Source organism: Narcine bancroftii, chromosome 2 (genome assembly GCF_036971445.1).
Source record: "Narcine bancroftii isolate sNarBan1 chromosome 2, sNarBan1.hap1, whole genome shotgun sequence".
Taxonomy (NCBI): Eukaryota; Metazoa; Chordata; class Chondrichthyes; order Torpediniformes; family Narcinidae; genus Narcine; species Narcine bancroftii.
This window is the reverse complement of record NC_091470.1, coordinates 310,761,325-311,049,682: the sequence shown is the minus strand read 5'-3', so window position 1 is coordinate 311,049,682 and position 288,358 is coordinate 310,761,325. Positions and strand designations below refer to the sequence as shown.

Here is a 288,358-nt window from a genome sequence, read left to right as displayed (position 1 = left end):
CAGAATTGTTCCCTCTGGGAGATATTGATGAAGTACGGTTTAGACTATCCAAACACCAAATTCAATTTGTGAAGATCGCTTTGTCGGTAGCCAGGACGTGTATAGCGATTGCATGGAAGTCCAACTCTCGACTTAGTATTACACAATGGAGTATGGAAATACAAATTTCCATTCTCCTGGAGAAGATGCCTTATAAACTGAGAAAGAAGAATGACATGTTCATTGAAGTGTGGCAGCGGTACCTGAGGCACATAGGTGCACAGATATAATCTAGAGCAGCCCCCACCCTTAAAAAAATTTAAGATATCGACCTTCGTAATAGATAAGTAGACTGAATTAAGGTTGTGGTACGGACAACATGTGGCTTAATTTATAGTTTTCAATTTTAATTTTTAGTTTACATTTTTTACCTTTGCCTTTTCCGATTTATTTAATATCTGGGAAAGGGGGAAAATACTTTATTATTATATATATTTTTTTAAAAGTTTAAATTTGTGTTACTGCAATTCAAAATCCTGTTTCTCTCTCACCCCCTCTCTCTTCATCTACCCTTTGCCTCTCTCTTCATCTACCCTTTGCCTCTCTCTTCATCTACCCTTTGCCTCTCTCTTCATCTACCCTTTGCCTCTCTCTTCATCTACCCTTTGCCTCTCTCTTCATCTACCCTTTGCCTCTCTCTTCATCTACCCTTTGCCTCTCTCTTCATCTACCCTTTGCCTCTCTCTTCATCTACCCTTTGCCTCTCTCTTCATCTACCCTTTGCCTCTCTCTTCATCTACCCTTTGCCTCTCTCTTCATCTACCCTTTGCCTCTCTCTTCATCTACCCTTTGCCTCTCTCTTCATCTACCCTTTGCCTCTCTCTTCATCTACCCTTTGCCTCTCTCTTCATCTACCCTTTGCCTCTCTCTTCATCTACCCTTTGCCTCTCTCTTCATCTACCCTTTGCCTCTCTCTTCATCTACCCTTTGCCTCTCTCTTCATCTACCCTTTGCCTCTCTCTTCATCTACCCTTTGCCTCTCTCTTCATCTACCCTTTGCCTCTCTCTTCATCTACCCTTTGCCTCTCTCTTCATCTACCCTTTGCCTCTCTCTTCATCTACCCTTTGCCTCTCTCTTCATCTACCCTTTGCCTCTCTCTTCATCTACCCTTTGCCTCTCTCTTCATCTACCCTTTGCCTCTCTCTTCATCTACCCTTTGCCTCTCTCTTCATCTACCCTTTGCCTCTCTCTTCATCTACCCTTTGCCTCTCTCTTCATCTACCCTTTGCCTCTCTCTTCATCTACCCTTTGCCTCTCTCTTCATCTACCCTTTGCCTCTCTCTTCATCTACCCTTTGCCTCTCCCTTCATCCACCCCTCCCTCCGTCCATCCCTATCTCTCCCTCCCTCCACCCTCCGTCCATCCCTATCTCTCCCTCCCTCCACCCTCCGTCCATCCCTATCTCTCCCTCCCTCCACCCTCCGTCCATCCCTATCTCTCCCTCCCTCCACCCTCCGTCCATCCCTATCTCTCCCTCCCTCCACCCTCCGTCCATCCCTATCTCTCCCTCCCTCCACCCTCCGTCCATCCCTATCTCTCCCTCCCTCCACCCTCCGTCCATCCCTATCTCTCCCTCCCTCCACCCTCCGTCCATCCCTATCTCTCCCTCCCTCCACCCTCCGTCCATCCCTATCTCTCCCTCCCTCCACCCTCCGTCCATCCCTATCTCTCCCTCCCTCCACCCTCCGTCCATCCCTATCTCTCCCTCCCTCCACCCTCCGTCCATCCCTATCTCTCCCTCCCTCCACCCTCCGTCCATCCCTATCTCTCCCTCCCTCCACCCTCCGTCCATCCCTATCTCTCCCTCCCTCCACCCTCCGTCCATCCCTATCTCTCCCTCCCTCCACCCTCCGTCCATCCCTATCTCTCCCTCCCTCCACCCTCCGTCCATCCCTATCTCTCCCTCCCTCCACCCTCCGTCCATCCCTATCTCTCCCTCCCTCCACCCTCCGTCCATCCCTATCTCTCCCTCCCTCCACCCTCCGTCCATCCCTATCTCTCCCTCCCTCCACCCTCCGTCCATCCCTATCTCTCCCTCCCTCCACCCTCCGTCCATCCCTATCTCTCCCTCCCTCCACCCTCCGTCCATCCCTATCTCTCCCTCCCTCCACCCTCCGTCCATCCCTATCTCTCCCTCCCTCCACCCTCCGTCCATCCCTATCTCTCCCTCCCTCCACCCTCCGTCCATCCCTATCTCTCCCTCCCTCCACCCTCCGTCCATCCCTATCTCTCCCTCCCTCCACCCTCCGTCCATCCCTATCTCTCCCTCCCTCCACCCTCCGTCCATCCCTATCTCTCCCTCCCTCCACCCTCCGTCCATCCCTATCTCTCCCTCCCTCCACCCTCCGTCCATCCCTATCTCTCCCTCCCTCCACCCTCCGTCCATCCCTATCTCTCCCTCCCTCCACCCTCCGTCCATCCCTATCTCTCCCTCCCTCCACCCTCCGTCCATCCCTATCTCTCCCTCCCTCCACCCTCCGTCCATCCCTATCTCTCCCTCCCTCCACCCTCCGTCCATCCCTATCTCTCCCTCCCTCCACCCTCCGTCCATCCCTATCTCTCCCTCCCTCCACCCTCCGTCCATCCCTATCTCTCCCTCCCTCCACCCTCCGTCCATCCCTATCTCTCCCTCCCTCCACCCTCCGTCCATCCCTATCTCTCCCTCCCTCCACCCTCCGTCCATCCCTATCTCTCCCTCCCTCCACCCTCCGTCCATCCCTATCTCTCCCTCCCTCCACCCTCCGTCCATCCCTATCTCTCCCTCCCTCCACCCTCCGTCCATCCCTATCTCTCCCTCCCTCCACCCTCCGTCCATCCCTATCTCTCCCTCCCTCCACCCTCCGTCCATCCCTATCTCTCCCTCCCTCCACCCTCCGTCCATCCCTATCTCTCCCTCCCTCCACCCTCCGTCCATCCCTATCTCTCCCTCCCTCCACCCTCCGTCCATCCCTATCTCTCCCTCCCTCCACCCTCCGTCCATCCCTATCTCTCCCTCCCTCCACCCTCCGTCCATCCCTATCTCTCCCTCCCTCCACCCTCCGTCCATCCCTATCTCTCCCTCCCTCCACCCTCCGTCCATCCCTATCTCTCCCTCCCTCCACCCTCCGTCCATCCCTATCTCTCCCTCCCTCCACCCTCCGTCCATCCCTATCTCTCCCTCCCTCCACCCTCCGTCCATCCCTATCTCTCCCTCCCTCCACCCTCCGTCCATCCCTATCTCTCCCTCCCTCCACCCTCCGTCCATCCCTATCTCTCCCTCCCTCCACCCTCCGTCCATCCCTATCTCTCCCTCCCTCCACCCTCCGTCCATCCCTATCTCTCCCTCCCTCCACCCTCCGTCCATCCCTATCTCTCCCTCCCTCCACCCTCCGTCCATCCCTATCTCTCCCTCCCTCCACCCTCCGTCCATCCCTATCTCTCCCTCCCTCCACCCTCCGTCCATCCCTATCTCTCCCTCCCTCCACCCTCCGTCCATCCCTATCTCTCCCTCCCTCCACCCTCCGTCCATCCCTATCTCTCCCTCCCTCCACCCTCCGTCCATCCCTATCTCTCCCTCCCTCCACCCTCCGTCCATCCCTATCTCTCCCTCCCTCCACCCTCCGTCCATCCCTATCTCTCCCTCCCTCCACCCTCCGTCCATCCCTATCTCTCCCTCCCTCCACCCTCCGTCCATCCCTATCTCTCCCTCCCTCCACCCTCCGTCCATCCCTATCTCTCCCTCCCTCCACCCTCCGTCCATCCCTATCTCTCCCTCCCTCCACCCTCCGTCCATCCCTATCTCTCCCTCCCTCCACCCTCCGTCCATCCCTATCTCTCCCTCCCTCCACCCTCCGTCCATCCCTATCTCTCCCTCCCTCCACCCTCCGTCCATCCCTATCTCTCCCTCCCTCCACCCTCCGTCCATCCCTATCTCTCCCTCCCTCCACCCTCCGTCCATCCCTATCTCTCCCTCCCTCCACCCTCCGTCCATCCCTATCTCTCCCTCCCTCCACCCTCCGTCCATCCCTATCTCTCCCTCCCTCCACCCTCCGTCCATCCCTATCTCTCCCTCCCTCCACCCTCCGTCCCCCTCCACCCTCCGTCCCCCTCCACCCTCCGTCCCCCTCCACCCTCCGTCCCCCTCCACCCTCCGTCCCCCTCCACCCTCCGTCCCCCTCCACCCTCCGTCCCCCTCCACCCTCCGTCCCCCTCCACCCTCCGTCCCCCTCCACCCTCCGTCCCCCTCCACCCTCCGTCCCCCTCCACCCTCCGTCCCCCTCCACCCTCCGTCCCCCTCCACCCTCCGTCCCCCTCCACCCTCCGTCCCCCTCCACCCTCCGTCCCCCTCCACCCTCCGTCCCCCTCCACCCTCCGTCCCCCTCCACCCTCCGTCCCCCTCCACCCTCCGTCCCCCTCCACCCTCCGTCCCCCTCCACCCTCCGTCCCCCTCCACCCTCCGTCCCCCTCCACCCTCCGTCCCCCTCCACCCTCCGTCCCCCTCCACCCTCCGTCCCCCTCCACCCTCCGTCCCCCTCCACCCTCCGTCCCCCTCCACCCTCCGTCCCCCTCCACCCTCCGTCCCCCTCCACCCTCCGTCCCCCTCCACCCTCCGTCCCCCTCCACCCTCCGTCCCCCTCCACCCTCCGTCCCCCTCCACCCTCCGTCCCCCTCCACCCTCCGTCCCCCTCCACCCTCCGTCCCCCTCCACCCTCCGTCCCCCTCCACCCTCCGTCCCCCTCCACCCTCCGTCCCCCTCCACCCTCCGTCCCCCTCCACCCTCCGTCCCCCTCCACCCTCCGTCCCCCTCCACCCTCCGTCCCCCTCCACCCTCCGTCCCCCTCCACCCTCCGTCCCCCTCCACCCTCCGTCCCCCTCCACCCTCCGTCCCCCTCCACCCTCCGTCCCCCTCCACCCTCCGTCCCCCTCCACCCTCCGTCCCCCTCCACCCTCCGTCCCCCTCCACCCTCCGTCCCCCTCCACCCTCCGTCCCCCTCCACCCTCCGTCCCCCTCCACCCTCCGTCCCCCTCCACCCTCCGTCCCCCTCCACCCTCCGTCCCCCTCCACCCTCCGTCCCCCTCCACCCTCCGTCCCCCTCCACCCTCCGTCCCCCTCCACCCTCCGTCCCCCTCCACCCTCCGTCCCCCTCCACCCTCCGTCCCCCTCCACCCTCCGTCCCCCTCCACCCTCCGTCCCCCTCCACCCTCCGTCCCCCTCCACCCTCCGTCCCCCTCCACCCTCCGTCCCCCTCCACCCTCCGTCCCCCTCCACCCTCCGTCCCCCTCCACCCTCCGTCCCCCTCCACCCTCCGTCCCCCTCCACCCTCCGTCCCCCTCCACCCTCCGTCCCCCTCCACCCTCCGTCCCCCTCCACCCTCCGTCCCCCTCCACCCTCCGTCCCCCTCCACCCTCCGTCCCCCTCCACCCTCCGTCCCCCTCCACCCTCCGTCCCCCTCCACCCTCCGTCCCCCTCCACCCTCCGTCCCCCTCCACACTCCGTCCCCATCCACACTCCATCCATCCACCCATCCCCTCCACCCACTGTCCCCATCCACACTCCATCCATCCACCCATCCTCTATCCCCCTCCACCCTCTGTCCCCATCCACACTCCATCCATCCACCCATCCTCTATCCCCCTCCTCCCTCTGTCCCCATCCACACTCCATCCATCCCCCCATCCTCTATCCCCCTCCCCCCTCTGACCCCATCCACACTCCATCCATCCCCCCATCCTCTATCCCCCATTCAGATAGCTTCCTCAGCAGTTCTTATTGAGTACTTAGATACTTCAATTTTTAATAAAGCAAACACTCCATTGTCCTTTAATAATTAAGAACCACTTCAAATCCATTAGCTGTCTTTCCAAGACGTCAACTCCAAAAATGAACTTTGAGTTCAATGGTTCTTTGTAAATGTGCTGTGACCTGCGTGTGACCCAAGACCAGCCCATAACTTACCAAGAATACATACAATATTTTAACTCTGTAATTTACTTAACTAAGACATTTTTATGTATGAGAAATATAGTTTAACATTAAATTAAAGATTAACACAAATCTATTATACTTGGGTGACATCTTGGTCAACAAGTTGAACTGAAGGGTCAGTTTCCATGCTGTAAAACTCCGTGATTCACAAGATTTGCATTGCCCTCTAACCTTTTGCTCCCTTGCTGATCAAGTATCTATCTAAATGTTGGTTAGTTTGTTGTGCAGTGGGTAATGAAATCCAGAGTCATTCAGCAATAAGAAATCTCTGTTATCATGCCTAACAATGAATTTCACACAATGTGGAAGAATGGAGCAACACCCAACAGGAGAGGAACCATGTTTCCTTATTTCACAAATGGATATGAAGGCTTCATTGGATGATATTTTCCTACACAGACAATCATTGACTAGTGTGCTCTCAACCCACATGGACCTTTACCACCTTCAATGCTACACCAAAAGGTGGATGGAGAGTGGGAGAATCTCCAAACAACAGAGTTAATGATGATTTCAATCTCACATGTGACCTTAAACATTTCCTTAGTCTCTCAGGGGTCTTTCTGATAAATGTTGTAAGAGCAGACCAAGCAGCAGAGAAGGGTCCTGAAATAACAACTGATTACACATACTTGAGCAGAACGCTACTGCAGCACCATTGACCCAGCTTCAAATCCGGCACTGTCTGTAAAGAGTTTGTATGATCTACCTGTGTCTGCATCAGTTTCCTCTGGCTGCTCCGGTTTCCTCCCACATCCCAAAGATGTACAGGGTTAGTAGGTTTATTGATCACTTGGGTGTATTTGGGCCACATAGGCTCATGGGCCAGAAGGGCCTGTTACCTTGCTGTCTGTCCAAATTTAAAGAACCTTAAAACTAAATCAATGTCAGAATATTACATTAATCCACAATTGTTTGGTCCAGCCCAATATAGCATTGGAAAAGTTTCCTCACCTGCTAGCAGTGAAGTCATATACAATCACTATATTTAAATGGAACTTAGAATAGACAAGCATAGAAAGACATGCATCCATGCCCTCATATAGAAGGGAAAAATATTGGCATAACTTGGAAGGGCCAAAGGGCTCATTTCTGTGCTGTACAACTCTATGACTCAATGTAATATTTTCATTCCTTGTCATAAAACAAGCCCGGAAACTGCAAATTTGGCTGAGTCACACCATGAGAAAGATGCTGACAAAATGTTGTGAAATAATTTCCATCATCTCCACTGCGCTGTGTGCCCATTTTTTAAAATTCCAAGACTATTCAGGCAATCTATCCAGCAATGGTATGGTTGGCATAGCGGTTAGCACAATGCTTTCACAGCGCCAGCAATTGGTACCAGGGTTCGAACCCTGTGCTGTCTGTAAGGAGTTTGTACGTTCTCCCCGTGTCTGTGTGGGTTTTCCCCAGAGGCTCCAGTTTCATCCGAAAAGTATCAAGGGTGTCAGTAAATTGTGTGTAAATTGGCCGGCATGGACTCCCGGACCAGGCATTTCATCTAAACTTCGAAAAATTCAATTGAATTTTAAAATATTTAGAAATAGAAAATTTAGCTTCCCAGAAAGAACAGGGGAAGTAGAAAATCAAGGATAATCAACCAATTAAAACATACTGAAGGTGGAAGGAAGCCCAACAGCTTGTTCCCTTTGTTATTTTGTTTGGTGGGTCTGCAACATTAAAGAGCTGTTCAGAGAGAAAAGGGGAGAGGCAAACAGATTTCAGTGGCTTAGAAAATAATTTAATGTTTTAAATTAATTTAAAATAAATATTTTAAATATATTGTTACTTATTTTTTGAGGCATGTCAAATTGAAGTTACCTTGATGAAGGGCTCAAGTCTGAAACATTGGTTATGTATCTTTCTCTTTGCTTTATAAAGTACACTCTGACTTGCTGAGTTTCTCCAGCACTGTTTTTTAACTTGGTATTGATGTTTCTGTTCATAAATGTATCATGTGACAAGTTGGCAAAAACATGAGTTAATAACGGAGATGAAACCGGATTCCTGGGAGAGGACAAGCAGTTATTGGTGAATGGAAATTAAAAACTAAGAAGCAAGTGTAAATTACAGTGGTGGTATTTACTGTCAGATCAGACCCAGAAAGACGAGTGAAAAGGGAAGAACAAACAGACATGAAAGAAAACTTTAAAATGTTTGCATTTTACATCTTCAAATATAATCAACCCCAGAAGGAAGGTACCAATAACATGAGCTTTAGGTATTTTTGATGCATGGTGTGTATGGTATCGATGGATCCAGGGGAACCTGGGATATCTAGGAAACAGGTGCAATAGGAGGCTTGCTCCAAGATGTTATTCTGATAAAACTTTCCTACTAACTGATGATAGATTCAAGATTCAATTTATTATCATAGTAAAACTGTTGTATAAAATTCCCCTTTGCCTGCTACAAGGATGACAGATTCGCCACCAGCAGAAATTGCCTAAACTCCTCTTACATTTCTTAGTCAGAGAAAGAAGCAAAAGATAATTCCCCCCCCCACCACTCCCCCCCCCCACCACTCCACCCCCCCCTCCCCCGAGTCAACAGATGTCTGTAGATTCACTTCCATAGCCACCCAGAGTCTAGCCCAAGTCATTGACAACCCGAATTTCAGATCAAAACCTATGACACAGTCAGGGATCCTTTGGTGCCCTCAGTATCCCCTCATATCCCAGTTCCGATGACTGGTACTCCTCCTGCCAGTTTAAGCCAGTCTCCAGCAGTCTGCAGCCCAGCACAAGGTTCCCAACTGCAGTCTCCAGCAGCCCGCAGCTTCCGTGGATTATTCGCCTTGAGTCGCCAGCAGCCCACAAAGCATCTTCGCCGGGGGCGCAGCACCGGGGGCGCAGCACCGGGGGCGCAGCACCGGGGGCGCAGCACCGGGGGCGCAGCACCGGGGGCGCAGCACCGGGGGCGCAGCACCGGGGGCGCAGCACCGGGGGCGCAGCACCGGGGGCGCAGCACCGGGGGCGCAGCACCGGGGGCGCAGCACCGGGGGCGCAGCACCGGGGGCGCAGCACCGGGGGCGCAGCACCGGGGGCGCAGCACCGGGGGCGCAGCACCGGGGGCGCAGCACCGGGGGCGCAGCACCGGGGGCGCAGCACCGGGGGCGCAGCACCGGGGGCGCAGCACCGGGGGCGCAGCACCGGGGGCGCAGCACCGGGGGCGCAGCACCGGGGGCGCAGCACCGGGGGCGCAGCACCGGGGGCGCAGCACCGGGGGCGCAGCACCGGGGGCGCAGCACCGGGGGCGCAGCACCGGGGGCGCAGCACCGGGGGCGCAGCACCGGGGGCGCAGCACCGGGGGCGCAGCACCGGGGGCGCAGCACCGGGGGCGCAGCACCGGGGGCGCAGCACCGGGGGCGCAGCACCGGGGGCGCAGCACCGGGGGCGCAGCACCGGGGGCGCAGCACCGGGGGCGCAGCACCGGGGGCGCAGCACCGGGGGCGCAGCACCGGGGGCGCAGCACCGGGGGCGCAGCACCGGGGGCGCAGCACCGGGGGCGCAGCACCGGGGGCGCAGCACCGGGGGCGCAGCACCGGGGGCGCAGCACCGGGGGCGCAGCACCGGGGGCGCAGCACCGGGGGCGCAGCACCGGGGGCGCAGCACCGGGGGCGCAGCACCGGGGGCGCAGCACCGGGGGCGCAGCACCGGGGGCGCAGCACCGGGGGCGCAGCACCGGGGGCGCAGCACCGGGGGCGCAGCACCGGGGGCGCAGCACCGGGGGCGCAGCACCGGGGGCGCAGCACCGGGGGCGCAGCACCGGGGGCGCAGCACCGGGGGCGCAGCACCGGGGGCGCAGCACCGGGGGCGCAGCACCGGGGGCGCAGCACCGGGGGCGCAGCACCGGGGGCGCAGCACCGGGGGCGCAGCACCGGGGGCGCAGCACCGGGGGCGCAGCACCGGGGGCGCAGCACCGGGGGCGCAGCACCGGGGGCGCAGCACCGGGGGCGCAGCACCGGGGGCGCAGCACCGGGGGCGCAGCACCGGGGGCGCAGCACCGGGGGCGCAGCACCGGGGGCGCAGCACCGGGGGCGCAGCACCGGGGGCGCAGCACCGGGGGCGCAGCACCGGGGGCGCAGCACCGGGGGCGCAGCACCGGGGGCGCAGCACCGGGGGCGCAGCACCGGGGGCGCAGCACCGGGGGCGCAGCACCGGGGGCGCAGCACCGGGGGCGCAGCACCGGGGGCGCAGCACCGGGGGCGCAGCACCGGGGGCGCAGCACCGGGGGCGCAGCACCGGGGGCGCAGCACCGGGGGCGCAGCACCGGGGGCGCAGCACCGGGGGCGCAGCACCGGGGGCGCAGCACCGGGGGCGCAGCACCGGGGGCGCAGCACCGGGGGCGCAGCACCGGGGGCGCAGCACCGAGGTCGCCACCAGCAGAAATTGCCTAAACTCCTCTTACATTTCTTAGTCAGAGAAAGAAGCAAAAGATAATTCCCCCCCCCACCACTCCCCCCCCCCGAGGGGCAGCCCCTTATGGCTGCTGCCAATTAATGGGCAGCACCTTCTTTGCCACAGGCCCCAAGCTCACAAGATCTTAAATAAAACTACCTTTGGCTCCCTCAAGGGGCCATTTCAAACCCCAGTGGAGCCAATGGCTGTCAATTGGACAGCTGGACCTCGCAGGAGTGCTGCATCTTTGCTCCCTTGCTCCCTGCGGGTCCACACCAGTGGTGCCTCTGCACCGGCTCCTACAGTACTCCCATCTTTACCATCAAGCATGTTCAGCAATACAAAACCTGCATGATATCTTCCCATGTACGCAGAAGCAGTAATGTCAAACCCACTGTTATACAAGGTTTATAATCAGGTTCAGAGGGTTCACAGAGAAGCAAGTCCAGACATAGGCAAAGAAAGAAAGATTGAACTTTATTATACACATGGAGAAAACTGTTGCAGGGAAGACACACAAAAAAAAAATCACCCTCAATACTAAAACTATGCAGGCATTCCCAGCCAATACAGCAATCTCCAATAGCAAGGCCTGCCTTTTCTTTTTTATCTCTCTCTCATATTACACATTTGCAATAATTTTTGATAACTAGCATACTCTTACAAGGCAGGACTTAATACACACTCCTGATTAATACACTCCCAATTCCCTATGTCAGCAGGGTGTGACTCAATACTTAGCATTCCTACACAATACCAATCTATGTCATGCACTCCTTACCAATGATTCCTTCAGCAATGCCCATAGTTTGTAACCTGGCATAGACCAGCATGGTAGTTAGGACCAAGGATCAAAGAGGATCAGCTGCTGCATAGAGTGAACTTTTAAAGTGCTGGAGAGTCCAACACAGGTAATCACTAAATGATTTAAAGGGGGCCAATGGTCAGGTGTGTATTAGTGGGTGGGCAGAGACCAACATTAATTGGCAGGTGATGCTACTTCTAAGTTCCAGACCTTGCACAATCCAAACTACACCCACCCAACTCATACACCTATTTATAGTCATCATGTCCTTCCCCATCCTCTGCCCCAAACGCAGATACTTATTTATAATAAGCATAATCTCCTACTATTCATAGGTAGTTTTTTCCCACAAGAGAAGCAAAGAGAGCAGAGAACAGGTACCTGCATTTGGGGTCTGGATTCAACAAACAGGGCTGCTGGTTGATGTAGTGGTGGAAGGGTGTTTTATAATGTGAGCTGATTTTTAAAATGAGGCCAGGAGGGGGTTTACTTCCTGTCTGTCTTCTTTACTTCCTGTGTGCTTTGTGTATAGCTTGAAGGCTATGTTTTGTGCAGGCAAGAGACAAGATAAGCCTCTGTGTGCCAGTATGGTTTTGTGGCTCCAGAAAAATTTGTTCTTTCTCAAAGTAGAAGTTAGCACACATTTTTTGGTGATCAGGTTTTTGGGCACTACCAGTTGTCCCAATAATTACAAAGACAAAGAATGAGGGAAACAATAGACTTTATTGTACATAAGACTTGAGCTGGCCCGGATCCAAGCTAGGGAAGTCCAGGAAAGGGAGAGGTGGATCGACCTTTATGGCTTGGGTCACAGGGGAGGAGTCCAGGGGAGAGCGTCATCAGGGGTGGGCCAGCCCGTGTCTTTACTGGCCAATGAGTACATACAATCCATTACCATTACTGGTTTTGTGGAAGTGTTGGCCCATTTTAAACCAGAGCTACGTGTTTGGATAACTCTGTTTGGAATTATCGGTGAATTTGTGGAAGGAAATGAGGATTGATTGGAGTATGAAGAAAGGCTGGGACACTTTTTCTCTGCTATTGGAATTACTGAGGAGGCTAAGAAGTGCTCTGTTCTCCTGAGTGTGAGTGGGGCAAAACTTTAAAGTTGGTAAGGAACGTGGTCACACCACAGAAATTGGGAGAAATTCCACTTGATGAACTGGTCAAGCTTGTGGGGAACCACCACAATCTGAAACTTTCTGTGATAGTCCAACGGTTTAAGTTTCACAGCCTTTTCAGGAAGCCAGTGCAGTCTGTGGCTGAGCTTCGGCAGCTATCAGAAAATTGTGATTACGAGGCAGTGCTCGATGATGTGCTCTGAGAGAAATTTATATCCAGCATTAATAATAATGCCATACAACACTGCTTATTGGGGGAAACCCCACAGCTGACTTTCAAGAAACCCCTAGAGATTGTCCAAGGCATGAAGATGATTGCTAATAATTCCAAGGATATCCAGAAAGGACGCAGGGGTGGTGGGGGGTTCACAGTCAGCAGGGAGACTGGTATACAGGCATATTGGGTGGAATGGTTTTGGCGTGGAGGGACGTACTATGCAGATGAGTCTAAATTGAAAGACACTGTCTGTCCCTAGTTGCCACAAAAAGGGGCATTTAGCTAAGAAGAGCAGGAGTTCAAAGGGTAAGGTTAAGCCTGGGCAAAGGAAAGCTCAAAGGGCTCCGGAAGCCACACTCTACCTAGAAGAAGCAGATGAAGAGACAATGTGTGTGGTGCACCATCAACAATCACAAAAGGCTGAAGTTATGAAACTAACAGGCTTTTATTAACTATAGACTGGAGTCAACCTCATTGACTGATCAAGGCAGAGTGGAATGGGGAGCATGCAAAGGGTTATGGGTAGGATTGGTCTTGGGAGATGTGTCCAGTCGGCAGCAGCCAATCATGGCATAACAGTGGTTTACCACACTGTGCTTACAATATGTTTGGAATGGAAACAGATGAGGAACCATCTGAACCATATTTTGCCACAGTCACTCTCAGAGGAAAGCACATTAAGTTTGAGATTGATTCAGGGGCCACAGCATCAATCATCAGTGAGGAGACCTACAGGAAGACACAGGGGGTCCAACCTGCCTCCCAACCAACTGTCAAAGCTCAAACTCAGGACCTATATGGGGCAGTCCATACCTCATTAAGGGGTGCTATATGTGGATATTTCAGCTGAGGCTCAGAAGGTGGAAATCAGGCCAGTGATAACTAATTGTAGAAGGCCCAGTCTTTTGGGCTGCTATTAGCTTCACAAAATCTGGCTCAACTGGCATGAAATTAAGCATGCACACACAGCAAAGGACATTCTGCAGTGGGTCAGTGACATTTTTAGGGATGAGCTGGGTACATTGAAGGGTATGATAGTGAAACTCAATGTTGACCCATGACTCCAGGGTGGTGCCTTGTGCCATAAAAGATAACGATGAGGAGGAGCTGAAATATTTACAGTGATTGGGCATCATTGAGTGTGTCCAGTTTTCAAGGTGGGCGGCTCCCATTGAAGGCAGACAAAATGGTGAGGATGTGCAGGGATTATAACTTTACGGTGATTCAGGTCTCTAAACTGGAGGAGTACCCATTCCCACGGGTGAATGATCTGTTTTCGACCCTGTCAGGGGGTTAACTATTTACAAAGCTGGATATGAGCCACACTTACTGTGGTGCGCTGTTAGCCAGAATCAGACACACACAAGGTAAAGACTTTGCCCCCTGCAGTAGGTCAGTGGTGTACCACCACACATACCTACAGTTGCTGCTTGACGAGGATTCAAAGGAGTAGGTCACAATTAATACAGATAAGGGATTATTTAAATACAATTGCCTGGTGTTTGGAATGGGGTCCAGCCTGCCATTTTCCAAAGGACAATGCACACGTTGCTGCAGGGGATTCTGCACATAGAGGTGCATCTGGATGATACTTTAATCATGGGGCCACAGAGGTGGAACATCTGGCTAACTTGGAACTGGTGTTGAAGAGGCTCTCAGATGCAGGACTGTGATTGAAATGTGGAAAATGTGTGTCCCTGGCACCAGGTGTGACCTACCTGGGACACAAGATCACAGCTGAGGGGCTCTTCCTGGTAGAGGACAAAGTGAAAACTATCAAGGATGCCCGAAGCCCAAAGGCCATCACGGAATTTAGATCATTTTTGAGCATGGTGAATTATTATGGCAAGTTTCTTCCTGACCTCTCAAGGGTATTGGCCCCACTGTAAAAGGTGTTGCATAATAGTGGCAGTGGAGTGAAGAGCAGGAGGAAGCTTTCAAGGTTGTGAAAGAACTCCTCCATTCAGAGAAGCTGCTGCTTCACTATGAACCAGATAAGGAGATGACCCTTTCATGTGATGCCTCGCCCTATGGAGTAGGGGCAGTTCTCTCAGATGTAATAGAGAGCCATTCAGAGAAGCCTATTGGTTTTCATACCCTAACGGCTGCTAAGAAGGGATATTCACAGCTAGACAAGGAAGATTTGGCCATCATTTTTGCAGTCGAATGTTTTTATCAGTACCTCTACCTTGTGCATTCGCAATTTATACGGATCATAAACCACCGATGAGTCTGTTCAGTGAGACTAGATGCGTCTCACTGATAGCCTCAACTAGGATACAGCATTGGGATCTCACTTTGTCGGCCTATCAGAACACTATTGTGTACAGAGCAGGTGGGGATAATGCAAATGCTGATGCTCTGAGTTGTCAACCTTTACCTGAGACACTGGATACTACATGTGTGCCTCCAGAGACAGTGTTTTCATTGGAGAGGCTGTCAGGGACACCTGCAAAGGTGATTCAGATAAAATAGTGGACAGAGAAGGACCTAGTCTTGTCTCAAGTCAAGCCTTTCCTTTTACAAGGATGGCCTAGTATCGTGGAAGGAGAGGAACTGAAGCCTTATGCCAAACGTAAGACAGAATTGAGTCTGCAGGATGACACATTTTCTGTGGGGGGGGGGGGGGCAAGGGTCATTCAAAGATTGTGGGGGAAGTTCACGAGACTCATACAGGAGTGTCTCAAATGAAAAGCCTTGCAAGATCCTACGTCTGGTGGCCAAGGATAGATCAGGATCTGGAGAACAAGGTAAAATCATTAATGCAATGTTAGATCAATCAGAAAATGCTACCAGCAGCTCCTTTTCCCCCATGGGAGTAGCCAGACCACCCCTAGTCTAGGCAGCATTTGGACTTTGCTGGCCCTTTTATGGGGCAGATGTTTCTAGTAATGGTAGATGTGAATTCCAAATGGATAGAAGCTCACACCATGGACAACATTATAACCCACTCAACCATAGAAGGACTCTGGCAAGTGTTTGCAGTCCAGGGGTTGCCTAATACCCTAGGCACTGATAATGGCATGACATTTTCCAGTGAGCCATTGTGAGTTCATGCAGCAGAATGACATTCATCCCATCCCTTTCCACCCAGCCTCAAATGGTTTGGCTGAGCGGCCTGTTCAGACAGTTAAGGATGGCTTGAAGAGGATGTCAGGTGAATTTTTTAGCACCAGGCTTTCATGTGTAAATGCTGCCTTACACTGCAGACTACAACTGCATGCACTCCAGCGGAGATGTTGCTAGGACGTAGGCCCAAGTCAAGATTGGACCTGCTGTGCCTGGATATGAAGGCAAGAGTGGAGAGAAAGCAGGAAAACCAGAAGGAGAGACATTGGTCAACTTGCACGAGAAAGACAGTTTAAGGCAGATGACAATGTTTATGTGAAAAACAATCAGCAATGGCTACCCGGGGTTATTCTTAAGCAGAGCGGGCCTGTCTCCTATGTTGTTAAGCTGACTGACGGACATGTTCTGTGCAGACACCAGGACCATGTGCGCATGAGTCATTCATACTCAGAGATGGATTGTTCCATGGAGGTTCTAATAGTGAGACAGACTACTGTGGAAGAGTGTTTCGCCAGTGACTTTACCAGAGAGAGAGACACTGGCAGAGAGGCCTGGATTCAGTGAAGAGGATGGACATTCCCACATGGACACACAGACCCCTCTTATGCACCCAACACCGGATCCGCCCAAAATACTTTCACCAGCGATGCCTGCTGAGTCATTGGGGATAGTGAGCATCCTGACAGATTGATAGGATAGTATTTTTAGTAGACTGAATGGGAATCTTGTGGTAAACCACTGTTGTATGTATTTGTCTGGTCAGGCACACCCATTGACTGGCTATACCTGTGGCCCCTCCCATAGGCTCCTGTATAAAGGTGACTGTTCCACAGCCCCCTTCTCAGTGCAGGACAGTCAAGCAGTATGGATGTGCCTTTGTTCTTTCGTGAATAAAATCCTACTGGTTTCTCAACTGTAGTCTTTGAGAAATTGATGGTTCACCAATTTTATTCACTAAAAGTTTTTTTTGCAATAGAGCAGATCCTGAAGTTGGAAATTGACCCCCAATAACCTGAGGCATCTACCAACTTTGAACTCTGGCTGCACTGCTTTGAAGCCTTCCTGCAGGCATCTTCAGCCATCGTATAGTCAGATACCAATAAATTGCAGATACTGCGCTCCCGATCAGCACCCTAATTTACACCATGATCAGACATGCCACGTAGTGCCAGGATACCATGGACATTCTTAAGGGCCAGTACCTGCAGAAGATCAACGTTGTCTATACCAGACACCTTTTACTGACCTCCAAACAGTGACCTAGTGAGTCCAACGCTGAGTACCTTCAGGCCCTGCGAACCCTCAGAAGGGCCTGTGAATGTAACCCCATGACTGCTGCTGAGTATACTGAGGACCTGATCAGTGATGCCTACGTTGTCAGGATTAGGTCGAATTGCATCCACCTGAGACTTTTGAAACAAGGGGAACTCAGCCTGCGGAGAGCAGTTGAGCTGGCAAGTACTTTGAAGGTGACCCTCCAGAATATAAGGCCTGCTCGACAGATAAAACAACCGCCTCATGATTACCCCAGGTGACACCATCTTGGGATGCTCTGCTAATAAGTCAACACGGCAGCAGTGCTCTGTGAACACCTCCCACCAATTTCGCCCAGTTCCGTCAGCGATCCAACCACGGCCGCGGTACTCCAGGAACACCCAAAGTGCTACTTCTGCAGTCTGGCCAAGCACTAGAGGAAATGTTGCCCAGCAAAGGATTCAACATACTCCAGCTGTGGGAAGAAGAGACACTTCACCAAAGTCTGCAAATCTAAACCCCTTCTTAGCAGCATTGCGTGCAAATCGTGGGGGCCACTATCACCAGGAGCCATATGTGAACTGTGATCGGCCATCTTGGGCACCACCTTCTGGATCCAGCAGTGCTATGTGCGGGCCCTGAAGGCCACCATCTTGGACACAGCAGCCCTCTGTTACAGCGATAACAAGTGATGCGACATTGGCCTCCATCACACTCGACCAGGACAGCCTGCATCAGCTCGCCAGGTCAATGAAGTAAATGGCCATATGACGTGTTGCCTATTCGATGGTGGGAGCACAGAGAAGTTCGTACACCCAGAAACGGTGCGGTATTTATCCCTCTCAGTAATGAACCAGAAGGTCTCCTTGACACCAGATTGCATATGGCAGATGTTTGAGGCTACTGCGCAGTGACTCTAACTGTGTGGGGTACTGACTATAAAGACTTTAAACGTTTGGTAATGCCATAGCTCTGCGCTGCTGTACTATTGGGACTTGATTTTCAATGTCACCTTAAAAGCAGTCTTCCAATGGGAGATGGACCACATGGTGGAACAATACAAGCTGAAGGCCACTTTCCTGTACCTTGACATTAGCATCTGCAGCCATGACCTGCAGGACCATGACTCCAACCTCTAGAAATTCCTCTAAAACTGCCAAGCTCCTCAATCTCCTATATAATAAGGCCAAGTGTGTACTTTGCACAACTAGCCATACCATCCTCACCTGCGTCATTGAGAATGGAGTCATTGGCCTAGACCCTGACCACATGTGGCTGCTCCTTGAACTTCCGCTCCCCCACACCCTTAAAGCCCTGAAAAGGTGTCTTGCATTCTTCTCTTATTATGCCCAATGGTCTCCAATAATGCAGACAAGGTCCACCCCCTCATCAAAGCCACATCCTTCCCTCTGATGGCAAAAGCCCATGCAGCCTTCAACTGCATCAAGATAGATATTGTATCTAAGGCCACAATACACGCTGTGGATGAATCCATCCTTTCCAGGTGGAAAGCAATGCATCAGACATTGTCCTGGTTGCCACCCTTAACCAGGCAGGGAGACCAGTTGCTTTCTTTTCCCGTACCCTACAGGGCCAAAAATTTCAACATTCCTCAGTAGAGAAAGAGGCCCAGGCCATTGTCGAGGCAGTGCGGCACTGGCACCATCACCTGGCTGGAAAATGATTTACCCGCTAACTGACTAACGTGCAGCTGGTACCACATGGAAGGTTAGTTAGGAAGGTGCAGTCTTTAGGTATAAATTTTAAGATAGTCAAATGGATTGAACATTGGCTGAAAGGGAGAGGCCAGAGAGTGGTAGTGGATAATTGTCTGTCAGGTTGGAGGCCGGTGACCAGTGGTGTGCCTCAAGGATCTGTATTGGGCCCATTGTTGTTCGTTATATACATTAATGATCTAGATGATGGGGTGGTGAATTGGATTAGTAAATATGCAGACGATACTAAGATAGGTGGAATAGTGGATAATGAAGAAGGTTTTCAAGGATTGCAGAGGGATTTGGGCTGCTTAGAAAAGTGGGCTGAAAAATGGCAGATGGAATTTAATGCTGATAAGTGTGAGGTGCTTCATTTTGGTAAGAAGAATCAGAATAGGACATACGTGGTAAATGGGAGAGCATTGAGGAATACAGAAGAGCAGAAAGATTTAGGAGTAACGGTACATCGTTCCCTGAAGGTAGAAACTCACGTGAATAGGGTGGTGAAGAAGGCTTTTAGTATGCTGGCCTTTATCAATCATTGCATGGAATATAGGAGTTGGGAGGTGATGTTGAGATTGTATAAGACGTTGGTGCGGCCTAATTTGGAGTTCTGTGTGCAGTTCTGGTCGCCTAATTATAGGAAGGATATAAACAGAGTGGAGAGAGTGCAGAGAAGGTTTACCAGAATGTTACCTGGGTTTAAGCATCTAGAGTATAGGGAGAGATTGGACAGATTAGGTCTTTATTCTTTGGAGCGTAGAAGGTAGAGAGGGGATTTGATAGAAGTATTTAAGATTATGAAAGGGATAGACAGAGTGGATGTGGATAGACTATTTTCGTTAAGAGGAGGAAAGATTAAAACAAGAGGACATGAGTTAAGAATTAAGGGGCAGAGGTTTAGAGGTAACATGAGGGGGAACTTCTTTACTCAGAGAGTGGTAGCCGTGTGGAATGATCTTCCGGGAGAAATAGTGGCGGCGGAGTCAATTGTATTATTTAAGAAAAGGTTGGACAGCTATATGGATGAGAAGAAGATGGAGGGTTATGGGCATTGTGCAGGGAGGTGGGACTAGAAAGGGGTGTTTGGTTCGGTGCAGACTAGAAGGGCCTAATGGCCTGTTTCCGTGCTGTAATTGTTATGTTATGTTGTGTAAAATTAAAAACGGCATGATACTGAGGTGGAGAACTGAACTGTCCACTTACAATTATGATGTCTTGTACTGGCCGGGGAAAATGAATGAGCCACCGGACACCCTGTCCCACAAGACCTATACCAATGTGCACATTGACCACTTACAATAATGATCTCTGCCACCCTGGAGTTACCAGGTTCTTCTACTTCATCAAAGTCCGCAACCTGCTGTACTCCAATGAAGAGATCAGATCCATGACCAAGAACTGTGAGGTCTGTGATGAGTGCAAACCACGTATCAGCCAGATAGGGAGCAGGTGATAAAAAGCCACCCACCCCTTTGAATGCATCAGTATTGACTTTAAGGACCTTTGCCCTCCACAAACCCCAATGTGTATTTACTCAATGCATTGATGAATACTCCATTTGCCATCCCATACTCTGATATAACAGCTCCCACAGTTATCAAAGGCCTGCGCAGTCTTTTCGCTCTATTTGGTTTCCCAAGCAGGGGTCCTATTTATGAGTGATGAGCTGTGCCAGTTCCTGTTGGGTAGGGGCATTGCCATGAACTGGACCACTGGTAACAACCCCCTGGGGGAACAGGCAAGTGGAAAGGGAGAACGTCATTGTCTGGAAGACCATCCTCCTGGACTTGCAATCTAGGGGCCTTCCAGTCTCCCGCTGGCAAGAGGTCCTCCCGGAGGCACTCCACTCCATCGGGTCATGTACTGCCACAAATGCCACACCACATGAACATGTGTTTTCCTTTCTCAGTAAATCTGGGACAGGGACCATGCTGCCGGCATAGCGGACATCCCCAGGGCTGGTCCTACTTCAGATGCATATGAGGAACAATAAGTCTAACCCCCTGATTGAAAGGGTCCATCTCCTCCGTGCCAACCCCCAATATGCCTACATGATGTACCCTGATGGACACAAGGGCACTGTCTCCATTAGGGATCTGTCTCCTACATGGGGCATTGAGACTCCACTGATAACCCTACACCCCCTCACCCCTGACCACACACGATGCACCTGATGGTACCCTGCCTCGTTCATTTCAGAGGATACACCAAACTCATGATCACTTAGCCACCAGCACAACCCTGGTGAGTATATACAGGCACCTGAGACTGTCCAGGACCCCGTCACTGCACCACAGTCAAAACAGGTACTGCAATGGTCCCAATGAATGACCAGACCACCTGAGAGATTTAATGTGACTATAAGCACCATTTCACCCTGCTGGACTCTTTCTAAAAATGAGAGATGTCTGTATTTGTCTGGTCAGGCACACTCATTGGCCAGCTCTACATGTGGCCCCTCCCACAGGCTCCTGTATAAAGGTGTCTGTTCCACAGCCCCTTCCTCAGTGCAGGACAGTTGAGCAGTATGGATGTGCCTTTGTTCTTTAGTGAATGAAAGCCTATTGGTTTCTCAGCCTGTCTTTGAATAATTGATGGTGCATTAAATCTGCCACGATTTTTTAGATATTTTTATGTTGTTAAAGTGTTGCTGAGATCTTATAAGTTTTAGGAGTATGCAAGCTAATGACACCATTGTTTTTGATATTTGGGACATGTGTGATTCTTAAGGGGGTGGGGGAAGAAGTGTTGTAATGTGAACTGCTTTTAAAGTGAGGCTGGGAGGGGGGTTTACTTCATGTCTGTCTTCTTTACTTCCTATGTGCCTTGTGAATACTTGAAGGTCATGCTGTGTGCAGGGGAGAAACAAGACAAGCTTCAGGGTGCATATATATGGTTTTGCTGCTCCAAATAAAGATGTTCTCTTGAAGTGGTCAAGTGTTTTTTTTTCTCAAAGTAGAAGTTACCACAGAGTGCTAACCAACCATCACACCATCATCTGCACTATCCCACAGAGAGAGTTTGACAGTTAGTGCAACCTTGGAGAGAGCAGTCCTGATATGAAAGTGAAGTGTAAGGCCTTCCTAGAGCAATTTATTATCTGGCTACCTTTGAACACCAGAGCCAGTGAGGACACAGTTCTTCAAAGAGATGCAGATTGAGTCTCTCTGGAAATAAGGTTTTGATGTCCATTAGTGTGTCTCCTGTGGTGAGGTTCCAATCCGCACTGCTTGACCAATTCAGACCCTTTTGATTCCTCCAATAACTGCAACTGGCTCTGTGATGACTGAGTTCCCTCATATCCATTAAATACTGTAAAGGTCACTCACTGTGGATTTCAACCAAATTAATGAGCTATGGAAGTTGTTTCAGTAACCCATCCAGACTTCTCAAGGAGACCAGTTGGATGTCTGACCATGGCTCATTGCAGTTCCTCTGTAATTTAAAGGCACACCAAAGACGAGCAATATACTTAGAGGACCTGGAATGAATTTTGAGAAGGTTGCCACAAAAAATAAAATTATGGCATTAAAGCCAGGAAGTGGAGTCTCAATCAACAATGCTATTTGTGCTACTAAATTACAGCAGGAGGGCATTTTCTCTGCATATGGGTGAATAACAGATATAAATACCTGGGACAATTTTTGTGTGCCAATGTTTAACAATTCTGCATTATCCCTTTAAATCACATTTTAAACATCTTCCATTTACAATTTGCATGTGGAAAAAGTTGACTAATGAGCCCAATTCCCAGCACTGTAATTGGTTGACTGGCTGTAGTTCACATTATCATTTGTTAAAGTGACAAGGACAAGATATATCTTCCTGTGGCAATTTCATTGAGTATGGCACAAGTTCAGATCTTTTCCACATGAAAGCAGGCATCAAAATATCACTCTCATAAAGCAATTCTGGCACAATTCTAAAGGTAACTTTGGAATTTAACTCTTCAACTTTGCCTAAAGTTTCTGCATCAAATGTAATAACAATCCACGTAAGCTTCACAATTGTTTAGATAGAAAATTATGCTTCATTATTCTTGTATGTTTTTCGTAGATCAATATTCAGGGTAATTATGATAAAAATAAAACATTTTAATTGGCCACTTTAGATCCCAGTTGTTTTTAATGAACTGTTGGATACAGATCATGTTTGGTTAGATATGGTCATTTGTTCCACCTGAACCAACAATCTTTCCAGGCCCCATTGGAAAGTAAAACATTGCAGCTGCTGCTTTTAGTTGGCAAGGCGGTGATTCAATATATTTAGTTAATTATCATGTTAAACAAGAAAATCTGCAGAAGATGGGAGTCTAGTGTGATACACAAAAACTCCTGGAGGCCTGAAAAGTTGATTGCCTTTTACTTCCCAGTAAATCATGATGGAATTTTCCAAGCATAGAAGTGGATTGGACAGACTGAGCATGTATTATTTTGAAGAGATAAAAAAAAACCAATACTAGTAAATGTTCTTTGATAGTTTAATCTTCTGGAATCCAAAACATTTTCTTCAACACTATATTGACTAATTTTTAACATTTGTTGCATTAGTACACAATAGTTTGGTTATGATTAATTGATTGGTGTATTTATATTAACCAGCTCATGTCCAGTAATCACAATATCATATATAGAATTATTACAAAGTCATACAGATTTTTTTTCCAGAATAATTTGAAAGTGACTTATAGTTCCATGAATATATTTATTTTCTTAAATTATGATTGCTGGTTTGATTTGCAGATCTTTGACAGGCATATCTTCATCAAAGCTACAATGGACAAAGGGAGATGTTACAGGTCTGAGGATTTTTAATTTACATTCAGAAAAGATGATTTGTTCATAAATGTCCCCAGTGATAACTGAATAGTAGAGATTTCATATTCAAACACATTGAACAGAGAGGAATACTGAAATCTCTGATACTGGAGTTTTGTAATTTCCCCCTTCCTATGCCCCATCATTAGTGGAAGAGCCTTTAATTGCCTAGATATCCTCCCTCGATAGTCCCTCAAGCACTGTATTCTTTCTTACCCCAGCTTAATTTGTTTTAAAATTTCATCTTTTAAGTTATACGATACACTATCAATAATACCAACAGATTGGAGTTGCAGGGAGATACCAACAGATTGGAGTTGCAGGGAGATACCAACAGATTGGAGTTGCAGGGAGATACCAACAGATTGGAGTTGCAGGGTGACACCAACAGATTGGAGATGAAGGGTGACACCAACAGATTGGAGAGGCAAGGTGACACCAATAGAATGGAGTGGCAGGGTGACACCAATAGAATGGAGTGGCAGGGTGACACCAACAGTTGGGGGTCGCAGGGTGACACTAACAGATGGGAGTTGCAGGGTGACAGGCTTTTAATATCCTAAGTCTTGAACCATTCTCCTGTTCTGGCTCAATCACAGGACTCGTACTGAGGAAGGGACTTGGTTTAACTGCCTTTATTACAGGGGATGGAGTCACCAAGGGAAGGCGGGCCAGTCATGCATATAAACCAAGCAGATGCACAGTGCCAGTAACCAAGTAACAGTATAGAGTGGTGTATCACCACTAGACTTACATTTTATCTTTGTAAAATACTCTGTGATCCTGCAGATGTTATTTTTTTGTGCCAGGTACCAAGAGTAGTAATCAGTACAGTACCTGAACATACATTAAAATACAGTGAAAGTTTACATACACAATAGTTACATACATCTAATCTATCATGTTGCGTTATCATTCTTCATAGATAAAACATTGCATTGTTACAAATTATTGACTGAACATTTTCATTTATTTATAATAATTACAATTATTACAAATAAATGAAAATGTTCAGTTAATAAACAACCATTAAGTTGAAGGTATTTTATGAAAATTTCACAATAATGCTGTGTGATTCTGTAATATTGAAAAAAAAAGTTCTAATAAGGGAGAAATATTTATGTGGACTTATCATTGACTGAGATTTTTTTTACCCCTGAAAATTCACTGCTACTTAGCTTCAAATCATTTTATGTTATCTGCAAGCTGGCAGGAGTTCCACTGGAAATACTGCACAAATTTTTAATTCTGGTACAAAGGATATACGGAAGGCATTGTGAGATAATTTTTTTGAAAAAGGTTTCTAATAGATGTCCCAGATCCTCAATAGGTTACATTTATAAGGTTTATAATGTAGAGAACATGGCAAAGAACTTCACAGAAGTAACAAACCTTGGCATTGACCATTCCTATTATGACCTTTACAGTAGCTCCAGATGGTTGGGTACAATACACAAAAGCACTGCAGAAACTCCATAGGAAGAAAAGCAATCAATATTTCAGGACTAAGCCCTTCATCAAAAATCTGGAAAATCACGTACCCACGAAGATGCCTGAATAAAAATCCTACACCGATAAGGTTCCTCATCTCTTCCTCTGTTGCATTGATAATGACATTGGTGTTGCCTCCTGCATCCATGATGAGTTTGTAAACTTTATCTTCTTTGCCACCAATTTCCACCCTGACCTCAAATTTACTTGGTCCATCTCAGGTATCACTCTTCCCTTTCTTTATCTTGCTGTCTCAATTTCAAAGACAAACTATTTACAAACATATTCTGTATTTTCATTCTTCTGCCATTAACTCAGCCTTATCTACATCTCTTCCATTTCCCACACATCTACCCTGGCACTTCCTCCATCCTCCCGCAGATGCAACAAGGACAGGATTCCTCTTGTCTTTTGTCTTCACTTACCACTCCACCTGCCTCAGTGACCAACATATTATATCAGCCACCTACAATGGGATCCCACCATCAGACACATCTTCCCCTATCCTTACCTCTGCTTTCCATTGAGATTTCTCACTCCATCACTCCCTGGTCCACTCATCCCTTCCCATGAATTGCCATCTGATACTTACCCTTGTGACCGAAAGAGGAGCTAACTCTTCCTCCATCACCATCATTCAGGGCCTCAAAGAGTCCTTCCAAGTGAAGCAACACTTTACCTATAATCTGTAGGGGTTATTAATTACATCTGGTGCTCCTGAAGCTTTCTCCTCTCCATCAGGGAGACTGGGATATTGTTTTATTGAACACCTTCACTCTGTCCACTGCAATAGCAAGGACCTCTCTCTGGATAATCATGTTAATTCTACATACCATTTCCAACCAGAGAGCATCAATATCGATTACTTCAATTTCCATTCACCCCCTCCCTCTTTGCTTAACCCTATGTCTCCTTTCCTCAAGCTCCCCATCTCCTTCCTTAACTTCTCTTATCAAAGACCTGCCCTCTGCTTTTCCACCTGTCATTTCTCAGCTTATCTCTTATCTAACCACCTACCTGTATCCTCCAATTACATCTGACCTGTTGGACTGCATTCCTCCCCTTCCTCCCTCCTCTCCTCACCTCTTCTCCCTCAACCAACTGTTTTATTCAGGGATTTACCTGTTTCCCACATTCCTGACAAAGGGCTCAGGACTGAAATGTTGACTGCCTTTAACTTCCTGTGAATGGTGCATGATCTGCTTAGTTTCTCCAGCACTTTTGTGTATTGCATGTGAATAAATGAAATGAGTTACGTAAAATCTAATGGTAATTCTTTATGTCAACATCTCATTAATAATTCAAGAATAAAATCCAAAATAACATGCATTTTCACTTACATTATGGCAGTTCTCTTTGATTGAATTCTTCTCTTAATTTTGCATAAGCATCGTTGAAAGAAACGGCAAAGTTCCAGGACACACTGATTTATGTTTTGTGAACCTACTACAGGCTTCTCCTCCACATTGAAATTAGGAACACCTCTGCAACCTACCATGAAAGTTAAAATCTCATATATAACAAGCTTCATGCAACAGGAGCAGCCATACAAAATTCAGGATATCCCTTGGTTCATCTTTAGTCAAGTTCACGTTCAAATTTACTGATAGTACATCTACATATACAACCCAACCAAACAGCGTATTCCTGAACCATAGTGCACACGCAGAAACACACAATATACCCTACACACAAATGGCACAGGCACACATACACATATATATATATATATACACACACAAACACACACACACACACACACATATATATATATATATATACACTTCTCTTTTTTCTTTGGCTTGGCTTCGCGGATGAAGATTTATGGAGGGGTATGTCCACGTCTGCTACAGGCTTGTTGGTGACTGACAAGTCTGATGCGATATACACACACACACACACACACATATATATATGCACACATATATTTACACAGAGAAACATATATACACATACATATACACACACATATATATACACACACACATATATGCACACATATATATAAACACACACACATATATACACACACATATATATAATACACACACATATATACACACATATATACACACGTATATTTACACAGAGAAACATATATACACATACATATACACACACACACATATATATACACACACATATGCACACATATATATAAACACACACACATATATATATATACACACACACACATATATACATACACACACATATATATACACACACACACATATATACATACACATATATATATCTTTGGCTTGGCTTCACGGACGAAGATTTATGGAGGGGGGTAAAAGTCCACGTCAGCTGCAGGCTCGTTTGTGGCTGACAAGTCCGATGCGGGACAGGCAGACACGGTTGCAGCGGCTGCAGGGGAAAATTGGTTGGTTGGGGTTGGGTGTTGGGTTTTTCCTCCTTTGCCTTTTGTCAGTGAGGTGGGCTCTGCGGTCTTCTTCAAAGGAGGTTGCTGCCCGCCAAACTGTGAGGCGCCAAGATGCACGGTTTGAGGCGATATCAGCCCACTGGTGGTGGTCAATGTGGCAGGCACCAAGAGATTTCTTTAGGCAGTCCTTGTACCTTTTCTTTGGTGCACCTCTGTCACGGTGGCCAGTGGAGAGCTCGCCATATAACACGATCTTGGGAAGGCGATGGTCCTCCATTCTGGAGACGTGACCCACCCAGCGCAGTTGGATCTTCAGCAGCGTGGACTCGATGCACACAGAAACACAGAAACATATACACATACATATATACACACACATATATATATCTATACACATATATATTTTTATATATTCACACACACACACACACATATATACATATACACACACATATACATATATATACACACATATATATAAACACATATACATATATACACACATATATATATATATTTACACAGAGAAACATACATATATATATTCAAACACACACACATATATGTACACACACATTACACACACACATATATATACACACATATATATGCACACTTACATATATACATACTTACATATATACACACCTACATATACACACAAACACACACACACACACACACATATATATATATATATATATATATACACTCACATATATATGTATATAGATATATAAAATATATATATATATATATATATATATACACATATACACACACACACACACACAAATATATATAAGCAAAAATATATATTTATAAAAATTATTTATGAGTTTCTAGGATTGTTCAACTGTCTTACCACCTGCAGGAAGAACCTTTTTTGCAACCTGGCAGACCTAGTTTTTATGCTCTTCTACTTCCTTGAAGGTTGTGTCTCAGAGATACTGTGGGCTGGATTGTAAGGGCCCTTAATGATTCTCAGAGCCCTCTTTTAGCACCACTCCCTGTAGATTTTGTCCATAGATAAGGGACCCCAGTGATTTTTTTTTCAACACCCTCTATATGACCTCCAATCTGATGATTTGCAGCTACCACACTCTAATGCAACCAGCCAGGAACTGTTGTACTGCCGCAGACCTTTGTTAGGATAATGGTTGGTAGTCTTTCTCTCCTTAACCTCTTTAGGAAGTATCAGCGCTGCTGCACCTTCCTGACTAATGAGGATGAGTTATGGGTCCAGGTAGGTTGTCCTTTAAATGGACTCCAAGCAACTTTATGCTCCCCATTCTCTCTATAATAGAGCTATTGTTATATAGTGGGGAATGGTCCTTCATGCCCCCGATCTCCTTTGTCTTGTCCATGTTGAGACTCAGGTTGTCTTGCACCACTGTACAAGCTTTTCAACCTCCTCTCTGTAAACTGGCTCATTAATTTTGCTGATGGGACCAACTATCATTGTGACATCTGCAAATTTGTTGATTCTGTTCAAACTAAACCTAGCAGTACAGTTGTGAGTTAGCACCATGAACTGGGCATGAAGCTTTGTGGTGCACCAGTGCTCAGTGTGATAGGGCTTGAGATTTTGCTGCCCCAACCTGGACTTTCAATCAAGTTCAGGATCCAGTTGCAGAGAGGGGTACTGAGTCCCAGCGATGATAGTTTATCCACCAGTCTCTGTGGATCGGTTTGGCTGATAGACAAACTGTAATAGGCCCATTGTTGCTGGTAGGTGGACTTTGATATGCTCCATTACCAGTTGCTCAAAGCACTTCATGATGGTGGAGGTCAGTGTCACTGGATGGTAATAATTTAGTTCAGCTACCATTGCTCTCTTGGGCAATGGGATGATGGTGCCTGTCTTGAATCTTGTGGGTCCAACGGACTACAAGAATTAGATATTATTACCTTCATAGAACCATAGCACAGTGCAGTGCAGAAATTAGTCCTTTCAACCCACTTCATCCATTTTGTCATGATATCTATCCATCCTCAATCCATTTGCCTGCAAGCACCTGTTCAAATGCCTTTTAAATATGGTCAATGTATCTGACTCTACCCCTTCTCTGGCAGCTTGTTCCAGATAACCACCACTCTCTGCGTGAAATCCTATTCTTTGCATTCCTTTTATATTTCTCTCCCCTCACCTTCAATCTGTGCCCTCTAGTCCTAGATTCCACAGCCACAGGAAAAAAGACCCAGACTACCTATCCCATTTATGCCCCTCATAATTTATATGCTTTTATAAACTACAACCTCCACTGAGATTAAATCCAGCCAATCAATTACTCCTGATAATGATAGGCCCCCGTTCACAGCAACATACGAGTGAATCTTTTCCACCATAAAGAATTGGACTGCAGCAATATTATGTTGATCATTTTCATTAATAACCTTATATTTAAGTGAATGAGGGAAACAATGCCCCCAGCATTTCTGGAGACATTGGAAGGGTTCAGAGAAGACCAAAAGCAACCAAACAAATCAGCTTGAAAGTGGAATGGCATTAATACCTCTCAGATTTATTTTATGCATGGTATCCAGCCAAACAAATCATCTGGCCGTTATCAAGGAGGGGATGCAAAATGCAGCTAAAATTTTGAGGGTCAGTCCAGCAATGGGCACAATGAACTGAATGGACTCCTGTTTTGATTTTTATTAAATAAATAGCTGTCAATTCAGAGCAAATTATCCCTTTCATTTCTTTAATGTCAGGCACCTGAACTTTATTTTAACCAGAATTGTATAAAATCCACGCATTGGGCAGGAAGTTAGTGTAGCGCTTACAGCGCCAACAACCCGGGTTCAAATCTGATGCTGTCTGTGAGGAGTTTGTACGTTCTCCCCATGTCTGCAAAGGTTTCCTCCAAGTGCTCTGGTTTCCTCCCACCCCTCAAAAATGTATGATGGAAGTAGGTTAATTGGTGTATTTGGGCGGCATAGGGGCAAGAGCCAGAAGGGCTTGTTGTCATGCTGTAAGTCTAAATTTTAAAAATTAAAACAAAAACAAACAATATTCCAAATAAGGAATCTGAAATGCAGGCAGAAAAACAGCAAATATTGGAAATACATTTGTTTAATGGTGAATGCTCATTGAAACATATGCTCTGTTCCTTTCTTTACATAAGCACGCTGAGTACTCCCAGTGTTATTCCTCATCTCATTAAAATTAACCTACCTGAGTGCACCTGTCCAAATGTAATGCTTGGAGCAGATTGAACTACATATTGGGGAGATACTGGAAAGGAATACATAGATTTAATTGAACTTTCCAAATGCCATCTTTTACAAAATATACTTAGACTTATGAGATTATAAAGAATATGCTGTGGCATAACATCAAGTTACTTTTGTCACTTTATTTTTTTAGTCTTATATTTAAATTATCTCTTTCAATTGTATTTATAGTCAATGATATGTTTTTGCTCCAATATCTGAATAAATATTTGTCAATATGTCCAGGAAAATAGATATAAAATGTTTCTTTAAATTACTTTAATTAATATTTCACTTTGTTCTATGTTTATTTTTTTCTTTCTTTTTCTTAATAGCTTGTCTTTCTTGACCAACACAATTACGCATTTTCAGAGAACTGCTGTCCCTGGGAATATTGATCAAGACCGACTGATCAATATTCCCAGGGTTAGCAGAAGGCATCACAACTGAGCTTCCAGCATTGGTCGGATGAAAGATCACAGCTGGAATGGCAGAAGCTCTGTGGAATTTCAATCTATGATTCACTTTGCTTAAATAAAATTAGGTCAAGTCAATGGAGATCCAGAATTTCATTCACAGCTCCGCTCTGGTGTGAGGAATATAATTCAATTCAATTACATCAAAACAATTGAAAATAAATGTCCATGCACCTGTGAGCAGCTTTGCCTGTAATGTGGTTGTCTTGATCCTTCTGAGACCTTCTTCAGTTGATGTGATCAATGCAGCATTTGTTGGTGATACTGAAATATACAAGCAACCGTGTTTTTAAAGTTCTGCACATTCTTTAATTTGTCCTCTTTTTGGGAGTGCAAATCTATGTATTCAAGGGATAATTAATGACAATATAGGCTGAGACATTCACTCAGTTCTGTCATATCAATAAAGGAAATAACAATTTTCTTAATATAGCTCCACAATTCCAGTCTGTTCAAATCACACATTTCTCTGAGACTTATATTAGGGGAAATGACCAAAAGCTTGGTAAAAGAGATGAGCTATTATAAGGAGAATTTTAAATAATGTAAGCATGTGAAGTTGAGCAAGCAAATTCTCAAGTGTAGTGTCCTGGCAGCTAAAAGCATAGTCCATAATTGCAGAGGCCAGAATTGGACGTCCTTTAAAAATGTAGGTTTGGAGGCAGTGACAATATTAAGGAGCAGAGAAGCAATGATTTGAAAATAACCTCGAACATTTGGAGGATTTCTTTAAATGAGATTTAAATCTATGATTAATATTAATGGAAGTCACAAATAATATAACGTCCAAATGGACGTTATTGTCTTTGTCTTGCAGCAGCGGAGAATAATGAAGTCCTGCCTGATAGTGAAATGGGGAAGGGAATGATTTGTATCTTTATCAAAAACTTTGTAACCAATTAAATACAGGGAAATGAAAGCAGTCAGTTTGAACATGGCAAGAATGGACAAAGGGAAAGGACAAACACAACCAACTCAGCAAAGAAAGAGAAACAGACAGTATTGATGGTCAGAAATGGGCAGTTTTGACTGGGGAGCCTTTTTTCAAGAAAAGGGGTCCCGACCTGAATCATTGCGGCTCCATTTTTCTCCATGGATGCTTCCTGTCCCTTGGATCCGCTCCAGCTTCTCTTTCTTAGCTCAAGGTTCCAGCATAAGCATTTTTGTGTGACTCTGTTTTACTAATCCACAGCAACTGACCTGTTTTAGAGATCGCAGTGAGACTTGCCTGGTCATCTTTGGATAAGATTTTATGCCTGAGGGGCAATTTGGGGTCTATTATTTTGTCTGAAAATAATCACTTCCGACAGTCAACATTTTTTTTAGTAATGAATTGAAATGCCAACCTGCTTTATATTTTCATTCTCTGCAGTGTATTTTGAACTCATCACTGAGATCCTTTTAATGAGTCGAGAATACTTATGACGAGACTCTTCACAGAGACTGATAATATTTATCTATTTTAAACTGATTTCAGGTTTTGCTAAAATTGGAGCTATACAGGAAAATAGTTCTGAATTATCTGTTAAAACATCCCAAGAAAGAAATGGTGAATGGTATATGAAGGATGATGCATCCATTAAACTGAAGTGGTGTCCATTAGTGCTAATGCTTGTCGACATGCATTAATCGTGAAGTGAAAGCTCTCATGATAATTTCACCAGTACCACTCAATGGCCATTCGGTAAATGAGATCTTAAGCCCAGCAGCTAGATCTGGATTTTTTCATGATAAAGTAGGCAAAGTACTATTTTGAAATTGAGCTATCTTCACCAGAGCGCATCTCTTCAGGAAACCAAAAGAACTGCCTTTATACAAAATCTGGTAGCACCAAGCATACAGTAGGTAACATCCTATGCCTTTCATTTGCATAGACTGCCACTGCAGTGTGCGCCGAAAGTTTGTAAAGTTATTAATTTTAGAGATCCGATTGCCTATTAATATCTGTTCTATTTAGAAGCAAGACCATTTGAATGACTTCATTTTCTGATAGCATTTTAGCAATAGAAAAAGAAATGAATGGGCCAATTAATTTGATTTCAGTTTGACACTTCTAGGGTGTGTTTCTAAATAACAAATGGGAAAAGCTAAACTCTTTTGTTGCCAGTGATGGCACCATGTTATGGTCATAAAGGATCATTGACTTGAAATATCAGGGATTGTGCCAGCATATTCCCTGTTTCACATTCACCTCTTGCCAAATCTCCCCATTCACATTATCTCTTGGGACCACCTGGCCCCGAAACTTCCTGCCAACCTTGCTGTTTTCTGCCCCTCAGAGTTATGGCAATCCTTGGCCAGTGACCAGCCATAGGCTGGAGACCATGGGACCCTCCTGTGGACTGCCCTGATGTCTTTCTAATAATACTCAAAAGTGTAATCAAGGTTTAGTTTGTGTTAGTAACATCTTCTGGTTATTTCCTGCTCTTCAGCTCACAGATCTTCTCTATTGCCGGTTGGTTGTTTTTCCACTGATTGCTACTTTGGGCCCTGATCTTGCTGCTTGTTTCAACTCTTTCTTTAGTCTTGCCCACCTACAACCATACTTTGCACTCAGTTCCCACAATTTATCCTTGAACCCCAGTGGAATGCTCTTGGAGATGTAAAGATAAACAGTTGAAAATTAAGAAATTATCAAATCATCATACAAACCTGTGGAAGTCAGTTTCATGTTGTAAAATGTTTCATTTATGACTGGCTGCAGTGAATCCGAAAACCACAGTGAGGTCATATCTCTGTCTGAAATATCAATAGCAATATCAAACATTTAATACCTTTCTGTATAAATTTGTTTCACATCCATGTTTCCTCATGATATAAAAGGAGGATGTTCAGTCCATGCTGACTCTCAGAACCTCTCATCAATCACATTCCTCCATTTACCTCCCTGCAACATCGTTGGCGACAACAGTGGCCTGTGGTAGAGTATGGTCAGCTGGAGGCTCTGGGACCTCTAAGGTTGAAGTGGGGGGAGGGGGTGGTTGTCTTTTGAAAGTCAATGGTGATAGGGGAGGCCCCCGATGGAGCAAGGTCCCGGATCAAGACCATGTCTTCGTGCCCGTCAGGGAAAGCAACATTGGCGTACTTGGGGTTCACATAGAGAAGGCAAACATCTCGACCAGTGGGTCAGTCTTAGATTTCCTGATCTGCTTCCATAGCAGGACTGGTCCAGGGGAGGTAAGCCAGGTGGGCACCATAATCCCTGATGCAGACCTCCTAGGGAAAACAAACATCCGTTCACCAGGTGTGTTGTTGGTGGCCGTAGATAGGAGTGACTGGATGGAGTTAAGTGCATCTGGGAGGACTTCCTGCCATTTGGAGACAGGGAGACCCTGTGACCTCAGTGCCAAGAGGATGGTCTTCCATACTGTGGCATTTCCATTTCTACTTCCCCATTATCCCTAGGATAATGGACCTGTTCGTGGCAATGCCCCTTGCCAGTAGGTACTGCCATAACTCATCACTCATGAATGATGCACCACGGTTTCTGAAGATGAAGCCAGGGTACTCGAGAGAGTGAAGATATTTTAGAGAGCCTTGATAACTGTGCCCATGGTCATATCCGGGTAAGTATGGCAAAAGGGAAACAGGAGTATTCATCGATAACATTATGGAAGTAGACATTCTAGTTGGAGGAGGGGTGGGGTCCCTTGAAATCAATGCTGAGGCGCTTGAAGGGGTGGGTAGCCTTGATCAGATGTACTTTGTCCGGCTGATAGAACTGGGGTTTGCATTCAGCACAGTTTTTAGTCATAGACCAGACTCTCTCAATGGAGTATGGTAAATTCTGAGATTTGATAAAATGGAAAGAAATGAGTAACTCCAGGATAGCAAGGCTCATTGTGGAGAGCTGCAGTCTGCCCAATTGAACACTAACACAGGTTTCTCAGGAAAGAGCATCTGGAGTCTCGTTATGTTTGCCAGGGTGGTAGAGTATGTTATAATTGTAAGTGGACAGTTCGATTCTTTACCTGAGGATCTTATCATTCTTGATTTTGCTCCTTTGCTTATTATTAAACATGGATGCTACTGCTCACTGATCTGTGATAGTGCCTCCAGTGGTGTACAGCCTCCACAATGGCCTGGACGTCCTTCTTGACAGAGGACTGGTGAATTACAGGGGCTTGGAGGGTTCATGAGAAAAAGGCAACAGGTCTGCCTGCTTGATGGAGTGAGCAGCCCGGGAAAAGTCAAATGCATCGCTCTCCACTTGGAATGATGTGAATTCGTCTATGGTGTGCATGGTTGCCCTGGCGATGTTAACTTTGATGCTGTTGAAGGCTGCTTGGGCTTCTGCTGACAAGGGAAACATGGTAGCTTTGACTGATGGGCGAATCTTGTCTGCATAATTGGGGACCTATTGAGCGTAGTATGAGGAAAACCTAAGGCATCTCTTCAGAGCTTTGAGGGTATGTGGGAGGGGTACCTCCATCAGCGGATGCATGCAGTCCGAGTCGAGGCCAATGACGCTGTTCTCGACAACAAGTATGGCTAGCCATGCTGTCCAAACACACTTTTATCCTCATTATAAGTGGGGTTCATTCATTTTGCTGCCCGACGGAACTTACAGAAGTTCGCATCATGATCCTGCAGGTCGTGGCAACAGATAATAATGTTATCTAGATATGGGAAGGTGGCCCGTAGATCAAAGTAGTCCACCATGCAGTTCATCTCCCCCTGGAAAAAAGAGAACCCATTTGTGACTCCGAAAGGGACCCGGAGGAAGTGGTAGAAGTGATCATCTGCCTCGAACACCGTATACTGGTTGTCCTCTGGGCGGATCGGGAGCTGGTGATAAACCAACTTCAGCTCAATTGTAGAGAATACCCAATATTGTGCAATCTGGTTGACCATGTCGGATATGCAGGGAAGGGAGTAATCATTGAGCTGCATGTACTTGTTGATGGTCCAGCTGTAGTCTGTGACCATCCTATTCTTATCCCCGTTCTTCACCACGACCATCTGGACCCTCCAAGGACTATTACTGGCCTCGATTATGCCCTTGCCCAATAAGTGCTGAATGTCCACTTTAATGAATGCTTGATCAGCCGCCCAGCAGAGCAATCCCAACAACTCTTCCCCTGTATACCTGCAACTTATTCTCTCTCACATCTCCATCAACTTCTCTGAAATTCTTTCACCACCGAGCTACACTGAGGGCAGATTGCAGTGGCTAATTAACTAAGCACCACACATTTGAGAGGTGGGAGGAGAGAGTGGACCTGGCGAAAATTCACATGATCACAGGGAAAATATGTAAAGTATGTACACACAACACCTGAGGACAGGATCTTACCCAGTTGCAACAACTACCATGCTATTTCTACTTCTGAGAGTTTTGGGATGACAACTGAGTTGAAGCAGGTCCAGGTTTTGTCCCTGCTGTGAACTGGGATTAACTGGTAGTGTGTTGTGCTCTGACCCCATCTGCTCACATGTAACCCTGGTTTCCAGTCTAAACCCAGAACCCTTCCGAAGACTACTGTGAAACCCTACCCATAGTTATAAGCTAATAAAAGCTTTTGTTCTCCCTCCAGTGGTGAGCTTTTATATATGCTACAATTTTATTAGCTTATTCCCTAATGATGCAAGTGCTACTCAAGCCAGGGAGGCTGCTGAGGAGTTCACATACTGGCTAGACTGCTTCCAGGCCTACCTGAACGTGACCAGAGATGTCTTCCACACCGATGAACTCAGGAGGTCTGCACCCATTTCGAGGACAGGAACGAAAGGCTATGCATTCATTGAGGACTGCTCCATAAATTACGCTGCCATGGAGGGTTTGAAGGCTAGGTACCTGAAGCTGCAAAATTAGGCCACAAAATGAGGCATCAACTCACTCTATGTCACCAATGGCCAGGAGAGAACATCGATGACTACCTGCTGGATCTGTAAACTCTTGCCAAGAAGTGTAGATACTAAGCGGCTATGGGCTGCGTTTGTGAGGAAGAACATATCTGGGATACTTTAGACACGGGGGCCCACTCGAGGTACATGAGGCAGCGACTACTCGATTCGGGTAAGAAGGACCTGGCTATCCATGTAGAACTGGCCAAATCGTTGGAACAGGCCAAGCTCAAGAACAAGCTCACTCACCCAGGTGACCCCTTCCAAGGACTGGCTGGTCCTGATACCCCTGCCCTAATGGCTGCCGCCTCCCATGCTAGGGAGCACTCCCACGTGGGGGAGGGCTTTTTCTGTGGCAAGAACCAGCATCCCTGATCTTGTTGCCCAGCTAAAGACTCAGTGTGCTCGATCTATGGAAAGAAAGGGCATTGGGCGAGAGTATGCCAAGTGAGGGGAAGCCCAGGGAAGTCCAAGGCTTACACCACTCCCGGATCCGATTCCAGCCCCAAGCCATCTGCCCTGAATTCACCCAAGCCCACTTGCTAGACTACACACCAACGGAGGGTGGCAGTGAGGACACGGTGCGAAAAAGCTCGGCGGCCATCATGCTGAGGCCCAAATTCAAACTCGGCACCATCATTGTCAGAGGAGGGAGGAGGGCGGCCATCTTGCCGCACCACGAGGTTGACGCCATCTTACCCACACAGGACAACCCAAGATGGTGGGGGCCACTCGAGTGAGGAGTGTGGAGTCTCTGGGTTCTAGCCTCAATGGTCCTGCATCAAGACAGACCTCACCAGCTCAGCAACTCCATAGTGACTGTGAAGGTAAACAGACATTCCACTAAATGCCTAATCGACACGGGCTCTACTGAAAGCTTCGTAGACTCATAGCCTGCAAGAGTACAACCTAAAGATGAATCCTTCTAATAATCCAAATTCCTTGAGTCTCAGTCACACTCTACGTGTATTCAACAACATTGTATAGTACATCTGTCGTTTGAAGGGGGGGGGGGGAGGGAGTTCTGTAATTTTGCCTGTATACACTTGAATTGTGTGCTCCGGTGTTATTGTGTCTGGACTTCCTGTGTCACCTTAAAAGCAAGACCTTGAAATATTCTGGTCCCCTCCCCCCCATAACAGTTTGGAATGCAGGGCCCCTAAAATCAGAGCCCACATGCAGACTCTCCACATTTAATATCACCACCCACCCCCCCCCACCCCCAACTCTCTTCCCAAATCTGTCCTCGGACTGCAAACCTATTGCTACCAAGAGCAGGAGGTACAGTACAGCAGACCAAGATTTCATAAAGTCTAAGACACAATGTCTGCTCGACAAAAGTATCATCAAAACTACCACCAGCTTTTGGAGAGTGCAAGTGGTAGTGCTAAAAGGGGAAAACAAGTATTGGCTCATAACGGACCATAGCCAAACTGTTAATCAGTACACGCTCCTGGACAGATACTCCCTTCCTCGAATTTTAGACATTGTGAATGATATTGTGCAGTATCGGGTCTATGCAACTATTGACCTGAAAGCTGCTTATCACCAGCTGGCAATTCATTCCGAGGACCATCCATATACGGCTTTTGAGGCTAACAGTCATCTCTATCAATTCTAGAGGATCCCTTTCAGTATCACTAACGGGGTTTCAATTTTCCAGAGGAAGATGGACAGAATGGTGGAGGAATATGGGTTGAAGGCTACCTTCCCCTACCTCAATAATGTCACCATCTGTGGCCACAGCTTGGAAGACCATGCCGTTAATCTCCAGAGTCTTCTCCATGCGGCGAAAGCCCTGAACCTCACTTATAACTCTGACAAGTGCGTGTTCAGGACTAAACATCTGGCTATCCTTGGCTATGTGGTGGAGAATGGCATCATTAGCCCTGATCCCAATAGTATGCACCCCCCGCCCCTCCCCCCCCCCCCCCCCGTTAGAGCTCCCCGTTCCCAGGACCACAAAGGCTTTGAGGAGATGCTTGGGGTTTTTCTCATATTACGCCCAGTGGATCCCTCAATACACTGATAAGGTTCGCCCTCTCTTAAAAGACCTAATTTTTCCCTCTCGGCTGAAGCCCAGATGGCTTTTAACTACCTCCAAAATCGCATTGAAAAAGCCACCATGCACACAGAGGAAGAGAATGTAGCTTTCCAAATGGAATGCGATGCTTCAGACGTAGCCCTGGGGCCAGTTGTATTTTTTTCTTGGACATTACAAGGCCACAAGCTTCCGGAACTCATCTGTAGAAATGGAGGCTCAAGCCATTGTAGAAGCCATAAGGCACTGAAAACACGACCTGGCTGGTACGAAATTTACGCTCCTCACTGACCAGCGTTCTGTCATATTCATGTTTAATAATGTCAAAAGGGGCAAAATAACAAAATTACTAGGTGCAAGATTGAGCTCTCCACCCACAATTATGACATTGCCTATCAGCCAGGAGCCCTTAATAACCCTCCAGACGTCTTATCCAGAGGAAGCTATGCCTCTGCACAAACCAGCCAACTGCGGTCTCTGAATAATGAGTTCTGCCATCCAAGGGTCACCCGCATGGCTCATTTTGTCAAGGCACGCAATCTGCCCTACTCCATGGAAGACGTTAGGGAAATGACCAGGTCTTGCCAGGTCTGTGCGGATTGCAAGCCGCACTTCTACTGCCTGGCAAAGGTGCACCTGATCAAGTCATCCAAGCCCTTTGAACGGCTCAGTGTTGATTTTGAGACCTCTCCCCTCCACAAACAGGAACACCTTCTTCCTCTCTATCTTTGATGAGTACTCCCACTTCCCGTTCGCCATTCCATGTCCAGACACGTCCACTTCATCAGTCATCAAGGCCCTAGATTCCATTTTTGTCCTGTTCAGGTATCCCAGCTATATTCATAATGGCCAGGCTCATCCTTTATGAGTGACGAACTATGTCAGTATCTGCTGGCAAGGGGCATCGCATCCAGCAGGACTAGTAGCTATAATACCCGGGGAACAGGCAGGTTGAAAAGGAGAATGCCACAGTCTGGAAGGCTGTCCAACTGGCCCTGAAGACAAAAGGCCTTCCACACTCACGGTGGCAGGAAGTCCTCTCTATGGCACTCCGGTTGCTACTATGTACCATGACCAACACTACTACTCACGAGCTCCTATTCAATTTCGAAAGAAGGTCAGCATTAGGAACTACCCTCCCAACCTGGCTCACTACTCCTGGTCCAGTCCTTATCAAAAAGCACGTGAGGAGAAGCAAGACCGACCCTCTGGTGGAAAGGGTGAAACTGCTGCACACAAATCCCACATATGCTTATGTGGATTACCCAGATGGCAGGAGGACACCGTCTGCATCAATGACCTGGCACCCAACCACAACAGAGGGTCCTTTGCCTCAGGTGCCCTGTGAGCCACGGAGCTCATTCTCACTACCCCCAGTCAGGGCCCCAGGGGATCTGGTTCAGGAAGAATGTGCATCCCCCTCCACCATTGAGCCAGAGACTCAGCCCAACTCTCCTCCCTCACAAACGGACCAGGAGACCCAAGGAGCCGAAGGCCCCCCGGGGCTAAGGCACTCCACCAGGATCTCCAGACCACTTAAATCTGTAAGTTTGTAAATAACTGTATATTTTCAACTTTTTTTCTGAACCTATGTTCTCTGTCTTCATTCACAGACCCTAAATTCTGCAGGAAGGGGTAAATGCAGTGAACTGGGAATCACTGGTAGTGTGTTGTGTTGATGGCCCTGCCTCCCGGCTCCACCCCCATCTGCTCACATATAACCCTGGTTTCCCACCTATACTCAGAACCCTTCTGAAGATGACTGTGAGACCCTACTCATACTTATAAGCTAATAAAAGCATTTGTTCTCCCTCCAGTCGTGAGAGCTTTTATTCGGGCTACAGTCCCCAAGTTTATCTGGCACCTTTTCTTTCCTGTGTTGCTGACTTACACTTTTCCTGTCGACTCGCAGCTTTTCAGATGGCTCTTCGATAGAGATTGGAAGCCAAGGGAAAAGTGCAGCAAATCCTGAGCAAAGTGTCGCCTTGTACTGATGATACCAAGAGGATGGATAATCAAGTTCAGCATTTTATGGACAATCTTGCCCATGTATGTGCCATGTTCTCCCTCATTATCAATGTGAAGATCTCCCTGGTTGTGGAACAAGATAAAGTCTTTAGCTCATGATCAATGTTTTATCTGTACTCTTCTCTCCACCTGCACTTTGCTTTGTAACTCTTTGACTTTACTAATGATTTTGCACCCTGTACTTTTGTTTTATTATGGCACCACCTGCTGTATTTCAGTATGGATTGACTTGCCTGGTTACAAAAACAAATCTTTTTGATGTATTTCAATGCACATGGCAAAAAAAAATACAATTCAATTAAAGTAATAAGAAGAAAGCATCTCACCCAGAACACCAGCCATAACACAGATGAAAATGCAGTCTGTCTCATTCTTACTCACTGCAACAGAAATAGATCTGAGATTAATCTGTTCTTTAATTCTGTATACTGTCTCACATTGTGGGGAATAATAACTTATTGAGTAACTTCTCAATAAAAGTAACTCAATATCCCCGATGGGACAAAAATGTCAATGCCATGCTTAAGTCCCCATGTTATTTTGAACTATCTGTCCATATTTTCTCTTCTATGAGGAAGTATCACATGCTTTACAGATAAAATCCTTGAAAGCACTGATTCAGCTGCATGAGTCTATAGGGAATACTGCTCTTGCTGTGAACCTCTAGTCCTATTATATACTAGTAGGTAAGGGAGAAATTAAATGAACATTAAGAGTAGCTTAATCCAATTTAATTTTGTTACTTTGCATGTCTTACTTATGCTATGAAGGGAAGTCTTGATTCCTGGCCTACTAATGACAGAATTTAGGATTGTAGGGGCAGGCTGCTGCAGCAGTCGGGCCAGCTCTCTGGGCGATGAGCGCATCCAAGAGCCAGCAGACCGCGTAGTGGCACTGGCCCCAGCAAGTGAGCTGGTGGCTAAGGAGCTTAGGGGCCAACATCCCCAATGTGGTGCTGGCCCTGCTGCACAGCCAACAGATAGGGACAGCGCACAGGGAAGAAGGTATTGTCATGTAAGAATGTACCCGCGCACGAGAAACCCGCTATTGTTATGCGGTCGGTGATGTCAGCAAATGGTGGGAACACAAACAGTATAAAAGTCGGGCTTCAGCCCCAATAAGCGAGAGCTTATTACCCTCGTGTTTGTGTCTTTACTTTGAGTAATGCATGGCTACAGGATCACATTAAATTGATATTTAGAAGATAAAATTTGCAAAGTGTCACTTCTCTAAACTTAAAATATGCTGTAAGATTAGGTTTCATTAGGAAAAGTAAATTGTCAAATGACTCATCCTTAGTTGGTCTTTTTGATGGAATTTTCATAGTGATCTAGAAGTTTGGTCTTCCATAACTTGACAGAATTTTGCTTGCAATAAATTGCTGGAATAAGGTGCAGAACAACATTTTTCAATGGAAAACATTCCCTTCAATGTTGCCCAGCAAATAACATTTATGCTGACTGTTGATGCAAAACTGATGTTAGCAGATTTATGGTTTTCTTCTTGCATGTTGAAATTAGACAGCAAACTAAAGGAAATATTATCACCATATATTTGTTTTATACTCTCATATTATGACAAATATTTGGTATAATGATCATGCAGATTTAGGCCAAGTTCAAGATCACTAACTCGATGACCAGGTTGAGGGTCTTTAATATTCTTTAAATAAGTAAGATTAACTTTGGCCCCATTCTTAGGATCACCAACCTTTTTCTCATTCCCAGGATTACAAACTCTTCCTTTGTTCTATTAAACTAAAATTATCTTTATTCACAAACTATTTCCCATTCCCAGAATTAACAAAAATAACTTAGCCCTATTCTTAGGAACACAACCCCACACACATCCTTAGGATTACAAACCTTTCACGCATTCCCAGGATCACACTTTCCCATTTGAAGGATCACAAGCTCTTCTCACATTCCCTGGGGTCAAACACTTCCCCCAATCCTGGGATAGTAAGTTCTTCCCTCCCAGAAGCACAAGTAATTCCTCTGTTTCTAGGATCAGGATAATCAATTCTTCTACAAATTCAGGTTCACTAACTCTTCTCTCTATGCAGGATCATTCACCTTCCCTCATTTCCAGAGACACAAATGTGTCCTAGATCCAGAGAATTATTAACATTTCCTTTATCCACAGGATCACTAAATGTTTCCTCTTGCCCAGATCACAAATTCTTATTCCCCCTTCCCATTTTCAGGTTGCTTGGTTTGATAATATCCAAGAGGTAACACATAAGATATCATACAATAATCAATAAAAATAGAAAACCATAGAGAATGGAGTTAGACTTAAAAATCTCCTTGAAGGTACTGGTGGTATTTCCCACAAAGTCAACCACAACCGCAGTGAAATCTGTAAAGACAAGAACATTCAAAGCATTGGTTCATAGTAATGAATTAAATATTGGTACACTATTTTTCAAGGTTAATTGTTCCCTTTGTTCATTCCAGTTATTTCAGTAACAAAATGAGATGAATTGGCATAATCAAATGACTGGTGTAAGATATTGTAAAATACTTAGCATTTCAGGCAACATTTGCAAAGAATCAGAGATAATACTTCAGGTCCATAACCTTTCAACAGATATGATGGAAGGATTAAAAGTGGATGAATGTTTTTTAGTTTGAAATATTTAGTTGCCCACAGATTCTGCTGAAGTTTATCCATTAATTCTGATTTCATTTAAACAAATAGCAAAATGCCCAAAAGGAGAAACTATTTTATACAGTAAATGATTCAAAGTGCACTTATCATTTTTATTAACAGTGTACCTGTAAAACAAAATTGAGTCTGCAGAACAAAACCATCTTCAATTCATCAGTGTTACCCTTTTAGCCTGAAAGGGTGAGGGAAGCAGAATCAACCACTGTTCAGAACTAACAACCGTCTCAATTTTATTAGGGACTAAAGAGACTTTGTTAGCACTGACAAAGGAACAGCAAATGCCAAAAATTCATCAGACAAATGCAGAAATTCAAAATAATAGTTTTTATTAAACTATAATAACATGACATTTCTTACTTATCTCTAACTTAAACACTAAATTTAAACTCTAAATTTAAACCCCTACTATGTGCAAATGTAAATATATGTGTTAGAGTCCAAAACACTGAAAAGAATTTTAAAACTTCAGCATCATTTTGGGCTTAAATTTTCAGCTCAGAAATAATTATAAAGCGGTTTTAAACATCATACCTTCAGGCCTCTTTAAACTCACAATTCTTTCGATGGTTTGTCTTTCAGATAAATTTTCTTTCATATGAATGATTTCACAAACTCCTTCTTAACCTGCCTAAATGTTCTGGAGTCTATTTACTTCTCTTGAATGAAGACTTTGGAGTCTGTGTTCCAAATAATGAAACTGCCTTCTTTATTTTAAGGAGACAGTCAGAGTGGGCTTCTATTTGAAATCCACTTTTCTGTGTTCCCCTTTTATTAGGAGTAACACAGAGGCAGCATTTTCCCTCTCTTCAGGAAATATTGTTGCTTTCAATCCTGCCTGGACAGGATGGTGAGTTTCTTTAAACTGACCACTTTGTCTCAGATTTCAATAATACATTCTGGTAAATTTTTCATGTCACATGGCATGTGACATCATTTCCATCTATGAAGTTCATAAAATCTTCTTCACTTTGGTGCTAAAAGCATCTCAGACCACTTATGCCTCCATAATGTCTGCCCACAAAGACACAAAATGGCTGTGTATTTACACAGGTGTTTCCAAGATAACATCTATTGTTTTCAGTATCTCAAGAACCATCTTAAATCCTTTAATTTCTTGGCTTCAACTTCAATCACCAGCCATTTTGTCTCTGCAAATAGCTCTCCTTTTTCCATCTCAAAGAACCATGTGTGTTTAAAATGCTAATGTGTTGTCTTTTGTGCTGAAGCTAGCTAACAGTTACAAAGTACCATGGGTGTCTGTAGAATGTAAATGACTCCTGACCACCTAAAACAAACTTTTACTGAAATATATATACATATATGAAATATAGTTTTAACATTAAAGATTAATCATAGCACATTTGTCACAACCACCTCTACGGCTAAATCTGCTTCCACCACCCTTTCAGGTGGAAGGGAACCAGGTGTATACTCAAAATGGATATTTTCTGCCCATCCATAAGTCCAATCAAAATATTAATTTAAAGAGATGGTGCATATCCCAGGTCAACAATGGCCAATACAAGGGGACATCGGTTCAGGACGAATGGAGGAAAATTTAGAGGAGATGTCTGAAGTATGCTTTATTACATAGAGAGTGCGGATGTCTAGAATGCATTGCTGGGGATGGCGGTGGAGGCTGGTACAATAGGGATAATATAAAAGACTCTTAGATAGCCACATGAATGTAAGAAAAATGGAGGCTTATTGTCTGTGAGGAAGGGAAGGGTTAGATTGATTATGCAATGGATTTACAGCGGTTGACGCAATATCGTGGGCCACAGGGACTGTACTATAGTGTACTGTTCTATGCTCTATCATGCTATGGTCTAAAGAGCCTCCCACTTTCTATCTTCTATATGCAACAATAACAAAGAGTTAATATCACCTTCTTTGGTCACAATTAGAAATGAGAAATGCCCCAGTGAAACCATGTAAAATTCAAGAGGAGAGGCTGGGAATGTTCCCTTTTTCCTTGGCAGGATCAATGCACTAACCTGTCGCCCACTGCTGTGCCAGAGTCTGGTACACTTATGACATTTAGAGTTGGAAATTAATTGGAATCATGAAATAAAAGTCATGTAGCATGAGGATTTTCTTTTCTTTATCTCACAAATTATTACTATAATGCTTTGGATGCAAGAAAATGTCCTTGCAGATGATTGATAAGAAAGTTGAAAGATTTAAAATATTTTATGACTATGTTGCGGCGCACATTGAGATGCCAGCGAACCGTTACAGACGTGGCAGTGGAGGAGCAACATAAAGATGGCTCCGCCCAGCGCATCTTCTCCCGTGCTCAAATGGGCCGTGCACGTGCACTCAGCTGCATTGTAACGTCACCACCCAGGCGTGGGCAGGAATTACGGGCCGCCTTATAAGGCACAGTGCAGGCTTTTAAAAAATAAGCTGTTGGAAGTGCAAGCGACTTACAGTGTGTAATCTCTTCACTTCACTTCCCCTTGAAGCTACCGCTACAATTGGTGACCCCAACGAGCCCAGACGATTCTGGACTCTACACCATGGACTCTACAGCAGTCAACGCAGTGGCTATGAACTTGCCAACATTCTGAACACTTTGCCCACGCACTTGGTTTGAGCAAGCGGAAGCACAATTTCACTTCTGGCAGATCACCTCCAACTTGACAATGTCTGCCCACGTCGTCAACTCCCTAGACCAAGAGACTGCAGCCAGGGTGGACGACCTGATACATGACCCTCCGGAGGAAGGAAAAATACCCAGCACTCAAGAAACTCCTGCTGAGTACTTTCGGCTTATCCAGATGACAGCGCGCTGCCAGGCTCATGCATCTAGACAGCTGAGGAGACAGACCACCATCCGTGCTTATGGATGAGATGTTCACACTAGCAGAGGGCCACAAGCCACGTTTCATGTTTGAGCAGGCTTTCCTGGAACAGATGCTAGATGACATACAACTGCTGTTGGTGGATGAAGATTTCTCAGACCCACGTAAGATCATGGCCAGAGCAGACGTTCTGTGGCAGATGAAATGCGAAAATGAGTCTGCCATGAATCAGTTGACTCATCCCCATCCGGGTCAGCAGACCAGACCCCATCCAAACCAAGCACAACTGTGCCCCAGCAAACCAGCAGAGGCACCGTACACCAACTGGTGTTTTATCACCAACACTGGAGGGCACAGACATGAACATGCAGGCAGCCCTGGTTGTTTTCGGAAAATGCCCAGGCCAGCCACTGCTAATGGGTACGATGGCTGGCCACACCAATAGCATATTGCACATCACCAACAAGGCTAGTGGCCAGCGGTTCCTGGTCAACATGGTGCCAAACTCAGTGTCATCCCGCCGACTGCCCTGGAGACAAGAACGTGCCTATGAGATCCCACTCTTCGGGTGGCAAACAAAACCGACATCATGAACTTTAGCATGCGCAAAGTCCATATACAACTTGACAGTGAAAATTTTTGGTGGAATTTCACACTAGCCACTGTGGACATATCACTCCTCAGCACAGATTTTCTACGAGTGCACAGCGTGCTGGTGGACGTGAAGGCCAAACACCTGGTCTATGCCCAGACATTCCAGACTGTCCAACATAAAGCAACTAACAGTCACAACACAAGCGTGGCCACGGTGAGTGCCCTAAAAGACGAGTGCAGTCACATCCTGGACGAATTCCCATCCATCCTTGTGCCTCATTTTTCCTCCACTATGCCACAGTATGGGGTGCAACACCACATCCTGACCCAAGGCCACCCGCTCCACACCAAAGCCAGATGGGTTCCCCCAGATAAACTGCAACAGGCCAAAGAATAATTTTCTCAGATGCAAGAGTTGGGCATAGTTCGCAGGTCCGACAGACCGTGGGCATCCCCACTTCACATGGTCCCTAAGTCCTCAGGCAGGTGGTGGCACTGCGGAGATTATCATCACCTAAACAACTCCACCATGCCTGACCGCTACCAAATCCCGCATATACAAAACTTCACGGCCAACCAGCACGGTGCAAAGGTTTTCTCAAAGGTTGATCTAGTGCATGGCTATCACCAGATCTCCATCCACCTGGATGACATTGGAAAGATGGCCATCATCACCCCATTCTGACTCTTTGAATTCCTCTGCATGCTGTTTGGCCTCAAGAACATGGTGCAAAACTTCCAGCACTTGATGGGCGTAGTGGCAGAGACTTGGACTTTGTGTTCATCTACCTGGATGGCATACTTCACCAGCAAGGACCACAAAGAGCACAAAGATCATTTCTGAAGACTCTTCACAAACCTGTCCAACTTCAGCCTTGTGGTCATCTTGGCAAAGTACCAGTTTGGGAAAGACTCCTTGCAATTCCTGGGCCAAACTATCACTGCAGATGGGGCAACAACATCAACAGAAAAAGTGGCAGCCAGACGCTAGTTTGCCTGCCTTAACACCCTCAAAGGCCTCCAGGAATTTACCAGGATGGTTAATTTCTACAACTCCTTCATCCCAAGGGCAGCACGCATCATGTAGCCCCTGTTTGCCACAATGTCGGCCAAATGCAAGATCTTAGCTTGGATGGAGGTGGCCGATGTGGCTTTCACTGCAACCAAGAATGCTCTGGCTAATGCCAACTTGCTGGTACACCCCAGATCAGATGTGCCCACAGCCCTCACTGTTGATGCATCAGCAACAGCCATTGGGGGCATCCTTGAACAATCTGTCAATGGTCAGTGGAGGCCATTGGCCTTTTTTAGCTACCATCTACACCCCCCAGAGTTTAAATGCAGCTCATTTGACAGGGAGCTCCTGGTCATTAAGCATTTCTGCTATCTCTTGAAAGGCAGGCCATTCATGATTTTTCCTGATCACAAGCCCCTCACGCCTTTCTCTATGGTCAAAGATCATATGGTCAGCATGCCAGCAATGCCACCTATCATACATATCGGAGTTCACCACTGCCATCCGGCACCTCTCCGATAAGGACAATGTTGTGGCTGACACCCTCTCTTGAACCACCACCCAAACCTTGACTCCCAGGCTGGACTACTCCCAACTGGTGCAAGCCCAAAAAGAGGACGTGGAAATGCAGGCTTTCCGCACAGCCATCACCAGCCTCCAATTCGAGGACATCAGCCTGCCAGACAGCACCGATCTACTGCTGTGCGATGTTTCCACTGGCTCACTGCACCCGGTCGTACCACAGTAATGGAGGCGCCAGGTTTTCCAGCCTATCCATGACCTCGTCCACCCATCCATAAAGACCACATCCTGCATGGTGGCAGAGAGATTCATATGGCCTGAGGAAGCAGGTCTCCCAACTGGCCTACAATTGCACTCAGTGTCAGATCGCCAAGGTCTACCGACATGTCAAGACCCCCATCCTTTAGTTCGACCCTCTGAAGAGGCAGTTTGTGCATATTCATGTCAACATCATGGGCCTGCTTCCTGTCTCCTGGGATGCCTGGTACCTGCTAATGGTAGTAGATGCCAGAAGCCATCCCGCTAAAAGACACTTCCACTGATTCCTGCGCCAGGGCACTGCTCATGCATTGGTTTACGAGGTTCAGGATACCAGCTCATATTACCACTGACGGAGGGGCATTGTCAAAGGCACTGTTGACACAGCTAGCAACTCTTCTGGGCATTAAGCTGCACCACCCCACCTCCTATCACCCACAATCCAATGGCCTCATCAAGTGTTTCCACTGCCACCTGGTCAGCTCTCAGGGCCCATTTAACCGGCCACAGCTGAGCGGATGATCTCCCCTGGGTCCTCCTGGGCATCCAAACTGCACCCAAAGAGGACCTGCAGGCCTCCTCCATGGAATAGGTGTACGGCACCACATTAATCCTGCCAGGTGAATTCTTCTCACCGTCCCAAGACCCAGACACTGAGGGGAGAGCAGCGTCGCAGAAGCAATAGGACAGTTTAGCTCCTTCACACCCGCCCCCAACCCTCACACCATGGACACCAGCCCACGTCCATTCATCAGGATTTATTAACCACAGACTTTTTTGTCCGCCACAGACCGCATTCTGCCCCTCTCCAATGATCCTATGAGGGCCTGTACGAAGTCCTCCGCAGCTCAGAGGACATTGGGGATAGGAAGGAACTGTTCACAGCCGACCAGCTGAAACCCACACACCTTGACCTCAGCCAGCCAGCCAGTCGTGCCAGCGCAACCCAAGCGCCGGGGACAACCTCGCAAAGGACCGGCCCTGGAATAACGGAAATGCAAGATCCAATTCTGGGAGGGAGGGGGGGGGGTTATGTGGCAGCGCACATCGAGATGCAGGTGAACCGGCTCTGCACAGATACAGCTGCGGCAGCAGAGCAGCCGCATCAAGATAGCGCTGATGAGCACACCTTTCCCCATACTCAAACAGGTCACACTCTCAGCTTTGACATCACATCACCGCCTGCCCTTGGGCAGGACTTATAGGCCGCCATATTAGGTGCAGTGTGAGCTTTTCAAAAATAAACCATTGGAAGTGCAATGAACTTACAGCGTATAATCTCCTCATTTCACTTCCCTTAGTTGCTACCGCTACAACTATATCCATTTCAGTGACCTAATTGTCACAACAGACAGTTTGATGTACCGTACACAATTCATTAAGGGACTTTTATTTTAATATTTATTTCATGTACACAAGAAAATAGTTTAGATAGAAACTAACCTGTCAAGTCATTGGTTTTGTTGTTTAAGCAATAGCAGTATTTCATTGGGAAAACAGACCGATTAATTTTCCAGAAACTTGAAACTATGAGTAGAGAAATCACAAAACCTGTCAATATCACAACAGTTTTACAGTCCTATTCAAATTTAATTCAAATGACATAAAAAAAACCCTTTGTGAATACTTACTGTTATAAATGAGTATGGACACTTTATGGAAGGCATGGGAACTATGAGAAGTGACACCCAGCAAGGAAAAGAATTGTTGATCTCCTGCAAATATTTAACAATTAAAATTAATGTATATGTGATAACATGACATTGTTCCAAAAGTAAGTATCTACCTATATCCATATATATTAATGTGTCATTTTGATTTTTGAATCATACAAATTAATTTGGTAAGATTGTTGTAATATGAATGTTTACACTATGATTTTGCTACAAAACACCGAATTTCATGACTTGTTCATGACAATAAATTTTGATTCTGATTCTAATTAGAAACCTTACCTTTAAGTGCGGTATTTATCATTTTATTGACAAATTCTGTCAGGTCAATTGCAGCAGGATCCAGAGATTCAACAGGTAATTCTGAAAATAGAAAAACAGCCTTAAAAATTTCCAGTTAAATAAGAAAATCTACAGACACTGTGACTGTAGTTTACACAAACAAGCTGGAGAAACTCAGCAAGTCACGGAGCATTTTTTTAAGTAGCAAAGATACATGGAACACTACAGTACAGGCCCTTTGGCCCTCGATGTTGTGCCGACCCATATATTTCTTACCAAAAAAAGTACTAAACCCTACCCATAACCCTCTATTTTTATTTAATCCATGTGTCTGTCTAAAAGTGTCTTAAATGCCCCTGATGCTTCACCCTCCACCACCATCCCCAGCAAGACATTCCAGGCATGCACAACATTCTATGTAAAATACTTACCCCTAATATATCCCTAGACTTCCCTCCTTTCACTTTGTACATATGTCCTCTGGTGTTTGCTATTCCTGCCCTGGGAAACTGGTCCTAATCTTGTAGACTTCTATCAAGTCTCCTCTCATCCTTCTACACTCCAAAGAGAAAAATCCCAGCTCTGCTAACCTTGCCCCATAAGACTTGTTTTCCAATCCAGGCAATGTCCTGGTAAATCTCCTCTGCATCCTCTCCATAGCTTCCACATCCTTCCTATAATGAGTTGACCAGAACTGAACACAAGTGCTTTGCAGAGTTGCAACATGACCTCTCTGCCCTTTAACTCAATCCCTGATCAGTGAAGCCCAGCATCCCATAGGCCTTCTCAACTATCCTATCAACCTGTGCGGTGACCTTGAGGGATGTGTGGATTTGAACCTCAAGTTCCTCTGTTCATCCACACTTTTACGTAACTGACCATTAACCCTGTACTCAGCATTCTGGTTTGTCCTTCCAAAATGCATCACCTCACACCTATCCGGAATGAACTCCATCTGCCACCGTTCTGCCCAATTCTGCATCCTTTCTTTATTGTAACCTTCGACAACCTTCAGCTCCATCCACAACTCCTCCAACCTTCGTGTCATCTGCAAACTTACTGACCCATCCTTCAACTTCTTCATCCAGGTCATTTTATAAAAATCACAAAGTATAGGGGTCTCAGAACAGATCCTTGCAGTACTCCACTAGTCACTGACCGCCAGGCAGAATATTTTCTTTCCAAACAACTCTCTACTAATTTTTTTTATCCACACAGCCAAGGTTCCACTGAGCCTCATGATTTTCTGGATGAGTCTCTCATGGGGGACCTTGTCAAATGCCTTGCTAAAATCCTTGTAGACCATATGTACCACCCTACCCTCATCAATTTCTTGATGAAGTGACCCACACAATAGCCTCAAGGAGAACCCATTGATACACAAGAACCTCATGCCCTACCTCACTGGTCCTCATGTATTGATTACAACATCAAATAAGCAACACATTGTTTAAAGAACAGAGGCCTTGCCATCAAATGCATTTCATCATGAGAATTTGCAAAGATTCAATAAATAACGTCAATAAAAATTGGATAATAACGAAATGACACTCTTTTTTTTAATTTGGGGTTAATTTTGGAGGAAGGAGGGATGGGGAGAAAATGCAAAATGTCTCTATATTTATTATATGAATATGAATTATGTATGTAAAGTGTATAGTTTTGAATTATTGTGAATTATAAAGTAAAATTTTTTTAAAAGAAGTAATTTGAAGAATACTGCAACGCATCAGGCGATGATATAAAATTTCTTTTTACATTCTCTATGGTGCAGTATTCTCAGTCTCGATGATGGGCTTGGTAGATTTTCTGCCCATCCACCACTGCATAGGACTACCCTCCTGTGACCAAAAATTCCACGTCCCTTTGAGTATTGGTTCCATCCCTCTCTCCTTCAGCTTCTCCCTCCTCCATGGCAAGTAAACCCTGCACTGCTCCTGTCTGGTTGCCATTGGGCAGTGTGCATTTAATGATTGCTATTTTTTCCAAATGCTGTCATGAAGATGCAGAAAATTCTGTGAGGTCCCATTGAGAATCATACAGGTCTCATTCCATCTGAATCTGTTAAAAAGTTTTGATGAAGTGGATAGTTTTTTTTGTATTGTAACTTAGAACATAAAAATAGCATTCAATTTTAATTTCATCATGGTAGGTCAGATATTTTATGAATATAATAACAAGATTATCCCCCTGTGGAAGTGCAAGTATCCCTCGTAACTCAGCAAAATGACTTGAAGGAAAAGTTACCCATTAATTATAAAAGCTTCACTTCAGGTGATTCATCCACCATCATCTTAATTCTTTTCATTATTTTGCAAAAGGAAATTTTTGACCACATTTTGATTGCCTGTCTGAGGTAAATTCACAAGGGATCCTTTGTGCTGCTGGCATTCAAGCAATTTGTAATGTGAAGCTTCAATCCCAACTGGTGGTAGGCTGAAGTGGATTGTTTTCCAGTGATTAATGTAGCTCCCCATAGTTTTAATGTGTAACTGATAAATGCGATTAAGATTTTATTTAAATGGAGTTTCTGGAAGAGTTCATTTTCACAGCAACTTTTGTCAACCATCCAAATTTAAACTTGATTTGTTTTTTCAGTTGCTAGTTGCTGTGAAAATGAATTGCTGCTTGCTATTTCTAACTGTTAGGGTTGACAACAAATGCTTAGCATTCCTCTTGCTATGAGAAGTTCAGGCTCAGTAGGGAAGGGGAAACTGGAAACTATCAGTTCAGGCAGTCTTCGAGAAGGCCTGAAAAATAAAATGAGGAATATCAGCCTGCAGGAATAGATGAATGAAACCACAATTATTAAAATGATAATTATTACATTACTTTGTCATATAAAGTGAAGTAAAAATCAATTAATGAAGGTATTGTTGTATGAAGAATGTTTTTAAGTGAAAGTGATAACTTGCTGATGTTGACCTTACAAATAGTTCCAGTGACTTTAATGCACAATGTACAATTAACAAAATGATGATTAATTGCAGTAATTTTCAATAACTGCTTTACTACTTTGCAAAATAGATTTAAAAATAATTACCACTGAGAGTGTTTTAAAATGTCAGTTATTTTGTATACATCAAACTAATAATTGCACGAAAGAAACTGAAAATTAGTATGGACCAGAACTTGTACTCACAGTGCAGGTGAGGTTATTAATGTTCGAATGATGATGCCACCCATATCACTGAAGAAGTTCTTCAATTGTTCCAAAATTTACCCTGCAGTTATGAAAATAATTGTGCCTCTTTGCCTCCTCAGTTTTACCTTTATAAAGGGAATCAGCTTTGGTGAACAAAGTGGAATTTTTAACAATGCAGTGCAAATTAAAGGGATGTTTACAATGGTAAATTTGTTTTGGGAATTTTTTTTCATCTTTAGCATATTTTTATATCTATTTCACTTATGTTTCAGTCTTGGTCAAAGCTAAGTACCAAGCGGGTATCAGTGAAAAGGCAATGTGCTTCTTTGTGCAAAACAATGGTTGGTAAAGCTGTTGTGCAAATGACACATTGCATCCTACACTTTAATGAACCCTCTCCCTGCGTTACAGCATTCTGAACTGCTCTAAGTGGTCTCCATGACCAGGAAAATGTGTGTGCATAAGGAGAAAAGAACCACACAGAAGAATCTGTGTGGTGCTCCATTGTACAGAAAGCAGACACAAGACTTGAAGACTGATCAACAGGCTTTATTCCACTTAAAGTCCCTGCTGTAGTTAGCTGAGCTAGCTCCATGTGACTGACCTCGAGGGGCCGGATGTGGTTTATATCCCGGCAGATGATTGGCAGCTGACTGGGTGGGGCTTGGTCCATTCAGGTCAGCTGATTGACAGCCAGGTCGCCCCCTGCAGTAGGCTTGTGGTGTATCACTACAATCTGGAAAAGAAATGGCTCCCAGCTGTACCATGTGCTCTGTTACTGATCTAAAGGTTAATCTTGATGTGTTGCTTCCTCCACCAGATATTCAAATCCCAAATTAAGACCCCACACAAGTTTACACTTCATTCTTCGAATCTATTGCATATTCTCACCTCCATATGACATCTCTATCCTCTCACTGGCACAGGTCATTTAAGGCTTATGCTTATGGAGCTCTCCTTAATCTATAACCTTTGATGAATTCAGAGGTTGATGTCTTGGATGACATGAACCAAGAGAATCATGGATTTCTGAGGCCAATATAACGAAGCACAGGCCAAATGAATGTACATTTTGCTTGCCCTTTGATGTTGAACAAGCACAGGATCCGAAATCCTGTTTGTCCTTGTCCTTTGTTCCACATTTGCACCTGCATTGTGAGTGCAAGAAAACAGAATTTCACAGCCCATGAAGACTTTAATAAGGTTACAGATCATCAACAGAATAAAATTATATATAACTAATTGTCTAATAAATATTCACTGCCAAAGAAGGCCAAGTGACATCTCATTAGTTGCATGACACTCATTGATGCTGAATTAAACATTATTCACATCATAGAAACATCTTTCTAAAAATAGACAAGCAAACAGGAAACAAATTTAACAGGTGTTAATTATGACTTTGAAGAGATTGGTAAGTATGGCAAGAGAATTTGCTGTTGTAGATGATGGGGAAAACTGAAAGCTTCAACAATATAGAAATAAGTCAATCGCAATTATTTACCTACTCAGGGATGAAGTCAATGAGCTGATCTACATAAGGCAAAGTCTGGTGACCAACCATTAAGGCTCTACTGGATAAATCTTGTTGGGACCAGGACCAGTAAATGTGTTGGGACAGTTACCTCTTCTTAGAGAGGCACATGCCCATCAACCTGCATCAGGACACTGGTTTAATGCAGCATTTAAAACAATGCCTGTTAAGACGGGCCTGCAGATTACATTAATGCTCGGGTTAAGAATTGTATGGAAATGTAATAAAAATTTGAATGTTTAATAATCCTTTTAGGGTTTATTCAGAAAAGAAATATAACTGTGCAATTTAATTTTTAGCATTTTTTTATTATTGCACTGTGTTTTAACCATTTGAAATGTACATCAGCAGTATGGTGTTCAGGTGATTTACTGTTCACTCAAAGCATAAAAGTTAGGTGTGTGGCGGCGCACATCACTCGTGGCAAACTTGTATCGCCGCACCAGCGGGGCAGCCGTGAGAAGATGGCGCCGTCGGGAGACCTCCTGCTGGCAAATGAGAATTTCTCAGACCCACGCAGAGTTGCAGCCCATGCAGACGTCCTCTGGCGAACCAAGTGAGAAAACTAGGCCACCCTCAGCCAGGTCGCCCACCCAGGACCCAATCAGCCACAGGCGACCCCCCAAGCACAAACCAGAAGAACACCATGCCACCCGGTGTTTCTATCATCAAAGCTGGGGGACCCAAGCCTGCAAGTGCAGGCAGCCCTGTTCGTTTCAGGGCAACGACCCAGCAGGCCACCATTAATGGCTGCGACAGCTGGCCGCACTAACAGCCTCCTGCATGTGATTGACAAGTCCAGTGGCCGGTGTTACCTGGTAGATACTGGAGCAGAACTGAATGTGCTTCCCCCAACTGCCCTGGAGACCCACACCCACACATGAGGCACAACCCTATGGGCAGCCAACGGATTCTCTGACAAGGCTTTCAGCACACACAGCGCACAGATTCAGATTGGCAAGGACAGGTTTCACTGGAGGTTCATACAGTCTGCTGGGAGCCGATTTCCTTTGGGCGCACAGCCTGTTGGTGCCTGCACCTTCCAATCCATCAGCCTCAATTCCACAAGCACATGCGACCCAGGAATAGCTTCCATCAGCGCCGCCAAGGATGAGTATTCTCAAGTGGTCAATGAATTGCCTGCCATCCTGCAACCACAGTTCACTTCCGCCATGCCCCAACATGGAGTCCACTACCACATTTCGACCCAGGGCCTCCCCCCTCCACGCCAAAACCAGGTGGTTTCCCCTCGAGAAGCTACAACTGGCAAAGGAGCAGTTTTCCCAACTGCAGGAGCTGGGGATCATCCGCAGGTCGGATAGCCCTTGTGCCTCCCCCCTCCACATGGTCCAGAAGGCTTCCGGGGGTTGGTGCCCATGTGGGGACTACTGTCGCCTCAATGACACGACCACACCGGACCGATACCCTATCCCGCATATACAGGACTTTACGGCCAACTTGCATGGTGCCCGAGTTTTCTAGAAGGTCGACCTAGTACTGGGTTACCACCAAATCCCAGTCCACCCCGATGACATCGGCAAGATCGCCATCATTACCCCGTTTGGACTATTCAATTTCCTGTGGATGTCTTTCAGCCTTAAAAACGCAGTCCAGACATTTCAATGGCTGATGGACACAATGGGCAGAGACCAGGATCTCGTGTTTCTCTATCTCGACGACATCCTCATCACCATTCGGGTCCACGATGAACACAAGGTCTATCTCCATGCACTATTTGCTCATCTGGCAGAGTTCAGCCTCACTGTCAATGTGGCCAAGTGCCAGTTCAGCAAGGAGTCCCTGCAGTTCCTTGGCCATACAATCTCTGCGGATGGCGTTGCCCCAGGACCCGAAAAGGTAGCAGCCATACGCCAGTTCCCAAAGCCCAACACCATCAAAAGACTACAGGAATTCACAGGATGGTCAACTTATACCACCGTTTCATCCTGAAAGCGGCTCACATCATGCAGCCGTTGTTCGCACTATTCACTGCCAAGAAAAAGACCCTGAAATGGATGGAAGAGGCCGAGAATGCTTTCACCACGATGAAGAATGCCCTGGTGAGCACCACCCTACTGGCCCACCCACAGCCTGATGCCCATACCGCACTCTCAGAGAATGCTTTGACCACGGCCGTCAGGAGCGTCCTGGAGCAATCAGTCAAGGGCCAGTGGTTCCCACTTACATTCTTCAGCAAGCACCTCCGCCCTCTGGAACTAAAATACAGCGCCTTCGCTGGCCATCAGACACTTCCGGTACTTCCTGGAGGGCAGGCCATTAACCATTTTCACCAACCACAAACTGCTCACTCAGGCCCTCGCCATGTCAAAGGATCCCTGGTTGGCGTGCCAGCAGTGGCATCTGTCCTACATATTAGACTTCACCACCGCCATCCGACACTGAGCGGGTAAGGGCAATGTCATTGCAGATGTGCTCACAAGGCCCACCATCCATGCCTATCCCCCGACCTGGACTACGCCCAGCTAGCACAGGCACAGGAGGATGCAGAAACACAAGCTTTCTGCACCGCCATCACGGGCCTCCGACTTGAGGACCTCAAATTGCCGGACAGCCCCAACGCGCTGCTCTGCAACATCTCCACTGGCTCGCTGCACCCGATAGCAATGGAGACTGCAGGCCTTCAGCATGGTCTACGACTTGGCTCACCCCTCGTCAAGACCTCAGTTCGCATGGTGGTGAATGTTTCATGTGGCACGGCCTGAAGAAACAGGTAGCCCAGATGACAAGAAACAGCATGCAGTGCCAGGCCTCCAAACTCCAGTGCCATGTAAAGGCCACAATACAGCAGTTTCACTCCCCAGCCAAGAGGTTTGAACACATACACATCAACATTGTGGGCCCCCTACCAGTGTCCAGGGACACCTGCTACTTTTTGACTGTGGTCGGCCGCATGACGAGATGGCCAGAAGCCATCCCACTGAGAGACACTTCTGCTGAGTCCTGCACCAGGAACCTACTCACATACTGGATTGCCAGGTTCGGAGTTCCGGCACACATCCATCCTCTGGTCATAGCTGGCAAACCTCTTGCGGATCATGCTCAACATACCACTGCATACCATCCCCAAGCAACGGTCTAGTGGAGCGCTTCCACCGGCACCTCAAGTCAGCTCCCATGGCTCGCCTCACTGGCCCCAACTGGATGGACAAATTACCCTGGGTCTTGCTCGGCATCAGGGCAGCTCTGAAAGAAGACGTTCAGGTATCGTCCACGGAGTTGGTCTATGGCGCATCATTGTCACTACCCGGGGTGTTCTTCAGCCCAAGCATTGGTTCCACAACCGAGATTCAGACCATGCTGGCAGACTTGTGGGATAAGCTTGCCTCACTAGCGCCCTCACCACCAACCCACCACGGCAGCCACCCATCCTGCATCCCCAAAGAACTGGTCACAACTGACTTCTTTTTCGTCTGGTGAGCCCCACACCCCACACCCCTGCAGCGCCCCTAAGAGGCCCCCTACAAAATCTTGAAGTGCTCAGGCAAGACATTCACTTTGAACATTGGGGGCAGGGAGGAGATATTCATAGTCAACAGACTCAAGGCGGCACACCTGGACCTTAGATAGCTGGTACTGATGGCCCGACTGAAACGACGAGGTCGGCCGCCCAAGTGACGAGATGCGTAAACCGGTTCTGGGAGGGGGGTTGTGTGGCGGACCACATCACTCGTGGTGAACCAGCCCCGCTTTTACCACCGCACCAGCAGGGCCGTGAGAAGATGGCGCCATCGGGGGACCTCCATGCCTTGTGGCGTAGACAAAAGCGCGTGCCTCGGGTGAGTGTGATGATCTCACCGCCGACGCGGGGGCAGAGCTTATGCCGCCCTTAAAGGGCGTGCATGAATTTTGAATAAATAGTTCATTTGAAACCCCCATCGTGTTAGTGGTGTGTTTCATTCTGTGTAGAAGCCGCTACAGGTATTCAATTAATCTGATGGTTAAACATGATATCTAATTTCATTCCTATTTTGCACAGGAGACACGAAGCCGGCACTCAACATGCCATCATTATTTGTGTTACAGCATCCAATAAATTGGTCAGCTGTCTGCGATCATCATTACTCTGTCCTTTCCTACACACACTAACATATTTTTTCCTCTTCCCAACTCTTGAGTTTTCAATGATTGACCAGCCATCCATTGGGCTAATTGAAGATTAGTCTTTATCCTAAAAGAGGTTGGAGTACAAAGGCATGAACAGCATTTTAGTAGGACTCCATTCTGGGTCCCACATGTCAGGAAGAATGAATTGGCTTTGCAAAAGCTACTACACAGATTCATGAGAAAAAAAAAAAGCCAAGGATAAAAATGTTACATTTTGGGTTATGAAGACTCAGGAAATAATGCAATTGAGATGATTAAAATGATTGAAGGTATTGAGGGGATGGAGAGAGAAAGAAAGTTCTTGGTCGCAAGATGACGGGGTGTCAAGGGTGACCAGATAATGGGGCCCTATCTTGCTGGCTCATCTGCAATGAGGCAAGGTAGCACTTCTTCACAAAAAGTATATTGTCAATCATCAGTTTTCTCCATGAAAATGTGCTAAGGCTAGACATTTCTAAACAAGATTCCCTATCAACAATCCCTCAGTGGTTTTGAGGATTATGGAACCATGTCTAAATAAATGAGTGATGAATGGGTATTAAGGTGCAGATTACATGGCTATTTTCTCTTTTATCTGTTATTGAAATGGAGCAATTGTTGGCAAAGCTAGTATTCATTGGCAATCCCTAATTTAGCCCATAGATGGACAAAACCTGAGGGCTAGATCAGTTTTGGGCATGGTACTGGGCATTTCTCTGAAATGGGTAACATGTTTACTTGCTAATTATTTCATGCAACCAATGCCAATGACACCATTGAACAGGGGAAGAATGAATTGGGACCAAGTTATGAATGGGTAGCGCCAGTTGAAGCCAACTTGCACCATTTGAAATGTTATAAGTTGAGGAAGTGCATTTTATAATACCTAGTGCTGGTAAACACTCAATGCTCAATATGATCCAAGAGAAAATGAGAAAAAAATGACACAATAGCACAGGAAGAGGCTTCTTGGGTTGATTGACATTTCTCTGAAGGCTTAGGCAAGAGACGTATGTTTTCTTCACAAGGAGCCAAGAGATACTTTCAGTTTTCAAAGACATTTACCCAGAACATTCAATGGCAGATCTAGCCTTGAGGATTGGTATCTATGGCATGTTCTGTAAGCTCATCCCAGGGTCAGATGTTTTTTTTTAAATTGAATTGAATTGTTTACTCTCATGTGACTCTGCCAGCTGCAATATTAACCATAGCCCTGGTCAACACACCACAGTACCACTATTCCCTTGCCAACAACCAGCCTCAGACAAGACTTACATCTGATATTCACAGGCTTATCTCATCTTCACAAACTTGACACTGCTGAAAGATCTCACCCACATCTCACAGTTTGTACACCCCACTGGGTCTTCAACAATGACAGGCACACTACCTAAATCTATTGGAAAACGCTGAATGACAAAAATGCCTCTTCCTTGTATGGTAATGCAGCAAACACCCCGAAGTAGCAGCAGCTAACTTTGAGCAGAGTAGTATGGCTATTTTTGTGGAGGAAACAATGTTCACCATCTCGGAAACAGCTAATACTGAGACTGTAGATATTACCAAACCTGAAGCAATAGTTGGAATTGCCTTCACAGCTGAACCACCACTCCCATCCTACAGGCCCATCATCTTGCATTCTCTTCTGGATTAATGCAGACACCTATCCTTTTCCAAATGGCTCACCATTCCGCCACCCTACCATTACTTAGAGGCAAGATCTAAGGTTGGCACAAATTGGCTGCAAGCAGGAGGGATTATAGGGCTTACACATGCCAGCTGTACTGATGACAAGGACATATGCAACTCCTCAGTGGTGAAGTCACATCTCATTGGATTATTTTGCTGAATCACCAGGCAATCTAAACATTGGTAGAAAATTGCATTCTAGCTGTGATATTACTGGGAAAATTGCAATTTTTTAATATATAAAAAGTGAAGAAATATTTCAAGTCTACTCACCTGTTGACATTAAAATGGCTCTTTTCCACCGTACCTTTTCTTGCAGATTCTTTGAAGCTAAATAAAAGTTATGGTCAGTGAGAATAAAATAACAAGTGAAAAACTTTGACAAAAAAACTCTCTTGCTTAATTTTCCCCAAACCAGTTATTTTCATTGCATCAAAATGAAGTTGTTGGTCTGAGGACCAATATATTACTAAAGGCCCATGCAAACTGTACTCTAGGGTGTTTTTCTCTGGAAATGAGAAGACAAGGAGAAATTGATGAAGGAGATCTTTAAAGCAAAATGAAATAAACGAGTAATAGGATTGGCATTGTTCTGTAGTTGGTACTGCTGCTTTATAGTTCAAACGTTCTCGGTTTGATCCTGACCTCATGTGGTGACTGTGTGAACACGGTGGCATTTATCTGTGACTATATAGACTTCTATTAGGTATTTTGTCTTCCTCCCACATCCCAAGGTATGCTATTAATTTAATTGGTTTCATGTTGGCATAGGTTAATGGCAAAAGATTCAAATGTGAGCTAGTGGCATGTGAGACTCTCAGTTGAGGGGGGCAGCATGGACTTGATGGGCTGAATGATCTCCTGTGCTGTGATAGATAAGTATTATGGATTCATGATCTATTGGAGAGGTGTATAGAGCCATTATAAGTCTGAACACTCAGTGAATAATATTGAGCAAATGAGAATTTCATTCTATTCTATCATCTTGCACTGGGAACAATTTGTTCTTCCTGAGACATCAAAGATGTCAAAGCACAGCAGTAAAATATATAAAAAATGGAAAGAAATATGAATACCCACTGAGGTGTTATTTATTCTATGATGTGCAAGATTTCTATGCTCAACACCTGGTGGTACTGCAGTGGCTTTATGTTAAAAACTACCACAAAAAGAGGGAAAAAGCTATAAATGTATATATAAACAATGTACATATGAAAAAATAAATCTATAAATTGTAGATATCAGAATGCGTATTCACATTTTTCTCAACTGTCAGCTGGCTATGGATTATTTTAACACAGGCATTTACATGATTATTTAATAAAAATTTGATGCCACTGTCAAAATTTGATGTAAGAGGTGTTGGGCGAGACTAATGGCAGCTCCTTGTCCTATGTCAGGCAGAAGGCAATCTTGTGTAATATTACCCATTTTGTACTATTACATGACAATAAAGGAATCTGAAATCTTAAGTCTCATGTCACTAATCTGCTGGTTCTGAAAGTGACAATTTCCAGGATATTAAAATATGTCTCTAATAAATAATTTCCTGCACTCTAAGGAAAACAGTTTTTCCAGCGTCTCATGATAACTCAACTTTGCAAATCCTGGCAACTACTTCATAAACCTTACCTGTACCTTTTCCAACTTTATAATATCCTTCCTATTACATCCTGTATAACTTCACCATGACATCCCAACACTTGCTTTTAATGGTAAAACACAAAAGTCTGCAGATACCGTGGTTGAAGAATGCTGGAGAAACTCAAAGGTCAAACAGTGTCCTTTATATAGCAAAGATAAAAATACATAACTGGCATTTTGGGCTTGAGCCCTTCATCAAGGTATGGAAAAATGTTGGCATGTGTCTGAATAAAAAGATAAGATAGCTGTGGGAGGAGGAGCATGGCAGCAAAGGCAGGAGGTCCTCAGTGGAGAAGGGAGGGAGGGTACAGCAGCAAGCAAGGGGAGTAGACATGGCTATGCAAATAGAGAGGGAAGGGGGTGGAGAGCTGAGAGAAAGACGATAAGGAGAAGGGGATTGTGGTGAATGTCTGCCAAGTTGCCTGTCTCACCTCTGGCTGTGATTAGTAGTTCAGTAGTTGTGAACTACATTGGTTGTACTAACATTGGCTGTGCATTATCTCTACTGTTAAGGACACTCCCCTTGAATATAACTATATATGCACCTATTGTCTTTCATTATTGTACCATGAGTTTCTGCTAATAAAAGCCATGATTATTGTTTGACCACATTGTCTTTGTCTACTTCATCAACTGGCACTTCAGGGATGGAGTGGGAAGAGAGTGAGAGCAGGTTAGCAGAAATCAGAAAAGTCGATGTTAATGCCATCCAGCTGGATAGTGCCCAGATGGAACATCAGGTGCTGTTCCTCCAATTTACAGGTGGTCTTGATGAGATAGTACATGAGGCCATGGACAAACATGTGAGTATGGGAGAGGAACATAGAATTTAAATGGTTGGCCACTGGGAGGTCTCTGTCACTGGTGTGGACAGAGCGAAGGTGCTCAGTTAAACGATCTCCCAGTCTGCACCCAGTCTCTCTGATGTAGAGAAAGCCACAAAGGGATGATTTACTGCATCCATGGCTCCCTTTGTGACCTTCTCTACATCAGAGAGATTGGGCACAGTCTGGGAAATCACTTCACTGAGCACCTTCGCTCTGTCCGCACCAGTGACAAAGACCGCTCAGTGGCCAACCCTTTCCGCTCTGCGTACCACTTCCATACTCACATGTTGATCTATGGTCTTGTACGATCCCACCAAAATCACCTGTAAATTGGAGGTACAACACCTGATTTTCCCTCTGGGCACTCTCCTGCCATTTGGAATTAACATTGACTTTTCTGGTTTATGCTAACCTGCTTTCCCTTCTCCCCTCCTTTCCCTTCCCCTTATCTTCTTTGCCTCAGCTCTCTACTGGTTTCCCTCTCTATTCACCTAGCCATCCCTTCTCCTTTTGTTTGCTGCTGTGCCCTCCCTCCCTTCTCCATCTATCACCTTTACTACTATGCTCCTCCCCCACACCTCCCTCTTACCTTTCTATTTGGAAGCCTACTAATATTTTTCCATACCTTGATGAAGGGCTCAAGCCTGAAATGCTGGTTATGTATTTTTTATCTTTGCTATATAAAGGACACTGTTTGACCTGCTGAGTTTCTCCAGCATTGTGTTTTTGCTTACTTTTAATGCTCTGGCCATGAAGACACTCGCTTCTCTACACTGTCTCCCTGTGCTGCCATCAGTAATGAGCTAGATGCTGTGCCCTCTATCCTCTGCTCCATAACATGCTTAAGAACATTTCTCTTAACAAAGCAAGTTCTGACCTGGTACAATTTACCCCAATGAGTGATTTCTCTGATTTGATCTGTATCTGCCATTCCTTAGCCCAGTTCTCCGTCTGATCAAGATCCCTTTTCAAACCAACATAACCTTCTTCCCAGTCCACTGTTGCACATATTTTCATGTTAATTTCCTGGTTGATAGGACAGGTAGATCTGTTCATTTCCAATTGGGTTGAGCCATTCACTCTGAAAATTACATCCCATGGTTTGTGAACTGGAGCATGTAATTGATTTGGAACTATTTTGAGGTCTTCCAGCAGAACTTTGATGGTGGTTATGGTAGAATTTTAAAAATTATTTTAGTTATCTTCAGATATCCTTCCTGTAATGAGGCAACCAGAATTGAACACAATATTCCAAGTGTGGTCCAACCAGAGTTTTAAGTAGCTGCAACATAACCTTCATACTCTTGATATCAATCCCCTGACTAATGAAGGTCAGCATACCAAAGCCTTCTTAATGATCCTATCAACTGCATGGTAACCTTGAGAGATCTATGGATTTGGACCCCAAGGTCCCTCTGTTCTTGAAATGACTGATTATTCCCAAGGCTGGAGGTTTACTGAATTGTACTTTCGAATAGAAGATGTATCAATAACTTATTTTTGTTGTCATTGTTTTGCGTAACTCAAAGGTAAGTGAATACATACCTATACTGATGAATAATATAAATCCAACTAGTCCCACACACACTCTAACACATGCACCTCTTCTGAATCCTTGCATGTTGTATACCTGATAATGACAAAAGAAAACTAATATTTAAATTGTAAGTTAATCATAAAACATAATTTACAGTTCATCTAAAAACTGCATCCTATTTTTTTCACCAGAAATAAATGCTAGAACATTATAGAACAGTACAGGTTCTGCAGTCCACAATGTTGTGCTGACTTAAATAAACCTACCCAACAAATTAAAACTTCCCTCCCTCATACCCATAACCTTCTATTTTTCTTGCATCAATATACCTGTCTTAGAGATTTTTTATATGTTCCTATCGTACCATCCTTGGCAATACATTCCAGGTCCCCACTGCTCTCCGTGTAAAAATTTTAACCCTGACTCCTCCCCTAAACTTTCTCCCCTCACTTTGTAGAGATGTTCTCTGATATTTGCTACACTTTCCCCAGGAAAAAAGTGCTGGCTGACCATCCTGTCTAATCTTGTAATCTTGTAGACCTCTATTAAGTAATCTCTCATCCTTCTTTGGTCCAAAGAGAAAAGCTCTAGCCCTGTTAACCTTGCCTCATGAGACGTACTCCAATCCAAGCAACATCCTGACAAATCTCCTCTGCACCTTCTCCATAGCTTCCACATCCTTCCTGTAATGAGGCAACCAAAATTGAACACAATATTCCAAGTGTGGTCCAACCAGAGTTTTAAGTAGCTGCAACATAACCTTCATACTCTTGATATCAATCCCCTGACTAATGAAGGTCAGCATACCAAAGCCTTCTTAATGATCCTATCAACTGCGTGGTAACCTTGAGAGATCTATGGATTTGGACCCCAAGGTCCCTCTGTTCTTCCACATTATTAAGAATCCTGGAATTAGCCAAGTACTCTGCCTACAAGTTCTACCTTCCAAAATGCATCACTTCCAGAATCAGCGTCAGAAGAGATTTAATCAGGGGGCATTAGGGTAACTATGGTAGGGGGGGGCACAAACTGGAGTTCAAGAACTCACTCAGTAGGGTGGGGGAGCTGGTGCCATACTTGCCATGGACCTCTTCCATCCGCTGCACTGTCACACTTCTCCCTCTCTGTGGCATTTCAGACCAACACGTGTGTTTATAGCGCATGGAGATGAAACCACATGATTAATTTTGGTGACACCCCCTCTGATGGCATCCACAACCCCCTAGTGATGTTAGTGTTTTGGGCAGGTAGGGGTGATACAATAACTCATTTGGGGGGGCATGACCTGCGAATGCCACCCCATGACACTGAGCCTGATCACTTCACACTTATCTATATTGAACATTTTCCACATTTCAGCCCAAATCTGTATGCTGTCTATTTCTTGTTGTAACCTATGATAACTCTCTGCATTATCTGCAATACCTCCCACCTCGGTGTCATCTGCCAACTTACTGATACTTCCCTCTACTTTTACATCAAGGTAATTTATAAAAATCAAGAACAGCAGGGGTTCTGGAACCTCCATCCAGGCAGAATACATTCCAGCAATTACTACCCACCCTTTCTGCGGGCAAGCCAATTCTGAAGCGACACAGCCAAATTCCATGGATCCCATGCCTCATGACATGAACTCTCCCTAGTTCGTGCCTAATTGTATCATAATAAGCCCTTCCCTAATTAAGCAGTTTACCATTTTTGTCTACTCCAATCATTTTCCATAGTTATGCTAAAGTTCAAGGAGTTGTGGTCACTGTCACCCAAATGCTCCCTCACTGAGAGATCTGCCGCTGGACATACCGAGTACAAGATCCAGTATGGCCTCTCCTCCAGTCGGCTTGTCCACATACTTACAAATTCTGCCTGATTTACCCTCTTGAAGTAAGAAGGAGCCAGTCAATATATGAGAAGTTGCAGATCCCTTAACAACAAACATGCTATTTCTGCACCATTCCAAAATCTGCCTTCTTATCTGGTCCTCTGTGTCCAAGGGCAATTTGGGGGCCTGCAGACTGATAATATTTTCATATTTTCATGTGACAAAAGCATGCAGGAACCATATCTTTATTGTAGTATTATATTAATTATATGTCATCAAAAGAAAAAAAGTACTATCCTTATGAATGGAGGCATAAGTTTCCAAAAATTTGGCAGAGAAATATTGTTAAAAATTGTATGAAGGGAAATATTATGGAAGAAATTGTTCAGACCATTACTTAAAACACATCATAATTTCCTGCATTAATATTTCATCACAGAAATGAAGAAACCTGAATTTTCTTTACAGATTTTATAACCAGTCTCCTTAATCAGATCTCTAGTGAGAGCAAAATAGAACATCGGCTTATTAGTCTAAAGGACAGTGTTCAGTCCAGATGTCCCAGATTGTTAATTTAACTGAAAGTTCCTGAAAATGATCCAGCAATTGATGTTTAAAAACCTAAAACATTTAGTTTCATAATAATCAGATCAAACTTTGTCTTGATTTCATGGTTCTAGTTTGGGACACTTTATTAAATTTTGCACATTCACTGACACACAGAACCTCATGGGACAGGTGTAACATTCTACATACTATTCATGCACGGCAGTGGGTTGCATCCAGTAAAGCAGACAGTGCATAGCAAAATCCTGAGAGAGGCAAAGTTGCACAGAAACTATTTGTACCTCACAAACCTATCCATTTTGTTGACCAGTAGAAATTAGTGCAACATTCTTGCAATGTTTAATCCACTTCTCATAAAATAGGATGAATGCAATCCTGGTAACACCAAAGGACAGCATGGATGTGAATTTAGAAGCATTATGAAAGGCAGGTAATCTCATAAGTCAATGTAGAACAGAAAACATAAAATCAACTGGATCATATCCTTCATATTTGAAGTTGAAATATTCTAGTTTCATTTCTTTGGTTTTTTTTCAGTTTTTCTCTTTTTGTTCTATTTCTTATTGACTCCCTGCTTTTCTGATGGAATTTCTTTTGTGCTCTAATCCCTTCATACCCAATCTCTTCCCCTATCATTACCTCCAAGATTGTCACTTTCTTTCTCCCATCATTTTTCACTCCCTTGGCTGCTCTCTCTCTCTCTCTCTCTCGCTCCCTTTCTCCCATTAATCCCCCCTCTTAATATTGCCTTTAGATTCATGTGATCATGCTTGTCTCCCCAACACCTTCCACTTACACTCTCCTCCCATTCCTCTCATTTATCACCAAACTCTCTCAGTCACAATGCTTACTTGCTGTTAATGGTTTCCTTCCATGTTCTCCCTTCCATCTCTCATACCTTTGGGGCTCACTTTCCATCATCTATCAGTATTCCTCATGATTCCTCTCCCCCTCTGTCACCTCTCTTGATCATCTCTTTTCATCAATCCTGATGAAGTTATTTGGCTCAAAACGTCAAACCATTCTTATTTGTCCCACTGATGCTGAATTCCTCCAGCAGATTGTGTTTGATTAGTAATTTCTCTGATTGCCCGATTTACCTTTATTTCTGGTTCCACCGTGTTTGCTGCCAGTGAAGTCACATCCCAAATTAGAAATTTCTTTTTTTTTGTTAGGAAGTTATTCTGTAAAATAAGTCCTGAACCAAAATTGGGGTGCCTTGGAAGCAACATTCTGTCCTGGCGATGACTGGGAGTAATAGTGGACAGTGAAGTTGCAACAGGATATTGATCCATTAGGAAAGCGGGCAAAGGAATGGCAGATGGAAGTGATGCATTTTAGGAAGTTAAACCAGGGCAGGACATGCATAGTGAATAGCAGGGCCCTGGGAAATGTTCTAGAAAAGAGATACAAAGGGTACACGTACATAATTCCTTGAATGTGACTACACTGTTGGACAGATTGGTGAAGAAGGTATATGGCGTGGTTGCCTTCATGGGCTGTGGCACTGAGGCCAAGACTTGGGATGTTGTGTTACAATTGTGCAGAACATTGGTTGGACCACGTCTGTGCAATTTTGGTCACCAAGGTATAGTAAAGGATGAGATTAAGCTTGATAAAGAGCAGAAAAGATTCATAAGGATGCTGCCCACCATGAAGGGCTTGAGTTATAAGATGAAACTAGATAGGTTGGGACTGATTTTCATGGAATGAAGGGTGAGGCGTGGGCTTATAGAAGTTCATACAATCATGAGAGGCACAGATAGGATAGAGGGGGTAGTTTTAAAGTGAGAAAAAAAACTTGAGGAATTTAGGGATATTTTTTTTTCACACAAAGAGTGAATGGTTTATAGAATAAGCTTCCAGAAAAGTTACAATTACAAATACAAACATTATTTAAAAGATATTTGGACAGGTAAATATTGGATAGGAAATATGGGCCATGCATGCAAATGGGACTAACTTAGATAGGCATCTTGATCAACATATATGGGCTGAAGGGCCTCTTTCTGTCCTATATATGTCTCTATGACATTAATATTAATTAAAATAAAGGTTAAAAACACTTCTGTCCACTTTATCCATTTAGGTTGGCAATCCCATTCAAATGAATGGGGAATATAGAAGCATAATGGATGATTGGCATAATGATGGAGATTGATACACAGTATTTCCAACTCCTCAGAGAATTAACCAGAACCACCCCACACTTGACAATGAGTTTGGGAGTGGACTTAAAAGTCAGGATCACTGTCAAATACATTAAACCTCCACCCTGTGAACCCCAGGTCTGGATGCACTGACCTATTCTTTTAAACTTTCTCTTTTCTCTTTCAAGCTGCCGGAACAAGGCCAGGGTAACGAAAGCAGGATATTGCACCGGCTCCTCTATCTCCCAGAATTGAAAAGAAATCCCATTTTTTTTCACAAGCCTGCTCGCTGTTGAGATGTCCTAGTTTGATCCTTGTTTAGATTAGATCCTCAGACAATGAACTCAAGGTAAAGAATAATTTCAATGAAAATTCCATGCTTAACTTCTAATCCTGTTATTAATTAAGATAGCAGCAATAGCAAATTTTCTCAATGTATCTCATTTAAACAAACAAAAATAGAAACAAAAGTGCAGAGGACTTTGCTTCATTGTGGCTTACCTCTATCCTGTGGTCGAAGCTTCTTAATTTTAACACACTATTCAAAAGGGATGATCTGCAAAAATAATCCAAGGTGTGAGTTTTATGAGGTGTTTGTGAAAATCAAGTTGCAATGTATTGGAGCCACTGATCCCACTAATCCAAACTGTTCTGGCTTTGCAGGTTATTTCTCTGTCACTGCCCAGATATTTGAAATTAGATCATGCGTAAAGCAGGTAGCTGTGGTATGTACAGGATCTAATCGTCCAAATCATTCTGACTTGGAAATGTCGAGCTCAGCTGAGATCCAGGCTAATTTCATGCTTTAACTACTGATTTTAATGATAAATATGAAAGATGATCATAACACCTTTTGGATAGCTATTGGTCATTTAATCATTTTACAAACAAGAAACATAGCCTCTCTTAATATCAAACAAGACCGTATTCTGTCTTAAGAGTTACTAATTCTAAATGACTAGATATTGAAGAAATGCTAAGATGTAAAACAGAGAATTGTTTGACATCTGCAGTATTGCAGGCACCTCACAATCCTACATCAATCCTTGAAGCACCATGTTAAACACAATATGCTCTTTTGTAAACACCATGCAATAATTGAATGTGGAGAGTTTAGAACAGGTACTGGAATTAATTGATGAAGACTACACTTAATATTTTGCATTTCACATAGCATTGGTAAAGTCTTGATTTCCCCCACCTTGAATCATTTGCTCATTGTCTCTTGGTCCTGTACTTATCCTCTACAAGAGCCAACCAAATGTGAGGAGTGTGGCAGGGAACAGGATGGATCTCCTGAAAGTGAGATTTTGCTGCCTGTGACAGTCAATGGTGCCCTGCAGTGTATGCCCAACAGGTATGGAGGTCATACCATTGCCCTACCTGCACACCTAGCCATCCAAAGACAGCAGTGATGTGAAAGGGATCAGCACCTAGACACAGAGGGACATCAAACATAGACTGATGAATAGCAACAGCAAGAAGAATTGAAGTGAATTGAACTATTTATTGTCACAGGTACAAAGAAACAAGAGATACACTTATCTGTTATTCAGGCAATGCAATGCAACAGATAATGCAAGAATAAAAACAAAGGTGCAGAGAAAAGTGCTATAATAAACAAAAAGTGTGGAATATAGTGTCATATCAGGCAAGAGTGCAGGGTATAGTGTTAGAGAGAAAAGTACATTTGAACGGAGCATCATGATCTTACAAATGAGAGGTCCACTCAAGGGTCTGGTAATGGAGGGAAGCAAGTGTCCTTCAATTTGATGGTGTGTGTTTCAAACTCTTGTACTTTCTGCTTGACGAGAGGGGGGGAAAGAAAATGTAACCAGGTTGGGTAAGCTGTGAACTTTAATATGTTGGCAGCTCCATAAAGCCTTTGGGAGATGAAATGTAGTCGATGGAGGGAAAGCCAGTTTGCACGATGGCCTGAGCTTCATTCCAAATTCCTAAGATTTCTTGCAGTCTTGGGCAGAGCAATTCCCATACCAAGCTGCCATGCTTCTGGGGAAGGCAAGAAAGGCTAATGGGAAATCCTGCCAGCAGTTCACCTTCCAGAATGGCTGAGAAGTGAAGCATTAACCGAATAGCCAAAAGGGACTCACTGATGGAGAAGCACTTTCCAGAAGGAACCAACTGAATCACAGACCGAGCCCAGATGACATGGAATAATCATTCACATGCTCCCTTGTGGGTTGATATGCCTTGATCATAATGTCTATTAATGAATCCTTGACCCATTTACTGAATTAGCTTTCTCTGACTGTTTGCAATGGAAGTGAATTTAAACTGGTACATCTTTGGTGGAGTACGTGGGGATTTCCACATCTAATTGATATAGCTGGAGCCATTTCCTGGCATCCTCTTCCAATGCTGGCCCAGGAATCCTCACAACACACAGAACCCAGTGTGGAGATAAAATGTAAGCCAGTCCTGATGCAAGGTCTCAATACAAAACATTGACTTACATAATAGATCCTCTTCCAGTCCTAAATTTCTTTTTTGTTCCAAATTCTAGCACCTCAGTCTCTTTATGTCCCTTTTACTAAATTTGCTGTCTCACCTGTACCCTCTCTTCTCCATGGTTAGGCAGACCTACTCAAATATTAATGGCCCATGTGGCATTTTCTCCTAGCTTTGACAGAGGACTTACACCATTATAGTGACATAAGAAGATCAAATGAAGACACTTGCAAGAGCAGTCAAACAAACCGATGATGACAACATAAACTACTGTAGATGCTAAAAGTCTGAAATAAACCAGAAAATACTAGAATTAATCAAGCAGGACAAGCGGCATCTTGGAAAAGGGAAACAGAATCACATGAATGGACTTACATTAGAACTTTGCTGCCTTTGTAGTAGGAGAAAGAGTCAAAAGGAAAAATGAAGCAAAGGAAAAGAGGAAGGCAAATATATCAATCCCATAGTCACACCAGAACTGGACATGGAGCAGGAGCAGTATTACACAATAATAAATACTAGAGCTGGTGGGAGGGTTTAAACTAGTTTGGCAGGAGGGTGGGAATCAGAATGTGTGGATAGAAATTAAGGTAGAAGGGAACCAGGGTGTTAGGGTCGAGAAAGAGGAAACTAGAAAAATCATCAAAAATAAGGTACAGCAAAGATGACAAAAAGGACAGGCAGGTGAAAAGATTGGATAATTTGCTGTGCAATAGAAATACAGCAAATCAGTAACAGATACTGGTCTAAGGGTACTATACTTAAATGCGCAGGGCATTAGGAAGAAAGTAGATGACCTTGTTGAAAAGCTGCAAATTAAAAGATATGACATTGTGGCCATCACCGAGACCTGGCTTAATGATGGATGTGATTGGGAGCTGAATATCCAAGGGTACACAGTGTAACGAGATCAAACCAGCAACCACAAAGAAAGCATATCACACAGGGGTAAAGATGAACAATTACTTTATTAACAAAATTTCACCTTCAAACTTTAATTCAAACGCCCCCCCCCCCTTTTATAACAATGCCCACTGGTTAATATGCAAATCTCTATAACAGTATAAAACTAACAAATTCCCCAGCCTAAATATAACATACGTAATCAAAGTCTAAGGTACACTTCCAACCAGCTCACAGAAAAACTTAGACACATTAGACACAAAACACACAAGACTCACAAAACTTTGATCTCAACCGAAGCAAAGATCACAAACAAAATTCAGTTTGTTTGGTAAACTGAAGCCAAAAGATCTTTGAGAGAGAAAGAGAGAGAGGGCACAAAATTTGAAGTTGTCTTGTGTTGCTTGCAGAGAGAGGAACAATGGTTTGGTCCAGATCCTCTGGCAGCCTTCGGAATGTTCATCCTTTTTGAAATCCCAACATTCTAAACTGTCCTCCAGACGACAACTCATGCTCTGGGCCTCCTTCCACTCCACAGCACACCCAATGGTGGTTTATTCTCCAAGTCCATAAATTTTTAGATCATTTTCTGCACATGGTCCATCTCCCGCTCTCTCAGCAGTCCAACTTCACCTTGGCTCTCTAAGGCAAACTGTCACTTTTTAACATAAAACCACACAACACATAGGCCAATGCACCACACAGAACTCTGTAACAACAGTGTATAAGAAAGATAAGCAGATAAGTAGATAGGATGGCATGGCCCTGATGGTAATCAATCAGTAAATCAGTAAAGAGAAGGGATATAGGGTCAGAAGTGGTAGAATCCTTATGGTTGAGTTAAGAAATGGTAAAAGTACCCTATTAGCAATTATATACAGGACCCCAAACGGCAGCCTGGAAGTGGACTACGAGTTACAGCTGGATATAGAAAAAGTGAGTCATAAGGAAAATATCAAAATAATTATAGGGGATTTTAACACAAAATGGGATTGGGAAAGTCAGGAAGGCACTGGATCCCAGGAGAGAGAGTTTATAGAATGCCTACAGGATGGCTTTTTGGAACAGCTTGTCGATAAGCCCACCAGGGACTCGATGGTTTTGAATTGGCTGATGTGCAATGAACCTAAGGTGATGAGGGAATTAAAGGTGATGGAATCCTTAGGAAGTAGTGATCATAACATGATAGAGTTCAGTTTCAAATTTGAAAAGGAAAAGCTGATATCAGGTGTCAGAAATAAAACTTCTCACACATGAGTCTCTTTAAAACTGATGACACGACAAGCTTTATTTACAAGTCTGCAGAGTTGGACTCAACTGGCTTCTCACCAGTTAAGCCCCGATACATACAGTACATTGATTTTTATACCCTTATTGTTTGCCCTTCCCCTTCTTATTAATACTGTTTTAATTGGTTAGTATTGCAAAAGCATTCTAAGTATAACTGCATTTTTAATTATCACGTTCGTTACGTACGCTGTGAACTCTACATACACTAAATTCTGTTTCTCACCCTTCTTATCAATCCTTTGTCTCCTGCATGTCTCTCACTATGACCATGAAAAGATAGGTTTAAAAAAAAACATATCCAGCTGAACCTTTTGTCCTTGGCTGCTAGTCCGTTCTGGCTTCCCTTTTTATGATTAATCATCACATTTTAACTTAAGTCATTTTAACCTAAATTCTCTATATATAACAATCCACCCCTTTCTCTCTTTAAAATGTGTGTATGCAAAACCAGAGTCCATCAGGGCATGGTGGGCCTGAGTCACCCTTCCAACCGTTAAGAGGGAAAGGAGTGGTATTAGGAATCTGTATATAATGACCCATATTATTTCCTTCTTTTTCCACACAAGGGGTATATGGATGTTGGGTGGTATTTTCTGCCCAGCATTTCTCAGGAACTGAGGTATGGGAAATAAAATTACCCTCCTTTCTTCCCCAAATGTGGTCCTGAAACAGGACCACTGTGTCTCTGCATTTCTTACATTTCACACCTGATAAAGACATAGGCAAACTAAGAAAAATCAAAGAACATAACAATAACATTGTGAATCAAGTCTTTCTGCGAAATCGTAAAGTAAGAGGTTTTTCTCCAGGAACACAAGTCCAGTCTGAGTTCGTATCAGGGTCCTGAGGCGCCTCTACAGGTCCCTTAAATCTGGATGCGTGCGTCCACCCCTTCTCTCTTGTTCGTGCTGCAGCCTCTGTAGTTAAGAGAACTTGGTATGGACCTTCCCACTGGGGCTGGAGTTTTTCAGTTTTCCAGGTCTTGATGAGAATCCAATCTCCTGGTTCCACTTTGTGTAAAGAAAAGTCTAAAGGCGGTGTTTGTGCCAATAGTCCTATCTTTCGTAAATCTGTAAGAGAGCGTGACAGTGCCTGCAAATAGTTCCTAACAAATATATCCCCTTCCCCCAAGGTGGGACACCCCTCAACTGTACTCCAGAAGGGAAGCCCAAACATCATTTCATAAGGGGACAACCCTACATCTTTTCGTGGGGCAGTATGAATTCTTAATAAAGCCAGGGGCAGACACTTTATCCAAGGCATTTTAGTTTCCACCATTAATTTTGTCAATTGCATTTTTAGGGTTCCATTCATACGTTCAACCCTCCCTGAGCTTTGTGGATGCCAAGGGGTATGCAATTTCCAAGAGACCTGTAATGCATTACAAATCAATTGCTGGATTTTTGAACAAAAATGTGGACCCCTGTCTGAGTCTATAGAATCCATTATATCATATCTGGGGATTATCTGCTCTAGGAGGAGGCGAGCTACTGTAGAGGCTGTAGCATTTACTGTTGGGAAGGCTTCCACCCATCGGGTAAAGTGATCTATTACCACCAACAGATACTTCCATCTTTGGACTTGAGGTAACTCTGTGAAGTCGATCTGGATACTTTGAAAAGGGCGTATGGCTAATGGTTGACCTCCCATGCTCCCTGTCCTCATCACCTTTTTATTAATTTTTGTGCATAGGTGACAATTCTGCACCTCCTGTTGGGCCAAGGTGTAGATTCCCTTACACACATATTCTCGAAGCACTGTGTCACATAAGGCTTGGGTGCCCCAGTGGCTCTGATGATGCAGGTGTTTTAAAATATTGCGAGTTATTTCTTTATTTAGAACCATTCTTCCATCTGGTGTCTTCCATGTTCCATCAGGCAACTGGCTTGCGCCCAGCTGAGCCATGTCCTTTTCTTCCTTAGCAGTGAAAATGGGAGCCTTCTTTATGCCTTGCCTTATTGGGATTAAGGTCAGCAAACGGACTTCTTGTTGCATGGCTGCCCTTTTGGCTTCTTCATCAGCCAGTCTGTTTCCAATTGCCGTCGGGGTATCTCCCCTCTGATGGCTTGGTATGTAGACCACTGCTATTTCCTGGGGTAATGTCAAGGCTTCTAAAGTCAGAGTAATCATCTGTTCCTTTCCTCTTGATGTAATTAGACCACGCTCCTTCCAGATCTTACCAAAGGTATGCACTACCCCGTATGCGTATTTGGAATCAGTGTAAATCGTTCCAATTTTCTTTGCCAGTATTCTGAGGGCTCTCTGCAAGGCATATAGTTCACAGGATTGTGCTGACCAGCTTCCGGGTAGTCTCGTGGATTCTACTACTTTCCAAGTATTTCCTTCTATTATAGCATACCCACTTCTTCTCATTCCGTCAACACATCTGGCGGAGCCATCAATGTAGAATTCATATCCTTCTCCCAGCGGAGTATCGCAAAGGTCTTCTCGGGTCTTGGTCTGAAGATCTGTCAACTCGACACAGTCGTGCTCCACCTCTCTCTCTGTTTCACTGCCGTATAAAAACTGAGCTGGGTTGCAGCTATTAATCTTTGCAAACTGTAGATCTTCTCCGACCATTAAAATGGTTTCATACTTTAATATGCGAGAATCAGTCAGCCATCGATGGGCAGTTTGTGTTAATAAAACACTCACAGAATGGGAGGTGTACACAGTCATCTTTCCTCCAAAAGTAAGTTTACGTGCTTCCTCTACCAACAGAGCAGCAGCCGCTACTCCCTGGATACACGTCGGCCATCCGCGAGACACTGGGTCCATCATTTTGGAAAGGAAAGCCACTGGGTGTCGCTGACCGCCTTTTTCTTGTGTTAAAACTCCCACAGCTGTTCCTTGGTTATGAGTGACAAATAGCTGGAAGGGCTGTTTTAAAGAGGGCAGAGTGAGTACTGGGGCTCGTGTCAGGCGATGCTTCAAGTCCTCGAACCATCCCTCCTCCTCCTGGGTCCATTTCAATGGATATTCATTTTCATTTGTCAGTTTTTCATACATAAACTTCACCAAAGCTGAGTAGTCCTCTATCCATAACCTACAGTAACCTAAGAGTCCCAGGAATTGTCTTATTTCCTTCTTATTACGGGGTAACGGCATTCTAGTGATTCCCGCAATCCGTTCAGGGGTAATCCGTTTCTGTCCTTTACTTATCTGGTGTCCCAGATATACCACAGTTCTCTCAACGAACTGTAACTTGTTCCTGGACACCCGTAGACCCTTTTTCCCCAGATAATTCAAGAGTCTAATTGTATCTCCCCTCATTTCTTGTTCCTTGGGTCCTGATAATAGTAAATCGTCCACATACTGCATTAGTTGGGAATCATCAGATTGTGGATAGTCCACCAGGATTTGTTCTAGCATTTGTCCAAACAGGTTTGGAGATTCAGTGAACCCTTGGGGCAATACAGTCCACCGAAGCTGTCTCCGTCTGCCTGTCCATGGATTTTCCCATTCAAACGCAAACATATCTCTACTTTCCTCTTCTAATGGACACGTCCAGAAGGCATCCTTCAAGTCGATAACACTAAACCACTCATGGTCTGGGGGAATCCGACTCATAATAGTATAGGGATTAGGCACCACTGGGTGGCGGGTCTGAACAATAGCATTCAAACTTCTTAGATCCTGAACTAGGCGATAGGATCCATCTGACTTTTTTACTGGGAGTATAGGGGTGTTATAAGGTGACATGCATTCTTCTAATAGTCCGTCTCGTATTAGAGTCTCAATTACCGGCTGTAGCCCTTTTCTCCCTTCCAAAGAAATAGGATACTGACGTTTCCTTACCGGCTGATGACCTGGTATTAATGTGACATGTAAAGGTGGGATGTCCAGACCTCCTCGATTTCCCTCCTTATACCAGACTCTCTCGTCAATCTGCCGTTCATCCTCTTCCTTTAAAGCGCAGAGGTGGACTCGCACTTCTCCGTCCACAGGGAGAGCACCCAAACCTAGGAGAGCCTGTAAGTCCCTTCCTAGGAGGTTAAATCCAGCCGACGGTAACAACAAGAGGTCTTGTACCCCTTCTCTTTCTTCCAGTTTCACTGTTACTTGGGGAATTATTGATACCATTCTGGGAGCCCCTTCTATCCCAGAAATTTTCAAATTACTTTTTACAGGTTCAGTCCCGATTGGCACAGTTATTACACTACTTCGTTCCGCTCCTGTGTCCACCATAAACACCACCTCTTCTCCCTTGGGACCAATTTTTAGTTTTACCAGGGGTTCCCTCTTATACTTGGTCCCTAACATTTGGAACCCCTGACCCCCCTAATCTTCTTCCATAAGTTCGAGGGCACGCAATTCCCTCTTGTATTGGGGGAATTCCCTCTTAAAGTGTCCTTCCTCATTGCAGTAATAGCACTTAACGAACCTCCGGGGTCTTCCCTCTCTTGGATATCTTGGATTGTTTAGAGGAAGGTTTTGTTTTCTTTCCCCTCTGGATTCGGCATTCATCTGTCGGATAGTCTGTACCATAACCTTTGTCGCCCTCTTTTGATCTTCTTCTTCTCTCTGCACATATACTTTTTGCGTCTTTTTTAACAGGTCGCTTAGGGGTTTTTCGCTCCAGTCCTCCTCCTTTTCTAGTTTCTTTCTAATGTCCTGCCATGATTTGGAAACAAATTCAATTCGAATAAGCTGTTCACCCATTGGTGTACTAGGGTCCACGCCCGCATACTGTTGGACATTCTTTCTCACCCTCTCCAAAAAATCAGTAGGGGACTCGTCTTTCCCCTGGTGGTTCCCAAATGCCTTGGTGAAATTGTGACCCTTTGGCACAGCCTCCCGTATCCCTTTAATTGTCCACTCTCTATATTGTCTCATACTTGCCAATCCCTCGGGTGTTCGTTTGTCCCACCTGGGTTCATTTAAGGGATATTTTTGTTCATGGGGTCTGGGGTCCCCAGGTTGTTCATATTCCCACATGAGGAGGGCAGCCCGTCGAATCATCTGCCTCTCCTGGGGTGAGAATAATGTTCCCATTATTGCCTGCATCTCTTCCCACGTATATGTGTTTGGTCCCAGGAATTGGTCGAGCTGTTCAGCCAATCCTATAGGATCTTCCAATAACTTTTTCATTTCTTTCTTAAATCCCCGCACCTCTGTACTAGTTAGGGGAACATTCACATATCCCGTTCCCCCTCCCGGTCCTCCCATAGGAACTTCCCTCAGGGGATTTAGGCTTATTGAAAACTTTGATGGTCCTGGACCAGTCTGGGATCTTGTCCAGGGTCGGTTTACCGGTGGAAGTTTAGGGTCCGACTCCCTTAATTCATTCTTTTTTTCCCAGCCCCTTTCAGGGCAATCAGATTCATCACCTTTCCCCTTCGGTAATGAGCTTTCCTCGGGCGCAGTAGGCACCGGGGGAATATAAGGAGGGGGAAGGTTGTCCAGAGGTTCCCACTTCTTTTCTCCCGCTACCCTCAATTTAAAACATTTTGTTAAGGATCCTGGCCAGGGAATCCAACAAAATGCATACGCTGACTCTTCTTGATTCACCTTTGGTCTCGAATTTACATATATGTTTAATGCTTGTCTAACCCAATCCTCATCAGATCCAAATTTCGACCACCAGACCGAGGAACCTTTAATAGGTTGTTTCGACCAAAGGAGACAATATTGGACCATCTTTTTCTTGTTTTTGTCTCGATATCTTTTACTATCCCAATTTTCAAACATTCTCCCCAAAGGGCTGTCAAGGGGAACTCCCAGGAATTGTCCTGAATTTTCAGACGAGCCCTTAGATTTTGATCCTCCCATTTTCCCACCTAGATCTGTTTATCGTTGCTGAGGACCCTCTCGTTCTGGACCCTACTCCCTTCTTCTCAGACGCCTCGTCGGAGGTACTGTCCCTCCTTTGGTTACCGCTGAGGTTTCCCTGGGGTTGACCCCTCTCTTCTCGGCACTTCGTCGGAGGTGCTGTCCCTCCTTCGGTTACCGCCGAGGTTTCCCTGGGGTCTATCCTAGAGTCCCACGACAGGGTCCTCACGCCACGACAAAAGCTCTATACCTGATCTATTATGTTAGGTTTTTTTATCCAAACAGGTGTATCCCGTTACACCTGTTACCCAATCCCCACACCACAATCGTAAGTCGTCACTTACCGGTGTCTTCCCGGGGATTGAACCGTCACCCTTCTCCTCTCCGTCTTGTCGTGTCACCTTGTCCGGATACCACTCGCTCAAGCCACCCGAAGCGACGAGCAAGGGACTAGGAGCCGCTGAACTCAGCGGGGTGCACCGCCTCCGATGTCCCTCTTCTCGCCTCCCCTCACGGCCGGAGTGTAGATCCCGGACGAGTCCCCATTTGTCAGAAATAAAACTTCTCACACATGAGTCTCTTTAAAACTGATGACACGACAAGCTTTATTTACAAGTCTGCAGAGTTGGACTCAACTGGCTTCTCACCAGTTAAGCCCCGATACATACAGTACATTGATTTTTATACCCTTATTGTTTGCCCTTCCCCTTCTTATTAATACTGTTTTAATTGGTTAGTATTGCAAAAGCATTCTAAGTATAACTGCATTTTTAATTATCACGTTCGTTACGTACGCTGTGAACTTTACATACACTAAATTCTGTTTCTCACCCTTCTTATCAATCCTTTGTCTCCTGCATGTCTCTCACTATGACCATGAAAAGATAGGTTTAAAAAAAAACATATCCAGCTGAACCTTTTGTCCTTGGCTGCTAGTAAGCTCCCTGTCCGTTCTGGCTTCCCTTTTTATGATTTATCATCACATTTTAACTTAAGTCATTTTAACCTAAATTCTCTATATATAACATCAGGTTTGTCAATATTTCAGTGGAACAAAGGAAATTACAGTGAGAGAGAAGAACTGGCCCAAGCTGACTGGGAAAGTAAGCTAGATGGAGGGGTGGCAGTGTACATGGTCATGCCCTGGAGATTATTTGTAAATTCATGATTATTCTGGAGGATTGGCATTCCAAAGTTTTCATCTGATGCCTTCCATTGTGGTCATGCTCTCTCCTTCATCTCCCAGTTCTTGCTGGTACTTTCCCCCACTTATCTCCACTCACACACTGTGATTGTGTGAATTGAGGTGGTAACAATACAGAAAATACACTATAAAGACAAAGTTTGTTTGTAGACTGGTGAGAATGCTAAACAGTAGATGTACTGGATATGTTGCTAAGCTTGAAAGTTACAAATGGGAACAAACATATGCCTTAAATATGGAATAGTGAAAATGTTATGAATTGAATAATAGAATCGAAGACCCAGAGGATAGCAAAAAACAGAGAACTGTGGCCATTTTCAACAAGAAGAATGCAATCCTGCTCCTGTTGCAAGGACCAGAATGTTAAGACATTGATTGTGATCTGATTATGCCATAGATTGTAGATGAACATGTTAACTTTGTACAGTCAGCAATAAGTTGTCTGGCATGTGAAACCAAGGACCAGAGAAAACAACTAGTGCATGGTCAGCCAAAGACATTGACTGTGGTGATACCACCACTGGATTGTTGGTGACTGCTTCCGCCTGTCCTCACTCCTGCACTGTCTACTGCAGGGAGAAACCCATTGTAACTGCAGGGAGGTAACCTGGGAGACTAGCTCCACCTACTCCCTGCCAATCACTGCCCCACATAAAGGATCATGCCGGCCCTTGGGTAGGAGCAGTGTACATGGAGCCAGAACCTTGTGTGAAAGCTTTAAATTAATGAAAACCTGTTCCTTGTTAGTGCTTGTTTGTTCGCACTGCAGCGTACCACAATTTAATTAGTTTAATTTTAAAGGACCATGGAGAAGTTTCTCAGCATAGAGAAGGTGGATATCAATCCCCAACACCCGGAAGCTCCAGCACATTTCGAGATCTGGAAGCATGCGATCGGGCAATCATCCGCACTCAAGCTGAGGCCATCAACTCAAACTAGAAGAAACTCATGCTACTGTGCAGGAAACTGGGCTCGTTCGCGTTCGAGGAAATCTGCACAGAGTATGAACCGGCGGTGGTCATCCTGGAAAACATCTACAAGCCTCCAGCAAATGTACTCTACTCCAGATACTCCAGCCTCTACCAGGTGAGACAGTAGAGGCTTACTTTGGGGCACTGTGTGAACTGGTGTGCCCATTGTTAGGTCTGCATTGTTCATGAATGAGTGAGACAAACACCAGACTGAGTCGAAATCAGGGTTCTTTGTTCTTTATTACCGGATTGTAACACTTGCGACTAACAAAGTTAGTCGGAGAATGCATTCTGCCGTTATCAGCAAAATGGTGATTTTTTATACCCTTGGATACATGCTTAGAACATCATCATATCATTACTTGTCCAATGACTAAAACTGTTGCTATCCTTTCCCTGCTAGCTTCCTGCCTCTCAATCCATCAATGTCTCTCTTATCTTGTAAGTACAAGGATGCATTCTGTTACTCCTTAGTACTGGGTGACTCCTTCTCCGGTCCCATCTCATGATGTTTTACCTAACAGGAGTACAAGGACACCTCCCCTTCTTGTTACTGCCCTGTACAGGGTAACTCCCTACACATTCCCATCTCATGATGTTTTACCTTACACCATGCATGACAGAGACCAGGATGACCACCGGGGAAATGAAACGATTCATCTGGGATGCATGTGTGTGAGGCCTGCAATTGAGGGTGACCTGACAGAGCCTGCTGGAAGAAAGCAATGCTTCCCTCATGAGGGTCATCGATGTGGTCTGTTCTCTGGAAGCTGCAGCCCACCATGCAGAAGCCTTTGTTGCTCGCCTGTTGCTCACTTTGGCTTGGCTGATCCAGATGACCGCTGCCACCCAAGGGCCCCTTCTGTGGAGAAGTGATCACCGTTGCCTACATATCCTGCCATTGTAAGTACTATGGGACACAGTGTGGGTTTGACAGATGCTCCCGAAAGAACTGCCCTGCGAGGAACTCACATTGCTCCCGATGTGGAAAGGTCACTTTGCCAAGGTGTGTCTCTCCAAACCCACCAGGAGCACCACAGCCCTCTGTGACCAGCCAGAAGCCCCCTTGACCCTCCAGGTGCCTCCACATGCGACCCATCAACTCTGCCCATACCAGTTATGTCATTTCCAGCCCAGCCATTGAACCACACTGCTGCTATTTATCACCATCACCATCTTGGACTGGCTGACTTTTATTCACACTGAACACCTCACTTCCGCCCCGCCAACCCAACAATGTGGTCAACATGTGTGTGTACAGCCATCACCGGACTGCGCAATCATTGCACCCCATGCCGGCACACGCAACATACCAGACCCACCACGCTGCACAGATGATGATTCCTCCACCATCCAGGCTCATTGAGACTGGATGTATAAATCGCTACTCACCGCTGCCAGCTGGAAGCAGCGACTCAGACCTCGAGTCAGTCCTAGCGTCCACCATGATGTTGGACAACACCCTCCATGGATTTTGGAGCTCAATGATGGATATCACTGTCAACGGGAAAGAATAAAGTGCCTGTTTTATAGCGGTAGTACTGAGAGCTTTGTGCACCTGCACTTGGTTTGTACGCTGGCGCTCAAAGTAATCCCAGCGAATGCTTTCATCGTCTTTGCGGCCCATGACCATTCCATTACAGCACTGGGGTGCTGTTTGGTAAATTGGACTGTAGGAGAGGAAACTTACAAAGGGTTCAGGCTCCTGATCATGCCAAAGCTCTGTGCCTTGATTATCCTGGGTCTTGATTTCCAGTGCCATCACCACAGTGTCACGCTGGCCTTCGGTGGATCGCTCATTCTCCTCTCTCACTGTCTACACCACCAAACTTGTTGACCGTCCCCACTCCACCTGTGGACTGTCCACCCTATGGGTAACCCCCCCTTCAATCACCTGACACTAGACTGCAAGCCCATTGTGGTCAAGAGCAGGCACTTCTGTGCAGTCGACAAGGCCTATATCAAGGCCGAGGTGCAACGATTTCTGGCAGAAGGGGTAATAGAGCCCAGCACTAGCCCCTGGCGAGCCCAGGTCCCAATGGTCAAAGGAGGGAGTAAACTGAGGATGGTCATCGACTATAGTCAGACCATCAACCGGTACACCAACTGGATGCCTACCCACTACCCCGTATTACCACATGGTCAATGAGATCGCCCAGTACAGGGTTTTCTCCATCATTGACCTGAAGCCGGTCTACCACCAGCTCCCCAACCAGCTCCCCATCCATGCCCGGGATAGGCTCTATACCACCTTCAAGGCACCTTTATCAGTTCTGCTGGGTCCCTTTTGGGGTCACTGTGTTCCTGAGGGAGATGGATCACATAACCCAAGAATGACCTTCCCACACCTCTATAATGTCACCATGTGCAGCCACTACCAGCAGGACAATGATCCTAACCTGAAAAAGTTCTTCCGGGCGGCAGAGGCATTAAACCTCACTTACAATAAGGAGAAGTATGTGTTCAGCACCACCCACCTCGCCATCCTCGGGTGCATCGTGGAACATGGTGCCATTGGACCCAACCCCAAATGCATGCGCCCCCCCCTTCCCCACACACTCAAGGTCTGCGCAGGTGCCTAGGGCTGTTTTCCTACTATTTCCAGTGGGACCCTCGGTTCTCAGATAAGGTCTGCCCTCTGGCCCAAGCCAACACCTTCCCCCTCCCCGCCGAGGCACAAGCGCCCTTTACCTGCATCAGAAAGGATATCACCAATGCCATGATACATGCTATGGGCCATGACTGAGTCCTGCCGGGTCTGTGCAGAGTGCAAACTGTGCTTCTTCCACCCAACACAGGTCCATGTAACAAAGGCCACTCAGCCCTTCGAGTGACTTGAATCACTTTGAATGATTTCCTCTGAGATGGCAAAGGCCGACAGCATCGAATCCATGCTGCTGAAGATCCAACTGCGCTGGGTAGGTCACGTCTCCAGAATGGAGGACCATCGCCTTCCCAAGATCGTGTTATATGGCGAGCTCTTCACTGGCCACCGAGACAGAGGTGCACCAAAGAAGAGGTATAAGGTCTGCCTAAAGAAATCTCTTGGTGAAATCTCTGGGCTGATATCGCCTCAAATCGTGCATCTTGGCGCCTCACAGTTCGGCGGGCAGCAACCTCATTTGAAGAAGACTGCAGAGCCCACCTCACTGACAAAAGACAAAGGAGGAAAAACCCAACACCTAACCCCAACCAACTAATTTTCCCTTGCAACCACTGCAACCATGTCTGCCTGTCCCGCATCGGACTTGTCAGCCACAAACGAGCCTGCAGCTGACGTGGACATTACCCCTCCATAAATCTTCGTCCGCGAAGCCAGCCCAAAGAGAAGAGTTGAATACTTCAGTTTTCCCTTGCCCTGATACCTCTATCTGCTGGCGCAGATCTTTACCATGTTCGGATACCCAGCATTCATCCACAGTGACCGGGGCGGGTCTAGCTTTATGAGTGAGGAGCTGTACCAGAACCTGGCAATGCAAGGCATTGCATCTAGTTGCACAAGTAGCTACAACCCCAGGGGAAAATGACCAGGGAGAACAGGGTGGTCCACCAACTACTAGCAGGAGGCCCTTCCCCACGGCACTCCATGCTATACTGTCACTCTTATGTACGGCTACTAACCAGAACCCTCATGAACGCCTCTTATCCTTTCCCAGAAAATTGGCAACAGGAGTCTCACTGCCGGCATTGCTGATGTTTCGGGGACCAATCCTCCTCTGTAAGTACGAGAGGACCCTCAAATCTGACCCCCTGGTTGAACAGGTGCACCTCCTCCATGGCAACCCACATTACGCCTATGTGGTGTACCCCAATGGACGTGAATACACAGTCTTGACAGGACCTGGCACCAGCGGGAGCCCAGAACCCCATCCCAGGCATCTCCAGAACCTCCCTGGAGCTGACATCCTCCCCCCCACCCACCAGCAACCATGGGACCCTACTGCCCGTGGACCCACCCCGCCCACACTGCCGGCTGCCCTGACCATCCCTGACCCAGCCAATCTTCAGGTGGCTCCTACCTCTTACCAGGGGTCTTCCTGCAATGGTCCCAGAGGCAACTGCGACCACCAGATCACCTGAGTTTGTAAACTTTGTAAATATGTGATTTTCTCTCCCAACAGCTCGGTATCTAGCAGACACCTGGCACAAGGACGCTGGTGGAGACGGTTTTTCATCCCCCAGGGACTCATTTTAAGGAGGGGGTAAATGTGTGATGCAACCACTGGACTGTCGGTAACTGCCTGCACCTGTCCGTACTCCTGTACTGTCTACTGCAGGGGGAAACCCATTGTACCTGCAGGGAGGTAACCTGGGAGACTGGCTCCACCTACTCCCTGCCAAATCCCCGCATAAAGGCTCACGCTGACCCTTGGGCAGGAACAGACCACACAGAACCAGAAGGTATACTGAACCTTGTGGTCAAGTTTTAAGGTAATTAAAGCCAGTAGTACAGCTTTTCGTTGTTTGTTCGCACTGCAGTGCACCACATCGACAACAGCTGTATTTTCACAGTGGGATCATTAAGGGTGTGGACAGACAACTGAGAGAATTCAGGCAATACATTATGAGAGTAATGCAAGAGACTGCAGACACAAAAGTCTGGAGCTAAACACAAACTGCTGGAGGAACTCAGCAGGTCATGCTGTATCAGTGGGGAGAGAAGAATTGTTGAAGTTTCATGTTGGGAGCATGTAAACTGGCCACTGCTCTAGAGATGTATATCAGTTTCATACAGGAAGTACAAAGTTTACATCTTTAACTGCATTCCACGGTTCAGATGGGAGCAGGCAAACAAAGTGGAAATGTGGCAGGGGAAAGGGCTGCAATAGCAAATACAGGCCTACTACTCTCAGCTTGATACACTGCAGCCAAAGTGGGGCAAGGCAGATTGATAAATCATAGCAGAGTTGAAAGTCTTGAGGCAACCCAGAGAGAGTCGAGACATTGCTTGTAATTTTATTAAATTTGGACAAAAAAAGCAGCCTGGCAAGGTTAATACAAGAGCATAAGGAATTGATCCAGGGTTAGGCCATCTGGCCTATTGAGCCTACTCTGCCATTCAATAGGATCATGGCTGATTTGGTAGTAGTTTTGGTTTTGATAATCTCAGATGTCCGGTGAAAAGTCAAGGCTGTTGAAGCCACATTTTTGGTTGGATTTGTTTAGAATATGAGGATGAATAATAACATGTTACAGGAGAGAGACAGGACTGTTTAATATCCATTTATTTATATCAGTTGCTATTGTAAAGAAAGAATTACTAATCTTAAATATAGGTCTAAATAATACATACAGTAAAGAAACAACCATACATCTTCCAAAAGGTTGGGCAGTTGAGAATATAGGTAACAAGAACAATTCAAATAGATTAATTAGAAATATAGATAACAAAACATAGAAATAGCACTGAAGGCCACTTGTTTGAAAATCATGTTTCCTTTTCATTTGAAACAGCAAACTTGTATTCACTCATTTATAATTATCAAGAAAATGACTCCTGGGCAAGGCACAAATACCTGTCAGTTATTCTCTGTTTCAGTCTATTTACCTTTAATACTTCTAAATATTATTATAAAACACAGAGTAGAACAAAGTGTTAGTGTTACAAAAGGTATGGCAGGCCCTTTCATATTTTACTCTTAAAGAGACAATATCCCTTTCTTTTCTTTTTTTGTTGGAGTACTGAAAATATTTAGTCAGGTCACTCATGTGAGTGCCATCAGTACCATCCAACCCAGTACTACCTGTCGTATGATTGGGCAGTCGCACCCCCACCATGCTTGCCTAGAGTGGAGGGTGGCTAGGCACCCTGCAGAATGAAAATCAAGAACTGTCAAAGGGTCTTGTAGAGTCAACGGCCATCTAGCAAGCACGTGCCATGAAGCCTGGTAAGGGCAGCCCTTGCAGCAAAGCTTGATCTGGCAATTCACTGCAACAGAACTTCCCGGCTGTCTTGGTCCTCACCATGCTGCTGGATCTGGCAGGGAATGTCGAGAGGGTGGGTCTGGACCTGTGTAACCCACTACTCACCTAAATCCATTCATTCACACACTGTTCCTTTCTGAGGAGTGGGGTATCCTCATATCAAACCCCACAAACTGAGTGAAAGGAACCATCATCATCCTATGGGATGGATGGCCAGAAGACTGAAAATATTGTGAAACTGAACTGTAATTTGTAGATGCTGTCCTTGGCCTGTTTATCACTGAAAGGATACGTTTTAATATCATCTTACCTTTCTGAAATTAAATCCTGTCAGTTTTTGCATCTGTTTCAATTGAACTGTATTTGTTTCACAACCTTTTATCAATAATATTTTATTTCCTACTAAATACTCAGCAATAAAGTATGAGTCTCCTACTAATCTGTTTCAGTCTTGAAGATGACCCAGACTCATGGATTGAATTTTTTATTTTAAAACACCGTTGTAATGACCACGCTGGGAGAAAACACAGAAGATGCATCAATTGTCTGCTGTGGGAAATGTAGTACAATTCTCTGAATGTATTTACATTATCCAATACAGCAGGCATAAAGAGAAGCTATTAAATATTTCTGGCTCAGTGTCCATGACAAGGGAATATATGAACTAGCATTAACTCTTTCTTATTCTGGTATCTACCTTTACTTGTGCAAGCTTTCTGGAATCAGAAAAAGAATTTAAAAAAATCCTTTGCAGAGAAAAAAACCCAACGTAGGATAATATGGAAATACTCTTACTGAGGGTCAACAGGCCATCAGACATGTTATGTACCTGTTTACGAAGTGTGTTGTTGACTATATACAAATATTACTCTACTGTTCCATGAAACATCCAATTAGATAAATGTACAATTTAAGGTTACAAATTTCATTCTATTGCTTCATTCAAATAACCTATTGAAATATATTGCTATTTTTAAAAATAATTTGTCTTTGATCTTGGACTGTGTCCGTGAAAGCTATCGATTCGCAGACGGATGACCTAAATGCTCTGCAGCACACAAACATGTTACAAAAGTGAAAAAACAAAGTGACATGCTATAGTTGTTAAAATTACAGCAATTCTTTTTATACCATTCAGTTTGCCTCCCTAAACTAATCATACGCTTCAGGACAGAGCAGATAATTTGAAGACATTTAAGATATGAGAAGATTAGTGCACTTGAAGAAGTGCAAATGATTCTGAAGGCATTTTTTAGGATTAAAAATAAAATCCATAACTCATGCACAATGGGAGATGATGAAGTCGGAAATTTGCACCAGGTATGACGTAGCACCATAATCCTCATCAGTTGCTCCTTTTATCATATTGTTCCACCAGCTACCTAAATTGCTGCTTTGGGGAATCTTCTTCCATTTCGTAAGGAGTATTAGGTTGCTTGTTTTTCAAGATGTGCATATGGGAGCAGATTTTTCAATTTAGTTAAAATTCAGAATTACAGAAGAGACCTCGATATTTTTTTTTCCCTGCTAGGAAAAGAGCAAAGTTTTAAAATGTAACATAAAGGAAATGCCACAGTAAAATCCATCTGGTTCATCAGGCTAATGAAAGGAACATTGTCTCTTTGTGAGTCTATTTGCAGGTCAAAGCACTGTTAAAAACAAATGTACCTAATAACTTTCTGCATAGATTATAACCCACATATATTGCAGGGATTAAAATTATATCATTGCTATATAATAACAGAAGAGATTTAGCTTTGTTTTTAATATTGTTCAAATTGATCATGCAATAACATGCAAACCTTTACAACTTTCAAAATTTATTTATGAAAAAAAATCTTTTGGAATATTGAAAATGTTGTCAAGCATTATGTCCATGCATTACATGCAATGTTGTTTGTGAAAGATATCAATAAGCTCTGGATATTTTGCATAAAGCAAGGAATGTGAATTTTCTTTATAGCAACTGTACACGAGTCAACCAGTGACCCCTGCTAATAGTAAAACGTGAAAGTCTGCAGACATCGTAGTTGACGTAAAAACACATTGCTAGAGAAAGTCAGCAGGTCAATCAGTGCACTTTATATAGCAAAGATAAATACACAGTACGTTAGGAACATTTTGGGCTTGAGTCCTTCATTAGCAAATTCCTTTATGAAGGGCTCAAGCCTGAAACATTGGTTATGTATCTTTAACTTTGCTGTATAAAATACACTGCTTGACTTGATGAGTTACTCCAGCTTTACGTCTTTATGGTGACCCCTGCTAAACTGGTTTATTTGATGCTGGCCATATATTGTCAGGAAGTACTTCCCCTGCAGATGATAGAGGTGCAGAACCACATGGGGTGTAAAGATCAGTATCTGTGTCTGTTTCACCCTCTGCTAGATAAAGTTTTGATTTTGGCCAACTTCCTCCCCCATAAAATCCAAAAGTCAAGTCATCCTTTGACTGTGAGACGCTGAAACCACTGGGGGATCGCTGCAGTTCTTCATGGTTGACTGAAAGGAGTGAGATGGGAGTATCACTGTCTCTTGTGCTTCTCCCATGTCTCACTGTCACTTTGTCTGAAAAAGGGCTTGTTAACTCTTCTCCCCGATAGCTAGGGCACACATTGTCTCGTGTGGCTGTCAGTGAACAGATTGGAAGAACTGTTGGCCGTTCTGTGTACGATGGAGCAGGTGGTGGAGGAAATCTTGATAGATCAGCAGTTAAAGATGTAAACTTTGTACTTCCTGTACTCTGTCTGAAGAAACCAAAAGGAGCCACAGAAGACACTTGGACTTGAAAACAATTCTGAGGAACCATGTAGGTGCAGGAATCAGAATAGTTTGAGATGACTCTTTTAATTTCAGAGTATTTGTCTTCCACCTTGTTATCAACTGGACTTTGTCTCGTCGACGGCCCTGCCCCTCTCGCTGAATAATACCCAGTTGATGCAGATTGCCCATTATTCATCTGCTGAATGTGCATGTCCACCAGGAAGTCAATCTTCTTCTCCATTCCCTCCACCTGGAATGGATCAGAGAAAATGCAATTAATTTAATCATTGCAGGTACTTTTAGACAATGAGGACAAGGGGTGTTACCTTGTGAAAAAAAAATATTGAAAATTCATCTGGGACATTATTTTTCATTGAATTTACTTCCAAAAAATACAGCCTTGACTGATCGTCTATAAATTAATGTTGACATTTGCAATTTAGGTAACATATACAAGATTATTGATCTTCTCAACATATCTTGGTGTAACCCCAGTGAGATGATCAAGACTGCTGTAATTCAATTCAGCAATTAAATTATACACACAATGTAAAGCAAGAATAGTTAAATGTAGATCAAATGAACAGCTTCACTTGGCAAAGGTATCTTTCCAAAACATACATCATTCTGTGAAACTCCTGTGATGCACTAAAAACCCAAATATATAACATACCATATTTGATGGCATTTTGGACACCCATATTTTTTCCCAAAAATGTCACCTCAAAAACCATCCCATACACGAAGGTAACATTTTGGTGCCGCCATTTTGGGCACCAAAATACAAATGCAGTGGAAGCTTTCCTCTGCAAGATGGCAACAGGAGGAAAGCCCTCAAACTGCTCACTCAGCTTCAATAAGCCCACGGAGGTGCTCTGCTGTCCAGGAAGCAGGCCAGCAGCTTCGTAGACCACCTTCCCTCGGGTGGCCCGTGCTTTCTGGAGTTGTTGCCGCCGCTCACTCCCCCTAGTGTGAAGGTCCACTCATTCGATCCTGCCTGCTCACTCTCTCCCTCCCTCCCACTCACTCACTCTCTCCCACAGTGCTTTGAGGGGAGCAACAGGCCTTGATGATAAGGCTTTGTTCGATGAGTAAGGCCCCAAGCAAATTGAATGAGGTGAGGGGACGGGTGGCAATGAGTGAGCAGCCTGTCAAACTCAGCTCACTGCCATTCACCCCTGTGCCTCACTCAATCTGTTTGGGAAGGCCATGCTTGTCGAACAAAGGCTCAGCGTGGATCCTGATCACCAAGGTCCAGTGCTCCCCTCAAAGCTCTCTGGGCCCTGTCCATTGCCATGGCTTCTCTCTCTCCCGCTCTGTCAATCAATTGGCATTTGTACAATGTGGCGGGAACCAGCCTGAGCCTCGGGGTGTGAAGGGCAGGAGGACATGTTGCTGCTGTTTCTTATATATGAGGAGGCTTTGGCATCTTGGCCATGCAAGGCTGGAGGGTTTCCATTGAGGTGAGTGAAGGGAAACACACTAAAACAAATTTTTCCTGACATCTCACGCTAAAAATGGGAGGAGGGGGGTCCTATATGCCATCAAATATGGTCATTTACAGGAATGCTTAATATTATGCACATGTGAAGACTATTGGATTTAGTTAATATGAAGGCCTTAATCAGGAGTGGTTCTGTTTGTGATTCACTCAGCAGTTGTATTAATACTGTTAGCCAGGACTATCTGCAGCTCTGAGGAACTCTGAGATACCTGCTGGTCACAGCAATGCACTGGGAAGATGTGGTAACATCCGGTGCCATGAATAAACAAAGAGGGCAAAGTAATATTCACGTCGATTCAGATCCGATTTGGGTTCCTCTCCTTATTTTTCATGTTTCTTCCTTTTCTTCCCCCCAATATTGTTTACTTGTGGAATTAATGAGCCTCACAGAAATAATGGATCAAAATGCAAATTTTAACTTTTCTTTCACAATGACTCAAAAGGAAGAGTGCAGTATGTGCACATTTGATTGAACTGTCGATGAGGAGGATGTCCCATGAGAATAACTTGTGTTAACTAGGTCCAAATCTATTTTGAAATGTGGAATAGTTTAAAGGATTGCCAGAGTAGTTACTGGGAGAATGTTAACCTGATAGAGAAGAATGTCAACCCAAAAGTGGAAGAAGAAATTAAGGGATGAGACAACAAAGAAAAAAGATGTGTAAAAGACAACAGTTATTAACAACAAATAAAATGACTCTAGGCTTAAGACATATGTAAGTAAATACATTAAGTAGGGCAGCTAGAACTATCAACTGTAGTGAGGGGTTTGTTTAAGAAGGATGCTGTCTAGCTGAAGGCTTGACTGAGTCACAGAATATTAAAAGGAAAATGAGTAAAAATAAAGGGAAATTGAACATGAAGAGATGAGGCATAGGGGTAGCTGCAAACATTGTGTGTGAGTGCATTGCCTGACAATCAGTGGGAAGAGATTTGCAGTAATAAAGTATGAATCACAATAATGTGTTACAACGTTTATTTAAAACATTGGACGACCTAACAAACTGGCCAGCATCTGGGGGAAAAGAAATAGAGATGAAATCTCAGGTCAACAACTTTTCATCAGAACTGGTAGGAGTTAGAGGTAAAACAGATTTTTAGGAGACAGAGTAAATGGGGACAGGGCAAGGAAACAAAATGAATGATAATGTAAGGTGTAAAAATAATGACGTTGAAGTAAAATAACAAAAGGTCGCTCTGGAAGAGGTGTAATTTTTTTTAAAAAAGGAGCATCATTTCAAGTTATCAAAGGAAAATACTGCATATGCTGGAAATATGACATCCAAATGCTGGACATACTGATTGTCTTCCATTGCAGAGCCAGGAAGACTGTGCTGTGCCAAGTCAGAAGGGAAGTGCTGTTTCCCCTTGAACTTCTTCAAAACAAGTAAACAAGAAGGCAGAATGGGGAAATTAAAGAGTCAGGCGATTCGAAATGCAGTGTCACTCTTGTGGACTCAGTGAAGATGTTCACCAAAGCAGTTACCAAATAGCTTTTTGGTTTCCACAGTCTAAAAGGCTCTTATAATCAGGTAGTGCTAAAAACAAAATGGCTGCTAGTGTATTGGCTGTTGGTCATGTTCCCAACATTGAAAAAAACTGAAAAATGTACAGTAAGTCCTTGCAAAACGATGTTCAACATTGTTAGAACATTGGTGAGAAAATAAAATACTGCACCACACTTTGTAATTGTTTAGTTTAACATTCTTTCACTTAAGGTAGCACTTTTCAAGAATGTATAAAGAACATTAAGTGAAGACCTGCTGAAGGTTCTCACTGTGTCATGTGGGTTTCCTCTGGGTGCTCTGGTTTCCTCCCATGGTCCAAAGACATATAAGGCTGTTAGATTAATTGGTCACATGAGTGTTCTTGGGTGGCACCGGCCCATGGGCTGGAAGGCCTGTTACAGTGCTGTAACTCCAAATTAAAATAACACAACTTTCGAAGGCCTATAAGAAGCAGAGGGAGTTGGTCCTTCAGCCCCTAACTTCTTTTCCATAATCATAGATGATTTTCTTGCTCAGTACCACTTTTTGTACTAATCCTATGCATCTTGATTCACATTATATCTGAAAATATATCAATCTCTGTCTTGAAGATTTCGGAAGAGGTTTGGAGCTCACACTCTAACTTGCAGCAATGATGATGAGCTGGAGAAAGTAGACACATTTAAGTTCTCCAATGACATCCTGGTCCACCCCTGGCAATCCAATGACCAAGAAAGTACACCAGCACCTCGACTTTCTTAGAAGTGTGGGGAAATTTGGCATGTCACTAATGTCTCTCAGCAACTTCTATAGGTGCACCATTGAAAGTATCTTGTCAGGATTCATCACTGTGTGGTATGGGAACTGCTCCACCCAAGACTCCAAGAAATTGCAGCAGGTTGTGAACATGCCTCAAGCCATCACATCCACCCCCCCCCCCAACCACTCCCACCCCATCAATTTAATCTATAGCCCTCATTGCCTTGAAAGGGCAGCCAACATATTAAAAGACCCATCCAACCTTATCCACACTTTCTTCACCCCCTCCTGTTGGGAAGATGATTATGCTTCATCAGCTTCAAGGACAGTTTCTCTCCAACCGTTGTCAGACTTCTGAATGAACCTCACATCCATAAAATTACTGTATATTGTATTTCCTCTGTACTAATGGATCCCTCTGTAACTCTGCATTCTTATCATCTGCCTTACTTATTATGCTATGTATGAGATATATAGCTGGACTGCTTGCAAAACAAACTTCATCACTGCACCTTGCTGTACATGGCAATAAACTTGAACATGAACTTGAGTATACTCAGTATGTGCACATCCCCTATCCTGAGGCATAATGAATTCCAAAGGTTCACCATCCACTCAGTGAAGAAATTTCTTTTCATTTCATTTGAGTACAGAGGAAAGTCAAATGGTCTTGGTCAATGCAGTTAACTTCTACAGTTCTGCTTGCTGCTTTATTGATATAAAATGAGGGGGATTGCAAGAACTTCAAAACCACACAGCAAAGATCTTTAATCTAGAAGAGAGACATTCAATGCCCTGCAAAACAATGAAAGCTGCATTGTCATCGATTAGTGACCAATAGCGTGAAGCATTACCTGTCTCTCAACCTTGACAAATCTTCCCATCATACTTTGGTCTTCAGCCTCCGGATCAGAAGCTTTAGCTACATCAGGGTCAATTCTGATAGTTAAAGCAGATCTAAATTAATAGGGGTTTGCAATGATTTAAGATACATAAACAGATAATGTTTCAAAACGAATCTGTGATATTTAAAATATTTCTTTCTGCTTTGTTTATCCCTTCTGTGACTCTTTGTATTACTGTAGTTAGAAATTTTGCCATGTTTTAAAAAATAACATGCATTCTCTTCCATTTAATGGCTTCTTGTGGTGAATCCTGGTACGTAGTAAGATGTACATTTATATTGTGGATTCTATATATCAAGATGATGTCAAAAAAGAATAACCACCTCTTTTCAAACTATTGGGATCTCGAATTTGTTGCTGAAATACTAACTGGTAACAAGAGGTAGTTATTGTTTTTACAGATGTTCTTCATTATTTAGTTCATTGTCCATTTTATGGTCCTATCCTGGTTTAAAAATCCTCAACTCTTCTGGCTTATATCAGGAATAGACTCGAAATGGTAAAGTGGGTATAGGCAACTGCAAGGGGGCTTCCAGGATAACAAAAATACACAATGCCACTTGTAAGGGGGTATTGTACTTCTCCACTTAACTATCCAAGGATGGATGTGTCCACTTCTTTTTTCCAAATAGCCAATGCCTGCAGCCAGGATGAGAAGAAGCACTCTTCACTAAGTCAAAGGAACCCAAAGGATTGCTGCTGAACTACAATCACATCCCCACTAGACAGCACCACTGCTCATTCTCCTTCCCTCTCCTCATCCAATGCACACCAGTAGTGCCTACGAATTTCAACCCTTGCTTTCTTCATAGTAAATTGACACTGAAGTGTATATTGACAGTGCTAAAGTGGGCATGCAGAACAGGCAAAATAATGATTTTATTTCAATCTCTTGTCTATTTAGACAATGTAAGCGAGATAAATAGAGAATGGACTATATGGAACTATTATATGGGCAAATGCATAAACTAATACTTATTCAACATATAAGCTGCTTACTTGGGGGACTGTTGTAAAGGATATATAAAACCTCCTTTTAGACTTGTTTTTTTCTGTTTTGGAGTTGATGGAGGTGCAGGTGCAAGAATCATATCGATCCTGCAAAAGAAAACAAAGCACGAAACACGAGGATAAGGAGCAAAGCACAATCTGGTGGAGGGTCTCAATGGTTGAGCAGCATCAGTGGCGGGGGGGGGGGGGAAGCAGTAAATGTTTCAGGGCAGAACCCTTCAATAAACCTTCTTGCATGGCACATTGACTCTTCTTTTTCTCCCAATGACATTGCTCAACCAGCTGAGTTCCTCAAGCAGGTTGTTTATTGTTCTGGATTCTAGCATCTGCAGTCTCCTGAGAGAATAATTCTGCATATTCAATGTACTCTCAGTGCTTTGAGTGAAATAACTCAGTAAGAGGATTCCAAAGCAAAGCTATGCAGATGCTGAACATCTAAAATATAACAAACAATGCTAAAAATATTCAGGGAACATCTGTGGAGAGAGTATTAATATTTCAAACCTGAAACTTGACCTACTGACTATTTTCTCAGCAGTTGGCAATTTTACAACAGATTTTTATCAGCTTAATCATTTGCAAACGTCAGAGCCTGCGAAGAAAGACGGAGGGGGGGTGGGGGGGCATTGATAAGGAAATGTGAAGTGTCTGTGCCTGACCATATGCATGAAAGTGAACTAAAAATGTGTATGATGGAAAAATAAAACAAGCTCAAGTTAATGTGAACTCCCAACAAATTGGAACAGGAGATATTACAGTGATCTGTAAGGAGGTGGCAAAAAAATTAAATTAATATTTTGTGACTGTCCTCACGGAAGACCAAGAAAATCTTCCAGTAAAAGCAGGGAGAATGAGTGTGGAGTGACCCTCGGGTTTTGAAGAAAGCAGCCATGGAGGGTGGGATTCGTTGTCATGTTCAAAAATTCTGAAGATGAGAGAAATTCATCCTGAAGATTGGAAGACAGCAAATAATCTAAGTATAAAAGAAAAGGTTCAGAAACTGAGAAACTATAGACCAGTTATCCTATTCAAATAACATTTGTCTGCTAGGAGATGGTAAAAGAAAAAAATAATAATTTATGAAAATGGATTTACAAAAGGAAAATTATGTTTGCCTAATCTAGATTTTTTTTTGAGTTTGGAACTAGCAGAGTAAGTGAAAGTGATGAACTCTCATAAATTCTCTACTTAAGATAATTGTGTGCACAACATCAGCACATAAACTGCAGCCATGTTGTAAGGTGGACAATAAATGTGGTATTACTGACAATCCCTGACTCTTTTTTTTTATGAACAAATAAATAAATCATGACATTTAAAGGTGTGACATTTCTCAATGTTATGTTTTGTTTGTCACTATTTACCTGGACTGTAGATACTTTATTCTCGAAAGCATATCCAAATGTCCTGCTGAGTATTGTTCAATAACATCCTTCACATCATAAGGTCGTAAGGTCTCCTTAAACTTTTTCTTGTTGAGGAAAAATTTCATGATACTGAAGAGATGAAAAAAAAGATTTCTCTTTCACTGATTTAAATACCAAGGATAAAACTTTAAAATTGCTTTCTGTTATCATGTATGTCAGAAATATATCTATTCTGTGGAATATTCTGTTTGTTCTCCAATAGGCTTCTGATCAATTATTTTCTGTTTAGTCAGCTAGAATGTGGAATTCCATAGTGCTGTGAAAAAGGCAGCATTAATCTTATCCAGCAATTTTATTTTAAATTTTAATGATACAGTGTGGTAGAAATAATTTCTGACCAATAAAACCCATGCCACCCAATTATACTCAATTGACTGACTAATCCCGTACAGTTTGGAGGGTGGGAAGAAACAGGGACTCCAAGAGAAAACCCATGCAGGTCACAGGGAGGATGTACAAACTCCTCGCAGATAGCACCAGATTTGAATGTGGATGACGGGTGCTGTAATAGCATTGCGCTAACTGCTACGCTAACCATGCTGCCCATTATTGTCCTTTGGTTCAATAGTTCAGGACCTAACAGGTCTGTTTAACCTCATTCACATTTGTCATTTTAACACTGGTAAAAAGTGATGATAAAAGTATGTATCAGAAAATATCAGTTGGCTGTGGCAGCGCACATCTGAATGCAGGCGAACTGACTCCGCATTGTTACAGCTGTGGCAGTGAGCAGCTGCATAAAGATGGTGCCGCCGGGTGCGCCTTCTTCTGCAATCAAGCGGGCCGCTCACACACACTTGGCTGCACCGTGACATCACTGCCTGCCTGTGGGCGGGACTTATAAGGCGCAGCGTGGGCTTTTCAAAAATAAATTGTTGGAAGTGCGCGCAACTTACAACCTCATTTCATTTCCCCTTAAAGCTACCGCTACTATTGGTGACCCCAATGTGCCTAAACAATTCTGGACTCTACACCTTGGACTCTGCAGCAGTCAATGCAGTGGCTATGAAATTCCAACCTTCTGGACGCTTCTCCCATGCACTTGGTGCAGGCAAGCAGAAGCGCAATTTCATCTCGGGTAGATTACCTGCAACTCGACAATGTTCTACCATGTCGTCAGCTTCCTAGACCAAGAGACTGTGTCCAGGGTGGATGACCTGATGCACGACCCTCCAGAAGATGGTAAATACCCAGCCCTCTAGAGACTCCACCTGAGTACTTTTGGCCTGTCCAGATGACAGTGCACTGCTAGGCTCATGCACCTAGGTGGCTTAGGAGACAGAGCATTAACCGTGCTTATAGATGAGATGATCGCACTATCAGTGGGCCACAAGCCGTGTCTCATGTTTGTGCAGGCCTTCCTGGAACAGATGCTAGATGACATACAACTGCTGTTGGTGGACAAATATTTCTCAGACCCATGTTAGGACGTGGCCAGAGCAGACGTTCTATAGCGCACAAAACGTGAAAACAAGTCTGCCATGAACCAATTGGCTCATTCCCATCTGGGTCAGCAGACCAGACCCCATCCGAACGGAGTACAACTGCGTCCCAGCAAACCAGCAGAAGCACTGAACACTAACTGGGGTTTTTACCACCAACGCTTGGGGGGGGGGGGGGGGGGGAGACACAAGCGCCAAAATGAAGGCAGCCCTGTTCATTTTCAGAAAACGCCCAGGCCAGTCACCGCTAATGGCTACGATGGCTGGCCACACCAATAACCTATCGCATGTCACCAACAAGGCTAGTGGCCAGTGGTTCCTGGTCGATATGAGTGCCGAACTCAGTGTCATACCATTGACTGCACTAGAAAGACAAATCCACCCATGGGTGGCAAACAACACCGCCATTTGGCATGTGCAACATCCAAATACAACTCAGCAGAGAAAATTTCTGGTGAAATTTCACATTCACCACTGTGGACACATCACTCCTTAGCACAGATTTTCTATGAGCGCACAGCCTGCTGGTGGACGTGAAGGCCAAACGCCTGGTCCATGCCCAGACATTTCAGACTGTCCATCTTAAAGCAAGCACAGCCACGGTGAGCACCCCAAAAGATATTACAGTCGCATCCGGGACAAATTCCCATCCATCCTCAGGCCATAGTTTACGTCCACTATGCAACAGTACGAGGTGCAACACCACATCCTGACTCAGGGCCTCCTACTCCATGCCAAAGCCAGTCAGCTTCCCAAGATAAACTGCAACTGGCCAATGAAGAATTTTCTCAGATGCAAGAGTTGGGCATAGTTCGCAGGTCTGACAGTTCATGGGCTTCCCCACTTCACATGGGCCCAAAGTCCTCAGGTGGGTGGCGGCCCTGCAAAGATTATCGCCACCAAAACAACTCCACCACACACGACCGCTACCAAATCCCGCATATACAAGATTTCACGGCCAACCAGCATGACGCAAAGGTTTTCTCAAAGGTTGATCTACTGTGTGGCTATCACCAGATCCTCGTCCACTCAGTCGACATTGGAAAGACAGCCATCATCACCCCATTCTGACTCTTACCTTCCAGCGGTTGATGGACGCCGTGGGCAGAGACTTGGACTTTGTGTTCATCTACCTGGATGACATACTCATTGCCAACAAGGACCACTAAGAGCACAAAGATCACATCCGCAGACTCTACACATGCCTGTCCGACTTCAGCCTCACAGTCAACTTGGCAAAATGCCAGTTTGGGAAAGACTCCATGCAATTCCTGGGCCAAACTATCACTGCAGATGGGTCAACAACATCAACGGAAAAAGTCATAGCCATATGCCAGTTCGCCTGCCCTAACACCCTCAAAGGCCTCCAGGAATTCACTGGGATGATTAATTTCTATAACCACTTCATCCCAGGGGCAGCATCCCCCTGTTCACCATGATGTCAGCCAAATGCAAGATCCTAGCTTGGATAGAGGAAGCTGACCAAGAACGCCCTGGCCAATGCCACTTTGCTGGTACATCCCAGATCAGATATGCCCACGGCCCTCAATGTTGATCCACAGTCAGTGGAGTCCATTGGCCTTTTTCAGCCAGAATCTACATCCCCTAGAGCTTAAATACAATGCATTTGACAGGGAACTCCTGGCACTCTACCTTGCTACCTTGCCATAAGATATTTCTGCTATTTCCTGGAGGGCAGGCCACTCATGGTTTTTACCGATCACAAGTCCCTCATGCACGCCTTCTCTATGGTCAAGGATCCCTGGTCAGCATGTCAGCAACACCACATATCATACATTTTGGAGTTCACCACCACCATCTGTCACCTCTCCAATAAGGACAATGTGGTGGCCGACACCCTATCTTGACCCACCATCCGAACCTTGTCCCCTGGACTAGACTACTCCCAACTGGTGTGAGCCCAAAAGTGGACGTGGAAGCGTAGGCTTTCTGTCGAAGGCATCAGCCTGCCAGGCAGCTCCAACACATTGTTGTGCGATGCTTCTACTGGCTCACCGCGCTCGGTCATACCACAGCAATGAAGGCGCTAGGTTTTCCAGGCTGTCCACGACTTTGTCCACCCTTCCATAAAGACCTCAATCCACACGGTGGCAGAGAGATTCGTATGGCACATCCTGAGGAAGCAGGTCACCCAACTGGTCCGGAACTGCACCCAGTGCCAGACCTTCAAGGTCCACCGACATGTCAAGACCCCCGTCCATCAGTTCAACTTTCTGAAAAGGCAGTTTGAGCATAAACATGTCGACATCGTGCGCCTGCTTCCTGTCTCCTGGGACACCGGTATCTGCTAATGGTGGTAGATGCCAGAAGCCATCCTGCTAAAAGACACTTCCACTGATTCCTGCAGCAGGGCACTGCTCATGCATTGGATTGCGAGGTTCGGAATAGCAGCTCATATTATCACTGACAGAGAGGCACAGTTTACATCGGCACTGTGGACACAGCTAGCAACTCTCCTGGGCATTAAGCTGCACCACCCCACCACCTACCACCCACAATCCAACGGCATTTTCAAACGCTTTTACTACCACCTAAAGTCAGCTCTCATGGCCCGTTTAACCAGCCTCAACTGGGTGGATAATATCCCCTGGGTCCTCCTGGGCATCCAAACTGCACCCAAAGAGGACCTGCTGGCCTCCTCCACGGAATTGGTGTACGGCGCCGCATTAATCCTGCCAGGTGAATTCTTCCCACAATCCCAAGACCCAGACGCTGAGGGGAGAGCAATGTAGCAGAAACTACGGGACAGGTTAGCCATCCTCGAACCCCACATCCCCTCACCCTCACGCCAGAGGCGCTGGCCAGCATCTATTACTCAGGAATTATTAACTGCAGACTTTGTTATTGTCCACCACGGACTGCATTCTGCACCCCTCCAATGACCCTATGAGGGCCTGTACAAAGGCCTCCGCAGCATGGGCAAAACTTTCACGCTGGACATTGGGGGTAGGGAGGAACTGTTCACAGCCGACCAGCTCAAGCCTGCACACTTCAACCTCAGTCAGCCATTCATGCCAGCTCAACCCAAGTGCCAGGGACGACCTCCCAAGGGTTCGGCCCCACAACTCTCAGGGGTAACGGAATATGAGTGTCAATTCTGGGGGGGGGGGGATTGTGTGGCGGCGCACATCTGAACGCAGGTGAACTAGCTCCGCATTGTTACAGCCATGGCAGCGGAGCAGCCACGTCAAGATGGTGCTGCAGGGTCCGTCTTCTTCCAAGCAGGCCACGCAAGAGCACTCAGCTGCGCTGTCACATCATCGCCTGCATGTGGGTGGGACCTACAGGCCGCCTTATAAGGCGCAGCGCACGCTTTTTAAAAATAGGCCATTAGAAGTACAAGCGACTTACAGTGTGTAGTCTCTTCATTTCACTTTGCTCCCGCTACCTGGCAATCATTAAATCTGACAAACTGCTCTAACATTGCTTCCTTATCCCCCTGGGCGTGCTTTGCTCCTTTTACTTCAGTGCTAATCTTATGGTTTCAGTTCTTCTTAATTCACCTAATTTTCATAGTTATATTTTTATATTCTATCTTCACTTTACTGTGTTGGACCTCAAACAATAGAGCTCTGCCTTCACTTGTCCTTAAAACATGGTCCTGATATCACTTAATTGTTAATTTTGATATTTCTGAATCATTGTCCCTTTCTACTTTGAGGATGCTGTATATCTTAAGTTGTGGCTCTTTGTCTAGATCTTTTAAAAAAAGACTTCCACAGCATCCTCTATCCTATAATCAAGGTACTGGTTTCATCTGAACCGTTGCTCGCTTTACTCTGAAGGTAATACAAAACACAATGACTCGCTTCTTTAACTTCGACAGGATAATTAAAGCTCTTACTAAATTGCAGAGGGAATACTTCTGTTCTCATATTCATGCCAAAAGAAGGTTAGCTCTCGGTATCAAATTTTATCCATGGAATGAATCACCACACAATGAAACTCTTGTTTTGGCTGAAATTCATGATGAAATTCAAGATGTAATGAATTAAAAAGTGATGTTATTTTCTTTTTTTCTGCCTAAAAGTTGTTCTGTTTAAAATATATTGTGTTTCCATGACTTTGTAAGTAAAAATAACATTTGATTTTGATCTTTTGGCTTTGTCTTTGTTTTGTCAGTAAAAGTCAAGTGTGTTCAATCCTTGGTGTATCAGTTGAAGTTCACAAGTAAATAGATGACACATTTTAAGCCTTCATGCACAAAAATCCACAGCGCTATTATTTTTTTACAGACTATCAGAACCAGTTTTGAGAATCCCAAATGCACTACAAACATGTGAGAAAGAGGTTGCATCATCCTACACTGTAACTAATTATTCCGGGGACCTCAAAATTATAACATCTCTTTAAAAACAATCTAACTTCTGCAACCCCATTTACTATTTCTTCCATCCCCTTTTCAATCATGTTGCCACCTTGTAACTTTGGGTCTGACCTTGGCTTCTTATTTTTATATGATAAAGAGAAAATTTGTCATTCTATACTCCTAGTGTAGATTCCATGGTTAAAGCACAAAGCCAACTGTTCTCTTTTCTGTGCTCTTTCAACATCACCCATACTGAGTGTGGGAATTCAAACTTTACCTTAACAAACTGAGTCCCAAACCACACTGGATACTTTTTATTTCAACTCAAAATAATAGTTTAGTTAAAGCAGGTCATTTAGTATTGCACTTAATATAACTTGAGCCTTTTGCTCCGTTGGGATAGTATTACAGATAATAATCAGGCCTTTTACTGTTTGCTGTGTGGATGTGGTAAATTACTGCCGAACCTTGCCAAACTGAGTAAGGTTCAGCAGAAGTAAAAAAGGATTCTGTTGACACCGTGGTCAAGTGAAAAAACACACAAATACTGGAGAAACTCAGCAGGTCAAACAGTGCCTTTATGGAGCAAAGGCGAAGATACATCACCTACATTTCAGGCTTGAGCCCTTCATCAAGGTGTGGGGAACATGAGAGATGTCCGAACGAAAGGGGAAAGTGGGGGGTGGAGTCTAGGCTAAATGGAGAGAGAAAGGAAGTAGGAACTGGAATGACTATGGAAGTAGGAACTGGAATGACTATTTAAAAAGTGGGGGGAGGGAGGAGGGTGGAAAAGGCAAGCTGATTAGTGGAATGAAGTGAACTCAATGTTCATGCCCTGGAGTTGGAGAGTGCCCAGACGAAAAATGAGGTGTTGTTTCTTCAATCTGCGGGTGGTCAGGGAGGGATAGTGTGAAAGACCATGTTTTGTGAGCTTGGCATATTTTGACAGATATGTGAGCTTGAGAGTGTGACTCAGAATTGAAATGGTTGGCTACAGGGAGGTCACTTTTCTTGTGGACGGAGAGGAGATGCTGGGTTAGGCGATCTCTTAATCTGCGACCATTCTCTCTGATGTAGAGAAGGCCACAGAGGGTGCACTGGATGCAGTAAATGAGTTCTTTGGAGGTACAGGCGAAGTGTTGCTTCACCTAAAAGGTCTGTTTGGGACTTTAGACCGTGGTGAGGGACGAGGTGTGGATGTAGGTATTACTCCTCCTATGATCACAGTGGAAAGTGCCGGGAGGGTGACGGGTAGGGTAAGGGAGTCACAGAAGACTGAGAGGGGAGGAGAAGGAAAAATTGTCTGGTGGTGGAGTCCTGTAGCAAGTACCAGAAATTCTGGCTGATAATGTGATGGATGTGGAGGTTGGTGGGGTGATAGGTGAGGACGAGGGAGATTCTGTGTTTATTGTTTCTAGGGGTGGGGAGGGGTTCTAAAGCAGATGAGCGGGGATTGGAGGAGATGCGGGTGAGGGCAGAGTTAATAGTGGTGGAGGGGAAGCCATGTTTGTGGAAGAAGGCAGGCATTGCAGAGGCTCTGGACTGGAGGACCTCAGGAAGCTTGCAGGGTAAATCATACCAGAAAAATTTGTTGATGGTCATCCACTCCACTGCACGTCCAACTACTGGGACTGTTGCACTCAGGGACTTGCAGTCTAAAAAGGTGCCCAGTGTGAATGATCACACACGGGCAGTAATTATGGTAATTTTTTCCACAACTTTCCCAACACTGCAGTTTAAAAACCATAATTGTGGGCTTCCTCAAATAATTTTCATACTCTTGATTTTTTTTCAAGGATAACCAGGACTAATTAAAAAGATAAACAAATTTCTCTGCCTTCAAATTCTGAAGAAGATGTCACTCCAATAACTGTTTCCATATAAAATAAGCAAGTCAACTCTACACAAAAGTGCTGGAGGCACAGCAGGCCACCCAACATCTATGGGAAGCAGTAGGCAGTTCACATATCAATCTTCAGCCCTTCATGGACAACCTATTGTTTCTATGGATGTTGCAAGACCTGCTGAGTTCGTCCGAAACTTTTTGTGCATTGTTTCAGTTCTCCAGCATCAGTGGACTCCTTGCTTAACCTTGTGAAATCCTCAATTGCTCAGATGAACCATTGAGCAATGAGAATGAAGTGCTAGAAGAAAGGGCAAGTGGTTGGTGCAGAGGTGGGTGCTGTGATTTACTAATTCACTGCAATATAAAGAGAAATGTTCCATGAGGAATCAAGAAATCCAGATCTTCAGAGCAATGATCTGGAGACATCAATATGGTATATGTGAGGTGGAAACAATTTCCTTATGAGTGGTTAAGCAGTGGTTCCTCAGAAAGAGTGCCCAACACAGGTAGGTCACAATGTGTTGATACAGATGACACTACCTCAATGAAACAGTTGCCCTAAGACTCCGTCAATCCAGCAAGGACTGCATAGTGGTCCTTGTTGTCATTTATCCATATGTAATGAACCATCAAACAGCATCAACTTCAAATCTTAGCAAAAGCATCTCCTGCAGAATTCACATACTAGAGGACATGAGATGGGGAAAGTTTAAAGGAGATGTGAAGGGAAGTTTATTTACACAGAGAGTCGTAACTGCCAGGATTAGTGGAGGAGGCAGGTACAATAGTAGGGTTTAATAGACTTCTAGATGGACAGACAAACATGCAGGGAGTAGAGAGATATGTATCACATGCAAGCAAGAGTTTAAAATTAACTTAGGCGTCACGTTTGGTGTTGCCTAAGTTACAGGACCTGTTCCTGTAGGTACTGTCCTATGTTCGATGAGTTCTTTCATACTATGCTCTGCAGTTTAGAGCAAAATAAAGTTGAATTTATGTTCTTAGAAAACTTGCTTTGCTCATTTTTAATTAATAATTCCAATAAATCCCAACAAAATATAACTCAGCATTTAAAAGAGAAACCACACATTTTTCGATTTTTAAAGTAAGCCTAACCTTGTAGCCCTGATGACAGTTCTGAGTGCAGGGATCAAGTCTTCCATCAGACCAGATTGGTAAGCCTTGTCCTCTGGCTCCTGGTCCACCTCAGCAGCATCTGCAAATCAATGAGCATGGCTCAATTCTCCGTGAGACTGAAATAACTGAACAGTCTACCTGCCGCAGGCTTCATTCAGGCTGTTGGCGTTCCAGGGGGAGAAAAAAAAACATTAAAGACCTGCAACCAGATTTCTTCACTCAGCACTGGAAAGCATTGACAAGAACAATGATGCACTAGAGAGACGACAGGTCTGTCAGCATCACTTCTTATTACATTTAAGTGTTTGAGCAACAGGGGCATGTTAAGCACATGCATTATACCTACATATGCAAATGGTAGTGATTTGATGTGTATTCATGAAGGATTTGGATGCAGGAGACATATTATGTTGATGTATTAAGCATACAATGCTAAGCAGAGCAATGCTTATATGATGTACTCTATCATGTTGCTGATTGGCAGGGGTAATTACTTCATCTGATCCCAATACACTACAATTAGCCATGGTGAACAGGTGATACTATATTCATGGACCCAATTCATAGTGACTAACTCAGCACTCATAAAAGGAGCTTGGCTGATACTCCATTTCAAACCCAAAGGCAATCCAACCTGTTTAGGCAGATATAAAAAGTCTGTTTTGGTCTTGGAAGTGAGCACAGTTCTCTTGCAGTCCTAGGCAACACTTGTTCCCTCAGTCCATTAACATGAAAACAAATGGAGATATTCAGTGCAATAATGCTTTATATAAAGTAGAAATCATTAGCTCTTTCTCTGAGCCAATCAATTGCTATATAAGGCATATGTTCAATACTTCCTTCAATATTCCAATAATAAGGAATATCTGGGACTTTCAGGAAAACAAATAAAATAGCTTTGAGGTACCTTCTGAGCTTCGTCTGAATCCAAAAGCTTTAATGCGAACTGCAGCTCGAAGATCACTGAAGCCCAAACTTTTCTGATCTTTTGAAGGACTATCTTCTACTCCCTCGGTGTGCAATGGTGCAAATGGTTTGCTCTTAACACTGACACCTCTAGGTCCAGAAATTCGAACCCGTTCTAGAAGACTCAGCTTCTGGCTGTAATGAAAACAAATGCAATGGAATGCTCTCAAAGTATGTATTATTCAATATCCTTTCAGTAATAACAAATCGGCATTCACTAAGTCAGGAAAACAAGGTCATGGGACCTATACAGATTAAAGAGGAGAAAGTGCTTGCTGTGTTAAAGCAAATAAGTATGGATAAATCCCCAGGGCCTGAAAAGATATGCCCTCAAACCTTGAGGGAGGCTAGAGTAAAATTCTCAGGAGCTCTGGCAGAAATATTTAAAATGTTCCTAGCCAGAGGATTGGAGTGTTGTTCCGATATTTAAAAAAGGCTCCAAATGTAACCCTAGAAATTATAGACCAGTTAGCCTGACGTCAGTAGTAGGTAAATTATTGAAAGGTTTTCTAAGAGATCAGATATACAATTATTTGGATAGCCAGAGACTAATTAGGGATAGTCAACATGGCTTTGTACATGGTAGGTTGTGTTTAACCAAACATATAGAGTTATTCAAAGAGGTTACCAGGAAAGTTGACGAAAGGCTGAGAATATTGTCTACATGGACTTCAGCAAGGCCTTTGACAAGGTCCCACATAGGAGGTTAGTCATGAAGTTTCTGATGCCAGGTATTCATAGTGAACTAGTCAATGATCTGGGTGAAAATGTAGTAAATTGTATCAGCAAGTTTGCAGATGACACTAAGATTGGAGGCATTGTGGACAGCGAAAAAGGTTTTCAAAGCTTGCAGAGGGATCTTGACCAGCTGGAAAAATGGGCTGAAAAATGGCAGATGGAATTTAATGCAGACAAGCGTGAGGTGTTGTGTTTTGGAAGAACAAAACAACCAAATACAGTAAATGGCAGGGCACGGAGGAGTGCAGTAGAAGAGTGGGACCTAGGAATACAGATATATAATTCCCTGAAAGTGGCATCACAAGTAGAGAGGGTTGTAAAGAGAGATTTTTGGCATGTTGGCGTTCATAAATCAAAGTATTGAGTATAAGAGTTGGGATGCTATGTTAAAGTTGTATAAGACATTTGATGAGACTAAATTTGGAGTATTGTATATAGCTTTGGTCACCTAACTACAGGAAAGATATCAATAAGATAGAAAGAGTACAGAAAAGATTTATTAGCATGCTGCCCAAACTTTAGGAACTGAGTTACAGGGAAAGCTCAAAGAGCTTTAGACTTTATTCCCTGGGGAGTAGGGAATGAGGGGAGCTTTAATAGAGGTATTTAAAATGATGAGGGGAATAGACAGAGTAAATGTAGATAGGTTTTGTCCCCTGAAGGTAGGTGAGATACAAACCAGAGGACATGGGTTAAGAGTAAAAGGGGAAAGGTTTAGGGGAACATGAGGGGGGACTTCTTCACACAGAGAGTGGTGGGAATGTGTTGCAGTCTGCCAGCTGAGGTAGTGAAAGAAGGCTCAATTTTAACATTTAACAAGAATCTGGACAGGTACAAATGATGAGAGAGAAATGGAGGGCAGTGGGACGAGGCCAGTAGTTCTCAACCTTTTTCTTTCCACTCATATACCATTTTACATATTCCCTATGCCTTAGATGCTCTGTGATTAGTAAAGGATTGCTTAAGGTGGTATGTGGGTGGGAAGAAAATGTTTCAAAACCACTGTTTTAATCATACCTAATTGACTCGCTATGTGCACGGCTTTATAACTCCAAAGGAAATGGGCCAATGACAATTTTTCTCAAGCAAAATATTTCAGTGACAATTGGGTCTAGAGCAGTGATTCTCAACCTTTCTTTCCCACTCACGTACCACTTTTAAGCAATCCCTTACTAATCACAGAGCATCAATGGCATGGGAATTACTTAAAGTGGTATGTGAGTGGAAAGAAAAAGGTTGAGAACCACTGCACTAGGCCAAACAAATGGTCAGCACAGACTAGAAGGGCCTAAGGGACTTGTTTATGTGCTGAAGTGTTCTATGGTTCTATTGTAGGCTTTCCATCAAAGACCCCACAGATTGTAACTGCATCAGCTATGGTTCATGGGTAGCACTCATATCTCCAAATCTGCTGATTTTGAATTTGTCTGACTTCATAAAGGAATTAAAATCTATAAGAACACTCTTATGCAGTGCTGATGGAATGGTGCATCATCAGATGAGTTGTTGAACCAAGACCTTTTCATCTTTCCGAGATGGATGTAAAATACCTTTGACACAGCTTTGAATTCTCTTCCAAGTCCTCATTCACATTTGCCACTCAATCCAAGTTTCTAAAAGTAAGATTTTCTTGGTATCATCACATTTATGTTTGAGGACCATTGTTCTACACTAAATCACTGCCACATTTCTCATGTTACTGTACTTAACCAAGAAATTTTTTTAATTTTTTAAATTTAGACATACAACACAGTAACAGACTATTTTGGCCCACAGTCTGTGCTGCCCAATTTACACCCCACTAACCACACCCCCGGTACGTTTTGAACGGTGGGTGGAGCCCCCTAGAGAAAACCCACGCAGACTCGGATAATATACAAACTCCTTTCAGACAATACGAGACTCAAACCCCAGTCCGGTCCCAAACGCTGGTGCTGTAAAAGCGTTGCACTAACCTCTATGCCAACCATGCTACCATTTTTCTGCATTGTGCTTTAAGCTGTCCTAAAGTCATGAAATATGAATCTGCCACCAATGCAAGTCATTCTGTTCTTAAAAAAAATAGAGAGTATTTATTGACAACACTGCATCAAGCAATGAGCAATGTGGTCTATAGAAACACTAATAAAAGCTAACTTACTTAGAGAACTAAGAACCAAGGAGTGAGGAAGTAAAAACAATAGCTATTTCTTCCAGTAAGAGCAGGTTAATTTCTCCAGAAGAAGAAAGTAATAATAGGAATAAAAGGATCATTATGTGGAATCAAGTACACAAAATTAATCTTAGTCACATATGGTATCGGATGATTGACAGCTTGATGAACAGTCATTGCCACTCTGGTGGGAAGTGTGTCGTCACGACATAGACACTTTAGAAGGAGGTAAAGTGCAAGCATCTGAAAATTAGTGTGAACCACAAATGAGTTCTACACGAAGCATCGTTCAGTCATGGCCCTGCCACATCACACTTCGTTAGAACCCAGGGCTGTTACCAAATGACCACAGTTTCTTTCCTGTGCTGAGGAGCATAGGAAGGAAAACCCCATATTTGTGTCTCTTGCCAAGTACAGGGTTTCAGGGTTGGCAGAGGTGAGAGAATTTCCACGTGGAGTTATTTGGAGGTTTATTGCAAGAGGATTTAAGTATGAGTTACAGCATTTAGAACATAGAACACTACAGCACAGTACAGGCCATTCGACCCTTGATGCTATGCTATTTATGGAGGGCCATGTGCGACTCCATCGAGAATGTTACTCCTGGGCATTCTCTCCCAACAAAGGATAATTTTACGAAAGAATGATTGTGCATAAGGTCTAATTGGTGGGGAAGCATTGAGTAGGAAGATTAGGACAGGAATAGACAGCCAGAAGAGGCCCTCAGGGAGTATTCAAGATGATTAGTTTTACTTTCTGATGCACCTCCCTCTCACTCACAAATTTGACAAATGGCATTTGCAAACCATTAACTTTGCAATCAAAGTCATCCTACAATATGGGAAGCTTACAATCCTCAAACTCATTGGCTCAATTTGTGTACTATTATAAAGGCAACATAAAGTGCTGTGAACAAAGCGTGCTTGTGACATTTCTTAAGGAAGAGTGGATGACAAACCATCAGTCCTTTGAAATGTCTTAGAGGTCAACGATGAGGAAGATATTTATGCAAAGGTTGGAAACATGAAATAAAACAAAAGAATGGGAACTCTCAGCAGATTAGCCAGCATCTATGAAGAGAGAAATAAAGTTAATGTTTAGGTCCAATAACGCTTTATCAGAAGTGGAAAAATGAGCAAACACAATTTTATATTTGCAGAGAAAGGGAAGTTTTGGAGAAAATACAGGAAAGGTCTAAGGTACTGTAGAGATTGTGGAACATAGCACAGAACATCATCATAATGCCCTTTGGTCCACAATGTTATACTGAACCATGTAAACCTACTCTAATTCTAACAATTAACCTACTCCAATTAATCTAACCATTATCTCGCTCACAGTCCATACCCCTCTATTTATCACACATCCATGTGCCTTTCTAAGAGACTCTTAAATATCCCTCTTGTATCAGCCACTACGCCCAGCAATGCATTCCAGGCACCCATCACTCTCTGTGTAAATAACTTCCCTCTGACATCTCCCCTAAGCTTTCCTGCACTCACCTCAAGCTGATGTTCCCTTGCATTGGCCATTACTTCCCTGGGAGAAAGGAGGTGGCTGTCCATTATCAAGAGAATCCGAGAGATACAAATGGTAGTTGAGCAATTTTAGAGAGGTGGCAAATCACAGCTGATCTGCCTGAAGGAGGTGTAAACTGAGGGAGATAGATGACAGATCAGCCACAAACAAGCACTCACTTTCACCTCCCCGGTGACACTGGCAAATTTATGGCACGTGCTCTCAAATCTATGGTGATCACTTTTTTTTGTTCTTCAGTCTTCCTCCTTGTTTTTTTTTCATTTTTGTGGAAGGATCTTTGAGCTAAAACTTTAACTTTTTTTCTGATGGATGCTGCCTGATCTGCTAATTATTTCTGTTTTTATTTTATTCTAGATTTAGCCATGATTAGGGGCAGTTGAGGATAAAGATTCACCCAAAGACTGGGTGGGCACATCATATTTAAGCAATACCTAGATGAGCACTTGAGGTACCTTATCTTCTAAGACTTTGGACTGGGAGCTGGGATAAATCAAATGAAAATGGACATATGCAGATGCTGGATATCTGAAATAAAACAAAAAGTGCTGGAGACTCAGAAGATCAGGCAATGTCTTGGAGAAAGAGAAACCAAGTTAATGATGCAGGTCAAAGTCCCATAATCAGAACTGGTAGCTAATTCCGTTCCTTTGCTTTATCCCTAGTTTCTATTTACATGGTAGTGACCCCCCCCCCCCACCTTTTATAAATGTAGGTGTCTTTTTTCTTCTTTTGCCAACCCTCCTGATAGATTCTTCATCGTAACATTATAACATTATCACGATTCTTTAACACAATTGGCCTTTCCCAGTTCCTCTTTCCAGCATAAGTCAAACATTTTGTAGGCTCGCCCGCAAATGATTGGTCACTGCCATAACTTTCCTTCACACTTAATCTGAGGGAAAAGGAAAATCCGACAGCACCTAGATTTGCCAAAGGGGAAAATAACCTTGAACTATATTGTGTTATTGCATTCAGTTAACACTGGGTTCAAAAGCTGTAGGAGGAACAATTGAATTCACATGGTCTCATTAAAGAGGCTGAGCTATGTTTCAACTTTAATGACCTTTATATTGACTAATGGTTACAATGTCTAAATTAGCTCAAGAAATCAATATAAATCATTTACTACTACGGGTTTAAAATTTCTGAATCACAAAAATGCATCAATCTTTCAGTGTTTGCGGGTGAATTTTATTGAGAGAGAAAGAAATTGGCCATGGGTCAGATTTTCCATTCCAAGAGAAAAATAATATCGATCAACGTGTAAGGAAACACCAACATTCCCACTGATGATAAGAGTTATATTTAGCCCCCTCCTCCATCCAGTGTTCTGTTACTGGCAGATGAAGTTGCTTTCTCCTTCCTGAGATGGTGCATCTCTTTTAACCCGGAGACATTATTGAAGAAAACTGGAGCCTGACATTAAGCACATATTTGGCCATTTCTGAATGAAGAATTTCCATAATAGAGTTTGGTTGCTGGTATCATTCGTTGATGCATGTCAGCTCCACGAGAGCTATGAATAGAATCCCATTGCAGGTTGACTGATACTGAGCAGTGTCTTTTATTATTTCTGTTATCGCACAGAAAATGGACAAGCTCACCCATAATGAAAGGCAGGACATGATTTGTGTTTGTTGCTCTGAAGAAGGCAATGAAGATTTGCTGATGTAATTTACTAATCTCTGACATTTTTGCAAATAAAATTTTAAATTCCAACAATTAACTCGTTATTTTAATGGTAGAGGTTTTTTAATTGCTGTTAATTTCTGAGTGAATTGTTGAACTGAATATTATGTTTTCTTACCAAGGCTGCTGCGCTTTCCCTCCTGCTAAGCTTTAAGCATGAATTAAACAACTGTTTCATTTTTCTTGACTATCTCCTCACATAAATATACATTATTAAGTTTCCCAAGTAAGAGCAAAGACAAAGGAATCAAGAAGCATATAGTAGTGTGTGATGAGCATGTTTCCATGCTGCAGAGCTTTATGAATACTTTATGAAGTCTAATATTAGTGCTAGCACGCAGGGTGATGGAATCTGTAGCCAAAGTAAATAGAACATCATTCCACTGTTGACATGAAAAAAAATTCTTGCCACTCCTTTGCGAGCCTGTTACAAGGTCCCATATCTTTACTGGCATGCACAACTAGCAGGATTTTGACATTTGAGTTTTATTTCATTCAGTTCCTTGCAAATAAACAGATACAAAAAGTTCTAATTTCTTTCGCAAATAGAAGCCTCACCTCACAAAAAAATACTAACTGTAGCGTTAGTGTTGGATTAAACTCAAAGGGATTAGCCACCTCCAGTCATGTCTAAAGGAGAGCTCATGAAAGTCAAAAGATGCAAATGAACAAATAAATATAAATTAAAGATAGTAACCCAATAGGTGCAACACAGATCATGCAAATAAACTGATACACCTCAAAAAGAGAGACTTTTGACTTTAACAAGACTCATTGCTATATTCAAGAGCCAAAATGTAATTTTATCAATCCTGTTGTGAATTTAATTATACTTTCAAACTAAAAACTTGCTAAACTTTTCCTTTCCTTTCACAGCCCAATTGTTTAACATAGTCAGTTTGGCTTTCAAGATTAAAGCCTGTGGGAAGCAGGCTTTAATCTCAGGAAATTATTGATTATTAATCAAAACAACAATCGCAACCACACAAAAAAGACTAAATATCTTTTTCGTAAACTGGGCAACTGTAATCTTACTTTTGAGCTCTAGATAATAAAATGATCACAGGCAATTTTGTAACACAGTGACATTACCTATACTTCAAGTATTAATAAATATTTACATGTATTAACATCAAATGTAGCACTGCATTTAAAGGAAGACTAATTATAAAAAATATCACATTCATTTTTAATATCTTCAGGCCAGAAGTAATAAATGTAGCAAAAGTGCAATATTATAAATCTTCTCTTTCATGCTGATTTATATCAGGGCCAATTGGAAAAACCTTAGAGAAATTCATAACTACTGTATTTACAATTACATTGTGGATTTAAGGTCCAAAGCAGTGGTTCTCAATATTTTTATTTCCACTCACATACCATTTTAAGTAATCCCTATGCCATAACTGCTCTTTGATTAGTAAAGGATTGCTTAAAGTGGTATGTGAGTGGGAAGGGAAGGTTAAGAATCATTGCTCTAGAGCCAATTGTTACTGAAATATTTTGCTTGAGAAAAATTGTCATTGGTCCATTTCCTTTGGCGTTATGAAACCGTGCACATAACGAGTCAATTAGGTACGATTAAAGCAGTGGTTTTCAAACTTTTTCCTTCCCACCCACATACCACCTTAAGCAATCCCTTACTAATCACAGAGCACCTATGGCATAGGGATTACTTAAAGTGGTATGTGAGCAGAAAGAAAAAGGTTGAGAACCACTGGTCTAAGGATATTTCAAAATGTTTTGCAAAACTATGGTGATAACTTTGATTACAGGATAACAGGAGTGGAACTTATTTAAAGAGGGTTTTCAGGTGATACCTCAAGGGATAGAGGAAGGATGGGTCAAGAATAAAGTCTGGGAAGAGTATCTCGGGATTCTCAGGCCCTAATAATCATGGCACAGCAATGATTAAAATGAATGACAATGAGTGGGTAGGGAAAGAAGAGGATGAGGGCAAGATTAATTGTGGAAGCAATGAGACCATAGAATGATTTTTACACAAGCATCAGATGAGATGCTGCAAGCCTGTTTGAAAAAAAATAATATGCCAATAAGAGCTGAGGTGATGAGAATTTGATGGTAGAACTTGCTTTGACAAATATGTGTATTTCAGCAGCTGACAGAGCAGAACTGTGACCAGAGGTGAGAGGAAGTGTTATACGAGTACAATGTGATGACCTTTTGTGGTCATAAATTCAGGACACCAAAGATTATGGAGCCTGATGCCTGAATTTTGAATTAAAATGGCTGTGAATCGACAGCATGAAGATGATAAGCCATTGATGGAGATGTGCTGATTATTTACATTTAACTTTAGATATAACAACATGGTAACAGGGCCTTTCAGCCCACAAGCCCATGCTGCCCAATTACACCCAATTGACCTACAACCCCTGGTACGTTTTGAAGGGTGGGAGGAAATTGGAGCATATAGGGAAAACTCATGCACACATGGGGAGAATGTATAATTATTAGAGACAAACTATAGTTTGGAGAAAGAATGGGATAGACTTAAGTGACATCTGAAAGAATTGGAAATTCAGTCCTGGGGACAGGGTCCTTCAGAGATTTGGCTTGGTGAGATGCAGGAATACAAATATCCCATTTCAATTATTATTACTGAAGGTGAAGTCCAGGATTGTAGAAAAGGGTGTAAGCAGATAAAGAGAGCTAGGGATGACTTTTGGTTTGCAGGATTATCTTAGGATTGTGGGCAGTTCTAGCATGGAAGAGTAAGGCTTCGAAGACATGGTCCTACTGGATCCACAAATGGATGACTCAGTTATAAACAGAAAAATTAGTTCCTTTGACCTACAGAAAGTGGAAGATTAGAACATCTCAGTTTGTTGATTTTTTTCTGTTATAATTTTACATTTACTGCTAGCTGAAGCTGACTGTTTATAGCCAGCAAATCTAATGTTGTAAAATATTAATTTACAGTTGGAATTTTCTGAAGCTGTTCTTTACAGCTCTACTATAATATAATTTAATATTAGAAATTTCATGTAGGTAAAACTATAAAAATTTCCAGCTAAAATATGCAATAAATTCATTTTTAATGTTTTATTTTAAATTAAATGTAACAGGTCCATGCCGCCCAAATACACCAATCAAGCTATAACCCCCATATGTTTTAAAGGGTGGGAAGAAACCAGAGCACATGAGGAAAACCCAAGCACACATGGGGAGAAGGTATAAATTCCTTACAGACATTGCCAAATTTGAGAACCCAGATTGCTAGAGCTGTATTAGCATTGGGAAAATCGCTATGCTAACCGTGTCACCAATTTTCTTGTCCTGAATATCTTTAAATAACATCAAAATACTTGCAGACAATAAGGCCTTCACCACTGGTGTTAGTAATGTGATAAACAGATATTTTAAAAATCTGATTTGCAGTCATCAGTTTGTTGGGAGACATAAACTGCTATTTTATCATCATTATAATTAGTAATTTCAGAAGAAATCTTAATTAAATCTTGGAGATTAATATAACAGTGGCTGTGAGATACAAAACAGGGAGAGGATGGGAAAAAATTAGTTTCTTTGTAATTCTGAGCACTGCCAAACATTTAAGCTTCTCCTCTATATATTTTTTGAAATCATATGCAATATCTCCGCTATTTCCTTATTTACTCTGACAGTGGCTCTCCTCAGTGTATACTTTTCAGGTTTGAGGAGTGTACACTCAGTGGTCTTCCAGGACTTGTGTTGAAAACACTGCTGCTTTTAAAAAGGATTATTATGAAGTCTTGAGTAGATTGAGTATAATTTCAAAAGTTCTGGATGATATGAAATGTGGAGAAATAAATGGCAATGAATTGGAGAGAAACATTTAAAAATATGCAAATTCAGTTTTATAAGAAGTATGAACTTGATTTATATAAAGTAAATGAACAATTTCAAACAGGTTACAGGAATAGTGAAAGCTAGGGTATGGATGGACACACAGTTTAAGATGCAAAGACAAGCCGAGAAGAATTTTTCAAGGGTGTATCAACAATCAAATCAAATGCAAAAATATGTTAAATATTAATGAAGCACCAGCTGGAATTTTGTGACCAATTATGTACATCACACTTTGGGGAAAAAATATTATTGTCAATATGGAGAGATACATTGTAGAGTGAACAAAGGGGAAATTTACAAGAAATGTAAAAGATTAAAGGAACTGATGTTCTCCAAATAATGGTAGAAGTTTGATAGGACATCTGTTTTTGGGAATCAAAATCATGGACGATTTTGATGGAGTAAACGAGAAGAAACTGTTTCCTGCTGTCGGAGAGTTGACGACCAATGGACAAGACACAGGGCAGGTGGCCATTTAACCAGAGTTGATGTATAAAATGTTAGGCAATCTAATGGTTTGAAATGCAATACTTGGAAGCTTGGTGGAAGCAGATTCCAAAATAAGTTTCAACTTGCTTTTGGATAAACCTTTGAAAAGCTGATATTGTAGGAGGATGGAGAAAGTGGATGAGGATGGGGCTGAGTAAATCTTTCATTGTAGACACAATGAAGCCAACACCCTCCATCCTTGCCAATGGTCAGGGAAGCCTTTGCCGCCAAACAGCAGAAATTTGGCACTTTCTTGAATCGGTTGGCGGCAGAAAGTGCCGATTGGTGGTTTTGGAAGATTTCTGTTGGCGCTTTTTACAACTTTGAAAATTTTTAATTTTTTTTAAACCTGGTGCCAAATCTGGCAACCCTGAACATGGGTCTCAGAAAGTTGAAAATTCTACAGCCACATGCACAAGATGAGCAGAAGGCAGGTTTCAGAATTAAGGAGATGAAGATTGCAAAAAATGGGACATCAAATAGATTTTTCAAAATAAAAGCAGGGGTGCAGGTGCAAATCCCAATATAATTTAAGAAGCAACTAGATGCTGTGAATATCATTCAGAATGAATGAGCAGAAATGAGCTAAATCACCCTTATCTTGTCGTGTTGTAATCTTGTGAAAAGTATTTTGAAGCCAGAGCATCCAAGGATAGAAAGCTAATAAAGCCTGATGAGAACGAAAATCAGGGACAAAGCACTAGCAGCATAAGTGAGCACAGATATTTTTTTAAATGGGAGTGGATAATGAATATTGTCATGGAGTGCTGAGATACTTAATTAATGTACTTAAATTTCACAATTTAAGTGAGATCCTAATTTACAATTTAATGATATTAATACTTTTTTTCACCTCCCTGTATATCTTTTTCTTTTTGACTTACCATTTTCGTTCCTTTAGCCTTGCACTGGTATCCTCTGTCACCTATTCTCCACTATCTTTCATGTTACCACAGACCTTCCTTTTGATCTTTCTTCACCTTACCCTTTCAATGTATCAAAATCTGTTTAACCAGCTTTTTGGTTCCACTTTTTGCGAGCAGTCATCCAAGTGAAATGTCAACTGTTATTCTCCCTCCAAAGATGTTGCCCAAACCATCAAGACTTCCAATATTCTCTGCTTTTAATTTAATGTTTAGTTTTACAGCTTGGGTTTTGTGGAAAGTTGGAAATTTACAAGTTGAAGGGAGGTGCAGATCCAAAAGTCTCCTTATCATTTCCATGTGGGCCAGTGTAGCTGAAGTACTCCACCAGCTATTCGAGAAAGTATTTAAACACTCTCCAATGCTGAAGAGCGCTAATCTTTGATCATTCTTTGTCTCCCTCTAATGCTGCTTGACCTGCTTAGTTCCTCCAGTAGATTGTGTTTGGCTTTAGATGCCAGCTTCTGCCATCTCCAATGTATTACTGTGGTGGTACACCACCGGCCTACTGCAGGGGGCAACCTCTGTACCTGCAGGAGTGTAAGGGGGACAGGACAACACCTGGCTGGCTGTCAATCAGTCGACCTGTATGGATCAAGCCCCAGCCGGTCTGGTGTCAATCACCCTCCGGAATATAAGCCTGTGCTGGCCTCCGAAGTCTCACTCAGAGTTACTGCAGCAACAGCTAGCCTGGCTCTGTGGAAGTGTTTGTGGATTAAAGCCTGTTGTACAGTCTTTACCTTGTGTGTGTCTGGTTCTGGTCTAACAGTGCACCACAATTACAACAGCTCATTTTATCTCCGGTTTCTCCTCTCTCCACTCGTGGGCCTCATCATGGACAGCCATGTCCTTCCTTTTCACTGGGAGAATCTCCTTGTTCACCAGCACCCTATCAATTATGTATTTCTACTCATCCCAAGGCCTTCCATCTTGCTCCATTATGGGCCTCACTCAGATTCCTCTTGTGGGTCCCTTCATGTTCTGTATCCTGAGCACTCAATTCCCAGGCATCCTGCTGGTAAATCTTCCAACCTATCAATTTAGCTGTTCTTTATACCAGTTTCAGAGCAGTAAATAGAGCTACAACTATTGGTGGCTCTCTCATTTAGTTTGAAAGGTTCCCCTATCCTTGACCTCACTGCATTCTTTGGCCATTTTCTGCCTCACTCACCTTCTCAGAGCCCATAGTATAATAACAAATAGAACAATACAAGTCCTTTGATCCACAATGTTCTGCTGATCCACACAAATTTGCTTCATGTACAATCTAACCCTTCCCTTCTTCACAGCCATAACCCTTTATTTTTCTTACATCCATGTGCCTATCTAACAGCCTTTTAATTGTCCCTACTGTATCAGCCTCCACCACCATCCACAACAATGGACTCCAGGCACCCACCACTGTCTGGGTAAAAAAAAATGCATCCCTCTGACAACACCCCCAAACTTTCCTCCACTCACCTTAAATAGATGTTCTGTTACTGGGCATTGTATAAATCTGTTTCAGTATGAGGTTTGTGATATGGGCATTAGTGGGCAAGGTTGCTGAGGTGTTTTGTTAGTTTAGATAGTGAGGATGAGGTGTTTGAAGTTCAGGTTGGCTGCTGACAAGATTCTGCACGAGTGCTCACTGCCCAAATGAGGTGCCAGTATTAAGTGATGGAACTTTAGGTTAAGATGCAAAAGAGTTTGGCAGCAGGCAATCAAGAACTTTTCTTCCCCACGATGGCATGGATGGCATAGTGGTTAGTGCAATGCCTTTAGAGCGCCAGCTATTGGGACTGGAGTTTGAATCCCGCGCTGTCTATAAGTAGTTGGTACATTCTCCCCGTGTCTGTGTGGGTTTTCTCTGGGGGCTACAGCTTCATCCCATTGTTTGAAATGAACTGGGGGTGTAGGTTAATTGGGTGTTAATTAGGCAACACAAACTCTTGGGCTGAAATGGTCTGTTACCATGCTACATATCTAAATTTTTTTTAAAATTAAAGACCCAACAATTTTCACAACAACCACCACAGAAAGAAAAATCAACTGGCTGGAAATGGGTAGCTTGTATGCAAGTATCAATTTTATGCCTTGCTTAGTCAGATCAGCTCTAGAGTGGCACAGTGGTGCAGCTAGTAGAGTTCCTGCCTCACAGCTCCTGTGACCCAGGGTTGATCCTATCCTCTCAAACTGTCAAGATTCCTTTATTGTCATGTAATAGTACAGAGCATAATATTACATAAAATTGCCTTCTGCCTGCTATAAGGCTGACAAAGAGTTGCCATTGGTGTTGACTGGTACCCCTTGCTGTATGAGTGAAAGAAAAGTGAAATAAAGTCCCTTCAATGTTACTGAGTGCCTGTGGATTCACCTCCAGCACTCTGGTAGCCTCTACAGCCACACAGACAGATTCATTGGCTCCAGATCAAAACCTCCAATATGATCAGGAAACCTTCAGCACCTGAGGCCCTTTAGGAGCCCCTCTTGCCCTCAGCAGCAACCTGCAGCCTAGCTGCAAGTTGCCCACAGCCTGTGTGGGTCCCTCAGGTGATGAGTCTTTCACTGGTCCTCTGCTGTCTTTGTGGAGTTTGTATGTTCTCCCCATGACCATAGGGTTCTCTGGTTTCTTCCCACGTGCCTAAGACCTGTCAATTGGTGGGTTAAATGGTGAGTGATGCAATGTGGTCAGTTTGTGAGAATGTGGGGAGAAGATGTTAAGGGGAAAATTAATGGAGAAATTGAATTTTTCTGTGACCGAGCCTAGACTTAATAGGCCAAAAAAAAGGCTCCTTACATGATTTGAAGAAATAGGGAATATCGCACAGTAGTTGCCAAGGAGTCTAATGTCGAAAGAAAAGTGGTTTATTGGGTGATCTCTGAAATTTGAGTCAGAAATATATATAATTAACAATGAACTTGAGACCTGAGCAGATGGTATTTGAACATTCTCAAAATACTGACAAATAAAATGGTCCTGATGCATGGCAAAATAATTATTTTTAATAGTCATTCCGCATGCTGCCTCTTCTCTAGTTCGGCATGCTGCCTCTTCTCTAGTTCCTCCAGACAGGTTCAACATGCATCAGATGCATGACTATTAAAAAGAACCCGGTATTGTCTGATTGGGAATCCTGTTATCCTGTTTATTTGTAGGCATACATTTTCTTTTGCACTCATTGAACCCCAATTGTTCTCCTTGCTCAAAGGTGATGGAGTAGTCAGGCTGTGAGATTCTTGACTCTAATGACATAGAAAGTTGTGGCCCAGAGTAGGTATCAAGTTATGGCAGGTGTATTTGTCAGTAATTGTTCATAAATGGAATGCTCAATGTCTTGCTCATGCTCAAAACAACATCCTCAATGACGAGATGACAATTGCCTTTGTCTGGCTTCTTGTATAATTACCATCATAAATAAGCATGCCCAAAGTATGAAGGTTTCTCTCACCAAGGTCAGAGGGAATGATCATATATTCTGACCAGCAAAAATTATGCCTAAGTAGTCAAAACTGGTTCAGCAGGCCATGTGGGGCTATCAAGCTCAACTGAGCATGGGGGAGAGAGTGTGTTCAAGCCTCATGAAAACCATGCAGATAGTGGAAGGTTAGCGAGAATGGAACAGGAGATTATGGGAGACTGATGCAACGCTCACATCCCAGTCTCTCTCTTCCTCTCCACAGTGAACCTCAGACACTAGATTTGTGGAATCATAGATGAAGCAACATATCTGATTATTCTGTGATGAACACACTGGAAAACCAGCAGGCAGTTCTCTTGTTGAACCTGAATTTATTGTTCAGTAAATATTCAGTGAATAGATCCTATACGCAATTCAGATATTTGCTTCAGCAAACAGTGAAAGAACTTCCCCTAAATCTCACTGGGACAGAAAGATTCATCACCTGTCAGTTCAAATCTGATGTGAAAGAAACATATTGACCTAACCAGATGAATCAAAATCACCTCAGGTCAAATTGCTACATCTGAAAGAATATTTGGATGAGGATCAGTCTGATTTAAATCATTTCTTTTCCATTCTTCTAAAATATTAGCAATCCTGCAGTTATATTATCATGATGTTACTACTTTACCATTGAAGCAGTAATTATGCCTGAGTTAAGTGCAGTCCTTAAGTTAATCTCCCTATTCCTCACAGACGACAAGGTTGCTTTGCCCGAGTAAATCCCAGATTAAAAATTGACTGAAACTGTTAGAATATGGACTTAAAATGAGTCAACACTTTGAAACAATAATAATTATAGTTTTGGATCTGTGCGCAGCTGAAGGGACTTTGGGGAAGGATGTTAACCTTAAAAACATGGCACACTCGACCTAAAATGTTGTCAATGCTGATATAATTGGACTCAGATTAGTAAACTTGAAATGACTAGAGGTGATCAGTTTACAGTTTTCAGATGACTTTCAATGGGCAAACCATTAGGTGTATTTGAACTGCCTATCCAATTGGTTTTTTAATTCCATTCCAATGAGACACACACAATTTCCTCAGCAAAACAAAAAGTGGCCTCTGGGGGGGACGATCTCTTCCTTGGATCAGATATTTCAGTGAGAAGAGAGTAGCATTGAATGTTAAATGTTTTTAATCAACTGTGAGCATGAATAGTTATTAATTAGTTGCCTGAGTTATTAGGGAAAAGAGAAGAAACCTGAACCCTCTATCCATGTGCAATAAACAGTCTGCTAGAGGAACTCAGTGGTTGAGCAGAATCAGTGGGAGGAAAAACGATGTTGACATTTCAGATCAGAACCTTTCATCAAGGTGTTTTTTTTTGTTGTACATTCCAGCATCTGCAGTCTCTTGTGCCTCCGGATTCCCATCCATGTACCAGATTGAATGCATTGTAATTGCATCTGCAGATACCTCTACAACTTTCTCTGGCATCTTGTTCACATGCCTCCCATTCTTTGTTTCAAAAAGCTGCCACTTTAGGTTGCCCTTAAAGCTCTCCCCTCTTGCTTTAAATCTATCTCCTCTAGATTTAGATTCTCCTGTCATGGGGAAGAAATATTGTAACCAGCTTATATATGTCCATAAAGGTCATCCGTCAGGCACTCACACTCCAGGTGAAAGAGACCCAGTCTTTCTTTATAACTCAAACCTACAGTTCTGGGAACAACCTTCTGAATCCTTTGTGTACCTTTCCCTCTTAATAATATCCTTCCTATAGTTTAGTTATGAGAACTGCACATCATCGACCAGAACTGAATAAGAATATTCTATCCTTAAGAAGCAAGCATCGTAATACTTCTGCCATTGCTTCTAGCAGGACTGGAGTGATTGGTAATATTGACTCCAATCTCTAACTTAGCTAGTCTAGCTCTCTCCAATTATGGTCAACTTTAATATATACTGTCCTTTTCTTGAATAAACTGCACAATTTTTCCTGTGGAAATAGGAAAATAAAATTCCTCCCACTACACTTCACAATGGCTAATATATACCTCACATTATTATTTGATGTTTGTTTCTAATAAATTTCTTATTTATAATAAAACTATTGTGTTTGCTTCTAACAGGTGTTCTAAGAGTTTGGATATGCGGTATTTGGATGGTGACTGATTAGTGGTATGTGGTTTCACAAATCTTATAGAGTTTTTTTGTGGATGTTGTCTACATGGAATTTAGTAAGGCCTCCCATGTGGAAGTTGAGTCTGGAAAGTTCAGATGCTCGGTATTTATGGTAAGGTTGTAAATTGGATTTGACATTGGCTGGACGGAAGAAGCCAGAGAGTGGTGCTGGTTGATTGTCTCTGATTGGATGCTGTGACTAGTGTTCTGTCTCAAAGATCGATGCTGGGTTCGCTGGTGCTTGTTAATCAGCTAAATGATAATGTGGTAAATTGGATGAGCAAGTTTGCAGATGACACAAAGTTTAGAGGTGTAGTGGATAATGAGAAAGGCTTTCAAGGCTTGAAGATGGATCTGGACCAGGTGGACTGCAAAATGGCAGATGGAATTTAATGCAGACAAGCCTGAGGTTTTGCATTTTGGAAGGACAAACCAAGAAAAGGCAAACACGATAAATGGTAGGGCACTGAAGAGTGCAGTAGAACAGAAGGATCTGGGAATACAGATACATAACTTTTTATAAAGAGTGCTTTTGGCAGATTGACCTTCATAAATCAAAGTATTGAGTATAGGTGTTGGGATGTTATGTTAATTGTATAAGACATTGGAGATGCTAAATTTGGAGTATTGTGTGCATTTTTGGTTATGTAACTTCAGGAAAGAGTTCAGAGAAGATTTACTTGGATGTTGCCTAGACTTTAGGAACTGAGTTACAGGGAAAGGTTAGACAGGTTAGGACTTTATTCCCTGACACATAGAAGAATGTTGGGAGATTTCATAGAGATATTTAAATTATGAGGGGGATAGACAGAGTAAATGTATATAGTTTTTTTTCCCCCATTGAGGGTTGGTGAGATGCAAACCAGAGGACATGGGTTGAAGATGAAAGGGGAGAAGTTGAGAGAGAACATTAGGGGGAATTTCTTCATTCTGAGAGTGGTGGATGTGTGGAATGAGCTGTCAGATGAAGTGATGAATGTGGGCTCAATTTTAACATTTAAGAAACATTTGCACAAGTACATGGATGGGATGGATATGAAATGGATGCATGTCAGTGGGACTGGTCAGTACAATAGTTCAGCATACACTAGAAGGCCCAAAGGCTTTGTTTTCTGTGATATATGATTTTCATCAAGCATCTTATGCAGGTATTTAACATTGAAACACATCTTTGAAATTAAATTTGGACAATCAGAACTCACAATGTAAGCAGGGCCTGATAATTTTATAATTGCAGGCTACATCTTTTCGACATCATTGCTTTTGTGGATCCCCATATTTTGCAGTGCCATTGGCACCTATTGCATGACATGTATTTGTTTTAGATAATAAAAATCTAAGATAATCTAAATTACCAAAAAAAGGTCCCAATTTCTGGAACCAACAGTCTTCCTTCAAACATATCTTATATATTTTCATCAATTAAATACTGTAAATGAAAAAATGATGAGAGGTCAACAAACCTGGTGGCTTCATCCCCTTGATATTTTCTTTAGAGTTAACAAAGGGGAGAAAAGAACAATATTAATGCACTGATCTACATTCAGCCATAGATGAAGATATTAAACATCTAAATGAAAATATCGCTATTGCATAGATTTTATACCTGCTATTCAATTTTCAAACAAAATAATCTCAATAAACACATATCATCATTTTGTGTGCTCTGCCATAAATAGTTATTTCCCATCCATTATAGTCAGATTACAGAATTTATGTAGTAGGATGGATTTCCAATTGTAAACCAGCTTTTTAAATGAACCAGGTTGTCAAAGATGGATTACTCTCGTTGGACATGTTCAGGAGGATTACAAAGCAGCTTGAATACAGAATCGTGGATGTGTTGTTTGCTGTGTTCAGAATTTGAATTATCCTACATTGTTCCTCCCAGCTGTTGGCCTTGCAGGGAGCCACTAGGCACTTTCAGGTGGCCAATTACCCTGCATGTAAAGCCGCAGGTTTAGGCAATATGCGGCTGTTTTGAGGCCACCTGAATGTGCAGGAGGCACTCTTGAGGCGAGCTACATAACCCTCCTCCGAGAGGGATAATCAGCTCAGCTCAGTGACTCCCCTAGCCACCTGAATGCAGCTGGCTGAAAGCGGATGTTAAAGGGTCAGGCTGCTGATCACAGCTGACACTGGGCAGAAGCCGAAGTGTGCTCAGAGCCGCATCCTGTGCAGCTGTGTCCTTCGGGTGGCCAGCGTTGCGCTTTAAACGCTGCCACCTGAGTGGCAATTTAAAGGGCTGCTTCTGCTTCTTCAGGGGCATTCTTAGCATAGAATGCCCCTGAAAAAGCCTAATGGAGGTGATGACAAAGCTATTCTTGTGTGTGCTCTGAGGTTGATGTTGGTGTCAGGTGTGGGATCGCACCTTCTGCCAAAAGCTTTTGTGATTTTTGCAATTTTAATGCCAGTACTAATCACTATATCCTATTCACTGCTATTTGCACAGATGATTTCTGAACTTTGAGTAATATATGACTCCCACATAAATGATGGCAGCATTAAAGGATGATAAATATGTTAAGTCATGAGGGTTATCTGAAGGTCAGAGAGCACCAAAAGGCACAATTCCTTTGCTGCATTTTTTAGGGAACCTTAAATAGTTTTCTTCATACATTGCCAGTATCTATTTCAAGATCTTTAATTAGCTGCATGAGAATATGTTTGACAGTCCAATTCTTAGTCAAATAGTTAAACAGCACAAAATAAGATCTTAATCCGACTGTCCATACCAGACGACACAGATCCCATTTTCCAGACTAGGGCTGCAGTCTTCTATGCCATGATGTTTCAAATGCTTAAATGCTGACAGAATGCCACTCCCTCTGGCAGGGCTATTCAGATTTCAACTAACCTCTGAATGGAAACAATTCCTACCCCCTTATCTGAAACAAATCCCTTCTTTTTATAGGTACCTCTGCTAATGGGGAAGGTTTCACATTTAGGGTTTTTAGACTGCAGGCATGTAATGGCACAATCAATGAAATTTGCCATTACATAGGGAGTCTAAAAAGGAAAGTGCAGGAATATTTAGTCAATTCCTGCAGTCTAAATCACACCGCAAAGCTCACCTCATGAATTTGACGTCCAGCTGATGACTCAGGCCACATTGCTCCGCGTAAAAGCATCGGAACTAACGCGCATAGGAATTAAAAGGGTGCAGTGTAAACGACCACAAGCTGAGTAATTATGTTAATTTGTTACATTTTTCACAGATTTTTCCAACATTGCTGTCTAAAAAACACAACTGTCTCTCACGTTCTGTATATCTCAATCAGGTCACCCCTCAGGCTTCTCTACTCCAAAAGATCTGGCTCAAGTAAGTTCCCCCTCTATTTTTTTCATCCTCTTCATTCACATCCAGATAGTGAAGCAGGAAGGAACACAAGTTACCCTGACTCGCTGAGTATTTCCAAACCTTTCTGTTCATTAATGCCATTTCTCTAGGAGTACAGTACAAAAATGTAGCTTGAAACTCATTAGGCTTGCAGACAATTTCAGGCAGTTCACATTATTTCAATCAGGTGCTCACATCTTGTGAAAAAGCAGTTGAATGCATAGGATGTCCAGGATGATTTTATGATATGGCTCAGGCAGCCCCAGAAAAGCTCTTACAACTTCTCGAAGCCCTTCCTGCTAGCAGACTTCCCATCACCAGAGGCCAGGTTAGACATGAGCATGGCCAGGACTGGCTCCAGTAGTTATTATAGAGGGCACGCTCCAAGTGATAATTATTGACATCGCCCCACATTCCTTTGAATTATTCATAGATGGCAAATCAAATTTGAATATAATCGCCATCTCTCCACCCATATTTACTGCATCCAGGAAAGAGGAATGTAAGACTCTGTAGCATGGTTTTTCCAGAGCCTTTACTGTTGTCAAGGTTCTTCACATGCCTCAAGCAAGCACTGTAAATCATGGCCTGCAGCAAGCAAAGGCACTCAGAAACCTTATTGAAAGACATAGATTATTAAAAGTTTGCTTCTTATAATACATTGTCAAAAGACATATTGCTGTTCTCTCACCTCTGTTGATGATTCACTTCCCCAAGGTACTTACTCACACTCAGTCTTACATTCTGCAAAACTATACAGCATCAGCCAATTCGTAGTTAACAGCTCTCTCACTTCTGAGTCAGATTATTATCACTTTGCTGCTCGTGGGAACTTGCTAAATGCAAACTAACTACTGATTTTCTTACATTACTGCAGAGGCTACACCGGAGAAGTCCTTCATTGGTGGTAAAGTGCTTTGGGTTGTCCTGACATCAGTTTGGTGATAAGTGGGAGAGGGAGGACACAAAAAAAATCTGCAGATACAGATAGTTTGCAAAATGTTGGTGGATTGGGAAATTTAAAAAAAAAGATTATTATTGAATAGTATGGGACGAACGAATGCTGTTAAATTACTTCCTTACAGACACACACTTAATTATTAATGCAAATACTACATTGACCAATGATATAAGAGAGATGGACTACAAAAATATCAAAAGTTTGGTAAGAGCACATCTGGAATTTTGCTGACAATTTATGTCTCCTTATTTAAGGAAGGGTATACTTCTCTTAATCCGTTGGATTCATTTAGGGATGAACAAATTGTATAATGAAGAAAACTTTGATGAAATGGAGTTTATACTCTCTGGAATTAAAATAAATGAAAGGTGATTTTATACAGAGAAATTTACTTTACTATTTCCCTCAAAACGAGCTTGCTTATTGGTCGAACCTGATAGAGGATCTGAGGATGTTGCCCTTGGTAGGGGAATCTAGAACCAGGGTGCCATTGCACAGATGAGAAATTAAGACTGAAATAAAGATACAATTTTTGTTGTGAATGTTTGGAATAACTTGCATATTGTCATCGATCATTTCCAAGTCGATGCATATAGTTGGAATATAGAATTAATGAGAAAGGACAGGAAAGTGAAGATGACGTCAACAATCAGATCACCCATTACTTTATTCAAAGGGAGGAGAGGGTAATTCTGGCCTACTTCTGAGCCTATATCTTATGTTCTTATGAAATGGTCTTTTAAACAGTTTGGGTCCTCTTCTGAACTTCACATTTGCAATATAGCCCAGCACAATGTAAAGTGGCCAATTTATACACCAGGCTTTGGGGTGTGTTTTCAATCTCTATCCTGTCCTCTCCAACACTCTCCATATAGATTTTAATGCAAACTCCCATTTCCTGTCTGCATTTCAGCTCCATATCTTTCAGCTGAAATTTTTAATCACTCATGAGAACTTTCTCCAACCACTCATGCCATCAGAGTAGATGTAGAAAGGTTGTTTCCAACATGGATGTGTCTAGAACAAGAGGGCCCAACTTCAGGATTGAAGGGAACAGAGATGCATAGGAATTTCTTCAGTTAGTGGGTGGAATTTATTGCCACAGGCAGTTGTGGAGGCCGCACCACTGGGTGTATTGGTAGGTTCTTGATTAGCCAGGGCATCAAAGGTTATGAGGTGAGGGGGGTGGGGGGGGGGGGGGAGAAGCTGAACAGTGGTGCTGAGTAGGAAAATGGATCAACTCATGATTAAATGGCAGGGTAGACTCAATGGGCATTATAGCCTATTTCTGCTCCTAAGTCGTATGAGTCTTCTAACATGCCAAGACAGCTTTTTGCTCAGTAAGGGTCATTGCACACTCAAATAAAAACAGAAAATATTGGAAATGCTCAGCAAACTATTTGTAGAAAGAGAAAAATTGGTCTCAGGTCAATGACCTTCCAACAATGTAATTTGAATTTTTTTTTCTTCTACACCTCTTTGCTTTTAGCCTTACTTTCCAAAGTCACATCAGAAACATCAGTTATGCTGCTGAGCTGACCAACACCAAGTCCTTGTTTTCTCAGAATCCACCACCCCACCTCCTCCCTTCCTTAATAAAGTTTAGATATCTTGGCATATCTTGCTAGGTTATGAAACGCATAATTGAAGTGCAAAATATTACAGTTCCATTGCAAATATAAACACATTTCCTGCAACAGATGGCATTAAATTATGCCTTGTGATTTTAATACCTCGACCATTGACTCATTTGCATGTCTTCTTCTAAATATTAATGAAGTTTAAGTCCCTGAACAAAGTAACAGAAGTGAAACTTCACAGGAACATACGAAGACACTTCCTTACCTGTTGCAGTAAACAATCACAACCATTATTGCAAGCACAAATAATTGACACATGTGACTAAACATCTCCTTATTTTCTTTCCTTGCAGTCGTAACATTATTGAAATAACTGACCTTGTAGATCCTGTTTAATCTAACCTAGCAAAAGATGCTGATTCCCAGCAGAAACACAGGGAATTCTGGTAAGCTCCTGTTCTGCTAATGGAATCCATATGAATGCAATTGCTGAGAAAAAAATAGCCAGCATTTGCAATGCAAAATACCAAGATATTACTGATAGAATGTGACAAAATCTGGGCCATTATTTAAACAGCAAAGGAGAGGTTTGATAATCTATTTCATGTAAAAAAAAACCCTAAATTAAATCAGTAATAGGTAAAGGACATAATTTACAGACTAGAAACTTCTAAACCTGGAAACCGGATTGTCTAATGTCAGATTTTCTGTACATTGTACAATCAACTGTAATAACCAAAGCAGGAAAATAAGGAGCATGGCCATCTTTTTCATTCTCCCATGTACCTGACAAACCAGTGGATGAAAGAGATTAGTTTAAATTTAAACATAGACATACAGCACACCCCCGCATGTTTTGAAGGGTGGGAGGAAACCGGAGCACCCAGAGGAAACCCACACAGACATGGGGAGAACGTACAAACTCCCCAGCCCTGGTCACTGGCACTGTAACAGCATTGCACTAACTGATACACTAACCATGCTGCCTGTGCTATGAGATGACCCAATAGCATACAATGAACAATTGGAAGTCACTTCTGATGTTAGGGCATATGAGGCTCATGGAAAGGAAGGTCTGTAAGGAACCATTAAGGAGAAAGTAAGTCATGGAATAACGCAGCATAGAACAGACCTTTTGGCCCAACTAGTCTCTGCCAACTAATTTGGCATTTTGAACTAATCCCATTTCCTTGCATTTGTTCCATATCTCTCTATGCCCATCCTATCGATACATCTGTCCTAATATCTTTTGAAAGCTGTTATTTTACCTGCCGCTACAATTTCTTCTGGCACCTCATTACAGATATGGTCATTTAACGTATGTATGAGGCCTGCTTCAGGATTATATGAAAGGGTTCTGACTGAGCAGCTACCAGGCCATAGACTATCTCTTTAAATAGCAGCTCTCCATTAGATTCTTCTCCAACTACTCCCCCAGGTTGCAAGGTGCTGGTCCACAATCTCCACCTTCGCCCCCCCCCCCCCCCACCCACCCCATCTCCTGCACAACTCCAACCATTTGGTTAATCTCAGCTGCCTCCTGCACAACCCCCATGGACTGTCTGTCTGCTGATTCCACTCCTCACCCCAATGCTGAGCACCAACTTTCTGGTGGACCAACGTCTTCCCACAGACTGACCTCTGATTGTTCTTTGACAAATGACTGTCTGCATCTAGTCTCCATTCTCCCTCATATCTCCTTCAGCCTCCTTCTCCCAAGAACCCACAACTGGGGAGAAACTGGAACTCTGGATGGGGAGTGCATGAAGGTATGGTCTTCTTGCAGATAAGGACTGGTCAGTTGAGGATAGCGTCATGGTCCTAGGCACTATTGAATTCTGCATCAGCAGGTTCTTGAACAAAATACTGTGGGTTAGTGATGCACCTCTCCAATATTAAAATTTGAAAGTATATTTTTAATATTTTTCTGTGATTAATAGTTTGCTTACATTGCCCACTCCTGATGTATTACAGCAAGTGCACTAAACATTCTCTCACAGTCCTGTTAGGTCAGGAGCACCAGCCTATTGACCACTGGATGATGAAGGGACAGGAATTTATTTTGAGTCAGCATGGTGTGAATGCAGTTTACACAAAAATGCTGGAGAAACTCAGAAAGTAACGGCATTTTTTTACATAGCAAAGATAAAGATACATGACCAATGTTTCGAACCGAACCCTTCGTCAAGAAATGAGCAAAAAGCAGGCAAGTACCTGAATAAAATAATGGGGTGGAGGAGCACAGGCTCACAGGCAAGAGGTCATAAGTGGATATGGGTCCAAGGGCATGAAATAAAAAAGCTGAGAAGTTATTGGTGGAGGGGATGGCTCTCTAAATTGAGAGGGAAGGAGGTGGAGAGCTGGAGGAAAGGAACCAGAAGGATGGGGAAGAGAGGGAGACAGGAGAGCGGCCAACGTTCATGATATACATTAATGAGGAGACAGTGTAGTGTATCTAAGTTTGCTGATGACACTAAATTGAATGGAAAAGCAAACTGTGCTGAGGATACAGAGAGTCTGAAGAGAGATATAGATAGGTTAAGTGAATGGGCAAGGTTCTGGCAGATAGAGTATTGTTATGAACTGTACGTGACAAGCAGCAATAGACAATGAACCAGACAGGGTTTAATTTTAAACCACTAATTTTATTTCTTACTCTTAAACTAATTTTAACATTGCGCACGCGCGCACGTTATATATCCAAATTATTACAGACCAGGCCAAAATCTAGAAAATTTCTTCAAATTCAATCTTTTAAATTCAGTGTTGAAGTGTAGGCCTTTGAAATTTGATGCTCAGAATTCATGATGAACTGATGGGAAGACGAGTTGTGGCTGCTCCAGACTCACGAATTCTCCTTGTGTTGCCTTTGAAGAAATGTCCATCCTCATCCTTTCGTAGGCAAGGCTCAAACTGGGCGGCCACCATGAAGCTTTCAAGTTCCTGGCACCAGTCTCTCCAAGTGACCTTCACTGTTAGTCACATTCAAAATGAACCACTTTGCTTCCTAAAAGATCTTCCTGGCACGGGTCAATCCATCAAAAAGGCCCAGTCATTCATAGAGCATGCTTTGCTCTGAATTCCACAAAATGGCTGGTCATAAGAGCTGCTTCAAAAAGATGTTCTCTTCAGCCATCAGAATGGTTCTCCCTTGCAAACTTACAATGACTTTGCAAATGTATTGACTCTGGAACAGACTGTGACAAGCCTCCCCTCAGTTCTTCTAATGTATTAAATTATCGCTGGGCTATGACTTATGTTGTGCTTGTGTGAAATGTTAAATGTTAACTGTGACCATTCAGTTCCTCCTGACTATACTATCCCTTACAGTGGTAATCCCATTTTACTAAAACGGGAGCTCATAATAGTATAATGTGGGTAAATGTGAGGTTATCCACTTTGGAAGGAAAATGGTGGATCAGATTATTATTTAAATGGCAAATGAAAGCAGCATGCTGCCATATAACCATATAATCATTTACAGCACAGAAACAGGCCAGTTCGGCCCTACTAGTCCATGTTGAACATCTCTCACCTAGTTCCACTGACCCGCATTCAGCCCATAACCCTCCACACCTCTCCCATCCATATACCTATCCAACCTTTCCTTGAATATTAACATCAATCTCGCTTCTACCACCTCTGCTGGAAGTTCATCCATACTCCCACCACCCTCAGCGTGAAGAAATTTCCCCTCATGTTTCCCCTAAACTTTTCCCCTTTTACTCTCAATCCATGCCCTCTTGTTTGAATCTCCCCCACTCTCAATGGAAAAACCTATCCAAATTGACTCTATCTTTCCCCCTTTTAATTTTGAATACCTCTATCAAATCACCACTCAACTTTCTACGCTCCAGGAAATACAGTCCCAGCCTGCTCAACCTTTTCCTGTAACTCAAACCCTGAAACCCCAGCAACATTTTTGTAAACCTCCTCTGCAGTCTCTCTATTCTGTTTATATCCTTCCTGTAATTCAGCGACCAAAACTGCACACAGCATTTCAAATTTGGCCTCACCAATGCCTTATACAATTTCAGCATAACATCCCAACTCATGTGTTTTATATTCTGACTTATGAAAGCTAACATACCAAATGCCTTCTTCACCACCCTACCCACATGTGATTCAACTTTCAGGGAATTGTGTACCATGACACCTAAATCCATTTGTTCCACTGCATTCTTCAAATGTCTACCATTTAATGTGTATATCCTATTTTGATTAGTCCTACCAAAATGTAGCAACTCACATTTATCAGTACTAAACTCCATCTGCCATCTTTCAGCCCACTCTTCTAACTGTCCTATATCCCCCTGTAAGCTTTGATAATCTTTATCACTGTCCATACCACCGCCAACCTTTGTATCGTCTGCAAATTTACTAATCCAATTTGCCACCCTATCATCTAGATCGTTAATAAATATAACAAACAGCAGTGGACCCAGTACCAATCCCTGAGGCACTCCACTCAACCCAACCTCCAATTTGACAAACAATTTTCCACCACTACTCTCTGACATCTCCTATCCAAACATTGCTGAATCCATTTCATTACTTCATCGTTAATATCTAATGCTTCCACCTTCCTTACTAACCTCTTATGGGGAACCTTGTCAAAAGCCTTACGAAAGTCCAAATAGACAACATCCTCCACCTTCCCCATATCAACCTTTTTAGTATCTTCTTCAAAAAATTCTACAAGGTTTGTTAGACATGATCATGTACAGAACCATGCTGACTACTCCGAATCAGTAATCAAGTCTTTCCAAATAATTGTATATACACCATCTCTAAGAGCACTTTCCATTCATTTACCCACCTCTGACGTCAGACCTACAGGCCTATAATTACCAGATTTACTTTGGCATCCTTTTTTGAACAGCAGAATTTCTCCCATCTCCTCTGACTTTGCAATTTTATCCCTCACTATTCTTTTCCTTTTAATGTACCTATAGAAACACTTAATATTTATTTTCACTTTGCCTGCCAAAGCAGCCTCCTATCTCCTTAGCCTTTCTAATTACTTTAAGATTTTTTATATTCTTTATATTCCTCAAGCAGTTCATCCAATCCCTTCTGTTTATACCTGTTGAACACATCCATCTTCCTCTGAACCAGGTTCACAATATCTTATGAAAACCAACACTCCCTACAGTTTCTAACCTTTTCTTTAATCCTCATGGGGACATGCTCTCAGAACTTCTCCTTTGAATATCCTCCATTTATATCTACTACATTCTTACCTGAAAATATCTTATCCCAATCCAAACCCTGCAAATCTTTTCTCATCCCCTCAAAATTTGCTTTCTTCCAATCAAGAATTTCAACCTTTGGCCCACCTCTATTCTTTTCCATTACTAGCTTAAAACTAATAGTATTGTGATCACTAGACCCAAAGTGTTCCCCAACACAAACCTCTGTCACCTAACCTATCTTGTTCCCTAATAGGAGATCCAATACTGCCCCCTCTTGAGTCCATTCTTCTATGTATTGATTAAGAAAACTTGCCTGAACCCACAACAAACTCCACCCCATCCAGCCTTCTAACTGCACAGGTTTTCCCAGTTAATGTTTGGAAAGCTGAAATCTCCCACAACTACCACCTTATGTTTATTACACATAAATGCAATCTCCTTACAAATTTGTACCACTAATTCCCTCAGCCCATTTAGTTGTCTACAATACACTCCCATTAATGTTTTCATGCCTCTGCCATTCCTCAATTCCACCCAAATAGCTTCGCTGGATGATCACACTAAACCATCCTGCCACAGCACTGCTGTAATGTTCTCTCTAATAACCAAAGCAGCTCCTCCACCTTTTATCCCCCCTGTTCTATCATGCCTGAAACAATGGAATCCTGGAATATTTAACTGCCAAAAATGCGCTTCTTGCAATCAAGTTTCACTGATAGCCACAATATCATATTTCCATGTGGCCATCCATGCCTTAAGCTCATCCTCCTTACTTACAATGCTCCTTGCACTAAAATATATGGTCTTAAGAGACTGTCCTCCACATAAACTCCTTTTGCTACCATCTACCTTTACCTCCTTCCCTCCTTCATTTATTTTTACATTTTGTTCCCTCCATTCCATCCAATCTAGGTGTTCTTCCTCCCTAATCTCCATACTGTCATTGTGATTCCCACCTCCCTGCCAAACTAGTTCAAACTCTCCCCAGGATATTGGTCCTCCTCTAGTTCAAGTGCAGGCTGTCCCTTTTGTACAGGTCAGACTTTCCCCAGAAGAGGAAATGATCCAGAAATCTAAACCCCTGCCCCCTGCGCCAGCTCTTGAGCCACACATTCATCCTCCACAACTTTCTATTTCTACTCTCACTAGCATATGGCACAGGCAGCAATATTGAGAATATAGGAGAACTTGGGAGTGCTTGTACATGGATTCCAAAAGGTCGGTTTGCAGGTGCAGTAGGCTATCAAGAAAGCAAATGGAATGTTGGCCATTGCTGGAAGGATTGAACTTAGGTGCAAGTTGGTTACACAAGGAATTGGTTATGCTGCATCTGGACCACTCCGTGCAGTTCTGGTCTCATTACTTGAGGAATGATATGCTGGGTTTGGAGGCAGAGCAGTGGTTCATCAAGTTGATTATAGAGATGAGGTGGTTAGCCTAAGATTGAGTCTACTTGGACTGTGTTATCTGGAATTTTGAAGAATAAGAGGGGATCTTATAGAAATATAAAATTATAAAAAGGCATAGCTAAGATAGAGGTAAGTAAGTTGTTTCCATTGGTGGGGAGACTAGAACAAGGGGAGATCATCTCAAGATTCAGGGTAGTAGATTTAGGATGGAGTTGAGGAGGAACTGCTTTTCCCAGGGGTTGGTGAATCTATGAAATTCACTGTCAATTGAAGAAGCAGTGGAGGCTACTTCTGTAAATATATTTAAGACAAGGTTGGATATATTTTTACATAGTAGGGACTTAAGGAGTTTGGGGAAAAGCCAGGTACATGGAGATGAGCCAATCATCAGATTATCCAGGCCCTGCTTGGCAGTCAGGGTGGCCTATTCCTGCTTCTACTTCTTCTGTTCTTATATTCTAGTGGAAATTGAAGAAGTTGATATTAATTCCATCCAACTGGAGAGTGCCCAGACGGAATATTAGGTGTTGCTCCTCCAATTTGTGGGTGGCCTCAGTTTGGCTGTTGCTGAGGACATGGCGTGGGACTGGGGCTCAAAATTGAAATGGTTGGGGACTGGGAGATCTCCTTCATGAATGCAGGCAGAGTGAAGATGCTCAAAAAAGCAATCTCCCTGTCTGCATTGAGTCTAGATGCTCAAAAAAGCAATCTCCCTGTCTGCATTGAGTCTATCCAATCTAGAGAAAGCCATAACAGAAGCAACAGCTGCAGTAATTGACCCCCACAGATTCACAAATGAAGTGTTGCTTCACTTGGAAGGACTGTTTGGGGCCCTGAATGGTGTTGAGAGAGGAGATGTAGAAGCAAGTGTAGCACTTCATGCAGCCATGGGCTTTGTACCAAGAAGATGATCAGTGGAAAGGGATGAGAGGACGAGGGAGTAACAGAGGGATCATCTCTCCAAAAGGCAGAGGGGAAGGAGAGGGGAAGATGTGTCTGAAGGTGGGATCACATTGTAGGTGATGTATCTGTTCCCAAAAGCTTCAGCCAGTGATAAAAGAAACATTCATAAATTTGATTTGGTGACACCTGAATCATGCATGGGGCAGAAATGGAAGAAAGTCCCACTTGATACACTCCAACTTAAACCATAAACTTCCTTACCTCCAACAAATGAAGGAATAGTTGGTTCCACAGTATACCCAGTGCTATGCACTGGGAAGCAAACTTGACTTGGTAATATTGAGTCAGAATATTGAGGAGCAGATGAAGATGAAAGGTTTGAAAAGGAGAGACTCAGCAGATAGCAGCTGAATGGGCAATCGAGTTCAACAGTTGAAGGGAAATCAAGGTCAGGTGACCCAAACATCATTATAAAAGTGAGGGACTGCATAGCGGAGTGGTCATTGAGGGAAAAGACATCGTTGGAGTGGTAAGGCTTTGGCTGAAGATGCTTCGGTGAAAAGAGGCTGAGGTGTTGGTGCAGGAGTTGAAATAAGTAATGGCCACCCTATCAAAGAACAAAAAAGGATTAAGCAGGTAGGCATAAGTAAGGACAGGTTTTATTTTTTTTCTTTAGTCATAGGCAGTGAGTATGGCAGTTAAGGCAGGGGAATTCTCCTCTTGAAGAATATGGATTGTTAGGGAAGCCAGGAGTCTGACATCTTCATCTGCAATAGGTGCATCCAGGGGTACAGCGCTGCTGGAGTTCACTGGAGCTCCACTCTGGCACCTCGTGGGGCCCCCCTCTGTGCCCCCCACCCCCCCAGAAGAGTGCTATTTTGGACATACAAGGAACCTGTTTCTTTCATGACTGGTCATCCTCCACCCTGATCCTACCATTCACTCTCAATTAAACAACACCAAAAATGACATGGTGGTCACCAAGGCCAGGTCTTGCAAGACATCTTTGTTGCCATTTTTGGTGAAATATTAGCCCTGCACCCTTGGGTGCATCCAGCTGCAGAGTTAAAGAATTGGAGCTGGAGTTGGATGAACTCAAGATAATTCAGGATGCGGGTGGGCAGGGGCAGACAGGAGTTACAGGGATGCTATCACACCTAGGAGACAGTCAGGAGAAGGAAAGGGAACAGGTAGGTATGTGCATTGTACACCTGTGGTTGTTTCCTCCAGTTACAAGTATACCATTTGGATACTGTTGGGGTGGGGGGAGATCTACCAGGGACAAGCCATGACAATTAGTCTCTGGCATGGAGCCTGGTCCTGTGGCTAAGAAGGGAAGGGAGGAGAACAGGTGAGCTGTAGTGAGAGGGGATTGAAGTTAAAAATGGGAGGATAATGCAGCTTAACATGTGGCTAAAGACATGGTGCAAGAGGGAGGGCTTCAATTTTATGGATTATTTGGTTCTTCCCCAGGGAAGGTAGGACCTGTTCTGATGGAACAGTTTGCATCTGAACTGAAGGGGCGATTTTTGCTATTGCTACTGCTGGGGACGTTTAAAATTGATTTGCAGGGGGATGGGAACCTGAGTGCCAGAGCAGATAGAGGAGTGGAGGAGAGAAAATTTGATGTGAAAATTGCATGTAATATTAGAAGTCAACAGGTTGCAAGTGGTGGAAATGTTCTCAAGTCCATCTATTTCAATGAATGGAGTATTGTAGGAAAGGCAGACGAGTATAGATTGTGGATTGGCACGTAGAATTATGATATTATACTATTAGTGAAATGGTTGCAGGAGCGACAGGCCTGGCAGCTCAATGTTCTGGACTTCTGATGAGATAGAACAGGGGGATGAATGAGGAAGGAGTGGCATTGCTCATCAGGGAAAATATCACAGCTGTGCTCAGGCAAGACAGACCAGAGGGCTCGTCTACTGAGGTTATATGGGTGGAGCTGAGGAACGGAAAGGTATGACCATGCTTACGGGTTTGTATTGCAGACCGCCCAATAGCTATCGAGAATTGGAGGAGCAAATCTGTAGAGAGATAGCAGACAGCTGCAGGAAACATAAGGTTGTGAGAGTTGGGAGATTTTAATTTTTCACATATTGACTGGGACTCCCATAATTTAGGGGGCTGGATGGCTTGGAGTTTGTCAAACATGTTCAGGAAAGCTTTCTAAATCAATGCATAGAAGTACCAACCAGAGAGATTGCAATATTGGAACTCCTATTAGGGAATGAGGCAGGACAGGTGATAGAACCATGTGTAGGGGAATATTTTGGGTCCAACCCTGATACCTGTAATATTACAGAGTTATTCTTAATTGTTAATTAACTTGCTTTTCATATTTAGTTGATCCTGGCATTGCAGCTCCTCAGATCACCTGACCTCTCTTGCACCAATCAGCTTCTCGCTGCTGCCTCACATTTTTCAGACTGTAACTGCACAGTTAAGTTGAGTAAAGCTTGGAAAGTAGCCACCGAGATTTTCAATCTCACAACAATGCCATTAGTTTCAAATTAATTATGGAGAAGGATAGGTCTGTAGCTTGGGTTGAGATTCTAAATTGGAGAAAGGCTCATTTCAAGGAAGTGAGAAAGGACCTAGAATGCGTGGATTAGATCCATTGTTTTTGGGCAAGGATGTGCGAGATAAATGGAAGACATTCAAAGGTGAAATGTTGAGAGTTCAGAGTTTGTATGTTCCTGTCAAGATTAAAGGCAAAGTTAGCCACCACAGGTAACCTTGGTTTTAGAGGGATATCGGGGATCTGGTTCAGAAGAAGGGAGAGGTGTATAACAGGTATAGGCAACATGGAACAAATGCGGTACTTGAGGAGTATAAAAAATACAAGAAAATCCTTAAGAATGCAAGAAGATGAGGTTGCTTTGGCAGACAAGGTGAAGAGAAATCCTAAAGGTTTCTACTGGTATATTAAGAGCAAAAGGATAGTAAGGGACAAGATCGGTCCCCTTGAAGATCTGTATGGCCGGCTATGTATGGAGTCAAAAGAGATGCTCTCTTTCATCAATATTCACTCAGGAAAATGGCAGAGAGTCGAGGGAAGTAAGGAAAACAAGCAGTGAGGTCATGGAACCTATACAGATTAAAGAGGAGGAGGTGTTTGCTGTTTTAAAGTAAATAAGGGTGGAAAAATCCCCAGGACCTGACAAAGATATTCCCTTGGACCTTGAGGAAGCTTAGTGTAGAAATTACAGGTGCCAAAGGATCAGAGGGTATCTCACGTTGTTCTGTTGTTTAAAAAAGGCTCCAAAAGTAACCTTGGAAATTATAGGTCAGAGAGCCTGATATCAGTAGTAGGTAAATTATTAGGGATGGTCAATATGGCTTTGTGTGTGGTAGATCGTATTTAAGTAATCTTATAGAGTTTTTGAAGAGGCCACCAGGAACATTGATGGAGAGGGTATGGATATTATTTACATGGATTTTTGTAAGGGCTTTGACAAGGTCCCTAATGGGAGATTAGTCAGGAAAAATCAGATGCTCGGTATTCATGGGAAGTAGTAAACTAGATTCAACAATGGCTGGAAGGGAGAAGGCAGAGATCTGTGCTAGATGATTTCTTCTCAGACTGGAGGCTTGAGACTGCTGGTGTGCCTCAGGGATCAGTGCTGGGACCATTGTTGTGAGTCATTTATATCATGACCTGGATAATAATATGGTAGATTGGATCAAGTTTTCAGATGACACTAAGATTGGATGCGTTGTGGACAGACAACTGGAAAGAATGGGATGAAAAATGGCAGATGGAATTTAATGCAGACATACATGATAAATATTGGGCATTGAGGAGTGTGGTAGAACAGAGGGATCTGGGATTACAGATACATAATTCCCTGAAATTGACGTCACAAGTAGATAGGGTTGTAAAGAGATCTTTTGGCATATTGGCCTTCATAAATTAAAGTATTGAGTATAGGAGTTTGGAAGTTATGGTAAAGCTTTTTAAGACATTAGTGAAACCAAATTTGGAGTACTGTGTGGAGTTCTAGTCACCTAACTATTGGAAAGATATCAATAAGATAGAAAGATTGCAGAGAAGATTTACTAGAATGTTGCCCAGGCTCCAGGAACTGGGTTACAGGGAAAGGTTAAACAGGTTAGGACTTTATTCCCTGGAGTGTAGAAGAATGAGGTGAGATTTGATAGAGGATTTAAAATTATGAGGGGGATAGACTGAGTAAATGTAGATAGGTTTTTTTTTTCACTGAGGGTAAGTAAGATCCAAACCAGAGGACATGGATTAAGGGTGAATTGGAAAACTTTAGAGGGGACACAAGGGGGAACTTCTTCACACAGAGAGTAGTGGGAGTGTGGAACGAGCTGCCAGCTGAGGTGGTGAATGCAGGCACAATTTTAACTTTTAAGAAGAATTTTGGACAAATACAAAGGATGGGAAAGGTTTGGAGGCTATGGACTGGGTGCAAAGTCAGCATGACTAGGCAGAAAAATGGTTCGGCATAGACTAGAAAGACCAAAGGGGGCTGTTTCTCTGCTGTCATTTTCTGTGGTTCTATGGTTATCTACCATATGTGCCTTGCAATCATTGGGAGTGAAAAGCCAAACAGAAGCAAACCGGACTGCCTCTTTTCTAATGTCAAAGATATCTTAATTAGTAGATGCCAGAACTTGTGGAACAATAGAACCTTACCTTCTGTAGATCCATCAACATCGCCTTGCTGGAAGGTTAAAATCTAGATGTTATATGCCAACAAAGCCTCGTGTGGCATAACGCCATCAAATGGGTGGTCTAGAATAAGATCGGTCCTCAATACAGCTGAATCAAATTTTTGCAGCTGTTAAAGCCCTGACCTTTAGAATCAGACTATTTCAAATCAATTTTGACATTTTTAAAAGAAAATTAAATTTGTTAAAATACATGAAAATACTTATAAATAATTAAAACATGAAGCAAAGAGAATAATTCAAAAAATGTAAATTACCTTTTACTTACTTATCTCTATTTGAATGAATTGGTTGACTGTTACTGAATGAGATCTAACCTGAATTAGGTAAAGCTGACATTATAGGAAGGAATTGAGCCAGATTGTACTGATAGTTTTATGGTTGTTAGTCTGGACTCCAGTACCGTAAAATATCCATGAAACCATCGGAAGAACTGGCCTGTAAGTTTGGATTTGCACATTTACAGGTTAATCCCAAACTTACTGAGCCATATTTCCAATATTTTATTTACCATTTTATTTTTGAGTGCTCCTATGAAGATTGAACAAGATGAAACTTTGATGTTTATTTGCCTTTTGAGATCAATATCTTTTGTGAGAACCTCACCTGTCAAACTATAAGATATTTAGGAGTTGGAGATAATGTAAATGATGTATAACTTTTGTATAACTTAATAATTTGGCACATTGTTCCCTTTCAATTAATATCCCCATTTCCACTGATAATCTCAGAAAAATAGACTAGACAAATCTTCATCTGTTTAATTTTGTTTTGGAAAAGGCATTTATTGAAGCCCTCATTTAATTAACCTTTCCTATTCCTATAGGTAAAATTCATCTTCGAACCTGAGAGTTATTTACACCTAAAGCAGTATGGGTAGAATTTATACAGAGCTCTCCAAATTGTCTCTGGACCATTGATTGTACATATTTAATTTGCCTGGGGTTTCAGCCAAAGTAAAGGCAGGAGATTTAAAGAACATTTTATACTTTTAATTCTGGAAACCAATTGTTGTTCACATGCTCCTAAATGCATTGTTATATTAAAATTAGTTTTAATGTTACAGTAAGTTACCAGAGACATTATTATGCTTTAAATTAAGTTCTTTTTATTACTTCCCAAAGCCATCATAATCGCATCTGCCCTCGCCAAAACACAAAAATCTGAAGTAAAATATTGCATTTATTAACTAAAAATGTCAGCTTATTATCATTCTTATTCGGCTAAAACACCAAGCTGCTAACTTGCAACTGAATTATTAAGTGACAAGACCTGAAATCCTTTTTGCTTAAAGACACTAATTTGGAAGAACTTTAGAGGTTAATCAAAACAATTGTGAATTTTCATATCTGAGAATTTGTGTTCACTTTTTGATATTTGAAATAGTTGGATCGTTATAATTGATAATCACGATCAAGGCAGGTCATGAAACTATAAACTGAACAAAACATTTAATAAATATGTGGAAAATGAATGACCTATGTATCTACTTTTTCAAGACCTTCAAAACTGGTTTCCAAATCGCTACACAAACTGAATTCTCACTAGGAGTACAAACATAAAAGTAAATAAACTAGCAGTTAGTTTTGCAACTTTTGTTTGTAGAAGTTGAAGTGAACAGTGGCATACATGCCTGAAGAAAGGGATTGCAATGATAGTTTCATAGTATCTCCATGTTGCAGCAAGATCTGTCCTGTTGAGGTTGGTGGCATAAAATCTCCACGCAGTCTGCAACAAAACACAAACATGGAAATAAAGATATTACAAAGGATTATCTCAATCAACGGTTGCCAACTTTGCCAGCCAACCTTCCAAGAGATTGTAATACCTAAAGGGCACAATTCAGAAGCATAATGCTGATCTTTCCACGTGGCAAAATGGGCTCCACACCATCCAGGACAAAGTTATCAATTTATTCTGCACCATCTCCACTCCCTGAGATAATCACTGTCTCCATCACAGATATTCAGTGGCTACTCAATGTATCATCTACAAAATTTATTGTACCTTTTCACCAAGGCTTCTTGAACAGGATCCCCCACATTCATGAGCTTCTATCACGTAGATGGTCAGAGGCATCAAGTATATAGATAAAGCATAATCACACAGTTTCATCACTCTTAGGAACCAAAGCTCAGAACTCTCTATCTTGTATCATTGTAATTCCATCACACAGACTGCAGCAGCTCAATAACAATCAGGGATAAATAATAAATCTGCTATTGCCAGTAATGTCCATATTCAATGAGTGAATAGGAACATAGGAAGTAGGAACAGGAGTAGGCGAAAAATGGCTCATCGAGCCTGCTCCGCCATTCAATACGATCATGGCTGATCTAATTTATGACCTAACTCACAAAGAAATCTGAAGTGGGCATACACAAAATAGAAACTGAAAGAATATTGTGACATCAAGTACTTACCTTAAGGAAACCCACAAGAATAGATAACTAATCTGATTCTAGAATAATGAAAGACAAAGAATACTGCATTATGTTAACATTAAGACTTTTACTCAAACTTATCAATTGCTTTCAAGTGTAGATTTCAACACAATAAAGCAACTGCAGCTCCTGGAGTGCTTAGATCACATGACTGTTCTCTGGAACTGTTATCCTGGTGCTGGATAGATAATCTTCTTCACTAAACACCATTCCACCAATTGGTGCTGGTACAAAATTAATTACCATGCTAACTACATTCTCATTGAAATTGTAAATACAGATGATGAACAACAGGGGACCTGTGGCACACCAGTGACCACAGTCCTCCAGTCTGAGAAACAGATTGCCATCAAGCTAACTCTGTGTCCATTTGGCTTGATCACCCTGGATCCCATGTGTCTTCTCCTTCTGGACCAATGTCAAAGTCCATGTAGATAATGTCTACTACACTGCCCTCATCAATCTTCTTTGGAAAAACTAATTGTTTCTGAATTTTCACTAATAAAGAATGTTACAGTGGTTCCTAAAAATTGTGATCCTGGCCAAAACTTTAGCTGTCATCTGCTTTGAAGTTTAACGAGACATTACGTATCAAATATGTTTATCATATCTGAGAGCATTGGTCCAACCTTGTGTATATATCTTTGTTCCTGCCTACCTATTGGTATGTCTATCCGTCTGTAAATGTCTGCACACGGATAGTCCTATGCAGTCTGCACTATCTAGGGAAATTAAGTTTTACATATTGATTGTTAGTAAACTTTAAATTGGAGTCAAGTTCAGTCCAATTTGATAAATATTAAATACTAAAAGCCAATGAATTTTTAAGCTTCCTGACATTTTGCACCTTTTCATTGCAGAGAGATTGTCAAACCAAATTTAGAATCACCAAGGAGATTGTGAGGGCATCATCAGGAGGTGCTGGCACAACATTACACTGTACTTCTAACAGATCACCATCGCCATCATCAGGGAATCAGTGGTACTACTTCAAATTAAGATTCATAAAATTGTAAACATTGCTAAATAAAAGAATAATATCAACTATATACAAGATGAACCAGCAACACTAAAGTGTGTTAGTTTGGAATGCTTCTTTTTAATATCACAATCAGTTTCTCTCTTTTCAAGAGTTATAGGAGTAACTGGAAAACAAATGCTTGTGAATAAATTGAAAAATGCATAACTGAAAAGTAGGAGGCCCAAATTCAACTATGTTTGAGCAGAGTCTACATATTTGCCTGCAGAATTCATTGAATTCTGCGACACAGGAGGCACAATGAGATGCAGGTCTGGGTGAGTGGGCATCACCACAAAAGGGAGTTGGTTGGGGGGTGGGGGTCGATTTAACCACTATTCTCCAGCACTTGGCAGGTACTGGTGTGTCAATGTGAGCCCCACAAGAAAACATTGAGCCAACCTGCTCCAGGCTTTTTCTTCCTCTTACCATCAAGATCTCTTACAGGAGACTCTAATTTTGGATCCAAGGTTATGGCCTCCTGGTGCCTGATTTTGAACATTAGAACAGAAGAGGATAGGAGGAGTAGGCTTCTTCACCTCTCAAGTGAGTCGTGCCATACAATATGATCATGAATGATTTGCCCCAAGCCTCATCTCTTCTCCACAATATTCTTATTCTCCTCACATTTCAAAAATATATCCACTTCTTCGTGAATTCCCCACAATGATCTAACCTCCATGAGCCTCTGGGGCAGAGAATTTTGGAGATTTGCCACCCTTTGCACCTTTCAGTTTTAAATGACTGCACCCTAATATTGCAACTCCATCTGCATTTCCCGCTGCCCAGAAAAGGTAGCCAACAAATTGACACCCCAGACCCACTTTGTTCTCCCTCTCCCCATTAGAAGGCTAAATAAAGTGAAAACTCACACCATCTGGCTCTTAGATAGTTTCTACCCTGCAGAAATTAAGCACCTAAATGAACCCCATGACAAGGGCTATCATATTGCCATTGGTGCTAATCGATCTTTCTTTTGCATTGAAATTCTATACTCTGCAATTGGACTCTGTACGTAGCTGTATGAATGCAGAGATAACCTGTTAGTCTGCTTACTATATTTTGTGATAAGTAAACTTTAACATAAACTTAACTGTGTCCATTCATTCAAGATTCTGCCATTAGTGGTGGTGACATGTCCACTCAGGATCTTGCACGCTTCATTAAATTCACCAAATATTCTGTCAAACTCCAATGAGTAATTTTTTTTAGCTGCTTGTGGTAGCACAATCTTCTCAACACAGAAATTAGCCAAGTGAATCTTTTGGATTGCCTCTCATGTCTTGTGAATTGGTCTTTCATAAGACACCTTGTCAAATACCTTCTCAGAATCCAAAATGCACCAAATCTACAGGTCATCCTCAACTAGCTCTGCTTGTTGCATAATCAAAAACTCCAGGGGGGCATGGCAAGATAGCATAGAGATCAGATGTGTAATCCCTGCCCTCTCTGGTCAGACTTTTAAATGCCCGCTTTTTAACCCTTTATTTTTAATTTTAAAACTTTAATTTTTAGTTTGATATTTTGGTGAGCCATTATGGCTACTAATGTAAAAACAATTAAGTCTCAGTTACAAAAGAAAATACAGTTTCGAAGTGCAGAAGAATTGGGGCCTAAACAACCTGGAACAGCCTCGGATCTGTTTTCAGTGATCCCCAAGCTTCAACGATCGCTGGTGTGGACTAAAGCTAAGGTAACAATTACTCACCAGTCTTAAGATGGCACTGGTTCGACCCGTTCTGCGGAGGAGGGAGCGTGCTCCCGAGAAATCGGGCACGAGCCTGGAGGCTTGCTACAAAGAACTCTCCCGTTGGAAGAGATGGGAGCGCGGAGGAAGAAGATTCTGACGGCAGACAAGCAGTCTGCAGCGATTATACGCTTGGGTGGCACTGTTAATTACGGAAAACTCCATAATTTTATTAAAAAATGGTCTGTCGGGGAACAGCAGCGACGACCCCCTGTGGAAGTAGGGGGGGGGTCGTCGTTGGGTGTCCAAACTCGCAGCAAAACGACTAGAATGCTACCTTTTGAAGAGCAACAAGAAGAGGACTTACCTTACTCTACTACTGCACAGGAAATGGAAGAAGAGCTGGAAGAAAGCGAGTTACAAATTATGGAACCAGATCCTGCAATTCAAACTGCACTTCAGCCTGTTTACATGATGTTTGAAGGTATTGCTTCTTATTTGGATGTTATTACTGGTCAATTGAACCAGGTGGTTCAAATGAATACTGATATAATTTCAGACTTAAGGCAGAAGCTAAAGAAAATCGGGAAAACTTCAAAAAATTTGAAGCTTCTTTTTCTGAATGGAAACAACAGGTACAATCCAATACAGAAACAATAGTAAAGGTGGAAAAATCAGTTAAAGATTTAGGAGCACGGGAAAAAGAGTTAACAAAAAAAAACCGGACCATTTGGAAAATCAAAGCAGAAGAAATAATGTGAAAATTGTGGGTTTGCCAAAAGGTATAGAAGGTCAAGATCCCATCAAATTTTTTAAAAATTGGATTCCCCAGATGTTGGGGGAAGAGTCCTTTCCTGACGGATTTGTATTGGAAAGAGCACATAGAGCTTTAAGAAGACCACCCTTATCTGGTCAGCCGCAAAGAGCTGTGATAGTTCGCTGTTTGAATTGTTTGGACAGAGAGACAATTCTTCGACTTGCAGTTCAAAATGCAAGACAAAGGCAAGCTCCAATGATGGTTCAGAATAGTAGAGTTTTCTTCTACCCTGGTTTGAGTCAAGATATCATCAGACGCCGACATGAATTTAATCCAGTTAAAGATGTTTTATGGCGTAAAGGTTACAAATTTGCTTTTCGTTATCCTGCTGTGTTGAAAGTGTTTTTATGGAAATTATCACTTTCAATTCTTTGAGAGTGAGCATGAGGCAATGGTTCTTGCTAGTTCATTACCGGATGTCAGAGGTCAAAGAAAGAGTCCACCATTATCTCCTAAAAGAAAATCTGATGGACTTGGAAATGGACAAAATGGCAGAAATGGGAAGAACGGGAATGGAAAGATTTCATCTACTCTTGAAATGAGTTCACCATCTGGACTGGAATCTCAGGGCTGATTTTTTTTTGTAATATGTTAATATTTCTGACTGGCTGCCTGGGGAGGAAGGGATTGCACTAACTTCTTTGTTAGTCATCAGTCACTAGTGGGTAATCCACACCCAGTTTTTTAGGGAGTTACTACCTTTTGGAAGTTTTTTTTGTTGTTTTTTTTTCTCTCTTATTAACGAATATTATTTTTATTTGGGGGGCCTATATATTTTAATTTGAGGGTTCTATATATAAAAAAATGTCTTTTCTTTCTTTGTTATTATTAATTTTGTGATTATTTTTGGTATCTAGCAATTGTATTAGATATGTCGAATTTGAAATTTGCTACCTTTAATGTTCAGGGATTAAATAATCCGATCAAGCGTAAGCGAGTTTTGGCTTACATTAAAAAGATGAAGATTGATATTACTTTTTTTAAAGGAGACGCATTTGAATGGAAAAGTAAGTATGAAATTGAAGAGGGATTGGGTTGGACATGTTTTTTGTTCTTCATTTAATTCCAAAACTAAGGGAGTAGCAATTTTGATACATAAAAGTTTATCTTTTGAATTACAATCAATGGAAATGAATACAGGATATATTCTTAAGTTGAATTGTAAGATTTTTAATGAATTTTGGACTTTACTTAACATTTATACACCGAATGTGGATGATGAAGCATTTATTTCGGATGCATTTTTGCTTTTGGGACAAGCTAATGAAAATGTTTTGGTTGGGGGTGATTTTAATTGTGTTTTGTAACCTTTATTAGATAAATCTCCAAAAAAATGTTAAAAATTCTAAAATGGCAATTCAAATTCGAGCTTTGATGAAAGATTTTAATTTAGTAGGAAATATTTTAATTTAGTGGGCATTTGGCGATGTCAAAGAAGGATTTTTCTTTTTATTCATTTAGACATGAATCTTTTTCTAGAATTGATTTTTTTTAGTATCGCCACATTTACAGGGGAAAATACTGCAAGCAGAATATAACAGTAGGGTAATTTCAGACTATACTTTGTTGTATTTTACTTATGAGAATTCTGGAAAAAGTTTGTGTAGCTTATTGTTGGAGATTTAATACGATGTTGTTAAAAAAAAGTGGAATTTATTGAATTTTTTAAAAAACAAATTAGTCTCTGTTTGGAAGAAAATGTTAACTCCATTCAGAGTAAATTTATATCGTGGAATGCTATGAAAGCTTACTTGAGAGGTCAAATAATTAGTTATACCTCTAAGGTTAAAAATAATTATTTGACTGAGAGTCTTGAATTAGAGAAACAGATTGATGAATTAGAAAAGGAATTTCAGAGAGATGCGGCAGAAAATCGGAAGATAGAGCTGTCTAGATTGAAATTGAAATACAATATGTTGCAATCTTATCAATTTGAATGCTTGATTAATAGATCTAAACAACAGTATTATGAATGGGGTGAGAAAGCACATAAGGTACTTGCATGGCAGTTAAAGAAAGAACAGGTATTAAGGGTTATTAATGCAGTCAGATGAAATTCGACTATTACTTACAAACCTCATGAGATTAATGATGAGTTTTATTCATTTTATAAGAAATTATATACTTCTGAGGAAAAACAGGAGAGCAGTTCGATTGACTCCTTTTTATTGGTGTTGAAAAAACCGGTATTAGGAGAAGAAGACATATTGGAGCTGGAGGCACTTTTCACTGATTTAGAAATTAAATTGGCTATGTTGGAAATGCCGAATGGAAAATCATCTGGTGATAATGGGTTTTCGGTTGAATTTTATAAGGTATTTTATGATGATTTATCTACAGTGTTTGGAGATGTGTTACAACAGATTAAGGAACATCATGATTTACCTGAATCATGCTCTAGTGCCTTAATTACTGTAATGCCTAAGAAGGATAGAGATCCATTAAAGGTGTCTTCATATAGACCAATTTCCTTGTTGAATGTAGACTATAAAATAATAGCTAAAGTATTAGCAAATCGATTGGCTAAATTTTTACCTAAGTTGATATATGTTGATCAAACACGTTTTATAAAGAATAGGTATGCTTCAGATAATATTCTTTGAGTGATTAGTCTGATTAATAAATATCAACAGTGCCCTGACCATTCGATGGTGATATCTCTTGATGCAGAAAAGGCTTTTGACAGAGTTGAGTGAACTTTTTATTTAAAGTCTTAGAGAAATTTAAGTTTGGTACTTCTTTTATTGGTTGGATTAAAGCTTTATACAATAAACCAATAGCCAGGGCTTTGACAAATGGTCAGATCTCGGAACCTTTTAAATTAACTCGTTCAACTCGTCAAGGTTGTCCTTTGTCTCCAGCTTTGTTTGCATTAGTAATTGAACCTTTAGCACAGTTGATACGACAAAATTCACTTTTACACTTGAAGGAATGTTTAATACAATATGGATCTTTGTCTGGATATAAAGTTAATTGGGAAAAAAGTGAAATTTTATCGATAGGTGAAGGAGATTATTCAGTTTATAAGAATATTATTAATTTGAAATGGACTGATCAAATTAAATATTTGGGTATAAATATGAATGTTGATTATCAATCTTTATATAAACTAAATTATGTACCATTAATGAAAAAGATCAAAACTGATTTGATTAAATGGAAGGATCTTCCTATAAATTTAATTGGAAGAATAAATACAATCATAATGAATATTTTTCCACGTATACAATATTTGTTTCAGTCAATTCCGTGTTTACTTAATAAGAATTTTTTTCGAGATTTAAATAAAATGGTTAGGTAATTTTTATGGAAGGGTACATTTCTGAGAGTAGCTTTGGATAAGCTAACCTGGAAATATGCATTAGGGGGATTACGCTTACCACATTTTCAAAATTATTATTAGGCAGCTCAATTTAAATTTATTAGTTCATTAATGGATTTGGAACGGCCCCCAAATTGGGCTAAAATTGAGATGGCAAATATTTATGAATTTGAAATACATCAATTTTTGTTTCGGTGGAGTTTAAATTTATTACAACAATTTAATGTGCCTATATTAAAACATTTAATGAAGTTATGGATGAAGAAAAATAGAATGATAAATCTAAGGGTAAATTACTGACTTTAACATTGTTATATAATAACCAACTTATTCCATTTTCAATGTATAATCAATATTTATTACATCGGAAATCTAAAGGTATAAAAAACTTAGGGGATTATTTTAAAGAAGGTCAATTTTTATCCTTTAATCAAATGAGGGAAGATTTTAGTATTAATGAGAATTCTTTATTCGTTTATTATCAACTTTGATCCTTAGAAAAACAAATATTTGGTAGAGATATGATTTTACCTGAATTGACTAAATTTGAATCTTTTCTTGTGACTGGATCAAAAAAGGGATATATTTCATTGATGTACCATATATTACAGGAAAGAATGGGAAAAAAAGGGATGGAATAGATCTAAGATTAAATGGGATAAGGATATTAACTTTATTTTTTTCTGAGGATGACTGGTTAGCTATCTGTCATGATAGTGTTACTAGATTGATAAATGTTCATTATGCAATGGTTAATTACAATTTTTTACATCAATTGTACTTAACACCTGAAAAGTTTTTTAAATATGGTTTTAGTGGATCAGACTCTTGTTTTAGATGTGCTAATTCAGTTGGAACTTTTTTTCATGCTGTTTGGTTATGTGTACATATACAAGCTTTTTGGAAAGCAATTCAATTGTTTTTGGAACATTTATATAAGATCAAAATACCTCTGGATCCGACAATATTTTTGTTGGGTGAATTGAATCCTTTGAAAGATTTGGGATTAGATAAATTTCAGATTACTTTTGTGTATTTAGCTTTATCTGTTGCAAAAATAAGTATAGCAAGAACATGGAAAAATGCTAATAGGATTGATATTAATAGATGGCATAATGAGATGAAAACTTGTTTGGTAATGGAAAAAATCACATATGTTTTACATGATAATTATTCTTCTTTTAATAAGTTGTCTTTATATTTAGAATATTTACATTTAGATTTATCTTGATTAGATTTTAGTAAATATATTTCAGATTTCTTTTCTTTCTTTGGCTCTCCTAAAGAGAGTTGGCTGAGAGGGGGAGGGGGGGGTTCTTTTTTCTTTTCTTTTTTTTCTTCTTTTTTTATATATAAAGAAAACAATTTTTATTGTTCATAATATGTATTTTTCTTATTGTATGTAATAACTTTGTTGAACGAATAAATAAAGTTATGGAAAAAATCTCAAGAAAATTTGTCAAACATGATTTACTTTTGTAAAACATGCTGGTGGTGTGTTTACATTAAGCTTTTCTTAATGACAAGCTAGCTCTTCTGTGATTATAAGTTCCAGTATCTTGCCAACCACAGATGCCTATCACTATCAGCTCTATGTCTTACTCCCTTCCAGAATAATGGAATCACATTTGCCGTTTTCCAGTTCACTGATACCTTTCCAGAATTCAATGTCTTTTGAAAAACCTCAAATTATAGCTTTATTGTTGCTGCAGCTGGCTTCCCTTTAATATCCTAGATCTGGCTATCAGATCCTGCCAACTTGACTGTCTTTACTTCTATAGACTTTTCCAATACCTTCTCCCTCATGGTAAGAATTGTGAGAAGTCCTTCCATTGTGTTTAAAACAAGTGCATCACAAATCTTTTATCTCCACCCTGAAATCTTAACTCTATTTATCTTTGCACAAATAGAAACCTGGATGTTTAGTTTTTATTCCACATTTTTTCAGCATCTGCAATCTTTGGATAGAGTTGAAGACTCTTCAGAGGAGCAATAATGACCATGGGAATCAAAATATGGGTTCAGATATTTCTTGAAAGCTGCAATTGAAAATAATGACTCAGAATGAATCTCGAACTGATTGCTCAAGTCAGGATCGGGGTGGGAGTGAGTCAATTAATCTGATTTAGTTTAGCATTTAGAATTTAACCTCAATGCTTAACTTAAATTTGTGGTTATCTTTTACAACATCAGTCATTTGTTATAATAATCAAGCTATTTGCCAACAGCCTTCATGTGTGACTGGTTACTAGAATAGATGGTAATTAGTGCTGACAGGGCCTGAGTCAGCTCTGAGATAATTTGGGAGTGTCTTAACTTTGCAGAAAAGTAAACAGTATTTGCTTATGTGCAGAAATAACTTGAATGGAATGCAGTTTTAGTGTGGGACTTTTCACAGGGGAAAGGTGATTTTGGATTGTGGTAGGAATTTTAGGAAAGCTCCGTTCATTTTTTGTTCACTGCTTAATGGATGTCTCTTTTAGAAAAATGCAACATCTGTAAAAGTAATATCTGCTAATTAATTATAAAAGATAAATAATAAAAAATAAGATATGGGTAGTTTAATTTCAAACAAAAGATTAATAACCAGTATCCACAAGGATGGGCTGAAGATGCTATACTCTGGAGCCAAACACAGCTGAAATGGGGAGTAATTTTGGAAAACAAATGTTTGTGAATTTATTGAAAAATGTATAAATGAAGAATAGGAGCCCCAAATTCAACCATTTTTAAGTAGAGTCTATATGTTTGTTTGCAGCAATGACTTGGCTAATTGTTGGAGAAATTCGGCGGGTCAAGGAGCAACAATGGGAGAAAAAGATTAGTTAAGGCTGGAGCCTAGGTTATGGCCTGAAATGTTGATTATTCCTTTTCTTCAAATAATGAAGGCAGCTGAGCCCAATTGCGATGACTGTACCACCTGAGAATTTCAGGAGATATTCCTGGGGTTGGGGGGCGGGTGGGTCAAGCCTTCCTGTGTCACCAATGTGCCAAGCATCCTCCCATCAGAGCCCAGGAAAGTAAATGATAGTAGGAAATGCGAGAAATTAAACACGTTGTTTGCAAATTGATACTCAGCAATAGGGACTAGAAATGGAGGAGATCTCGTTGACCTCCAAAGCTTTTTACTGAAGAGTAAAGGGCTGCACTGGAAGAAATTGGGAGGGGCAGAGATGCGGTACTCAAGGATGAATAATTAGATGAATGCCAACAATATGCTAAACCAGTGGTTCTCAACCTTTTTCGATCTAAGACTCACCTGGCTTCTGGCCTAACATGCCATGGCCCAGTCACGGCCATGACTGAGAAATATTTTCAAGTCAAAAGTAACTCTGTGAGAAACACATCTTTATTTAATGTATTTTATGTAATATTTTTAAAGAACAAAAATCACTGCAGGCAGAGACTGAACATGAAATCTCCTAATCAAAATCAAAGCTCAAGCCACTTTAATGAGTCCCCTGTTCCTGGTTTATTCAGCTATTTCCACATCCTTGGTTCTGTTGTAGATACTGCACACCCAAGATATGCCTCCACGTCAATGTAGTTTTGTGCTTTTGTCTTCAACTGCAGCAATGTTGAAAAACCTGATTCACAAAGATAAGTGGTCATGAGGGCAGGATCTTCTGAAGACACTTCTTCACAATGCTGGAGTAACTTTCCATCATTTATGGCCAAAACTCTGTGATAAATGAAGTCTCAAACACATCTCTGCATCCAGATTGTTTTGAAGGTCAATGAGTCATTCTTGAAAAAAATCGAGGACTTTGTCGATGTTAACAAGAGAGGGGTTCCTCACCAGAGCCTGTGACAGAGTGCTGAGTGCCAAGCTGCCTATATTGAGAGATGGCAAGATGATCTCACTTACCTCAGTGGAAGATTGCTTGCCACCCCACCCAATGTCACCCAAGAGGACTAAGACATGACCTCATTGGGCTAAAATGTCTCCGTGGCCCACATGGAAACACACACCGGCTCTCCAGGGGCCATGGTCCACTGGTTAGGAACCACTGTCCTAAACCAAACAGTTAACAAAGAAAACAAACAACAGTGGACCCAGCATGGAACAATGATACATACCACTGGTCACAGGTCTCCCATCTGAAAGCAATTCACAACTGTTGGACTTTCAGAAGTTCCAGTTTTAAAAAGTAGGTTTTAAAAGGTAGAATTTTCTAGATTACCCCCAGTGCCTTGTGCTCTTGAGAATAGAAGTAAGAAAATCAGGCAGATTAACATGCAGCTGGGTACATGATGAATTACAAAGTCATACAGCTTGGAAACCAGTCTGTCAGCCCAATCAATGCTCATTGACCATCAACCGTCCATTTGTACATTGGAGATAAGTTGCCCAGAGGATTGGGGAGTGCTGTATAGCATTAAATTAAGAATCAGTCCAATATCATGTGGGTAGAAATTGAGAAACTGCAAGAAAGTGAGAGATTTAGAGTCCTTGTATGTATACGCATTAAATGTGGCAAATTGTTTAGCGAGTTATAGAGGCAAATGAGAACCTGATGTGAGAAATGTTTGAAAACAAGGGAAGGATTAGGCATAAAATACTGTATTCACCATTACAAATTGTTTAAGAAAGACCAAGAAGTATGTATCAGTGCTGATTAAAGAAAATAATATAGCTTCAAGGAGAGAGAGAGCGGATGTCGATGGGAGGTCACAGACTGAATCTATCTAGAGTTAGAAATATTAGAAACTAAAGCTGGGATAGACCATTTGGTCTCTCTTAAGATCATGTTTGTTCTTTCAACTCAGCACCATCTTCCTGCACTAATCTGATATCCTTTGGTTCCCTTCATGTCCAAACCTTTATTGATCTCATTGAGTGTATTCCCACTGCCCTCTTGAGCAGGGAACTCCAAAGATTCACTTTTTTCTGGTAGAAGAATTCTTATTGATTCTGTCCGGAATGGCCAAGGCCTTATCTTGAGAATTAATCCCAATTCTAATCCCTGATCAGAAGCATCATCCTCCATCTCCTCCCTTATTCTTTCATTCTTCTCAACTAAAGTTCAATCTCTTCAAAGGGCATCAGGGTATTTTTTTCTTCTAAACCACAGGTTACTGGGAAGAAGACTGGATCGGATCTGCAGAAATAATTAGAGATACAAAAGGTACACAACTGATAATAGGGGGTTGTAACTACCCACTTATTGAGAGATCATATTAGGGAAAAGGACAAAGAGGTGGGGGAGGGGAGTTTCTGTATTCAGAAGAATGTCTGCATGAATATTTACCTGGTCCAATGAGGAAGGAGGAATTGCTAGATCTGATTGATGACCAGAGATCTTTGCATTACCCAGTTTAGATTAGAAATGAAAAATGGCAAAATCTATTTTTATTGGAAATTCTTAAAAAGGGAACCTAACCTCAGTATAATTGGAGGAATTAAATGGAATCAACAAAAATTAAACAATGAGAACCTATTTCTGAATGTAGGATTCTCATCGAAGTGCCATTTCTTTGGAAGGTGCCTACTTGCAGCGCTTCGACTGATAGCTTAGAAATGTGAAGGGGCAGCTATTGTAACTGGTGAACTCATTTGCAGCACAATCTCTTTTTCTTGCTATATTTTCCTACCTGTGTGTTCTCTGGGCATATCCTGAATATACAGCATTTCATGTACAAATTATTTTGCCTTTGACGCTGCTGTTTCCTGTACTTCCAATGGGCCTCTCCTACCTGGAAGAGAACCTAATTTAATATAGTTCTGTGCAGGTATAATCAGGTGATATGCAGACAATTATCTGGGTGGAAATCTACTAAACTTTTCCCCTTGGGGAAGTGCAGAGTTCCAAGAGAACTACATAATCTAAAATTTGTGAAAAAGGGAAAACTCAGGAATGCCCAGTAAAGACATGGTGTTGATTGCTTGGAAGCAATAATAATGAACTCATGATGGAACAACTTCAGAGTCAAGTCAAGTGAAGTCAAGTCTATTGTCATCTGATTGAACAGTTGTCCATCTACAACCTGACAAAACAGTGTTCTCCGGTCCTCAGTGCAAAACACATAGACAGACAACCAGACATAACACACATACAGACAAACAATACACACACAGGACAAATGTATAAACAAATAAATATTGTTTGGTGAATATGAGAGTCTAAAATGATTAGTGTGAGCAGTTCCTTTGGTCAGAGCCATCAGTCTGATCAGTCAGAACAAGGGGATTCACTTCTAGGCTGGAGAGCATAAGTAAAGCTCAACAAGTTTACAATGCTTGGATTGGTACTTTGATATGTTGGCCATCATAAAAGATTATTGTATATTCTATTAAAGTATAGTGGCCATCAGAAAGATTATTCTATATTCTGTAATTCAAAGTTGACCATCAGAAAGACTATCAGCAGAACCAATCAAAATTTTTAAACATTTGAGACAAGTTCAAAGAGGAAGCAATGAGAACAATGACAAAATTTAAAAAAAAGCTGCCTAAAATTTCATCCATACTAGGGCATCTTTCAAAATGATTTAAAAATTGATTTCAACTTCTCATGCAACTTAACAGTTTCCCAGAGCTTCGTCGCCAGACCTGGATCAAACTTGCTGCAGGATTTCTTCTTTTCTCAAAATGCTTTTGGCGATGCTGCTCTTGAACTTTCAGAGCCAGCCCTGAGCCAAGAATACCCTTAAAGAGAAATAAACACGATGAGATGCTGCAAGGGGGAAATGAAAGGAAGAAACATTTTAGTTGTTGAATTCACATAAATGGTTAAAATGCATTAATAAAATCTGCAATGTTCATCCAAATGTATTACACCAATAGTAAATGCAATTTTAATTGTGTGGTAATAAATATTATTGTGATAAAATACTGGAATATTCATTAATGATCAATTCATGAAATCAAAATCTGGACACTGAATATTCTGAGGGTAGTTCTACACCTTCACTGCGTAGTAAGTTAAAGGAGCAGGTCAGTGTGGAACCTACACTGTTCTACCATTCATTTACTTGAGTAGCTCATCTGAGCCTCCACTCCATTGGCTCAATATTATATATGCTGAGCACAAATCCAATTAGCTCAGTCTTAAATTTCAATCGAGTCAGCCTCCATATATTTTGTGGGGAGGTTTCAGATTTCCAGCAAAAGGAATCTATCCCACATTCACAAATGAATTACTCAGTTGTAAAATAATATCCTGTTCTTAATTCTTCTGAAAGGGGAAAAATCCTTATTGAATCCTTTCCCGATGTGAAATGTTTCATTCCAATCAACTATTCACAGGATTACATCAATAACTTGCCCTCCAAATTGCCATTTATATTTTAAGTGTTATTTAGTGATAACTGGAGTTAAATTCTCAGTAATTTTGTATCATAAAACCCATAGAAAACAGTATTCAACTGATTTAATGATCCTTTTAACTTCCAACAATCTTTTCCAAATATGTTTTTCACACAAGCATTGGTCCCCTATGCAATGTCTCAATGTAAGGCCATGCCATCATAGTTTCTCAGCCACACACAATCAACCTTTAAGATCCAACTGCTTGTTCAATCACCACAAGAAGGAAATGCAGTATCAAGCTCACCACATATGGTCACCAGCTCTACTTCATTAAGATTAGTTGTACTAATTTACCCTTTGTCAGGGTACAACTTTTCATTTTTAGTTCTTGTAAAATAAGAACACTGCCATAGAATGCTACAGCACAGAAAACAGGATATTTGACCCCTCTAGCTTGTGACAACCATAATCTCCCTAGCCCCACTGATCTGCTCCCATTCCATAACCCTCCAGGTCTCTCCCCTTCATGTACCTATCCAATTTATTCTTAAAACACAAGATCGAGCCCGCATTCATCACATCAGATGGCAGCTCATTCAACGCTCCCACCACTCTTTGAAGAACTTGGCGCTAATGTTCCCCCTAAACCTTTCTCCCTTCAGCTTAAAACTATGACCTCTATCAAATCTCCCCTCTCTTTTCTTTGCTCCAAGGAATAAAGTCCTAGCCTGTTTAATCTTTCCCTGTAACTCAACTCCTGAAGACTCAGCAACAACCTAGTAAATCTTCTCTGCACTCTTTCAAACTTATTGATATCCTTCATGTAGTTAGATTAGATGACCAGAACTGCACACAACATTCCAAATTTGGCCTCACCAATATATTAAACAATTTCAACATAACATCTCAACTTCTATACTCAATACTTCGATTTATAAAGGCTAAGATATCAAAAGCTTTCTTTACAACCCTGTCCATCTACGATGGTACCTTCAAGAAATGATGTATTTTTATTCCTAGATCTCTCTGCTCCTCTGCACCCCTCAATGCCCTATCATTGTATATCTCTGCCTTGGTTTGCCCTTCCAAAATGCAACACCTCACACTTGTCTGCATTAAACTCCATCTGCCATTTTTTGGCCCATTTTTCTAGCTGGTTCAGATCCCTCTGTAAGCTTTGAAAATCTTCCTCGTTGTCCATAACGCCTCCTATCTTTGTGTCATCAGCAAACTTGTGATCCAATTCACCACATTATCATCCAGATGATTAATATATACAACAAACAACAATGGCCCCAACATGGATCCCTGAGGCACACCACTAGTCACAGATCTCCAAGCAGAGAAGCAACCATCCACTATCACCCTCTGTCTTCTCCCACACGGCCAATTTCAAATCCAGTTTGCAACCTCTCCTTGAATACTCAGTGTTTGAACCTTCTGAACATCCCATATGGGACCTTGTCAAAAGCTTTGCTAAAGTCCATGTAGACAACATCCATAGCCCTTCCCTCATCTACCTTCCTGGTAACTTTCTCGAAAAACTCTTCACGATTCATTAAATATGACCTGCCATGCACAAAGCCATGCTGATTATCCTTAAACAGCCCATGGCTGTACAAATACCTATATATCCTGTCTCTCAGAACTCCCTCAACAATTTACCAATCACTGATGCCAGGCTGACTGGCCTATAATTACCTGGTTTATTTTTGGAGCCCTTTTTAAACAACAGGACATCATGAGGTACCCTCCAATCCTCTGGCACTTCACCTGTGGCCAAGGACGTTTTGAATATATCAGCCTGGGTCCCTGAAATTTCTAAACTAGTCTCCCTCAAGATCCAAGAGAGTATCATATTCGGCCCAGATGATTTATCTACCTTTATTTGCTGTAAGGCAGCAAGCACCTCTTCCTCCTTAATCTCCATCTGTTCCATGACTCTTCTGTTTGCTTCCCTTCCTTCCTTATGCACTCTGCCAGTTTCCTGAGTAAATACTGGTGCCAAAAAACAGTTTAAGTTCACCTACACTGTGTGAGGCTCCACACATAGTTGACCACTCTAATCCTCTAGGGGACCAATTTTGTCCCTTGCGGTATTTTTACTTTTAATATACTTATAGAAACCCTTTGGATTTACCTTCATATTAACTTCCAGAGCAACCTTATGTCTTCTTTTTGCCTTCCTGATTTCTTTCTTATTTTCTTGCTTTTTTTGTATTCTTCAAGTACACATTAGCTCCTTGTTGCCTGTACATGCTCTACATCTCCCTCGTTTTCTTAACCAGATCGCCAATGTCCCTTGAAAACCAGGGTTCCCTGTGCCTGATAACTTTGCCTTTAATCCTAACAGAAATATGCACTCTCAAGATTTCTCCCTTGAAGGCCATCCACTTAGCTATCACACCCTTGCCATAAAACAAAATATCCCAATCCACTCTTTCTAGACCTTTCTCATTTCCACAAAATGTGCCTTACTCCAATTTAGAATTTCAACATGAGAACCAGACTTAATCTTTTCCATAAATAACTTGAAGCTAATGACATTATGGTCACTGGATCCAAAATGTTCACCTAGACATATATCTGTTACCTGACCTGCCTAGTTCCCTAATAGTGGATCAAATACTGCCTCGACTCTCGTTGGTACTTCTATGTATTGATTTAGAAAACTTTCCTGAACACATTTCACAAACTCTAAATCATCCAGCCCTTTTGGAAGTCCCAGTCAATATTTGGGAAGTTAAAATCTCCCACTACCACAATGTTCTTGTTACATCAGTCTGCTCTCTCTGCAGATTTGCTCCTCAAATTCTCTCTGACTATTGAGCGGTCTATAATACAACCCTATTAGTGTGGTCATACCTTTCCTGTTCCTCAACTCCACCCATCTGGTCTCTGTAGACAAGTCTTCCTGGCTGTCCTAACTTCGCACAACTGAGATATTTTCCCTGACTAGCAATGCCACTCCTCCCCCTTTCATCCCTCTTCCTCTATCACATCTGAAGGAATGGAACCCCGGAACATTAAGACCTACCCATCCTGCAACCAAGTCTCACTAATAGCAACAATATCATAATTCCACATGCCAATCCATGCCCTAAGATTGTCAGCCTTCCTAAGAATACTCCTTATATTGAAATAAACACACCTGAGAAAATTTCTAACACATACCAATCTATGATTTCTATCCTCGCATCACCTTTCTCCTCTTCTTTCTCGCTAACTACTCTAATATACTGGTTCCCCTGCCCCTGCAAAACTCATTGGGACAAGGCTGACAAATCTACCCGTATGGATATTAATCCCCTTCCAGTTCAGATGCAATTCATCCTGTCAGTACAGATCCCACCTTCCCTGGAACACAGCCCAGTAATCTAGATCATAAATATTTTACATAGGATAACCATGTATTATACTTAATTAAGTTTTAAATAGAGTCCAACTTTTAGTTAATACATCTGTTTATGATTCATAGTTCTCTACATTCAGTATTGTTACTTAGAACTTCTTGGTCAGTTCCTTTGCAGTTCTTTGGATTCTGACGCAGTTGATGTAGCCAAAATAGGAAACCACAGATCTCACCACAGATGGGATAGGAGATGCTTGACTATGTGGCTGAGTGGCTGCTATCACTCACACTGAGCTTTTGTGTACTTCTGCTGCATTATGGCCTTAAAGCCATCCTAAATGCTCCGTCTCCAATTTGAGTGGTCATGAGCCAGCGATTCCCACAGGTCGTTGGGAATGTTACAAACTTTCACGGAGGTCTTCAGGACATCCTTGATTTGTTTCTTTTCCACAACTGGTAACATCTTGCTATTACAGTTTCTCATTTAGGAGTCTGGAGATGTGTCCTGGTCCCTCAGAACTGTCTTAGTATTGATTAGGGTCTCAGTATGGCTGATGTTAACTTGGGAGTGTACATTGATGCTGGTTTTTTTTATCCTGTAAGTCCTCTAGCATTTTCCCTTCTCTCCAGGTCGGGAGATGAGGGCTGACTGGAGTTCCCTTCTGGCAAGCTTTGTAACTTCAACAAGGATATTGTCCAAACCCAAGGTCTTGTTAGTGTGCAGCCTTTTTGAGTTCTTGCCAATCTGATTTAGATAGCACTAGGTTTCCTCTGAGCAAGAGTAAAAGGCAGTGGTGTGAAGGATAGAACCCCAATGAGGTGTTTTTTTTTATATAAAGTGCTTATCACTATGAACACTCACTGCATCTGTACCCTTGTGAAGTTCTCCTCCACTCTTGGTTCTCACTGAGAAGGGACAAGGGTGTTTGGGCTGTAGATGGCCTTGACAGCCCTTTATAGATTGCATGTGTCATTGCTATCTAAGAGCTATTGGGAGCACCTGTGTTCTCTCCCACCCAGTATATGTTCTTTAGGCAATTAATTTGCTGTGGCATCTCATCCTTCAAGAATTGATAGCACTGTATCCACCTCATTGAGGCATGGTGGAGTATCCACTCCAGGAAGACCTTATGTTTGAAATGAATCAACTTCTAAGTCATTCTCATCAAATCCAGACCTAAAGCTTCTGGTAAGGAAGCCAAGAAACTCTTCACAGGTGTTAACTGTGGAGGTAATTTCAGGACAGTTCAGATACTCTGCAAATCTTGCTGATTGGGAGTCATTGTGAGGTGACATTGGAGAGGCTCAAAACATCGATTGCCTTTTACATCCTATGAATGCTACATGATCAGCTGAGTTTCTCCAGCATTTCTAGATCCAGGATTGAGTGATCCTTGAGTGAGCTTGAGCATTGTTTTCTTTGTGGCCAATAATTTGGAGACAGGTGATGGAGATAATCAAGTAACCACAACAGCCATTGGTGTCTGTTGGGTGCAGTGACGTGAACATTTTACTGTGTCTTGCGTGAGTAGGGAGCAGGGGTTATGATGAGGGGCATAAAGTTAGGGGACTGTGAGCAGAGGTTAAAGGTTAAGGGAGATACTGCAGGATCAGGGTCAGGGAGGACTGAGGGGAAGGATAATCAAGTGGTAGATGGGTGGGTGGTGGCAAAGAAGAGACATGGGAATCTGTGCTCATACCAGGAAGTTTATAAGTAGCTGAGGAGATAGAGGTCCTGTCTGGTTTCTGTTCAGGTTTCTCATGCAGTGCTCCAATTAATTCATCAGCAGTTAGTATCTGTCTCCACTGGAGGGAGTTGTAGAATAACAGTATAAATCTGCATAGAATAAGAAAAACAACTGGAAATCTGGAATACAGCAGGAATATTTAAAACTTCTATCAGCCCATCTGAAAATAGGAATTTCCAGATGCTGGTTAGTTGTTATAAATTAAAACTGCATCAAAGGGGAGCTCCATTTTAAAATAAAATTCACAAGATGCAGTAATTGTGGCCAAGGCCAACAATTATTACCTACCCCTGCAAGCCCTTGAATGGAGGGGCTTGTTACACTCATTTCAGAGACAACCCAGCCGTGGTGGTTCTGAAGTCATGTTTAGGCCAGAGTTTGTAGGGAACAGATTTCCTTCCCTGAATAATGTCAGTTAAACTCGATGATTTCTTATATTATTGTTACTGATAAAAGCTTTATATTCCACATCATTTCTTCCAACTGAATTTAAGTTCCACAAAAGTTTGGCGGAATTGAAACGTTTTATCTCTCTATTAGTGATCCCACCTCCAGGAGTAGTTCTTTCTGCAGCCACCTCCCCAGAACCAACCCTAAACAGGATGAAATGGTGAGGAGGAGAGTCAGGAATACTAACTTGTGTTGCAGGAACTTAATGTGACCAGCTTTTAAAAAAAGTTATAAAGTGGCGAAAACATGTTTAAATGCCAACTAGGTGAAGTTACAAGAAGTATAAAAAGAACATGTAAAGTTTTATGTTAAAGTTATTATAAATTGAAATAAGAAAATTGTGCAAAAGATCTAGAACCAGTTCTTCCACTAGTCCAGAATATTTTGAGCTCCATAATAATTTTGACTGCAATCTCCCTAAATTTTTGATTGCTTTCAAGTAAGTGAATGTTCTTGAAATATATCCATGTTGAATCTATTTTCCATGAACAAATTTTATTTTCTGATTCACTTGTCCAAGATAATTGGTTTTAAACTGGAGAACAAGTGTGTTGGAGGTAAGGTGTCGATTGTATGAGAAGGATGTGCTGAGTGAAAGTATCAATTATTAATTGTTTGCACAGTGTGGGGAGCATGAAGAAAGAACAAGTATCTCTAAACAGGAGGTCAAGAACATTGTAATGGTTACTATGGAGTAATTAATGGATTCACCCTAATTTATTTGTCTCAGTTTGTACCCTTTCTGGATGACAGATGTCAGAGTTGAAATATTTCTTGTGGATTTTCTCATTCGTTTGGTATCAGTTCTTCCTTTCTGACATCCTTCATTCGGATAGTACACTGGTGGAACCTAGCAGATCTGCTATCTTGCAGGACCAGAGAGCAAGTTTCAATCTAACTTCAGGTATGATCCCCATTGAGTCTGCACATTCCCACTGTAACATTATGGGTTTCCTCCCATACCACAAAGCTGTGTGATCAGGTCAGTAAGTTAGCCACTGTGAATTGCCTCTAGTGTGTAGATGTAGCATGGCCCTTCTAGTCTGTGCTGAACCATCTTTTTTTGCCTAGACTCACTGACCTGTACCCAGTCCTTAGCCCTCTGTACCTCTCCCATCCACGTACCCGTCCAAATTCTTCTATATGTTAAAATTGAACCTGCATTCACCACTTCAGCTGGCAGCTCGTTTCGCCACTCTCTGCATGAGGAAGTTCCCTCTCACGTTTCCCCTAAATCTTTCCCCTTTCACCCTTAAGCCATGTCCTCTGGTTTGTATCTCACCTACTCTTAGTGGAAATCCTCCTTATATTTAGTCTGTCTATCCCCCTCATAATTTTAAATACTTCTATTAAATCTCCTCATTCTTCTATACTTCAGGGAATAAAGTCCTAATCTGTTAAATGTTTCCCAGTAACTCAGTTCCTGAAGTCCAGGCAACACCCTAGTAGATTGAAGAAGCAGGTCATCATTGGAGTGGGCTGAGTCAGAGTGGTAAGGCTTCAGTGAGAACTGGTAAGAGGCGAGGGATAGTAGGAGTTGAAGTTAAGAAAGGGCCACCCTACTCAAAGAACAAAACTAATTCACCAGGTAGCACAGGTAAGGTCAGGTTTTAGATATATAAACAGTGGGAATGGTAGCCAAGGAAAGAGAATGGTCCTCTTATAAAATGTGGGTCATCAGGGAAGCCAGCAGTATGCCTGATAACTTCATCTGTGAGAAGTACATCCAGCTGCAGCTCCTGGCAAGCCAAGTTAAAGAATTGGAGTTGGAGTTGGATGAACTCCAGATAATTTGGGAGGCGGGGGGGGGGGGTGATAGATAGGAGTTACAGGGACACCATCACACCTCGGAGGAAGGAGGAGGTAGATAGGCGACAGTCATGTCAGGGAAAGGGAACAAACAGGCAGTGCAGGGCACTTCTGTGACTGTCCCCTCAAATAACAAGTATACCATTTTGGATGCTGTTGGCAAGATGACCTACCAGCAAGAAGCTACAGAGATCAGGTCACTGGCATAGAATCTGGTCCTGTGGCTCAGAAGGGAAGGGAGGAGAAGAGGTGAGCTGTAATGATACGGGATCCCATTGTTAGGGGGACAGATAAGTGGCTCGGAGTCCCAGTCAATATGTTGAAAATTTAAATCTCCTACTGTCACAACCTTATGTTTCCTGCAGCTGTCTGCTATCTCTACAGATTTGCTCACTGACCCAGTATTCTCATTGACTATGGGCAGTCTATAATACAACCCCAAGTATGTGGTCATACCTTCCCCATTCCTCAGCTCAACCCATCTAGCCTCAGTAGATGAGCACTCTGGTCTGTCCTCCTTGAGCAGAGCTGTGATATTTTCCCTGATGAGAAATGCCATTCCTGACCCTTTCATCCCCCCTGTTCTATCAAGTCTAAAGCAACAGAACCCTGGAACATTTTGCTGCAGTCCTGCCCCTCCTGCAACCAAGTTTCACTCATGACCATGGTGTCATAATTCCATGTGCCAATTCATGCTCTAAATTCATCTGCCTTTCCTACAATACTCCTTGCATTGAAATAGATGCACCCGAGAACATTTCCACCATGTACAACCCCTTGACTTCTAATGGACCATGCAATTTTCACATCATCCTTTCCCTCTTCCACTCCTCTATCTGCTCTGGCACTCTGGTTCCCCTCCTCCAGCATCTAGTTTAAACCCACCAGAGCAGCACTAGCAAACCTTCCTGCAAGGATATTAGTCCCCCTCCAGTTCAGATGCAAACTGTCCAGTTGGAACAGATCCCACCATCCCTGAAAGAGAGTAAGAAACCTGAAGCCCTCCCTCTTGTACCATGTCTTTCGTCATGTGTTAAGCTGTATTATCCTATTTTTAACCTCACTAGTGCGTGGCATGGGTTGCAATCCTAAGATCACAACTCTGGGATATCCTGTCCTTCAAACTAGAGCCTAACTCGCTGAACTCTCCTTGCAGGCCCTCCTCACCCTTCCTACCCACACCATTAGCCCCTACATGGACCATGACATCTGGCTGCTCACCCTCCCTCCTGGGAATGCTGTGAACTCTATCTCAGACCCTGGCACCAGGGAGGCAATATACCATCTGAAATTCTTGATTTCTTTCACAAAACCTCTTATCTGTCCCCCTAACTATGGAATCCCCTATCACTACAGTTCGCCTCTTCTTCTCCCTTCCCTTCAGAGACACAAGACCAGACTCCATGCCAGAGATCTGATCACTTTGGCCTGTCCCTAGTAGGTTGTTTCCCCCCCCCCCCAATAGTATCCAAAATGGTATACTTGTTATTGAGGGGGACGGCCACAGGTGAGACCTGGAATCTGGGGAAATTGGTATCAATGTGAGCAAGAATAAAAATGGGATTAATATGTCCATTTGATTGATTGTTGACATGTAAGTGGCCTGAAAAACCAAAAACAAATATGCTGGAAAAACTCAGCAGGTCATGCTTGGCCAGAAATGTTGGTTACCATGGATGCTGCATGACCTGCTGAGTTTCTGCACCGTATATGTGCTGCACTCACTGCCAGCGTCTGCAGATAGTTTTTGTTTAACTGTCTGAAGAGCTTGTGTCCATGCTTTACGTCTCATTGACTCTATTCATGGTTTGCAGCTCGCATTCAGCAAAGCACTCGACAGTAATCTGGATGGTTTAAAAACACAGAGATTCTGGAGGAATTCAGCTGGGTTTCTCAGTGTCAATAGAAGGTAAAGATATATTTCTGACATCTCGGACCTGACCCCTTCCTAATGTATGAGTAAAAATAGAGAGACAGGCATCTCTATAGAAGGCTGGGGAAAAAAGGGAAGAACGGAAAGGGGGTGATTATAGACAAATGGTGTTGATTGGATATGATAGAATACAGGAGAGAGAAAAGGTGAGAATTTAATTTGTGTGTGTCTCTCTCTCTTTCCTTTTCCTGTCTCCTTTCATAGAACCACAATTTATTCTCACCTTTCCTCTCTCCTGTCTTATCACATCTTATTAACACCTTTTTTTTCTGTTGGTCTGTACACCTCTCCTTCTCATTCTTCTCCAGCCTTCCATACAGACACCTGGTTCTCACTTGTTTTTACTCCTTCCTTGAAGAAGGGCTCAGGCCCGAAATGATGGTAATATATCTTTACCTCTTCTGGACACTGCAAGGACCAGCTGAGTTTCACCAGCATCTCTGCATTTTTACTACAATCACAGGGTGTGCAGACTTTTGTGTTTCACTGCATGGAGTAAAGCCAATTAGTGTTAAACGAACTCAAAGTAAATGAGTTTAATGAGGGGCAATTTGAGTCCGATGTGTACAGAAGTTGACCTTACTGTTAGATTTCCAAAGGAACAATTTTCCTGGAGTCATAGCATTTTTGTGATATCTTAAGAAAATAGCATCTAGTGAACCAGCATTAGTGTAAACAGCTGCTGTTTGTTTAGTTATGCTCAGGAATCTGACATCTTGATGTCCACAGTTTTGCGCTGGACATTTTTAAACTGGACATTTTGGCCAAAAAAAAAGACCTTGGTAGCCCTTTGGACATCTTGGCACCAACAGTTTGGTGCTGGCCCAGCAACCCTCGATGTTTCAGCATGGCCTGAACCCCGGAGTTTCAGAAACTCCTCCCCCCTCCCCCCACAGGAAACCACTCCCCTGGTGGCAATGGGAGTGGCAGATCTAACAGTAGTTGTCATTAATAATATATTGCCAGATATTAATTATAGATATGTGTATGCGTTTCTTGTTAATAACGCTTATCTGCACCCTATCACTTGTACTGAGGGTTGTGACTATAGACTGTCTTGTTTGGTTAATGGTGGGTTTTACTCTGAAACGTTTTATTGCAATTTCTTGTCAAAAGCTGCATGAACGACACTGCAGAGAGTTCTAGTCACAGTGGTTGCAGTGAGTTGCGCCAGATGTGCGGAACAAAGAATCTATTTTATGACAACTGGATTGTTTTTAACGTGTTTTAATTTTTAAATAATTTTTAATTCAATAATTATATTTCCATCATATGTAATTGGTTAGGGCCAAAAATGGGCCCTTAAAAATGGAGAAAGATGAAATTATCAACGGGAACATGGAGATGGCAGAGGAATTTAACAAATACTTTGCATCTGTTTTCACCAAGGAGGATATAGGTTATGGCCAGATAAGGGGTGGGAGTCAAGCAGTATCTAGGGACTTGGTGAAATTAAGGTGGTTGTGAGCAAATTGTTAGAACTGAGGCCTGATAAATCCTCTGGGCCTGATGGGCTTCATCCCAGGGAGCTTAGAGCGGTTGCTCTGGAAATTGTGTAAGCACTGGTCAACATTTTCCAAAGTTCTTTAGATTTGGGGGAAATGCCTGCAGACTGGAGAGTGGCTGATGTAGTACCACTTTTACCACAGAGAATACAGGAAATTATAGACCGGTCAGCCTGATGTCGGTGGAGGGGAAGATATTGGAATCCATCATTAAAGGAGAAATAGCAGAACACCGAGGAAGGAATTATAGTATTGGTACTGGTCAGCATGGGTTCCTTAAAGGAAACTCTTGCTTGACTAATCTCCTGTAATTTTTCGAGGACATAACAAGGAGGGTGGACTCTGGAGAGCCTGTGATGTGATGTACTTGACTTCCAGAAAGCCTTTGATAAAGTCCCACACAGGAGGCTAGTTAGCAAAATTAAGGAGCATGGTATCAGGGGTAGGGTGTTGTCATGGATAGATAGTTGGTTGAGAAATAGAAAACAAAGGGTTGGGATAAACGGGTCATTTTCTGGATGGCAGAATGTGACGAGTAGGGTCCCGCAGGGATCGGTGTTGGGTCCTCAATTGTTTATCATTTATGTAAATGATTTGGATGAGGGGATTAATAACTACATATGCAAATTCCCAGATGACACTAAACTGGGTGGTAGTGTAAAGAGCGAGGAGGATGTCAGGAAATTGCAGAGACTTGGACAGGTTAGGAGAATGGGCGGAAAGATGGCAGATGAAGTTTAATGTGAGTAAATGTGAGATTCTCCCTTATGGAGGCAGAAACAAAAGAGCAGAATATTATTTAAATGGAGTTAAGCTAGGGAGTGGGGTAATGCAAAGGGATCTGGGTGTACTTGTTCACCAGTCATTGAAAACTAGAGTGCAGGTTCGGTGAGCGGTGAAGAAGGCAAGAGGTATGTTGGGTTTCATAAAGAGGGGATTGGAGTATAGGAGTAGAGAAGCCATCCTGCAGTTGTACAGGGCTCTGGTGAGACCTCACCTGGAGTATTGTGTCCAGTTTTGGTCCCCATATTTATGAAAGGACATAATTGCTATAGAGGGAGTGCAGCGCAGATTTACGAGGTTACTTCCCGGGATGGCAGGATTGTCATACACAGATAGGTTAAAAAGACTTGAATTAAATGTGATGGAGTTTAGAAGGATGAGGAGATACATGATTGAGGTATTTAGGATTATCAAAGGGCTTGACAGGGTACATGTTTCCAATGAAGAGAGAAACTAGGACTAGAGGGCATAGTTTAAGAATACAGGGAAGGCCATTTAAGACAGAAATAAGGAGAAATGTTTTTACCCAGAGAGTTGTGGATCTGTGGAATGCATTGCCACAGAGGATGGTGGGGACAGATTCTCTGAATAGTTTTAAGAGAGAGCTGGATAAGGCTCTTGTGGGCAGGGGAGTTAAGGGATATAGGGATAAGGCTGGGATTAGTTATTGAAAGAGAAAGATCAGCCATAATCTGATAAATGGCAGAGCTGGTTTGACGGGCCAATTGGCCTACTCAACCACCTATTGTCTATTGTAATTAAACTTACAATAAATACAATAAATTTGTTGTTATAGTTTATCAAAAACCCTTGTCGTTGATAGTTTCCCCAACTGTTTTTAATAATTTAAATATATCGCTATAAGCTACGGAAAGCCCTTGTTTTCCAGGGAAGTGGTTTCCTGGGAGGAGGGATTTTCTGCAATGTTTCAGGAAGTGCAGCGGGACGGAGTTGACCAGCAGACATTGAGTGCGGTGGTAGGCCAAAATGTCCAGCTCCAAACAATGGGCACCAAAATGTCCAGTGCTAAATTTTGGGGGCTAAAAATCCAGTGGGAAATCAGGAAAGGCTGAGAGCGATTGTGTCTAACTGAAGTACACTCCATGTCATGACAGTGAACAGAGCTGCCAGCTCACTCATACAGCAAGAGCATCCATCCATCATCTTGTTTCCAGCTAACGTATAAAAATCACCTATTAATGAATTCAATATTTGGAACCTTTTGTTCAGCTATATTCTGATGAAAAATCAGTTTAAAACCAATACACCTGGGAGGCTTTGTCACCAATGGCTTTTCCTTTTGTGTGGAAACATTACATTAATATTTACACCCATGTTTTAACTTTGTCTTTGTGGACTTGGGGCAATGTCAGGCCGACAATAGATTTGATTGGGCTTTTTTTCATAATTGAACATTAAATGATGGCACTTACAGCTGGCAAAGCAAAGAATGACACTCCAACAAGAGCAAATGTTGCAGCCAACAGTCGACCTGCCCAAGTCTTCGGAGTCTTGTCACCATAGCCAATTGTAGTCAAAGTAATCTACACAAAAGCAAAGTCACATTCCACGGATTGTAAGAAAAGTTTTCAAGTTCCTGCAGCAATCTCAACTTGAGTGAAAATGAAAATGGCATATATTAGAAATAATAATCAGTAAAACCAAAGATTACCCATTTAGTACATTAACAAAAATAAAGGTGGAAACAACATTCCGGCCTGCAGTTACTCCATTAGAATCTCAGGTAAGAAATGCTGGCATGAATTTCAGATCAAATGGTTTAAGTGTCTGTTTTCTTCTGGAATCTCAGAAACATTTTTGAGCAACATCTTTCAGAGAGATCACAAGTGTCTGATCTTGGCATCAATCCACTTTACAGAGCTGTGCTCACATACATCCTTAGTGTAAGCTATCAGACAAAAGAGATACTCCTCCAATCCTCACCCTGAGCTGGTGACTAACCATCTGAAATTGAATTAAACCCCCACAGATTACAGAGGCCAATGTTTCTGCTCACAATTTCTTCTCTGGAATTTCTGCTATATATTAATCAATTAACCATGTAACCATATAACCACTTACAGCACAGAACAGGCCAGTTCGGCCCTACTAGGCCATGCCGTAGCAAATCCCCACCCTCCTAGTCCCACTGACCAGCACCCGGTCCATACCCTTCTAGTCCCCTCCTATCCATGTAACGATCCAGTCTTTCCTTAAATGTAACCAATGATCCCACCTCGACCACATCTGCCGGAAGCTCATTCCACATCCCCACCACCCTCTGCGTAAAGAAATTTCCCCTCATGTTCCCCTTATAATTGTCCTCCTTCAATCTTAACACAAACACCAGCCGCAAAACTATAGAACACTTCACAGAGAAACTGGTCCGTCGGCCCATCTGGGCTGTGCCAATTATTATTATTTTGTCCTATTCCATTAAACTTCTCTTAAATATCAATATTAAATAATTTATTATCATTTGAACAAATGAAGTACAAATATGGAATAACTCACGGTACAATGTTTGCATACCACCAACTGAAAACCTACTTAAAGGACAAATTGGGAAGCAGTCTGAGATTACCAGAAGGAAGCAGCTTTGAATATGTGATTAAAGAAACAACGATAATAAAAAGATTTATAACCAACATGTGCATCAAGCTGCAAGAGAAGGAAAATGATGAAATAAGCTATAAACCCAAACAAAAGTGGAAAAAAGATTTAAACATAAAGATAAAAAAATGAAATATGGGAAAAGTTATGCTCTGGAACTATGAAAAATACAATAAACATGAGGTTACGCATGATACAATATAATTGGATACACAAGCTATATGTCATGCCCCAAAAGTTAAATAAATGGGATCCAACATTATCAGATAGATGTTTTCGCTCTAAGAAGGAAACGGGAACAACAGTACATGCAATTCGGGCATGTGAGAAAGTGAAAAAGTTTTGGGAAGATCTAAATCAGGCATTAAATAAAATCACAAAAAGCAACATACCAAAAAATTCAGAGATCTTTCTTCTAAGTAATATAAGTAGTTAAGAATTAGGCCTCAAACTGGATGAAGCACAAAAAAGATTTATTATGATAGCCTTAGCTGTAGCAAAGAAAGGTATAATGTCAACTTGGAAATCAGGAGAGAGCCTGAGAGTACAGCAATGGTACATGGAAATGAATAAATGTATTCCGTTGGAAAAAATAACATATAATTTAAAAAATTTGGGAAGCGTACATGGAATACAACCGAGAGGGCTTACCGCGGACCTCCACCCACTAAAATAATAAAATGAGAAGACAAAATGACCTGATCCAGTGTGTAAAGGTAGATGACACAATTTTCTTGTTTATTTTCATTGTGTGATGACATTGTTTAATGGTTTTATTGTATTGTATATGTTGAACATTTAATGGGTTTGGAGAGGGGTAGGAAGGAGGGAGGGAAGGTAGGGGGGAAAAAGGGGAGAAAATAGCACTGTGTATATTCAAGAGGGAAATGTTTGTGTGTATTTTGATTGATATGGTTCATAGTGTGAAAAATTTAAAAATAAATATATCGATATTGAACCCACATCCACCACTTCTGCTGGCAGGTCATTCCACAATCTCACCACCCTCTGAGTGAAGAAGGTTCCCCAAATGATCACCTTACCCCTTTACCCTTAACCCATGTCCTCTAGTTCTTAACTCACCCAACTCGGTGAAAAACAGCCTGCTTTCATTTACCCTCTCTATAACCCTTATAATTTTGTATACAGTACCTCTATAAAATTCTCTGATGCTCTAGGGAATAATGTCCTAACCTATTCAAACTTTCCCTGTAATTCAGCTCCTCAATTCCCAGCAAAGAGAGATTTCTTCAGTGAAGTGCTCAGGTCTGGAACTATGACAAATAATCTGAAATCAGCTTCAACAATAACTTTCATAAGTCATTTGGTTGTGGTCTGTAAAAATGCGCATTTTCTGAATTAGAGGCTAAATAGCATGTCAAATTGAAACACAGTTCATCAAAGAGCGAGAATGGATATAACCAGCTGAATTGTCTTCTGCCTTGCAAAGTACTCTGAAAGAACCCCCACTAATACAGTCATTTCCAGCCACTCATACTAAGCACAGTCATAGAGTCATACAGCACAGAAATAGGCCTTTCAGCCCAACTTGTTCATGCTGACCAAAATGCAACCTACTCCTCATATAGTTTAGGTTTAGGATTCCTTAGATACCAAAGTTCATCACTGAACATGCTGCCAGATTACTGCTGCTACACAAGGCCAGTGCCTGCTCTCATAGATTGTCATCAAGCTCAACCATTTTTAAAAAATCCCCAGCAACTAAATTCTAGATCCACAAGTAAACCTATACCCTTTACTCAACTTCCTTTCCTATGATGACGATTCCAGCTATCTAGCTTATCCCTGCCCATATTTTTAATAGACCTCTATAACAGTGGTTCTCAACCTTTTTCTTTCCACTCCCATACCACTTTAAGCATTCCCTATGCCATAGGTGCTCTGTGATTAGTAAGGGATTGCTTAAGGTGGTATGGGAGTGGAATGAAAAAGTTTGAAAACCATTGTGTTAATTGTACCTAATTGACTTGTTATGTGCACGGTTTCATAACTCCAAAGGAAGTGGGCCAACGACAATTTTTCTCAAGCAAAATATTTCAGTAACAATTGGGTCTAGAGCAGTGATTCTCAACCTTTCCTTCCCACTCACATACCACCTTAAACAACCCCTTACTAATCACAGAGCACGTATAGCAGAGGGAATACTTAAAGTAGTATATGAGTGGAAAGAAAAAGGATAAGAACCGCTGCTCTATAAGGTCACCCTTCACCCTTCTATACTTAAACACAGTCTATCCAATCTCTTCTTGTAACTACAACTCTGTACTCCAGATAACGACCTGGTGAATCTCTTCTACCTGCTCTCTATTGCTGTGCATCCTCCCTGCAGTGGTGACTGGAACCATACTCAATAATCCAAGTTCAATCTTCTGTATAGCTGCAACATGAATGGTGAAATAAAAGTCTCCTTTACATAATTCCTTGAAATCTGAAAGGTAAATAACTGAAATCCAAATGAAATCCGAGGAATGTCCACAAAAGCAAAATACTGCAGATGCGGGAAATCAAATATTTCCAATATTTTCTATCACCTTTAAATATCAACAGCCTCAAAGATTAATTAATTTCCCATCTGAGCAGGCATTGGCTGATCATGAGCATTTCCAACGTTTTCTTTTTTGTTACGTGAATGTGATTTGTTATCACAGACAGGAAAGAAAGGCCCAAAAGAAAAGCCCACTGTCCCGCCTGTACAGTGCCAGAAACAACACTTACCAAACCCCACCACAGTGCATCTGCATAGGTATTGAAGTCTTGAGTACTATTTCTGGCATTATCATCTTTTTCAACCAGGTAAACGAGGAACGAGGCCAGAATGAGGGACAGGAATCCAATGTACCAGGCAGTGATGAGTTCCTGATAAACACAGAAATGATCCATTTGTTCCTTCCATGCGGATAAACGCATACAAGGTCACAATTGCATCCTTAAAGAATGACTCACTCCCCACCATTCCAAGCCCTGACAGGTGATGTCAATCCCACCACCCCATTCCCCCTCAACCACTGTCCATGTCCTATTAGGCCAAATCCACACTGCCTACCAGATCAAACCTCACCTCTATCTCACCAGCCCCAATTTCTGAACACTCCAGTGAGGTAAAATTGATCAGTATAAATCAAGTAAGCAATTCTCTGATTATTTCCTAAAAATCCAGTTGAGTTTATAGTACAACTCCACCAGGGTAAAAGTTTTATGAAATATCATCATTTACTTCGCATCATGTGAGAGTTATACAAGGGACCAGGTCCCTATCATGGACTCATGGGTAAGTTACCAGGCCAACTACCTGAGTTCTGGACAAATGATCCAAGGTCACTAGAATCCCATTGTGGGAAATGGGGAATCTAAATTCAAGTCACTAAATCAATTTGATTTCTTTTTTTAAAAAAAAGAATCACTACTCCATTACAGCATCGGATTATTGTTAAAAGTCAACTTATTCTTGCAATACACAAAAGTGCTGGAGATAATCAACAAATCACACAACATTCATGGGAAATAAAAAGCAGGTCAATGATTCGAGCCTGAGGCCTTCATTAAGGACCAACTGAATGGAGTGAAACATGATTGAGAGTCTGCAGACACTGTGATTGTTGCAATCTCAGGAAACTCCGGTTTGAAACATTGATGATCTTTTACTCCCTATGGATATAGCATGACCTACTGAGCTTCTCCAGCACTTTTGTGCATTGCATTTGATGCCAGGATCACAATTTTCTTCTTTAACCCCCAAAATCAACCTTTCATTAATTGTTTTAGCTTATGGCTCACTTAATACAGTTGACATTTAACTGGCTCTTCAGTTCAGGGCTCCAGAAATGAGGGATTAAACAAATATTGGTTAATAACTTAAGTGGATCTATCTGGTTTCATGACTCTTATTCCATTGGTACACACCCAAAGCCAAGGCCAGGAGGTAAGGAGCTTGACCAATTGTGTATCTTTAGAAAGATCAGTATATCTTTATAAGGCTTATCTGTTATCAGTGGTACTTCTGAATTTTCAAAGCTCAAGTTTACCTACTAAAGAACTTAATACTTAGAAATCATCCCTTTTCCAGCTTTGATATTGAATCATTCATGAAAGCTCTCGTGGTTGATTTGGAAATTTTCCTTCATATAACTCTTACCTCCTTCAATGTTTGGCATATTATCATTCTAACTGTTCTTATAATCATAAAATTGATAACTCTAATATTCCATCATCTGAGCTAATAGAATCCTGTATGGTACATGTTCATCGAATTTCCTAGGTGATAATATTTCATCAGATTCCTGGCAACACCAAGTACAATTTCTCTCTATTTGCATCCTCTGTTAGCACATGACAATATGAGATAATTTTATGATGAATAATTCTTACTGCTATGATCGGATTCAAAAAAAATGCAGCAAACATAAACAATGATATGAATTACATCAGAAACCAGTTAACTAATAAGCCCACAATTTGGCTGCATTCTGCTTCTGAAGGAATGTCCTCACCTTACTGTGAGAACAGATTGCAGAACCTAAAAGTTTCCATGTTCCTCCTCTTCGGTCCATTCGCAACATGCGGAGGATCTGCAGAAAACGCAAGCTTCGTAGGGACGTTGCCACAATGTTCTGTAGCGTCCCCACTGCGAAAATCACCAGAGAACCAATCAAAACGATGATATCTGGAAAGGCACAAGTGTGAGAAAGATCTTTGTCCAAATCCAAGTTGAACGTCAAAATATTCAGGAAGAAGGTGGCTCTCTATTAATGTAGCATAATCACCAGAGTGGGAAGATTGTGAAGTGATGCTCCATAAAAACAGGGCAGACATTCCAACAGGACAGATGGGTTGATGCCATTAGAAATGCTGTCATTCAGCTGTGTTGTTAAACCACAGCCCTCTCTAATGCACATTAAAGGTCCTATGGCACAATCCAGTGTTTAGACCTCCATCTATCCCTCAGGTGACAGATTGTTGTGTGGGAGACTTATTGTACCTTATTTAATTGCTGGTTTTCTTACAGTGCCATAGTGACAAAATTTCAAAATAATTGATTGTAATTCACCTGGGGAAATCCTATAGTTGCAAAAGGCAAGATGTAAAGGAAACTCCTCAATCTTTCTATTTTTGTTGTGCTAGTGTCATATGTTGAGCTTTGCCTTACTATGGAAAAGTGGGGAAAAATAGCTCAGGCTCCTTATACAACATTGAGGCAAACAAGAAGTCTGCAGATGCTGGGGAACTACTAGAATACATCAGAGTACTGGAGGAACTCAGCAGGTCAGGCAACATCCATAGAAAGCAGGAGGCAATCACCATTTTAGACCTGGGCCCTTCAAGAATGTCTGTATTCAATGTTGCAAGGTGACAGCTGAAATGAAATGGTAGTAACCTCAGGGGAAAGCTGCAATGGGTGCCTGGAATGGACAGGGTGACAACAGAAATCAGTGCGTTAACAACACTGGACCTTTATGTGAATAGACTGCCTTCAGTCTGGGACAGTTATTGTGTGACTGGTTAGACATTTGCAAGGAACTAAATTTGTTTCTGGCCTAGAGAAGTCCTGGCTCAATTTTGAACATCATTCTCTGTCTTGATCATATGTTTTCCCAGATTATTTTTGGATTATTGTAATTGTCGATGATCTGATTCCTTGTTCTAACCTACCACAGTTGCCTTACTCTATACCAGTGATTCACAACCTTTATTTTCCCCACTTACATACCATCTTAAGTACTCCCTTACTAACCATAGGTGCTCTGTGGTTAGTAATGGATTACTTAACATGGCATGTGATTGGGTGGGAAAAAGGTGAAAACCACTGCTCGGTACAATCCTCTCATTTGAGGCATGTTTTTCACTTTCTGTTTCCTCACACATATTTTATGTTACAAGTTGAGGGCAAAGAGGAGCTGTTAAAGATGGGGATTGAGGGGGGTCCCTGGAAGACCTAAACTTGTCTTTAAAATTCTCTGGCTGCTTTCCAGCTAATAACCCATCTAAATGGTGTGCTGGAGAGGGACCCATGCAGTAGAGAAGTATGGGGAGTAAGTTCAGGAGCCCTTCCATGTGGTGGGAATGAGGGAGATAAGAAAGATTCATGAATTTTGGGAAGAAGAAATGATTCAGAGGTGAAGGGGTATAATGGGGTTGGATGGCAATTCAGAGTGGGACTCATTCCACCTCTTTCGTCCATGTTAGCTGGAGGCTTGCAATGGAAACTTTGGCCAAGATGCTGGTCATGACAGGAGTTGGGAAGAATATGGTGGATTGACATTGAAGATGGTGAGAGTGTATGTGCGTGTGTGGGGTGGGGGGGGGGGGGTTCTGGCTCTGGGGTGCATATCATGATGAGGAAGGCAAAATTGAATGTGGCTTGATACTGTACCTTATGAATGATGATGGAATTGGAAATTGCAGACACATCTTGCAGATACTGGGACCTGGAGCAGAATCCAGTTCTTCAGTTCCTCCAGCAGATTTTTGTCTGTCTCTTGAATTTAACCTTGAAGACTATGATCTCGCAAGGATCATAGGAAATGGTTGGAATGGGGGAGAAACTGGGAGTTGATGGTGATAGTAGCAAGATGGTGAACAATGGGTCATATAATGATGGCGAGTGGAGAGTGGAAATAGATACAAGTGAAAACAGGCCTCCTCCTCAGTCCCCACACATTCTGTTTCTTTCCTCAATGAACCTGTCTTACTAGCCTCCATCGAAATTTGAAATGAGCAAGTTCCTGTTCCAATTTTTACCTTTAATTTCAGGTTTTGGGGTTAACAATTCTTTCCTAAACCTTAGACATCCCAATATTCCAGCTCTGGTTTTCACAATCTCAGCCAGATAACCCTTTTCATTATAATCTCTTCCGAAAAGTTTCAACACTTCTAACATAAAGGCAATCAAATTTTAATTCAAATTTTAGAGTATTTTGAGCAAAAGAAACATCTCTGCGTTTCTTACTTTTCTCCAACCTAATCTACATAGAGCAATGCAACTTCCAGTGACTGTGCATTCTCATTTATCTGTGGAAATTAAGCAGTTGCTGGCTGAGATGGCCTGTTCGTACAAGTGCTGAACAATAAAACACTGAAATGCATGGAATAACATGAAAATACAGCACCTACTTGATGTATAAAGTTGAATCCCACCAAAACATATTAGGATTTGTTAGACATTGCAATTCAAGTGCCTTTAACAATGTAACATACCTTAAGTATTGCCAAATAATCATTCAGCTGATTAAATTTCACAAGCTTGGAGTCTTTTTCAGATTTTGGTTTGAAAAATATAAAATTTGTAAATAATGTTTCTATTTTTGTTTTATTTGTCTTGTTTATCTTTTTCTCTGTCCTTCACTCATAATCCTATTGTTCCATTTCTCTTTATTTTTTTGTATCTGATGACAATTTATTGAATATACCAGCACTTGCTCTTTGAATTTATTCTGTGAGTGGATTGATTAAGGTCATAAACAGTTCAAGGGATACACCGTCACTGGAAGTTGTTAACTGGCTTACAATAACAATCACCATGTTTTTTTTTAAATCAGAAAGTCTTATACATTATGAATGACATAAATATGCTATTTAAATACAAGTATTTTCTATGCTTTCTCTCAGTGGTACATTTGATTATCAGGGTCAGCCTCATTATTGGCACTGTGACCAAGCTTAAGCATCCAGAACAACTTTGTTTTAAAGTATTTAAAAGAACATTTCCTATAAGTTTTACTGTTAATATAAAACAACTACTGACCTAGAATACATAAAGGCTTTCTGACAAACTTCAGGCGGCCTCTCCATCCTCTGTATCGACAGCAGCAGCCAGCTGCCCAAACCCTGAGACTAAACTCTAAGCCAAATACCACAATGGTTACAGCTTCCTGTTTAAAAAAAAAGGGCACAGAGCTTATTGAAAAGTATTACTATTTAATATGAATGTTCAGCCATCAGTAAATTTCTATTTTATAAATGCAGGCTATCTTCAGATTTCAAAACACATAGTCATACTGTTTATTTTGATATTAAACTTCAATTACAGTCTACATAATTTAACTTTTTACAGGAAAATTTCACAAAAGTAGCACCAATCCAAATCTGGGTGAAGAAATTCATCTTCGAATGTTAAGCAAAATTATGCGTTGAACACAAATGCAAACTCTGGACCATTCAAAGGTGATAGATAAACACAAGATTCTGTTTGAAGAGGTATAAATGAATGTTATGGCTGTCAATTACAGCAAGAATTGCTCAGAAATATATCCTAGGCCCAACCATCTTTAGCTGATTCTTTAACTGCTTTCAATGTGTTTCTCTTTATTATGATTGCACAATGTTCAGTTCCACTCTGACGTGGTTGGATTACGAAGCAGTCTCTGCTCTCTTGCAACAAGATGCAAATAACATTCTACTTTAGCCTGAAAATTGGCATGTAATATTTGTGGCCACCAATACTTAAGACTATCCCATCAAGCCATGAACTAGTCAACAGTCCCAAATGTTCAATGGTGTCACGATTGCTATATCACCCGCAATCAATGTCCCCCAGACACTACTGACCAGAAACTTAACTGAGGCTGACTACAAATATTGTTCTAATAAATCAAGGACATAGGCTGGCTGTTCTATAGAAATTGAATAACTATGCTGCAAAGCTTTTCCACCTTCTATAGCGCACATCAGAATTGGGGTAGAGATGAAACTCTTCTTATTCTAATATTTCCAAAGTTCAAAATATCATCTTTCAAAGCGTGAGCTACGATATCACAAATTTCGATCTCTTTAATCTAACAAATCAAACACTGTAGCTGTTACTTTATGTAGTTTTAATTCACTGATAAAACGGATAAACATTTCATATAGCAACGCATTAAGACTTTCATAACAATAAATAACAAAGTATTTACTGTATAATGAAGATATAAAAAGTATATGAAGATATAAATTATATAAAAAGCTTTTAAAAAGATACACAATGGTATTTAAAGAGATAGAAAAGGGTATTTAAAGAGATGGAAAAGATTCAAAGAAAAAAAATTTCTCATGCTCATGCTCCATTCACATCATAGAAAAAGAGCAAGCAATTAGTCTGCGCAGATATTACAACATTTTACATCATAGTCACTATGGTAACACTACAAATAATAGTTCTCTTCAAGGGACAGGCACAAAATTAACTGAGAATCAAAACACAAGGTTTTAGCCTTTACATGGGGTAAAACTCAAAAGTCTGCAGACACTATGATTGAAGTGAAAATACAATGCTGAAGGTATTCAGCAGGTCAAAGGGAGTACTTTATGTAGAAAACATAAATATCGATGACCAATGTTTCGTGCTTGAGCCCTTCATCAAAGAATATAAAGGCATATGATGAAGGGCTCAAGCCCAAAACGTTGGTTATGTAACGTTGCTATATAAAGTACCCTGTTTGACCTACAAAGTTACTCCAACGTTGTGTTTTTACATCAGAACTGGGATTGAACATTCTCTACTCAAATGTGGGCCACTCCCAAGCTACCTCAACGCCATTCTGAATAAACCAGCCTGTTTAATTAACACATTATCAATGATCCAAACATTTATTTAATTCACAATCGGTGCATCAGAGCTTTCATATAGACAATCCACAAGATGCTTCGTTGACCTCTGATCTCTGCAATTGAGGACAATGGGAGCAAACACATTGGAACTGGAGTTCTCCTCTAAATCATGAGACTCCCTGATTTTGAAGTACTTCAGTGTTCTCTCATCATTGCTTTGCAAAAATTTTGGAATCCCTTACATAACAATATTGTGGGAGTCCCTTTTACAATTTCAGAACGTGAATCACCACCACATTCTTGTAGAGACAGCAACAACTGACTGTGATGCTCACTTCCTATGAATGAATAAAAGTAAATTGAATATGTATGGATATATGAAATGTATAATGGACTAGATGATCAGTGTATGAAGGGGAATAGATAAATGATATTTGTGGAGGAATAAATACAGGTCCTTATCCCTTCACCTGTGTTTCTGAAAACCAAAAACCTCCATAACTGAACATGTTTTTATTGCACATACAGTAAATTTTCAGGTGTTCTAGAGAGAACAAGGACAGAATGCGGCTCACGCGGCGAGCAAACAGCAGCGTAACTCGGGCGGGTGAGCAGGCAGAGATTGAGGAGAGAACATGGCCTAAAGTACATGGAGGCCTATCGGAGGTAAGGAGAGCCAGATCCCACCGAGCCTCCAGGACCAGAAGGTGAAGGGACCTGGGTGCTGAGCTCCATGGCCCAGGTGAAGGAGGAGAGAAGTAGCCAGTCAAGCTGAGGGGATGCTGGGGAGCGGACGAGCCCAAGCAGCAGCAAGAGCCAACCACGAGGAGAAGGTGATGGGAAGCCCCCTGGCAGCCAAGATGGTGCAAAGGGATCATAATGGAAATCAGCCCAACAGCAGCTGAGCCAGGCCAGAAAAAGGCAGCCAAGGGCATGGCAGGGTGAGCCTCTTTTAATGCAGGATCAATGAGCGATTCAAGCTGCATGGAGGATTATGGGTAATGGAAACAGCCATTATTCGTTGAGCTGGTTTCAATGCAGTGTCGCTCCATAAAAAGGGTTTATGTTTTACATGAATCTGTACCACCACCAATTTAATTCCATAATCCAGAATAATCTGAATATCAAAAAGTGTCTGGTCCTGAGGATCTTGGATTAAAGCATAAGCACCTATATAAATAAATGGGTGCAAATATATAATGTATATAAAAAGGGTTTGATAAGTAACGTATGAAGATTTACAGCTAAGTCATGCAGATGGCGGGTAGACCAGTGACATAAAATGAAACCAGGTGAGTGAGTTAGATATTAATAAAGTTAGATAACAGAAAGATGGATGAATCGTGTAGTGAACAATATATGTGGAGCTGAATGATAGATGTATTATAATCGAAGTTTTTGTCATGTATTTACATGAGTAACATATGGAATGTAAAGGAAGTCTAGCTGAATGACAGTGGTGCTGGAGGTAAATGATGGTTCAGGTAATGTATTTTATTAAACACAGATGATTGAGTAAGATGATGTTCCAACCAGCATGTTAGAGGAAGTATGTCCATTGAGATGACGGCGAGTTCTATCGGAAGAGTATCAAATGATGCTGTATGCAAAAATATCAATTAATGACATACACAGTTAAATGGGTGAGTAGGATGTGCTAGCAAGATCAATGAACATAAGAAAAATGGGGCAGAATTAAGCTGTACAGCCCATGAGCCTTCTCTGTCAATCAAAAAGTTAATATCGGATCGGATCTTAGCCTCAACAGATTCCTGCCAGACCCTCACAACCCTTAATAACATATTTTGTATCTCTCCAATAGTACAAAATCTATCTTCCTCTGACTTCAATTACTTCACCTTGGGCAGTGAATTTTATTTGAGAGAATAATTCCTTCTCACTCCATGAAGGATATAAATTCTGTTCTGTATATTATTCTGCAAAAACATGCCCTTTAAATGTTTCATGGTTACAAAGAGTGCTTGTTCCAAACTCTCCAACACTGAGTCCATTTTCTTGATGAGAAATGAAGATTGGTTGGGAACCATATGTGAAATTCATTAACAAAAGTCCATCCACTCCTCTCAATTAATAATTAGAAGATACAAAATTATGTTAGGAAAATATGAATAATGATTAATAGGTAGTTTAGGTGTTTTCTTTTTTGGGGAGGGGAGGGAGTGGGGGAGAAAAATACAATTTTTCTTGCATTGAATAGTGTTTTAATGTACTAATTATATATAATTGAATAATTGTTTCTCATTTTACAAGTGATAAATAAAATTTCAAAAAAAAAAGAAATGAAGATTGGTTGGTAATATTTTATTGTATTCTGTAGTAAAGCATTAAAACTGGAGAAGGCTATCACACCCCTTGGGACTGTTCCACCATTCAATTAAATGATGCCTGGTCAAACCAAGTCAAAACATCTGAGCAAAGCTGGAACACGTTAGCAAGGATTCCTTGAAAATAGAACAATGAAAAATCCTGTCAAAGATGTTGCTAATTGGAATGGAAAGTCTTTGCAAATTTATAAATTCAAATATGTAGAGATTATAGCCACATGAAAACTAATTATTTTAACCTAAATCTGGAATCCAGAAGATTAACTTTATAGTATGGAACAAAATTAAATTGTACTTAACCAGAATCAGGAGCCATTCTTGAGAGAGTGTTTCATACTCAACAAATGTTGACAAAATGGCCAGAATTAAGCACCCAAGGACTAACAAAAATCTGTTAAATGAAAAACAAAGATTCATGATTAAAAAGAGTAACATCGAAGAAACATCGCAATATTTTAAATCAATACATCTCGTACAATACATTTCTAGATATATGTGGAAAAGTTAGTATTTCAGATAATTCGATCACCAAAGTAAATTTATACCATAAATTTAACAGAAAAAGATGCATTCATTTCATCTAGTTAGAAAAACATGTACAGCAAGCAACATGTTCTCAATGTGCTCTTTCACAAGGCAATGCTCTCCACTGAAAATACTACTCAGAATCAATTGATCCAGAATTGGTCACTTTGTTCAATATCATTTGTGAGTTGTATGTCTATTAGCTTGTTCCCTTGATTGCTACCACCATTAGAAAACATGTAACTTGCTTACTCATTGTATGCCTTTCAGTGATTCTGCAAAAGACAGTTGTGTTCCTTAATGCTGATATCCATGTAATGTACTAATAATAGTATTGAAGACCCCATTCTACATTTGCAGGTCTCTTTCAGAAAATCTCAATGTGGGGGATCCGCGTCGTTGTGCTGTTCGGCTGGGTTGAGGGGCCAAGACCCGGTGGAGACGGGTTGGGCTTAAATTATCAAAAAAAAAAATCTCAATGTTATTTGTGCCCTTGGGAATACTCAATTATTCAAAAGTATGAATGAAGTTTCCCTTATGGATCAGGGTAAAGAACCATATTACAGTAAATATCAAAGCTAGTATCTAGAAGCCTAAATTGTTGATTCAAAGATACAATTCAAATCCTAAGTAAGATCATGAAGTAAATAAATCTAGAATAAAATACTAGTGTCAGTAATGGTGTCACTCGATTCTAGATTTTTGTATTCAGAAAAAAAACCTCTATAATGTTTTGCTTATACCTTGAAAAATGGCTCAGATTATATATCCTTACCTCCGATGGATGGTGAGTTGCTCCAGCATTTTTGTGTTTTTATTCCATGACTTGTATCTGATTTCAGAACCAAAGCAATAAGATTGGCTTGTATGTGCAATCTCAAAAGACATTTAATGCAAGGTCAATGAGAGATGGGCAATGAATATCAACCTGGCCAAATGATGCCCACATATAAAGTGTATTTTTCTTAAATCAGGCCAACAAACACTCCAATAGAAGTTTATAAGGGTCACAACATATATTTCACACAGTAATCCTACAACTAACCTAGATCACATGTTCTCACTGCCATCCTCCCTTCTAAAACAGCTGCATAGAAATAAAACATGCAGAAACACTTGGTGGAACAGGATTTTTCCAAATTATAGATGGAGGCAGATAATATAATTTGCTTTTTGCCCTTGAAATTTGGGGCCTCAGTTATCTTAAACACAACAGACTGGAACTTGTCCTAAAAATTAGTTAAAAACCAGAGATGATTAAAGCCCTTGAAGTACAAGAAATCAAAGATACTCAATTAATGTGGAAGCTTAAGGGTTGATGATTCCTTCATGAATGGCTCCACACAAATAATTTCTATATCACCATGACATTTGAGTCGACTGCTAGTTAATGCTTGTTTCCCAATTCCTGCCGTCAGTGTACATACAAACCACAAGAGGGACCCAATGCTCTGTGTGATTTATTGATTTCCTCTGTCGCAAACTCTTCACAGTTCCTGCTGTACATGATGACGATAACAGGATTATGATGAGTTTATTGGCATACATATAAATAAAATATACAAATTCCTGACATTCTTAATTGTTGCAGCCAAACAGGTATTTTATCAAAAATCATATACATTAAATTGCTGTACTGAAAGAGATGATAAATGTAAAAGATAGATAATAAATATTTACTAATCCTAGTGCAAAAAAAATGGTGTTTGAATAGTGCAGACAGATATTTTTGTGGCAGTGGTTTCTGATTAGGGTAGTAAGGGAAGTTTCAAAAGCCTTGGTCAACGCTGGGGGGGGGGGAACTGTTCTTAAATAGCAGGGTGCCATATTTCAGATTGATGTGCCTTCTTCCTGAAGGTTGTATAGTGAGGCAAGAATTTGACTAGGGTGATGGGGGTTGTCTGCCTTCTGGAGGCAGCGCCTTATAGATGTCTTCAATGGATGGGAGGTCAGAGCCTGTGATGGATTTGGCTACGCTTGGGGCTTTCTGCATTCCTGGGCATTTGAATTACTAAACCAGGCTGTGATGCAACTAGTCCATATACTTTCCAGTCCACCTATAGAGGCTTGTTAGAATATTTGACAAAATGCCAAATAACCTCAGATTTCTTTCAGGCTTTCTGCATTCCTGGGATTTTGAATTACTAAACCAGGCTGTGATGCAACTAGTTAGTATACTTTCCACCAGTCCACTCATAGAAGCTTGTTAGAATATTTGACAAAATGCCAAATAACCTCAGATTTCACCAGGTTTTGGTGCGCCTTCTTCAAGATTGCCTCAATGCGCTGGCTCCAGGACAGGTACTGTGATATATAGACTCCCAGAGATCTTGAAGATACTACCCTCTCCACTTACATCCCATTGATGCAGACAGGTGTGTGGTCCCTCAGCCTCTCCTTCCTAAAATTGACAATGTGCCTTGATTTTGCTGATGTTTAGAGCAAGATTGTTATTCGGCCACCACCCAACCAGATTCCCATCTCCATCCTGCAGTCTGACTCATCATTTCCCATTATTTGGCCAACAATGGCGGCATCGTTAGGGAAGTTGTAGATTGCATTGGAGCTAAACTTAGCTGCGGAGTCATTAGTTGACAGGTTAGATTAATTATTTCAAAAACTTCAATCTTTGGCCAATGCCTGTGGCAGAAGAAACCAATTGTTTAAATGTTACCCCTAATTTTTTTTTCATTTGTTTGTCAAATGTATTAAACAATTGAGCTGAGAATGTAGACGGCATGATGAGCAAGTTGACTGATGATACTAAAATTGGTTGTAGAGTGGAGAGGTGTCCAAGATCACAAAAACTTGGAAAGTGGGCAGGGGGTTGGTAAATAGAATTTAGCTCTGACAAAAAACGTTTGATAAGTTAAACTGGGGCAGTACCTACACAGTGAATGGCAGGGCTGTGCAGTGTGTTACTGAACAGAGAGACTATGGTGTACAAATACATAGTTCCCTGACAACTGGAACACAGGTGTACAGGGTGGTAAAGAAAGCACTTGGCATGCTTGCCTTTATCAGCCAAGGCACTGGATACCAGAGTAGGAATGTTATGATATAGTTGTACAATATGTTGGTTAGACCACATTTGTAGTATTTTGTGCAGTTCTGGAGAACATATTACTGTAAATATGTGAATAAGATAGAGAGGGTGTGAATAACATTCACAAGAATGCTGTCTCTATTGGAAGGGTTGAATTAGAGGAACAAGGCTGTGTCTGTGGAGAGATCACATGATAGAGATATATAAAATTATGAGAGGTATAGTTAGATACCCAATGTCTGTTGAAAATGAGGGCAAGGATCTGAGGGTAAATTTTTCATAAAGATTAATTGGAATCTGGAATGAGCTGCCAGTGGAAGCTGGAACAGTAATGGCATTTAAGTGGTACTTTGGCATGTACTTGAATGAACAAAAAAAAAGGTGAAATTAGTATTGAGAGGCATGATGGGATGAAGGGCCTATTTCTATATTGTACAACTCAAGCCCTTCCTAGAAACCATATAACACTATTGTTATGGGATCAAATATTGGTTTAAACATATTTTCTTGTTTATGTTTTGACTAAAAATATCCATACATATTTCACTGAAAATGATGACTCAATTTTGAATCCCATTACATGGGATATTTTTAAAATCTAAATACTGATTATTATATGAGACAGATATAATTGATCTAGGAAGGGCTTGAGTTGTACAATATAGAAATAAGCCCTTCATCCCATCACCAAGGACAACACTCAAGAGTCCAATCTTGCACCATCAATTGGTTTCTGAATGCAACCCCAATGACAGAGTGAAGGAAACAGCCTTTTTGTCATGCAAGATCCATATAATAACTTAAATTCATGGCCATGGCCAGAACTCCAGTCTATCAAGTATTTGTTCATCACAGTTCTGATGAACTCAAAGGGCCTACAGAGAAATCAAACTGGAAATGAATGAGCAAAGTGAAAGTGGGATAAAAGCCAATGCAAAAGATTTGCTGTGAATTGTCAGGATATTATTTCAGAACTTGAGAAATGAAAGAGTTTAATAGCTGCACTTAGTTCCTGAAGTAATGGGAAAAGTTACACAATACAATAAACCAAAGGATCTCTCCTTCCTCCATAGTAATACAATAATTTGACCATGGTACTACAGCCTCACTCCCCTCCCCAAACCCCACCTCCACTCATAACTTCATCCATTACCCTAATGCCAGCTCAGCAAGAAACTATCCATGTCAAAGTGTACAATTTTGATTTCACCAGGTGTGACACTGCCATGTTTTGGAAATTTGCAAGAGGGGCTGCAGTGATGGAGGCCTTTCTGCTCCCGTTGTGACATTGATTGAAGAAGAAAAGCAAAATAATTATCATATCTACTTACACTGATAAAGAGTAAGTAAATACCTTTCACTGATATCTCAAAAAGCTTGGCAGCAAATAACTTTTAAATTCAGTCACTCATGCAATTAAGGAAGCTCAGCACCCAGCTTGAACACAATTTCACAAATTTCAAAATAAATGATTTATAGAGATGCGTGGGTTAAATATTAATCAAGGCACTGGGATGATTTCCTTGCTCTTCCTCGAAATAAAGCTATGAAATCTTTTACGCCCATCCGGACTTAAGTCAATGATGAAAACAAGGAACAAAATATTGTTACAGAAATAAGAGTGAGAGTGTCATAATCATGTACAATACAGTGAACAAGACAGCAAATTTCAACATAGACACATCAGTAATTAAAACTGGAAAATAGATATCAGTGACAGACAGGCTTTTCCTTCGCATGTGCAGTAAAACATCTATTTATCTTGTTGATAGACAGCACCAAAATAAAAGCATGATTTTTAAAGTCTAAATTGGAATGCTCTATGAATTAAATTCCCACATACTCAATTTCACAAATGTGAGATGTGTAAAAATCTACATGGTTACCCTCTTTTCTCTTGAAAGCTGAAGAATCCTTCCCAAACTACATAAAATGGCCACTTTTAGTGCTTCACATGAATATTGAACTAATCTCAGAAGATTAGGAAAATCTCTAAGTGAATTCCAGGTGACTTTAATGCTTTAGCTGCACAAGTTCCAGGTGACTTTAATGCTTTAGCTGCACAAGATTCAGATAGTTGTTGCTCCAGACACCTTATTTTATATTTATGGATTAGCATTTCACTCGTTCTGTTTATTTAAAAATAAATCCTTTCTATCCTCTCTGGCATACTTGAAAAAAGAATGTAATAAGACAAGTGACCTATCCCAGATGAATTTTCAATGCATATACTCTTTGGCTTGGCTTCGCGGATGAAGATTTATGGAGGGGTAAATGTCCACGTCAGCTGCAGGCTCGTTTGTGGCTGACAAGTCCGATGCGGAACAGGCTGACATGGTTGCAGCGATTGCAAGGGAAAATTGGTTGGTTGGGGTTGGGTGTTGGGTTTTTCCTCCTTTGTCTTTTGTCAGTGAGGTGGGCTCTGCGGTCTTCTTCAAAGGAGGTTGCTACCCGCCGAACTGTGAGGCGCCAAGATGCACGGTTTGAGGCGATATCAGCCCACTGGCGGTGGTCAATGTGGCAGACACCAAGAGATTTCTTTAGGCAGTCCTTGTACCTCTTCTTTGGTGCACCTCTGTCTCGGTGGCCAGTGGAGAGCTCGTCATATAACACGATCTTGGGAAGGCGATGGTCCTCCATTCTGGAGACGTGACCTACCCAGTGGAGTTGGATCTTCAGCAGCGTGGATTCGATGCTGTCGACCTCCGCCATCTCGAGTACTTCGATGTTGGCGATGAAGTCACTCCAATGAATGTTGAGGATGGAGCGGAGACAACGCTGGTGGAAGGGTTCTAGGAGCCGTAGGTGATGCCGGTAGAGGACCCATGATTCGGAGCCGAACAGGAGTGTGGGTATGACAACGGCTCTGTATACGCTAATCTTTGTGAGGTTTTTCAGTTGGTTGTTTTTCCAGACTCTTTTGTGTAGTCTTCCAATGGCGCTATTTGCCTTGGCGAGTCTGTTGTCTATCACGTTGTCGATCCTTGCATCCGATGAAATGGTGCAGCCGAGATAGGTAAACTAGTTGACCATTTTGAGTTTTGTGTGCCCGATGGAGATGTGGGGGTACTGGTAGTCATGGTGGGGAGCTGGCTGATGGAGGACCTCGGTTTTCTTCAGGCTGACTTCCAGACCAAACATTTTGGCAGTTTCCGCAAAACAGGACATCAAGCGCTGAAGAGCTAATATACTAAATACTGAGTAATTGACCTTGTCAGGTAACAGACCTCTCAGTAGGCGAGCATTTTGTTTAAAATGGCCACAAGCCTCTGACCTTTAGAATAGCTATGGATAGCTATAGGTGTAGACAAAATGGTAAAATGTTTATTTGGGGAAGGGCTAATGACTATGGAATTAGGCAGGAACTGGGGAGAGTAAATTAGGAACAGAGGTTCTTGGGGAAAAAGCACAGAAGTAATGTGGAGGATGTTTAGGTACCACTTGCATGGGGTTCTGGATAGGTCTATCCAACTGAGAGAGGGAAAAATTGGTTAGGATAAGGGAAATGGAGGTGAGACAGCTAGTTAAGAGGAAGAAGGAAGCATACAGAAGGTTTAGGAACCAAAAGACTGTAAAGGCTCATGAGGATTATTTGATAACCAGGAAGGAATTTAAGAAGGTGTGGTGAAAGATAGATCTATGTGGCATAGATGTATGGACTGGCCAGCCTGAACCTCCCTGACCTTCCCTAACCCTTCCCTAGGCTCCTCCCAAGATTTCTCAATAAAAGCAGGTGTGCCCGAACTTTCCCCCTCTTGCTCCTGACCAAGTAGTGTATCAGTAATGCTCAGGTATTTGGTAATTAAAGCCATTTAATCACTCCATCATGTCGATGTTATTATTGTGGGCTCCACAGAAGGGACATAGGAGAGCTAGAAGGGGCACGAAAAGGCCTTGACAAGTAGGATTAAGGAAAACCCTAAGGCATTCTATGTCTACATGAAGAGTATCAGTAGTACTGCTTAAGGATAAAGTATGCAACACGTGTCTGGAGGCAAAGGAGATGGGGCGGAGTCCTAAATGAATACTTTGCTTCAGTATTCATCAGAGAAAAGGACCTTATAGGACAGTATAGAATAAGCTTGTGCTCTACTGCATGTTGGAGTTAATGTGGTAGCTCAACTTCTTCAAAACAATACAATTTACAAGTCCCTGGGACCACCAAATGAGATGATCCCAGGTTTCCACAGAAAGGAAGAGATTGCTGGGATTTTGGAAATAATCTTTGCATCCTCCCTGCCCACAGGGGAGGCACCAAAGGATTGGAAAATAGCAAATACCATCCCCTTGTTCAAAAAAAGTAATAGAGAGAATCCTGGGAGTTATGAAGCAGTGAGTCTTATGTCACTGGTGGGCAATCTAGTGGAAAAAAATTCTTAAGGACAGGATTTACAAGCATTTAGAGAAGTATAGTCTTCTCATGGACAGACACCACAGCTTTCTGAGGGGTAGATCATGCCTCACAAGCCTAATTTTTTTTTCCAGAAGTAACAAAAAACATTGATGAAGGTAGGCCAATAGATATGATGTATATGGAGTTTAGTAAGGCATTTGACAAGGTCCTCCATGGTAGACTCATTCAGAAAGTCATGTGGCATGAGATCCAAGGAAACCTGGCTGTGTGGATTCACAACTGGGTTGTTTGTGAAGGAAGAGGGTAGTAGTAGATGGAACATATTCTGCCTAGAGGTCAGTGACTACTGGATTTCTGCCAGGATCTGTTCTGGGACCCCTGCTCTTGGTTATTTTTATATATGACCTGCATGAAAAAATAGAGGGATGGGATGGATAGAAATTTGGAAGTGTTGTGAAAAGTGCAGAAGGTTACAACAGGTATGTAAACAGGATGTAGAGTTGGGCAGAAAAGTGGCAGACAGTTCAATTCGGATCAATGTGAAATGATGCATTTTCGAAGGTCAAACCTGAAGGGAGGGTACATGGTTAAGACAGGATCTTTAACAGTATGGAATAATAGGGGGACCTTGGGGTCCAAATCCAGACATATCTCAAGGTTTCTGCACAGGTTAATAGTAAATTTAAGAAGGACTATGGTGTGCTGGACTTCAATAATCAGGGGATGAGTTTAGGAGTTGTGAGATAATGTGGTAGCTCAATAAATCTCTGGTGAAACCACACTTGGAATATTCTGTTCAGTTCAAGTCATCTCATTACAGGAAGGATGTGGAAGTTATGGAGAGGGTGCCAAGGAGATTTACCAGAATGTTGCCTGGATTGGAAAATATGCTTTATTAGGCAAGATTAGCAGAGCTCAGGCTTTTCCCCTTGGAGTGAAGAAGGATGAGAGGTGATTTAATAGAGATTTACAAGATTATGAGAAGCATATATAAAGTAGACAGCCAGCATCTTTTTCACAGGGTAGGAGGAACAAACACTGAAAGACATCTGTACAAAGTGAAGGGGGGAAGGCTTGGGTAGACAATGGGGGTGTATTTTTCTTACACAGAGAGTTGAGGGTGCCTGGAATGCAATGCCAGGGCTGGTGGTGGAGATAGGAACAATAGAGACATTTAAAAGACTTAGACAGGCACAGGGATGAAAGAAAAATAGAGGGTTATGAGGTAGGGAGGGTTTAGATTTTTTTTGTTAGTTGTATATAGGTCAACACAACATCATGGGCTGAAGGGCCAGTACTGTGCTGTAGTGTTCTATGTTCTAACAGAAGAACAATAGGGTCCAAATTCATTGATCTCTCAAAGTTGCCACACAGGTTGATAGGGTAGTGAAGAAGGCTTATGGTATGCTGGCCCTCATTAGTCGGGGATTGAATTCAAGAGTCACATGGTACTGTTGCAGCTCTATAAAATTCTGGTTGGACCACTCTTGAAATATTGTGTTCAGTTCAGGCCACCTCATTACAGGAAGGATGTGGAAGCTTTGGAGAGGGTGCAAAGGAGATTTACAAGGATGATGCCTGGATTGGAGAACATGTCTAATGAGGCAAGGCTAGCATAGCCCTAACTTTTCTCTTTGGAGAGAAGATGAATGACTTGCAAGAGGTCCATAAGATTAAGCGAGGCTTTATAGTGTGGACAGCAAGTGCCTTTTTCCTGTGTGAGAAAAGCAGAAACCGAAGGATATCAGTACAAGTTGAGGGGAGGAAAGTTTAGGGGAGACATCAGGAGTAATTTTTTTTTACGCAGAAAGTAGTGGACACTTGGAATGCATTGCCAGAGATTGTGGTGGAGGATGGTACAATAAGGCCATTTAAAAGTCTCTTAGACATGCACATAGATACATGAAAAATAGAGGGTCATGGGTGTAAATTAGCAAAAATTTAGTTTGTTGAGTAAGTTCTATCAGTCGGCACAACATTGTAGGCTGAAGGGCCTGCACTGAAATGATCTATGTTCTTTTTGGTGTATCATCAGTTATAGTGTGCTCTAATTGTAAACATGGAATTCAACAGATCCATTTGTCAAACTAAAATATTAAAATTAAAAAGTTATTATAGCTATTAAAAGTAAATTGAAACTGATATGTACAATAAATCTTGATGTACTTTTGGTTTGGAGGTTCCTTACTCTTATAGCAGCTAAGAGTAAAGAACCTTCTTCACTGCAGTGTAAAGAAACCCAACTTATCCAATCTTCCACATGACTAAAGTCCTCCAATCTAGGCAGCATCTCTGCACCCTCTCCAGCACAATCACATCCTTCCTCTGGCCTGGTGACCAGAACTGCAGACATTCATATACAAGCCTTTGTAACATAATGTCCTGTTTCTTGTATTCTGTGACTTGACCTACAGAAGGCCAGTGTTGCATATGACCTCTTGACCACCTATTATATTGTTGTAGGGGTATGTGTTTTAAAAAATCATTATCACTTTCAAACTTAGTGAAGAGAGTTTAATTTTAATAGGTTAAAAGTGTTCCAGTTGTAACATTGCACCTGTCCCAGGCTTTATACCAATTGATTCTGAACTCACTGTCTGGGCTCACAATTATGTACTGCGGCAAAATCAGAATACTGATTTGATGTCAAAATGAACTCATAATAGTGACTTATCCTGGCCACCCACATTGATGCAATGGCCAAGAAAGTGCACCTGACTTGTACTTTCTCAAAAGCCTGAGAAAATTTGACATGTTGTACAAGAACTTTGAGAGATGCAGCATTAAAAGTATTCTTTCAGGATGCATTACTGCATGGTACAGGAACTGCTCCATCCAGGTCTGCAAGAAACTGCAGGTTGATGAAAAAAATGGCTGTGCAGCTGGAGCGGATGTAATGGCAGCACTGCGGACTGCTAGAGAGCAGGGAGCAGAGACACTGCGCTCCCCTTCGAGGTTCTACCGCCCAGTCCTACTGCTGGCGGCTCTGCACAGGCTTTAAATGGCCCATTAAAGGAGCTTCATCACCAACATCGAAGTACTCGAGATGGCAGAGTCCGCAAGCATCGAATCCACGCTGCTGAAGACCCAACTGCGTTGGGTAGGTCACGTCTCCAGAATGGAGGACCATCGCCTTCCCAAGATCGTGTTCTATGGCGAGCTCTCCACTGGCCACCGAGACAGAGGTGCACCAAAGAAGAGGTACAAGGACTGCTTAAAGAAATCTCTTGGTGCCTGCCACATTGACCACCACCAGTGGGCTGATCTCGCCTCAAACTGTGCATCTTGGCGCCTCACAGTTCGGCGGGCAGCAACCTCCTTTGAAGAAGACCGCAGAGCCCACCTCACTGACAAAAGACAAACCCAACACCCAATCCCAACCGACCAATTTTCCCCTGCAACCGCTGCAACCGTGTCTGCCTGTCCCGCATCGGACATGTCAGCCACAAACGAGCCTGCAGCTGACGTGGACATTACCCCTCCATTAATCTTCGTCCGCGAAGCCAAGCCAAAGAAATAAAAGAAGAAAGAAAGGATCTGAGGGTGGTTTGTTTTAAAATCCCGTGACCACGGGGTCTGGGCTCCAGATGATGCTGAGCTAAAATCGGCAACAGCCTCAAGGCGTTGCAGACTCTGGTGAAGTGGAGGAGTGGTGGACGGCACCAGAAAACCTGGAGACCACACCCCGTTTGGGAAGGAGAAGTAGAGGAGATGACCGACGGGACAGTGCCCAGAGTGGCAGTCCAGTGAGGGTCTTGGAGGCTGAAGAACACACAGGCAGGTTGTAGGTAACCCGGGGTGAGAAACCCACATAGGCCACCGGCTGCTGGGAAATGTGGTCAAAGGACTCACACCAGGCTGTGGACTGCTGGAGACTGGTTTGAGATTGGCTGAAGGGTTGCCAGGTATCGGAACCCTAGGTGCAACGAGATGCTAAGGATACTGGAGGCATCCTGATCATGTCAGAGGTGTGTATCTGGAGCTAAAATTACTGCTGATTTGGACTGAAGCCTGGGTGTCTGCTGAGGCTGTGGGAGAGGTGAAGCCATGGACATTCAGTGACTCTGTGGGGACTCACTTTTACTTTTTTTCTCTGGCTGTAAGGGACACCAAGCAATTTCTGCTGATGGCAAATCTTTGTTGGACATGGTAATGTGGTGGCGATTGAGCTGGTGCTCCAGATGCCATGCACGTTTCAGGGAAACACTGGGGCCCAGTGGTCACTAATTGCCATGATGGCTGGCCACCAAGGCAGCCTCCTGTATGTTTGGGACCGCGAATCCGGACAGCGCTTCCTCATGGACACAAGAGCAGAGGTCAGCATCCTGCCCCCATCGGGACAGGACACCGGGGCAGGCAGTCGGTCCTCACACTGAGGGCTGCCAACAACAGGACGATATGGACCTATGGTACCAGCAAGACACAACTGCAGTTAGGAGGCACAATGGAACAGCCGCTCCTCAGGGCAGACGTCCTGTGCGCCCACAGCCTGCTTGTGGACCTCAAGGGAAGGAGATTGGTCCATGCCAAAATTTTTCAAAGACGCCAGTCTCCCAGCACTCCACCTGGACTATGTATAGAGATCAGACAATGAGTACACCGGGGTCCTGGCCGAGTTCCCTGCAGTGCTTGCCCCTCATTTCACCACGGTGATTCCCCAACATGGAATACAGTACCACATCCAGACCTAGGGCCTGCTGCTCCACACAAGGGCAAGACGCCTTCCTCCAGAGAAGCTCCAGCAGGCAAAGGAGGAATTCAGAAGGCTGGAGGAGCTCAGCATCGAATGGCGGGCGGACAGCCCATGGGCATCTCGCCTGCACATAGTACCCAAAGCAACTGGGGGCTGGAGACCATTCAATGACTACTGCCATGAGGCCATAACATCGGATCAGTACCCCGTGCCGCACATCCAGGACTTCACAGCTATCCTGCACAGGGCAAGGATCTTCTCCAAGATGGACCTCATGCAGGGATATCATCAGATCCTGGTACAGCTTGATGATATCCCCAAGACAACCATCATCACCCCGTACGGCCTCTTCAAGTTCCTCTGAATGGCATTCGGGATAAAGAACGTTGCACAGACCTTCCAGTGACGCAGTGGGCCAAGACCTGGACAGCACCTTCGTGTACCTGGACAACATCCTGGTGGTGAGCAGGAACCAACAGTAACTTATGGCACACCTCCGCAACCTCTACACCTGACTCAGTGAGTTCACCCTGTCGATCAACCCAGCCAAATGCCAGTTCGGATTGGAGGCCATTCCTGGGCCACAGGATAATTAGGAAAGGAGCCACACCGTTACCCAGTAAAGTGGAGGCCATCTGGAAGTTCCCCAGACTCAACACGATCAAGGGACTACAGGAGTTCATGGGGATAATCAACTTCTATCACAGGTTCATCCCCTCAGCTGCTCCGATCATGTGGCCCTTGTTCGCTGGAATGGCAGGCAAGGCAAAGGACATCACCTGGAATGAGGATTCAGCGTAAGCCTTTGTGAAGGCCAAGGAAGCCCTGGTGGACACCACTCTCCTGGCACATCCCACGTCAGATGCTTCAACGGGCCTCATGGTGGATGCCTCAGGAACGGCAATTGGCGGAGTTCTGGAGCAGCAGATCATAGGAAGTTGGCAGCCGCTGCCATTCTTCAGTAAACATCTGTGGCCTTCAGAACTGAAGTACAGTGCTTTCGACAGAGAACTACTGGTTCTGTACTTAGCCATCCACCATTTCAGGTACTTCCTAGAGGGCAGGTCTTTCATGGCTTTCACAGATCACAATCCCGACTTTTACCTTGGTTAAGATCTCAGACCCCTGGTTGGCCCGCCAGCAACGACACCAGTCTCAGGATACACAACAGATGTAAGGCACATCTCTGGCAAGGACAATGCAGTGGCCGACGCACCATCCAGGCAAAGTATCCACACGCTATCAAGGGGAATGGACTTGGTGGCACTGGCAGAGGCACAACAGAAAGACAAGGAGATGCCCCACTACAGGACTACCATATCGGGACTGCACCTCCAGAAGATCCCAGTTGGCACAGGTAATACCATCCTTCTGTGTGACATGGCCACTGGTCAGGTCAGACCCATCGTCGTAGTGGCTCGGAGACGACAGGTTTTCAACTCCATCCATGGACTGGCTCAACCATCCATCAGGATCATGGTCCAGCTGGTGGCCAGCAATTGTGTGTGGCATGGATTGTGGAAACAGGTCAGTGGGTGGGCAAAGGCCTGCATGCAGTTCCAAACAACCAAGGTACAGCAGCACACCAAGACCCCACTCAGCACTTCGAGCCCACAGAACGAAGGTTCGACCACATCCACGTGGACATAGTATGAACCTTGTTGGTATCCCAAGGTTTCCATTATCTTTTCATAATGGTCGACCGCTTCACCAGGTGGCCAGAAGCAGTCCCGCTGGCAGACATGTCCACGACCTCATGCGCCAGGGCCCTCATCTTTTCTTGGGTGGCATGGTTCGGGTTACTGTCCCACATCACATCTGACAGAGGGGCCCAGTTCACCTCCAGTCTATGATCTGGCCTCGCCAGCTGTGGGGTGCCCAGCTGCATCACACAACAGCTTACCACCCTCAGTCCAATGGGCTGGCGGAGCACTTCCACGGGCACCTCAAAACAATGCTCATGACCAGGCTCCAAGGACCCAATTGGGAGGATGAGCTACCATGGGCCCTGTTCGGCATCTGCACAGTACTCAAGGTGGACCTTGGCACCTCTTTCGCCGAACACGTCTATGGACTCCACTGGTGGTCCCGGTAGTATTCATACCATCCCCAGGCAGACAGCAGGATGATTCTGCAGTGTTCCACAGCAGGCTAAGGGAAAGAGTCGGCAACCTGGCCCCGATTTCACCTTTCAGACTCGGACACATGAGGACCAACATACTCAAAGACCTGCAGGACTGTGAGTATGTTTTCATTCGCAGAGGTCCATGTCATCCACTGCTTCAGAAGCCATTTCGAGGGTCCATTCTGGGTCATCTGCAAAAATGGGGCCACATTCAAAATGGAGGTCAAGGCAAGATGGAGGTATTCATCACAGACAGGTTGAAGCTGGCACACCTGAACCAGGTGCACCTGGTCGAGACACCAGCACCACGCCAAAGAGGTAGGCCACCGAAGGCTGCAGAGTCTTTGCCTCCGGGCACCAAGGACAATAATAAGGATAATACCGCTGGTTCTGGGGAGGGGGGTGGTTCATGTGGCAGCTTGCTGCCACGGCGATGGAGCAAGCATTCTGGACAGCGAGCACAGTCAAAGGTCAGAAGCCCACGTAATGGCACTGACCCCAATAAGTGAACTGACACGTGAAAGGCAAGAGCAGCTTAAAGTCCAGCAACCCCAAAATGGTACACCCAACAGACGTGGACAGCACACAGGGAAGAAGGGTATTATTATGCAAGAAAGTACCCACATGTGGGGAAACCTGCTTTTGTTATGCATGTTGTGACATCAGCCAAGGGGGGCCGCGGTGGGAACAGGGCAAGTATAAAAGTCAGGCCTGAGCCCTAATAAAATTCAGAGGTTAATTTGGCTATGTGTGTGTGTGTGTCTTCTTTTGAGTAGTGTGCGGCTACAGTAATATCAAATTTTCTGTTTTATTACATGACAATAAAATAATCTTGAATCTTCAACATGGCTCAGACCATCATCTTCTCCCTTTCATCAACTCCATCTGCAACTCCCACTGCCTTGGAAAAGCCAATACATTAAAAGACTCATCTCTTCCCTACCACCCTCTTTTTACACCCCTCTGATCAGGAGAAAGATTCACAAGTGTGAGATCAAGCACTACAAGAAAAAAGGACACTTACTTCCCCATCACTATCAGACTCCGGAATGGATCCTAAAACAGTCAAATTAGGTTGGCTTTATTCTGCAGCAACTATTCTCTCTGAAATTCTGCACTTTTATACTGTGTCGACTTGTAGTACTGTGAATGAGATGTCTATCTGTCTGCTCGCAAAACAACTTCTGTCACTGTATTTTGGTGCAAGTGACAATAAACTTGAAGTTGGACCACCCATAAAAATACTGTGGCTGCAAGAGCAGGTCAGAGGTTGGGTATCAATAGTGAGTGACAGCTAAGCACTTTTCCATCATTAACGAGGTACAAGTCAGGCGCTGGATGGAATACTCTTCACTTGCCAGGAGGACGCAGCAGTAACACCACCCAGAACAAAAACTGACTCTCAGCTGATATTGTTTCAATGTTTTTGAACTTTAATTCCTTCTACTACTGATGCAACACAGTTGCATTCGCTACCATATATCAAATGGAGAGCTGTTACTCCAGCAGCACCTCTTACACTGTAACTTCAACTACCAAGGTCAAGGGTAGCTGGTGCATGGTAACTTTTCAAGTCACACGCCATTCAGACTATGAAAGATATTGCTTTTTCCTCAATGTCACTGGACCTAACACATGAAATTTCCCATTTGAAACCATCGAGGGAGCACCTTCACCAGTAGGTCTGCAGTCCATCAACAGGATGACTCACTATCACCTTCTCAAGAGCAATTGGCAATGGGGAGTAAGTGATGGCCTTTCCAATGGTGCTCAGATCCTGAAAATCATTAAAAAGAGATGAGTGGAAAGAGTGTGCAACATTGAACAATGTGAAGTCAGTTATGAAATTGACAAGATGTGGGATATGGCCAAGGTATTCACTGATCTTGAACATGAGAGTGCATAATTCAGCATTTACATTATCAATGTTTGAGTCTACATGTTAGGAGACCTCTTTAATCCTCACCACATTATTCAAAGTCACACCAGAAAATTTAGCAGCTGCACTCTCCCACATTTGAGCATCTTTTCCAATCATCTGCTACAACCTATAAAAGGATGTCACGAGTTCCAGTCACAAAACACTACCCCTTTTAGAAGGGCCTCTTCCTTCAAACATTGTTGGCTATCTCAAGAAGTGAAAATTCAGCCCCTCAATTATACACTCTGACAGTAAGTAGCATAGTTAATACTGACTAGAATCTGAAAACATGAAAAAAAAAGACTTTCTGATGTGTCCAGCAGCAGATTAAACTGGTGCATTATAATCAAAGCAGCACAATCTGGTTTAGCTCTAATATATTTGAATGCAATGTTAGATGCAAAATAGAAGTACAGTATTTGGGAAATGAATGTTATTCCCTGTATATCTTTTCTACTTGTATGGTTACAGGGTTGGATGCTGGTATGAGGTCTGAAGGGAAGGGAACGATCCACAAACATTTCCACTCCACAGTACACTGCAGATTCTGTACTGGTAATTACTGAAAATTGCAGTGCAATCTGTCTTGATGCTGATTTTCTCATCACATGTTTTCGCTTTAAAGGCAGGGGATTGCACATTGTTTATTGAACTGATTTTGACTCAGGGTGATGAGGCAGACACACAAATAAATGGTGCATGATCAGCACTCAAGCACCCCTCTCAGCACTGGGTGGCAAGTTCAACAATTAGGATGAAAATTATGTACCCGACACAATCAGGCAGATTTTGAGAGAGAATTCCTTTTAATCCTTTGTTCAAAATGGCTCCATTAGTTTCTGTCAGTATCATTTTTGATCCAATTAATATTGTATCCTACATGAAAACATGGGAACTAATGCAAATATATTCTAATTACAGTAAAACCCATGGTATCTGGCACCTACAAGGATTAGTAGATGCTGAACGAATCGATCTACTGGTTGCTTGAGATTGTGTGTTGTGAGATTGGCAAACTAACAGTGAGGAGGCCAATTAGTGGTGTGGTGTGGTGTGGTGCATGTGGTGAAGAGAAAAGACTATCAATGGCCAAAGACAGAAGATCAGACTTAGAAGAGTGGATTCTGAATGAAGTGGGGTGTAAAATGGACTAAGATGGATGGAGTGTGCAATTGGAAGGCAGAAACATGATTTGAGCCAATAACAGGTGGTCCAGTATTTTTTACCTATTTATTTTCCTTGATTTTTTTTTGCTGTCTTGCTTGAGACCACCGGTTGCTTGAATTTAGGATAACAGGGGTTTTACTGTATTTATTATGTAAAAAAGGAAGCCCAGAGGGAATAGATTTGAAAAAGATTTATCAAGCAAGAATATATAATTTATGAGATAAGACCATAAAATTTTGGGACTACTTATAATACTCTGGTGAGAGAAAGAGATAATGTTTCAGATCGATAACCTTGCATCAGTATGAAAGATGAAAGGAGATAAATAGTTTGTAAGGGAGTCCACGACCAGATAAAACCTGCCTTGGCGAGAAATGTTAATGCAGATTAAAAGGAGCATTTGTTATCTGTAGCAGTAACTTGAAACAGCTTGGCTCCTCATATTTCAGTCATGCCAGAGGTTGTCAAAATGGTGCCATTCAGGAGTAAGGCTGCATCAGTGGGGGGGGTGGGGGGTGGGGGGGCAAGTGTGGTGTGGTGCATGTGGTGAAGAGAAAAGACTATCAATGGCCAAAGACAGAAGATAAGACTTAGAAGAGTGGATTCTGAATGAAGTAGGGTGGAAAATGGACTAAGATGGATGGGGTGTGCAATTGGAAGGCAGAAACATGATTTGAGCCAATAAGGGGTGGTCCAGTAGATGAGAAGAGTTGATATGCACCCTAAACTGTTTGGGCTATCCCAGAGCCTAGACTGAAGATTCAGGGTGGATAGAGATATTTCAGGGTGGATAGAGATACATGGAGGAGTTAACTTCTGTGCTTTTTAAAGAGGGTTTGATTCTAAACAATTAAAGAATAGTGTGACCTTAGCGAGAGGTCGATCCAGAGCTGCACTGTGAAGATTAAGATATCCTGGAACAGATCCATCTAATTTGCTCTGCAAAGCTTCAAAAGGAGAAAAGCACAGGGATCGATATCAACATATAGGAAAACCTGATCACTTCAGTTGGACTGGGCTTTGTTAAATTTTGAGAATGGGCCTTAAGGAAGGATGTTAAAATGTTGGTTCAAAAAGAGTTTACTAAACAGAACTGTTTCCATCATTTTCTAATTTTGATAGAGGCAATAAATGTTGGCCTTGCCAGTAATGTTCTTTTGCATAAGATTAAATAATGTTTTATTTTCTCTCTATAACTGCCACAGGATGTTTCTCTACATGTCTGGTGTATAGAAGAGCTTTGCATATTACATGAACTGGAGCTGTAGCAACAGTCAACAGATACAATGAGAAACTGACCACCGCCCAATGGATGCACACTGGCACCCTCTCGAGGAATAGGAACAGACATGCATCACATTGGCTAATAGGGGTTAAGAATTGAGAGGTTTTAGTGGTGGATGTGGGAGATGTCTTATTTATGAGGTTAAATGGAATGGATTAATTCAATGTTAAATCAGACACAGAATGGAAAAGAAAATATAGGAGAATGCTGAGTAAGAAACTAAAAGGGAAATTTCAAAAATGTAGTATTTCTCCAAGATCAATTCAGTGTCTGATGCAATAACTCTCCATACTTCAAAATGATCATATCCCTGGTGAAGGTGATTGAAGTCTATTGTTTAATTGTTGCTATTGCAATATAATCAGTTAACAGGTTGATCTAACTTTTTGAGGCTATTTTAATTGCAGTAACTTTATGTACCCCATTGTAAAGTTAAGGCAGACTGAAGACCATGTGTTAAGAGGTTGTAATTCACCATTTGCTTTCAGCACTTTTGAATTTGATGTCATTATTTATTTATTAAGGCTTTTCCAATTCTAAATACTTCCTTTTTGTTTGCATCAGTTAATAGAATCATTGAAGTCCTTGGAATCAACCATGTAAACAGTAGAAGTAAAATGCATTTTGTGATTTTTTTTTACTGTAGTGACAAGATTATTGATCCACTTCCTTTGATGTATCATTGTGCCACAAATAGAAGGCCGTCTTTGACTAAATCACACAAGTACATGGTTATTTGATGAGAACACAATGTCACCTTCACAACTTCAATCAGGTACGCAGGTTTATTTAGTTCAATTCTGTGGCATGGTTTCTCATCTACAGAATTTGTAGGTTTCACACACTTAACCAATATTTTAGCAACATCAGCCACTTTGATATCTTCTTTAATGTGAAATACAACATGTTCACAATCACTACTCAGGAGACAAAGTCTTGGAGAACAAGTTCTGTTTTATTTCGGGTCTGCAGAGCTGGGTGTCTCTTAGTCACAAGACTCACCGGAGATTTGAAATCATCACTCTTTTGTACAATTCCACGCTTAGCAAAGACACCTCCCCTCACAGCTCCTTCCAATTGGAACCCCAATATTTCACAGCCTTCCCATTTCTCTTCCCATCCTCCCTGATATTACAGGGTTCCTCCTTGTTCATACATCGCATGTAATGTTAATCAGGCAGCCTTGTCATTGGGGGCGTCCAGGTTAATATTTATATTTTCATTAAGCAAGAGCAGTAGTGACTGCAGGTTACCCTAGGCCGTTTTGCCAGTTTAAACCAGAATTATTTGTCCTTGAAGGTTCTGATACTCAAGGGGTCCACTAACTGTTAGCTAACTGTTCTCAAATTCTAATCTCATCACATTCCACTGCTTCTCACAGTGGTGCTAGTTTAATCACAATCCACCACTATTCACATTTAATTTAAAAAATGTTATTTTATACCAGTGTTCTAGTTTCCTGCTGGAGAAACAAACACTAGAATTGTATATAACAACACTATAACAATCAATATCTGTCCTATCTGCATCTCTTCTGTTCATTTTGTATTCATTATTTCTATTGATCCATAATCCTTAGTTATGTGGTCAAGAATAAAATGATATTGAAAGTTAGAGCTAACTTTTTCCAGTGATAGAGCCAGGAAATAATTTCCTCTTTGCAGAGTTTTTCTCCCATTCTATTTTGACAAAAATATGTTGTTATGAGCCCAGAGGACCCTAAAACCCAGCAGCATTAGATATTCACCAAGAAAAATGTTTACTTAAACAAATGTTGCTTTTAATTATCTTTAAACATAAAAAAAGAACACACTTTAACTTATCACTATTGACTGAACTAACCTAACAACCTCCTTTTAATTCTACGCGCACATGCATGTAATGTGTGTGAAAGTTCAGAAAAGTTCTTTGGTTCACAGTCCAATCTCAATTCTCATTCCTCCAAGCTAACTGGTTGCAGGCAATTCTTATACTGTGCACAGAATTTAACGTTTATAAAGTTCACTAGGCTTTGGTGCTTGAAAGGTAAATGATTCTTGTCGGTTTTCAGAGAGAGATTTGTTGTACATTTACTTTCATCAGCCATTTAAGTGTCTTGCTGAAGAAACTTGCCCCTTCAGGGTCCTCCAGATGATAACCTCTTTCTTTCAGGTTTCACAGAGTTCCTTTTAGTTTTGCTTATTCCAAGTCAAACATTAGACAGCCAGTTCTCTCCTCTTGACAGCAGAGTACAGGTTCTTAGGCCCACAATGTTATGTTGACCTATATAAACATACTCAACAATCTAAAGCTTCCCTACCTCACACCCATAATGCTCTTTTTCTTTTGTATCCATGTGCCTGTCCAAGAGTTTTTATTTAAATGTCCCTGTTGGATCAGCATCTACCAATCAGCCTGGCAATGTATTCAAGGCCTCGACTTCTCTCTGGTTTTTTAAAAATCCATATACATGAGTTATGTACAGATGCAATGTAACTCTTACTTTCTATTACTGTTCAGGTACATAAAATACAGAATATAGCAGGAAGGAAGAGGAATACCCTGTACTAAATAATGATATAAAGGAAGAGGAACAAAATGAATATTCGCAGTTCGAAATAGTGATACAATTGAGCTCATTCAATAATGCAGACAGATCTTTGGTGATCTGGCTGTGAGGTCAGGCTGTGAGGCAACCAGTTAGTATGCCTACTGAAGTAATAGAGTACTGAAAAAAATGCTGAATCTCCTTAAACTCTTGGAAAAGTAAAGGTATTGATGTGATTTCCTAATGGCTGCCTTGATGTGCTAGCCCAAGGAGAGGCCATCTAATATGAGGATGCCCAGGAACTTGAAGCTACTAACTCTCCGCACTGCTACTCTGTCAATGAAAACAGATGAACGGGCCTCTGCTTCCCCTTGTTAAAGTCCACAATCAACTCCTTGGTCTTCTGAATAGTGAGAGCAAGACTGTAGTTCTGGAAATGCACAACCAGATTCTTGATCTCCATCCTGAACTCTGACTCATCATTTCTTGTTATTCTGCCAATAATGGTGGTACTATCAGTGAATTTGTAGAATTCCTTGGAGTTAAACTTGGCTACATGCAGCCTAGAAGAGCTCCTATGTTGATGGTTAGTGAGGAGGAGGTGATGTTGCCGATCTGCATGGGCTAGGGTCTGACGATGAGGAAATCAAGGATCCAGTTACAAAGTAAAGGACAGATCTCTGAATTTGGTTATCACTTTGGATGGTATAATGCTGTTAAATGTGGAGCTGTAGTCGATGAATAACAGCCTGATCTAAGTGCTCTTATAGTCCAGGTAGTCCATCTGGTGCAGGTAGTCAATCACAGAGTGGAAGATTAATGATGGCATCTGTTGCTGATCTACTGTGATATGGAGGAATTGAAGTTGGTCGTTCCTGAGGCAGGGGTTGATTTAAGCCTCAGATACAAGTGCCACCATCTGATGGTCATTGTAGCAGGAAACTTTGCTGTTCTTGGGGACCGGCATGATTGATGTCCTTTTCAATCTGGTGGGGACCTCTGAAGGATGTGGCCAGGTACACCATCTGGGTCAGCTGCTTTCTGAGGGTTCACCCTTCCGAAGGCTCTTCTTGCATTAGCCTCGGTGACTGGGTGCACAGTGTCGTCGGGGCTACATGAACTCGAGAGGGTACATCATTATTTTTCCTTTCAAAGCAAGCATGAAAAATGTTGAGCTCATCCTGAGATATCTCATTGCATTCACTGATGCTGCTGAGTTTCACTTTGTAGGGAGTAACAGATTATTCTTTTCATTTCGGAAATTAACTTCCTACAAGACCCTGAATCACCTGATTTGAACACCATCAACGTGGTCTTCAGTGAGCTGCACATTTCCTGATTTATCCTGAGCTTCTAATTATGGTATATTTAAATATTTGAGAAAGGGCACCCTCCTCCATGCATTTCCTGATAAAGTTGGCAACAATTGTGGCACATTTTTCATAGCCACCACCAAATCCTTGAACACAGCTCAGTCTACCATCTCCAGATTATGTAAACCACTTTCTTAAAATTTTAACCTTGCTGTCTGGGATTATGACAGTGACAAACCGTCCATGCTGAATTCTATTTCTCTCTAATGACGATATCTGAGGAATGACGGAAAGTGAATGAGCTTATTCCATGATGTGTTTGCCATTCCAAATATTGGTATTCTCTCTCCTTTTATGATGGACTTATCAGTACTTATCTTGGGTTCTTTTCATGACAATGAAGAAATGATAATTATGGTCTTTTTCCACCATCTCTATAGTTCTAGATAGAACCTGCTTTGCCTCCAGATCCAAAAATATTAGAATCTTCCAACATATGCACTCCAGTATGGTTTGTGGCATCAATCTTGCTGTAAACTGTGACCTATGCTAATGTTGGAATGATCTCTTCCAGTATGGTAGTGGTCTCTTGATTACCTGCTTCAAGTCATTTGGGTGTATATGTACCATTAGCCATCCATCAGACAATAGGTTTTGTAATTTTGGCTACCATCCCCGTCTACTCCATCACTTGGGGATGGAGCTTTATCTTCAACGTGGCTGGCACATCACATTGAGAATAAATTACTCATTTCACTGAGGAGAGGCAATTAGTGATGTGATATCCAAAATCTTCAAAGTATTCAACTGCATCCCTCAGAATACATTTGTATTTGGTTTGTTTTCTGGTTTTTGGATGGCATTCTACAATTGTCATGTGCTTTCAATGTAGTTTCCTCTGCCTCGTCACTAACTGAGATCGTGGGATATCTTCACAACTTTGCAGACCCAGAGTGACAGGTCCTTCTTGTAATGTGGATCAACTATTATCCCAAAGTGTGTTCCTTTGATCCGCTTTATTACATGTTTGGATGCTGCCTCCTCTATATTCCACAAGATGAAATTGCTTTGTTCATATCCATTTAAAGTTTCATATCCATTTCCAGAGCAAACCTTTTTACATAAATGAGATGATAGTGAGGGACCACCTGGTTTTACATATTAATTGTGACCATGAAGTGCTGTAAGAACATTTGTATATTAAATCATTGATTTTTGTATTAAGTTTTGGGAACAGTGGTCAGTCAAAGGTGTCGCCTAATTAGTGATTGTGGTTGGAAACTTTTGCTGTTTTAGGTACATCTCGATAAAGGGTCCAAAGTCAAAACATTTGACTGATCATTTGTATCCTTGGAGGCTTCCTGACACCATTGAGTGCCTCCAGCCTGTCTTTGTTCTGATGGGATTAGTTAGAAAGGTAAAAAGGATAAAAGCGTAACTTTGAAATCTTGAGTAATCTTTGTTGTGCAGGATTAAAGAGTTACACAATGACCTCTATAATATTTGAGACAAGATACTTTATTTCTTTTACTTGCCCCTGTGCTCCACAGTTTAAAATTTGTAATCAAACATATAATTAAAGTGCACATTCAAGCTTTTAGTCAAGCTCATTTTGTTTTGAAAAAACAAAAATTGAAAAATTCTAGCACATTTTTTATACATAGTTTCCTCATTTCAGGGCACCATAAAGCTTGCGGCTTTTGGCTTCACGTATGCTTAATTGAGGCAGGTATATGAGATCGAGACTTGCTTCTAAGATTTTGATCACCCTTGGAGCCTGTAGTTGCCATTTTTTAACATGAGGACCAGAGTTGTGCCAATGAAAGTCAAAGAAGTCATTATGAAGTAGGAAAAAACAGTAAGAAACATCGCCCAAACTGTAGGATCACCAAAATCAACAGTTTGGAACATCATTAAGAAGAAAGAGCATACTGGTGCCCTCAGAAATCACAAAGAAACTGGTGTTCCAAGCAAGACCACCACTGTTGACAGAATTCTCTTCATAGTAAAGAAAAAAATCCCAGACACACGTCCGACTGATCAGAAACACTCTTCAGGAGGCAAGTGCAGATATGTCAATGACTACTGACTACGGAATACTTCATGCAGAGAAATACAGAGGCTACACTACAAGATGCAAATCATGGTAAAGGTGATGTGCTTCGGATCTTGGGCAGTTCCTTTATGCCTCCACATGTGGCTCTTACCATCATTCTGATACAGGTTCATCTTGGTCTCACCTGCGCACAAGACCTTTTTCCCAGAATTCTGTAGGCTCTTTAAAATGTAATCCAACTATCCCCTCTGTGGCTAACTAGTGGTTTGTATCCTGCAGTCTAACCTCAGTGAGTCAAGCAGTAATAGTGGGAGAAAGAGAGTCAGTTTTGAGACAGTTCTTCATTAGGATTGAACTTGAACTTGATTTCACAGCTCAGAAATCTTGCAGGGCATTTACAATTTTATTTATTGGAAGCTAAAATGCAGATTATTATATTCGAATGATAAATGATCACTGCAGCAATCTACATCCTGGAGAACTTAAAACTCCAGATTCAGTCTGTCCGTGAGACTAATTTTCTTCAAAGATTCGTGTTTTCTTTTAGTGTTCAAAGATTAGTGTTCAAAGATCTGTGTTCCAAGATCCGTGTTCCAAGATCCGTGTTCCAAGATCCATGTTCAAAGATCCGTGTTCAAAGATCCGTGTTCAAAGATCCGTGTTCAAAGATCCGTGTTCAAAGATCCGTGTTCAAAGATCCGTGTTCAAAGATTCATGTTCAAAGATTCATCTTCAAAGATCCATGTTCAAAGATCCGTGTTCAAAGATTCGTGTTCAAAGATTCGTGTTCAAAGATTCATGTTCAAAGATTCATGTTCAAAGATCAGTGTTCAAAGATTAGTGTTTTCTTTTAGGGTTCAAAGATCAATGTTCAAAGATCCGTGTTCAAAGATCCGTGTTCAAAGATTAGTGTTCAAAGATCCGTGTTTTCTTTTAGTGTTCAAAGATTAGTGTTTTCTTTTACATTCAGAGAGATTTTCCATAAAGGATCTGTTTCAACAATGCAATACTGAACAAACAGAAAATTCTGAAAACACTAGAGGTCAGGCAGCCTCTGTGGAATAAGAAGTTTATACTCCGGTTCAAGACCATTTCTCATTCATACCCATTCATTAGCATAGTCTGACCTGGGCATATCCTTTTGTCCTGCTACTAGTGACACATAGCTCGGACAATAAATCACATTGCCTTTAATAGTCCTATTAACTCCCCCCTCACCCCTTTCACAGATGTTTCCCTTTGCCCTGTTCATTCTTCCCACCACATCAAATTATTATTTTTTAATTCCTTTTCATTGTGACAAACCATTTCAGATCTGAAGTGTTAACTCTTTATTTGTCCTCCGATGCTACTTAATGCATAATGTTTTCAGCATTTTTGGATTTATTTCAGATTTTGGCAACTGTATTTTTCCCCCTCTTCATTTAACAATATTTTCTGGCTGCCCTGAATTATCCAAAAAGTTTTTTAATGTTCACTAATTTGATACAATATTAAATAACATCCCCTGGTGTTACTTGGGTACATGTCACTCTACAGTTTGCCGTGACCCTGTTTTCAGTTTTATCTGTGAATAATTAAATAAAATTCTTACTGTTGTTTTTCCAAAGGATATTGCACAGAACAAATATTTTCCCCTCAAGACTTGTCATATTCTAACTCACTTTTTATTATGATTGCATAAAGCTATTTTTATCTTAAATCAGTCTAGTTTTCATGAATTATTTTTAGCTATAACAGCTTCCGGACTTCTTGTGAGAAGAATCTCCTCTGAATTCCTTAATCAGTAATATCCCTGATTTGTCACCAGTATATTATACATGATAACAGAAAGCTTAACATAGCGATTATGCTTTATCCTTGTAAAAAAAACTTGTTCCGGACTTATATGGCCATTTGAAAAATCATATCAGCTACATAAATATCAGTGAATTTATCCAAGATCCAAATTCTTGTAACTAACTTCAAAGTTTTTCTGGAATATATTGTTACACCAAGTATTTTTTTACTTCTCCATTATCTCATGGCAGGTGGGAGGAAGTCTTCTTTCCCATGAAATTGTGGACTCTTCTGAGAACACCCATCACCCATGGAGTTTTAATACAATCAGTTCCTGGTCTTGCATAAGAGGCAAAGAGCATAGAGACCTCCCAAATGCATCTCCTCGTCTTCTATGTAGCTCCAGAATTTCCTGACCATACCAAAGAATAGAAGTAAAGCAAACTCCAACACCTGGGGGTCAATGCTTCACGATGTAACTGGATCATGGATTTCCTCACCTCCAGATCAGAATCAGTGAGGATTGGTAAGAGTATCTCGTCTACAACCTCCATCAGTACTAAAGCACCATAGGGCTGCGTTTGTAGCCCCCTGCTCTACTCATACATCTACATTCTGTGTGGGTCGGTAAGACAATAATGCCATCTACAAATTTGGTGATGAGTCAGCATACAGTAGGGAGATTGAAAACTTGGCTCAATGGTGCACCAACAACAGCCTTGCATTCAATGTCACCAAAACTAAGGAGTTGTTTATTGACTTTAGGAAGGGAAAACCAGAGGTATACAATCCAGTGATCAATGGGGGATCAGAAGTGGAGAGGGTGGGCAAATTTAAGTTCTTGGGAGTCACTATCTCACAGGACCTTTCCTGGACCCAACACACTAATGACATCATGAAGAAAGCACATCAGTGCCTCTACTTCCTCAGGAGTTTGCGGAGGTTTGGTATGACACCAGAAACCAGGGCAAATTTCTACAGATATGTGGTGGAAAGAGTGTTGACCGGCTGCATCATGGTCTGGTATGGGGACACCACTACCGTTGAGCATAAAGCCCCCTAAAAGGTAATGGACACAGCCCAAAACATCGCAGACAAAACCCTCCCACTATCGAGAACATCTACAGGGAACACTGCTGCCAGACAGCAGCAACAATTATCAAGGATTCACACCACCCAGCACACACTCTGTTCTCACTGCTGCTAAAAGGAAAGAGGAATAGGTGCTTCAAGACTTGCACCACCAGGTTCTGGGATAACTCCTACTCTACCATCAGACTCCTCAACAACAAATTCAATCAGGGACTCATTTAAGGACTCTTACTTGTGCATATTATTGATTCTTCTTGTATTCCCTCTGTATTGCACAGTTTGATTGCATTGGCTATCTGTTTATAGTTCTTTATTTGTTCACATTGTGTACAGTTTTTTTTGCACTACCAATAAAGTGGTAATTCTGCTTCGCCAGAGGAAAATGAATCTCAGGGTTGTATGTGATGCCAAGTATGTATTCTGTGTGGTGGTACACCACTGACCTACTGCAGGGGGCAACACCTGTACCTGCAGGAGTGTACCACTGGCCTACTGCAGGAGGCAACCTCTGTACCTGCAGGAGTATAAGGGGACAGGACAACACCCAGCCGGCTGTCAATCAGTCGGCCTGAAGGGATCAAGACCCACCCAGTCGGGTGTCAATCACCCTCCAGGATTATAAGCCTGCGCTGGCCTCCCGAAGCTCACTCAGAGTTACTGCAGCTACAGCCAGCCTGGCTCTGTGGAAGTCTTTGTGGATTAAAGCCTGTTGTACAGTCTTTACCTTGTGTGTGTCTGATTCTGGCTAACAGCGCACCACACTCTTACAAATCTGAAAAGTCTTTGTTGTACACTAATAGACCTGAGTTCATGTTATGAATCCTGCTGCACACAAACGTACTGGAGGAACTCAACAGGAGATGCAGCATCTAAATAGAACAAAAGGCAGTCAACATTTTGGGCCTGGGCCGTCTTCAGTATTGCTAAAAATCAGACAGATGCCTGTCCATTTTTTTTTAAACATGGCAAAATCTCTCAAGATCATCCTTTTCAATTTGAGACTGTAATTCAGACTTTAAGAGTATTAATGTATCATACACAGCTACCTTTATCAAAACCCACCTTAAATACTCCTTGCTTTATTCATTGTGAAGTTCTATTTGTTAACAGATAATGGAAAGTACTGGGTCTCAAGGATTTCCAATAAGAACTTCAAGACTAAGAGCCCTCTTGTCTTTTTACTTTGACTCTTTAGTTTTGAAATTCTTTCGGGTAGCAGTGAATGGGAACAATTTGCTTTGATTGAATAATAGCTTCACCTATACTGGAGTGAAATTGTGTTGTGAAGATACAGCTCTGGCTTAAACATCCCCAACTTATATCAATAAAATTGCCATGCCTTGTTTTTCTCTGCATTACAAATTTCAATCATTAGTTTGTGTTTTCTCACAGAATAACTTGCTTTTAATAATTCAGTTTTCCCTGAAGCAAGCAATTAAAATGGTTTTCAAACTTTTTCTTTCCACTCAAATAACACCTTAAGTAATCCCTGTGCTGTAGGTGCTCTGTGGTTAATAAGGAATTAGTTAAAATGGTACATGACTAAAAATAAAAAGTTTGAAAACCACTGTTTTAATCGTACCTAACTGATTTGTTATGTGCACAGTTTCATAACTCCAAAGGAAATGGGCCAATGACAATTTTTCACAAGCAAAATATTTCAGTAACAATCGAGTCTAGAGAAGTAGTTCTCAACCTTCCTTTCCCACTCACACACCACCTTAAGTAATCCCTTACTAAGCACAGCACACTTATGGAACAAAGATGTCCTAAAGTGGTATGTGAGTGGAAAGAAAAAGGTTGAAAACCACTGATTTGTCCAAATGCATTCTTGGCCACTTTTGGCACACTAAGCCAAACTTTCAATGCATATTTAATTATACTTTACATTCCTCTTGCTGGAAGCCATCAAGATGAGCCATAAATGTTAGACATTGCAGACACCATGAGGTTATAGTTTTCAGACCAAGCAGAAAATTTGAGCTGACAATCAATAATGAGAGATTGTTGCATATGTGGAGCTGACAACTTTTAAACAACATATTAAACTGCAACCCCTTTCTACTGTAATTTTAATTTAGCCAATATTTGGTATTTAAATACCTGGATGATTTCCCCTGTGTCCCAGACAATATTTATACATAAAAAGGTACCTCTCAGAGACCACTTTTCTTCACCCTTCTCCCGTTGGGAAGAAGATTTACGAGTGTAAGATCATGTACTTCCAAATTCATGGACAATTTCTTTTGCTTCATTATCAGACTCTTGAACAAACGTCACACCAGTAAAATAATTTTGCCTCTGCTCTGATAAAATTGATCTCTCTCTGTAACTGTGCTCTTCACTGTTTTTACTGCTGTACTAAGCAGGGATGATGAGCTGATCTGCTTACAAAGTGAACATTCTCACTATCATTCAGAACAATGTGACAATAAATGAATTAAGGTGGTGAAAGATGCAGTAGAAATGTATCACTTTTTAAAAAAATGCTAATGCAACCTAAACAGTTCAGTCAGATATTCAATGTGCACTGATGACCAGGGCAATTGGTCTAAGTAACAAATAGATTTCATCAGTAATTTTTAAGTTACCAAGTATAAAATTTAAGTTTTTATATTACAATTGTAAGCATCCTTTTTACACCATTGTAAGTACATCTAGCGCTGAAAATCGATAATTGTAAACATGGTTTCACAAAATCTCATTCCTTCAGTTTTATTTTCTGCTTTGTTTTCCTGTTTCCTGTTATTCTCTATGCAGTCTATTTTTTTTTCACTGTACCCAATTTGAATTAAGTTCTACTTTCTTTTGAAGTTTTAAAACACTGTTCCTTCAGTGCTGTTTTAAAAATGAACTTAATTCAATTTTAGAGATAAATAGATTTTGAGTTGAAGGATGCTAGGCCAAGTTCAAATGATGGATGGTGTCGTAATAGAGCATGTAACTTGGGAATATTGCATATTTATTTGTAAACTGAATCTATGGTACTATTATGTGCTTTAAATAATAGCATGTGAAAAATGTGTTGTACCAATGTTTTACGTGCAGAAATAAGCAGAGCTAATTTACCTGTCTGAAAGTAAGTTGAGGCAAGGATTTCAGCTTTTCTTTTGTTTAATAAGGTGTCCTTGTTGTTAATTTAAATCACTGTTTTCCAGGTATCCCCTGGAAAAACACTACACCATCTTTTTGATTCTGCTGGAACAGGATGCCCACTGCCCCTGTGATTTGTCTTTTGTGTTCTTGTGCATCTCTACAATGTTGCAATTATAACAAATGATCACAGTACAAATAGCTAAAGAGGGAAAATTGAGCATACAGGGTATTTCTTACTTTAAAACAATAATGACAAACATCTTTGTAACTCAGATAGTAAGATTTCATTGTCCCAGAATCGGCAGGAGTCTGCAAATGCTCTTTTCAGTTTTAAAACTGCAAAATTTAAATAAAAATAAATACAGAATAAGAATGCCAGCCTAAGCAGTAGTGGGGGGAATCATTACTCAATTTATGATGAATTGGTATATAAGGACATAAAATCACCAAATTGACTAAAGTCATTACAATTCACAATCTGTGCTTGTTTATGGTCTAATCCTTCCCCATTTATTTTATATATGTAATTTTTCATTGAAATGCATGATCACCAGGGCTCTATAGTAAAAGATTGTATGCATTAATGCAGCATCTAATAAATGACAAGAAAAATGGTCAGCTCTAATATGCTTCCCTGGTACAAGTGGAAAATACTTCCACCAAATTATTAGTATATTTATTTATTCATGCTTGTCATATATACATGTTGATGTGCATGTGAGTGCGCATGGACGTATCACTGGTCACAGACCTACAATATGAAAAACAGCCCTCCACTACCACTTTTTCCCTCCTACCATTCAACCAATATGGCATCTAATCAGCCAGCTCACCTTGGATCCCATGTAATCTGACCTTCCAGACTAGCTTGTAAAATGTCTTGTTAAAGTCCACATAGACAATGTTATCTGCCCAGCTGTTGTCAATCCTCTTCAAATTTGTGAGATGTCATTTTCTCATACACAAATATATTCTGACTAACTTTAATCAATCCTTGCCATTTCAAGGGCAAATAAATCTTGTTTCTCAGGATCCATTCCAATAAGACTTTATTAGCTCCAGTAAAAAAAAGCAATGCATACTACTACACAAACATTGGGGAATACAAAAAGACTACATGCACATCAACATATTCTTCATGGGGTTACATATTTCAGTGTACTTCGACTGGCAGATAGGTCGACCCCCCACTTTTTTATTTAGCCTCATTTCAATGGTTTTCTGTTTTATCAGGTGTATAAGTTGGCCCCTGTTTTTTGGGCTGTTTTGGCCTCCCAACAACAAACCCAATTTAAAAAAAAAACACTGCATTGCAAGTAAAAAAGCTGTAAATTAATTAAAAAAAACCTTGGCCTACCAGGCAGCAGTGGCAATGGTCCACGGTGCTGGAGTGGTGACATCGTGTTCCCGGCAGGAGCAGGAACCTCAGTTTACCAGGCAGGAGCGGCGAGGCAAAGTCAGAGACTCTGGTAAAAGTCATTATGGTGGCGCCCAGTGGTGGGGAGCAGTGGTGCTGGCAGTGGGGAGGTACCTCCAGCATCGACATGCGCCAAATTGACATCAATCTGTGTTTTTTTTTGGTGAACTTAAGGTCTCAAAAGTATTTCCCGTGCATAAGTTGAACCTCCCACCTCCCCACCAATGTTTCATATTGTATTCGTATGTGTGAGTTCTTAGACAACACACTGATGAAGGAAATGGTTCTTTTCCTCAAAGTTGTTGTAAGAAACCCATGAGGCATGCCATGAGGCTGCAACCCTCCATTATAGATCTTACATACAGTAGGCTTTCCTTCTCTGTGTCAGCACCCTGCTGGCAGCCAAATATAATCAAATAGTAGCTATAATCCTTAAGGCATTGCTAGTTGCATTGCAACCCTGATCACTATCATTACATCTCTCTTTCTTAAAACAAAAGTAGCTTACTTTTAACTAACATGTTTTCTTTGTATAACTCTGCAATTTTAACTTTAACACCATTATTATCAACATTATTAACATTTTTTAAACTTGTTTTGTGTATTCACCTTTACATACACTAAAACTTGAAGAGCATATAAGATAGCACTACTTCGTTCTATAACAGGAGTCTTTAAATTTGCTTAATGAGTCTCTTAGGAGGATTCATGTGTCTTGATGATCTCCTTATTGATTGACCTTGAATTTGATTTGTTGCTTCAGACGATATCTTCTCAGGTGTGCATTCAGGTTGTTCAACTGTATCCATCTTGTCATCTATTGTGTCTGGTCCCATTTGAAGATCTCAACGATTTCTTCGCAGAACAGCACCTTCATCTCACTGAATGGTGTATGATCTTGGTTGGACTTCACTAAGGACAGTTCCCTTTGGAGTCCATAAGTTTGTTTTGTCTGGAGGAGTCACATGATGGAGTAGTGGCCGGTTGGGAAAATCAGCCCTCTCCAGGAAAATAGGAAAAAAGTTAGGAAAAAGCAAAGCATAACAAAAATAAAATATAAGAAATAGAAGATAAAGATACAGAGAAGAGAAAAAAGATGGCTTCCAAGAAGGAGAAAGTAAAAGCAACTGGAAAAAAAGTAGAAAATTCACCAGAGAAGATAGAAGAAGCCCTTACCTGCACGAAGGAACAGGACACTGTGGTGGCGAGGAGTGCCCGACCCTCGAGGTCAGTGCCTGCCCTGTGGAGTCAGGACCCACCAGCTGGTGCACTACAAAAATGGCTCTCAGAGCCAAACAAAAGTGCACAAACAAAGGAGAAAGAGGACACCAGCGGGAGGGGGGCTCAGCAGAGGAGCAGGCTATCACAGAGCGAACAGCTGAGGGATGCCTGACACCAGGGTGCTCAGCTGGAGGACGAGGAAGCCAGTAGAAGAGGGAGCGATGAAACAGATGAGGAAGATAGACGGAGGGATGACCGACAAGAAGATCAACATCAGGAAGCACAACAGACGAGCAGCCCAGAATGGGAGAGCCAGCAAGAAGAGGCCTGACAAAGAGATACAAGCAGCCCATCAGGAAAAACAGAAGAGATACAGACACAGAAGAAGAGGAAGAGGAAGAAGAAGAAGACCAAGATATTCACAGAGAAACAGAAGGTAAAACTGATGAACAGAATATAGATAAAGTCTTTTTTGAAGAACAAATGAGGTCACTAAAAGAATGGTTTTCATTAGAGTTTAATGCAATTAAAAGGAAAATGAAAAGAACAGAAGATAAAATGCAAAGGTTAGAACTGGTCATGACAGAAATAGGGAAAAGAGTAGAGAACGTGGAAGAGCGGGAAACGGCTGTAGAAATGGAAATATGACTTAAGAGAAAAATTGGAAGAAAGTGACAAAAAATTTAAAGAGACACAGGAGTTGTTATCTCAGAAAATTGATATGTTGGAAAATTATAGTCGGCGAAACATCATAAAAATAGTGGGCTTGAAGGAGGGTGAAGAAGGCACAGACATGAAGGAATTTATAAAAGGATGGATCCCAAAGGTCCTGGGAATGACAGAAATGCAGGAAGAAATGGAAATAGAAAGGGCACACAGAGCATTAGCTCCGAAACACAGGAACATCAAAAACCAAGATCCATCTTAGTAAAATTTTTGAGAAACATGACAAGAGAAAATATTCTGGAACGGGCAAGGAATAAAGTTAGAGAAGATTCTTAACCATTGGAATACAAGGGTCAAAAAATATTTTCTTTACCCAGACATAAGTTTTGAACTCTTAAAGAGGAGGAAGGAGTTTAATACAGCGAAATCGATTTTATGGAAAAAAGGTTACAAATTCATATTAAGACATCCAGCCGTGCTTAAAATATCTATACCCAAGGAGCAAAACAGACTGTTCTCGGATCCAGAGAAAGTGCAAGAATTCGCAGAATGTTTGCAGGACAGGAGAAGAGATGAAGAAATGTAACAAGAATGAAGAACGGTGATAAAGTATATATAAAGATGTAAAAACAATGTATATGTAAAGAACTAAAGAGGGAATAGAGAAGGGAAGGAAGGGAGTAAGGGGAAAAAAAGAAGAGAGAGATCTTTGTTATATGAGTTTTTAAAAAAGTGTTTTCTGGAGAGGGTTGGGTAGAGGGGGGAATAAACGTCTCTGCAAAATCAGTTGACGCTGCGAACAAGATCGTAATCCAAATGAAACTGGGAGTTCTGATTGCCTGTCAAGGGATATGGGTAAACTCAGAGAGGGGGGGAGAGAACTTTTGGGTTAAGGTATTAGTGGATGTGGGAACTACTGGGGTATTTTATGTTTTAAATGTGTTGTCGTACATTAATGTGTTGTCGTCATGTTAAGTGTAATAAGAGAAAACTAAGAGATGAAAATGGGGGAAAGGGGGATGGAGGTGGTGAAGAGGTGGAAAAGAGGTGTATGCAAGATATAAGATGGCCATGTTAAACTATATGACTATAAACATTAATGGAATACATAACCAAGTTAAAAGGAAGAGGCTACTAAATTTATTGAAGAAGGAAAAAATAGATATAGCATTTGTGCAGGAAACGCATGTAACTGAAGCAGAACATTACAAACTAGAGAGTGACTGTAGGTCACATAACGGTAGCATCCTATAATTCAAAAGCTAGAGGTGTAGCCATACTAGTTAACAAAAATGTACCAATCAAAATAGAGGAGGAAATAATAGATCCGGCAGGGAGGTATGCAATGATAAAGTGTCAGATATACTCAGAATTTTGGTATTTGCTCAATATATATGCACCTAACGAGGAGGATCAAAAGTTTATGCAGGATATTTTTTTGAAGATTGCAGACACACAAGAAAATTTACATTAATAGGAGGGGACTTTAACCTTAATTTGGACCCAATGTTGGTTAAAACTGGACAAAAGACAAGTAAAAAGTGTAAAGTATCCAAATTTATGGTTAAATCAATGCAGGAAATTAAACTTATGGATATATGGAGGAGGCAACACCCAAGAGAGAAGGAATTTTCATATTATTCGAGTAGGCACAAAACTTACTCAAGGATTGATATGTTTATGTTGTCATCCCATATTCAAGGGAGAGTTAGGAAAAATGAGTATAAAGCTAGATTACTATCAGATCATTCACCCCTATTATTAGCAATAGAACTGGAGGACATCCCACCAAGAACATATAGATGGAGGTTAAACTCCATGCTACTTAAAAGACAGGAATTTAGAGAGTTTATTGAATGCCAAATTAAAACATATTTTGAAATAAACACAGAATCAGTGAAAGACAAATTTATATTATGGGACGCAATGAAAGCCTTCATTAGAGGACAGATAATAAGTTATGTAACTAAGATGAAAAAGGACTACAATCAGGAAATAGAGCAGTTGGAAAGGGAGATAGTAAGTACAGAAAAGGAATTAGTAAAAAGGGATGATATAATGAAAAGGAGAGAATTGGCATACAAAAAAATTAAATACGAAGCATTACAGCAAATGTACAAGATAGAGAAGAACATAATGAAAACAAAGCAAAAGTATTACGAACTGGGAGAAAAAAACACATAAAATATTAGCCTGGCAACTTAAAACAGAATGAGCTAAAAGAACGATACTGGCATCAAGGAAAAAGGACAAACAAATTACATATAATCCAACAGAGATTAATGAAAATTTTAAGGAATTTTATGAACAAATGTATCAAGCTGAGAACAAGGGGAAAGATGATAAAATAGAGGAATTTTTAGCTAAAATTGAACTGCCAAAATTGCAAGAAGAAGATCAAAACAAACTAATAAAACCATTTGAAATACAGGATATATTAAAAAAGCAGCCGAACAATAAAACACTTGGAGAGGATGGATTTCCAATAGAATTTTATAAAACATTTAAAGAGTTATTAATTCCTCCTCTCCTGGAAGTAATGAACCAAATAAAAGAAACACAAAACTTGCCAGATTCATGTAAGACAGTAATAATTATCCATTAACACCAGCATCATATAGACCAATATCTTTACTTAACTCAGACTATAAGATAATAGCAAAATTATTAGCAAACAGATTGGCCAATTGTGTACCTAAAATAGAAAAACAAGATCAAACTGGATTTTTTAAGAAAAGACGAACAGCAGACAATGTCTGCAAACTTATTAATCTAATCCACGCAGTTCATGGAAATAAGAAACCAACAGTGGCTGTTGCTCTAGACGCAGAAAAAGCCTTTGACAGAATAGAGTGGAATTACTTATTTAAAGTATTACAGAAGTTCAATCTACCAGAAAAATATATAAATTGGATTAAAGCATTGGCGAAGGTAATAGTAAATGGATATGTAACAAGTCACTTTAAATTAAGTAGGTCAACTAGACAGGGATGTCCACTAACCCCTCATTGTTCGCATTAGCAATAGAATCTTTGGCAGAACTGATAAGAATAGAAAATAAAATAAGAGCAATAAAAATAAAGGAGGAGGAGTATAAAATCAGCTTATTTGCAGATTACATCATAGTATACCTAACAGAACGAGAGGTATCAGTAAAAGAATTACATAAGAAATTGAAGGAATATGGAGAAATATCGGGGTACAAGATCAACGCAAGTAAAAGTGAAGTGATGCAAATGAGTAACGCAAACTATACAGAATTTAGCAATTAATACATGGAAGAAGATCCATTTAGAAAGGAAAAAAACAAATGATCAAATACCAAAATATTGACGCAAAAGCCACTTGAACAAACTAGATTATCAGCCACTAATAAAGAAATTGCAGGAAGACTTAGAACATTGGTAAGAATTACCGCTAACGTTGATAGGGATGGTAAACTGCATTAAAATGAACATGTTCCCAAGGATACAATACTTTTTTCAAAAGTTACCATTTCCTTTAACTGAAAAATTATTTAAGGAACTAAAGAGAATAATAAGGAAATTCTTGTGGAGAGGGAGGAATCCAAGGGTAGCGTTAGATAAATTAGCAGAGAGTTATAATCAAAGTGGTTTACAGTTACCAAATTTTAGAAATTATTATAGAGCCGCACAATTAAGGTATTTATCAGATTTTTACTAGACAAGGGAAAAACCAGACTGGACTAAGATAGAACTAGATAAACTAGGAGAAAAGGTACTGGAACATATACTTTATAAGTGGGATGAAAAGCTGGTGCAATATAAAAACTCACCAGTACTGCATCATTTACTTAATATATGGAAGAAGATCCACTTAGAAAGGAAAAAAACAAATGATCAAATACCAAAATATTGACGCAAAATCCGCTAATCCCTTTTACAACAGACAACCTTTCCTTTAGAGAATGGGAGAGAAAAGGAATCAAGAGAATAGAAAATTGTTTTTTTGGGAAATAATTTATTAACATTTGAACAGTGGAAGTACATGGTAACTCATGGTACAATGTTTGCATATCATCAATTGAAAGCTTATTTAAAGTATAAATTGGGAAACAGCTTGAGATTACCTGAAGGAAGCAGCTTTGAATACATGATTACAGACACAATGATAATTAAAAGATTTATAACCAACATGTACATAAAGCTGCAAGATAAGGAAAATGAAATAAACTATAAACCTAAGCAGAAGTGGGAAAAGGATCTAAACATAAAGATAAAAAATGAAATATGGGAAAAGTTATGTTCTGAAACTATGAAGAATACAATAAACACAAGGTTATGCATAGAGTATAATTGGTTACGCAGGGTATATATTACTCCTCAAAAATTAAAAAAAATGGGATTCAACATTATCGGATAGATGTTTTCGCTGCAAGAAGGAAATGGGAACAACATTACATGCAACTTTGGCATGTATGAAAGTAAATACGTTTTGGGAAGAATTAAATCAGATACTAAATAAAATTACAAAAAATAACACCAAAAAAACCAGAGATATTTCTTTTAAGTAACATAAGAAGTAGAGAATTAGGCCTCAAATTGGATAAGCCTTAGCGATAGCAAAAATATGTATAATGTCAACTTGGAAAATAGAAGAGAGCATGAGTATACAGCAATGGTACATGGAAATGAATAAATGTATTCAATTGGAAAAAATAACATATAATTTAAAAAATTTGGGAACCACACATGGAACATATCAGAGAGAGCTTGCCTACGACCTCCAACCCCTAAAATGAGAATGAAAATGATAAGAAGACAAAACGAGATTCAGTGTGTAATAAATAGATGATGCATTTTTCTTGTTTATTTTCCTTTGTGTGAAGATATTGTTTTATGTTTTTATTGTATTGTATATGTTGAATATGTATGGGTTTTGGAGGGGGGTGGGTAGAGGGGAGGGAGGGAAAGGGGAAAAAAAGGGGAGAAAAGACCACTGGGTAAATTTAATGAGAAACGTTTGTACATATTTTGGTTGATATGGTTCATAGAGTGAAAAATAAAAAATTATAAAAAACATTTAAAAAAAGTTTGTTTGTCTATTAGCCTTGGTCACAAGCAATCCGATACCTAGGGATCAGATTAGATAATAACTTAAGCCACTTGAACAAACTAGATTATCAGCCACTAATAAAGAAATTGCAGGAAGACTTAGAACATTGGTAAGAATTACCGCTAACGTTGATAGGGAGGGTAAACTGCATTAAAATGAACGTGTTCCCAAGGATACAATACTTTTTTCAAAAGTTACCATTTCCTTTAATAGAAAAATAATTTAAAGAACTAAAGAGAATAATAAGGAAATTCTTGTAGAAAGGGAGAAATCCAAGGGTAGCATTAGATAAATTAGCAGAGAGGTATAATCAAAGTGGTTTACAGTTACCAAATTTTAGAAATTATTATAGAGCCACACAATTAAGGTATTTATCAGATTTTTACTAGACAAGAGAAAAACCAGACTGGACTAAGATAGAACTAGATAAAATAGGGGAAATGGTACTGGAACATATACTTTATAAGTGGGATGAAAAACCGTTAGGTTTTTTGTTCCTCTGTCAAAGTAATACTTTTGCTTTTCTTTCTGTTTTTCTTTGAACTTCCTCACTTTCTCCCTCTCTTTTGTTTATAGGAGGCTCTCCTGAATGGGTTTGATCTTAGTCTATGTCCCATAAGGAGTTGTGTTGGTGACATACCACACGTGAGTAGCATTGTGCAGTATATTAGCATGCTCTGGTAGGTCTGTTCCACTGTCTTTGCCTTGTTCATCAGTCTTTTCACTGTCTGTATTGATTTTTCAACTAGACTATTGGACTGTGGAAAATGAGCACTTGACGTGGTGTGTCCAACATCCCACTTTTAGGCAAACTGTCGGAACTCTGAATTGCAAAACTGTGGTCCATTCTATGTGAAGACCTCGCTTGCCATGCCATGTCTGGAGAACATGGCTTTCATGCCTGTTATTACAGCATCTGCAGTGGTGGTGTTCAATCTACACACCTCTGCATGAAGGGAGTAATAGTCTGACTACAAGATAGTCCTTCCCTTGACTTTTGAATAGGTCAGCACCTATCATCTGGTAAGGTCTTGTGTGGTGCTGGGTGTGGCTTTAGTGATTCTGCAGGATTGCTTGCTTGATATTTCTGGCATATTGTACAGTTTGACACTTCATTGTTGATTCTTGGCCAGTACATCACCTCTCATGCTCTTTTCTTGTACTTTTCGATTCTAAGATGTCCTCCATGGATCTTTTTTTGCATCTCTTTTCTCATACTCTTTGGGATAAGGATTTTACTTCCTTTGTAGATTATGTCTTCAACCACAGATAGTTCCGCCCTGTTTTTTTCTCAGTTGTCTCAGTGTTTCATCTTTGTTGGTCTCTGACTTTATGAGCTCCATTTTTCCATCTGATATTAGCAGTGCATTTGTGATGATGTCCACAAAGACATTCATGTCATCCATTTTGGTGTTTGTGGGCTCTCTCAAGTCAACTGCTCTGAACAACGTGTCAGCTGTGTACATTAGCTTATCCGGAGTGTTCGCCACCCTCAGTAGCCTAATCTTCATTCTTTGTAATCTAAGTGGACATTCACTTAATGGCTTTTGGAACAATACGATCAAAGGATTATGGTCAGTCTCGACACCGACTGTTTGTCCTGACACAAACTGATGAAATCTTTCACAGGCGTATGCGATGCTGAGCAGCTCCTTTTCAATTTGAGCGTATCACGACTCCACATTCGTCAATGAGTGTGATACATACGCAATGGGTTGCCAGTCAGCATATTTTTGCATAAGAACTGCACCGAGCCCACTGTATGATGCATCTGATGATATCTTGATGGGTCTCGCTAGGTTGTAAAACCTCAGAACTGGTTCCTCTGTGAGTAGTTTCTTTAGTTCCCTCCATGACTTTTCGTGCTCATGATCCCACTCCCATTCAATGCTCTTTTCTGTTCGTCTTCTCAATGGAGCCATCTTTTCTGAGAGGTTGGATATGAATTTACCCATAGAGTTGACCATTGCATTAAACCTCTGTACATCCTTTATGCATTGTGGCCTTCGCATGTTCCCAATGGCGGACACCTTTCTGGGATCTGGTCTGATGCCCTCACTGCCAATAATATCTCCTACAAATGTTAGTTCTGTCACCCCAAGCTGGCATTTCTCTCTATCCAGCTTCAGGTTTGCTTTCCTTGTTGCTTCTATCACTTTCCTTAGTCTCTCATCATGCTCCATTCTTGTGGTTCCCCATACTATGATGTCATCCATTGAGGTATCAACTCCGTCCAGGTGCTCATAGACCATATGGATAGTTTTGTGATACACTTCAGGAGCTGAATCTGCCAAATAGACTATTAAATTTGCACAGTTTTGAACTTGATTCATGTAATTTCAACTGCCAAAATCCTGATGATGCATCTAACTTGCTGAAAAACTTTGCATTCGCAAACCTGACATGATTTCTTCACACATCGGAAGCTTAAAATATTGGATTCAGGCAAATTCTAAGCTTTCCATTATTTTTGTCCACAACGACGAGTGAACTCACCCAGTCTGTTGGCTCATCTATATTCTGAATCATGTTCAGGCTTTCCATCCTATCCAACTCTGCCTTTAGTTTCTTTTGAAGCGCAATTGGAACTTTTCTACATTGATGTATTATTAGTGGCAAACGTTTATCCATTCTGATCGTGTGTTCTCCTGGAAGGCAGCATAGATCCTGAAATACGTCATTGTATGCTTTCATGAGCTCATCATAGACTGTCTCTCTTTCGCTTTCTCTTGGAAGGCAGCATAGATCCTGAAATACGTCATTGTATGCTTTCATGAGCTCATCATAGACAGTCTCTCCTTCGCTTTCTACAACGAGGACTCTTTTTACCAGGTTCAGTTTCTCACAGGCTGTTAAACCTAATATAGCCTGTACATCCTTTGGTACCACGATGAATTCTAACATATGCTCTTTGTCCTTGTGTTTCACTTTGACCATGCATTTTCCTTGCACGGGTATATCAGTACCTGAATATCCTGAACCTTCACTTTAGTTCCATACATCTTTGATCTGGGTCTAATCTTTTTAAAATCAGTCTCTGATATTACATTAATTTGTGCTCCAGTATCCAGTTTAACTGAAACTTGTATGTCATTCACTTTTAATCTCAACATCCAGTCATTATTTTCTTTCTTGTTTTCAGTCATAATATCTACATAGAATTCCTCCATCTCCCTTTCATCTACTGCATGAACCTTGCTTTTATTGCACTTGGTTCCTACAGCAACGGACATAATGGTTGCTTTTGTTGCACATATAGCATGTTTTACCATATGATGGACACTTTTTTGGTAGGTGTGTACCGCATCGACAACATGGCTTTCGATTGTCCCTTTCATTTTTGTTCGCTGACCACACCTCTCTTTCTACTTTGGTGCTCTTTTTATTAAATGGTTTAAGTCCATTCTTGCTCATTGCATCCACATTGCAGCTAGTTTCACTGAACAGCTCTTTTGCCTGCATTTTTACAATTTCTGTAGCCCTACAGAATTTATCAGGTCTAAATTTTGCTCTCTTAGCAGTTTTTCCCTTAGACTATTATCTGGAATACCACACACAAGTCTGTCTTTTATCAGCGAGTTGGTCAGTCCACCAAATTCACACATTTTGCTTCTCTATCTCAATTCAGTCACATACTGATCAATGCTTTCTTCCATTCTCTGTACACAGTTTCCATTTTCATTTTGTCTCCTTCAGCAGCAAATCTGAAGTTATTATATACCTCCAGGGCTTCATCACCCATGACATGTAGGAAAACTGACAATTTCACTTCATCACTTTTCTCGTCTGTCATTAAATACAATCCAAAACATTGTATAAATTTGTTCCAATTTTGAGCCACATTTACCTGTCAGCTGAAGTTTCGCTAGTGGATGTTATTCTTCCATTTTTCATTTTGTTAGTTTCTCTTCACTAATCAGTTGCTGACTTTAGATTTCCCTTTTAAAGTATTTCCTTCATTCCATATCTGACATCAATGTTTCATCTTGTATTCATATGTGTGAGTTCTTTGACAACACATGGATAAAGGAAAAGGTTCTTTACTTTAAAGTTGTTGTATGAAGTCCATGAGGCATGCCATGAGGCTGCAAGCCTCCATTACAGATCACTCATACTGCAGTCTGTTGCTCTGTGTCAGCCCCTGCTGGCAGCTCAGTCTAATCAAACAGGATCTATATCCTCAGACCTTGCTAGTAGCAAATGCTCAGTCTTGTCTGGAACAACAAGCATCTGAAGAAAGGCACAAAGATCAGTGCGTACAGAGCCATTGTACTGATCACCCTCCTGTACGGCTCTGAATCATGGATCACCTAATGTCACCACCTACAACTCCTTCAGCGCTTCCACCAGCGCTGTCTCTGCACCATCCTCAACATCCACTGGTGTGGTTTCGACACCAACATTGAAGTCCTTGAACAGGCAGAGCTTCCCATCATCAAGACCATGCTGATGAAGACGCAGCTATGCTGGACAGAGCATTTTTCTAGGATGGAGGATCATCACCTGCCCAAGATTGTGGTATATGGTGAACTCTCCCCTAGACACCATGATAGAGCTGAGCCTGAAGACAGTCCACCAATTCAGCTACCTGGGATACACCATCTCGTCAGATGCCAAGATTCAAAAAGAGATTGCCAACAGACTGGCAAAGGCAAACAGCACATTCAGCAGGCTGGACAAAAGAGTCTGGAACAACAAGCATCTGAAGAAAGGCACAAAGATCAGTGTGTACAGAGACTGAGCTGGAGACTTTTTACTTAATAACATGCCAAAATGCCTTAATATAATTTTCAATGGGGCAACAAACTATCAGTTCCACCTTTCTCTGTGATCATCCAACATGGATCTCTGCCAATTGTTATACTGGCCCGTTGTCAAGGCATATAATTGGAAATGAAAACCAAATTGGTTTCCAAGTTGTCCAGACAGCTAGGTTAAAGTAGTTTTAAAGATAGTTTTTCCAAGGATCTCCAATCTCTTATTTAAATATTTTAAAGTTTCAAATAAAATCATCTTTGTGACAACATGGTTGTCAGTGATTTTGCATTTCAACTGCTGTGAACTGTTAATGAAGGCTGATTAAATAATTTGCTGAAGATACTGCCCTTCAGATTTAATTTAATTTCAGAATAATACGATGAACTGAAAAGAGCTGAAGTAAAACTTTATAACGAAACAAATGAGTGACTGCTGGGTGTAAACAAATTTGCTTTATGACATGGTACCTTCAAAATAACTCATTTATTGACAAAGTGTGGCCCAAGTAAGATTCCATCATGACATCCTGGTGTTATTCAAGTGTAAAGGGAACTGATTTAATTGACAAAGTAAATACTTAATGTTTACCTTAACTGAGTTCAAACACATGGTTTTGTACATTAAGACAAAGCCAATCTTTTTTCAAAGAACCAGTAGAACGATTATTTAAAATTTAAACAGAAAATGTTGCAAATACTCAGCAGATGTGGCAGGACCTGACAATAAAAGTTAATACTGTAGGACAATAATTCATCATCAGAAACTGCAAAAGTGATGGCTGTGATCCTTTACTCCCCAAAGAGCTGAATACATTTTATGCTCTCTTTGAAAAGGATAATTCAATGGTACCAATGAGAATCCCTGCAGAAGCTGACAATCCTGTGATAGCTATTTCAGAGACCAATGTCAGAATAGGCGTCAAGTCCTGATGGCATACCTGGCAGGTACTGAAAATGTGTGCCAAGCAACTAGCCAGAGTGTTCACAGACATTTTGAATCTCTCATTGCTGCAGGCAGAGGTTCCTTCTTGCTTCAAAAGGGGATCAATAGCACTGGTGCCCAAGAAAAGCAGGGTGAGCTGCCTCAATGACTATCCCCCAGTAGCTCTCGCAAGCACTGAGATGAGATGCTTTGGGAAGTTGGTCTGGACCCTCTGCAACTCACCTACAGCCACAATTATTCCACAGCAGATGCAATCTCACTGGCTTTCCTCTCGGCCCTTGATCGCCTAGACAACAGCAACACATCCACTCAGCACTGGATCACTTAGACAACAGTAACACATGCATCAGGCTATTTTTCATTCATTACAGCTCAGCTTTCAAATTTAAATACTGGTCAGCAAGCTCCAAAATCTGGGCCTCTGTTCCTCCCTCTGCAACTTGATCCTTGTCTTCTTCATCGGAAAATCATGGTCAGTGCAAATCAGTAACAATGTCTCCTCCTCACTGATAATCAGCACGGGTGCACCTCAAAGATGAGCACTTATCCCACTGCTTTACTCTCTCAACAACCATGCCAGACACAATTCAAATGTCATATATAATTTGCCAATGGCCCCGTGGTCCTTAGCTGAATTACAGATGGCAATGAGGAAGCATAGAAGAGTGAGATAGATTTTGAATTTAAATTTAGACATACAGCATGGTAACAGGCAATTTCACCCCAGGAGTTCAAGCTGCCCAATTTACACCCAATTAACCTACACTCACAGGACATTTTTTTTTTAAAACGGTGTACACATCTTTGCTGTCCAGGTGTTTCAGGGCTTTGTGTAGAGCCAGTGAGATGGTATCCACCATAGATCTGCTACTATGATAGGCGAACTGGAATGTATCCATATAACCACTCAGACTGAACCTAATATGCTTCATCACCAGCCTGTCAAAACACTTCATCACTGTTGATCCAAGTGCTACTGGTACTGCATGTCAACATCACTGAAAATCTATCCTGGGCCTTCATGTCGATGCAATAATGAAGAAGCCGGCTGTACTTTGTGAGGAGTTTGAGGAGATTTGGTACATCATCAAAGACTTTTGCAAAGTTCTACAGGCGCACTACAGAGAGCATTCTGATTGGTTGCATAATTGTCTGATTATGGAGGTTCCATGCACAGGTCATGAAGAGGCTACAGACAGTGGTGAACCTGGCCAGCACCATTAGGAGCATTAGTCTTCACTCCATTAAGGACATTTAAAAGAGGTGGTGTCGCAGTCACATACAGTGTACTTACCTTCATTGGGAGCAGTGCTGGTCCCTGCTGATGACATATCCTCGGCAAGCGGGGGAGAAGTAATGTGTAGGTCAGTTCAGAATGCTGGGTACATTGTGATGGATCTTGGATACAAGAGGAGGAGATTAAGAGTTTCAAGATCACCTATGTTAATGAAAAGGTCTGCAGGATTTGGCTGGGTGGTGTTTGGTGGGGATGAGGAATTAATTGCGGCAGAGCAGAGAAGAACAAAGAGAATCAACTCCATCTTGTACTGAAGAACAAGTAAGTGTATTCTTTAAATTGTGTGTATACCAGGCATATTATTGCAGCTACAGCAGTATCTTAAAAAGCAGCCTCTATCCTCAAGGACCCCACCCCCCCACCCAACCCCCTCAACCCATGCACTCTTCTCACTGCTACCATCAAGAAGGAGCTACAGGAGCCTGATTACAAATATCCAACATTTTTTAAAAAACATCTTCCTCCCCATCTGCCATCAGACAATGAACCACAGACATTATCTCACTTTCTTTTGGATTAGTTTATTTTTAAAAATATAATTTACAGCACTTTAAAAAAAATCTGTAATGCTCCTGCAAAGCATTGCATTTCACGACTCATGCTCATGATAATAAATTCTGATTCTGGGGGAAAAAAAGGACAGATTTCCCCTTGTCCTCACCTACCACCTCACCAGCCTCTGCATCCAACATAATATCCTCTGCAATTTCTGCTACATATAATGTGATCCCACCACTAGACTTATCTACTCCTCTCCTCCACCGTCCACAAGAACCACACCCTCCATGACTCCCTCGTTCACTCATCCCTTCTCACTAATCTCCCCTTTGGCACCTAACCCGTGACTACTTTCATCCACACCTTCTCCCTCATCATCATTCGGGGCCTCAAACAGTCCTTCCTAGTGAAGCAACATGTCAATCTGCAGGGGTCATGTACTGCGACTGGTACATCAGAGAGACTAGGAGACTGTTTCACTGAGGATCTTTGTTCTATCCATTACAATAATGGGGACCTCCCAGTGGCCAACCATTTTAATTCCATAGCTCATTCACATTGCGATATGTCTATCTATGGCCTTATGAACTGCCAAACTGAGGCCATCCGCATAATGGAGGAGCAACACCCGATAGTCTGTCTGGGCACTCTCCAACCAGATGGCATTAACATAGACTTCTCTGGATCCTGTTTGTCCCCTGCCCTCTGTCTCTCTCTCTCTCTCTCTCTCTCTTTCCCTATTCCTGTCTCCTTTCTCCAGCTCCACACCCCCTTCCTCAATTCAGAGAGCTAACCTCCTCCCCCTATCATGTTTCAGTTCTTTTCTCTTCTGCTCTCCCACCCTTCAGCTCACAGCATCTTTAATTTGCCATTAATTTCCTGCACCTATTTTTTTTTTACTTTAGTTTTGTTGTGGAAATTATTTTTTATTCGCCACTCACTTTCACTTTGGTATCATCACAAATGTGGCCACTTTTCAAAGTATTTTTATGGCTAGATTAAGAGAGGTAGTGACACTTCCATCACTGATCCCTGGGGCACCTCAATATTTCTCATTCTTTCTATAGCATTTTGATAAACATTTGCTGTTCTCTCAGGCAGATTCTTCTTCCATTTCTACATATAAATATTTAACCACTTCAGTGAATTCTTTATTACTTAGCCTTGAGGGAGAGACTGATTGCGTCCCTGAATGCATTGCGATGTCTAGCTTCATTTGCTGACTTCAGCAAAAATAGTTAATTTTGCTTTCCCTGGTGATGGGGTGGGAAATAAAAGCATTAACATTAAAACAGAAGTGGATTATGTGGCCCCTCAAGCACCCTTTCATTGTTTAACAAGAGCACATCTGATCCTTGGCTTCAATTTCACCTTCAGTTCCCGATTCCTGAGTCCCAGTATATGTCTTTTGCATATTTATCAAGTCCTAGTGACTGCCCACTAATCTTAAATCTATTACCTTTCTGTTGTATCTTTTCACTCTAGCTAGTTTAGACAACCACTTAGTCGCTGCCATCTCCGCATCTTGTACTATTCAATTAGATCACGTTCTTCTTAATTATTAAAGGAAAGTTTGATGGGGAGACTAAAACTGTACGCATTGTGCATGCATAAGCTCCCCAAAGTCCAGCAGAATTGATCCAAGACTTTATTCAACCAATTTCTCATGATGGATAATTTTCATTTACTTGGTTAGTGTGTGCAAGAGTAACTAAGCCCCTCTGAACAGCAGCATTTAGGTTTTTACACCTAAAAAATATTGTTTTTTTCTGATCTTTCTATTAAAGTGAATATTACCTATCTTCTCTCTTCTTTCCCATTTGTTCAATGTATGCAGATCCTTTAAGTTATTAATATAGATGACAAGCAACTCACTCCTTTCCAGTTTGCTATGCTAGTAACACCATCCTATTAGCACTGTTCACTTTGAGCTATGTTCGCACACACACGTTTTGCAGCCAGTGCACGAAGGACATTGAGGTTAGTTACCCAAAATAAATGTAGTAATTAATAATTATACTTATTGAAAATAATCTCTTAGCCATCATACTTGTATTATATTAAAACATGCCAAAAGAGTTTTATTACTCATGAGGGATAGGGTGTGCCAAAATTACCTTGAAACTGTTTCAGGTTTACATCTGCACAAGCATTCAGTGCACACATCCTTTGGTCACAGGAAACTATTTGCACAACATAAAATTTTTGCACACACGGACTACTAAAAATTAGAGAGAACATTGCCTATTAACCTGAAAATAATCCATTTTATTCTTATCCATACAGAAATTTTATCTGCAACCCCATTTATATAACAGCCCTTCATTTGGCAATTCATCAACTCCCTTTTAAAATAGTTATATTGCAGAGTTACTCCGTCCATCCCCTCCCCCCCCCCTTCAACTGATCTACTCCACTAGTTACCTCCTCGAGAAACTCTATGATTAATTGGAACAAAAGTTTCCTTCACATTGAATCTGCCTCTCTTTAATTTTGGATTATTGTGTTTTCTTTCGTATTCTCATAAATAGCAATGATACACCTATTTCCAATCCATTGGAAAAATACCATTATTGGTACAATTCTAAAATTCTCAGAATCCATTTGTAGAATCTTACAAATGATTTTGCTTGAAATTAAATGGATTGAATTCTAATTTTTCAGATAAATGCTTTAGATGTAATAAAATAGGTACTTTTTTATATTCTACATGAAAATGTTCAAAACTAAGACCCTTTTGGATAGAATTGGGTTTATTTTTGGAAAAAGTTACAAAAGTTAAATTTCCTCAAAATCCAATTTTTTTTTAAACTTGGAAATATTTTTGATCGGGGGCGTGGCAAGATGGCGTAGAGTCTAGACGTGTAATCTCGACCTCTCTGGCCAGACTTTTAAGAACCTGTTTTTAACTCTTTGTTTTCAGGTTTAAATTTTTTAAAACTTAGTTTAAAGTATCAAGGAATTGTTATGGCTATTAATGGTAAAAAGATTAAACCTCAAGTACAGAAGAAACTACATTTTCGGAGTGTTGAAGATTTAGAGCATAAACAGTCTGCTACAACTTCAGGTTTGCTTTCTTTTAAGTCTAAAGCACAGAGATTGCTTGTGGGAGCTGAAAAAATGACTACTACTCACCAGGAGAAGGATATCGATGGAATTACCCGTTCTCAGGAGGAAGGTGCATGTGCCCCCGATGTGGATCCTGATTCTGGCAGCCTGCCGACTTTAACGGAGGGGGCACGCAAGAAGATGACTCCATTGCTTGAAATACCCCAGGATATACACCAATCTGAATATTTTGGTCTTTTTTCTGAGTTTTTGAAGCAACAACGGGTTGCGGGGGGAGAACAGTGTCGGCCCCCTGAGGAATTCGGGGTGCCGTCGCTGGGAGTCCAGACTCGCAGTAAAACTGTTAAACTGCCTATTGTTGAGATGCAGCAGGAGCTGCAGTTACCTGGTTCTGCCACTACGCAAGAGAAAGCAGGGCTGAGCTTTTCAGAATTACAGTGTAAACAGCTAAGCCTTATCATTCAGCCTAAGCTGAATGAAATGTCTCAGAGGCTCAGTTTGGAACTGGATACAGTTAAAATACGTGTGGAAGCATCTTGTGAGGATTTTAAACAATTTCAGGCTGATTTTTTGAAATGTCAACAACAAGTGGCTTCTAATACAGAAAACGTGTTGGAGGTGGAAATATCCGTTAAAGAATTGCGAGAACATGAGAGGGAGTTAGAGAGGAAAATAGATTATTTGCAGAATCAAAGTAGAAGGAATAATGTGAAGATTGTTGGTTTGCCAAAAGGTATGGAAGAACAAGATCCTCTTCGTTTTTTTTACCGAATGGATTCCACAAATACTGGGGCAGGAATTTTTCTCTGGAGGTCTGGTATTGAAAAGAGCTCATAGAGCCTTAAGAAGAAGACCTTTGCCTGGTCAACCACCGGGACCCGTGATAATTCGGTGTTTGAATTATTTGGACAGAGAAACGATACTTCGTTTAGCAGTGCAAAACACGAGACAACGACAAGCTCCATTAATGATTCAGAATAGTAGAGTTTTTTTCTATCCTGATTTGAGTCAAGAGGTTATTCAGCGTTGGCATCAATTTAATCCAGTTAAAGAAGTTTTGTGGCGTAAAGGTTATGTCTACTTTTCGCTCGCTATCCGACAGTGTTGAAGGTGTTTTGTGGAGACTTTCAATCTCGTTTTTTTGAGAATGAATGTGAAGCAATGAGTTTTGCTGACTCGTTGCCAGATGTAAGAGGACAAAGACGTAGCCCACCATTGTCTCCTAAAGAAAAATCTGGTTGTTCTGGAAATGGAAGAAACGGCAGAAATGGGAATGGAAAGAGTCCGTTTCCTTGAAATGGGATTGCCGAGTCTGGAATTTCTTGGATGAATAGAAGAACTTTCTTATTTTTATTTTCTTTTTATGTCATTATGATATCTTGTTGTTTTTCTTTGTTTGGCTGGGGAGGGAGAAATTTGCTCTATGTTCCACTGGTGGGTGATCCACACTCAACTTTTGTTTAGGGATTACTACCTTTTGGTAGATTTTTTTTGGGGGGGGGGTTTCTTTTCATCTTTTTTTAATTCTCATTTTATTTAGACTTTAATTTGTGGTTTCTTTTTCTCCTATTGGAGGGCCTATTTGCGTTGATCTGAGTCTTTATATATTAATATTATTAGTTTTTAGTAATATTAGTGGATATGTCAAAGTTGAAGTTTGCTACTTTTAATGTTCGGGGTTTAAACAGTCCGATTAAGTGTAAGCGTATTTTTATCAAGTTCGATCTTTGGTAAAACATGTGTTCGGTAGAGATATGATTTTACCTGATTAAATGATTAAATTTGAGAATTTTGGCATAATGAGATGAAATATTATTTAATAATGGAAAAAAATTACATATGTTTCACAGATAACTATAGTTTTTTTTATTAATAGGTGGTTGTTATATTCAGAATATTTACATTTTGATTTATATTGACTAGATTTTAATATTTATGCTTTTCTTTATTTTTTTATTTTTTCTTTATGGCTCTCCTTAGGAGAGTTGGCTGAAAGAGGGGGGGGGGGGGTTTCTTTCCTTTTTTTTCTTTTTTTTTAATATATATAAAATATAACATTCATGCTTTGTTTATTGTTATATATGTTACTTATTATCTGTATTTTGAATGAATAAATAAAGTTTAAAAAAAAGAAATATTTTTGATACAAAATTGAAATTGAAATTAAATAAATATCAAAAAGAATTTGTTAAAATAGCCTTAGCTGTAGCTAGAAAATGTGTGGCAGTAACTTGGAAATCAGTTGTGTATTTGGGAATGAGTAGATGGCCGTTCTGAAATAGGTAGTTGTACACCACGTGAAAAGATTACATATCATTTATGTAATAAATTTAATGTTTTTTTCCGAAAGATTTGGAAACTATATTTTCAAACTGTAGGAATGAAGTTGTAATCACCCAACCTTAATCTTCCAACTCCTAAAATCAAGTTATGTTTGATTTTATTTTATAGTTTTATTAGTCTTCTACTTAAATAACATCCAGATACACTCTTTCTTTTTTCTTTTCCATGGGGCTGATATTTTTTAGTGGGAGGGGGAGAAGGGGAGGCAAAAAAAATTGTAAATCTTTAACGTTTGGAACAAGACAATTTATATATATTTTTTAATGCAACCGTGGAAATTAAATAAAATTTTCAAAACAAATATTTTGCTTGAACAAGTATCAATGTAAATTGTATATAAAGATGAGCTATCTTAATGGCCATCTAAACTTGAATTACTGGGTAGTCCTTTTTCCTTCAACATATGTTTGGTGAAGAGGAAGATCATGTGGGGACACTTCAAATCCAAGAGTGCATTGCTCATCAATTTACTTGCAAAAAGTCCAAGGCAATGTAATAAACTTGGAAAACTTCAAAAGAAGATGGCGGTGTATCTATTATCTAACCACCATAGATAAAAACGGTAACAGTTTAACCCAGTGGTTCCCAAACATTTTCTGGCTGCCACCCACTTGGCCTCCAGGTCATGTTCCTAGTGCCCCCTCATACAACGGCACTGGGGGGGGGGGGGGTTAGTGGGGGCTCTGATTGGGTTTGGGGTAGTGGTGTTGCTGATCAGGGTGGGGGGGGGGTAGTGGTGATGGCAGTGCTGAATAGGATGGAGGAGATAGTGGCAGCACTGAGGCAGCAGTTAGTGATGGCATTGAGCAGGTGGGGGGGGTTGGTGGCTGAGCTGAGTTAGTGGCAGCACTCAGAGGGGAGTTAGTGGTGGCACTCAGAGGGGAGTTAGTGGTGGCACTCAGAGGGGAGTTAGTGGTGGCACTCAGAGGGGAATTAGTGACAGTGCTGAGGGGGGAGTTGGTGGTACTGAGAGGGAGATTAGTGGCAGTGCTGAGGGAGATAGTAACATTATTGAGAGGGGGAGTGGTGGCGGCGCTAAGTGTGTGGTAGTGACGCTAGAACAACATGGCAGCCATCGAGTCCAGCTCTCATGAGAACACCTGATCACCATTTATCCTGAGTCTGCCTAGAAAATTACTGCACTGGCTTCTTCATTAAACTTTACAGCAAACTGAATAATAACAAGACGATAGGTTCGGAACACCCCCTATTTCCTCACCACCCACTTTGGGAATCACTAGTTTAACCAATTAGTTACTTTATTTTCTGTACAATTATTAATTTGAGATAAAAAAGATTATAATAAGCATTCTGTAAATAACTTAAGCAAGAAATGCCAGTCAAATAATTCAACTGCTATGTGTACTTTACATTGGCACATCCCTACTTGTATGATTTTAAGGAAAAAATGGTGATAACATCAATATTGTATGAAAACCTGCTCTTGCCATAAAGACACCAGACTAAAACATTCGAGAAATACGACCCAATATGATGCTCTATTTTTTCAACATCTGGCTGCTTGTGTTCCATTGATGAATTTTCTTGAAAGTAAATGGGCATGAAAATAAAAAAAATGTATAATAAGCAGAAGCTCTGATAAGATCTATTTTATACCATTACCCAGAGGAGAGACAAGCCAATTGAATTCAGTGCTAATAGTCTTGCTTTGATTCAAGTTCCAAGAGTAAATGGTCCAAAATGTTATCCTCAGTCTGCAGTTCAATGGTTGGTCTTACAACACTTTTATTTGTTCTTTAAACACTACTCAGGAGGAACAACACTCTTCAACCAGATGGCATTAACATCGACTTCTCCAATTTCCATAAAATCTTTTGCTATCCCTTTGTCTCCTTACCTCCAGCTCCCCACCCCATCCTTTCAGTGTTGATGAGAATGGGTTTGATGGGCTCAAAGAGTAACATGTCCTAGGCACATGTTAGTAGAAAACAGTAATCTTTATTTACACATGGGGAAATTTGCAACAGGAAGCACATTCTCACACTCAGACAAAGCAACTACACACAAATCATACTTTAATCACTGATCATCCCACGTCCCAATAAATCACTGATAACACTGGACAAAAGTGCTTGTTGAACACTGTTGGGTATATTCTATGAATTTTGGGCTGCTGATCACAAAAATCACCTTAAAAATTTCCATACCTATTTTTTGTGATTTCCTGTCATATTTTCAAGCATACAAAACCATGAACCATTATGTAATTGAAAATTCTTTTTTTGTATTCACGCTTGGACTTCTTCCCTGTTGATCTTGGTGCAGTAGCTGACAAACATGGTGAAAGGTTTCATCAGGACACTGCGACCATTGAAAAATGGGATCGATCAGTGCTAGCTGACTATTGTTGTATCTGCACTCCCCCCCCCCCCCCCCCACTCTCTCGAATAGCACTGCAGACATATTAACTAAAAGGTACAAATCTGGTTACAATCTGCAAATGGGTGCGACATTACAGTCTCCTGCAGGCGCATGCCAAGCTGTACCGGCATACATCTCCCAAATGGTTCCAACATAGCCCACAGCCCACCATCAGGATCTGCAATTCAGTGTCACCCATCATAACCTGTAGTGGAGTTTAGGGGTAGTCGAGGCCAAAGAGTGTTGTCCACATGATGGGCTTTAAATTGCAGCTAGACATGGGTGGGGGAAGATGAGTGGCTCACATGTGCCCATCTAACCTTTGAGAACCAGCCTTATCTGTGGGTGGATCCAATCTAGTTCACTATGGGGAAATGACTTTCAACCTGTCTCCTGCCCAGCTGGTCAGATGATCCTCCAGAAGCAAGCACACAGAAATTCCTTTGTTCAGACCAGTTTCCTGCCTGTCCTGTTGGATAATCATCTGGATGACACCTTCCCTCTTCCCCATCACTTCTCAGCTTTTTTCTCTTCGACATTCCCATCTGTATCTTTTACTTGTTATCTTCTGCTCTTCCCCTGCCTCTTCCTCCTTCCTCTCCACACACCCCCCACATCCCCACCTATTTATTAAGACAACTGCCTGACTTTTCTAATAACATGATGAAGAGCCAAGGCCCAAAGTGTTGGTTGTTCTTTATTTCCTTACTGCATGACCTGCTGAGTTTCCCCAGCATGTTTGTGTATTGCACACAACCCTAGCATCTACAGACTTACTTGTTAATTTTGATACTTCAGTGTTTAGATTCCTGATATTGAAGCGCTGTGAACCCATTGGGCAAAACCATAAACTGGGGAGTAAAACCGACAATATGAATTGCTCTCCCTTAATGTACCCTGCCTGATTTTCCTTTCCGTGGACAGGAAACCTATGCAGGAAGTTCATTCGTTCATTCAAATCTGACGTGGCACGAAGAATACAGCAAGAAGAATTGTTAGCTTTGTTCCATGAAAATTACTTTTAGAATATTAATACATTTACAAAACAGTGATTTTTATATTATGACAGTTTTGCAAGCTTTCCATTGTATGGTGTAAGAAAATCTAATTATATTTTAGTCTATTTTGATGTTTTGGAGTCAAATGTAATTTTGCACATGATGATGTAATGAGGTGAAGGATTGAAAAATGGAAAACCGGCTCCTTTTTGTACCTTGCCCTTTTGAACCACTGATAACAACACAAAAGCTCTCATCAGTATTCCAGTGCAGTTTGCTAATCTGTACTGATAAGGTGACAAGCTATTACCGTTAATGCATCGTGGACAAAGCTGACTAATGGCGGGAAATGTAAAATGTGGCAAAAAAAAACAGATTTTCTTTTCTGGTTTTCACTGATATTTTTGCAATTCAGTTCTAGTTTCAAATAGTGCTGCTTAGAAAATAAAGTCAAACGCAACAATCCCAAGCACTTACCAGAACATGGATGTCAATACAGGAATTCTGGTAACGTAAAAGAACAAAGGGTCTGTAGCCTCTGGAAAAGCACATAAAATGAGTGGCAGCTTCAAGTAATGGAACAAAACTAGATTTAAACAGAGCCTCATGGCACACAAAGACGAGCAGTTGAAATGGATAAAGGATTGTCATAAATCCTGATGCGAGTGCACACAATATTCCTTCAATTTCATTCTGAGTCAAGTCCACAAAATTACAATTTCGAGGAACAATCGAAATAGAGTTTTCAGAAGTAGGTCTAAATGGTGGTGGCATGAAAACTATTGCAATAGGAAAATGAACCAGCAGCAATGAAACATTGAATTGACACTTTATTTGGAGTATTATCTAACACTCCTTTAAAAGCACAAAATATTAAAGAAATAAGAAAATATAATTAATTGTAGGGACCTAAGTGGAACTCAAGTCCACAGGTCCATGCACTTCTTATTGTGTGATGTGCAGCTTTCAGGACAGGAGAGAAGTTGGCACTGAGATGAGTCAGGGCTGATCTCTCCCATGCAGAAGGCAAAGAATAGGTACACACAGAGGATCCATAGTCAACTGTGTGACACTGGCAACATGAGGTGCATGTGGCAAGGTATCAAAACAGTAACAGATTATTAGAAAACCTTGCGAGTCAACGACAATGACTCCCTTCCAGACAGATAGAACATCTTCTATGCACGATTCGAAGAGAAGAACAGGCTGAGGCTAAAAAAAAAAGGCCGTCTCTCCCTGAAGAGGAAACCCCTGGCATAGATGCATCCAAGGTGAATCCTATCCAGTATGAACCCACATAAGGCAGCAAGACGAGACAACATACCTAGCCAGGTACTAAAGGATTGCACAAGTGAGGGAGGTCCTGATTAAGATTTTCAACACATAATTGTAGCAGTCCATCATCCCGGGGATTTCAAGACAACCACCATCATCTTAACATCAAAGAGGGTGACAGTAACAGGCCTCAATAACTTCTTTCCAATGGCACTAACCTTCAACATTATGAAATGCTTCAAGCGTCTGGTGATGGAACATATCTAAGTACACATCCCAGAGACACTGTACCATTTTAATTTGCTTACAGACAGAACCGATCCACTGACAAAGTTATTGCCTTGTCCCTCCACTCTGTCCTAACTCACCTGCAGAACTTAGCCTCACACACCAGGCTGCTGTTCATTGTGCTGGAGAAGCTCAGCAAGTCAGTGTCCTTTATGTGGCAAAGGCAAAGATATGTAACTGTTTCCGGCTCGAGCCCTTCATCCAAGTATGAGAAAATGCAGGCAAGCGTCTAAATAAAAGGGCGGGGGGGGCGGTGTGGCAGGAGATGGTAGGTAGAGAAAGGAAAGAGGGGCACCAACGACCCAACCACCACCCTCCTCCTCCACCTTGACCTCACACTAAATAATTTCTCTTTCAACTCATCCCACTTCCTCCAAATCAAAGGAGGTGCCATGCATATCCGCATGGGTCCCAGCTATCCCTGCCTGTTTGTGAACTTTGTGGAGCAATCCATGCTGCAAGCCCACACAGACAAGACACCCCCAACTCTTCCTCCGGCATATAGACGACTACATCGTGGTTGCCTCGTGCACCCACGATGAGCTTGTCAGCTTCACTCACTTCGTGACCAACTTCCACCCCAATCTCAAATTCATCTGGTCCATCTCTGATTACACTCTCCCCTTTCTGGATCTTTCTGTCTCCATCTCAGGAAACAAGCTTTCCACTGATATATACTACAAACCCTCCAACTCCCACAACTACCTGGATTACACTTCTTCACACCCTGTGCTCAATTTCTTCGACTCCACCGCATCTGCTCCCAAGATGAGGTCTGCCTTCTTCCAAAAACGTGACTGCTCCTCCACCACTATCAACTCAGTCCTCACCCACATCATTTCCCACTCATCTGCTCTGGCCCCCTCTGCCCCTAGACACAACAAACATAGAATCCCCCTCGTCCTTACCTACCACTCCATCAGCATCCACATCCAACACATCAGAATTTCCGGCACTTACTATAGGATCTCACCACCAGTCAATCTTTCCCGCTCCTCCCCTCTCGACCTTCTGCAGGGACGGATCCCTCCAAGATTCCTTCATGCAGTCATCCCTCCTCACCCATTGCACCTACCCCTCTGCCTGTAGGAGATACAACACTTGCACCCATACCTCCTCCCTCACCATGGTCCGGGGCCCCAAACAGGCTTTTCATGTGAAGCAACACTTCACTTGTACATCCAGAGGACTTATCTACTCCATCCGGTGCACCCTTTGTGGTATTCTCTACATTGGAAAGACCAGTCGCAGACTGGGAGATCGCTTCACTCAGCGCCTCCACTCCATTCGCAACTATAGCGGCCTCCCAGTGGCCAACCATTTCTAATGTGGGTCGCACGCCCGCACTCACATGTCTGTCCATGGCCTTATGTACTGTCCACCCTCACCAACTGTAGAATGGAGGAACACCACCTTATTTTCTGGCTGGGCACCCTCCAGCCACGTAGCATGAACATTGACTTTACTGCTTTCAATTAAACCTGCATGCCTTTTCTTCCCCCTCCCCCTTTCCTGTCCTTCCAGTTCTTTCACCTACACAGTCCTACCATTACCCTTCCCCTCATTGCTGCTGTCCCTTCCCTCCTTTCTCCATCTATCATCTCCTGTCTTGTCATCTCCCTTCCTCCCCTCCTACCCTTTTGGACTCTTGCCAGCATTTTCTCATACTTTGATGAAGGGCTCCAGCCCAAAATATCATTTCTGTATCTTTACCTTTGCTACATAAAGGTCACTATTTGGCCTGCTGAGCTTCTCCAGCATTTTGTGTTTTCACTCCAACCACAGTGTCTACAGAATTGTGTGTTTTATTTAGGCTGCTGTTCACTGATCAGCTCAGCATTTAACATAATTGTACCGCATAGGGTAGTGGAGAAGCTGCCCTCGCTGAAACTCATCACTCCTCTCTGTAACGGAATTCTGGACTCTCCAACAGAAAGATGACAATCTGTCCAGGTCGGCAGCTGAATATTGAGCCCCATCACACTGAGCACTGGTGCCCCCTCAGGGCTGTGTACTCAGCTTGCTCCTGTTCACACTAGTGACCCATGACTGCAGTGCCAGATCCAGCTCCAACAGAGTCATCAAGTTTGCAGATGACACGACAGTTGTTGGCCTCATCAGCAACAACGATGAATTACACGACAGAGAAGAGGTGAAAAATCTCATGAAACGGTGCAAGAATAACAACCTGAGTCTTTAACATGAATAAAACAGAGAAGATTATTGTGGGCATCAGGAAGACCTACGAAGACCACTCTCCCCTACACATTAATAGCTCAGTAGTGGAGAGAGAGGAAAACATTGTTTCTTGGAGTCCACTTAACAAATGGCCTATCCTGGACACACATGTGCTCACTTGTCAGGAAGGTGCAACAGCGACTGCACTTCATTAGAAGGCTGAGGAAGGCAAGGCTACCATGACTATTCTCTCAACTTTCTATGGATGCTCTATCGATACCATGCTGGTCGGCTGCATCATGGTGTGGTATAGTTGCTGTGTAGAGCATCAGATTGGACATCAAACAACAGGATGATAAAAGCAGCAGAGGGGATCACTGAGGTTTCCCTTCCTCCCTGTGGTGATATGTAATTCCACCACTAGGTCACCAGGGGTCATCCCGGTGACCTTATACATAAAGCAGTCAAGAGCTAGTCTCACCTTCCAGATTCGTCTTGCAGAGACAAGACCTCTTAGTGCACATATTAGTTTATTAAAGCTGTCTTATACCCGCACTACTGGTGGTTATTGTCAGTCCACTCCCAGCTTTGTGATTTACCCGAATCTTTGTTCAAAGACAGCTCACTAAATCAGGGAGGATCCCTACCACACCACATGCAGTATCTTCCAGCTACTCCTATTGGGAAAAAGATAGAGAATATTTGAATCAGAACTTAACTGAGAAACAATTTCTTCTTGTGGGCATTGAAGTTGCTGAATGACTGTTGAACTGCCAAAACAATTCTACTATTTATTAATTATTGCTATCTTAATATATGTACATATGTACTGCAACATTTGTATGCGTGTTATCTTTTTGTGTATATTTGCACGGTTTTGTACCGTGGACACTGTTTCCTTGGGATGTACTGGGACAAATAAACTTGAACTCCGAACTCAGTGAACCTAACCTCATGTTCATTGTAAATCAATCTCTTCTCATTTTTTAAAAGGAGAACAATTCTATTTCTTATGTCCCTCAATTCTGGGACCATTCTAGTAAATTTCTGTTGTATCCATTCCATAGTGTTGACATTCATCTTAATTTATTTTGTAACGTCATGACAGCAGCAATAAAAATTAGCCCAGACGGTGTTATATTTAAAATAATATTTTTAATTATTAACTAACAATTATATAACTCCTACTCTAATTTAAATAACTCATCTAAACTCTACAAAATTTATATACAATTATGTAACTTAAACTCTAACTACATGCAAATATACTGGTGTGTGTGGAAGCCACTACAGCTGAAGGCTTAATTCTTGGAAGGCAGTTCAAAGTTCAGTTTCATAAATTCAGTGATGACTCGTGGGTTTGAAATTGATGAGATACACAGGCTTTAAGATGGTTGAGACACACACAGGCCTGATAATGGTGAGACAGGCAAGGCTTAAGTGGATGTGACTCGCAGACTTTGGATGGGTCAGACACTCAGCCCTTAAGAAGACACGTAGGCTGTAAGATGAAGTTAGCAGCTCCTGAAGTGGGTGAAAGAGACCCAGGCTGACAGAATGTTGATTACTCATTAACAAAAAACAAAGTTAGGTGCTTCAGACAAATGTCCTTTTTAGATGAGTGCCTTCTTCTGCAATTAGGACCCTTTTCGTGGGTCAGTTGAGTAGAATGCAGTATTTCTTCTACAACATTAAAACCCTTTTCATGAATCAGTCGAAGCCCTTCTATAAGTAAAAGGAAGAAATCTGGCATTCTGTCTATAACCACACAATGAGGTCAAGTGTGTTTCTCATTCCTGCAAAGGAGGTCAAAGAGCTGTTTACTCTTGTGCTGCTTCCTTAAAATAGCCTCCTGAACAAAATGTGTACGGTCTTTTCAAGAAGCTGGCCACAATGTCTCTGCCCCTGGTTTCTCTGTGGCTGCTCTCCTTCACTCTGCAAATGTATCTACCTTTTGGAAAAGGATGTCTCTGAAGCCCACAGCTAGTTCACAGTCATTTTTCAAAACCTGCAGGCTTGTTCTCTTAAAGGGATAGTCCCACTCAAATAAAATGAACTAAAAATGGGAGCATGCACAGAATTTGGCTCAATATGCCTGTGTGTGGATGGGCATTGTGTGTTTAACTTTTGCATTCCCAATCTGGTGTTGAGAATATTCAATGGTGATTTATTTGCACTTGATGTGTAGTTAATTATATATTATGCCAGGTTAGTCTGTGAGTGTGTGCTCTTTTGGGAGTTCCCATATGTGTAAATAAAGACCACTGTTTGTTGATAATATGTGTCCAGACTTGATTCTCTCTGAATCCATTGAACCTATTCTGATCAGAACATTTAAACCTCCCCAAAACAGATTAGTTCCTATTAACAAATCTTCAGCACACTGTCCTCAACAACATCAATCTGTGTCACCCAGTGGTCTTGGACTCTAAACCTATCCATTTGTCCTCTCCATTTTTCCCCACCACATCTGTTTTCTAATTTTTTAAAAAATTCATTATCCTGTTGCTCTAACTTTGTTCCTCTTTTCGCAGATACTTCTTCACCAATAGCATTTCTGTTCCTAATCACAATTTCCAGCATTTGCAGTTTTGTTTTCATATCTGAATTAATGATCAGGAAGACTGATTAAAACATCCATTAAGGAATACTTCAAAGACAATATTAATAAAATATTCAAAAGCAATTAAATTGGGTAACATAGTTTTCAAGAGGTAACTTTGAAGTCAATGGTGACCCCTTTATGAAAATTGTTTCCAGAGACTCAGGAGCAGATAATGCATGTCCTAGGATCTTCTATGAGAACAAAACCTCTGATATGGATGAAAGAAGGTCTATTTTTTGATGTTCATTATAAATGGATCGAGAGATCAAAAACCACTCACTGTGTACCCAAGATTACATATCAAGCTTGTTGATATTTTCCAACTAGAATTGCTGATGTTAAATCTAAGTGTGTCATGGTGAACCATGGAGAAGGAGAAGCTGTCGAAATGATCGAGGTTAGAGACTTGTGTTTAATTATACAAGGATACAATATTTATGTGAAACTACTATTACTAATAAGACAGAAAATGGTGGAAACACAGATGGTAAATTCAGTTTTCTTTGCAGTTGCAAATGTTCATGTTGATGACTCTAGGTTATAAATGAAAGAATTAGAAAACAACATCTATTTTCAATAGTTTCATGGGGAGCAAACCATGGTGGCATGGCTAGTGTAGCAGTTAATGCAACCAACCCTGTTAAAATGTCTGTGACACGGGATCAAATCCAGTGGTGTCTGAAAGGAGTTTGTAAGTTCTCCCCTGTCTGTGTGGGCTTCCTCTGTGTGCTGTGGTTTCCTCTCAACTTTCAAAATGCATTGGGCTTGTAGGACAATTGGAGTTTTTGGGCTGCATGGGCTGGAATGGTCTGCTCCTGTGCTGTATGTCTAAATTTAAATATAAACAAGAATTGGGTTCAAATGCTTAAACTTCTAGATGCTGTTCAACCTAATGTACAATTCACAGGTTATCTGATGAAACTAAATATTTTATTGTTGGTGATGTTAGCAGAAAATAATTATTCTCTTTGTATTATTTAAATAGTTAACCAATCGAGGCATAATCTACTCGAGACAAAATAGATAGCAAATTGCAATAGCTGTAAATGAACAAATGCAGAAAAAAGCAGTTTTTAGGAATGGACACTGATTAGTCTGTTTTCAAGACTATTATTAATTCTTGCTTTCCCTTTGTGTCTGATAACTGAACCACCACCTCAGGAGCACAAACTTAATAATCATTATGAAGCATTGTAATTAGTCGCTGTAATCCACTGAAATAAATTTTGCAAATTATGTTTGCAGGAAATATTCTTGCACAATCCATCTTTGGCATTTTAGTCATTAGTGCACTTCAATGAACAAGTTAATATTTATAAACGTGCCACTTGAACATTCTACATACACCACAAATATGGTGTAAAAATCACAACTGAATCAAAAGTTACCTCTGACATTTTTTACTTCACTTTTCCTGTCTCTTCATTCCTGTTTTCCACCCCTGGTAACTGAATAGGTTTCCCATAATATTTAGCCACAAAGCAAGTTGCATAAGGTAATGCATTTTGGCAAGCAGGATGACAATAATATGAAGTTAAAATTCCACCCTCATTGTTGTTTATGACTCATTCAAAAAAGACCTGTACCAAAGTTTTGTTGAGTTTTCCATGGTTTATTAAATCTTTTATAGGTACTATATTATTACAACTTTGTTATACTGCACTAAAACTATGATTAAACAATTAAATGATGCTTAAACTGATGATTAAAATGGTCAATAAAAGTTTTTGGGCCATATCAAGTCTGTCCATCATTGTAAAATAAAAAGAATCAAAACTGACCGTTTTATCTGGCTCTGCCAGGAGGCAGCATGAAATATGTCAACAAAACCTCATGCAGCCAAATGCAAGCATAAAACACATTTTAACCCTTACAATACTGTCCCCAAATTACGTTAAAAAAAATTACCATTACCAGGTAGTCCCTGACTTTTGACCTATGCGACTTACACCCATCTGCACATATGACCCAAGTTTTTAAATAAATAAATAAATAAATAATATGGGTATATATCTTCTCCATTAACAATGGCGTGAAGCAAGGCTGTGTTCTGGCACCAACCCTCTTTTCAATCTTCTTCAGCATGATGCTGAACCAAGCCATGAAAGACCCCAACAATGAAGACGCTGTTTACATCCGGTACCACACGGATGGCAGTCTCTTCAATCTGAGGCGCCTGCAAGCTCACGCCAAGACACAAGAGAAACTTGTCCGTGAACTACTCTTTGCAGATGATGCCGCTTTAGTTGCCCATTCAGAGCCAGCTCTTCAGCGCTTGACGTCCTGCTTTGCGGAAACTGCCAAAATGTTTGGCCTGGAAGTCAGCCTGAAGAAAACTGAGGTCCTCCATCAGCCAGCTCCCCACCATGACTACCAGCCCCCCCACATCTCCATCGGGCACACAAAACTCAAAACGGTCAACCAGTTTACCTATCTCGGCTGCACCATTTCATCAGATGCAAGGATCGACAATGAGATAGACAACAGACTCGCCAAGGCAAATAGCGCCTTTGGAAGACTACACAAAAGAGTCTGGAAAAACAACCAACTGAAAAACCTCACAAAGATAAGCGTATACAGAGCCGTTGTCATACCCACACTCCTGTTCGGCTCAGAATCATGGGTCCTCTACCGGCACCACCTACGGCTCCTAGAACGCTTCCACCAGCGTTGTCTCCGCTCCATCCTCAACATCCATTGGAGCGCTTACACCCCTAACGTCGAAGTACTCGAGATGGCAGAGGTCGACAGCATCGAGTCCACCCTTATGAAGATCCAGCTGCGCTGGATGGGTCACGTCTCCAGAATGGAGGACCATCGCCTTCCCAAGATCGTATTATATGGCGAGCTCTCCACTGGCCACCGTGACAGAGGTGCACCAAAGAAAAGGTACAAGGATTGCCTAAAGAAATCTCTTGGTGCCTGCCACATTGACCACCGCCAGTGGGCTGATAACGCCTCAAACCGTGCATCTTGGCGCCTCACAGTTTGGCGGGCAGCAACCTCCTTTGAAGAAGACCGCAGAGCCCACCTCACTGACAAAAGGCAAAGGAGGAAAAACCCAACACCCAACCCCAACCAACCAATTTTCCCTTGCAACCGCTGCATTCGTGTCTGCCTGTCCCGCATCGGACTTGTCAGCCACAAACGAGCCTGCAGCTGACGTGGACTTTTTACCCCCTCCATAAATCTTCGTCCGCGAAGCCAAGCCAAAGATATATATATATAAACTATAAAAATTACACAGTTTATGTTGTATTTCACAATCTATAACAGGGATACCGGGTATTTAAGAGCCAAAATGTGTATACTTTCCTTGTTAGTCGGTGCCCCAAGGCTGCGCATGGCCATCTTGATTCTTGTGCCAATGCGCAAGTCTTCTGTAGGCGCATGCGCTGTGGGTTTGCGTATTGGAGTTCAGTTGGCACATACACAAGAGTTAAGGACGCAAATTCAATATCGTTAGTGTGCTTAACTCCCACACATGAGCCAATTGAACTCCAATATGTGAACCCATCAAAGGTTTGCACATGCGTCAACTGAAGGACAGGAATTATGGTGGCCCCGCCCAGCCTCAGGACCCTGGAATGCTGACCAACAAGGTAAGCATAGAATGTGGAAAGATTCACCAAGTCTGATCGACAAATTCAGGATGCTTTAAGTTGTTATCGTTAAATGTACAACAAAAAAAGATTTAATTAAACTGTTTGCTTTAAGACTTCAGTATTCCACTCATGTGGGCACAATTCTAACTTGTGTCCATTCTGAGATATGACCCATTTATATATCTACCTGTACATTATATATACAAAAATCAAACATAGTCGTATATATCGGTTAAATATTCAAAAGAAAGTGAGAGTCAATTATCAAAGCTTTCTGCTTCTTGTAAAAGACAGATTTTGGTAATTGGTCTATTCAGTAAGCCAGTTTTAGTCTTTTTTTTTTAAACTTTATTTAAGATTTTATAACATGAATAAAACATAGGATTACATTTTAAAAAATTAAGAATAAAATAATAAAATTACAATACGATATCAGTAATCTAAATAAACTATACCCTCCCCAATAATTATTACACATTAATAACCCAACTCAAATTAGTCCAACTCCCCCTTTCCCCCCAAAATAAAGAGTGAAGAATTAATAAAGTTAATAATATATGTGAGAAAAAAACCCACTTACAAAAAAAAACAAAAACATAACCGATTAAAATACTAACAAAAAAAAAGTAATTAATACTAAGATATCAGACTTAAAAAAACATATTCAAATCAAACTTAAATGCATATATTTAACAAACGGAGTTAAGATGAAACATATATTTAACTCAAACTTAATATAAAAAATTAGTAAAGTTAGTAACATTATCTATCAAAAATTCTTAAACAATAATCAATTCTTTAAAACAAATTGTAGCATTAAAAAAAGATGAAAAAAAACTTTCTCTATAGAGATAAACCTTCACCAAATATCAACTAACTTCACATCTATCATCATATTAGTCACATAAACCACCATCTTAAAACAAAATTCAAACCTCATTAAGCATTGTACAATTCAATTTTAGTACTCTTCCACCATTTTTCCCTTTTACTCTTGAATAGTTATCCAATAAAAGCTCCAATACCACATTTAAATATCCCCAATCATTACGTTAAAATTCAGATATCCAAATAATAAAAACACATCTACAACGAAATCTATATCTTCAACAAATGGAGTATAAACCACAAACAAAATTCAAGCCTCATTAAGAATTGTACAATTCAATTTATAACTTTCACCATTATTCCATTCGTTCTATAACTAAAATAGCAAAATAATATACACCAGAATTACCATTCCTTTCACCTTAAAGTTAAAGAAAAAATATTAAAAAAAACTTATCCAACCCATTCACATTTAAATTTCAGATATTCCTTATCTACTGAATAAACTTTACCAAAAAAAAATCAATTTTTAGTTTTTTAAAACAATCAAATACTTTCTTATGCTTTTTTTAAATATTTAAACAAAAAAAAACCCTTCACTCTTTAATCTAATAATACAAAAAAAAGGGGAAAAAAAACGGGTAGGAGGTTAAAAATACCCCCTCCCGTCTAAACCGCGCAATGCGGTAACTCCCCAAAAAAAATGGGTGTGAGATAACTCACACGTAGCAGATGACTTTCAGGAAATAGTGCCTATCCAGTTCTCTCCCCCAACTCTCACTTCATCTTAAACTAACATCATCATTATTTAATATCCCTTTTTTTTTAAAAAAAACATTAGAAAAAAAAAGGACAACTCTTCTTTTAATCAGCTCCAACTGCCGAGTCACCATTACAACCATTCCTTCTTGGAGCATGGCTCTTTTCTTCCATCTCTTGTCTCCTTAGAGATCGCAGCGGACTATGTCTCTGTTGAAACTGAGTAATTGGCAGCTCTTGAGCAAATGCTATAGCTTCCTTTGGAGAATCAATGAACTTTGGTTGCCAACCATCTTGAAAAACCTTCAAAACAGCTGGATATCTAAAGGTTGCCTTGTAACCTTTCTTCCACAACAACCCTTTAGCAGGATTGAATTCCTGTCGTTGGAACATAACTTCTTGACTCAAATCCGCATAGAAGAAAACTCGATTATTTTGAATCATCAAGGGCGATTTTCTCTGTTGTGCATTTCTAATAGCCACTCGTAAAATTATTTCTCTGTCGTAATAATTCAAGCAACGAACCAAAACAGGTCTTCGACTTTGACCTGAAATAAGTCTCCTACGCAAGGTTCGGTGAGCACGTTCCAGTATTATACCTTCTGGGAAATGTTCTTGACCCAGCACCTGCGGAATCCATTCAGTAAAACATTTTCTTGGGTCTGGTCCCTCCATACCTTCCGGCAAACCAATAATCTTTATATTGTTCCGTCTGGATTGGTTTTCCAAATAATCAATCTTTTTCACCAAATTTTTATTTTGAGTTTGTAAGTCTTCGACCATTTTGGTCACATCAAAAACTTGATCCCATATTTCATCTATATCTTCTTCACATGAATTAAATTTATCTCTCACTTCAAGCTTAAAAGCTTCAAACTCAGCCATCTGTTGAGAATGTATTTTCACCAAAGTATTAAACCTAGTACCAAGTTCAGTCATAATCTTGGATAATCCCTGCATTGTATAAGATAATTTAGATTCAAGATTCACAAAAATCTTTTCAATTGGAAGAGATTTTGGCTCAACAGATTCCTGCTTCTTCTCCAAAGGATCTTCTATTCCTTCCTTCATTCTGGTTGTCTTCCTTGTAGTATGACTGCGTGTGGAAACCCCAGCCACAGCCTCTCCAGCAATGACTGGAGGACGCTGGCCGGGGTTTTCCCCAGTCCATAATGTATTAAATTCTCCCAATACATCAAGTTGTATAGGTTCTTGTATCTCAAGAGATGCAGTTTGCAGCGCCACCTCTACAGTTGACAAATGTCTTTGAGTAACTCTTTGTTCTAAAGGCTGTTTGGCGCCCTCTTTAGGGGGCTCTACCGATGTAACATAGAGCTCTACCTCTCTCCTGGGATCCATTTCATGCTGAGTCCCGGTGTCTTTCCTGTAGGTAGGCTCAAAAACTTGAACTTTTGGAAAATGTAGTTTTTTGATGATCTGTTGTCTTTTTTTTTGCTCTTTTCCACCAATTGTACCATCATAAGTTAAATTAACAGCACTGAAATTATCTAAACTTTGAAAGAATTTTAAAGGGCATTTCTAGACAAAACAATAAGATAGAGTCAGGAAAGGACTGGAAGGCACGTCTGATCCTTACGCCATCTTGCCACGCCCCCCCCCCCCCCCCCTGTTTTAGTCTTATTCTGAACTTGATATACAAGTCCTCTTTTGTCCTGGATGCTATCAACAATCTTTCCCCATCAACCAGGAATTTTGAGGCACTGAATATTCCATGGCATTCATTCTCTTTCTCAGACGTGAAATTTCATCTGCAAATCTCTTCCTCTGGCAAAAGCAGATGATCTTCATTTCAGTATTCATCAATTCTTTAACTGTGAGATGTCCCTTTACTTGAATCTCAAGATTACTTGTCTTTCTGCTACAATTCTGAAACCATCTTTTAAATCTGATCATCAATGATGTTGCCCTTTTCAAACTATTCCAGGATGAGAAGTAAAGAATTAAATGGGTAATTGTATCCATTTGTTCAGACATTATCTGAACAGCATTTGCAGATTTACTCCCGATTTCGGGGTCTTTTGGTAAAATGTCTTTTAAATTATCAGGATTTTGAGGCCACTCTTTTAGAACCTGTAGAAGAAATCAAGGCCCTGACACCCATATTTCATTCTTCAGAAAAGACAACTTTCAAACCTCGGGAAGCCAGATTGATGGGATTGTTAACTGTGTTAACATATCTCCACTGTATTGAATGTGAGACTTTATCAATTTCAATGATTCTATTACCCACAAAAGTTCAAAACCTTGTGGTTTCATTGTTGATGTATTTGAGCATAGAGGGGCTATCAGTCCAAAGTATGGAGTCTGTCAGTTTCATCTGCAACTCTTTTTTCAACATTGTGTCCATTCTGCTCGCCATGGTAGCAGCCGTCAACTCCATTCATGGGATAGTGCCTGGTTTCAATGGAGCCACTCTGGCCTTTCCCATTTCAAATCCACAATGTGCTTGATCCTGGTTATTCTGCAGTAACAGGTAACTAACAGTTCTGTAATTTTCTTAACATGCATCAGCAAAATGAATCAATTGAGCAGATGTTACAGTTCCAAAATTTGTGGGTTTGAAGCATCAGTCAATCTTAAAGTCTTCCAGCTTACGAAGATCCTGAATCCAACACATCCATTCTTATACAATGAATCCTGGAATTTTATCACCTCAACCAATCTTCCTACACAAATCTTGCAGGATCTTCTTGGCAATCAGGACAACTGGTGCCAATATTCCTAGGCGATCATATATCAAACTGACTGTTGATAGAATCCCCTTTCTTGTAAGAGGTCAGTCCTTCAAAATGATTTTAAACTTAAAAATGTCACACTGAGTACATCATTGTACACCTAAAACCCTCTCTACAGGAAGGTTATATGACCTCAGTGCAAAATTCTTTTTTTTTGCCCTTTCTCTTTCAGGTGTGGCAGCCAATACCTGGCGACTGTTACTTGTCCATTTGGGAAAACCTCCTTTGAAACAGATCACCTTTAACTCAGGATAAAGAGCTATAGCTTCTTTAACTGTAGCTGCAAAAGTAAAACAGTCATCCATATAGAAGTTATTCCTGATGCTGCTTATAGCTTGAGAGCTAAATTGTTCCATATTGTCCTCAGCACTATTCCTAAGCGTAAATGTTGCACAACTTGGGGATGAAGTCGCTCCAAGTAGATGCCATGTCATTCTGTGTTCCACCATGTTCAGACTGTAGTCTCCATCAGGCCATCAAACGAATCATAACAAATTACAGTCTTCATTCGGTACTTTCACCTCATGGACCATCACTTCAATGTCTGCAGTGATGACAACAGGTTCTTTACAGAATCTAGTTAAGACTCCTATCAATATACTAGTCAAATCTGGACCCTGTAAGAGCTGAGAATTAAGTGAAACTCCCTGAAAGGTTGCTCCACAATCAACTATCACATGAAGGTATTTCTTCTGTGGATGCAAAACCCCATGGTGGGTTGTCTTGGGTAAACTTGTACCTCTCATTTTGTTCGTTTTAGATTTGTCACAGTGTTTGAGCTACCGAAAGAAAATAGACACACACACGAGAGCAGTTCAGTTTATACAAGTCTTTATTTCTAAATCTAAAGCTGAATTCACACTACAATATGCAAGCCCTTCCCAATTATACTTATCAACGCCTTGACTGGTCCCAACTGCCAAAGCGAGGCAACGACTGCACACTTGTAGTAGGTTGTCGGGGCGCCGGTAGCAGCTTCTCCACCTCCCTCGACCGGGACGTTAGTTGGACTCTTGAAGTTCTTCTTCTTGCTGAGAGATGTTGCCACCTCTTGGAGAGTCTCAAACTTCAGCAGTGGGACCATGGCTTATATTACCCAAAAGTTGTTTACTTCAGATCTTATCTCTTTGAACAAATGATTCAATTATCTTCAAGGTCTCCTGACAGTCTGCGACCAACAAAAGACAACTGCATCTCTGGGCCTCATGGTGGAAGTTGGATAATGTCTACTGATTCATATGCATCCCTGGGCCCCATAGTGTAAATTTAGGTTATGTCTTCCTATTCAACTGCATCCCTGGGCCCCATGGTGGAATTTAGATTATGTCTTGTGATGCAACTACATCCCTTCTTGCATAAGCTGGTTTCATCCTCCATTACATGGGTAAATACCATTTTTGCCCTCACTATGTTCCAAAATATTATCTGATACTTTCTCTGCATATTCTTTGGATATCATATCAGACACGCAGTTAGTGTAGTCTGAATGAAAGGAAGAATCTTTTTTGAATCTTCTTTTTAATTCAGTGTTTGCTGCTCGATAACACTTCTATTATCAGACATGCATATTTCCCTTTCTTTAAAGGTAATCCAATGCAATAATGATCATTAACCAGCTTGGCAGATTTTGACACCGATTCCAAGAACTGCTGGCCTTCCTTTGAAGGTTCTTGGTCGTCCCTGAAGCTCTCAGAAAAGTCATTCTTGAACTGCTGCTCCCACAGCTTATCACGCTTAACAATTGATATCTTGTTGACACTTATAGCCAACTGATTTTGAACCTCTTCTTTTTCCTAATGGTCTATTAATCATCTAACCAAGCATAGTTTTAACTCCGCAAGGAACATCTCCCACACTCCTCATCATATCGAGTGGTTCCAGAGCCTTTGGTACATCCGAACCAATCAGCAACTCTTTCTCAGAGTTGATTTCACATAAATGAACATATTTCAAATATGTCTACAGTTCAATGTCATTTGTTGTGGGATGTTTCCTTTATGCACAGGAATGGTCTTCTGAATGTTTACACCTGGGAGTTCACTAAAATCAGTACTATCCATCCATCGATCTCTTGGTCCAAAACAACACTGGTTTCAATGTGTTTAACTTGACCTATAGTTCTTGATAGAATTTTGAGCTGCTTCCTTGAAGATTAATTTTATTCATTAGCCCCATGGTACAAAGTGCTTCCTAGGTCAAGAAATGCATAAGTACGCAATATTGCACTTTCTTTCTTGCCCTTGACCTGCACAGGTACTATTAAAAATCTGCAGTTATTTTCACTGTTCAAAGTAAGACCACTTGTCAATACTGAAGCTTCACCCATTTCTTTTCTTGTCATTTGTTCCTTTTCCATATTCTTCTTTTCCTGGAAGATGCATGCCATTTTGGGATGTTTTTGATTACTTATGTCATAGTTCAGTCACTTTTTGCAGTTTTGCTGATGTGTCCTTTGCACAGACAGCCAAAACATATTCCATTTTCTTCAAGAAAGCAATTTTCTCACTATGTGTCTTCTTTTTCATCTGTCCACAATTTTCCAAATCACGTTTATTAATGATAAACTTTTCTTCACAACAAATTAACTTTCATTTTCTTTAATTTCTTTATCTGTATAATTACACAAAAATGCTTGTCTTAATCAGGCAAGGGATTGAGTATAGCAACCGGGATGTTATGTAACAGCTGTTCAAGATGATGGACAGGCCACCTTTGTAGGACTGTGTATGGTTCAGTTTTTCTGCTACAGGAAGGATATCATTAAGCTGGAAAAGGTGTTACCAGATTTGTGAGCATGTTGTGGGACAGGAGGACTTGAATTATAAGAAAGGACTGAAAAGGCTGAGACATTTTACTCTGGAACATCAGAGGCTGAGGGGTGATCTTTGAGGAAGATAAAATCATGAGGGGGGTAGATATGGTGAATAGTCATATTCTTTCCCCCAAGATAATGAGTTCAAAAACTAGAGGGCTTACGTTAAAGTGAGAGGGGAAAGAAAAGAAAGGGACCTGAGGGGCAATCTGATAACAGAGTGGGTGGAATGGACTGCCAGAGAAAATTGCAGAGAAGGGACAACTATATTTAAACAGAAACGTGTATCAGGGAGGTTGAGAAGGATATGGGTCAAATGCAGGCAAATGGGACTGGCTTAACTTGGCCATTGATGAGTTAGGCAAAAGGACCTGTTTCTATGTTGTATAGCTCTATGACCATAAGTAAAATTTTGAGGCACTGAATATTCCATGGCATTCATTCTCTTTCTCAGACTTGAAATTTCATCTGCAAATCTCTTCCTCTGGCAAAAGCAAATGTACTTTTCTGTAATTTGGTTAAGGATACAATTTGGACTTCTCAGTTTCTTTACTTACTGTTTGAGTATCTTTGATAATTCCATACACTCGATATGTGGTAACCTTCTCTTGGCTTTCAATGAACTCCACTCAATACTTAAAAATAGCCATTTCATCACATTCTTTTCCAGTTTTCTACAACTTGACTTCTCCATAGTTCTCTCATCCAGAAGGGTAATTTATTTACAATGATTAGCATATTATTAGGCATGTCAAGCTCTCCAAGATGGCCAATCTCTGTCATGATGTTTGCAACATCCTCTTAGAAAGAGAGTATAATCTTGAAACCTTTCACATCATCCAGTCTTATTGATGACCAGGAAAAAAAATCTTCTGTACATAAGCTGTAGAAATTTTATACTTGTTGCAAAAATCCTTCTTTAGTAAAAACTTAGCCTGTTTGGATCCTTCATTAGGAGCCATATATTGGCAACTCTTTACAAGATCTTGTGGTTGTCCACTTGTGAACTGTTACAAATAATAATAAACAATCCTCCGAGCTTTGACACTTAAGTTCAATAAAGGTACTGCATTCAAAGCTTTTCATAAAAACTTGGAATTCAAGTGGGTCACCATCAAAAACTGGCATCTTTTTCTTGGACAGGGAAGAGTCTGTAACTGAATTAACAATGCAGTCATTTCATTTTGTCTTGTAATGCCTGATTTTAAGTTACTTTGTTCACCCAGATTTCTATTACCTGTTGGGAGCGCGTGATATTCTGTTTCATAGGATTGCATTAGGCTCACATCTCTGTCCAATAAGGTCATTATTGGAGTTTGATGTTTGTCACCACTGTGCCTTAACCTGCCTTAATGTCTTGTGACCATAGCACTGGCTCAGCTCCTTGCCTTAACAGGTCTTGATCAGGACTATGCCCATCTTGTGAAAGTAGCACTGGATCAGCTTTGGTATTAAATATTTTCTTTTTCTGTTGTCCTTCCTCAATATGTGACACTTTGGATAATTAACTTCGAGCATCAGATACCATTGAGTCTTCTAGTGTCTTTGGCCTGGCCTGACTAACAATTGTTTTGTTCAGTTCCAGTAGCTCCTTTTGCCTTTTTAGTCGTATTTCCTCCCTTCTGATCAGCTCCTCCTGTAGTTTCTTTTCCATCTGCAGCTGTTACCATTTCTGCTCCTCAAGTTGCTTCTGTTCCTGCTCCTCTTCTCTCTAGAGCTGCACACCTGTTATTCTTATCTGCTCCAATTTAACTTCAAAATTGTTTTTTTTTTTCGCTTCAAGAGCTGCCGTGTCTGCCTGAATCTTTAGACATTTAGATCCAGTATTTGAAGCTCTAGACCTCCTCTTACTTCTCCTGCTTCCAGCATTTGACACATTATCCCTGAGGACCTATTTCATCCTGTAAGTTGGATGTTGCCTTAATATCCTACTCTGTCTCCATTTTATATTGCCCATCCTTCTCACCACCATCTTGTGACACAGCTTCAGCCATTTCCTTGTGGCTGATATGAGTTTCTATTAATTTTTTTTGCAGTAATTCTGTGGGATCTGTATCCCCAGCAGCTGAAAAATCCTGCTTTTCTATTTCCTCATTCAGTCTTGCTTGAAGAGTTTCTTTGTTTCCACTTGTATCTAATTGTCACCTTTGCAATTATTCTTTAAGTTCCATAACCATCTTCTTCTTGACACATAGCTCATAGGTGTGAGAGCTTCAGCAGTGGCTGCCATCTTATCCATTCAACTGACCATCACACTCAAGACATCAAATATTCACAACAATAATTCCAAAACCAAAAAAGTCCTCCAAGGACAAGCGGCTGTTTCTCCAAACTGTTCTAACTTGCAATAAACACACAGAAGGAATCCTTTAGTAAGGCTTACAGCTCCTTCTTGGCCTTGATAATTCTGTTGATGTTTATGCTCTTTTTATGATATGGTCTAAACAGAGCCCAATCAATGCAGTTCAAATTCCAAATCCAATTTCCAACTTTTTATTGACAAAATCTGTCCTTTATTGACTAATAAAACTTTTATTGGCTAAAATGTCACAACTATCTTCCTTTATAGTCGGCTGGAGAGACTAGAATGCCATTGTTGTTTATGGCTCATTCAAAAAATGATCCGTACCAAAGTTGAGTTTTCCATGGTTTAGTAAACCTTGTATAGGTTACTACATTATTATAACTTTGTTATATGGTACTAAAACTATGATTAAACAATTAAATGATACTTGAAACTGTCAATAAAAGTTTCAGACCATTTCAAGCCCCTCCATCTTTGCAGAACAAAGGGAATCAAAACTGACTGTTTATCTGGCTCCAGCAAGCATTCTATGACCTTCAGAATAGCTGTTGCCAGGAGACAGCATGAAATGTGTCAACAAAACTACATGGAGCCAAATGCAAGCATAAAACACATTTTAACCCCTAAAACATCTTTGAATAAGCAAACCTAATAGGTGGACTGGATTAGGGAGGGGGGGGGGGGGGGGTGAGAGAGAGAGATTTGACCAGCAACAGTATTGTACTAGTATAGCTTCTGCATTTAATTTCCTCAAGCAGAAGTATAATTACACAAAAATGCTTGTCTTAATCAGGCAAGGGATTGAGTATAGCAACCGGGATGTTATGTAACAGCTGTTCAAGATGATGGACAGGCCACCTTTGTAGGACTGTGTATGGTTCAGTTTTTCTGCTACAGGAAGGATATCATTAAGCTGGAAAAGGTGTTACCAGATTTGTGAGCATGTTGTGGGACAGGAGGACTTGAATTATAAGAAAGGACTGAAAAGGCTGAGACATTTTACTCTGGAACATCAGAGGCTGAGGGGTGATCTTTGAGGAAGATAAAATCATGAGGGGGGTAGATATGGTGAATAGTCATATTCTTTCCCCCAAGATAGTGAGTTCAAAAACTAGAGGGCTTACGTTAAAGTGAGAGGGGAAAGAAAAGAAAGGGACCTGAGGGGCAATCTGATAACAGAGTGGGTGGAATGGACTGCCAGAGAAAACTGCAGAGAAGGGACAACTATATTTAAACAGAAACGTGTATCAGGGAGGTTGAGAAGGATATGGGTCAAATGCAGGCAAATGGGACTGGCTTAACTTGGCCATTGATGAGTTAGGCAAAAGGACCTGTTTCTATGTTGTATAGCTCTATGACCATAAGTAAAAACATTTTTAAAATTATTTGTTTATTTCAAAAGTTATTATTTCATACTCCTCGTATGTACTGTGTGGGAACCAAAGCTCATTATTCTCTTTGCAGCTTCAATGTCTATAGTGATATGATCATGAAAATTTACATGAGCACAACTGAGAGCATCCTGTCTGGCTGCATCATTGTGTGGTACAGCAGTCGAGAGAGCCACTGATATTTGCCTTTCCTCTATTGATGTCAACTGGGAGTATTGTGTAAATTGGGCTCAAGGAATTAACAAAGACCCCTTCCATCCAGTGTACAGTTTCTCAATGCACTACCATAAAGAAGGGGCAGCAAAATCAGGACTTCCAGGCTGGGGAATGGTTTCTTCCTACAGGTTGCGAGACCAATCAACAGTATCTTGTAACTGTGTCAATTGTTTATTCTGATTCTTTATGTACTGTGTATTGTGTTTTTGTGCATGTAACAAGGTCTGGAGAGATGCTGTTTCATCGGGTTGTATTTGCATAATCAGATGATAATAAATGAACTTGAATATGTGTGTATATATAGGCGCCTCACAGTTTGGCGGGCAGCAACCTCCTTTGAAGAAGACCGCAGAGCCCACCTCACTGACAAAAGGCAAAGGAAGAAAAACCCAACTCCCAACCCCAACCAACCAATTTTCCCCTGCAACTGCTGCAACCGTGTCTGCCTGTCCCGCATCGGACTTGTCAGCCACAAACGAGCCTGCAGCTGACGTGGACTTTTTACCCCCTCCATAAATCTTCGTCCGCGAAGCCAAGCCAAAGATTTGCATAATCAGATGATAATAAATGAACTTGAATATGTGTGTGTATATATACATAGGTATATACTGTATGCACGTATATAGATATATACATAGAGAATTGAGATCGATAGATAGATTTATGAATTTTAATGAGAACTAAAATTATTTTTAAAATCATACATCAGGAGTAAGTATAAGTAGGGCTTGTATTAGCTGATATGAATAAACACATAAATATCATTATAGAATCAGGAGTTGCTCTCAAGGTTATTCTCATTCATAAGTCATGGCAGAAATATGCTTTAAAAAATCTAAGCACCCTTTATAAATCAGCCAAGATAAGGACAAACTTCAGCAAATTCTATTACTGCTGATAGAAGCAGATAAGTTATTGCCCAATCTATTACTCAATGTACAACAGTAAAGAAATATGATGCTTCAGTGGGGAAATGTAGTTTCCAGTTATTTTTATTTACTGACTCCATGGCCTTGCAATAGACGAAGTAAACTGAACATTGAACTGAAAATCAAATGGTTAATACATACTAAACATAAACAAGCAACTTTTCCCAGTTTGGCCACTATAAGGTCCACATCTCCCAGCAGCCAACCATTTTAATTCTGCTGCTCACTCTCACACTGGTATGTCTTTCTATGGTCTCGTGTACTATCAAACCAAGACCACCTATAAATTGGAGGAGCAACAATCTGGAAACTCTCCACTGGATGGCATTAACATTGACTTCTCTGGTTTCTGCTAATGAGAAACTTCTTGATCCCCCTCTCTTCCCAAACCCTCTGTTTTCCTTCTTCCAGCTCTCTATTCCCTTCTCTCTTCATTCACAGAGCCATTCCCCCCTCCCCTGTTGCTCTTGTGCCCTCCCCCCTTATCTACCTATTACCTCTTGCCTGTGGCCCTGTGCTCCTCCCCTCCACCATTTTGTTTGGGTGCCTGCCCTCATTTTGCTTATACCTTGCTGAAGGGCTTAAGCCCAAAACATTGATTATGCATCTTTATCTTTATTATATAAAGAACATTGTCTGACCTGCTGTGTTTCTCCAGCTTAGTGTTTTTTTTTCCTTCAATAATGGTATATACAGACTATTTTACTCAAGCAACTGAGCAGCACATTTTCTCCCTTGGTAATGCTGGGAATATACTGTTTCCCAAATGTACTCAATTTTTCATAATTTGTTTTGGTTTTGAACAGTATTTCCACATTCTTTACCAAACCAAATGAAATATTAAAAAAAGAAATATTCACGTTCCAAGCTCTAATAAAGCACACAAGGACAAGTTATTGGCTAAGAGTAATGAAAATGTAACAATGGGAATGTGGGTGAGAGTTGTTGGCTGAAAGGTCCAAAGAGAACACCAAAAGTTGTAAGTTGAGAGGTGAAGTGTAAAGAAAGCAGAACATTGAATTTCAAGAAGAAAAATATTTTACCTAATAAATATGAAGCGTTTAAAGTGATATTCAGAGTTTTTCCACCACAAAATGTACTTCAATTCTGGAAGCTCAATGCCTTCATGAGAAGTGCTTAGATCCAGGGGTTATGCAACTGTTTTAGGAATTCAGTGACCAGAATTCTAATCCATTAAACTTCAAGCCCAATTTCATCACGGCAGTGTAAGTATTTAGCCTCAATGGCAAACATCGGGGTTAGTGAGCCTCCTCTCCCAATTCCTGTTCCCAATTGTCCACTAATAATCAATGCTTTAGATATTTGTTTCTTGTCCTAAATATTTGCCAAACTTGCAACGCTTAAAAAAGGCACAATGGTTCTGTTCAGTCTTAATGATCACTACTAGTCTAAAAGTGTGGCCTGAAGTTTCACACTACTGTAAAGATCTTTGCTAATGAAAGATGATCGCGATATATCTAAATTCCATTTTGTCAAGCTGTTTCATAGTACCTCTGGGATTAACATTATGGCACTTAGAGAAGATTATAATGAGCCAAATGATACTGGCTTCACGATGATAAAAGCAATCCGTTCAAAGAACACTGCAAGCCATGATCTTGGTATCCCGTTGCTGACCAGCGTGGGCCATCTTTCTCATCACACCACCTACTCAGCTCATTCACTGGACTTTTTACTTCTGAAGATCTGATGATTGTCCAGGGGAAAACCAATTTTAATTATCTTTTTACTTTGTTTTTTAAAACTCTTTGTTAATTAATATTCTTTGCTAAAGGAAATCTCCCATGATATCAACCCATATCAAAATGCCATTCAAATTCCTCACCAACATAGATGACACAAGTAGCTTGACAAACTTGATCTAACCACATATTTTATTACGATGATGAGATCAGTTCTTGAAAGGTGGAAAGGGATTGGGATTCATTGCAATGCTCTTGCAAGTAAATGGCATGGACTCAAAGGCATTAATGCTTTTACTGTTCTACTCACATTTTGATTCCATGAATTCAATGAGAAAATTAGATCTCCACAAGATTAATGATTACCTTTAAAATTATGGCATTTGAGACCACATGGGTAACCAATAAAATTACCATCTTGCTCCAAAAGGAAATAACTACTAAATCATCTGACTTTTACATTCAGATTGTAATTAAATATCTAGATTGATCTCCAAGTAGGTTAATTATACAAAAGCAGAAGAAGTAATGAACTGAATATAGATTATCCTGCACTTTAAATAAATTATTTCAAGTCAGAAAAGTCCAATATTTTTCAGTTCTTTTGGGTAATTGACAAATTTCTGATGGAATATTACAACGGAGATAATGATGTGACCTCTTTCTGAACAAGATAGTCCAAAAATGAAAGTTAGAATTTTAAAATCTCTTCGATCAGACCTTTGTCTTTTCATTGGTGTAAAAGCAGAATTATATGATGATGAAACAAAATATTTTTAGGCAAGGTAGTTACCGGTTTAGCACAACAGAAAATGATAGAAATAAAGTTTGCTCATCATTAAGTATAATTAGCCACCAGAAAACTGTCAGGTATGGAAAATTCCTCTTTATCCACTTCCCATATATCAGACAATGCTTTCAAACCAAATATATTGGACTCTGCTGCAATGAAACTCCGACAATTGTTTAGTCATTGGTCAACTCAGACTGTCCAAAGTCTTGATACAGATTCAACTCAAAACATTGATTGTGTAGCGTGTTGGGAATGAGAGCAGCGCAGAGATTGAAGCTAAGGTATCACAACCAACTAGTTTAATTTGAATATCGCTCACAGCCTTTGAGTTTGACTCCATTCTGCCCCTTGCGCACCAGTGCTCACGTCATGATAAAGCAAGCACATACACGCCAATCTGGTCTGTACCAGAATAGATGGTCCGGCAATACCATCCTTGCTGCAGCTGTCCCACCGCCTGCATGTTACAAGCGTGACCAGTTTTCTGCTGCAATTATGTGTGCCACCACACAACCCTCCCCCCCCTTGTAGAACCATCACCCATAGTCCTGTGATGTGTCATGGGTAAGGTCTGTTGCTTCGGCAGCCGTCCTCTGCATACTGGTGGGTGGGACCTGTGTCGGCTGGGACAAGTCCAAGTGGGCAGTTTCAATAGATCCATTGTGAATAGCTTCTCTTTGCCCCTAATGTCGAGAGCCAAAATGGATGCGTTCCTGTGCAGGACTTTGTACAGTCCCTCATAATGCTGCTGAAGGGGAGTCCTGTGCGGGTCTCTGCACATGAATACATAGTCACAAGCGGCCAAGCCGGGGGGTGGGGGGGGTGGGGAGCTGCAGGATGGCTGACCATGCCTCAATGGCTGTGGTGGTGCAAGTGAACCTAGTTTGTGCCACAACCTCTCGAGGAGGGCTGCGGTGTCATTGTTGTGCTTAGTTGAAGGTGGGAAAAACTGGCCAGGGACTGAAATTGTTTCGCCATTGATCAGTTACACAGAGGAAGCACCAAGGTCGTCCTTGGGCACCGTGCTTATCCCCAGTAGCACCCAGGGTAGTTCATCCACCCAGTTGGGCATTTTTAGGCATGCTATCAACTCTGCCTTGAGGTGGCAATGGAACCTTTTGACTAGGCCGTTTGCTTGTAGGTGGTAGGCCGTGGTACCACGAAGCTGGGTACACAGGTGTTTTGAGAGCTCCGTCCACAGGGCGGAATTGGGCACCTCAGTCTGCCGTAATGTCTGCTGGTACACCAAAGTGGGAAACCCAGGTGGAGAGGAAAGCCCTTCGCACATCTCTGTGGTGGCATCTGGGATAGGTATGGCCTCCGGCCAACAAGTGTACCTGTCCACCATTGTGAGCAGGTAACGTGATGCTCGGGAGACTGGTAAGGGCCTGACAATGTTGATGTGTACGTACGGTAACCTAAGGGAAGGATTGTTGAATTCTTGTAGCTGGTGTTTGGTGTGTCACTGGACCTTACCTGCCTGGCAGTCTATGCAGGCCTTCGCCCATTCTGTGATCTGCTTACACAGGCCATGCCAAATGAATTTCATTTGACACCAGTCGCTCTTTTGTCGCACCCCTCCATCCGCACAACCCACAGACCACGTCGAAAACTGTCCTCCTCCATTGGCGGGGCTGACCAGCAGAAATGTTGCAGAGAAGCATTGCGCCATTGGTGTCCAGCGGGAGGTCTTGGAGCTGCAAGCCTGTGATTGTTGGTCTGTAGTTGAGTGTCTCTGGATTGTCCAGTTGTGCGTGGGCCAGACCATGGTAGTCTATGCTCTGTGACAGGGCATTGACTGTGGGTCTGGAGAGTGCGTCTGCAACCTCGTTGTGCTTTCCCGACAAGTGTTGGATAGCAGTGGTGAATTCAGAGACGTAGAATAAATGTAATTGTTGTCGGCAGACCACGGGTCGGAGGACTTCGAGAAGCCGAAAGTTAATGGCTTGTGATCGGTGTAGAGAGTGAACAGACGCCCTTCCAGGAAGTAACGGAAGTGATGGATGGCCAGCTAGAGGGTGAGCAGGTCCCTGGGGCTTTGTGCATGTTTTGAGCGCCATAGGGGTTATATTGCTTATCTCTGCCCTGTATCCTCAAGGAACCTGCAGCCTGAAATGCTGTCCAAAACGTGAAGGCAGCTATTTTGTCAGCCAGCCAACACAGCCACTAATGGCAGTTGGCCACGTTGTTTTCTGTTAATGAACATGGCTGGGAGCACCTGCGGGTAAACGCCGTCCCAACATTAGGGATAGAAACACCATTTGGGATTGGACCTCCCTGCTTTCTGGTGGGGATCGGCCTACTCACATGGTGGACTGGACTTGGGCATTGTCCTTGGTGGTGGCCGTGAGACACAGTTGACAGAGTCTACTGTCTCGTGTTTAGAATGGTAGAGGATGTACGCACGTACTGCAACCTTGCGCAGGTCGCTGAAATCCGCATCAGCCAACAGGAGCCTGATGTCCTCGAGTAGCTGCTTGAGGAACTCTTGCTCGAACATGAGGCAGGGCTTGTGCCCTTCCGCCAGCATGAGCATTTCGTCCATGAGGGCCGAGGGGGTCCTGTCGCTCAGGCCACGCAAGTGCATGAGTCTTGCTGCTCGCTCGGATCGAGAGACCATATGTGCTAATGAGGAGGTTTATCAGAGCCATGTATTTCTTTCTTCTGGCAGCATCTGAATAAGGTCATCTACTCGTGAGGTGGTTTCCTGGTCAAGCGAACTGATGACGTAGAAATATCTCAACAAATCAGAGGTTATCTGTTTGATCTGGAACTGGCCTCTGCTTGGTAGAACCAAGTGCAGGGCCTGTTTGTCCAGAAAGTCGGCAGCTTCAACACAACAGCACCTACTGCTGCTTGTTGAGTCTTCAGGATGTGGAGACTCATCGGGGTCACCAAGGTAGCTTGTTGTAAGTGAGCACAGCGAAGAGTCTGAAGCGGCAGGCTGTGCGCTCAGGTATCACAACTAACTGGTTTTATTTGAATCTTGCGCACAGCCTTTCAGCTCGACTCCATTCCACCCCTCACGCACTGGTGCTCGCGTCACAATGACGTGAGCACCTATGCGCCCTTCCGATCTGTACTGGAAGAGATGGTCCCACCACACCATCCTTGCCGCGGCTACCCTGCTGTCCACGCGTAACAAGCGGAACCAGTTTGCTGCTGCAATTATGTGCATCACTACCTATGTATGCTGTCTGGGCTGTTCAGCAAAGAATTACTGGAGGAACTCAAGATTCCAGCATCTCCAGCTTTTGTGTTTCACCAAACAAACTTTATGTGGATAAGTTCCTGAATAACTGTAATGGAACCCATCTACAAATACATCTATACTTTCAAATGTAAACCTTACTTTACAAGAACCTTTATCACAAACCAAAAGTTATTCATGAGAAAAGACCACATAAAGGTAGTTTGTATTTTTTTTTAGTGTTGAAACTTCTGGGGTGATAATGCAAACACAGAGTGTCTCTGAAATGACAAACATGGTTTTAAGGAAACCATGCAAGTGTGCATTGTGCATTTTCACAATCGGTGCATCACATCGGTCATGCAGGTTTAGAATTGCCTTGATGCAATAGTTCCATGAAGATGGGCACTGTTAGAAGTGCATAAATAATCTATTGCGAGTGTTTGCCTTCTCCTATATCCAGGCACAGATAGTTTCTACAGCAATTTGTATACATTCCTCTTCCTTCCTGTTAACAATCTTGCTTGGCATGTTCATTTTAGGAAGCAATTGAGCTTTTAAACATGTCCAGAACAATTCTGCAAACTTGTAATTTTTAATCAAAAGGGTATCTTCAAAAGATAAGTAAGTGGCATGAGGTATGATGGGAGAAAAGTAATGTTTAATTTTAAGATGTCACCATATCTGGGCTAAATACAGTTGAGTACCCCTTATCCGAAATGCATGGGGTCAGAAGTGTTTCGGATTTTAGATTTTCAGGATTTTCAAAACCATTTTCAAAAATGCACTCGTTCACTCAGACATGTTTCCACATGCACAAATTAACTGAAATAGACATATAGTGAAAAGTCCACACTCAATAATGCACAACTTACTTCCACTACGTCCCGTTCTCTGATTGGGTTTTTCTGGACGCTATTAAGTATTACCTTATGGGTCCACAGACCAAAAACATTTTGGATTTTGGATCATTTCAGATTTTGGGTATTCGGATAAAGAGTACTCATAATATATTTTTCCCCAGTTGTACCAGATAATTTCAATAGGGAGAAAGGAGAATGTTTGAAAAATGTTTCCACTGACTCAGTAAGTCTTTTACTCCTGCATGCACTGATTGAAAGCAAATGCTGTTACTAAGGCCACCCATGGCATTTTAAATGAAAATGTAGTTAGTTGTAAGTACTGAAACTGCTCTTGGTTTGGAGAGAGAATTTTGATTGGTTTCTGAATTAATTATGGAATTCAATATTCTCCTAGTTCGTAAATATGGGCAGTCTCAGTGAATCAAAATCAATGTCGATTGTTCGCATGAGCAGAGAGAATACTGACTGAAGACTGCTGGCAACTGCACAGCCATTACTCCTAAATGCAAGTCAGTTGTCTGATTGATGAGCAAATATGATACAAAACTTATTTTCTACCTCCAAAATAGAACTTATTGTGTCATCTATCTTGAACGTAGATCAGTACAGCACAGTACATGTCCTTCAGCCCTTAATGTTGTGCCAGCCTGTATAAAACTACTCCGCACCAGTCTAATCATTCCCAACCTCACAGGCAAATACCCTCCATTTTTCTTTTATCCATGAGCCCATCTGATGTGAGGCTTATCGGCCTATAACTTCTTGGATTAAATTTATTTATTTTTCTTGAACAAAGGTACAAGAGTAACTGCTCTCCTATCCTCTGTCTTTGTAATTATCTGACGAGACAGTGCAAAACTGAGACAAGAGATAAATGCCTCATCCTTGAAATGTAGTGATAGGTAGAAAGGTTGTGATCAATTACAAAGCAGACCAAGATTGCAGGGTCATTATGTTGGTGGAGGCAAGGGGATTAAAGCTATTACTTACAAAGCTGGAGGAAGAATGGGCTAGGTAAGATTATACATTGAATAGACCAGAGAACAATACAATGCAGGAATAGACTATTCAGCCTATCATGTGTGTGCCCAACCATGATGCCAATATAACTACTACTATCTGCCTGCATGTGGTCTGCAATCCCTGTCTGTTCCTGTGTCTGCTAAATGGCTCTCAAACAATGTAAATATGGAATACAAATTAGACACAACAGTAATGACTCACACCAACAAATCTATTCAGTTTAAATTCACATCACTATGATTCCCAAAACTTTTCATGCCTTATCTTATCAAGTTCCTATCTTCCATGGCCTCAAATCATTCCAAGATTCAGCTTTTACGACCTTTTGTGAAGTAACAAAGACTCCTACCTCAATGTGATGCCTTTGTTTCATCACTATCTTAAAAGGATAAACCTTATTTTAAAATAACAACCTCCAATTCCAGATTTCACCACAAGAGGTGCAATGCCCCGCCACAACCCCTTCCCCCCCCCCCCCCCCCCACATCTATCCTGTCGTCACCCTTGTGTTTCAATCTAGTCAATCTCCTCCACATGCTCTTTCCACCCTGGAGTGTGAACAGGTCATGTAGCAGCCCACAGGGAACTGGGGTTCACTGGTCGGGTGTTGTGCTGACCCCGCCCCCATCTGCTCACTTATAACCCTGGTTTCCTGCCTAAACCCAGAACCCTTCCAAAAGCCACTGCGAAACCCTACCCATAGTTATAAGCTAATAAAAACATTTGTTCTCCCTCCAGTCATGAGAGCTTTTATCCGTGCTATACAGCCATAGCAAGTAAAGATGAATTATCGACGTTCCTCAAGGTATAAGTGAAAAACAGACAGGCATCAGTATTAAAAGATTGGTGAAAAGGGAAGAATGGGAGGGGGAGGAATACAGACCAACAGAAAAAAAGGTATTAATTGGATAGCATAAGGGGACAGAAGAGAGAAACGGTGAGAATTGATTGAGGGAGGTGAGAGAGAGAAAGGAAAGGATACACAAGGAAAGATGGGGTGGAGGATGGGGCAGCTAATGGAAACCAGCAAGTCAATGTTAATGCCATCCAATTGGAGGGTTCTCAGACGGAATACGAGGCGACATTGTTCCTCCAATTTGTGGGGATCTCACTTTGACAGTGCATGAGACCACGGACAGGCATGTTGGTAAGGGTGGGAACTGAAAGGTGGGGGTGGGGGGAAACATCGGGAGATCCCCACTATTGCAGCAGACAGAGCCAAGGTGCTCAATGAAGTGATTTCCCAGCCCACGTCCAGTCTCTCCGACGTAGAGGAGATCACAATGGGAGCATGGGATGCAGTAGATGAATCCTGGAGATTCATAAATGGAAGGACTGTTTGGGGTCCCGAATGGAAGTCAGTATGGCAACCAGAATTGTGGCTTAGCCAATGTCCTTCAAAGTTGCACCATAATTTTCTTGCTCTTATATTAGTGTCCCAGCTAAGGAGAGAAGGTAACATGTACTTTTATTTACCACCTGATCCACCTGTGCCTCCACCATTCAGGATCTATGGACTTGTGCATCAAGATTCCACTGTTTATCAATATCAACTAGGGTCTTGCCATTAATTGTGCATAACCAATCATTATTAGTCCTTACAAAGTGCATCATCTTACGTGAATCTAGATTCCATGCCATTGCCGAACCCATCTTACCAACTGATCAATAACATTCTGAACCCGATGACTATTCTTCTCACTCTCAACAATACTAGCATATTTTTGTGAAACTTCTAAATTACTACTGTATTTGACAGCATAAAAGACCCACTGGCATATAAGCCCCCATTTCAGCAACAATTTTTAGGAATTTAAATTTTTTTAGTGTACACGTTTAATTGTATTTACAGGTAAGCAGATCCATGTTTTAGTGTATTTAAGGGTAAGCAGGTCTCACAAGACATGGCCTTGGTGACCACCATGTTGTATTTGGCATTGATTCATTGAAAGCAAACGCAGACAAACAGGTATGTGTTCCTTTTATGTCCGGGATAGTAGCACTGGCAGCACTTGGTTGCGTAGGGGGTTAGGGTCAGGGGTGGAGGGCCTTCAAGTGCTACCCTGGGGGATCCTTCCCTCCTTCCAAGATACCCGGCCTTGGTGGCAATACTGGGTGGAGAGCAGGGGATCCCTCCCTCTCTGATATCAGGACCAGGCACCAAACCAAGCAGACAGCGGGGGAATCCTCCCTCTCTGATACTGGGGCCAGGCAGCAATACTGGGTGGACAGTGGAGGATCCCTCCCTTCCTGATACCAGGGCCAGGTGGCAATACCATGCTTTCCAAAATACGACCGAGGAGCTTTGTTTGGACCAATTTTTTGGGGGAAAAAAGTGGGTCTTATATATGCTGTAAAATACTGTAGTTATACTGTACCTCCTGCATTCATATCCAAATCAATATCCAAATTGTATCCGAGAGAAGCTGGCTCACAAAGAGAGCCTCATCAGCAAGTAGAGTGTAGCATTCCCTCAACAAAGACATTGCAAATTCAGAAGCTTATGGTTCATAAGCAATCATGCCATTAATTCAGTCAAATACACTCACTTTGGTTTAAAGAATTTTAGCAAGGGCATTGTTAACTCGTCAAAGAATGGTGGTATTAAACAACGTACAGCAAGTATTAAATTCCAAAGCTATAAAATATGTAGTTATGGTACAAATTAAACAGTAATTGACCATTACTGAAAAAAAAACAGGCCTTTCAGCCCATCCATTCAGCACTGAACCACCACTGCCTAGTGCCAATGACCAGCACGCAGACCACATCTCTCCATACCCGTCAATGTCAAAATTGAGGCCACATTCATCACTTCATCTAGCAGCTCATTTAACACTTACACCACTCTCTACATGTGGACGATCCCCCCCTAATGTTCCCTTTAAACATTTTCACCCTTAACCCACATCCTCTAGTTCTTGTCTCGTCTAACCTCAATGGAAAAAGTGTGCTTGCATTTGTGTTATTTATATCCCTCAATTTTATATACCTCGATTAAATCTTCTCTCATTCTTCTATGCTCCTGGGAATAAAGTCCTAACCTTTTTGTTAAAAAAAAACTTTCTCTATAACTTAGTCCCTCAGATCCCAGCAACATACTTGCTAATCTTCTCTACACCCTTTCAATGTTATTAAAATCATTCCTATAGACAAATGACCAAAACTGCACACAATTTAGCCTCATCAGTAAAACAAATAAAAATGCCGGCACTGCCAGAGCTCATTTAGTGGCAGCTCTGTGGCTGTTGCAGACCCGAGAGAGCAGGGAGCGGACACTCAGTGTTGCTCTGAAGGTCCTACAGCCTGTTAGAGGAGCCAACATTTTTTTAAAATCATGTAACCACAGAGGTTTATGCCCAAGATGGCATTGCCTGTGCTGGGCAGCATACTACGAAGGGGGTTGCACACTCTGAGGAAGCTGTGGACTAGCGCAGGGCATCAGAAATTGGGGGAACACTCCCTGTTGAGAACGAGATGCCTGGGAAACCACCATACAGGAAGGAGCAAACCAACAAGGCTCTCAGTGGCTGAAGGACCCTACAGGACAGTGACCATGACAGCAGACCAGCAAGGGGCTCAGTGGCTGAAGAGCCCACACAGGGCGCACCGAGGCTGCAGGCTGCTGGAGACTGGCTTATGGGAGCCAGGTATTGGAACTGGGATTTGAGAGTGTGTCGAGGCCAAGAAGAGCTCTCAAAGGGCCTTGGGTGCTGAAAGCTCCCTGGTCGTATTGGAGGTTGGGATCTGGCACACAGGTTGTCAATGAATTGCATCTGTGAGGCTGCAGAGGCATTGGGACAACTGAAGGTAAATCAACAGCGTCTCTGATGGGACTCTCTTTTAGTGATCTTTCTCTTATTATTGGGGGGTCTGGGCAATGCTCATGGCAACTGTTTGCTTACTTTTATGGCAGGCAAAAGTTGATATATATATGCTATATTACACTTTTTGTATTTATTACATCACAACAAAAGGAACTTCAGCCACATACCAAACGCTCGCTTTAAGACTCATCTACCTGTGACACCACTTTCAGTGCAAAATATATTTTTCTTGCTTTTATCCAAAATGTATTTGCACAAATAACTTTATGTCAATGAGAAAATGAACAGAAGTGGGAAATTAAAGTATTTCATGATTAAATTGCCCTTTCCAATATCTCTTTCAATGCTTTAACAAGTGATTGTTTATGGCTAAATATAGCAATGAACTATTAGGTTATCAACTTTGAATTATTACAGATACTATATATAAATGTCGTATAAATAGAGATTAATATTAAATAACCTTAACATCATTGATACAATTAATTAAGATCAACTCATTGAAATTAAAAATTATATTTTTAATGGAATCTTGCTGATGACGTTATGTTATAATTTACTATCGCTGGTGACAGTCATGCTCTCAGTTCTTCTCCACTTGTCTATTTCATCAGGAAATATCTTTCATTATTCTCATATCAATCATCGCAGTATGTTGTAAACTTCAGCCTCTCTGTAATGTCAGAGAAGGTCACTTCTAATTTGGGAATGTGGTTCAGTGAAGTTGGTTCCCAGATGTGTTGTGTATCAGGAAATTTCCTCTTGATAAATCACCCACTTTATTTATGATAAAACACTCAGGGCTTAGGTCTAATATATTTTTAAAAAATAATTTATTGGTTGCCATGGTGACATGAAAATGAATCTTCATGAACCAATGTGAAAGTAATCAATGCTGGTAGTTAACAAGTTGGATGAAGAATATTTCCCCTTGTATATCACACCATAGTATGTACAGTATAATATTTAATAAACCCATTGACATTATATAGAATGAGATCATTGAAATAGCTACTCTGCCAAAGGTAGGTCTCAGCAGAAACTGATCACTAAAACGATGTAATTTGAATTTAAATATACCATTTTGTAATTATGTTCTAACCTATATTGTCATTAGTATTTGTATTGAATTTTTCTTCAATTACTTTTGCCAAAGTTTATTCACCCAAAGCAATGGCCTCCACTGCTTCAATAGGCAGTGAATTCCACACATCCACCCATCACCCTCTGGGAAAAGCAGTTCCTCCTCATCTCTGTCTCAAATCTATTACCCTGAATCTTGAGGCTATGGCCCCTAGATCTAGTCTGCTCACCAATGAAAACAACTTACCTACCTTCGTCATTCTCTTTCATAATTTTATATGTTTTTATAAGATCCCCTCTCATCTAAATTCCCAGCAAGTAGACAACTCAATCTCTCCTCAAAGACCAGAATCATACACGGTTCTCCAGGTGCAGCCTCACCAGTACCTCGTACAGTTGCAGCATGAGCTCCCTGATCCTAAATTCAATCCCTCTAACAATGAAGGCTAACATTCCATTTGTCTTTTTGGTAGCCTGCTGCACTTGCAAACTAACCTTTTGCGATTCATACACAAGCACTCCCAAGTCATTCTGGATGGCAGCATGCTGCAATCACTTGCCAGTACCATTGCATTGCTAATCAAGACTATTCTACAAATTGATTTGTTACAAGATCAAACCAGCAACCACAAAGAAGGCACATCACACAGGGGTAAAGATGAACAATTACTTTATTAACAAAAATTCACCTTCAAACTTTAATTCAAAAACCCCCTGTAGAGCACGTTGAAAGAATCAAAGGCTTGTTGAACCGAACCAAGGCTTTTATTAACAAAAGACTGGAGCTTATCACATGTAAGTCAACCAGTCCAGAATGATCTGGGTCTGGCTAGGAGCAACCCTTTAAGACCTGCCAATAGGCATGGCTACATTCTCAGCCAATCACAACCATCCTATACTACAATATATACATATGCACATTGGTGATAGAATCCATACTATCACAATCACCCCTTCTTTGAGAACTGATACCGGGGTGAATAGAGGGCTATATAAAAAAAAATAGGGGGGGAAGGCTGGTGGGAGGTTAAGGGCTGTAATGGTTGGGGGGCCTGATCATCTAGCATGATCGCCGTGGTGCTGGGATTGGGGTCGCTGGAGTCATGTCACTGGCGGGTTCATTGGGTGTGGCCACCACCTCGCTCAATTCCCCAATGGTGTTGTCGACAGGCTGGCCTGAGTTTGATCCCTCTGTTCAAACACATGACCTAGGAGAGAAGGATTTGGAGGAGGTTGGGTTGGGAGCAATGGCGGGTCTGATCTGGCCTGGGCTAGGTCCCTTACCAAGACGGTGTCCTCCCGCCCGTCTGGGTACTCAATGTATGCATAATGTGGGTTCTCATGGAGCAGCATCACTCAGTCAACCAAAGGGTCATTCTTTGAGTACCAGACGTGGCGCCACAGGAGGACAGGTCCGGGAACCGTGAGCCATGCTGGCGTGGTTGTTCCCGATTCGGATTTCCTCTGGAAAGAGAACATCCTTTCATGGGAAGTGGCATTGGTCACGGTGCATAGGAGGGAGCGGATGGAGTGTAGGGCGCTAGTGAGCATGACCTGCCAGCGAGCGGTGGGGAGACCTTTGGACCAGAGGGAAAGCTTAACCGCTTTCCAGATGGTGGCATTCTCTCTTTCGACCTGACCATTACCACATGGGTTATAGCTGGTGGTCCTGCTCAAAGCAATACCACGCTCCAGGAGGTTCTGCCTTAGCTCAGCGCTCATAAACTAGGATCTCCGGTCACTGTGGATGTAACTGGGGTACCTGAAGATGGCGAAGATGCTATGCAAGGCCTCTATGACTGAGGAGGCAGTCATGTCCGAGCAGGGCACAGCGAATGGGAAGTGAGAATAATCGTCGATCACCGTAAGAATGCAGGTGTAACGGTTGGTTGACAGTAGGAGCCCCTTGAAGTCCACGCTTAGACATTCAAATGGCCGGGTGGCTTTGATGACGTGGGTGTTCTCCGGACGGAAGAAGTGAGGCTTGCACTCAGCGCACAACAGGCAGGCTCGGGTCAGTTGGCGCAAGTCCCCCTGGAAAGCATGCCTGGCGGGTCATTGAGCTTACCAGGCCGGTACAGTATGTTGTAATTGAAGGTGGAGAGTTTGATTCTCCACCTAGCGATCTTGTCGTTCTAGATCTTACCTCGCTGGGTGCTGCTAAACATGAACGAGACCACGCGTTGGTCGGTCAGCAGTGTAAAGCACCTGCCAGTGAGGTAGTGCCTCCAACGATGTACTGCTTCGACTATGGCCTGGGCCTCCTTCTTGACAGAGGAGTATCAGCTTTCAGGGCCTGGAGGGTCCTGGAAAAGAAGGCTACCAGCCGGCCGGCCTGGTTCAAAGTGGCCGCCAGTGCAAAATCAGATGCATCACTCTTTTCTTGGAACGGAACGGCCTCATCGATGGCATGCAACGTTGCAGCGGCGATGTCTGATTTGATGCAGTCGTAGGCTGCTCTGGCTTCTGTTGACGGGGTAGGAGGTGGTCTTGATAACTGGCCGTGCCTTGTCGGCATAGTGTGGAACCCATTAGGCGTAATACGAAAAGAAACCCAGGCAGCATCTGAGTGTCTTTTGGGTGTGGGGGTGTGGCAAGTCCATGAGGGGACGCATGCGGTCAGGGTCTGGCATTACCACCCCGTTCTCCACCACGCAACCTAGAATTGTGAGCCGAGTGGTCTGGAAGACAAACTTGTCGAAATTGTAGGTTAAATTCAGCTGAATCGCAGTCTGAAAAAATTTCTCGAGGTGGGCATCATGATCCTGCGTGTCATGGCCACAGATGGTGACATTGTCCAGATACGCGAAAGTAGCTGTTAGCCAATTCTGGTCTACCATCTGGTCCATTTCCCTCTGGAAAACCACAACACCATTTGTGACCCCAAAGGGTACCCTGAGGAACTGATACAGCTGCCCGTTCACTTTGAAGGCCGTGAAAATTTGGTCTTCTTGGTGGATTGGGAGCTGCAGATAGGCCAACATAAGTCAATGGTGGAGAACACAGAGAACTGGGCGACCTGATTCACCACATCCGTGAGAGGGGGTACGCATAAAGAAGCGTGAAATGGTTGACTATCTGGCTGTAGTCAACCACCATCCGCGGCTTCTCCCTGTTTTTAACAACCACCACCCGGGTTCGATAATGCCCTCATCCTGCAGTCTGCGCACCTTGCTTGTGATGAATTTCCTGTCTTCATAACTATACTGCTGGCTTTTGGTGGCCACTGGTTTCCAGCCAGTGGTTGAGGTTTGAGAAGAGTGCTGGAGGAGCGACCCGCACGGTGGAGAGGCTACAAGTGGAGCACCAAGGCACGGGGGCTGGTGGTGTGGGCTTTCACTGGCAGGAGGCCTCTGGGATGGAGTGGTTGCAGACAGAGAGTGGGGCATGGGGCCGCCCATAGTGCAGGGAAACAGTTCGGAACTGGCACTGAAAATCCAGACCCTGCAATATGGGAGTGTACAGTTGGGGGAGGTTTAACAGTTTAAAATCGGTAAATGTGATGCCCTGGACTTTCAGGGTCACTACACAATACCCCTTTACCCCATTCGAGTGTGATCTGGTCGCCAATTAAATCTTCTGGTCAGTGGGGAGAATAACCAGTCCACAACGGTGGACCCAGAGTCAAATAAGCAATTAGTATGGTGTCCATGCACTTTAATCAGTTCCATTGCTTTTGTGAGGGGATGGGGGCAGTCCTGGTCCAGGGTCATTGATGCAGCGACCCGTGCTGGAAACAGTGAAGTCTTGCGTGATGATGTCACGCAGCGTTGGGCCTGAAGTACACTACATGTGCATGGTGACATCACAGAAGCAGTCAGGCTGGAGCTGTCAGCATTGAGTAGCTGGGGCTGCTATCTGCAGCCTGCTGAGGGCGTCAGCCTGCCAACGGTAAATGCTGGGGGTCACTGCTTGCAGTCGGCGGTGGGGCGGTGGAGCTGCCTCAGCTCATTCGACTGGATTCTGGCCACATAAGCATCCCAAATGAGATCGTCAGTGGTCTCAGCAGCAGTTCTCTCTGTGCAGGTACAGACCAGTGTACCTTAGTGCTTGGAGATAAGCTTTACAGGACTCACCAGGCAGTTGCCTCCTGGTCACTAGTTTGCACTGGGCGTAGACCCTGTTTACCGCTCGTAGAGTCCTTTCAGCACCTTCATGGCTGCGGCATAAGTGGCTGCATTGTGGATGCTCTCATAGACTCTTGGGGACACCATAGACATTAATACTAGTAGTCGATGGGCATCCTCCACCACGGCAGGGTCAGAGAGTTGTAGGTAACCTTCGAAACACCTCATCTAGTGCTTAAAGTCATTCGGAGCTGTAGCCGATTGCGGGTCGATGTTGAGGCGTTCCGGTTGCAGCATACGCTCCATCCCTTGAAAACTTTCAAGTTAATAAAATTGTAGTGCATGTCGAAAGAATCAAAGGCTTGTTGATCCAAACCAAGGCTTTTATTATCTAGAAGACTGGAGTGTATCACATGTAGGTCGACCATTCCACAATGATCTGGGTCTGGTTCGGAGCAACCCTTTAAGACCTGCCAGTAGGCGTGGCTACACTCTCAGCAAATCACAACCATCCTATGCTACAATATATACATATACACATTGGTGATAGAATCCGTACTATCACACCCCCCCCCCCACCCCGCTTTTATAACAATGTCCACTGGTTACTATGCAAATTTCTATAACAGCGTAAACTAACAAATTCCCCAGCCTAAATATAACATATGTAATTAAAGTCTAAGTTATATTTCCAACCAGCTCACAGAAAAACTTAGACACAAAACATACAAGACTCACAAAACTTCGATCTCAACTGAAGCAAAGATCATAAACAAAATTCAGTTTGTTTGGTAAACTGAAGCCAAAAGATCTTTGAGAGAGAGAGCACAAAATTCGATGTTGTCTTCTTATGTTGCTTGCAGAGAGAGGTACAACTGGCTTGGTCCAGATTCTTCTGGCTGCCTTCGGAATGTTCATCCCTTTTAAAATGCCCAACATTCTAAACTGTCTTCCAGACCATGACTCATGCTCTGGGCCTTCTTCCACTCCACAACATCCCCAGTGGTGGTTTAATTTTTAGATCATTTTCTGCACATGCTCAGTCTGTCTCCCATTCTCTCAGCAGTCCACCTTCACCTTGGATCTCTAAAGCAAACTGTCACTTTTCAACACAAAACCACACAACACATAGGCCAATACACAACACAGAACTCTGTAACACAGTAGGCCAATTTGCATGCAGGGACTAGATAAATCAATTTATATTTTATGATACAGAATCACTGAATATTTAAGTGTATTTTATAATTTTTTTCTGTAATTATGTGCACTTTTCCTTGGAAATGTTAAGCAGATGGTGTCCTTTGTAATGATGTTTGGCATGGCTCTTTCCAACATTTGTCACGACTCCAGATACCTCCCTATACAGAATGTGTCGGCAGGCTAGTCTTTCACTTGGGGATCATATCTGCATGAAAATGGGATTATATGATCTGAAGATGCTACTTGGCACCAAAATGACAACTGATGCACATGCCTGTGAGATAATTGATTGCAGAGGAAGTCACACTGGTGAAAGCCGGACATGACTGAACACATACTAAAAGTTCCTGAGAAACTCTCCACCACCACTACTTAAAGTGGCCAGCTGGAGAAGCAGACTCAATAGCCTAATAGACTGGTTTTGGTTTTGTATTTCTTCATGACTCGCAAATTATCCTACCTGTCACTGTCAAGGTAACCAAGGGAGTGAACTTGTAGATAACCAAGAAAATTTGTAGATGCTGAGGTCTGCAGCAGTAAACAAAAGTATATACTGTAATGAACTTGTACATGTCCAGTTCCATCCAGTCACAGCAGGAGAGATCTAACAGTTTCCTGTCTGCTGTCCAGGAGATACTCCATTCAAAGAGCAACAGGCAGTATGTGCTCAAGAAACTTCAGGGATTGCAGGCTTCACATTTTGTGCCATTGACTGCACCCCATGGTGTGGTCATTTTGCTAACAGTGGCATGTACAGGAACTGCATGTGATTCCACTCCATGTACAGCCAAAGGTGATGGATCTGGCAGCTGCCTTAATGCATTGATCAATTCCATAGCAGTCCATGTCTCTGTATTTTGACAAACCAAAGGGTAACCAGTGAATGGCCAAGGCTAACCATGGATCACAATTCTGGCATGAAGCCTACCAGACCTCCATGTTCACCAGATCGTTATGCCATTGAAATAACCTTTCCCTTTCCTGCACCAGTCCAGTGGGATAAGAGCACTCCCATCTTAATGCAACAAGGAGTAAAACAGAGCAACCCACTTACACCCTGTGGTACTGACATCAAGATTCATGGTGATCTGCTGCATACTGCTCTTTGCCCCTAGCTACATGGTGATCAGTTGAAAAGCTGGTAAAGAAGTAAATGGGGGGACAGGCACCCTGGCCATCTCTCCCTATTCCACATTTCCTGTGAAGAACTACCTGAAAAATACCAGTTTCCAGAACATCATGTGCATCTTTACCAACAATTCCAAACTTTTCATTCCCTCCATTACAATATCAGCCTGGCCTCAACAAGCTGCCATAAAATAAACATTTCAACCCAGTTTTTTGATGAGATCATGTTGTATTGCTCATAATTGTATCCACGTTACCTCCCCCCCCCACCCCCACCTTCTCCTACTGCTTTCCTTCTTTCAATGATTTGTTCACACTGGTTGTCCTGCATCTGGATGCTAATGTCCCTGGTGGAAGACTGCGGGACTTGCTACATAGGAGGCTGTTAATGGGTTTGGGGCAGGGGGCAGTCTTAAGAGGCTTGGATCTTTAGCCAAAACGAGGGTCAGTTGTCAGACTGACAAGAAAAGACGAGTGCAAGGTTCTGCATAAATCTCTGTGCCAAGTTAATCTTCAACTGTTCCATGCTCCTTGACAACAAGTATCTGATTTCTGGCAACATACCATGAATTTTACAGTGCATGCACATCTGTCTTTAAGGCACCTACCAATGCACCTTGGCAATAAAAATCGTGGTTAGCACTAACTGAATGAATCTTCTAGTTTAATAGAGTCACAGTCATACCACATGGAAACTGGCCCTTCAGTCTACAAAGTCTGTGCTGACCATCAAGGCTCATTTACAATAATCCGACACTGATACCCTATGGCATTCTCATTAACCCCAAAATCTAACAATTATCTACACACAATTTCCAGTGGTTAAATGAACCTACCATTCAGCACTCTTCAATATAGAGGTAGAAACAGAAGTTCCTGGAAGAAATCCATGCAGTCACAGGGAGAAATGCAAATTCCACACAGACAATGCCAGAGGTCAGAATCGAACCCAGGTCGCTGGAGTTTCAAGGCTGCAGCTCTACATTCTGTGCCACCCTACTTTGCCACAAAATAGGTAAGGCTAGGTCACAACTCAGGATTTCTGATTACTCGTCTCCTTCACAACAATCTATATTTTAAAACAAAGTTACCACAGGTTTTAAAAATGCCAGAAGTTGGAGGTATAAAGAGTATAAGGTTTAGTTAGCCAAGTCATCTAGGATATTCAAAATATTCCTCAGAATTACTGGTCATGTCAATACCTTATCGTTTGAATTATCCATGTTGCACATTCACGATTGTGCCCAACTTTTCTGTTTGTATAGGTCAACACAACATTGTGGGCTGAAGGGCCTGTAACATGTGGCAATGTTCTACCATTTTACTAGCACTGAAACTTGATTAATCCTTTACCTGCTCCAAAACCACCAGTCATGTTGCCCCCTTCATTGTTGCTATCAGAACAGCTCCTTCAGGAGAAGGAGAAAATGAGTAGAAGTGAAAATCAGAGAAAAGTGGGAGGGAGGAGGCTAAACAAGTCCAGTTGATTGCGGTCTCCAGAAATCCATAGGTACACTACATGTTATTGACTGCAATTGACCTGATAGTGCATTTATACAAACAGAAGGAGTCAATCATGGAAATAAAAGATAATTCTTCAGAAGAGTCATACTTTTGGAGCCTTAACTCAAAAAGTCTCAGGACAAAATTGAGCAAATCATTATCCTCCATAATAATTTGTTTAAAAAAAACTAACTTAAACAATGAAAATATAATTTTAAACAGCCTAACATTGTGCAATGTTAATTAATGTTTGAAAAAAATCATTAAAATGAAAATCAATAAATAACGTCAATATATTCACACTAAGTAGGTTTTAGCTATTGTTGATGAAAACAGCTGAAACATTTTATAGATTGGAAATCACTTATAATTCATTCTTTGCAATTCATTTTTTTTAATTACACAAAGGCAATAATTTCATGGTCACATATTCCTACTTAAAAAGAGTGCATCTTCTTGATGGATAATACTCTTTTAGCATGTTCCACATAAAGGCCATGATGCTGGGATAGTGACAGGCATATCCTTGCATCTAGAAGTACAAGAAATAAATGGGCCATTGTATTTCATCAAGTACAATATAATGATAATACTTTAAAAAATGGGAAAATATTACCCTATTGTTCAGAGTTCAGTGAATGGTTGAAGTAAAAATTAATCTGTAATCCATCAAATACAATGATCTTGGCAAAAATCTAATCAGCACAAATTGAATCACTGATTTGAAGGCACCCAGTGCCAAAATGCACAGAAAAATGTTTATTTAAAATGTTATTTTTGATCTGGATATGCATGGAGCACAACCTTCTGAGGTGAAAATGTAATTTTCCCAAAGCTATGGAGTGTAATCTCCCCAAAAATATGAAATGAGTTTGGAACATCCAAAGCCATGTAGACAAGGATCTGCCCCTAAGTATTTAATGCTCAGCAAATCTATGCAAAGCTAATGTGGAAAAATGGAAGAACATTGCATTGATACAATCGGCCCTGAGGTTAGTTTGTGGATTGCTTCTGGGCCAAAACATTATCCTGCATCCGACTGGGTTCTTCCTGTTCTGTAGATTGGATGCATGAAACAATGAGAGTTCCAGTGTCGCACCATTATTAAGGAAGATAAAAGGCAATGTTGGAGCAAACGTGAGTCATGCATCATTTAAGAAAGATATAACATATATAACCATATAACAGTTTATGGCATGGAAACAGGCCATCTTGGCCCTACAAGTCCACGCCGGTTCACTCCAAAAACTCCACTAGATCCCCCCCTGCCTATTCTCCACCCATAACCCTCCAACCACCTCCTATCCATGTATATATCCAGCCTCCTCTTAAATGAAAAAATTGACTCTGCCTCATCTATTTCCTCTGGAAGATTATTTCATTCAGCCACCACTCTCTGAATGAAGAAGCATCCTCCAATGTTTCTCCTAAAATGTTCCCCCCTTACTCTCAACTTTTGTCCTCTTGTTTCAACCTCCCCTGTTCTCAGGGGGAAGAGTCTACTTGCATCTAGTCTATCAATTCCCTTCATAATTTTTAAACACCTCTATCAAATTCCCTCTCAACCATCTATGTTCCAATGAATAAAGTCCTAACCTCTTCAATCTTTCTCTGTACTCTAAATATTTTAAGCCAGACAACATCCTTGTAAATCTTTTCTGCACCCTCTCCACCTTATCTATTTATTTCCTATAATTTGGAGACAAGAACTGAACACAATACTCCAAACCTGGCCTCACCAATGCCTTAAATGGTCGCAGCATCACTTCTCAGCTCCTATACTCTATGCTATGATTTATGAAGGCTAACATACCAAATGCCTTCTTAACAACCCTGTCAACATGGGAATCCACCTTCAAGGAACACTGCACCATAACTCCAAGATCTTTTTGTTCTTGTGCATTCCCCAATGTCTTCCCCTTTACTACACATGTCCAATTTTTTTTATTTTTTCCGAAATGAAGCACCTCACACTTTTCAACATTAAATTCCATCTGCCATCTTTCAGTCCAATTTTCCAGACAAACCAAATCCCTTTGTAAACCCTTAAAAACCTTCCTCGCTATCCACCACTCCCCATATTTTCATATCATCTGCGTATTTACTTACCCAGTTACCTAGAAGGCATTACCTCATCCGCCCCACCACAAAATATAAAGGTTACAAGAGATATTTGTTTGAGCACTTTGGGCATAAATCTTTAAGTGGACCAATAATCAAAATACATTATCACCTCACACTTGTGAAGTTATATTCACAATCAGTGAAGGAAGGTTCTTTGTGGGCTATGACAGTAATTCTGTGGAATATTTTTGGTATTTCTAATTGACCATTTTCAAAACAAGGTTGATTAATAATATAGTGAGGTTGTGAAAGAGCATAAACCTCACAGCAAGCAGCCTATTCTACAGTATAGAATCAATTTACTTACAAAACAATTTTTTTAAGAGCAGAAGAAACATAATTTATTACAAAATCCTATAGGAACCTCTCTGAATAAAAGCAGAGTATTGTCTACAAAAATCCAGTGAGAAGAGGACATTTAAATGATACAAATAAAATCAATGTCATTCGCTTCCAACCAGACAATGAGCAATCTTAATATTCTGAGTCATCGTGGCTGGAAATAGTTTCAATGGTATATGTGGTTTTGAACCTGAAATTGAACTGAAGCTGACGTGAACTGAGATGTTTCTGAAGGTGAACTCATTAGCCTCTTTTCCACTGGTTCCTTGTCCCAGGAATTGCCAGTGTCCAATGACTTCAAATCACGCCGGGGACTGACAGCTTCTACCCCCACTCATATCCCCGGCATCAGCAGACGCCACCGTGCTGATCAAACCATTGGAAAAAGGACAACTTCCATCCATTCCATTCGAAGGTAGACTCTCCGATTCCTGGGATGAGTTGTGTTCAGTGCAAAAGAAGTCAGTGTCCCAGTTAAAGGTGGCCCAGTAGAAACAGCACAATTGCCTTCCTATCCTGGCCAATTCACTGGGATGCCAGTGGAGAAAGAACTGCTCATTGGCTTTAGTGGACATGAGTGTCATACGGGATTTGTCATGTCAGTGTGCAATGAAAAATGCTTACATTGAGAGTAAAATGTAATTAACCAAAGCCAATGAAATTGCTCCAATGTGCTAAGCTTGATAATTCTATAAATTTGGACAAGAAATACAATGCAAGATCAATTCTCTAGTTTTTTTGGCTGCTGTTTTTCCAGAACCTGTGATTGATGACATGCTTCATATTTTTCCACATTTTTTTTGCCATAAACATTGAACATTTTTCATGTGCTAAACTGACGCCCTCAAACTCTGCAGTTGAAATCAGCACATGACCTGTGATTGAACTCAGGATCTTCCCAGTCCTTGCAAGCTTCACATTGTGTTTCATAAACAAGTCATTAGCTTGGATGTTAGATGTCATCTTGATATTGATATCAATGTCAGATCCATCTCATAGAGCATTGAAACACAATAAATTAAATCAAGTCAAATCAAATTAGTCAAGAAAAATGTGACGGTCCCATCACCTTGCAGTATTATTCAACTTATTTCATATGGAACACTAAGGCACAGAAACAGGGTCTTTGGCTCATCTAGTCCATACCAAACTATTTTTCTGCCTGGTCCCAGGACCTTCCCTTCTACAGTGTTTGTACCTATCCAGACCTCTTAATTATGGAAATTAAACCTGCATCGAACATTCCACCACCAGCTTGTTCCACACTCTATCTGTCCCCCTCATAACTTTTCAATAGACAATAGGTGCGGGAGTAGGCCAATTGGCCCCTTGAGCCAGCACCGCCATTTATCAGATCATAGCTGATCTTTCTCTTTCAATAACCACTCCCAGCCTTACCCCCATAGCCCTTAACTCACCTGACCACAAGAGCTTTATCCAACTCTCTCTTAAATCTATCCAGCGAATACGCCCCCACTATCCTCTGTGGCAATGAATTCCACAGATCCACAACTCTCCGGGTAAAAAAAATTCTTCTCATTTCTGTCTTAAATGGCCTTCCCTGTATTCTTAAACGATGCCCTTTAGTCCTAGCCTCTCCCATCATTGGGGACGTGTGCTCTGATTTCACCCTGTCAAGCCCTTTGATAATCCTAAATACCTCAATCATCTCTCCTCTCATCCTTCTAAACTCCATCGCACTTAATCCAAGTCTTTTAACCTATCCATGTATGACAATCCTGCCATCGCGGGAACTAACCTTGTAAACCTGTGCTGCACTCCCTCTATAGCAAGTATGTCCTTTCTTAAGTATGGGGGACCAGAACTGGATGCAATACTCCAGGAGAGGACTCACCAGGGCCTTGTAAAACTGCAGGAGGGCTTCTCTACTCCTATACTCCAATCCCCTCTTTATGAAAACCAACATACTGTGCTGAACCTGCACTCTAGTTTTCAATGATTGGTGAACAAGTACACCCAGATCCCTTTGCATTACCCCATTCCCCAGCTTAACTCCATTTAAATAATACTCTGCTCTCTTGTTTCTGCCTCCAAAATGGACATCCTCACATTTACTCACATTAAACTTCATCTGCCATTTCTCTGCCCACTCCCCTAAACTGTCCAAGTCCCCCTGCAATTTCCTGACATCCTCCTCGCACTTCACACGATCACCCAGTTTAGTGTAATTTGCAAATGTAGTTATTAATCCCCTCACCCAAATCATTTACATAAATGATAAACAACTGCGGGACCCGCTCGTCACATTTTGCCATCCAGAAAATGACCCGTTTATCCCAACTTTCTGTCGAATCGCTCCTCATTCTCAGTCTTAACAGGGAATAAATTTCCAACCTATTCAATCTTTCATACAACTGGCAACATCCTTGACATT

General features: G+C 41.8%; 2 protein-coding genes across 9 annotated transcripts; both read right to left on the bottom strand.

Moving 5' to 3' along the window:
• Nucleotides 1-23,065: 23,065 nt before the first annotated feature.
• On the bottom strand, nt 23,066-81,195 carry LOC138755518 (HERV-H LTR-associating protein 1). Of its 6 annotated transcripts, XM_069921654.1 has the most exons (16): nt 73,391-73,470; nt 70,242-70,296; nt 67,872-67,965; nt 65,213-65,297; nt 61,470-61,526; nt 50,725-50,805; nt 50,401-50,484; nt 50,213-50,296; nt 43,178-43,261; nt 41,227-41,280; nt 33,637-33,723; nt 31,159-31,248; nt 30,471-30,530; nt 26,241-26,391; nt 24,164-24,246; nt 23,066-23,362 (listed from the first exon to the last, which is right to left on the bottom strand). In XM_069921654.1, exons 4-16 carry the CDS (start codon nt 65,286-65,288, stop codon nt 23,310-23,312), a joined length of 1,044 nt encoding a protein of 347 aa, XP_069777755.1. In that variant the 5' UTR covers nt 65,289-65,297; nt 67,872-67,965; nt 70,242-70,296; nt 73,391-73,470; the 3' UTR covers nt 23,066-23,309. The 6 variants fall into 6 exon arrangements, with proteins under 6 accessions (XP_069777755.1, XP_069777754.1, XP_069777753.1 ...); XM_069921653.1 differs by lacking the exons at nt 67,872-67,965; nt 73,391-73,470 and adding an exon at nt 80,519-81,195; XM_069921652.1 differs by lacking the exon at nt 67,872-67,965.
• Nucleotides 81,196-87,593: 6,398 nt separating this feature from the next.
• Nucleotides 87,594-280,537, bottom strand: kcnq3 (potassium voltage-gated channel, KQT-like subfamily, member 3). Of its 3 annotated transcripts, XM_069921646.1 has the most exons (16): nt 280,402-280,537; nt 185,822-185,912; nt 181,393-181,519; nt 178,142-178,314; nt 176,370-176,510; nt 172,454-172,564; nt 158,742-158,837; nt 157,784-157,885; nt 144,534-144,628; nt 126,269-126,295; nt 107,792-107,985; nt 106,864-106,963; nt 98,067-98,198; nt 96,691-96,789; nt 95,641-95,725; nt 87,594-91,286 (listed from the first exon to the last, which is right to left on the bottom strand). In XM_069921646.1, the coding sequence occupies exons 1-16, from the start codon at nt 280,431-280,433 to the stop codon at nt 90,540-90,542; spliced, it is 2,352 nt and encodes a 783-aa protein (XP_069777747.1). In that variant the 5' UTR covers nt 280,434-280,537; the 3' UTR covers nt 87,594-90,539. The 3 variants fall into 3 exon arrangements, with proteins under 3 accessions (XP_069777747.1, XP_069777749.1, XP_069777750.1); XM_069921648.1 differs by lacking the exon at nt 157,784-157,885 and having other exon boundaries at nt 144,530-144,628; nt 158,716-158,837; XM_069921649.1 differs by lacking the exon at nt 157,784-157,885.
• Between the last annotated feature and the right edge of the window lie 7,821 nt (nt 280,538-288,358).

Bases quoted from the DNA above. Each gene is read 5' to 3' on its own strand.
- LOC138755518 (XM_069921650.1), bottom strand. The intron at 50,297-50,400 runs GTAAGTATTCAC...CTCTACTCATAG, and splicing joins GTCCATACTCATTTATAACA to TTTCAAGTTTCTGGAAAATT. The intron at 26,392-30,470 runs GTAGGTTAATTT...CTTTCATGGTAG, and splicing joins ATTTGGACAGGTGCACTCAG to GTTGCAGAGGTGTTCCTAAT.
- kcnq3 (XM_069921646.1), bottom strand. From the start codon at position 280,433: ATGATCTTTGCTTCAGTTGAGATCGAAGTTTT. The intron at 181,520-185,821 runs GTTAAGTACAAT...TTTTTTAAACAG, and splicing joins AAGAATGGCTCCTGATTCTG to GAAGCTGTAACCATTGTGGT. The intron at 158,838-172,453 runs GTAAGTGCCATC...TTTCTCTTTAAG, and splicing joins CATTCTTTGCTTTGCCAGCT to GGTATTCTTGGCTCAGGGCT.